The sequence below is a fragment of the Aythya ferina genome (assembly GCF_964211825.1).
Source record: "Aythya ferina genome assembly, chromosome: 1".
Taxonomy (NCBI): domain Eukaryota; kingdom Metazoa; phylum Chordata; class Aves; order Anseriformes; family Anatidae; genus Aythya; species Aythya ferina.
This window is the reverse complement of record NC_140296.1, coordinates 63,710,662-63,963,810: the sequence shown is the minus strand read 5'-3', so window position 1 is coordinate 63,963,810 and position 253,149 is coordinate 63,710,662. Positions and strand designations below refer to the sequence as shown.

Below are 253,149 nucleotides of genomic sequence, written 5' to 3'. Positions count from 1 at the left end.
TGGAGCGGGTTGCATGAGAAAAGGCTTTGGAGGGAAAGAGAGCCTTTCAACAACGTGAATAAAGACAAAGGAGGATGGAGAATTCACAGGCACAGCTAATCAGCCTGCTGGGCAGTACATAAAGAGGCTGGGGGGGCGAGGAGCTTGGCAGGAGCCTGGGCTAGCCAGAAGCGAATATCAAAGCGCAGTGTTCCTGTGATGCAGGTCAGCATGAGGCCTTGCCATAAGGCCTTGCCATCTGGCCCTGAGATACTGACAACTGGCTTGGTCATGTTTTTATATGGACTTAACTGGCACGCTGCTACCAAAGCTAAACCATAAAAACTGTATTTCTTGCTGGAGGGAATATTATCCCTCAGTGGCTGAACAAAAGTTACTTTTTGGTTCTTGAGGGAAACTCCCAGGCCTAATCCTTAAGGTCTGCGTACCTCCCGGGAGAGCAGTTGTCAAATACGTGGCACATTTGAGAAGTATTTCACCTCATCAGAGGATGTGCTAACAGAGAAAGACAACCTCAGTGAAACCACATAGAAGAGGTTACTCTCTGGAGGAAAAGCTGATGATGTATTGCAGCTGTGATATAAAATATGGTGTGTCCTACAAAAGCAACTCTGAGTCCCTGTAATAACTCAAAGCACCTAGCTGTACTGCTGGTAATTCATGTACCCATCACATTTGTTAACAGGCAGATGACAGGCCATAAAACTACACACGTAGTCTTGCATCAATCATGGTGCGATAAGCATGGACAAGTTACATATGGGTGACAGAGAATGAAGAAAAAAGAAAAAAAAAAAAAAAAAACAGACAAAAATGCAGAGAGTTCACAACATGAATCTCTTCTTATGCCACCAGAGGAATACAAAAAACACTGGATTTCCAGAGCCATTTTAAAAGATACTGGTAACTTCTGTCTCCCTTCTATTTCTGTATGTCAATCAAGATGATATAATAAGGATAATGCCTCTCCAGTCATAAATCCGTGCTGAACAAACTTCCTCCTGGAAGCAGCAAAGCTGTGCGTTTTCCAGATTTATTTCTGAATGTAGAGGGGTGGATGGACGCGTCTTGCTCAAGCACAGCTTTGTAGGAGCTCAATGAACTGATCCAAAAACAGTTGCTTCGGCTTCCTGTAAGGAGGTGGATGTCTGAAACGAGCGAGATGACACATCTTCTGGAGATGCCCACACACGGCTGCTGTGGGCACACACCTCCCTGGCTGCGGGGGGAGCCCGGGCCCTGCTGGGGGATGATGCAGCCAGCACACAGATGGTGGTGGTGGGAAGGGGGATCCCACGGGGGGCAGCTGATTGATCTCTGCGGGGTGTGCGGTGCCCCCAGTGCTTTGAGCAGCCCGCCCAAGTGCCAACACCTCTATTTCTGGGAGTTAAATGGAGGGCAGACTGCTCGGGGCAGCACCAGGCAAACCTTCAGCTGTGAAAAAAAAAAAAGAAAAAAAAAAAAGGAGAGACACCATAAAAAACCTCACTTGTATTGGGACGGTGCTCATCCTCACATCCCTGCTCTCAGCCCTGGCTTTTCTGCTGCCCCGGTGCCAGTCTGTGGGGAGTGAATCACCACAGCAGCATGATGAATCAGCAAACAGAGAGCACGTTTCCTCGCCTTATCTAATGGTGATGCACTGAGGATGTGGTTGATTAGAGAGCCATCCTCTCCCTGGCAGACTTTCTCAGCTGGTTTGCTAACCGGTAGGGTGAAGCTGATGACCTGACAGCCAGAAACATTCACAACCCCCTGCAGGTTACCTGTTATGCAGCAATAGCCACAAATATGTAAAATATGCAAAAAATGCAAAAGATAAAAAAAAAAAATCCCCCCTCTTTTTTTTTTTTTCCTTTTCCCGTTGTGAAAGTTTGGAGGCTGTGCTGTTAACTCCTCTGAGACCATGGTGAGGCCACAGCTACTCACGTCAAAGAGCTGTGGATGGGGGATGAAAGCAATCTGCTGCCAAGAGTGGCAGCAAACCCACATGCCATCTGAGTGCAAGCCATTTCTGTAAACACATGCAGCCACACAGGCTCGAGTCTTAGCTGTGAACAGTATCCTTGTTTTTGACTCTGCAACAGGACTTTCTTGCTGTTTGTCTATACAGGAAGGGTGTTTTTTTGTTCCTTTGCTTTTCTTTTTCCAATGTATTTGGGGCTCTACAAATATATTTTGTGTGTTGGGAAAAAGGAACACAATTTAAGGAAGCGTAACTAAGCACGATCATTATAGACAAGCTTGATAGGTCTGGCCAGAAAAATACCTTGGTTTCAATTGTTTGTAACTTTAAACAGATGGTCTGAATTTTTCCATTCTCTGACTTCAGTTTGATTTAATCAGAGGCTTCGGAAGGGGGTGAGCTTGTATCTTTTCATGTCAGCTGTGGGTCAGGCACTACAAAATAGCACTAAGGGACGCAGCGTTGTTTTTTCACGTTAAAAAATATGTAAAGGTTGCAATGTCACCACCCTCAGGAGGAAGGAATGACAGCTTGGCAGGAAATGTACTTTTGCTTGTTTCCAGGTTACAATTCTCTGAAAAAAAAATATGTGTTGCATATGTAAAGACCTGCTAGGGACTTTTATCTTTATTTTCTGGAAGCAAGGTCTAGCTTAGAGCTGAGTAGGCCCTCCTCTATAATTGCAGTTCCCTCAGTCTCTTGGCCATCCTGAGTACAGGTGAGGAACAGAGACCTGGAAGTCTTTCTCTTCTATATTTTGAGTCCCAGAAAGAAGCTGAGAAAAAGCCTTTCCCACAAGTATTAAACTGGGTTACCTGGCTTTGATTAGAGAAAGCACCAAATAATGTCAGCTGCTCTAAAAGCTGGGTCCTCAACATCTCAAGCTGGACATCCCAAATGGTTAACACACACAACGTGGACACTTCTGACACAGGTCTGAATCCCCTTGTGTAGTCTGGAGATGATGCCACCCTCACGGTTTGCATATAAGTCCCATAGAAAGTCTTCTGAGAAAATGATTGTCTCCTCAAAACAAGACAGGTGGGATGTTCAACAAACAGGGCTTGAGAACCTATGAGGGGAAAAAAAAATTGCCTACCTGACAGTGAGTGCTATCCATGCAGGGACTGCCTGCTGTCCGTTTGTAATGAAAGAAAGAAGAGTCCTTGGAAAAAATAAAAAATAATAAAAATAATAAAAATTGCTAAGTGCAAGACATTTGCCATCCAGCTCTGGTTATATTTTCCTCCTCCATCAAACTACAAAGTTTGAACCCCAGCATGTTACCCTGCATGGACAGACTGGTAGGTTTCCCACTCAGAAAAAAAAAAAATAAATAAAATAAAATAAAATAAAATAAAATAAAATAAAATAAAATAAAATAAAATAAAATAAAATAAAAAGCAAGGGAACTCAGATGGGTTTTGGCCCAGTATCCACGATGTTTGACTGGGAAAAGTTTCAAAGGGCCAAAGTACCACTGGCCTTGGTGGTTTGGGGTTATTGCCTTAGGGCGTGTTGACTCCATTTACAAAGGTGCTCTGGTGCGATCCCTGGGCTGTTTCTGTCCCAAGCCTTCTCTGCAGCCAGAGCAGACACCACTATCCCCTCTGTGACCCTTGGGAGTGCTGGTAAAAAGGGAGCCCAGCAACTTGCACAGGGGAAACTCATCCTCTGGCGTATCCCTGCCTGACAGCAGGGGTGGATCCCCACTGCTTCCAGCTGCTGCCAGGGTAAGGAGCCTGAATTTGGGAGCGAAGAGGCACGATGCTCGAAGCAACAGCACTAGTAATTCAGTGATAATTGCGTTGTGTGCACAAACAGCGATGGCTGGGATGCAACATAAAGAGAAATCTAAAATCTGGCTGCATTGTAAGAGAAAGGGCTGGATCTGAAGCTCAGGAAAATCAGCAACACTTCACTGTTTCCAGCAGTGCCTGTGCAGAAAAAATAAAAATAAAAAATGCCAGAAAATGGCCTCATTTGTCTCCAAGAGCTACAGCTTCTTACATCTCTGGGGTAAGATAGGCTGCTTGCTTTCCTTTTGTAAACTATTACGAAAACCAAAGCATATTTAACATGTCTTGGCTTTTTTTTTTTTTTTTTTAAATCTGCCAGTGGTGCTTGTGGCAGTGGACTGGAGGGATTGCAGTGATGAGCAGAGGAACCAGCCCCCTGGCTGCCGGCCAGCCAGCCCGCGTCCTCTCCAGGAACCGGCTTATAAGCGGCAGGGAAGTGATGTAGTTCCGAAGAACTGCTGAGGTCAACTGCTGAAGCCTGTTGTTTGATGGGTTTTCTAATTATTTTCCTCCAGGCCACGGACCAAAGCTGCCGAGATAGATGGAAGCGCTTTTTAAGAAGACGGCAGGCTGCATGTTGAGATGCCCAGCTCCCCACGGTGCGGCAGCCAGGGGACAGCAGGAGGGGACGGGGACACCAGGTTCAGGTTGTGCAACTGAGGCAGGAGCCGTTCTGTCTAAGTCACATGAAGAAAGAGGGGCCAGTTTCCCAATTTCTGCTGATTCATAGGCAAAATCCCCCTGGAACAGCTGCTCCTTCCAGATCACACCCTCAAACCTACAAAATATCACGATTGCTGCTGATTGCATGGGATTCCTGGCAGTGACAGGGAAAATGACACCAGAAAGGTTTTGTTTTTTTATAAAGTCAGAGGCAGAGAAGTAATTCAATGACCGGAGAGTCACTGCTAGGTCACGGGGAGGCAGATCACATTTTAATGCCTCACTTCGCTTGCCGATAACGTGCTAGGGTGGTAGGACAAAAAAACACGTGGGTTCATCGATTGTCAGCCAGGAAAGTGTTTGTGATCAGTTAGGGTAAGCTCCTCATGGCACAGCCTCTAGCATTCCCTGCAAGACTTTCGATTGAGCCACAGTTACTCCTTCAGACAAGAATTTATGCAGAGTTTGTTGGCTTAATGCTGAGTATGTTTGGAAAGAGGTGGGGGTTTTAACCATAACAGCTTGCTCTGAGAGCAAAAAGAAAAAAAACAGCAAAACAGGTTGAAGGCAGACTTGGTTTAAAATATGTTAGTGGCAATAAAAACATTCACATTTGTTCCAGTAAATTTAGCATCCAAAATGAAGCTTTAATGCTACCTCTATTTTGTTGTTGTTGTTGTTCGTGTTGAACTTACATATTTCGAATGACAAATGTGAAGAAAATACTTTGAGAAATTCAACTTTCAACGTTAATAGGCTTTAATTGTTTGCAGTGACCTGTCCTACCCCATCCCGTCCTGTCTTACCCTATGCCAGGTATGTTTTTACCCTGCTCAGCAGAGAGGAATGCGAATGCCTTCTAACCATGCACTAAATGATGCCGCTAGCAGCTGTCATACCTGGTTTGCTCTCTCCCCTTATCACCTCCCCAGGGCAAGATGTGTATCTGAGATGTGTTGGTAGAGGTGTTTATTTTAGGCGTGCATGCTGTTTGTATTAGATTAGGCAGATTGAAGAGGTACACTTGATGCTCGCAGTGAATGACAAGACGCTTTTGCAATTCCAAATGTCATCTTGGTTGTTTGCTGTATTTATTTCAACATTTGCTTTTCACTTTTGTGTGTGTGTGTGGCTTTACCCCCCCGTCCCTAACACAAGCTGCTTCATGCTTCTTTCCCTGAATTCTCTAAAAACTAGTTTTTGTGATGATATATTAAAAAAATGCTAGCCCTCTACAAGGCATCCCTATCCCAATCACAAGCCAGCGTCCCCCTCATGACTTTCTGTCCAAAGCTGCTTTTTAACACAGGTTATTTCTCCGACCTTGCTGGTGCGGCCGCTGTGCAAACAAGTTGCTTCAGCAAAGGGAAAGGGCGAGCAGCTGGGCTGGGGGACGGAGTGGGAAATTCTTCAGCTGCTCTCGTTGCCAAACCTAACACATTGTGTACCTACACCGTGGTCGCCAGGCTCTAAAATAAAATAAATAAATAAATACGTAAGTAAGGATAACAAAAAAGGGAACAAACAAACAAAACCCCCGTCCTACAGCAGCCATGTCATATGCCCTCGAGCATGTGGGAGAGGACAGCTGCCCTGAGCCTGGTCCTGTGATGAGGTTTTCTGCACGATGAGCCCTTTGCATGAGCTCCATATCTGCTGTGCTGGGGTATGTGACTGAGAGCGTGTTTCCTGCACTAAGTTATTTGCTGTGAGGTCACCAGAAAGGGGGAAGTTCCCTCTGACACGCTGTTCCCCGTAACCAAATGTAGGGTCAGAATCCAGGCCCCTCATTCCCAGAACCGAAAGGAGACCGAGGGAAAAACTCACGACCTTGCTGAAAGACAGGAGGCTCAATTTCTTGTCCCACAAGAAATTGTTCTAAATCTGGACTAAAGACTGCTAGGAAAGCTGTCCTGGGAGCACAGGGGTGGCAATTGCGGGGCTATCTAAGACCAGGACAGTGGGTCCGTGCACCCCATTGCGGCAATGCCAGCGTGGACTGCCTGCTAGGCTGGATTCAGTCGGATGAGCCGTGCTGGTGTAAGCATGTAGTACCCACGCTTAGGGGCTGCACTGCTTCCACTTCAACTCGTCTGATCGCACCGGTGCGAAAGCTACAGGCGAGCCTCAGCAGCCTCAGATCCCAGGGAATCGTTTTCTGACGCGGGGCCACGCCAAGGAAAGGCAAGACAGCGCTTGTCCCGTCAGCAGAGGAAAGTTGTCATACTAGAAATACCATTATGGCAAGGCTAGCGGCCTACGGGACTTGCAGTGCTCAGCTACCCCACCAGCAGGTAAATAACAGGACAAACTGCTGGCAAAGAGCCTTCATATATTCATTGTAAATAACATAAATACGCTGGCTGTTTTCCAAACCAGGAGGAGGAATGTCAGTTTTTGTCTGACCTCTGGGACATCCCTTGGGATCGACTTTTTTTTTTTTTTTCCTCGGGAGGATTATGATAAAATTCCCATGGTGGTTTGCTACGGCTCTTTTATCAACATGTAGCCAAACATCTGTAGGATATCAGGCTTCAATATATACAGATTAAATCAGCTCTGGAAAAAAGTATCAGTGCTCTCCTGCAAAGCATTAAAGGGGAGGCGTTCTTTATGAGCTTGGCAGGAGAGCACGAAGCATTGAATAAACTCTCGTAATTTAGGCAAGGCGAATCTGTGTGTTATTTGTGTTTAAAAATTAAAACTATAAATAAATTAAATTAAAAAGTTGAATCTGAAGAGCAGCAGACTCTCGGGGCTGCCTGGGGAGGTTGTCAGATTGGACGGGCCCTTCGCCACAACCAGTGCCCAACGCATCGCATCGGCACGCGGCAGCTCCGGTGTGCGTGGATAACCCACGCGGCCCGAAGGCTTCAGTCACACTCAGGCTTTCAGCAAACCTGAGTCTGACTTCGAAACACCACCCCCCAGAGAAACCACCCTACCTGAAAGGTGCTGGCCTGCCAAAGAAGCAACACCCACAATAAGGGGTGACCATTTGAGGTCAAGAAGGATAGCAACTGAACCAGAAGTATCAAAAAAGTACCAAAGCTTAACAGGAGAGACTAATTTTAAAGGGGAATTTTATGCATGGGCTTCATTCCATCCAGCCCCTCTTCTGTGCTCCATGTGCCCTGAATAAACAGCGCTCTGTTTGGATGTGTCTGTGTGTGGATCACTGCAGCTGGGATTCGCTCCTCTTCCCTTCAGCTGCTTACACATTTGGGCCACGTCTTGGCTAGAGGCTGAAAACCTTGGCTGGTTTTAAGACAAATAAATGACAGTTTGGAGATACACGTTATACCATAAAAAAATGTAAGTGTTTATACCATAAGAAACACCATAAATACGGTGGTTTTTCCCTTCTAGAGTATTTTTCCATGGTTTTGCACAAACAGGTAACTGCTACCTGAGCCCTGTGTAACTTTGGTGTTGCCTGCAGTGAAGCTGTTAAACACACGCTCGTCATCATTGTTTAAGTGGCTATGCCACCTCAATTAAGTGTGTAAAATGATTCATGCTCAGATTGGTTTATTGAGAAAGCACAAGAGTTTCCAAGCACAGGTTAGAGAGGCAGATGCATTTAAAATAAAAGTGCAGTGTGCAGTGGGGTTAAAATATAAATATATATATAAAGAAGTGCAAGATGTATTATTCTTAAGAAAGTCTCCAGGTTGTTTCTTGGCTGGTTAACCATGAGGACCCCCCGATGTGCCAGATGCTGCCTCATGCCATCCGTTCACACCATGTATGCCCCCGTGACTCAGGGCAGGGCCAAGAGCGTCAACCTGAAGGGCTGGTGCCAGAAATCCCACCTGGAAATAAAAAGGACTGATGGACTCAGTGTGCCTGCTGGGTCTCGAACTCTTCATGCACCACCTATTCCAGCCTAACTGAACTGCTGAAGTGCAGCAAGTGACATTTCAGACCCATCAGGCGCAGCAATAAATGCCTTTGGACACCAGCGATTTGACTGTGTGCTCCACCCAAGAAATGGGAACAGCGCCCTTTGTAGTCATGCTTATCCTCAGCTGAGTTGCCATGGAACAAAGCCTGGCTAATCCTGGTGGACTGATTCGGGAACAATCTCTAATCTTATTGCCTAATTCTTTATCACTCCCTTTAGGTCAGTTTTTTATCCAAGAGCAGCGAGGTTTCCAAGTTGTCATCGCCCTGTGCTGAGCCCTCTGGCTAAGAAGAAAAAAGGATGTTGTTTCTCTTTGAGTCAGGGCGAGGAATGTTTCCTTCCAGTAGTAGATGAAATCTCCCTTGAGTTTCCCTTGAATTCATAGGATTCAGGACACATGAATTCATTTGTTCCTCCGAGCCTGGAAATTGCAAGCATTGTCAGGGAGACCTCCTCGTTTGCCAGCAAAATGAATGTTTCGGGGGACATGCATGCAAGAGCTCCTTACAGCAACGCACACACAAAGACCTCCTCGAAGGAGTCCCTGGAGAAGACCAGACCACGCGAGCTCCCTGCACGGAGCTATGCTCGCCCCCATCAAAGCCCCCATGATATTCCCTGTAAAATAGCAACAGAAGGTCGCCGCGCCGCTCTGCTGGCTGCTGGAGATTGTGGGGAAGGAAGTCCTTTCGTTTCAACCCTCCCCACTGGAATAAAATTCAGAAGGAGATGAAAACCAGCACTGACAATAGAGGTATTTAAAGAGAGGGAGCTTTTTGATGAGACAGATGGCAACTGTAATTAACTTCGGCATTTTCTCCCATAAACCACAGAGTTTAAAATCAATTAGCCGGCAATTTTTTTTTCCTTTTTTTTTTTTTTTTTAATTAAATAACCCCATTTGCACCTAATCAGCAGCCAGTTCATATCCAGATGGTACCACAGCCATCCCTAGGAGGGGATACTGCCCAGGCCAGCAGCTCGGGCACCCACAGCCTGCTTACCCCTGGGGCAGATACCGGAGCTCCCGTTCCTCCACGGGACCAAGGAGGACAGAAATTTTGCCTCTAATGTGACAGCGCACATTGTTTTTCCACCCTGCTTGTCCTTGAGCCCTGCTGTGGAGGAGGTGCCCACCAGACCTGGGTGATGCCTGCAGCATCCTGGGGCAACACAGGCTCAGGGAGGTGTCCCCTCGCCCTGTTGTGCTCTGAAGGGGAGGTGACAACCTTGGGGAGCCCAAGGAACGGTGCTGGGGTGGCTGGGCCCCCCAGCGGAGCTGTGCTCGGTGCCTGTACTGTGTCTGCCTGTTGGAAGAGCCCTCCAGGATCACCTGGTCCCACCACCCCCCTACCACCAGTGTCACCACTAACCCATGTCCCCAAGCACCAGGCCCAACCTCTCCTTGAGCACCCCCAGGGACGGTGACTCCACCACTACGGGCGAGCCAGCGGCGGGGATTTGATTTTCTGTGTTATTTATCAGCAAAACTGGAGCCTTCACTTCAGCTGTTTGGACACAAACCTACTGACATAACGCAGAGTAGATAAATCATTCCAGTTCTGCTACAAACCCAGAGCTTTGCAAGCCTTCCTCACTGCTTCAAGGCTCCAGCGGTCCCGCCTCAGGTCATTTGTCATGGACATTTTGTCAGCTTGTCTTGCTGGAGGAGATCGTTACTAAAAATTAGCATTTACTGCCAAGTGATGTGACCTCCTATTGTACCTTCTCATTTTTAATGATAAAAAATATATTTATTTTAATGTAAAAACAAGTCTCCTTCCTTGGAGGCCTTCCAAAGCCACCTGGACACAGGCCTGGGCAGCCTGCACTGGGTGGCCCTGCTGGAGCAGGGCTGGGGCCTGGTGGCCTCCAGAGGCCCCTGCACACCTCAGCCAGCACTGAAACAGCCCTACAGCTTCACCTGGCCTTCCTTACTGGGAAGTTTAAAGGGATTTCTTTTTGGAAGCTTTGGAAGATCGAATTATTTAAGTCTTCTAACTCTCCTTCCCGATGCTTTGTGCAATACCTTAGTGTAGAATAATTTATAGACAAGTCTGAAAGCAAGGAAATTACAGATTTTTCTTTTTTTGTTTGTTTTTTTTTTTTTTTTTTTTTTTTTTTTTTTTCCCTAGAAATAAGCAGGCAGCTTTCAGATTCCCATGGCCAAGGCAGCATATTTGGGTTTCCCCCTACTTTCAGCTGTGTCAAGGCCAAGACGATCATTTGGCTCGTCCAGTTCCATCGCTGTCTGCAGCAACGAGTGCAGCAAGAAAAAATGCTGGAGCAGGCCCAGCCCCCGGGAATTCGGTGTAAAATAATGAAGTTTGGGGGTTTGTTTGTATTTTATAGCTGTACACAGCTTCTGTCTCGGGGCTTTGAATGGTGCACAGCCTCGTCCTGGCATAATCCCCGAGGTTTTCGAGGGTCCCCTGCCCAGGGGGCTGACATCTGGTAGCTTCCACTGCACTCGGTGCTGCGGTGGGTTGCTTTTGGGAGACTGCATTAATCTTTTAAACCCTGTTGTGGAAAACAACGGGATAGCTGCACGGCTGGGAGGGGCGTCAAAGAAAATAAATGAGAGCTTTAAAGCCAAGGACTCTGGAGGAAATCAGCCTCAGCAGGGCCAAAACTAACTCGCCACAATATGGAGAGAAGCCCAGAGCCCCTTTCGGAACCTATTGTGGATGTGTTGTTATTTTATGTTTATTTAATAGGTTTAAGAGCTACGCCCTGCAGCTGATCTGCCGATAAATTGCTCTGTGGCTCCCTCTCATGGATAATTTGACCAGAAGCAGGTTCAGGGTAGCAGCAAGAGATGAGATCAAACAGCGCTTGCATCGAGATCTTTGCGGCAGGGTCATCGCCTGGTGCCCCAAAACGCAGCGCTGTTATCGCTCCCCATCCTTCTATTGCTTTCCTTTTATCTCAGCTGCTGTTGCAGCTCTTCTCAGAAGGGTTTGCGGAGTAGGCAGAGCTCAACGAGGAGGCGACGGGACCCAGCAGTGGGTCTAAAACCACGATGCTGTTTTAGAAGTGGAGGAAGAAGAAGAGTGGCCAGCACACTGTGGTACATTGCAGAACAGAGCCTGGAAATGAGAGAAAAAGAGTATTTGACAAAGTTTTCTTTTGGTGCCAAGTTTTCTTTTGCACCACTGGAGGAAGCCTTTGGGAATCAATGCCTGTTTTTCCACTGAGTTTCATTTAAACTCTAGCATTTGAGGTTTTGGGTTGCAGAAGGTTGTGCACCTTGCAAAGTCAATACTAACATAAGCTGAGGCAGGTAATAGAACAGCTTCTGGTACTGATACAAGCCTCGGTTGCAGTCAAGGATTTTCAAGGTGCAATTGAGCTACTCCGCAGCTTCAACCCAACAGGCAACTGGCAGGCCTGAGGTAGACGTGCTAAAATAACAGAGCAAAGTTGTCGGGACATTGCTGCTGAGCAGCTCAGCCAGGATGTCTGGGATTCAGGTGCAGTCCCAGCATTACCAGATGGCCATCTGAGCCCACTGGCCTTTCTGGCCTCAGTCCTCTGTCCTCTATCTCCAGAGGAAACATCCTCCCCACACTCATTTCCATTGCATCAGCACTTGCAGACACAAAGCCAGGCAGATCAACGAGATCCTCCGACTCCACAGCACAAGGAAAAAAATAGCAGGCTTGCAGCAGAATCAGCAAATGGGTCTGGCTCACCACAAGGATGTACCGATTGCAAAGTGATAGGAGGAAAGTGCTAAGAGGATTGCGAAGTGATAAGAGGAAAGGCCGTGAGTATGCACTGCAAGGGGAAGGGAGAGACCAGGACTGCCCTTTCCAGGGAAATCCTGCAGTTGTATTGACCTGAGATGGTCAGGAAATGGCAAGGCCAGCTTTTCATGAGGTGGAGATGGCAACACTTCTCTGGTGATTAAAAAACAAAACAAAACATCAACAACAAAACACAAGAGACAGAGGAAAAAATAGACCTAATATGGTGATATGGTTCAGAAGAAATAAAATACTCTATCAAATATGTGAGGCAATAAAAATAAGCAAAAGTTACTTTGATTTGGCTTCTGCTAAAGGGACTAAAAATAAATGCTCCTTCCAGAGGCCCCTTCTCAGAGCAGGGAATTAAGAAGTACACATCCTTATTTTAAAACATTAATATTGAGTCCTAAATGTTCTCCAGCTTCTGAAGAACAATTATTTTTTCCACAATAAATTTGCTCATTAATACAAGAATAACCAGTACCCTTAACATTATATAAATGTTCATGTTCCAGTGGTTGAACATCCTGATATGCCAAGACAGATATGTAGATACTCGTGGGTATGCTGAAGGACATTAAAATGTTTAATGCTAAAAATAAAAATTCTTGCAAGGATCTCGTCACAAACATCAAAGGAAAGGAAGCTGTGATCTGTAACAGAAATGGCCTTTGCCGAAAAAATGCCTGAGTTTTCTACAGACGGCTACTTTTGATTTGACTGATTGTGAAAATGCACTTTTAAAACACGATTGGACATTCGGTGCAATTATTAATCCTTTTTTTATTCTGATAAGAACAAAGATAAGTTTTTGTTGCACATATGGCCACAGCTAGTTTAGCTGGAAACAAACAAACAAATAGCAATATCCTCTGAAGTTTCTTTATTCTTACTTTCCATTTTGTACTTTCCATCAAATGTTCTGCAAAAAAGGACTCAAATCTGTGTTCTTACAAGCATACATGAAAGAGATTCCCCTCTTAGGACTGGGATTGTATAAAAGAAATCTCTGTTCTCACTGACATCTTGCCTAAAAATACATATAAAAGCATTTTCTCAGTAATACATATAATCTATAAAAGTAAAATTCTTTAAAAGTTCTTTAAAATCTATCAGTGTTACACCCGAGTATATATTGAGCATATATTCCAAAGTCAGGAAAGGATTGTGCTGTGCGGACTTACATTAACATGCATTATTTATTATTGCAAGGAAAAACTAATACTTGGGAAGCAGGGAGAACAAATCTTCACAGACTTCTCCTGTGCTGCCATGAATAAATGACTTTGTTTTGTTTGTTGGCGTTCAACTAACTTGATTCTTTCTACCCTGAAATGCAGTCTACAGGACACATAAAGCAGTAAGCCACGGAAGTTAAGCCACTCATATAAACAACACTTACAGATATTTTATATACATTTTTTCAGTGTTAAGTATGCACGGGATGCCTATGTTTGTGATGTTTAGAGACAACCGATCAATGCCCATCTGGCAATCCAGGCTGGTTGTGCTATTAGTTAAAAAGCAAATTTTTGACTTCTCGTCTGACCAAAAAATCACTTCTAAACTGGTTTGTTTGTTTGTTTGTTTAGTACTTGTTAAACTAAGTCCTGCCAAGCTACAGGAAGGAAAATGCAAGCTGTTAAAAATGTAATGTGAAATGTTCATATTCATTACATATTTTAAAATTATATAATCACAGTTTTGAAGACTATTACAAACCATAAACAGAAAGGTTAGAGTTCAGCTTGCTGCAACCCTACACATTCATCGTTGTGCTCAGTGTCTCATGAATCTTGCATTCTCAAAATGTTAAATTGATTTATCCAGCTCTGATATTTTCTTAATTGACCTTTCTCATTCCCCACGTGCAAAGTAAGCCACAAAAACTTTCTTGTATGCCTGTACTTCAGAAACACAATTATTTGACCACAACTTACTTACATGGAAGTTTCTTCAAAACAGGTCGTAACAGCAGCATGGCAGCAAGGAGTTCAACTTCTTCCCCTCTCTTTTCCATTTAAAAATACATAAATAGGAGCTCAGCAATGGCTGTGGTGACCTCAGTGCACTCATGTCAGTAACATATGCTCTACATCACAACACAGTCAGGATGTGATAAAAAAAAAAAAAAAAAAAAAAAAAAAAAAAACCTCCAAAGTACAAAACTGTAAGTCCAGAGGCAGAAAACCTTCAGTGATTATATTTTCTACAAGACTTCTTACATCTAAAATGTCATGAGATTAAACAAGAATTATATTAATATACGAATAGAGGGGAAAAAAAATAAATACATACAACCAGCTATATTCAATCCCAAAATTATTATTATTCATGAGAAAAAAATAAAATTAAATTAAAAAAAAAAAAAAAGGAAAATCCAAGCTTATTTTTTTTCATCTCTGTTGCTTAAATGAGACCCCTTTCCAGCCCCACTCCAAAAGGAGCTCTACACTTCCTCTACACCCTAAAATTCTGGTTCCAAACAGGCTTCTCTTTCTCCTCCTTCCTTCCTTCCTTCCTTCCTTCCTTCCTTCCTTCCTTCCTTCCTTCCTTCCTTCCTTCCTTCCTTCCTTCCTTCCTTCCTTCCTTCCTTCCTTCCTTCCTTCCTTCCTTCCTTCCTTCCTTCCTTCCTTCCTTTTTTTTTTTTTTTCTACTAAGGTAATCACTTCATATCTGTACATATCAGCTATAGAGCCACTGCACACACTATAAAGACTGTGGTGCTGTATCTGGAAATGCTGTTGCCTCCTGCATTTCTCAGCATGGGCTATAAATAGCCTTTTGGTGATGGGGGAACACCAGAGAGATGTCTTCATACATCTAAGGTATGTAATTACATTTTTGTCAGGCAGCAGCAGCCCACAGGATTCAGAGAGGGAAGGAATTGCAGTGTCTGCAATACTTGTACTGTAAATAAACTTTGGGGGGTTGCCCCAGTTACTCTCTCCTGACCTGGTCACGTCTCTACACGAAACTCCACCTCCAAAGGAAAACTGAAGTTAGAAGTACACAGTACTGAGCCCAAAGGGATGAATACGACAGTAGTGCATAATACCGAGCTCTTTTTCAGGAGCTTAGGTGGAAAAAAAAGAAAAAGTGTGTGATTGCTGGAAGTAGATTGGGTAACATGGGAGGACTACAGGCATGCTACTTGCCTTTGTAGAGAGAGAAATCATGTAGCCAAGGCTCAGTTGGAATTAAAGCTAGCCAGCAGTGTTGATAACAATAAAAAAGTTTTTTTTTTTAAGTATGTTGACAGGAAAAGGAAGACCAGAGCAAACGTTGGTCCAATACTTGAAGAGGACGGTCACTTCACAAGCAGGAACATGCACCAAGCAGAGATGTTGAGTGCATTTTTTGCCTCTGTCTTCAACAGATGGGCTCTGGGACCCCAGCTGCCCTGAGCTGGAGGGTTGTGGCTGCAGAAATGATAAACTTCCAGTCAACCCCAAATTTGTGCGGGATTTGCTGCTCCACCTGGATGGATGTAAGTCCATGGGGCCTGATGGGACTCATCCCAGGGTACTCAGAGAGCTGGCCGGTGTCATTGTGAGACCTCTCTCAGTTATTTTTCAACTGTCTTGGGAACCTGGAGAGTCAACTGGGAGCTGCCAAATCTGGTTCCAGTTTTCAAGAAGGGCGAGAAAGAAGATCCTGGCAATTACAGGTCGCTCAGTCTCACTTCTGTGCCTGTTAAAATTATGGGGAAGATTATTCTGGAAAGTATTGAAAAACACCTGAAGGACAGCGCAGCCATCGGTCAGAGCCAACAAGGGTTCAGTAGGGGAAGGTGGTGTCTAACAAATTGGATTTCCTTCTATGGCAAGGAAATTGCCAGCTTGTTGACCAAAGGAAGCCTGTTGATGTACTCCTTCTGGATTTCAGTAAAGCTTTCTATACTGTCTCTCACAGTATCCTGGACAAATGACCAGAATACAGTTCGATAAGAGCACAGTAAAGTGGGTGAACAATTGGCTGACAGGCCAGGCCCAGAGGGTTCTTGTAAATGGGGTTACATCAGGATGGCAACCTCTCACTAGCGGGTTCCCCGGGGATCCATTTTAGGATCAGTCCCCTTCAGTGTTTTCATCAACAATTTGGATGTAGGACTTGAAGGTTTTTTGACAAATTTGTGGACAATACCAAATTGGGTGGAGACGTTGACTCCGTCGATGGTGGTAAGGCCTTGCAGAGAGATCTGGACAAATTAGAGAGCTGGGCGGTCACCAACCACATGAAGTTTAACAAGTGCCAGGTTCTGCACCTGTGGAGGGGAAGAGCTATGAGGAGCGGCTGAGGTCACTGGGTTTGCTCAGCCCCGAGCAGAGCAGGCTGAGGGGAGGCCTCATGGCGGCCTGCAGCTCCCTCACGAGAGAAGCGGAGGGGCAGGCGCTGAGCTCTGCTCTCTGGGGACAGCGACAGGACCCGAGGGGACAGCATGGAGCTGGGACAGGGGAGGGTCAGGCTGGGGGTTAGGGAAAGGGTCTGCACCCAGAGGGTGCTCGGGCACTGGGACAGGCTGCCCAGGGCAGTGGGCACAGCACTGAGCCTGACAGAGTTCAAGGAGTGTTTAGACAACGCTCTCAGACACATGGGCTGATTTTCGGGTGGTCCTGTGTGGAGCCAGGAGTTGGACTCAATGATCTTTGTGGGTCCCTTCCAACCTGGGATATCCTCTGATTGTGTGCCTAAATTACACTGGTGGGCTAATGAGAGTTAATTCCATGCTTTGTACTCTAACATACAAAACAAAATAAGCAACAATTTCAACTTTATTTCAGAGATTACCCAAGGTCTCAAGTATAGCAATGGGCATAATTGAAACAAACTATTTCATTGGTAATTCTTGGAAGTGCTTCACTTATATTTCATTCTTATGTCCAAAAAAATAAAAAAGTATCAGTTTATACTCAGAATATTCACCCATCTCCTCAGCATCTACACCTCGTCTGAGGGGGAAACAGCAAGTCCCCAACCTGATCTTTTTATTGGTGTCCTATAGCTCGTTAGACAAATTAGCTCAGTCAGTGCAGATTCCAACAGATCTTACTACACATCTTAAGGACCTCAAACTTAGTGTCGTGTAAAGGAAGGGTGAAACAGGAGCTTGGACACCAAAATATGCACACCAGAAATGTCCAACTTCCATGAGGATTTTACAAAATTTTCTACTAGGAGAAACTGGAGAGTGGCCATCATATGTAGATTCAAAGAGATTCAGTGCCCTGTGAATCAGCATAGAAAAAAAATCAATGCAGTTAGTTGGTTTAAAAAAAAAAATAATTAAAAAAAAAAAAAGTGAAAGGAAAAGCATCAAGCCTTGACGATGGATTCCCTGAGATAAGAGTACATGATCATGGTAGAGAAACAAGCAGCTGTCAGCAGCGATGCATCAAACTGTAAAGGTCACACACCACTTCCAAGTCAAACAAGTCCTTCCTTGACATTTTTATTTTTTAACAAAAAAAGACCCACCACCATCACAGTGTAAGACAGTATTTAAAACTGCTCAAGTCTAGGCAAAACTTAGCCTGAGGAAAATGAAACTTTCCTTGAACTACCTCCACTTACAGTCCATGCTCCTGCTGAATTATACTTATTTTTTTGAAGAGTTAATATGCAAATAGCACAAAAGCAAGCATGCAAAATAACTGCACACATTCAAGTTTTCCCTCATTTACATCTAAAATAAATAAATAAATAAAGCTGAAGCAGACCAGGAATTTAGGCAAACCTTGCTTTCCTAAGCTGAAGACTGGAAAGTTGAAGTATTCAGAGCAGAACTCCAGGGTAAATTTGCATCTTCTGCTGCCAAAAGAGCTTAAAATACATTGGACATGAAAGGTTTTGCTCGTCATCTGGAATAAAAGAAATGGCCAACGCCAGGTTTGGTGTTTTGTTTTTTTATTATTAAAAGATTAAAGCATTACATTTCACCAGATACAAGAATTTTTTTTTTTTCCTGACGTTACAAACATCTGAATTATCAAGAGAAAATGCTGAGCTATACAGTCTGACGTTAATTCATCAATTTAATGTATATTAGTACATGCTTAAAACATGGTCAAAATACAGAATCACAATCAGTACCATGATGCTTCAAAATCTGAGAAAAGACAAAGAATTGAGTGCAAGAAATTTCCCACAAATGACCACACACTCAATTACAACCTCAGAGCAGAATCATTCCAGAACAGCTGGTAGTTACTCATGCCTGGCTCATTCACATTTAATTTGGTAAGAACTTTCCTTTTAAGAATTTGATAAAAACATTTTAAAAAATAAGACATTTAACAAATGTGAAAAAACATGTTCATTCTTCATGGGAATATAAGGGTTGCTTGCCTCTCCAGTCCTTAATGGCCTGTATGTTTTACAAATCTTTACAAAACTAATTGTATCCATTTTGGTTTCAAAAACATAGTACATCCAAAAAAATAAAATGACTCTACTGATGGGTAATAAAAAGACATGAACATGTATTTCAAATGACTTTTGCCATTTGCAAATCATTTCAGTAAAACAGCTATAAGACAAGTTAAACATAGCACAATAAACCATGCATCTTCTGACTTGCCAGATCAGCTAAACTACTCGGTTAACATACAGCAACACTTTTTGAACACTTTTGTAACTTCCGCGTTTCTAGCAGAAGGGAAAAAAACACGTTAAATTTGTTCTTCGAGTGGTTCGAGGCTGTCCAAATGTTTTTTAGGCGTATCATCGCTATGACGGCTTTGGCAATGGGTTAAATGTTTCTTAAAGCCTCGGGGAAAATTCGATTCAAAATTACACCGTGGACACTTCAACAAGCTTTGACCGTGAGCAGCAACGTGGTTTTTAAGAAGAGACTCCAAGAGAAAAGCCTTGCCACATATTTTGCATTTGTATGGGCTTTGAACATTATGCTTGTTGACTAAGTGGTGCAAGACAGCACCCTTTTTCATGGCACGGCAGCAACAGATTTTGCAGTAATACTTCCCCTTGCCGCGCTTCATGTACTTTGCTATTTCTTCCTCGGAAATGAAAGCCTCTTTCTCTTCGGTAAACTGCAGCACGCACTGCGGCTGGATGGGAGTAGATGCATCCATTTTGCTCTCCTTGCTGTAATCAGCCGATTCCATATCATACTGCTCTTGGTCGCTGTTGGATTCTTGCTCCTTCAGCTCCATCGAGTCCAGCTCCGTTTTCCCACACTCGCTGCTGTTTAGCTCCGAATCCGAGTTCTCCTGGGTGTCCTTCCGGGGCTTCTTTTTCGGGCACGAGTATAACATGTCTTCTGGGGATTCTTTGGCTAATATGGATTGTTCGTCCTGTGAAAACAAGTCATCCAGTGGTTTCTGATCATCTAAACTTTGAGAAAGAAAGTCACTCTCGCCAGACTCACTAGGTGTCTGGGGCTCAGAGGAAAAACCTGCAACAGACTTATGAGACTCGGAAAACAGCATGTTTTTCTGGATTTCAGAAGGTACAGTGGTTTCAGTGTGTCTCTGGACATCAGAAGACAAAAAAGCAGCAGGTTTCTGCATCTCAGAAAATACAGCATGTTTTTGAATATCAGGGGATTTCTGGGAGTCAGTAAAAATAGTTTGTTTGGGGGTTTCTGAAGAAACACAAAAAAACTGTTTCTGGGTCTCAGAGAAGAGGCTACGTTTGTGAATTTCAGGAGAAGCTGATTTCTGAGACTCTGGAAAAGAAGCATGCTCCTGAATTTCAGGGGAAATGGGAGCAAGTTTCTGGGCTTCAGAAAATAGGGCATGCTTCTGGACCTCAGGAGAAACAAGAGCCGACTTCTGGGCTTCAGAACATGAGGCATGCTTATGGCCTTCAGCAGAAGCAACAGATGTAGACACCTGATTCTGAGGTTCAGAAAAGAAGGCGCGTCTCTGGACATCGGAAGCAACAGCAGGATTAGATTTACGAGACTCTGGGAACAGAGCTCTTTTCCGATGTTCAGAGAAATGGCCCCGTTTCTGAACCTCGGAGGAAGCAGCAGAGGTGGACTTCTGAGATTCAGAAAAAAACATAGATTTCCGTGACTCAGAGAGTTTCCAAGATTCAGGAGACACCGAAGCAGAAGGCTTACGAACCTCAGGGAAGAAAGAAGGCTTCCAAGAGTCAGATGAGACAGCATGACTAGACTTCCGAAGCTCAGGAGAAACGGAGGGAGAGTGCTTCCACGTGTCAGGGGACAGGACGGGTTTCCAGCCTTCAGGGTAAACAGATGAGATGGGTTTCCATGGCTCAGAAGAAACGAGAGTAGACTTCTGGGATTCAGAAAAGGACGTAGACTTCCACGAGTCAGAAACAAGCCTCCTAGGCTCCGGCGACGCAACGGGGCCAGACCTTCGGGACTCGGGGGCGGACCTCCGGGACTCTAAGGACATGGAGGGCTTTGAAGCCCAGGGAGAAACAGCAGAAGACTTCTGCATCTCATGGGGTGCAGACCTCCAGTGCTCGGGGGAAGCAGTGGGACCAGGTCTCCACGACTCCGGTGACACAGCGGGAGCAGGCCGCCGGCTTTCGGGAGAGGAAGCCGAAGCAGGCCTGCGCGTTTGGGCAGGGTGCCGCCGGGGCTCTGGGGACACAGCTGGGGGATACCTTCGTGGCTCGGGGGACACGGCTGGAGGAGGTTTCTTTGGCTCTGGTGACACACCTGGGGAGTATCTGCGGGGCTCCGGGGACACGGCGGGGGAGTGGCGGCGGGGCTCAGGTGACATGGCAGGGGAGTGGCGGCGCGGTTCGGGTGACACCGCCGGGGAGTGGCGGCGGGGCTCGGGTGACACCGCTGGGGCTGGTTTCTGAGGGTCTGGGGAAACAGCAGAGGCTGGCTTCTGGGGGTCTGGGGACACGCCAGAGACTGGCTTCTGGGGGTCTGGGGACACAGCAGGGGACGGCTTCTGGGAGTCAGGGGACACAGCCGAGTCTAACCTCTCTGCATCTGGAGATGCCGCCTGGGATGACCTTTCTGGATCTGGGGACGGGGCCTGGGCTGACTTCTCCAGGTCTGAGGAAGTACCCTGAGCTGACTTCTGGGACTCTGGAGACCCTGACGATTTCTGAAGCTTGGGGGAAACAACGGGTTCAGACCTGGGGAGTTCGGGAGAAAGGGCAGCTTTGCGGGACTCGGGGGAAAGGGTTGGTTTCTGTGGCTCCGAGGAGCTGCTCTTTTTGGAGGAATCTGAATCGCCTTCTACCTGTTCTTTCCTCTCCTCATTCCATTTCGCAGGTGCTGCGTGTTGTGCTGTGATGTGGTAGTACACATTGCAATACATCTTGCTGGTAAAAAAACACTTGTGGCAGTGAAACAGTTTTGCGCTTTTTTGATAAAATATAAGTTTACCCAAGCCGGCAGCATCCATCTCATCGCAGTACTCCGGGTGGATGGTGCCCATGTGAATCTGTATGTTTTCATAGTCCGTTCCTCTGAAGCTGCAGTGGTCGCACTCTAGGCGCTCTGTGGTTTTGCGCAGTATCTGCAACATGTCCATTTTTCTACAGCCAGTCCCAGTGTTCACAGCACTTCCCCTTTTAAAGCGCAAGCTTCAGAGTTCCTGCAATAAAGGGAAAAAAAATCTGTACAGTTAGCTCTCAGTGTTAATGTCAGCTATTTGTCGTTCTTAAATACCTGACTGTGCTTCCCTCCCGTTTTAGAAAGCGTTACTCTTGCAGGAGTACTAACTACTCCATAAGGAAATCCAAATATCGGCTTCTCCACCTTTTCCAAGCCATCATACATCAGCAGAAAACAACGCCTGTGTTTAACAGCAGGCCTCCCTATCGATGTAAAAGCTCCGCAAGTAAACCAGAAGAGCCCAGGTAAGGAAGAGCTAAGTTTAGATTCCGCTTGATAAACGCGACTCGCTTTCTCAGTTGTTCTTTCTTCCCAGATTGGAAGTGTTTTTGTTTACATCATGCGCGTAAACTGAAATCAGAAAGTACTTTGAAACGGTGCCACTGAAATAAAACCATTTCAAAACTGCATCTTCACCATAAAATTTCCAAACAACTCAGCTGGTTTTGATAAAGCCAGAAAAAAAAGAATTTCAAGGAGAAAACGGTAGCATAAAGCATAGGCTCTTCTTCCCTGTCAAGCACTATTTTCATGTCACTAATTACATTAAAAATAAGTTGCTGCTCATAAAACTTTATCCATTATGAGAACAAATATTCCCACTCCATTTTTTCATCTTGCTGCCCTAACACCACCAAAAAAAAATACTGTTTCTCCAAAAAGAAAAAAAAAGCAGTGACTTTTCTCCCATTTGTGCAGTTGACAGCCCTCTGTATGCAAACCATGTTTGTTTGGGGAGGGGATGGAAAATTCTCAAAATTACTGTTTTTATTAGACCTCCAAAAAAAAAAAATGCAGCATCTGAAATGCAAATAAATTGTAATGATTTGGCTAGAGTCCATTACCTACAACAAAAAGTTACCCAGATTAGCCACAGCAATAGACAGAAGACAAAGACTAACCACGTTGTGTCATTGTCACCTAAAATACGAGAGGTCTCGCTATGCTAAAAAAGCATATTTGGACATTTCTCAATATTCATGCAAATTGAACTTTTTGTTTGTTTGTTTGTTTTTCCTCATAATGTCAAATTAAACAGGTATTATGTCCTAACATGCCGACCTAATTTGGGGTTTTGATAAGACACGCTGTTTCAAAACACGAGTTTTTGTGTCAATTTGACAACGTTTTTCCTGCCTAAACACATATATGAGAATAATAAATCTAAAAATGTGCATCTAATGCAAGTTTTCTTAAGTTATTCCTAAAGTATTTTAAACCCTGGTTTCTTATGGAAATGAGACACACACAAACACATCAGTGGATGCCAACCAAACTGGACAAAGCAATACAGTCTCAGGTTGAATTTCTACAGCTTTTGTGGAATTCAGTAAAGAGTAGAAAGGTAAAGAAGTGTCTCCACTGAGGTGGTAAAGGATGAAGATTTCACTTAACAGTTACGGGCTTTGTTTAGCCCGTAATCGGTACATGGATGGTCAGTATGCAAATAGCCGGCAAGCCTGCAGAACAAGCAGTGGCTGGCTCGGGTTATAATTAGGGGAAAAGGGAAGGAATTAAAAACACTGCAGAGGTGAGCTGGTTTGGAGCAGGGACAGAACGAAAGCAGAGTAGTGGTACTGTTAAGGCAGGACACGGACACAGCAAAAATAGAAAAGGGGAACTGGCTGAGGAGCAGGGGGCACGAATCCACAAGAATAAAGGTTCTCCAGTTCAGTTGCTCAAGGAATGGCCTCTTAGCATGTGCTGTATATAAGCAGTTTGCATTAAATCACAGGAAGAGGCAGCTTTTTGAAGAAATAAGACTGAATTCCAATCAGGAATCGAGGTCCATGGGTAGAGCCTGGAGGAACCTTGCTTTATGTATATGAGAGAAACAAACAGCATCTGACTGGGCGCCATCTATACCCGATGAGAAGTCATCGCACTGCTCTAGTGCCTGAACTGGAAGGGCCCTTTGGGTATGAATTGCTCATTTCCAGCACTATCAGCAGCCATGCAGAAGGCTTTTAGCTGCAAAACCCACCAAAATGGAGTCCTTGTTGAGTCACAGTCATTGTTGACCACAAGACACTTCACAACATCTTAGGACAAATTCTGTATCACAGTAAAAGAGCAAAACAAAACAGGAAGCCAATAGCGCTCAACGGCCTATTTCTCTGCAATAGCAAACAACTTGTTGGAAAAACCCACAGCAAGCCATGTCCTAACACTCCAAAAGTCCTAAAAGTCCTTAGGAATTAGTGTGTGTGTGTTGTTGGTTTTGTGTTGGTTTGTTTTTTTCCACTGGGGGATTTGGAGCAATGACAGGGGAGGTTTCAATTTGAAAGCCAAAACCAGTGCTCATATGAGCTATAGAACAAGAATGTTTTAGCCAGAGCTCAGCAGAACATAATTAGGACAGTACCAACATGCTGCACTTATCACATCTTCAGAACTGGAAGAGAATTCGAAATTGGTGGTAATTCTGAATTCTGTTTTCTTTCCTCTAGAGAACAACAACAACAACAAGTCTCTCCAAACGGTGTTTACCACAGCATATAACAAAGTTTACCAAGTAATCTCTTCCACTCTTTTCATAGCATCACAGAAAGGTTTGGGTTGGAAGGGACTTTAAAGCAATTTTCACCCCCCTGCCATGGGCAGGGACACCTCCCACCAGCCCAGGTTGCCCGCAGCCCCATCCAGCCTGGCCTTGAGCACCTCCAGGGATGGGGCAGCCACAGCTTCTCTGGGCAGCCTGAAGTTGCTCCTCCAGATGTTCAAAGGTTGACAATCAAGCAATGTTGAAGAGTTTGGGGTACTTTCTCCTACACGGCCACCAGGCACCACGTTTGGCTTTGTAACCCAGCATTTAGGCTTGTCCTGTGTCCTCATCCTGCCTTCATTTCACGACAAGGTGCTGATTAGAGAGGAAACCAGCGCAGAGATTCTGGAGCTTGTAATACCAAGTTTTAGCTAAAGGCAGCCAAGACTTCTCCAGACTTTCCCTGAGACATGAAGAGCCTCTGCTGGTTCCAGCAGACATTTCTCCTCATCCTCTTCTTCCACTCATGTCTAGAGCCTACGTTCAAAGGTTCATACCACCAGCCACAGGCTCTCCCCTCTCTCCACAGAGAGGTCAAAGATCCTCCCAGTGGCACAAAAGGAATCTGCAGGAGACACCCAGCCTCAGCGAGCATCCCACCAGTGGGTGGCACAACACAATGGCTCCGGCAGCTAACAAAATGTCTCCGCTGCTCAACCTCCTTCCAGTTCCATCGCTACACATCCACTAATCATCTCAGATTATTGTTATTTTAACAAACATCCTACCCTCGGTACCGCAACATTTAATCTACCCTTGCATCTCTCCTGTACAGAGGATAAGCTGTGATTGTCACGAGGCAGTGCCAGAGGGAAGCAACGAAGGGCTCGGAGCTACAGATCTATGCTGCCTGCGAGTACAGAAAATTACAGGTTGTTTTTAGCGTGACACGCAGGATTTCAGAACGCTGCAACAAGTAGTCTGCCTGCCGCATCGTTCTTCAAGATCAGACCATCCTGGTTGTCACTGACAGAAGGAGCTGTGCCTCTTTTCCTCTTGATAAAGAATCAACCCCAGTGAGCCACAAGCAGGGAACGAGGATGTGCAACACACGTCGGTGATGCCAGTGCCCACACTGGTTTCTCCACACCCAGTGGGACTTAAGAATGGCATTGCCATCCACATAACCTCAGAACAACAGGCAACGAACGCACTAGCAAGAAGTGGAGGTTTCCAGCAACCTCCTCCTGATGTGCACAACGCCATTCCAGCGGTGATTGGGTTCATGAAACAAAGGATGAAGTAAGCCCCTACTCCTAGGAATGCTCCTCCTGTGATGACCCTCCTCCCTTTACAGAGGGCCACCTTCACAATTCAACCCTGATGAGCACCGTCACTGCAAAGCGACGATGGACATTTGTTTCCATCAGCAAACCTTGGAAGCTTTTCCACAGGCAAACAGCTCAGCCACATCTTCTGTCGGTGAAGACCATAAAGCTTGTTCCCAGCACATCTGGACACCGCTGCATCGCTGTCACTACGAGCAGGAGCGGATCCGGGCTGCTGCTGTGCTTAAGCAAAAGGGAAATTGCCACGCTGCTGCAGTGCCGAGAAGCCTGGTGGCAACGTGATGCTTCTCCTCAAGCTCCATCCCGGCACTGTGGCTGACAGAACACGAGTCTGGCTGCCAAAGGGAGCCGCACATAACCATCCCTGTGGTGTGTCAGAGCGGGAGGTGAGCGGATCAGTGGGAGGTGAGGGGGTCAGCCCCAACGCTCTGGGAGCAAGAGCGGCAGCACCACAGGGTCAAGAACCTGCGTGTTCCCAACCCACCTGCCAGCCACCACACAACTCATACATGCCATGCTCCACCAGCAACCATCGCTGGACTTGGTCGAACATCACCGGGCGTGAAAAATAAGCGCGCAGACCCCAGCCCCGGGCGGGATGTCGCTGTGCGAGGCGGTGCCGTTGGCTTCCCGTCACAGAGCGCTTCGGAGGGCCACGGAGAGCCGAGGCACGTGCGGATGGCTCCGGGGAGGCGACGGCGGCGGCTGTCCCGCTGCCCTGCAGCCTTCCGACCTGTGTGCTGAGGGGAGAACGAGCCCGGGGCGCGACACCAGGCACCCCAAGCACCCCCCGCGGGCTCTCCACAGACCACGGCCACCCCCCAGCAGCCGGCCCCGCAGCCCCCTGCCTCCCGCACGGAGCCACCCGGCTGCCCGCCGCCGGACACAGCCCGGCCACGGCCTGCGAGCCCCCGCCGTGCCCCGGCCCCGCCGCCCGCCGCCGCTCCTCGCCTCAGGGCGGCCGCCCCCCCCTAACGGCCAACGGCCATTTTCCCGCCCCCCCCAACGGCCGTTACCCGCCCCCCCCCCACCCCCCCCCGCTCACCGCTGAGGCGCCGCCGGGCCGCCGGGCCGGGGAGGGGCGGGGCTTACGGGGGCGCCGGGAGGGGGGGGAGGAGGAGGAGCGCGGCCGCCAGCCAATGGGAAGGCGCCGACGGCGGGCGAGGCCCCGCCCACTCGCCGCCGCTCCCCGCCCCCTGCTCCCCCGGCCCGGCTGGGTCACGTGGCGCCGCCCCTGAGGGGCGGGGGAGGCGGCTCGCGCGGCGGCCGTTGGGGCGGTTGGGCGGCCGTTGGGGGGGAGGGAGGGGGGGTGGCAGCGCCCTCATGGCCGCCTGGGGCTGGGGTCCGCCCGCACGCAGCCTGACGGCGTGGTTTGCTTTCCTTTTTTACCTCTTTTCCCAGAATTAAATCGCCTGCACGAGTTTCATTTACAACGCTGGCATCCTTCACGGGTGCTCTGCTCCAGCATCTTCCCGCAGGTCCCTTCCTGATAGCCAGTTATACACCCCAATGGTATCGAATTTGGAATCTCTTCCTAGATTCTGATGGAATTTTTCGTCAGTCCCCATCAGACGTTTTCAGCAACACCTGACACGGCTGTGTTTCATTCACGGGAATTAAAGCCGGGAATCCTTTGTCAACACAATGCAGCACACTTGTACAACACAACACAATGCACCTTCACAACACAATACCATACAACACAATACAATGCAATATATACAATACATCACTTTTTTAAACCATCATGTAAATACCATTCACCACCAGAGCTGCGTCATGCAGAACCCTGCTGGCTGGATTCACTGCACTTGCTCAACCTTTCTATTTTTGTTGGCCCCAGTATCACACCAGGAAGGGTCCTTCCATATCAGACTTCCATTTATCATAGGATTACTTAAATCAGCATGGGATGAAGCTCACTGTTTGGCCAAGATGAGATGATTTTCCCCTTTACATTATTTGTGTGGTCGTGTTTAGTTCTGCCTGTTCCAAGACCTTTGCGTTATTTATTTTGGCTGACATTTTAATATCAATATTTAGTTCGGGCAGCCACAAATAAAACTCTCATTGGATGGTCCTACAGTGCTCCAGTGGCTCCCAGCAGCATGTTTAGTACATTGCTGCTGTTGTTAGACTTAAATATTCTTAAAAAATTGCACTTCTCCAGCCTACACAAGTGCCCATACCACAGGTACAGATACCAGGTTGGGTGAGAAGTCCTGTCCAGAAAATCAAACTTACCTCCTGTTCTCAACAGGATTCTGTAAGGCCATATCCATTCTTGTGCCTTTGGTGTTTTTTATCTCCTGACTATTGGACGTTTGTTTAGCGCTTCTGAATAAATAATTGGTCTTTTGCTAAATATTTTTGGGTACTGTGTCTTAGATGCAGATTTCATCAGCAAAGCTCAGCTCTCCAGGATTAAAGGATTCCAGGATTCAGTCCTTCAGAAAGTTTACAAAACCTAGGGCAGGATAGCGCTGCCTTTCATTGATTCATGCAACACTCTTGCATACTACAAAAACATTAACATTTCAAAAGAGTCTCTGCAGAACAGTAGTTGTTACTGTCACTACCATTTTCCCTTTAATAATTTTGTGATGACTCCTTTCCTCCCTTGTTCTTAGGTTTTCTTTCTGCAGAAACCTGTCCTAAGAAAAGTGCAACAGGGGCAAACAGTGAATGGTTATAGGAAAGTAATTTAACAGAGTAAGAGTATGGTGATCCAAAATGCTCCCCTGCCCTCTGTTAATTTTTGGCACAGAGTCGAAAATACTGTCTTTGGAAGAAATCTCAATGGTGTTTTCCAGTTCTTGCAATAAATCCAGTTAAGCTGAGCAGATTTTGCCATGGTTCACATACGTGCAGTTGTAATATTCGGATGATGCTAACATCTGTACATAGGCTTCCACATGAGTAACATATATGGATAATTTAAGCAGCATTCAATATATCAACTATTTCTATAATAATAATATATCAACTATATTTACTTACATAAAATGACGCAAATTTATTTTTGATACAAAGATTCAACAACAACAAAGAAATATAAGATATAAAAACTAACAGAAAATCATTTTACAAAATCATCAATAGCAGAAAACCTGCCAGAAAGCATGATCAATAAATCATTTAGAAGGAAGCAGAGGAAGTAAGGCCTGGGATTTTTTTTATTTTATTTTTATATTATTATTATTAATAATAATTTTATCTGTATTATTACTAGGCGCTTAAGGAAGCCTATATGAAGGACCTCTTTTGAAAGACTGAGATGGCTGAAACATAAACTGATCTTTCACTTAAAACTGAATCTGGAATTAAGAAAATGCCAGGGTGATAGTCTGACACCAATTCTGAAAAATAATTTCCCTGGGGTCAGAGTTTTTAGACCAGTAGATCGATGTGGACATCTACCCGGACGATTTATGTTAAGAGCAAACAAACACAACCCAAACCCACTGTAACAGAATAAAAATACTGACACGTGTGTGATGTCAGGAGGGGTGCAACGTGCCTTTTGGAAGAGGAAGATCTGTAGACATCTTTTAGGGGTACAGAAAGCAAGTGGACAAGAGGGATTCAGTTCGTTCTCTTAGATTTACAGCTGAGAGTCAACGAGGTGTCTCACCAAAGGCTTGTGAAGAGGCTCAGTCACAGTGAGATAAAGCAGAAGGGCTTGCAAAGGTACCAAAATTGGGTTAAAGAGGAGTATCTTGTGTATCTTGGTAAGACCATGCGAGTAACATTGAATGCTACTCCAGCTTCCCATCTGGTTTAGTGGGAATCTGGCAAGAAGGGGTAAAGAGAAGGGCAACAAGGATGATCAGAGGTGCAGAGCAGTGGCCATCCAATAATTTGGGAATCATTCAGAGGGCTTGAGTTCCTCTGCTGGGAAAGGAGTTGACCGCAACACAGAGCAACTGGTGTGGGAGGTCATGGTAACTACGTCCACTGAATGAACAAGGGGGAATGCAACAAAACTGGAAGGAGGCAAGTTTTGTATAAATGGTGGCTCTTTACACACTGTGTTACAGCACCACTCTGTTTTGAAGACCTTTGGTTTTCTCCTCAGCTCTGTGCCTGCTGGGCTAAAACCACCAAACCCAGGTGCTGGCTGGCCACTGCTCCTCGTGTTCAGATGGTGGCTTTCTGTTGTAGGAAGAGACCGGTGGGCTAGTGAATGCCTGGTGGAGCCAAGATCTGCACAGTGCCTTGGAAATGAGCGCTGTGGAACTCATCGTTTCATATTAATCTCTTAAAAACATATTTAAATAATGTTTTCTAATGGTAAAACCCAGAGAAGTCATTTGTCACATGGGGCTTCTCAGTCTGCCTTCAGTCAAGAAAACGTGACTTCAGTCAAGAAAACTTTCAGCCATCCCCATGAATATTTGGCTCAGACTAACTTTCCACAATTACCAAACATAATTTGAATAATTGTGTTTTTTCCACACTTTTGACTACCTTACAGAAAGCACACCAGGACTAGAAGCTCTGCAGGGAAGTGGTGCCATGATCGGGAGCTTGGTCATCCTCCAGCATCAAGGTTTCACACCCAGGCAGTAAATGCCTGTTTTTGGCAGTAAACCACCCAGTCATAAACCACCAGTGCCAAGGTGAGGAGGCAGAATAAGTCAGGATGCAGGTGAGCACTCGAGCATTCGCTGATGCTGATGCCAACTAATGAAAAAAAAAAAAAAGTTTACTGCACTGTTACACTTCTGGAAATGAACGTCTCTGTTGGTGCTAAAACTGCTCAGCACCCTGGGAAGCTGTCAGACAGCTCTGGCTTTATAGTAATGGCAAAAGATGTTGTGAAAAGTGACATAATTTTAATCCTGTAATTTAAATTGAACGCTCTCTCTTGCCTGCTGAGCAGGATTCTGACGGTAAATGTTTCTCCAGAGAAAGCACAAATTTACATTTCTTTTACAAGTGTGAAGTTCGACGATGCTTCCATTCTGCTGGTGCTTGAAAGTCCTTTGTGGTTTTGTTTGAACAACAGTACCTCATAGAACAATGCACATACAAAAAAAAAATCAATAGCACCAAGTGAAACATCCATAATCAAAAATTGAAATAGCTGAGAGTTTGGTGACAGCAGTAATTTGCTTTCTTTTCTGGGTCTTCTGGCACAAGGATATTTTTAAAAGCAACTCAGACAGAAGAGTTTAATTCCTGTCCTTAAAAGGAGCTGAATCAATCTGAGAAGGCATTTATCCACCTTAAAATATCACTCCACATTTAAACATGCTTGATACAGAAGTTGTCAACATTTGCCACGTGAGTATCCCAGGCTTACAGCTCATGGAAACCAGAAGTCCCTCCAAACAGCTTTTGCTTTCACTTTTAAACAGAAACTGCTTATAAACCTCAGCAAACCGAAACCTTAGCCAAAGCCTCTAGTGTTTTCAGAAAAGCTGGCATCTGTCTCTCTGATCAGCTGTAACGTCAGGTGGCATTTCGCAGAGATCTGTCACACCTCACAGGTCACCTTTATAGAAGCAGTATTTTTTTTTTTCTTCAGCAGTTGTGGCTAAGTGTCTGTACCTGGTGTTTCTCTAGAGGAGGGGAAACCAACACCACAGCCCTGCAGACCATGGAGGGGTTCCTACATGTTGGCTGGTGTTGTGATGGCTCAGATTCATTTCCTTTCGAATACAGGACATGGACGTAGGAGCGGCCACTTGTCATCAGATCTTGTTTAGTCTTCCCTCCTTCTTTATCTGCTCTGCTACCTTCTTCCAGCTTGAAAGCTTCTTTCTTGAACTCCGATAAGCAGCTTTTTGGGTGGCCCAGGGGAGGTCTCAGGAAAAAATGCTGTGAAGCTGTAGGTTTACAGAACCACGTCCTACTGTGGAAGAGCACTCTTGCTGGTACTTGCATTTTGCACTATCACATTTTATACAGTTTTTATTTCTAAAACAAAACAAAATAAAACAAAAACAAAAACAAACAAACAAACAAGCACAAACAAACAAAATAAAACAAACAAAAAAAAAAACACCAAGCTGACTCCTGCCTCATTCATGAAAATATGGTGTTCAGTCAACACAAAGCCAGCTAATAGCCTGGTTCCGTGTGGTTCTCATTTCATCTTGAGGTTTTATCTTTCTCTGGTTTGCCAGTTCTTTCACTTACTTCACAGTTCTCCTATCAATTTCCAGCTTCTATAGTTCATCTAATAATTTCCATTTAGCATGGAGCAAGTAATTAAATTCCAAATAAACCATGTGGACCCCATTTATTACATTTGTTTTTGGCCAAACTGTTTCTCATTACGTTCTTTATTCTTGCTTCTGATTTCTGCAGGTGATCTGGAGTACTTGGAAGACTTCCCTGCAACCTGATCAAGAGAAGGTTTTGCCAAAAGAGACTAAGAAACTCCATAAAGATTTTTTTTTTTTTTTTGCAATTATAGAGCAAGTATAGCACTAGCAAACACAGAATAAATAATGTGTTAGACGTCACAGCCCTAGCGAGTAAGTCCTAATTTGTATTCTATGGTTGCACTTCTTTTTCCTAACTTGTTAAGAATTTTTTTCTCTACATCTGTGGACTTCATTTGTTTTAAGAAATCATGTTAAATCCTCATGAGTATCCCCGCTTTCAGTTAACATTATTGCACATATTTTGCATATACTTTGCAATTCCAGATTATATTTTTGCATAATCAAAAATGTAAAAAGTTTTCGTATCCACCTGTGAATTTTCTCTCTTGATGAAAACATTAGCAATTTGAAGGCATGGAGTATAACCATGCAAGACATCTATTTTATTTCATTCTTTTAGGCCTCTAAATTACTTTCTCTTAGACCTCCGGATTTCTGGAATTGCCTTTTTGTTCTCATTACATGGCAACAACTGTAATGAACAGAGCAGTAAAGCTGTTGCCTAACACTGTAGCTATAGCGAAATCGTTAAGTGATAGAATGTGTGTCTTAAATATCCATTAAATACGTTTGTGCCCTACAATAATGCATTTCAAAGTACATTTTTCTTAGGTATTCAATCTTTAAATAAAGAACTTAAAAGTTTTCAATACAGATTCATCTTTAATGTTTGTGTTGCAGGGTAGCATTGTAAATTAAGGAAACATCTGTGAAACTGCTTTCAGTTTCATAAGGCGTTTACCATGTCCAGTAGAACACTAAAACGATAATGAAGATATATTTACGGCGCTGTGAATGAACTAAATTGGGGCAGCATCTGCAAATCTTGATCCTGCAGAGGCTCCAGAGCCTGAACTGGGATTGAGGATCGACCAGGTAAAGTGTGTCTGCAACCCATGGACATGCAGCACCCAGCACATCCTTGCTTTTTCTCTTCTGTTCTCCTCCATGAATGAGAAGTCCTTTGAACAGCAAGTCCCTCCTTTCCCTTCCCACCACTGGAAAATGACTGTGGGGCTTGCCAACCCTCTTTCCAACCTGAAGGCTGTGTAGGTGTATGTACAAAATCAGTGGATATGGGAGCTGGGACCCAGCAGGACCAGTCACAGAATCCCAGAATCATCTAGGTTGGAAGAGACCTCCAAGATCGCAGAGTCCAACCTCTGACCTAACACTAACAGTCCCCACTAAACCATTTCCCTAAGCTCTACATCTAAACGTCTTTTGAAGACCTCCAGGGATGGTGACTCCACCACTTCCCTGGGCAGCCTGTTCCAGTGTCTAACAACCCCTCTCAGTAAGGAAGTTGTTCCTAACATCCAACCTAAACCTCCCTTGGCACAACTTAAGCCCATTCCCCCTCGTCCTGTTACCAGGCACGTGGGAGAACAGACCAACCCCCACCTCCCTACAGCCTCCTTTGAGGTACCTGTAGAGAGCGATAAGGTCGCCCCTGAGCCTCCTCTTCTCTGGGCTGAACAACCCCAGCTCCCTCAGCCGCTCCTTGTAAGCCTTGTTCTCCAGGCCCCTCACCAGTCATGGGGCTGCTCCCCATCCAGCTTCTGTGTCCACACTTTGTACAAGTTTTCAGTCACAACCATCCCCAGCCTCTCCACAATTCCATGTACAGCCAGCGTCTAGCTCGCCATCAGCTCGTGCTTCCTCTTTCTCATCAACATACACGGAAATGGCCCAGTCTATTTTCTCCTCTGCAGTCCCTCTCCCAATCTCTGTCCTCCTAATTCTGATGTATTCGCATATTCCTAACCCAGCCTTGTTGCATTCATGATCATGTTTATAAATAATCAGGTTATGTAAAGATCATTTTCTATTTGTTCTTCTCTGTCTTCTTTTCTTTGCAGCAAAGCCAATGAGGAATGTCTTTGGCAACAGCACGCTGGAGTACGCAGTTAATTCATGTCAGAGGCAGTATGATTTCCTAGTGCAAATGCCCTAGAGCCTGGTTGTTCACATATTTCTAGATACTGATGGTTTTCGACAGCTGCCAAAAACACGCAAAAAACTGCAGCGGGTAACGCTGTAAGTACTGCTCAGATTTCGGTGCTCATTCTCCAGCTCTCTGTTAAGAAACAATGTGAGGTGGAATTTCAAATCGGGTACGTTTAGTAGAAGTGTCTCTTTTGCTGTGGTAAACAGAGATAGAAAGCGATACAAAACAGAGGCCTAGATGCAGATCAGCAGCAACAGACCAGGTGCCTCATGCTGTGGATAATCAGAACCCTCTGTTTCACCAGCTGAATCTTCCTAACATTATTTTCTCTCCATGTTCACAAGAGCTGGCAACTGAGATCCTGTTTTTTTTTTTTTTGTTTTTGTTTTTTTTTTTTGTTTTTGTTTTTTTGTTTTTTTTTTTTTTTAAATCCTACAGATTTTATTCAAATATTCATGTTTGGCTTCAGAATATATAAATATTTATGAAGATGAAACAACAACAAAAAAAAAGAGCTTCTCGTTTCTGCATCTTTTTTGTCTCCTCCCTGCACATACAGGAGGCAAATACAGCTCCTGCCTGGACCTTAAGTCAGTACACCATTTTCATAGCAGCATTAAAAACCCCTCTCAGAGTAGTCCTTGCCCTTTCAGAGAGCATTTCATCTTTCTCATCAAAGCTGCTCCCTGGAAGCCTGCTGGTATTAGGCAGAGATCCCTGCCTTGACGATTGCTATCTGAGATCTTCTGTGAGTGTGTCAGCTTAGATCAAAAGACTGCGATGTTTATATATGCAGCAGCAGCGACCTTCTGGTAGTATTTATGGACATAGTTGTCAATGAGATATGCAAATGGCACGAGGTGTGGCCCAATGAAGTGTAAGTCATGAAATACAGCTGGAAAATATATATATATATTTAGTTATGCAGCAGTAAAGAGGCTTGGGAGTGAGTTAAACTGTTAAAAGATGAACACGCTCTTGGTAAGAAGCTGGTATTTGTGGTCTTCAAGAAGCTAATGAACTTGGCAAACCCCGAATGGTTGCAGAGGAGATAGAGTGCATTCTTTTAGGTCACTTGGTAAGGTAATGCTCAGGTAAGGCTCAGAAGGTTTCCCGTTTGTTTCACAGATTCTTTCTTTCAAAGGAAACAGAGTTAAATAATTATCACTCAAGAACTGTTAAGTTCCTCCTCTCATCATTTAAGACTCAAACCACCAACCTGCAACTCATATTCCCATCTGATTTTTAACATTCTGTGTTACATGAGGTTGGGGCAGAGGGGGTGCTAAATGAGATTTTTTGTTTTGTTCTGTTTTGCTTTCCTTTTAAAGTGTTATTTTTGGTGTGGTGGTGGCGGTTTGTTTTTATTTGGTGGTGGTGGTGAGTTGTGGTGTGATTTTTTTTTTTTATTCACCATAAATTTGCACACAGTGGGTGGTTTTTGTCATGTGTACAACACACACCCTTTGCTTGGGCCATTCATTAAAAAGCCAGCAGAGAAACTGCGTGTGGTTCGAAGAGGAATGTTGGCTTAGAGCACCTAGCGTGGTAAGCCACAGACCTCCGAAGACTGGAAACAACTCAGAGCCATTTGTTTTTAAATACAAATAAGCAGCAGAACGTGTTTAAAAAATTGAACGTGGAGTTGTCAGAATGATGTTTTGGAATCGAATCAGCTTCTCTTTCGAACTGCTACAGGCGCGAACGCAGATTTTTTTACTGAATATTTACATCCCGCATCAGCTTCCCTTAACACAATATTTCATGGCAGAACCGAGCCTAACAGGCAAGGAGATTTCCATACCCCAAAGTGTCGATGACCTGGGAACCCAGTAAGAAACAGGCCAGCGATTCAGCGAGGCTGTCAAGCTGGTGGAGATCTTTATTAAACAGAGCACGTTGTACTTTAAAAGCAAGAAAGCAGATGGCACCCAAGTCAGCTGTGGCGTACCCAGCCGCAATTCCCATTTCTCAGGGAAGCTGGATCCACTTTCAGCGAAGCTGAATTTGCAACACAAAGTCGCTATTGTGGAAATAAAGCTCTCACGCCACGCTGACTCTGCACAAAGCCAGGCTGCGAGCCTGCGTTTATTTTGTGTCATCGCGGGGGGCGTAGGAAAATGAGCAAGCACCGAGCAGGTGGCAGCTCCTCCCGCCTGGCCTCCCCAGGGAATACGGACGTTCTGGACACTCTCTCCATGTGGAGACGTAAACCAAAGGCCGGCCTCCCTGCACCCACCTTTTCAAGGTGCTATATGGACCGGAAAGCACAAATAACTCCATAAAGCAGGATGGAGGCATCCTGGTTAGAGAGGGATCGACAGCTTTGCTTGGAAGACGCGGATGTTTAAACCCTGGCAGATTTTACTGAGTCAGGGTTTGAAACCCGATCTTTGGTAACTAAAAGAGATGGGAAACACGAAACCCCAAGTGGAAAATTACCGCTAAATAAACTGTATTTAGTTAACCGCCTACAACGCTACCAAGAGATACTTACTCAAGGCACTCACAGGAAGGTGAGAGAGTTGCCTGAAAGCCACTGTTGGCCAAAAATAGCAAGTTCAAGTTTCTGAGGATGTGCAAAATCTCTTCTTTTCCTTGTCTTATCTGTTACTCTCACGAGTGAGATCCCTCCTCGAGCCTGCAGGGCTCTGCCCTCTTCCCCTGGGTACCCCGCTGGGCTGGAAATGGTTGGTTTTATGCTGCCCCTGATCTGGTGTAGATTTCAGCCCAGTCTGACTCCACGGCAGAACTGTCCTGGTTAAGGCTCTTTCTTCCCAACCAGGAAGCTGAACCAAAATGCAAACCAAATTCTCTGCAGCCAGGATAAACTTGGTAAACAAGATAAATTTTAGCTGGAGATAAAACCAGATAATTCTCCAACAGCTGTTTTTACTTCAGCTTTGAAGTAATTTTAGCTGGCACCTCACTTATGTAGTTTGATATTTAAAAATCTTTCTCAACTGTATTTTTATCTTCTTCTGAAGAATACCAAGCAGCAGAGCATCCTACTTATTTTTTTTAGAATACCAGATAAAAAAATGCAGAAGGTCGATGCTCAAAATCACAGTCAAAATCTTGTTGCTTTTATTCTATTTAATGCTTAATATCTGGGAAAATACAATAAATAATTCTTCAGTTTAGAACAACTAGATGATATGCTTAATAACAAAATGTTCAAAGAGGATGTCAAAACAAGTTAATATCTTACTATTTAACTTAATTGACAAAGCAGGTCTCAGTTTCAGACAACTGAGAAATTTTCAGCCTTAAAAGACAAATGAACGTGTTTTGCCCTTCCCTAGACATGCGGCTGTCATTGAAACCAATGGAAGCACTATGTGTGTGCATATATATATATGTGTGTGTGAATATATATATGCTTGCATCAGGGGGCAGAATTTGACCATTCTTACAAAATGGCAGTTTGCAGTTGTCGCTCGGGTGTTTATTAATAAATAGGACTTCAGAGCTTTCACACAGCCTGCGTTTTCCAAATCCTGCAACTGCAACTTATATGAAACGTTAGCATATAAAAAGTCATCATTGTACAACCACTTTTTTTTAAAAGTCAGTGTCAAAAACATGAAAAACAGCTAATTTAATAAAACCAGGCATTCGTTTAAGTGCTGAGGTTTGTGTTAGCTTTTTTTTCTGCTTTAAGCACAAGATCTGTTAAAACGCAAAAGGCAGAAGTGGCTCAGAAAATGACAAACGCTCCAACAACGTACTTGCAGCTTTAACAACACTTATCTGACGCTAAGGTTAATTGAAAAACGACGTAAACACAATGAGGTACAGATACCAAGGGACATTCCTCACAGCTGTGCAAACCGTGGGCCTCATCCTGCAAACCCCACCGGCTCCAGAGCTTTGGTTCCCTGTGGCAGCGGCCGCTGCCGTCTGCAGGAGGGGGCCCTGTGCCCGCCGTGCCATGCACCGAACACGTTGGGAAGTGCCTCGGATTTCAGACTGACACAAATCCACATTTCATTTCTTCAGACTGTAAACGGTGAGATAGCCTCTGAAAAGTTTCGTATAAAGGCGCCTGTAAAACTCTTAGAGGTTTTATATTTCAAGGTAAATCCAACATAACATCAAACTGCTTTTAAATTAGGCAAATGGTGCCTGCTCGGCTTTTTGTGAAAAAGCAACCACATTCCTTTGCTGTGAGATGTTTTATACATCTTCAGTCACTCTTTCCTTTATTTCTCAGGAAGTATGGGAGAGCTATGATAATTTTATTGGTGTTGGAGATCTGGAACAGCCCTATGGATTTTTGTGGCAACATTAAATATTTAAGTTCATCCTTTTTCACGAGTCTTTCCTCCGGTTTGTTTTATTCTGCTTCCTCACTCTTCTCAGAACCACCTCCAGCTGAATTATCTGCCTCATACTTTTTGTCGAGAGCATCTTCAAAAGATTTCCCACTGCAGTCATAGGTCTTACTTGTAGGTCCCGTATGTGTTCGAATGCGAGCTCCTGGCTGGTAGAGCTGCATGGCTGGACGATCCTAGAAGGAAGCAGATACAGTTAACTCTCTGAAAAACGATGTGGGATACACACGTGGGATTTTAAAGTGATTAATATTTGTGAAGAAAGTAGATTTTGTGTTAAATTACTTTACGTATCATAAGACCTGGGAAAAAATGAAGTGTAATGAAAATCAACCGAGTATTTAATATCTGTCTTGCTTACAACACTATTCTTGGAAACAAAGTATTTTGAATAAATGAAGAAAACTCTAAAATTTAAAGACCTTGGGGTACAACTGATGTAAACATGGAGACACACTGCAGACAATTATCAGACACAGTGTTACACATTTGGATTGTTATTGCTCTGCTTCATCATGCCTCCCATACCGAGTAGGGGAGCAGGGGAATTCACCCACTGATAATAACCAAATTATGATTTTAAAACATGCAGACTCGATCAGACACATGCTGATTTGATCGATGTAAAACGGAAGGAGACAATTTACAAGGAAAAGACACCTTGAACTTGCTTCCACAGGTCTTGAGGGCACTTTTTGTTCCTGAAATCTCAATAATGAAATGTATTATTGAAACTCAGCTTAACAAGTCTTTTCCTAGGAACAGTGTTTTACTCTCACAAATACCAGTTGTTAACATTACAGGGCAACCCATTCACCAAAACCAGAGCTTTTTGATCAAATTCTCGTGTTAAGTTCAGCAAACAAAATTAAACAGCCTACTTTACGATAGTTGCAGAGTGCTGAAATTGTTCTACATCAAACTGTATCAATTTCCATCTCTCTTTGTAACTTGAAGTCAGTCTGATCTTTTATTCTCTCACTTTGTTTTTGTTTGTTTGTTTTTTCTTATTACTGCTATGTATTTTCCCTTTGTGTGTCTTTTTCATTCCACTTTATTCTCCATCTCGTTAGACCAGATATCAAGATTCACGATCAGGCCATACAACCAGATCATTTGAGCTAGTGCTTCGTAGTGTCATAGGAAATGCATAACGTGCATCTTTCTACATGACAAACAGCTCATCAATTTCCTATTTTCTCATTCCTACAAAATCGAGAAAGACGCTTGGTCTGTATAAAACTTGTTCTGATTATATTAATTCTGTAGGTAAGCGGGAAAACTCAGCTTCTGTTGTGACAAATGCTCTAAGAAAAAGAAAAAAAAAAAGTAACAAAACTGCAAATAATTTTACCATTATTGCTTATTTTGGGTAGGGAACAAACCTAGAATTTGAAGTGTGGACTAATCCAGAGACTCAGCAAGCTACCAGAAGTGTGATGAGAGGAATTAAAAACAAGGAGGCTTCTTAAGGCTTGGCAAAAGGCCCCCAGCACCCACCATGGCTGCTGATATTTCACCAGACTCCAAGTTTAGCACAGCAAACATGAGGAAAAACGCTTTTCCCATATTCCTGTTTCTGAACCAGCCAGTTTTCTGACTGCTCTAAGCTTGAGCTGTTGGTGTACGTGGAAAGTGGTTCTCATGCACGTGGAGATAAACCTTGTGCATGCTGCCCAGCTGAGCTCTGCATAAGCAAAGAGCCGGGCACATCGGGCTTCTGGGGTTTGCACCAAGTGACCTCCACGGCACGCACAGCGAGGCCACCTGGACTGGCTCTGGGTACACTCGTATGGATTCACTCCACACATGACCAATTTGCCAGCTCTAGCCTCTGCCACTGATCAGGAATTTGGTTTGAAAGGTTTCACATGCTGAATACATTTCTACACAAAACAGTGTTTCTGTCATCTTTTGCAGGAAATCAGAGAAGAACAGAGAAGGAATGAGGCTGACAGGGATAACCACCTCCTGAAAAGACTTCGGCACATCCATGAAATCAGAGGGTCTGAGAAAAATAACGCCCATGTTTCTGGGAGGCAAGAAGGGAGAGATCTAATGTACGCCCTGCTATGGGCACCATTTTTGCACCTGTTCTTTCCCTGGCATTGACCGTGAGTATCTTTTGTGGTAAGCAAACACCAGCCTTTTCTAACTGGCAGGTATACAAAACACTGAAGGGTTCACACACTCACACCTTCTCAATGCAGTGGCTTCAGAATTAGCTTTTTATTAAAGCCCATACAGTTCCCCTATTAGGCATGTCCTGGCCATCCCATGATTTAATTATTTTATGGGCTGGGTAATGGAAACATATTTTTAAAAGGCTAGCGTGCCACAGATTTTGAATTTCATTGCAGACCAGATGTATCTCATTTTTTAACACACTCATAAAATACAAAGCTTCCAAGAATAGCGTTCTAAAAATGCCAGGGTTGAAAGGAAGACAGAGAGTATGCTATATATTGTACACACAAATGAGCAGAGACCAGTGACCTTAACTTATTTTAGCTGCTGTTGTCCTCTGCCAGTAATAAAAAGAAGTCAGGGTTTTACTGAAAATGAAATAAAGAACTGCTTTTTCTCAAGAAAAGCATCTTTATGTTGAGTTTGCCAAAGTAAAACCTGTGACCTTGAAGCAAATTTAACTAATGAAAGATTATCCTAAATGAATAAAAGAACCTTATTTCTTATGCGCTCCTTTTTGGATGCCATGTCATCACACTTGTCCTCTTTACCCAGTTTGTCTACTGCCTCCACAGTGAAGCTGTAGGTGTGGTTCCCTTTCTTTCCTCTGTCTTGGCTGTATCCTTTCCCCCATTTCAGCTCTTCTTCATTCCTTCTCACAAACTTGTCAAACTCATAGTGAGCTCTATGCTTTCTGCCATCCTCCAATCGATACCTTTGTCTTTCAGGTTCTTTTTCTCGAAATCTTCTCTCCAAATCTCTTTGCTCTTTGTCACTATCATTTTGTGACCTACGAATATGCATGAAAAGAAAGAAAATCCAAGCAATTAACAGTAACAAAAAGCAGTTGAAGGACATGACACAAAGTTTTCCTTGGCCTTCAACCTTCTTTAGATGAGCTGTATGGTAAGGCTCTTATTTTTTTTTATGTCCAGCTCTTGACTATGCATTCAGTCCAAAATGTTAAAGCTTTCCAAGCAAAATCTGGCTCTTGTGTAACTACTGTGGGAGGACTCTTCTTCAACCTTTACCCCTCTTTGCAACTCCCTGAGTAGCTCCCCAACAGTCCTCACACAATCACATGCTGCGTGCTCAGGGCCTGTGGGCTGCTCTTGAGAAGACTCACGCTGTGAATACTGTTGTTCTAGGCTTTTGTTTATGGTGTCTCCAAATAATTGACTCTATCTTTCAATATTTTAGTTAGGTCAAAGAGCACTGCCTTATCGCAACATAATATTTAATTTACACTATGGGTTTATATTATAAAGACTGTTAGTTTGCAATGTTTTGCTGCTGGATACAATCCACACCTCTCTTTTTTACTTCAGTGTTCCTGTTCAGCAAGCGTGTGCTTCTCTTGTAAGGCAAAACTACAAATATTGAAGAAAGATCACAGAATAGATTAAATTTTAAAAGCAGCAAATACAGGTAATTTCTTTTTATATATTACATATATCTGATACTTAAAATTGAAACAGGAAAGTTGATTTTGTCAGTCTGCTCACATTCCATCAGCAGAGAGAATTAGAGAGGCTGGAGACTTTCCAATGATGTAGTGATCAAGCAGTGAGACGTGTTTCTGATTCAGGTTGGTTTAATATGAATAAATGTTTATCTTTTTACACCATTTTTTTTCTTTTGGATAATGTAACTATGAAAACTCTCATGAACTCTGGATGCTACCTTCAAGGCCTAGAGGCTCTGGAGAACGGCCTTCCCAAAAGGCAGGAAGACACATCCAGCCTCACTGCTGTAGCACTGCCTGGTACCTGTCTAGCTCCTCCGTGACTGGGGGTGATGAGGAACACACCGGTGGTTGATAGGTGAGAGGGAAACAAACCCCAGCTCCAGAGGGGGTTGAAGTTGCTTTCTAAAATTCAGCCCTGGGGAATGGGCAGGCAAGAGTGGGAGTGGTGGGCTGTGGGAATGAGGCTACAGCAGCGACAGAACTACGCTACGCCTCTTGTTCTGACTACTGCATGTGGAATACAAAAGGCAGTGAGAGACTGACAGCCTTCTGCATGCATCTGTCATAAGGCTGTCATTCACACCCTAACTATGCTGCCATTGTCCCATTTATCAAACACATTTTGCTTATTGCAGCAGAAACGAAGCCAGTATGATGAATTGTAGGGCACTGAAGGTAATTTAGTCTTCAATATCAGTAATAGAAATTGGGCCTTACCTGAGCTCTTGGTTGGGAAACAGATGAAATAACAAAGAAACTCTCAACGATCTTTCACGCAGAAATCCTTCCAACCTGGGATTTCAATGCACTTCACAAACAATAAATCGCATCCACTAATACTGCCATCAGGTCAGTCAGTTGTTACCAAACACTCCTTACAAGAAGGACAGTTCATGTGCAAAATGAAATCAGCTCCTTGCTGACAAACACACAGCCAAACACTTGCATCATGTTTAAGCCTTCATATCAAAGCATTTAAGATATACCCTGGAGACCAAAAGATAAATATTACTTACTTTTCCTTAAGTTCTTTTAGTGAGCCCTCAGATGATTTGGATTTTATACTCCCAGACCCAGGGGACTTCTCCCATTTGTTTTCTTCAATGTCAGCATCTTCATCTTTTTCTTTGTGCTTTTCACTGGCCTGCTCATCTCCCTTTTCCGGCTTCTTAAGAAGCTAAGAAATATTTGTGTATATTATGATGTAAACTCCTCTGTTGTAATGGATATTTTAACAATGTACTAAATATATCAATGACCTATTAAGACTGAAGATATTTAAATCTTATTTAATAATGTTATGAATATATGTTGCAAAGTATAAAACTTAAAACGTCATTTTAAGAGGGCAGTTTACTTTTGCTAAGGAATGGAGGTCATTAACAGGCGCTCAACAGCATGCTTTTAAATATGCCAAGAGTACTGGAGAAAGCACTTACCTGCTCTTCTTTCTTTAGCTTTATATATAGTCTATGATTTCTTAGAAATCAAGTAACAACAGAGCTCAGCGTTATTGCCAACAAAATAAAAGGAGAATCTCTACAATACCACAAAAAGAGCAGGATTAATAGCTCACTCCTTGAAGTATTGCATATAAAATGTGTAACATATGAATTACTTGGGACAGGCTGGCATACAGAAATAGGTGCTTCATATAAATACACCTTAACAGAAATAGAGACTGAGGAAAAAATATGATGTTAGCAGGAAAGATCATATTACATTTTAATTTTGGAGATCAAGATTTCCAAGAATTCTGTTACTTTCACAAGAAATAATCCACACAGGGCTTGAGCAGTGTCTGGCATTACAGAAGTAATCTTTATAGAAGGATCAACTGTCTGAAACTACTCTTCTAACACTTCGTAAGTAGAACATCTCACCATTCTTTTTTTCCACCAGTTGTTCTTAAAAATCAAACGTTATTCTTCTCTGATACTTAAAACTTCTATGTTTCTCTCAGGTAGTATTTTCTTTTTCTTTCAGGGAAAATTATAGTATATTTTAGATATTATAGTATTTATACACCATGTAGGTGTACTGTATAATTATAACACTATTAAAATATATAATTATATATAAACTATAACAAAACATTTAATAATTTGGTGAAAGCATATTATTAAAATAAATCAGTTTTGAGTATAAACACAAAACACCTTCAGCAGATATGGCTAGAAGATTTACCTGACAAAGTGTTAGAAGCCATATTTGCAATAATCTTCCCAGGTGATAGCACAGAACAATTTGGTTCTGTCAGGTTACATCAGCACAGAATTTGGCAGTGTTATTAAAAGGCATCTGAGTTACCTGTTGTTGCAACTGCACTAGCACAGCACGGTACCTAAGGTAATTAGTCAGACTTTTCAACAACAGTACTTAGTCTAGACCTTACTTTAATTCTCCTTTCAGCAAAAACTGTATCGACTCAATGTACTGCAGCACACTGTATAAACAGTATTAGTGTGAAACCAAAGCAACTTCTAAATAACTTCATCAGAGGAATATTTTTTCATTAAGATACCTTGATCCTTATTTCTTTTTCGGAAATTTTCTTTTGCTTCTCTGCTTCTTTCCTTTTACGTCTTTCCTCTTCCCTGCGCTTCCTTTTCTCCTCCTCCCGCAGACGTTTCTTCTCCAGTTCTCTCCGCCTTCGTTCCTCTCGTTTCTCTTCTCGAATTCTCTGAAGAGTTCAAAATGCTTAATTGTAAATTGTCCAAAGGAAAACCATGTGAAACATAAATGTTGAACTTCAGGCAAAAGTCTGAACGTACCTGCTTTTCTAATTTTCTATTTTTAATATATTCCAAAAGGGGTGTTGTTCTTCTAGCTAAAACACAAAAAATTTGTGATATAGTGTTCAACTCCTAAAATATGTACTCATTTCTTTACTTCAGTACTAACCCCTTTTTTCTAGCTTTATCCGCAAGGGAGCCAAATAATTCACAAACTTATTTATTTTATATATTTTGGACAGTATTCCCATAATTCCATTTTGAAACACTGCTGGGTTTTGTTTTGTTTTGTTTTGTTTTGCTGTTAGGATTAGAAGTACCACAGATATACTGCATAATTATTTAACATTTAATTTAAAATCATGTATTTTCAGTTCAGAGAATGGCATTTTTTCTCTTGCTCATCAAAAAGGAAATAAATGTGTTCAGTATCTACTCCTACTATAGATCTATTCCTCTTTAAACCTTTTTTTTTTTTTTGACATCAAAACCCACCTAGACTGCTGTTCATGTACAGCCCACGTTACTGTAATCTCACATGTCGCTCTTCAATCCCGAATTTCAAATTACATGATGAAGGAAATGTCATTCTCATATAACATTTCTGTTTAACTCCCATCTGGCATTCACCATTCCATGGGAAAACAGGATAAGTGAAAGAGAAGTGGTTTGTGCTAGGATGCACAGCAAGGTATCAACAGATTCAATAAAAGTCTGTTTTCCTAAATAACACATTTTGGGTCATCATCTACTGGATCACACAGCCATTCTTATGTTAAAGAGCTGTCTCCACGCTCAGAAATCTAGCCTGAACCACCCCCTAATTCTACAAAAGCTTGGAGACATCATCAATTTCTTTATCATGTATGGCATCTATGACTGTCAGCACTGAATTGAAGTTTGAACCATGTGCCTATAGCTGCAAGTCATTACAAAGAATTTTGTCAGTCTTAACATGTCCCAAGACAGAGTTACAGAAAATATTTAGTACTAAAAAATGCTCTACAACTATTTATAGGACTCTTCCTGAAACCAGAAGAAAAATTCACTAGTTGGAATGCATGATATGATGTGGAAGAAAGAATAGAAAGTGGAAAGAAAAAAATGAAGAAAGAAATTCTTAAAGCAAATTTAAAATGGAAGAGCCAAAATCTAGACACAACCTGTATCCCCAAAAGATCTGAATGTTTCTGTTTTGAATGTCTAACGTGCACGGAGGAGAGGCTGCTTGATGAGTGCTATCAAAAGAGGAGGCCACAAAAGGATGTTTACCAATGAAACCTGAATCTCACCCACCTTGTTTATGAGCCTTACTCTAAATGAAAATCTAAGAGGCTTTTCTGAAAATGTTTACAAAATGTTGAAAGAAAATAAATTACTAAGTGAAGAACTCCATCAGCAATAACTTTTATGCTTTATCTTTCTTTCTAGAAACAAGCCAGAAGAATGAGCTTACCTTCATCCTGCTACAGAGAAATTCTGCTCTATATCTCTCTGTCACACTGAAACTGATGAGCTAACACATCTGACGTGATGCATAAAGCATGCTGGTTTGCGGTAACACTACCTGGAGAAATGCTGAGAATGTGAGGCCCAGTTCTACTAACAGAGTACCAGGTATGTCTTTCATTGACTTCAGTACATGTTAACGCCTTTGGAACTGAAATACACAAAAACCCTGACGTACTTTTGCTATAAAGGTACTTCCCACTGAAGTAATCTTTGGTTTTGTACTGAGAGAACCAAATAATTTGATTTTCTGTGATTTACCAGAAAAAAAAAAAAAAAAAAAAATTCCTAATGGAAAGCTGCCTTCAGGCAACACAGTTATTCTAAAAACTGCAATTCTCAAGACCAGTCATTTTCACTGAAGAGTCAGAATATTTTTAAGTTAATAAATCTTTCCTGGAATTGTAAACTGTCTTTGAAATTTTTTACTGCTTTTACTTTGCTGTCAAATACTAGGATGGTCTGGAGTAAATAAAAATTGTTGGGGAACTTTGTATCTAGAAGAGCAACTATTTCACTGGTAACAGAATTAGCTAAATGTCCATAATTCTGTCACTTCCATTTCCTCTATTTTTTTTTTAACCTCCAAACCTTCCCAAACCAAATAATTTATTATATATATTTTTTTTTATTTTATGTATATGAAGAACTAATGCCTCTCTGTATAAACCCTTGTCACAGGCAGGGACAAATAAATAGCACAAATCATGGTATTTGTTCACTGTAAAGAAATATTACCAAAGGTTGAATTTATTTTTTTTTTTCTAGCCAATTGTCACACCAGGGAAAAGAGAAAGTGCTCTGAATGTTGTCAGTTGGAGTTCCAGCACATCAACAACCCTTGTTGCCCTCAAAACTGCATTCTGGCAGCTGCCAAGCCCCAGCATTTTGGAAAGAATTACCTGTGTTTCTCAGTGCAACATGGCACTGTTATTTAGATGTTTTGAGAAAATATACATCACATCACATTTTGAATGAAAAATAGATCTCTCCTACCTATCCCAGGAAAATTTTCCCTCAGTACTGAAGGAGTCCTGAAAACATTCCTCAACATTCATGTCTGCACTGCTTCTTTATGTTCTGTAAACAGCTTTATTTTTCTCTTTAACATGCAGTTTTCTAACAGTCCTAGCAATTACGATATTCTGACCTCAGAAATACGTCAGCAGTCTGCACTGCTATGCTGAACACTGCATTTTATTCCAGCTGTTTTTTCCCACATCTTTCAGTTCCTGCCTTGTGCATTTTCTAGTAACAGTCTTCTATGCATTTGCTGATAGTCAAATAATTATCTAAAGTGTGGCAGTACTGTGGAGTGGCATAGTCACTAGAGTCAGTCCAATAATGGTACTCTTTCAAAGACTGAATTGAAAAGAAGAAAAAACATGGTTCTGTTATATAGTACAGTATGGATCACAGCACATAGACAACTGGCTTTTTGTTGATACTCATGATTTGTATAAATGTAACCAGCAATATTCACATTGCTGAAGCCTGCAATTGAAATTTGATGTGATTTATCCCGGAAGATTTCAATGTTATCTCCTTAAAGATTCCCCCTAAGACTGTGAAAGTCACACCACATGCCTACAGAGAACAAGGTGTTGCCTTACTTTCAAAGCTTTTGCAGAATCCTAACAGAGATCATTTCATGTTAATAAAAGCAGCTAGTAGCAGGGATCAGTTCTTAAGTATTCAGCTACCTTATCTTTTAAAAATATATCTTCCACCTTTTTATAACACATCTGCAAGTATTTAAAACTACTAAGGAGCTAACTTTGAAGCCACTGTGCATACAAAACTTTGAGTGATTACATGCACAGAGACTCAAAAGCACAGGTGAGGTGCTTCCTGTCACTACTTGGCTGGGGGATAAAAACTTTAACTGTGATAACCTCAGTCTGTGTCAGACCGAACGGGCCATATCTTGCAGGTAATATGATAAAGATATAAAAATAATATATTTCATATTCTCAATAATAAGAAAAGTCAAGAAAACAGACCAATGAGTTCCCTTGTTTTGGCCTCAATCTCTCCCAAAAGAGTCTCAGGATTGGCACAGATTTTCTCTTCATCAGCACAGTAACTCTCTAAAAATTTCCTATATTCTGGATCTGCGAAGATAAATTTTTGAATTATGTTAATACTCTGCAATTCACAGCAGAAATGGAACCCGTTTTTCACAGTGACATCAAGAAAATATGCTTACCATCTTCAATGCTCCCGGCTTTGGCATCTTTCTTTTTTAACTTCTTTTTTGAAATCTTCTGGAATGGAGCAAATTCAACCACTGCAGGATACTCCAAACCTTAAAAGAGATCAATTCTTAATTTTTATTCTGGGAAGCATTCTTCATATACAAGTAAGATTTTCCAGACTCTTCAAACTTGTGTTGGGCAGCCTTATTTGAAATCAAAGGTGTCTCTAAAATGTCATCCTAAATTTCTAATGATATGTTGCATGTAGCAGTACTTTGGATTCAAAACAAAATACATTTATATCTGAATTATACACTTAAACATTATTATTAAAATATTATTTTGACGTGCTAACAAAGGCTGTCAAGATGAAGAGTGCTGTTGCACAATAAAAGCCTTGCATTATCATTTATAATTCTCTTTTAATTCTTCAAAAATTGTCATTGAGTGGAAAAATTGACATAAAATCTCATGCTGACAAATGAATGATTACTACTGGGAAATGAATTTTAAGTGATCCTGCTGCTCTGTGAAGTGTGTGGAACTCCTTTTTTTTTGCTATTTATGGTGGACAACACGACTACTCGCTTGTGTTTGCTGGCACCTATTCTTTGAGGTCTGCCTTGTGTATTGGATTCTACTTCAGAATCTTGGAATCATGCACTGGGAGGAAGGTGCTGCTCTCCATCTTTGGAGAGATCCATCCAAATGCAGGGTAAAAGCCTATCACAGAATCCTGGGACGGCTCGGGTTGGAAGGGACCTTGAAGCCCACCCAGTTCCAACCCCCCTGCCATGGGCAGGGACACCTCCCACCAGACAAGGTTGCCCAAAGCCCCATCCAGCCTGGCCTTGGACACCTCCAGGGATGGGGCATATGAAATATCTCAGACAGGAAATGCTACAGAGAAATTTGTTATCTTGGCAGCCAGCTTCTTTGGAGAGCTACTCTCCAGTTAGACTGGACAAGACTATTTCACAGGTCCCCTGCAACATTCCGTGTTCAGAACAGACAATGGTCAGAGAAACCCACAAATCCAAGTCTCTTTTATACTGCCCATGCAATCCTTTTAGAGAAGGTGTGAGAGAGTGAGGCGAGGAACAGCTACAGACAAAGCACAATGTCTTGGCTACAGCAATTTAATGCTACTATACAGCAGGATTTACCCACACCTACATTACAGTGGTTTTCTTTACTGTTGAGCAAACTTCTGTAGACTGAAAGTTTTAAATAAGGCAGCTAACCTTGCAACTCCTTTTCTTGCAACTCAGGATGTCTGAGTTCTTATCAACACATGCCTGAAAGCACTCACAGTTGTGGACATCAGACCTCTAAAGTTTTATCGAGCATTAATGCTCTGGAAAGTCATGGCATACATATCTCAAAGTGGGCAAACAAAATGGTGAAGACAACTGGTTTGGTTTTGCTTTCTCAAAATGGGAACACATGGCACGGCTTAATCTCACAGAAACACACTGAAGATGCAGCCACTCGTGCCTTCAGCGTATGAAGCTATCGTTGTGATGAACTGCAAAGCTCACATAGGATCATTAACAGGAACCTGGTAGTGGACTGCTTAAGGTATACGAATGCAGATAAAGCACGAGCACCATGCAGACAAGTGAGACTGCATGGACAAATACATTTTCCACTTCATTATCTTCTAGCAGCTAGATTCTGGTTCAGTGTATTTTTATGTAATTAATTGTATATTGAGCAGAAAAAGGCATCATTAGAAAAAAAAATGAAATGAATTAATGTTCTAAAATGATATATGTGTATGTAGACACGTGTAATATCTTACAAATAGGCCAACCTTTATTATCAATGAAGACATAGCCATCAAAGCGATCTCTAAAAAGAAGGATGTCCTCGGGATTTCTAAAGTTAATGTATGCTCTGGAGTAAAGATGAGGATAAAGGCTGCAACAAGAAACAATTTTATTTTCTGTTACTTATTATTCTGTTCAGGACTGGAAAAAGTTACAACCAGTAAGATCACACTGCAATTCTCAGCCTCTTTGGGAAAAGCCTAACTTAAGCATGCATATTGAAGTCCTTACGTATTCATATGCATATATAAAATATATACAGAGAGATATATATGACAAAAAGCAACTCAGTGACTGAATTCCTGGATGCAACTGTGAAATTTATTCTGAACTGAGACAAATATTTCTATGCAGTTTGGTCTCCCTACATTACAGAGCACACATTTTCATTTTGCAGGATCAAAGCTTTATGTGTAATTGTTTATGATCTGAGAGGTGAATAACAGCAGTGGTTTCAGGGAAATTCTTGGGCATGTTAAGATTAAGTTTTCTGTTGCTGAAATAGTAGGAGGCAAAGTAAAAGTTCCCAGTGCAGTGGCAGTTGCCAAGCTGTCACTGTATTTAAAGAGATTCCCACCTTTGGGAAAGATTAAATAACTTAGGATAACATGCTGAATCACATACTGATAAACAAACTCCATTCGACACACATGTGTATGAATATACGTGCAATGTCCTGTTGTGAAGCACGGTTACTGTGAAAATCCCAAACATTTGTAGCGAAAGAAAGACCAGGTACTTACCGAAAACAATCCTGATCCTCCTAGAATTTGTTGGCATAGGTCCCACTCTAGGTGTGTAAATGTTAGCATGCTTGGTCAAAACCTCAGAGCTGGCACATCACCAACCACAGTGGGATTGGGGTAATTCAACGCATTACCACCCATCAGCCGAGTGTCAGGTACACGCTTTAACTCTCCCTCCCACCTAATTAGGATGCATAAAAGTGTGGCTTAAACAGCCTTTAGCAATGGCTATGAATTAAACCATTTTTATGGGAAATACCTGAACGTATTTGAAGGTAAGCCCGTAATTTTAGAATACCTATGCTCGTAATGTTGTTGCTGCAAGGCCCATCTTCAGACAAACTCACCAGCAGCAGTAGGAGACAACCAACACAAGCAGATTTCAATTCCATAGCTATTTCAGAATCAGATTTCGCAGCCAGTGAGAAAGAGCACAGACAGGGGTTGGATCACACGATCCACACACGTGGCATCCCGAAGAACCACGGTCACTACAAACCAAGTGATCATTTTTTCGTTTTCAAACACGCACCCATTTGGGGTGTTGGAAGGTGACCACGATGAGCACTGCTGTCAGTAGCTGGCCTTTTTGTAGAACACACAAAGTTGTGTTTGACATCGTAGCCAGGAGAAATGTTTAACAAAGAGCTAGAGGGCTTTTCTTGCTCAGATGTTTTGTGAACACCTGTTTACAGGGCGCCTCTACAGCATGCAGAGGATGCACCTTATAATTCTAAGGAATAGCTATTTCATCTATTTTTACTCACTGTCTTGGTGTTTTAGGAAGGGAATAGCGTTGAGTAACACGTAAGCAGGATTACAGACTCACAGAATGGGGAAGGGACCTCTGGAGGTCCTCTGGTGTAACCCCTGCTCAGCCTGCAGCAGGTTGCCCAGGACCACATCCAGATGGCTTCTGAAGACTTCCAAGGAGGGAGGTAACCACCAAAATTCTTAGAAAAAAAGAATTTTTCAAAACTTAGAAAACATAAAGGTATGTGAGATTAAGAAGCCCTGAGTTTCTTTTCCTAATCTAACAAGTACTGCAGTGTTTTACCATCTTCAGCTTTTGTAAAATACAACAAAAATGACAGCTTGATCATGTAGGTGGATTTTTTTTCTTCTGCAGTATAACTTAGACCCTGTGGTTGGGCACACAACCATCGCGAAAAAGAAATGAAAATACAAAGACTTGTTCCTTCCTTGTTTCCTTGAGCTTGCACATCAACACCATCTGTTTCCTGTCTGCTCTGGCAACGCAATCTTTTCCTGGTACACAACAGAATATTTTCCTAACATTTTTTTTTGCTTAGATTTATCAGAGGATCTTTCAGAGAAGTATTTGATGTGGTTATTAAGCAATTACTAGTAAGAGAAAAAAGAAGGCTTGTAATGTGTAAATAGGACTCTGGAAAGCAGAGGTTTAGAATTTATCTTGCAAATAAGGGATCCAACATTGTTGCTATACATTATTAAGTCTTCAAGGACTTCATCACCTCTGCAGAAACATACAAAAATACAGAGGCATGTTTGTCCACAGTAGGATACTGATGTGCTCAGCAGCAGAGTAAAATAGGGCTGTCTCTCTGCTACTGGTGCTGGATATCAGGGCAGAAGGTTGTAGAAGTACGGCTGTGGCAACACTTAGCAGTCATAGGGTTTCTCTGATGCAGCCACTCCTGCACAGTCAGATCTCGTACGCACACCCGTTGGATGTCAGAGTGCTTCGTGTATCATGAGAGCCTGATCTCATAGTGTTTCAGACCCCTTCAGGCTTCTTATCCAACCAAGTGTGCGGTCTACCTAAAATAAATGCATAAAATCCACTCTCTAAACGGGAAGCTAACTAAAACTAGCAAACTGGAGGTGCTCAGCACTGCTCTGTGTATGAAATAATGTCTCTTCCTCTGGGTTTCAGAAGCTGAACTTCCAAGTGCAACTGCCTGCTCCGGATCCCCTCGTCACCTCTCCTCTACCAACCCCCCAGTGCTGCTGAGGAGCAGGAACACGTTTTGCAGGGCCAGGACTGATGCCACCAACCTCTCCTAGGCAGAAAAACTCCTGCTCCGCTGCTGCACTTCATATTCAGCAGAGAAAACACACCTTCTGCTCTTCAGGACTTTGCCTTCCAGCTGAGTCCCCAGGCAGTGCACTACAACAGGGCCATCCTGTGTGCCGCCTGCATTTTTTCAAGTATCCGCTGGCAGAGATTTCTCTCGGGATTTGAAATTCGGTGCTGAGGTTGCGTGACTAGGTTTGGAAGCAGCCAGCTGGCTCTATTTTGCCATATGCTTGCTGCCTATAATGCTATTCTCCATCCATATCATGTTTTGGGCAGATGCACCGTACACGATGTTGGCATCTCTGGGATATCAATTAGAGGGATCTCTGTAGAAATAACCCAGATGAGTCTGACATTTCTTCAGTTCAACAGTTTGTTTTCTGTTGTGTTTTGAAGGGTACTCAATCTTCTAGGCAATCTGCATATCTCTAATAATAAACATCCCTTTAAACCCTTGCTTTTATGGCAAGTTTAGTAACAGAAGCATTTAGTTTACTTTTTCTAGAAAGTACTTTTAGCACAAGTGTGTAAAAAGATTGGTATAGAGGAAAGCAAATTTAAACAGTTATCTAAAAGATAAACAGTAGCATGTAAACTCTAAAAACAGCCATTGCTTCTTAGTAGAAATACTTACCGAGGTGGCGAGCCGTGGTGTATGTGTATATAGGTATGTATGAATGTATAGACTGACACGCATGTACACTTAAATCTCAACACTTAAATTTGGGAGTGATTTGTGACCAAATTGATAACTCTTTTGTCTATGTTGTCACCTCAAGCTAAAATCCACTGGTGTTCATCCTCTGGTCTCTCACCTGCTGTTGTCATTCATACAGGGGATGGCAGTGGCATGCCTCGAGATGAACTGAGCCTTCCCTTTTTTGATATGAGCACTACTAGCTCATGGTAACATGGCTACCAAACGTCCCTCAAGGCCACGGAGTCAGTCACAAAAACAGCGTTTTGCTTGTATTTTGATCCCAGTGTACAAGAGAGAAAAATAAATGTAATGCAGTGAATCGAATGAATCGGGGAAAATGAATGAAATACGACACGATAGTCATACTTTGTGAAATGATTTTACTGAAATGGATGCAACTGTTATACATCAATGACATTTTAATAAAATGAAAGTTTTACAGTTTGCGCATAAAAACAAGACATTGTAAACTTACAAATAACCTTTAGAGTGCAAAGCAAAACTGGAGTTGACATATGCATGCGTATCTTGCAAAAGCATGCAGGCAGGACTGCAAATGTTTGTTTGTCCTCTGGGGAGAGATGACCTTGGAAATAAAAAGGTTGAAGCAGCTACAGTTTGACCCCTCAAGTTCTCTCTCTGAGAGCAACTGGTAGAGGATGTCTAGAGGAAGTTTCTTAAAAAGGGGAAACTACAAGCTACCTACTACTACCCTACTACTACCTGCTACACCTTACCACCAGTATCACCCACTAACCCATGTCCCCAGGCACCAGGCCCAACCTCTCCTTGCACACCCCCAGGGACGGTGACTCCACCACCTCCCTGGGCAACCCGTCCCAGTGCCTGACTGCTCTTTCTGAGCAGAAATGGCTCCTCACTTCCAACCTGAACAATTTCTGGAGGTTTACTGTGTGTTCTGGAGCGTGTGAACACATCATGATTTTAATTACGAACAGATGTACATGGGTACATGTCAGCACTGAAATAAAGTGGACAAAAGGGGCAAGATTATGCTAGGCCAGTGAAAGAGCAACTAATCAGTCATTCTTTTGCAGAACTGCAGCTAAAAGACATTTAAACAGTGCAGTTTGCTGAAAAGGGCTGTAGCCGTACACCTTACAAAGATAAACCTATTCTGAAAAAAAATACATCTGTATGAAAACAGAATTTTTAAGCAACAAGACAAAGCAAGAAAAAGTGAATATGAAATGCTTCCCTAAGAAAAATCCAAATTTATAATGAGAACACATTTTTTCCTCCAAGAGAGTCCAAATTTCTAAGGGCAGAAGAGAGTATGAATCCAAAACTCAGGAGGAAGAGAACGTTTTTCCCTAGATCATAACTTTATTACAAGGTTTATATAAATGATTCAAAGCATCTGATAATCCAAGTAACACCCATCAAGAGATATCACTGTTCCAAAAAAAAAAAGGTTAAAATTTGCATTTGTTGCTTGCTAAATCCTAAATTCTAGTAGGAAAGCAATATATAAACATATAAAAAATAAGACTTTATTTTTAGCACAGCATGAGAAAGAAGCTGCAAAATCTTTCATGAGGAACCTGACATGGATGCAACTGATGAGTGGACAGCAAGACTTTTGAGTGCTCCAAATTTTACCACATGGAGAGAAAAATGAAACTTTGTATTTACAACTGTTGCCAGCTACTTATCTTTCCTGCAGCTGCTGACTCCCCAGATTCTTATGTCAATGGCTGTTCTGGAAAATTAAAATTGTAATTTTTGAACTGGTTCCTAGCATTTGTGCAGCTAGACACACTGAGGACAAAGACACTCTTTTGGAGAATTTTTGGTTTGCCTCTGCTATTTTGCCCTTATCAAATAAACAGTTGGACTGAAGCCTTCAGGAAAACCATTTGGAAATATGGATGGCTGGGTTCAGAAAAAAAGTGCAGGTGGATATAAAGACTTTCAATCAGACTAAATCCTGTTCTATCTTCACACCCAACATGGTTCTTCTACCGTTCAAGCTGAAGCACCTGCTATTTTGATGCACTGAACTGCCAGGAGGCTTTGCTAACAGAGACATTTCTTCCTTTCTGCTTGTGGAATTGTTTCAGAGAGAACCGAAATAACCAGATTTACCCATCTAAAACACAGCGGCAGCATCCTTTCAATTCAAATCAGCCCAGAACTAGATTGATTCAAGTGCAATCGGCTACAGACAGCTCCCTAAAGAAAAGCTACCTGCTCCAGGGGGTCACCTGGCCCTAGCTTCACAAGTTGATCTGCAATCAAGATCCAGGATCTGTCTGCAGTCACTGAAAATAACCTGATGCCTGTGGAGGATGATTCACTGCACACTAAGATAGGCCAAGCTGGGGAAAATGAATCACACCCGTTAGTTTTCCTGAACATGTGCAGATGCAGCATAGAGGGTGTTTGGCTTATTTTAACGGTTAAGTTTCTTCTCTTCTAGAAGTCGCTTTGTTCAAACGGGGATGGTATTTGGCCACTGTGATACTGAGCACATGAAATAAATATACCAGCAATTCTAACTTATTATTCTCTATATAACTTAATTTTGAATGACACAAAAATGAATAGAAGTGGATTACTTGAAAAAAACACGTGTAAAATAAATACAAAGATACGTAAACAAACGATTAAGTTAAGCTTAAATGGCACACATGAAAAACTTTCTGTGGTATTTTGCCCTAGGTTGTCTTTCTCGCAGCCGATAAACAGCCTGTTGCATTTTAGCAATGAAGGTTTAAAGAAAGATTAGGGTTTCCAACAAAGCTATGCCATATTTGCACATAAAAATGTTCTAAAATCACCAGTTTAAAAGAAAGGGGCAGGAATGCATTTTCTCTGCACTTTTATCCCACTTTTCAGGAACATTTTAAGTAACTGACAGAACTAATGAAAAGGGCTCCACGGACAAAATATGTAATCTGGTACGTCCAAAATACCTTAACTGGGTTTTAAACACCTGAAAACCTGTATGAACAGCTCATCCTCACCTGGGATCAGCAGTGCAAAACTCAAAATAATCATGGGCAGGCAGAGGATGTAACTGTTCCTCCAGTTGCTCCTTAGTTAGACAAGGAGGAAGGCGTCGAATGACTACCTGCGTATGTAACAGAAAATGGAGATTTATCCTTGATCTAAATACCATGGAAAAAGATGAAACAAATCATATTACTCCTCTTTTGAAAGCTCTTCCTTAAACTGGGAGTTTGAGTTGGAGTGTTAGCCTCACAGTGAGTTACCCACTTGGACTCGCTGACAGATGGCAAGATTGTCCCATCTCAGATTCTGCTAACATTGCAGAACTGCCAGGTAACTGAAATACTCTAATGAAAAGCTCCAGAACCACTGCAATTGGACCAAGAAGGTATTAAAAAAATCATCAAAAATAGATGCTGACTACATAAAATGTTAAAAATATTTCTTTTTTAAATGGTTTAAACTAACTTTTAAGTCCCTTACTATAACATCATCTTAATGCACTGTATTTAGATGTAAAGGTTTTGGTAGCAGGGGGGCTGCAGGGGTGGTCTCTGTGAGCAGAGCCCAGCAGCTGCCCCATGTCAGAGCAGAGCCAGCTCCAGCTGCTCCAAAAGGGACCTGCTGCTGGCCAGAGCTGAGCCAGGGAGCAACGCTGGTTGGGTCTCTGGGAGCAAGGATTTAGGGAAAGGAGAAAAAAAAAAAGATGCACAAGAGCAGCTGGGAGAGAGGAGTGAGCAGCAGCCCTGCAGCCCCCTGCTCAGTGCAGCAGGAGGGCAGCAGGTGCTCCAGGCAGGCAGCAGCAGTTCCCCTGCGGGCTGTGGAGAGGCCCCTGGTGGAGCAGGCTGTCCCCCTGCAGCCCATGGGTCCCACATGGAGCAGATCTCCACGCTGCAGCCCCCCCATGGGTGGAGGAGCCCCCGGTGGAGCAGGTGGATGTGGCCTGGAGGAGGCTGCGGCCCATGGAGAGCCCCCGCAGGAGCAGGCCCCGGGCCGGAGCTGCAGCCCGTGGAGAGGAGCCCACGCAGGAGCAGGGGTCTGGGGGGAGCACCCGTGGGGGCCCCGTGCTGGAGCCGTTTGCTCCCGGGGGCTGGCCCCAGACGCCCATGGGATTTATCCCCTCCCTCCCCCCCCGCTCCGAGGCCGCCTCAGGCCGTCCCCGCGGGGCGCCCCGTCCCCGCCCGGGCCCGCTTGGAGCCGAGCCGCCCCCCGCCGCGCGGCCGCGCCCCTCACTTTGCTCAGCGCCGTTTTTTTCTCCTCTCGCTGTTTACCGGGCGCCGGGGGAGGCGGCGGCGGCGGCAGCGGGGAGGGCGGCAGCGGGGCCGGCTCCGGGTCCCGTCGCGGCGGCGCCGCCATGGCGCTGCGCCCCACAGCCCCCGCCCCGCGCGGGAAGGAAGCCTCGCGAGAACTGGCCGCCAGCAGGGGGGAATCTCGCGAGAGGTCGCTGAGGGGAGAGCGGGGCGCTCCCGCCCGCGGTGGCCGGGGTGTGTGTGGGGGGGCAGCGCCCCTCGCCCCTCAGCCCCATCCCAATCCCCGTCCTTCCCTCAGGCTTTAGGAACCCCTGAGCCCGTGGGGTCACAGAGCCAGTAGGGTTGGGAAAGCCCTCCAAGATCACCTGGTCCAACCACCCCCCTACCACCAATGTCACCACTAAGCCATGTCCCCAAGCACCACGTCCATCCCTTCCTTGCACACCCCCAGGGACGGTGTCTCCACCACCTCCCTGGGCAACCCGTCCCAGTGCCTGACTGCTCTTTCTGAGCAGAAATGTCTCCTCATTGCCAACCTGAACCTCCCCTGGTGCAACCTGAGGCCATTCCCTCTGGTCCTATCACTGGTTACCTGTGAGAAGAGGCCGACCCCAGCTCCCCACACCTTCCTCTCAGGTAGCTGCAGGGAGCAATGAGGTCTCCCCTGAGTCCCCTCTCCTCCAGACTAACCAACTGGTCAGGAGCTCGCACAGTTCTCTCCCTGGAAGAGGCTGATCCTTGCAAGCAAGAGAGCAGGCTACGTTTAGGACATCTCTGGATATGCCTTTTGGAGACATGTGAATAAGATACTCAGCCTGATCAAGACCTGGCCCCTTGTACATGTATGCATGGCCAAAGCCAACTGAGGCAATGACCAGAAGCAAGAGTCAAGAATCTGAGGTCAAGTCAGGCCAAAATTATTAACCAAAGACCTCATGAGGACAAGAACAATGCTCAGTTTAACTGGAGCCAAACTGAAAATCAGAATGCCAGAATAACCCAGAAAGGCACCAAGCACAGTCAAGGAAGCAGAGTCCAGGCAAGAGCAGGACAGGTGCTGGGAGGTGCAGGTACAGAGATGAGGATTGGGACAGAACAAGAGCAGATCAAAACACTGGGCAACAGAAGAGAGATGAACGAAACTTTTCCTGAAGTCCTGTCCAAGAGACACACGTCATCAGCTTGCAAGCTCTAACCTAATTGTATCTGCCTGAAGGGCTGGGAGCCCAGCCAAGCCTTATCAAGAATTCCTCTGTTATTGTCCAGGAAAAGTCATTCAAAGTCTAGGACAATTTGCATATGCTTCCTTCTAGGTAAGATTTGATGCCAATAAATGACAGCTAGCAACAGCCAGCCAAAAAACAAAACAAAACAAACTCCAGCAGATATCTGTAGAGGCATGATGTCATGATACGTTCCCTTATAGCAACACATTTTCTGCATCCCATCCTTTTCTTCCTGCTCCTACCACTCTGCCCCAGTGATGACACCAACACAGGGGTTTGCTTCTTTGAACCTGAGAAATGGTCAGACAGAGAAAAGATCTGTAACCCATCGGTTACCTCAGCGGACACAACTCCTCAGCCCTGTGATGGGGCAGAAACTGCCCCTTACTGCGTTCCCCTGGTCAGCCTGTTCCTGGGGGTGGTTGTTCTTGGCTGAGATCATTTTTGAACCTTCGTGATCAGTCTGTGTGGAGATTGTTTTTAGACAGCACTGCCCTCCTCATCTGTTTGATGCATTTAATTTTATGCATATATATCAATACTATACTTATGACAGACTATGCATAAAAGTATAATCTATCATAAATCTGCTTGCTTTTATAATATTGGTAAGTTTGTAATCTGCATTCTCACTGCCATGGTATTGTTTGCTGAATCTATGATTATTTTCAAAACATATCAGCTGCAAGATTACTGACTTCTCCCACCTCAGATCATCTTTCTACTACCTTCAACTTCTTGTTATTAATTGGCACTATATCCTTAATATCTGTTACATATATACACACACTTATTTCTGAGTAAGATCCAATAGCTTTTACCCACATATATATCTGCCTTATTGATCACAAAAACAGTCGCTAGTGGTGAATCACAGAATCCTATGAATGTGTTGTTTCAATCTCTGTATACCCACAGATCATCACAACAGGAAAGCAAGGGAAGATCCCAGACCCATCATCTTTCAACAGATGGCTCTTCCTCTGTCTGTTCTCCACTCAATACCCTTGAATTTTAAAGTGCAGGTCTGTATAGAATTTGCATTCAGCTTCAGTAAGGCCTAGATATTGAGGAAAAAAAGCCAGTGCCCTGGGTTTAATCTATGTATGCAGCCTCTATGATGAAGTCTCCCTGTTCCACACACCCACAATAAAACAACCCAAAGCATTTGTTGTTATTACAGCAATAGCCCAGTCTTTGATATCCATTCTTCAGCAAAAATAGAAGTAAACATATTATCAGTCTTAGTTAATAGGATGATTAATGAAGACAGACTGCTAAAAAGCAAAAAAAAAAAAAAAAGACAAGATTTCAGTATAGTTGCTTTGATTCATCCCTTGTCTCCTCATATTTACGTAAAGCATAAAAAAAAGTATAGGAAATATTTCCCAAATTACACAAGTGTATATATATATATTTTTTTAACATCTTGCCCCCAATAAAGTGGATGAAAGTTGTATTAAGATAACCAAGCATACACATTTTGTGCTAAAGGTATAATTGAAAATAAACGTGTAAATATTAACACAAGCATACTGAAATACAGTGCAGAAATAACATTTTAGACTGACCATTCTATTTAGCTAAAACATAAGTTAGCCATTTTTTTTATTTCATAAAAAAAAAAAATCATCTACAGAAAAATTACTAGTTCTGAAGTACTTCCAACTGAAGTCTGGACCGCTAAACCTCAGAAAAATCTCTTCATTCATTTAATGTCAAAACTTAGCTGTAAGTCACAGAAGAAAACATTATGACAGCTTGTAGCATTAAGTTTTTAATTTTAAGCCCCTCACAGTGACATATGTGGAACAGGCAAGAAGGGAAGGGAAAAATTTACACAAAATACGTTCAGCGTTCATGCTAAGGCGGCAAACTGTTCTGTTTAGTGGCTGGACAAGTCCCTGCTTCTGTTTCAGAGACATAAGCTTTACTTCATTATTTTTCAGTGAACTGACGACATTTAAAAACACCAATTTAGAGACTTGTAAAAACTGTATACGTGTATTAGTATTATTCCATTAATCCTTGACAGAACAGCTATGTGTAAAGAGAATGACTACAGTACCTTCAGAAATAGTACACCGTGGCTTACAACTTGATTGTTACACTACTGAAAAACATCACAGATGTCAGTAATTGCAGGAAACACTGATTCATCTCAACATTTTTGCCATTCATGGTTGTTGTCTAGTCACCTTACCAGAAACAGTTCTTAAATGACCTTTCAGTAGCACAATACAGAAGAATGATAAAGAGCTGAAGTCAACAACAGTTAGGAGAAAGTATAACAAAGTCACATGCTTTGTCATCAATTTAACATATGCCCAATTAGAGTCAAGTGATGGAAAACCACTGAAAGCACTTTGTAAAGGGATATACTTATTACTTCATAAATGTGTCAAACCTCATGGATTTTTTGGTCTATTTACTACGAAAGCATTCCTCACCGACAGGATGAAAACTCAGAAGCCACAATTACTATATTAGACTCTGGCTACTCCATTCAGCACATTGGAAACAGTTCAATCTTTAAGTGTTATTTTTAAACCTTCAGTCCTACTGATGGCAGACACAAGGATGAGTGAACAGTTTTAAAAACATAATGTGAATTTATTTATTTTTTTTTTTTACTTCATCACGTATGATTAATTTTGTAGAAATAATAAAATCGGAAATAGTCCATCATGTATATTTTAATCATCCTTAAGGCAAGCATTATTTCTCCGGTGTTAGGTACAGTGTAGTAGTTTGAATTCATATAAAAATAGCAAATTCCTGAAAGTATAACACCATAACAAAAATGCTAAAACAAACACTGACAAAATGAGCCCTGTACCAGAATTTACAGTCACGTACTATGGTCTGACATGGATGTTTCTAGCATCATATCGCTTTCATTCATTTCAATCTCAAACGTTTCTTCCAATGGACGACTGGTATCCGTACTTTTCCTTTGATGTGATGTTTCTAACGTTACTATGCCACTCTCATCCAGAGTCTGTCTCTCTATGTCGAATTCTCTGAAATCCCAGGGAGGTGAAATTATATTCTTTAATGTCTTCATTGTGTGTACATCAAAGTCATAACATCTTAATTTGTCTTTGATTTCTGTTCCTAGGAAAACAGTCAAACCATTAGTTTATTCCACATGAACGCTCCCAAACATCCATCGTAAAAAGCTATCATCAACTCCTAAAACTATTATAGTTCTTCGTATTCAGAACAGCAAACTGTTGTTGCTGCTAAATGACTGAAGTCTGTAATAGAGCTGGTCTGACACAATCCAGATGACTCCTTGTTTAAGAGAAAAAATAGCACAACGTGCTAAATAAGATTAATATTTGAAGTCTTGTTAGAAGTAATTGCCAATTCCCTTCCATGTGAGGGTTTTTCTTGTTGAAAGTTACATGCATCATGGTTTGCATCAATGTATAGCACACAGCTGCGTGGCCATTGTGTATGCGTTAACTGACTGTGGAGCAAAGCATTATTAAGAAGAAACAGCTGCTTCAGCTGTGTGAAAAATGTGCTGGAGAACCAAAGAACACAGATGACTAAATGGCTTCAGCTTATTATCATGCAGATTGGACATCAACTTTCTTCATTATTGATAAATTAAGCTTAATGAAGCGGAAATATGTTGCTATAAAGTTTTTTGAGGGGGCAGAAAACTTTCACAGAATATCTCAGACCACAGCAATATAATGTATTACTGTTATGAAGATGTTTTTAAACCACGTGTAAAGCTCTATTTTTGGAGGCAGCAGGATTCCTCCTGTCTTCACAGACCACAGTGCCTATATTGTGAAAATACCTCACCCATATCACTCCGCAGTACTATAAGCTGAAATCAAGGCCTCTGATTTTTTTAATCCTGATTTCTGTTTTATCCCCACCTGCCCCCCCACTGGTTTCTAAGAAATCAATACTTTCTATAAAAGAAACCATCACTGGTGCCTCCGATGGCAAAGTACTTGCTTTCTATACAGCATTAAGAATTATCTATTTCCATGATGCTTACAAAAAAACAATGATTATCTGCAAACGCTGATCAGTTCTGACTTAGGTTTTCTGTCTTTTTTCTTAATATACATATTCTACTTTCAGTTAACTGAGGTAAACGGACTACACCACAGCCTTAACGGTAGACAGTCTTTTCCTAATGTAAGAGCAAAGACTTCTCTCAAAGGATTCAGTGACTTTAGCAGTCAGCATAAGTGACAGACTTACCAATGTAAGCTTCAGAATCACCAATATACATTTCTATGCAATGGCCAAGCATCGTGACTGAAAATGTGTCATCCCTCCTAAGACCAAGTGCCTATTAAAAAAAAAAAGTAAAAATTATTCAGCTGTAATTAAAACCATTTACATCTTAAGTCCATTACTCTATTTGTTGCTTTGTTGTTCGACAATGCAATCAGTGTAGTCTTTGCTGTAAATGCAAAGCATTGTGCAAACAGAATATTTCCATATGAAATGGCTGAAGAAAGCAAAACAAAAATAAAACCAGAAATGGACGTGTGTCCAGACAGAATAATTCATAAATCATGAAGTAAAATATACTAAAATAATTCTAAAACCTGAGGAAATTATATACGTATAGCTAAACTACAATCGATAATGAAAGACTGAGACATGCTTAAGTAATTACAACTAAATTTATGTAATACAAGCTTCTAGGTAAACAGAACTACAGCTGAATTCTCAAGCCAATCAACCTGAATGCTGAAAACTTAGCACTCAAGAAAATTCACTGTTACTCCATGAAAACGTGAAATCACCCAAACTGCCCTGGAAATAGTGATACACAATTATCACATAATAAACATAAATCCAAGGCAACAGAAAGTTGCATATTTTTAAAAGCTGCACTTACTGAAAAATTTCTACTCTGAGGCATACATTGGAAATATTTCCAATCATTTTGTGAGAATGAAAAGTTTATGTACATACAACTCAATTAATTGTTTACAAGAAAGAAGGATCCAACTACAACGTTCCAAAAAGTAGCTTTCTTTTTAAACCTACTCAGCAGAAAACTCAGGAAGACTTTTTTTTAAAATTAAGATTATAAAATAAAAACTTGTTTAAGGGTTGAATAAACGTTGGTTCTCTGTTTCAAAAGAGGAACAGAATGAACCGGTAAATACAGAATCTGTTACCAGAGCCTTAAGGCTGTTACATACCGTATGAAAATAGTCGATTGCACTTTCAAAATTGCCCATCAGACTATGTATGTAGCCAATGGCAGAATAAGTAGAAGCGTTTTGAGGAATTAGTACTAGAGCCTGGCGATGGTATTCCAGCGCTTCTTCGTATTTCCTGTTAGGGTTAAAACCAGAGTATCTATTATTTCAGGGTGAAAGAGGTTTTTATTGTGCTATATTGATAATTTCCTTAACTCAGTGGCAGGCAATCCTGTCAAGAACCTTAAAATTATTGCTTCATACTCAACATAAAAGAATGCACGGGAGTCACGGATATTGATAATTTTCTTCCTCAACATAATTGAGAAATCATTGTTCCCGTTATGTAGCACAACAGCTGTCTGCAGCTAGGCCCCATTTGGAGAGGATCTTAGCAATTTGATACGGTAAATTGCTTTAGATGTTGAACGTTGCTCCTTGAAATATTGGGTTTCTTTCTGTAGCTCTCATTTTTCTCCCCAGGGGAGCAAAGGAGCAATATAAGACTAAATCACTCATTGTTCAAAATGAGAAAAGCTCCCCAGGCAGAAACTACACAACCCTTAAGTGCTGCATACACTGGTACTTCCAACACTTCCATGTTGCTGCTGCCTCTATCAGGGGAAAAAAAAAAAAAAAAAAAAAAGATTTACACATATCCATAATTTCTTTCAAATACCAGCAACTCTTTCTTTGAAAATCCTCTTAGCTAGGCTGCTTATTGCACTCGTTATTTTACAAACCAAGGATTAAATGTACCGTATGACACTACTCTGGGAAATTAAACTGCCACTTTTAACAACCTAGTACAAGCTATTAAAAATAAGGATAGCAATTGTCTATTCAGAAGAAATTTTAATGTCTCTAGTTGTAATGAAATTATAACAACGTCATTTGTTGGTGTTAGCAGAGGGTGTTAGGAAACCAGGCATAAAAATTTGCAGCTGTTTGCCTGCTGCAGAAAACTTCCAGTCTGAATTTTATTTTCGCTCATACTACTTAGTTGTCCAATTAACTACCAGTGTACTTTAATTTGCTGCTTTCAAATTTCAACTACATCGTGCTAGTGAAGAGATATCTAGTAAGTTTTTCACAAAAGCAATAATGTGCATTATGAACACTACTAAAATCAGTTGTTATGGACATTTTATCTTGTTAAAGAATATGCAGAGCTGACTAAAATCATCTTGATTTTCATGAAAGATAGCTTATAAGGATGAAGAAATATATTAAATTGGCTTTCTGAACCTGAATAACAAAATGCAAGTTGTCCTAAGTGTGATGTAAGCAGTTACTAAATTACTGCGAGGAATTAAAAAAGATTAAAGAAATTATAACTGAAGGATGCATTTGGAAAAAATAAAAGCCACACCCTACAATGATAATCATAAATAAATCACAAAACCAGTGCTTTTTGTTTTGTTTTGGAAGAATGGGTAACTATTATACATTGGTATTTCCCAGTGAAAATGAAGAATTCAAGCAATTCAAGCACAGAGCAATTCCTACCAAAGTCAAAGCAGAAGCATGACTTATATGTACCAGAATCACTTTAGCATATACCAACTGGACAATTAAAACCATGACAAAAAAAATATATGGTAGTGGTTAATACGAAAGACAACACGGGTTACAATCAGATTAAAGTAATTAAGGAGAGAACATTTCTCCATGTTAAAACTGTTAACACTTTCACATGTTCTTTGCACTTCCTTTTTCTCATCCTAGAAAAGAAATATGAAATATCAACTAGTTCTGTTCTTAAAAAACACAGTAACATTTTATTGTTGTGTTAAGGTCACTGAACACTGCACTTAAATAAAAAAGCCCAAGCACTGATCCAAGCAATCAATCAGCACAAAATCACCTTTAAGCCAGCTAAATCACTGCACATAGTCAAGTATGTCAGGACTGGGACAGCAGCCAGTTTGAATTCAGACCCATCTGAGAATCTGAAAGCCTATGATCAAATTTCTATCAAACAAGAATCATCAGGTAAAAGATGCTTCTACATTGCTTTCATGTGGCACATAATCTTGATGGAAATAAGAAGGAAGCTCATCAAAAATACATTTGTGTAGTATTCCAGATAAAAGGTAGCTCCTGTACTGTCACTTACTTGAGTTTTCTACAGACATGTCCTAAGTTGTTCAATAAAGGCTCCCACTTATCAACTGTTACCTGCAAAATAATGCAACAATTCAAGTAGAATCACAGAATGGTTTGGGTTGGAAGGGACATTAAAGCCCACCCAGCTCCAACCCACTGCCACGGGCAGGGACACCTCCCACCAGCCCAGGTTGCCCAAAGCCCCATCCAGCCTGGCCTTGAACACCTCCAGGGATGGGGCAGCCTGTGCCAGTACCTCACCACCCTCTGAGTGAAGAATTTCTTCCCATTATCTAATCTGAATCTAGATTTTAGTTTAAAGCCATTCCCCTTTGTCCTGTCACTGCACTCCCTGACAAGGAGTCCCTCCCCAGCTTTCCTGTAGCCCCCTTTAGTCACTGGAAGGCAGCTGTAAGGTTTCCCCAGAGCCTTCTCTTCTCCAGGCTGAACAACCCCAACGCCCTCAGCCTCTCCTCATAGGAGAGGTGCTCCAGCCCCTTGATCATCCTCGTGGCCCTCTTCTCACCTTGTTTTAACAGGTCCATGTCCTCCTTGTGCTGGGGGCCCCGGAGCTGAACACAGGGCTCCAAATGGGGTCTCATGAAAGCAGAGCAGGGGGGAGAATCACCTCCCTCACACTGCTGGCCACGCTTCTTTGGAAGCAGCCTAGGATGCAGTTGGCTTTCTAGGCTGCAGGCACACATTGCTGGCTCATGACAAGCTTCTCATCAACCAACACCCCCAGGTCCTTCTCCTCAGGGCTGCTCTCAACCCATTATCCACCCAGCCTGTGTGTGCGCTTGGGATTGGCCTAGCCCAGATGCAGGACCTGGCACTGAACTTACTGCAGCTATCTTATAACAAGTGTAACATTCTGCCACAAAATACAGAACTTCCTGGAGTTTTATGAATAGTTTTATGACCATGTGTATTATTAGGAAACATACCTCATTTCCAATAGCTTTGATTTTTTCCAGTGCGTCAAGAAACCATTTTTCTGCAGTCTTCCAGCTAAATATCGGGGGTGGGGAGGAAAGAAAAGTAAATCAGCAAAGAGTTCTCATCAGCAGAATGAAGAAAATTGTATTACAACCAACAGTTCTTTGACATTACTTGTTGCATGAGTGAAATTATCTGTAAGAAAAAAAATAGTAATTACGTTCAGCTGTATTTTGCTTACTTTGCTGTGTGATCTTAACAGCTGACAAGACAAAGCTAAAAAAAACAGAAGCAAAACAAGAATGTTCATTAAACAGTTCTTATATCCATTATATTTTTTCTGGAATACATTAATAAATGTATTGGCACATTGCATTTCAGAATAATCCATAATTAGGACTATTTTTGCAAGCTTACTCTCCATTTTGAAATGCGACCACTCCGACTTCATGCATAACAAAGGGATCTTCAGGTGCAATGCTTAGAGCTTGGCTGAAAAACCTTTCAGCTAACTTGGAGTTGTTGGTCAAGCCATATTCCAGTCCAATGTAGAGCATCGGCAAGTGACACCTAGGAAGAAAATCCATGCACTTTATCAGGAACAGTGCCACAAACTAAAAAGAAATGCCAGCTGTGTTCTCCTATGTAGATCTAAGTGAAAAGCTGTTTTTAAAGGGACTGCTAACCTAAGGGGTGGTTAAAGAGACTTTCTACCTGTTAGATATTGACAAGAATTTGAACACCAACATGAACCATAGTTTAACCTGGAATTACATGCACGTATTTTCTCAGTGCTTTAATTCTGAAGGTTTTTTCCCCCCAGTTTCCTCCCTACATTTCATTTACAAATGGAATACGGAAGAAGCAATAATAATGGGATTGCATTTACAAATAACTACATCCAAATACAATAGTTTTATATGCGATATGACATTATTACTCCATTACTCATTTTACAGCCTTCTCCACGGTATGCAACAGCTGTTCAAGATACTATTATACAGCACTTTATGATCTGGTAAGACAAACACACCATTCACACATTTTAGAGAACTCTGTTAGAATAGAGATTACCTGAATAAAAACTTGGACTTTAGAACTTGCAGAACTACAACAATAATCAAGTACAAACAATGCAGTCAAATACAGACAAAGTTATTTTATCCCTGCCCTCCTTTTTATTCTCTACCAGAGAGATGTTGCATATAATTACTTATTGTTTAAAGCAATACAGTTATTTTTCTATACTATTTATGGATTAACTTCAGTTTTTCTGAATGATTTTTTTTGACATACCCTTTCATGAGCTGTGCAGCTGTGAAATACGCAGCCATTGCTTGGTCATGCTCACTCTCAACTGCAAATGAATGTCCATACGCTATCCATGCTGGTCCATAGGTTCTCTCAAGTGTTGTAGCTTTGCTAAAAACAAGAGCAGATCACAAGCAAACGTTTGAAATGAACTTCCATGTGCTTCAGATGCCTACTTACAATACTGTGTGACAGAGATATCTATTATGATAATCTTCTGTAATGACCACTGGTAAATGAAGCTCATTTTAAAGGTCTGAACAGCTCATTCGCTGCCTTCTCTTGAATTCAATTCAAATGCTTCACATCTGTCTTGAGTTCTCTATGCCTCTTTCTCGAGCAACCAGAATGATATTTTCTTTAACACACTACTGGGCACTGCCCAGATGTACCATCTACTGTGTTCAGCATGATGTCCTACTGACTCCAAAAACAGCTGGTGTTTTTATCCATAGCCTCTCCAGATACTTTCCTAACAAATTACTGCTTCATCCAGTTATCACTAGCCTTGTAGTTGTACATCATCATTCTTCCCCAAGAAATTCAGGCATCTCATTACTATTCTACTCTTGCTAGACCTCTTTTCCCCTCTTTGCCACGATTACTCTGACTTCTGTGGGGTTTTCTTCCCCTCTTCCCCCAACACATATAGAGGACCTTCCTGGCTAGGGATGCTTGCATATTTAATAGTGATGTTCTTTTTTTCACCCCTCAAACTACTTAAGGCTCGCAGGACAACTTCTCGAAGAATTTTACTGAGCACACTGCTAATTGCCAGGAATTTAAATAAACTACTCGGAATAACCAGGCATTCAAATAGTCTGTTAGTGACTCATCTTTACGTATATTGCCAGTCTTTAAAGGTCTCCAGAAGAAAAAAGGAAGCCTTACAGATTGGTTTAAGGCTTCTCAGTTTAAGCTTACAATACCAAAACAAATGCTGTACTTCACAGCCAGGTTCTGCTCGCTGATGCTGGCAATCAATACACATACAGAACACAGGAAAAGAGCACTGGACTGACTGAACAGCCGAGAAGTCCAAGGCTGTTTGTGCAAAGAAAGAAAATCCTGCCATTTGGCTGTCTAGTTCTGTCTAACTATTCCCTTTTAGATATGCAGCCTGAACCAGTGAGAATGTTTGAGTATCCTTACACTAAAAAATGAGCCTTGATTAACTAGTTGTAATTAGCTTGCCATCATAAGTGAGTGCAGAGACGACATCTGCCAATAACAGGAAAGTGAGTGGCAAGAAGTTCCAGGTAAGCCTCTAAATCATTTTTAAAGCATCTGGAAGGTTGAGGTCTAAGTTGCCATACCAGAAACAGGTTATAAAAAAAAAAAAAAAAAAAAGGAATAATTTATCAGTAACCAGCGTACCAAGGCTTCTGCTTACTGTATGAGCTTATCAACAAATGTGGATGTTAAATATTTACTTAGCAAATGAACAACAGATTCAGTAAAGAAAACTAGAAAAACAAGTTTTACCTGAGGTATCTTCTAGCATGTTCATTTTTGTGGCCAACCATGAGATAGTAGCATCCTACTGCAAACCATGACACCTACACATTAAAAATAAAAATAGAATTATTATGAGATATATCACCCTGATTTTAGCGAAGTATCATCATAGGTGATGAGTAACAAGGGAACACAATTATAAAAGCTATGAATGTTCTCACAGACATCAGTCAGCTTTTTGATTTGTTTTACATCACAGACAAGCTAGAACTGCTGGCAGCTGTATGTCACTACAGCTGCCTCAAAAAGAGGCCTTTTTGTTCAGCCTCAAAAAGAGGGCTATGTGGAAAGCTTATTGCTGTTGTCAATTTTATCTAATCATAGGGAATATAGGAGACTGAGCAACTCTTCTCACGAGATGCACGGTGACAGGACGGGAGGCAGTGGGTACAAGTTGCAACATAGAAAATTTGATTGAATAAAAGGATTCAATTTTCACAATGAAGGTGATCAAACATTGCAATAGGTTGCCCAGAAAGGCATATCCATCTATTATTGTAGCACTTTCTAAATGATTATGCAAAGTGAATTCTTCATGTTGAATGTTTTACAAGTACTTTAAGAAAAAAAATCCACCTTAATATAATTGCAATGTACAGAAAAAAAAAGAATGAACAATTTTCACCAGCTCCAATCAAAAAATATTTTATTTTTAATATTCTGTTGCTCAAACTGACTATTATGTTATAGGTGACAGCAAATAAAAGCTAAAGAAAACTACTTGGTAATGAAGGCATAGAACAACTTACAGGATTATTTGGGTACAGGTCGACCAGTTTATGAGAAAGATAGAAAAGTTCTGCGCAAGGGAAAAAAAAAAAGACAAGAATATTAAAATATGATAAAACATAAGATATTTCAAGTCCTCCTTTAGCTTTCTATAAAAACATCCTTTAGCTTTCTATAAAAACAGGAAGCATGTCTAAAGTTATTAATACACAATAAACAAAACATTTTAGTGGTAATGCTTCAGACTGCCTCAAAACGGATATAATTTTGCAGTTAGTTAAAAAAACAACCTAAGTCTTCACAGCACACAAACAAGCAGCTATACATCCCACTCCTTAAGAGTTCTACAACAAGTTGGATCACTAAATTATATTAAATATCTAGTATATTACACAAACATATAAAGTAAAGGCAAAACACAGCTTAGCTTTCTACATCTAAGAAGTATAACATACTGGCTAGCTCAATTTCAAAATGAGAGTCCTGTGCATTAATATGATGAAAATAGGACTTTTAAAGGTAAATAAATTGTTCCATTATTTGAAATAAATCTGTGTGATTACTTCTTAGAAAAAAAGAGAATTATTTTCTGTTAGAAAACTTGCTACAGATTTTCTAATAAAAATGGAAGTAAACAGACACGGGATAACAATTTTAATGCCTAAACAATTTCAAAGGAAATTGCATTACTATACACAAAACAATTTCATCAGAGCATGGTGCTCTTATATCAGTGAGTTCAATTCTAGAGTGCATAGCATCAATTCTTTGCTTCAGAAAAACCAAATATGAGAAGTTGCTTGCAAAACACCAGCTTATTTACAAAAAGCTTCAAGGCAGACTTAAAATGAAGATCACAGTACTGGCCACACATTCAGATGTAGCTAACTGTAAAGTAACTGAAAAGGACATTAACTGAAGATTGAGAAGTACCAGTGCACCTAATGACTTCTGTGTGTACAGACAATGCACCATCCTTTGAGAGACTGCAAATCATATGAGCTCCTTATTCTATCTTCCAATTGGTTCTAAAGACATTCAAGCTCTTCACTTGATTTAGGTGTTTATATGCAGTCTGAAATGAGAAAAAGCCATCCCAGCTGCAAGTAAGCTATTCTTGTAGTTCAGCAAAGGTGGTGTCTGATTATAAACTTACTTGAACTACAAAGAGACCTTCACAATAGCAAAGGCAAGGAGAGAGAGCATAGAAAGTCTTCTAACATGGAAAAACACATGACCACCTGAGCATGCACACTGTTGAAAAGATCCTCCCAGTTTAAATTAATACATTTTATTTTGTTAAGGGGGAAAAGTACACCTAGATTCTCTAGGAAGATCACATCAACACATAAATCGAAGAACTGAAATGCAGCACTGTAACTCACGATTACGAGCAAAGATTCTTTGCACAACTACTTCCCCAACCCTCACCATCAGCTCTGAAACTGCCTTCTCTTCCACTTACCCGTTGTTTTCTTGAAACTGCAAGTCAGAGGAAAAATAAACAGGTTTTCACATCAAATTTTTTTTAAAATGCTCTGTAACAGGGTTTCTTGGCATCTTTAATTCCTTTTTAAAACTGAAACATGACAGTGCTCTTTTGACTCATTAAAAATGTTGTATTTCTTACCATTTGCTTTATTAAGCTCCACAAGCGTCCCTATATGCACAGGTAAACAGTTTGCATGGAATGGATCCTTTTCCATTACTCTAAAAAAATAAAATTAGAAAAAAATGATCTGTGATACGCATTTCAAAAACATGTGTTTGAAACAGGCTGCTTTTATACTGTGTAATGTTCCAGTTAATTACCACTTCTGGCATTAGACAGCCATTTGTGACTAGAACATAACTACTGTAATACTGTAATGTAATTACTGGTACAATAAAGGTTTAAGACCAGAAAAATAGCCATTGATTTAGCTTAACAGGGCTAACACAAAATTTCGGTAAGCTGAATATAAAGTTAGAAGAAAACCAGAATACAGTATACTATTTGTTTGCAGGCCACTTCAAATTTAACTACCAGACAACATGGCTTATCCAACCTCTAAGTTGCATAGGCTGGACAGCAGCTTTTCAGCAAGGCCTGTATTTTCTGAGCTTAAGGAAACAGGCTCTACAACATTAAGCAGTATGCCAAAGGAAACATTTAGTTTCAGGAAAAGTATAAAATTTTAATAACTTCATTGGAGTCATTTACTTCAACAGGATCATGATTTTACTCAGCCGTTCCAATTCACACAATCAGCATTCTCTGCAACTTTCCCCTAAGTCTTGCCCCTTTGTGTTCCAAGGGATACAAGGTGTCTTGCTGGGCACAAACTATGTATTTTAACTACCTGAAAACCTGTATCAAATTCTTAGGCATGTAATGCACTGAACAATAAATCACAGTAAGCCCAGTCATAATTATTATTCTACATCATACTAGAAAAGGAATCAAAGCTGCTTTGTATACTTACACGGAAGTCAGCTTGTAACACATTTTGAAATCACAGTTATAATAATGCCTTTCAGCTAAGGACACTACTACGTCCAGGTTTTCCTGAAGACCGTCTACCGACTCAGGAATCAACGTTTCACTGGGTTTATTATACTGAAAGACAAAAGAAACACAATGTGCAAATCCAATCTAAAAATCAAATGCTATAAAATACTGCTAAAATAACATAACTACATTGATGTTACGAATTTTAAGAAGCTTAAAGTCCGTAAGACCTGTATTTGCTCAAATGGTTCTTTGCAGTGTGCTTAAAAGCTCATTTGGAAGATGAAATATGGTTGCTAATGCACGAAGCGGAGGCTGTAGAAATGAATATTGAGTTATATAGAGTTGGCTTGCAGTGTTCTCATATTCTCTTTAGAAAAAAATATTTTGAAATATTTTGGAAGAATATTGTTATAACGTAGTATTTTCAGGAAATTGATATTTTGCCTACATAATTAATGTATTCTCAAGAAATAAAGCTGAAACAGATGAGTTTACACAGAACTTTTCTAGCATTCAAAAAATGATACCTACTGCATCATAAATTTTAAAAATAACCAACGCTACAGAGCCCTTGCTTTTCCAAAGTTTGGAATAAACAGAATCAAACAAAATTTACATCTGAAGTCAGGAATTTCATGCAACCCATCAGCTTTTTATTCCGTTTTTGGTTTTACCTTCTTCAATTTATTCTCAAACAAAAAGTGCAGCAATTCTTGTTCTTCTTCCGTACATTGTTTACTAAGAGGTAGAGATTCAAGAAGTTCTTTTTCTAAGTAAATTAAAAGAAAATTGAAATGGTCACATTAAAGAAAAATGGCAAGGTCAAATATTAGAGCTTAGAGATGCAAAATAACAGCACAGATGCACTAAAACATAGTAATACTAATTATGGAAATTAATGATTGAATTCTTACTTAGTTTTTCCTTGTAGACTTTTAAAATGGAAGGTTAATGACATAGCACCATTATTTTTATTTATGCTATATATCCAAGTTTACCACTCAGAATGTTCTATTAAATGCTGCCTACTATAGTGTAGCAAAACCCAATAGGGTTTTGTGAATCCAAAGGCTGTGAAGTTGGTAACACAAGGAAAAACTTCGTTTAGGTCAGGCAAAGAGCAGGGGAGCTTCTGGAGCTAACAAAGGAGACTCCTGGGTTACTTTGTTCCTTTTAATTCTTAGCATGGCAAAACTAACATCTAAAGTACAAACACAAATTTGAACAGTTACAATTTTCAAGCAATTCGAAGTTTTCTTCTACTTTTTAACATAACCATCGCCTAGTATTTTCCTAGCACCCGAGGGCAACCTGTACTTCGTATTTTATACCCTCTTACTTGCAATACTGTTTCATTATCCAGGAAAAAGCATATTAGAAAGCAGCTAAATTGTACTTATATTAGAGAAATACTGCTATCCAAACCTTCTTGTGCTGTCAGCATATGGTGCGATGTTAAAAGATCAAACGCTTCAAAGCAGTAAACATCAAGCTTCAAGGCCTCTTTGTAGCTGTATGTTGCTAGGGTTCTATTATCCAAAGCATCATAGATCTTCCCTCGCAAAAGGCATATAGAGCTCTTGATCTGGTGGAAAAGCAGGGCTGGAGGTCAAAGACTGAATCAATGTTTGCAATTTGGTTTTGAGCACAAATCAAATGGGCTCCCTGAAAAGTAAAAAGCATTTCATGTATGATGGAACCTGGTTTCCTAGTGCTGTTTTTAAATATAATATCATTTCTATATGCTTAAAAAAAAAATCAAATGGGCACTTCCAAGGCAATTCATCTCTCTTGACTTTTAAACCACACATTTCACAAAAGACAAGAAGTTCAGCAGAGGTGAAAAAGGCCAAATCAATGGACTCAACTGCTTTGAGGAGAAAAAAATAATTTTTCCTTTCAACCCAAAACAGATTGTTTCAGAAACAAAAAGCAGTGAAAGGTAATTATTACCAAATTAAAGTTGTGCTAGGATGTCTAATGACGAACACATTCTTTCACGGATGAAACTCCCAAGGATGGGTGTTTTATTCAGTCAGAAGGCCACAGAATTGTCAGCATGTTATTTGGAGAAAATTTAAACATTATTATATCTTTATTGTCACACTAATCAGACAGAAGTCCATATAAAAGAAAAAGTAGAGCTGTTTTAACAACCAATACACCCTAGGGGGCTGCCAAATAGATAATAAACACTGTTACCACTTCACAGGCCAGCGACTCTTACTCCAGAACAAGTGTCTGTGCAAACCAAGCAAATAAGACTGAAAAAGTGACATTCCTGGAGAAGAGTTTGGTTTAAGGTTTCTTGTAGCAGTACCAAGTTGACTAGCTCCCTCGTTTGGCAGGCCAAATCTACCCTCCTTGCATCCTTGAACTACATCAACTGCATTTGTAAAGATAAGGGCTGATGAAGTTGAGTTTTTTTACAGGGTTATTTCTCAGCCAAAATAGTCGTTCAACAATCGGCCACCCGGACACTGGGGTCAGAGTACCACGAAACAGAAAATGGTGAAGGAGAATGAACACACAGCCAAATCTGAGGACCACCTGTGCTACACAGTTTTTTTTCCACTGAGCTTCAGAAATCTTCACCTTAACGCAACATAATTCTCGCGTGTGACAAGCAATGTCCCACTGAGAACACCGTCTGAACGATTAAGGAAACCTCCAGTTAAAAAAATACCCGAAGGAGAGGAAAACGTGCTTTATTATCTCAGCACCTGCAGCCCAACTGAAATAAATGTTAGTTTATATTACAAAGACTGAAGTTGCAGTATAGAGCTAGAAGACTCTAAAAATCAATACTAGATCAAGAACTTCCCGCAAAGTGCCTGCAAAAGCTTACAGAAAGTTGTTGCAAAGCACTTTTCATTTTTGCAAATCAAGTTACTTTCATACAGGCAAGCTGACAGCGGACTTCTGATTGAAGAGAATGATTCAGCATTTCTGAGAATTATGTTACCCAGGAAGGAAAGCATAAACACCTCGAGCTTCAAATTCATCTAGTTGCTAGATCACTTTTTGACTTCACACATTTTTTTCCTCGGTTATAAAAATGCTTGTTTAGAAATTGTCACTTACAGAGGATTGCGACATCTCCCAGTCTGTGGTCGAGTCTTTCAATCCATTTTCATCCTTCAAGTACTTCTCAAAAAGTCTTTTGTTGATTGGCTCTTCCATATCAAGGATATCCAGGGCCTGTTGATGTTCTTTCGCAGCATACTAGCCGCAAACACGTGCATGCAAAAAAACAAGGTTGGGATTTGAAACATCTGTACATAAAGTCACATTTCAAAGGCACAGATTGTAACTGGTACTTACCAGCAAGGTTTTTTAGGCATGCAGAGTCGTATTTGGACACATGCCATTTTATAATCATAATCAACTGTTTTACTAGTCACCTATAATATACAACTTATATTAACAGAATTAGCACCTACAGAAAAGCTTATCATTTGCCATTATGCAATCACAGAAGTAGATGTTCCTCTACGAATGGAGAATGCAGGATTTAACAAAATACAGTCGACTTATTCTATAGTAAGCACAATATTTTATTTCATATTTTTGTATTTAATTTATGAGTTGATTCTGTTTTGCTGTGAAAGCACTGCATTTTACCATTTACATATCGCTTTTTATACGGAAGGACAAAGCTGTAAACTATATTTACACAATCATAACATCTCTTGATGGACTACAACCAATTAATTAAAAACAAACATGCAGACATGGGAAAAAAAATCACTCACATTCTTGTATAAAAGGAATATTTCCTTTCCTGGACAAAAGGTCAACTGGGTTGCTAGGGAGTAGAGTACCACAATGGTACTCCACCAACCATAGTCAAAGTTAAGGGATGAAGAAATCAACTACCACAAAATGTAAGCCTGTTATTCCAATTAATGTCAATCCTCACACAGCTACGCTGTGTCTCAGGTACCTAATCTTCCAAAGACGCACCTTTTATTTAGTTTGCTATGTTTCTAATACTGATTAAAATGTGTACTCACATGACATCTAGCCGCAAGGTAGCGACAGGCTTCATATAACTGGAAGAAAGATTTAATTTGTGTTAGCAATTAAGAGAGCACATTTACTTTCACTGCTAGACTCCCTCTTTTGCTCTGTCTTTGGTTGTAGTTTCTTCAACCCATTCACGTCAGGAAAACCTTGCTGATCAAAATGACTGAATACGTCTGTAACACTTTTTCTACTATTAAACTCCCACAGTCAAAGGACACAATATTCACTCTTACCACATTTATTAGCAGAGCAGAAGGACAATTGAAATAATTACACTTTAAGTGACACCCCACCTTCCCATACCTACTGCTCTTCCATCCTTGGACTCCTCCTCTTCTCTCTCACCCCACCTTGGGCCAACACATAAAACAGTTCAGTTGGAAGGGACCTACAAAGATCAGTGTCCAACTGATGGACCACTTCGGGACTAACCAAATGTTAAAGCATGTTATTGAGGGCATTGCCCAAGCACCCCATGAGCACCCCATGACAGGCATGGGGGTGCATCAAACACCTTGCTAGGAAGCCTCTTCCAGGGTTTGACAACCTTCATGGCAAAGACATTTTCCTTATCTTGTCTGAACACGGCTATACTTGGTTCAGATAAACTGCATTATGCAGGCTTAACAATCAACCTTCCTGCAGACTTTAAGCTGTGATGGTGAAGAAGCCACTGTGGTTAGCACAGGTTTGTAAGTGGAACGACAGTAATGTGTCCTTGTCCAAAATGACTTACCTTATCCAATTTACGGGATCGAAGGGCATGTGCTGCCCTATGATACTGAGCTGTCAGGTAAAGACACTGGGCCAACCAGTAGATATCTTGAGGTTCCTCTTAAAAATAAAGAAGAAAATATAAAACATTAATTTATAGTATTTTTAAACAATTTCATACAGAATATTCAGTTTTGCTTCCCTAGAAGAGTACTGGTTTTCCACTATTCTAGCATCCTTTTAAGTTACTGTGTTTTACATACATATATTGTATATAAACAACTTATCTGTCTGTTAAAATGAACAAAGCCTATTGTATTTTACCTCTAACGACATCATATAGTGCTCTGGACAGTGAATACAATGAATCTCGTGCTAGAGGTGAGTCATGAGAAGGAGATGACAGTGGTAAAGATTTAAAACAAGCTGTCTGCAGGAGCTGTAGGTTACCTTGCCCTTGGACACAGTCAGAGCAGAGAAAAACAACCCAGAATTGGCTCTTTCAAAGAAGAACAGTAGGAACTCAACTACACTGAAAGCTTATTAGACATCTGCACCTTGAGTTTAAGCTCTTCTTCTGCCTGCCAGCATCAACATGCTCTACTAACCTGGGTTCTGTTTGTCCTGAGCACCCACAGCAAAAGCACGGCCTGTAGGGAACTACTACTCTCCAGGTTTCTCCCCTACCACCTCTTCACTCATGGGTTTGGCCAAACACTAATTTTAACACAAAGTTAAAAGGGAAGCAAGGCTGGCCCTGCTCCGTTTGGAAAAAAAGCACTCCAAAGACCGCAGAAAACCACATGCACCAAGCCCAACTTTCAACGTTTAGCCAAGAAGCTTAAAATAAAGAACACAGAGCAAGGGTGCCAGAAAGAAGTTGCTGAAGAACAACGTAACAAGCACCTACTTACCATGAGACAGTGAAGCTACTTTGTCTGCCCAAAACAGGGCACTTTGATATTGCTGCTGTAAAAAAAAAAAACAGGAATAATTATTATTTATTGGAGAGTAGCGTCCTGGGCTTATCTTGAAATAGATTACACGTAGTTTCCATTTAATGTCTTATTATGTGTGTATTCTCTAATGAATGGTGATTTGCTTTAGAGTTCTTTGTAAGTTCAAAAATCAGTTTGAAAGGGCCAGCCCCATTTCTTTTTGATGTCTTTCAAATGTCATTTGAGATGGGTTTGTGCATTTATTTTCAATTAAATGCAGGTATGTTTGACCAAAAGGCACGTGCTAAATAGTAAATTAATTAATAACAAGTGATTAGTTAATTTGCTGTCACTGAAAACGTGGCATAAAAGCTACCTAACCTAGTAGTTAAAATAAATGTTTATTTTGGAAGAAAGAGTTCTATGCAAAAGAAATAGCACAAACATCACTGCAACAACATTTTGAAGCAGCATGTCTGATTAAGAAACGCTCATTTTCCACTCAGGATGTTTTAATTTCACACAAACCACAGTCTCTGTGGGAAGCAGGAAGGAAATTCTCCATATGTTTGCATGGATAGCTTGACTTATAAGCCCACAGTTTAGGAGAAGGGGGTGAAATAGAGAAGAACGTTAGCAAGGAGAGAATGGAGCAGGGGTTGCAGGTCCTTCCCAGTAACAAAGCTATGTTTATCACCAGATTTGAGGTACTAGGAAAAAAACTCTGAACATTGGTTGGAATTATTATCTGAAAAGATGAGCAGGGACTGCTGATTTTTAATTTTCACCCTTCTCCAAGCTGCGAGGAGGGACAACGTGCTTCCCAGGCCCTCCTGCACACCGCACAGATACCCTGGGGCAGCGCCAGGACTTGCAGCACTTGAAAAGCCGTCACCACCCCTGCACCTCCCCGCAGGATGACAGCCGTGGAGCTGCCTGGGGCCCCCCAGGGCACAGCGGGGCCCTGCCGCCCCCCCCGGGCCGCAGCCCCAACGGCCGCCGCCCCGCGCCCCACCTGGTCGATGTACTGCCGCACCCGCTTCCGCAGCCGCTCCAGGTTCATCCTCCTGGAGGCTTTTAGGGAGGTTTTGGGGGGTTTGGGGGAGGTTTTAGGGGGATTTGGGGGGGGTCCTGGCGGGGTGGCGGCCCGCAGCGCTCGCCCCTCCGCCTGCCCGGCCAGAGCCTGGCGGTGCAGCGCCCAAAGCCGCCCCCCTTCCGGCCCTCACTTCCGGCCCGCCCGGCCTCCGCCTCCCGCCCGGAAACAGCGCCCCCGAGCGCGGCGTTCCGCCTCTCTTTTTTTTTTTTTTTTTTTTTTTTTTTTGGGGTGGTATCAAGGGATTGCCCGCCACGAACACATACATCTAGTTTTTAAACTAAACTCTTTCTGCAAATGCCACAGAGGCGCACAGGCTACTGAAAAGCAGGCACGCGGGTTGCTAAAACGCAATCGGTTGCATTTTGATCAGTATTTCTGGCAAAGTTCGGCATGTGGAAGGTGTCCGAGGTGGCCACAAAGGTGGCCACAGACAAAAATGTGAAAAATAGGATCCGCATCCCTTGTCTTGAGCCATTTGCACTTGCTCCCCTTTGCTGTAAAGCTGATTTTGGTGGTCTCCTCCTAGTAGGTTAGATTTTCACCTCACAAGTCGCTCCTTTGGGGGTATTATTTCCCTTGGCATCGCTGAGAGCATTTGCTGCAGATGGCTGAAACACATTTTACAACTGCAGTAAAACTTATTGTGCTTTGTTTTACTCAGCTGCTTTTTTAAGTCTGCTATTTTTCCCGTTTCAGTAGCCTAGACTTTGAGAAAAGCAAACTCTTGCTCACCTTCCCATTACCTTGTGCAATAAGCAGACTGATCATTTCATTAGCATTTTGTTTCGATCCACCAGTGTCATCTGATGAGAGTTGCTACCATGTTTGGCTTCCCTGAAGACCTCTTTGTCTCCCCAAAAAGCTCTGTGGCCTTCTTACCCTACTTTGGCAGAAGACCTGATGTGATCAAGCATTGTATCTCCAGCTCAGTGAAACCTGTGGCTTGATATGATTGCACTTGTTGGCTTGAGATCTCTTTGAAATTAGTGTATGTGCATTTGTTAAGTTTGTGGATCTTTCTATGTACAATAAAATAAGTTTGACTGAGATTTTGATATCATTTATAAACTACTAAGTGGTGGAGCCCACAGTTTGCTTCTAGGTGGCACATTTCCCTCCAAGACCAGGTACAGCAGTAACTTCCCAGAGCTCAGTAGTTTCCTTCAAGTGGCAGATACCAAGGCAGCAGCTGCAGAAACTCAGGAAAGAGCAGGGTGGGCTCAAATATCTCAGCAGGACAAAAATCGTTAGGAGCTAACCTCTAAGACAAGAAGTTTTGGTTGGGGAAGAAAAAACAGATACACAGGAAGTGTGGGGGTTGGAAGAGAAGAGACTGCTTTTGGGGTGGTGAGGGTGAAGAGCAGCCACAGCCATGGGGAGCTGGTCTGATGCCTGCGGAGGATCTGTCACCTGCAGCATCCTGGGGAAGCTCAAGGAGGTGAGGAAACTGAGGCACAGAAATGCATGCAGAACACGTTACTACTTTATATCTGTAGCTCTCGACATTGTCACATTAGAGTATGGCATCTCAGGTTGCTCTGCAATGCCCGTGTCTTATGTGCTGCTTTCTCGTGTCCTGCTGAAAGCTTGGCTTCTCCAAGCGAGGTGCTCTTGGGGTGGGAGCTCTGCGAAATGGCTGCCCGAGCTGCACAGGGGGCTCTGGGCAGGTGGGATCCAGACCTATTTCTGCAAAGGGGAGCTCTCAGCTTGATGATCATTAAATTGCTTGTTGTTCAAAGAGTGTCTGTACACGGGGAGTGATGGAGGTGTGTGGGCAAACGGGGCTGTCACACAGCACTGAGAACAGCAAGATCTTTGTCAATCAGTGGCTGAAGCTTAAAAATTATGCTAGGTGTAAACTGGAGGGAAGTTGAATTTTAAGTAGTTGCAGAAATATGTAAGCTTCTCTTTCAAATTAAAAAGTTGTGATGTTCTAAACTGTCCCAATGGTTAAGTGGTGCTGATACACCAACAGCTTTGCTAATGGTACTTGTAGGTGTGGAGGTATGGAGAGTCTGTTAAAAACTGCTTTACAAATCTGCACTGTAATCTCTTAAATCTTGAGAGGAAGGGGACAGCTCCACAGTCATATCAAAACTTTCTCACGTTGTTGAACTTTCTATACTTGCTGCATGGAGAACCTTCTTGATTTTTGTTGTTTTTTTTTCTCCCTTTGTTCTAAAAATATCTATAGGTACCGTATTCTTGTACTAGCATGCAGCTTCCTGCTGCTTTTATTTATTTATCTATTTATTTATTTTCCTGAATCAACCTGGGGCTTGTGCATGTAAACTGGTTAAAGTGTGTGTGTTCACTTTGGGTTTGTATGTGAAAAAGTTTTATGTTGTAAAAGTTTCTTTCTTCTTTTTTATTTTTTCTGGCTTGGGCACTGAAGTGAGGTGGTATGTTAGGGCTTTGGAATAGAGGACTGTGTTGTGGTGAGAGAGGTTGCCTGAAACTCCCCAGCAGCAGGTGTTGGTTTCTCTGGGACAGTTTCAGAGACAGCCCCTGACTTTGTCCAGATAAGAGGCTCCCCCTGAGCCCCAGGAGTGCTGTGCGGGTGAGGAGCCCTGGCACAGGCTGCCCAGAGAGGCTGTGGGGTCTCCTCCTTGGAGGCCTTCCAAAGCCGCCTGGAGATGGGCCTGCTGGAGCTGGTGGCCTCCAGAGGGCCCTGACAGCCTCAGCCCCTCTGTGTGCCTCTGGTGTGTGGCAGCAACCTTCTGGTTTCGAAGCTTTTCCTCTCATGATCCCTGCAACCCCAAACCCATCTGAGCTTCTGTCTGCAACCCCCCGTGTAACCGCCACAGGGCCACCAGGGTGCGACCCTTTGCAGGCCCCACTTCATAACTGAGCATCTGAGCTGTTCCCCTGGTGCAGCTCCTCTCTGCTGTACGGAGAGTAGCTAAGCTTTGGGGTAGGGAGATGGAAAAAGGTGTTATTCTGATTTTGAATTAGTCTAAAAGAGGGAATCCAAAGGTGGGATGAACTTGATCAAACTGGGAGCATCCTTGGCATGCACAGAGGTGGAGGACTGGAAAGTGAGACCATTGGCTTTGTCATGTATCCCAACAGCTTTCTTCAACTAGCTCACAGCTTATATTGCTTGTCCATATGGAAAAAAGTATCAACTCTTTTACTTTTAGGCTCAATAATTACAATAAATACATTACTTTCTGTATGTAGATGTTGTATTATTTGTTGGCCACCATGAACTCCACAAGCTGTCAAGAAAGCAATCTATAGTTAAACAGAGTGTCTTTAATTTTTCTTCTCTTCTTTTAACTTCTACTTACACAACTGCACTGTATATTAGTCCTGCTTCTTCCACTGCATCTTTCATCCTGTTAGCCCTTGTCCAGCAAGTCTGACAACGAAATAGAGGTCTCCAATAACAAAGATACTTCCTGCAAGTTTTGTGAAAGTCAGTGGGAAGATTAGGGCAGTGCCCCTTTCCCCTAAGGGGAGGCTGCAGCCTGAATGAAGTAGTTATCTGCTCTGTTTGGCCTGCCAGCAGTCCACTGAGCACACATATGGCTTGGGATCATGGCCAGAGGGTGTGAAAAGGCTGATGGTGTTGTGGAGGAAGGGAAGCTGGGGCTTGGCAAGTAGCTTATGGGGATGCATGACTTAGTCCATAGGAAATTAGACCTTGTAGGGTCTGCTGCTCCCAGGATACTTCACTGCCTGTGGTTATCCAGATGATGCAGACCAGTTGCAGATTTTTTTTCCCTTAAAATAAAGAATCTTGGTACTTAGATTTGTCCTCTGCAGCAGGTTTTGATTTGGTGTGGTAGTGGTGAGTATGGAGTGAGTGCACTCATTCCAGTGAGTCCTATTGCTCTTGTCAGAATAACCAACATCACATTTGGCTTCAGTTTTGCCAAGAGTTTAATTATAGAAGAGGCTTTCAGGCTGATTTCTCTCTTTCACATGTGCAGTATTAGTCTAGTATGGTTACCAGAGGTGCCAACAATGAGCATAAGGATGTTTAATCTTTCTTGTTCAAAAGTAAACAGAGAAATCTGTTTCAAGGCTATAAAGAAAATAAAAAGAATATTTTGCTTCTTCCTGCTGCTCACAATAAAATGTAAAGCTGTTGGGGTAAGTATTAACCTGCAAAATAAATATTTGCACTGTAAAAAGCAACTTTTATTACAGAATTATAGTACTGGCTACAATAGGTTCCCCTATACATAAGTTTAAAGAAATTGTAGTGTGGAAGTAAGACTTAGTCCTATGAGTTAGTTTCTGCTTCACTGAGATTTTCTTTTAAATCCTATATCCCTTAGATATCTTCTGAGATGTGCCTGAACTGGTTACGTTGGCCAGTATGCAAAGTAATATGGCTACATAAAGGTCCCAAGAGAGGAAGCATCATCCAAAAACAGTAAAGGCGAAGAGCTGAACTGGATGTACCGGGAGGCAGCTGAAATGCTCCTGGCTTGCTTTGCCACCAGTCTAGATCTTGCCATTTTCCTGGAGGCTTCCATTTTCAGAGGAACACAGACCATGTCGGTGTCTTCATTAGGGGAAACTGTCTTGCTCTCTGGAGCCCATTAATGTATTAATTAGATTTCTACTGACTAGAACACCTATCTCATAGTTACCCAAATGTATGTGTTTTAATATTGAATGGAATCTAACTCTAGGGGCTTGATTCAGTTCTCTAAATGTAGGATTGTGATTACATTTGAGCAGTGTCTGAATTGCTGCAGAGTTCTCATTGGAGATGTTTCTGTGGTAGTTTTCAGCCTAACCTTTAATTTTAAGTCAAAAAAAAAAATGTTTACTTAGGAGTGTGCCTATAATTGCGTGTTACAGGACTGTGTCTGCTTCTTTAATTTAGCAAATTTGCTGTCTAGGTTTTAGGACAGTGAAATAGTGAGTAATATGGAAACTTTCTCTCTTGAATATATGACCTAGCACGTATTGCAGGGACCATAGCAGGAGCAGGTGCACAGCTTGGTGCTGATCTCCCTTAGCTGTGGACAAGGACTGCTCACCGCTGCACTTAACCACCAGCATGGACAAGAAAATCCAGGACACACTTTCAGGTTGGTTAACTAACAAGAAATCCAGTTTGTTGGCATTTCCAAAGAAATACTGATTTTGATTATTATGTTACTGAGATGCAATGTTTGAAACAATTGTATGTAGAAAATAATTTTTACTTTTCTCAGGCCACTGTCCCAGGCAGATGCAACCTTCTTACACCAAGACGTTATACCATGGTGGATGCATCCTTCAGTGCTGCAGAGAAATGGAATCAGTGGTTGAGAGAGGTGCAATGCATGCAAAACAGAAAACATCTGCAAAGAATGTAAGCATATACCTCAATTTTTAGCTTCCTTGAAAAGCAATTCTGTAATATCTTTGGAATGAGAGTGGGTTTTTGTTTGTTTGTTTGTTTTTACATAGTTATTGCTGTCTTTAGCATTACCCTCTGAATTTAGTCTTTTAACTAATTTTCTTGCAGTCACTGTGCAGCTTATAGGTTTCCAAAGACATGATGATAATAGTATATGCAGTTTGCATTTTCCTATACAATTCTGTTGTTCTGCTGAAATGGATGAGAGGTGCGTTTCAGGAGATGAAAACAGTATTTTTCACTAATCATCGACTCTTCTGAGATGCTAAACTTCATTTCTTTCAGAACATCTATTAAGATTTTAATTTTTTCCAAAACAAAGAGCTGCTTGAATCATGTTGTGGTCCTTATCTGAGCCTTGTATCCATTAGCACGTATGTCAGAGTAGTGCTTCACTGTTTTGAAGAATTTTTTTAGAAAAAAAAAAAAAGTTCCCATGAAACGGAGACTAAAAACTCCTGTGTTATCTAAGTATTAGATACATCGCAACAACTGCTCTCGCAGGTGCATGGGGCAGTTTGCATAATCACATTTGCATTTTGACAGAGTTGTGCTCATAGTGTGAATCCCCTCTTCTTTTGGCATCTCTAGACAACTTGTGTAAGAGAACCACGCGTGCTTTTTCTCCTGACTGACTGTTGACTCTGTGATTCATCCAGTGGGGGGCCCTGTGGACTCCTGTGTTAGGATAGTGCTGACCACTGCAGATGCTAACCTAAAGTTCCAAACTTTTTTTTTTTTGTTTCTTTGTTTTAGTGCCAATTTGCAGATGTAAAAATGCTCTGATGTGACAAATAGTTACGCATGTCTCTGCATCTTATAAATAAGTAAATGCTACTTTGTTCTGCCAAAGATGCAAATTCTCACTGAGGCTGAGCAATATCACATCTTCGTTGTACAAGTCAGAGATGCTTTTGAGCCAAGAGAGGTTGTTAGTCTTGACTGTCTGTATCAAAGAAATTAGTCGTGAGAGGAGAGGAGAACCTGGTGGTTCTGTGCGTGACGATGGTAGGAAACCCACTGAATCTGAAGAACCCTTTGCAATTGGCTATGATATCTTGAACAACATATGAAATTCCTTTTCAGGAGGAGGAGAAGCCTAACCAGTACAGATTGCATAAGTTAAATAGCTGGCCAGAGGGGTGCTAACTTATTAAAAATAAAGGATGTCAGTGAAAGCAGGCTTCGTTGCAAGTTAATTTCTTCAGCTCCGGTTGGTGCTGCTTTCCTTGTGCTAGTACATGGGAATAAAAATCATGACACTTTAACCACATGTAAGTAGTCCATAAGAATAGAAATATCTTATTTCCATTTTGTCACCCGACCAAAGAGAAGTTCGTGTTCCAGCCAAGTGAAGGTTAAGTCAGAACTGCAAGGCTTGGATTTAGAAGATGCTCTCCTGCCCTCTAGTGTTAAAGTAACTCCTGGTTACCGCGCAGCTTCTGTCTCGAATCACCTGATTGATTTTTGTGTCTGTGAATTTCTGCCGTCTTTTCAAAAGTGGAGAACTTTCAGATTGATCCTTTCTATAAGTGGAAAATGACACTGGGAGATGAAGAGGTGTTTTGAGCTGTCAGGAGCTGTCTACAGAGTGAAAACACTTTCCTTTGTTATAACCTTGTTATTGCATTCTCTCTTGCTCTTTCTCTCCCTCATTTGCAGTTTATTTTCCAATTGGGTCTAATACATGTGTGAAGATATGTATTAGATAGTGATTAAAAAATTAATTTATACCTAACTTTTCTATTGATCCAAATTGCTACGTAAGTGTCAAAGGTGAAATACAGATTAGAATAGGCCTATTTTAAAGCTTTTATATGAAAGAAAAGGAACAAATTTTGGTGTTCTGGTCCAAAATAACTGTTATTTATTGATATTGACTAAGCTTGGCATTGGAACATAGAGGAAAACTTGGGAACATGATTGATTGCAACATCAGCAATGAGAAAAAATATACAGTGCTTCTGAGGGAAGAACACTAAATGAAAATAAAGTTAAAAATCCCTCTGTTATAGCTGAGACTATCTTTTGAGAAAGCAAGAATAATGAAATTCTGTTCCTGTTGAAGCTAATGGGCTGAGATTGCACGTCAGTGCTCTAGGGATAAAATGACTTCTCTTTCCCTGGCAAATTAGCTCCAGCTTGGTTTGTTGGTTTGTCCATTTTTTGCACTTTTTAAAACGGTATTTTTAGAAGTTTTACCCTCTGTTTTCAAGAAATGACTTAGCTTTTAACATACTGATGATCTCATGTAGTTTCCAATCAGTAAGATTGGGAACTACGTATTTTTGATGGGTGAAATAGTAAAATTTATACTGAAGCTCAGCAGAATGAACTCGAGCTGAGCAAATAATGCAGACTCAAGCATTTGTGTTTGTGAAGCATGGCCCCATCTACTTGCCCCGGAGTCACTACTGATGATGATGCTCCACTCATTACAAATTCAGGCTCTTAATTAGCTGCTTGTTTTGCTGTGTTTTCATTTATTAATTCTTTATTTATCTGTGGTTTGCTAATGGAAGTCCTGGTTAAGGGCACGTCAAACCAGACACTTTACATGAGGTTATGGCTATACAATGTTTAATCTGGGTTTGCACAGATAACTGTAGTGGACGGAGAGCTGTGCCCATTGTCTTTAATGTTTCTCTGTATGACAAAAATGTTGTCATAAAGTTGATGATCTTCTCAAGCCTCATTTTGCTATGCAAGTATGTTTATTTATGCAGCCATTATGCCTAGGATCTGGATTTTCTTTTCTGCTTAATTGCCAGATTCCTCTCTCCTCGCCTTTTACTCCGCTGCTCCACTCTTTCGATACAGCTCAGACTCTCCCTTTTTGGTAGTCCTAAATGGATCTCAGCAGAAATAGCTAGCCAGCACTTCATATCCATTGAAATTCCCCGAGTTATTGCCAAAATAGATATTGTGCCATGACACGTTGTGCTATTTAACGTCATGCTGTGACGTTTTGACTATTGTAAATAATGTAAACATGTGAGTAATAAGATCAAATATTAATCACATTTGTAGCAATAGGTCTGACTGAAAAATAAAACAGAAAAAAAAAAGAAAAAAGAGAATTGTATGGCGAGACAGGGTTGAAATAAGATGTCATTAACAAATCTGCCAGTTACATCTCATCTAGCTGTCCGTAATACATGCCAATAGAAGCTTTCTCAGGTGGGTTATCTTTTTATCATTATTTTTATTTTTGATAAACTCTAAAGGAATCCTCCAACAGAAAGCAATGGTGCTGCCGACCAACACTAGGGGTCACTGTTAGACCCAATTTAATGAGCCTTGGGGCGGGTGATTTGCAAACAGCCTCGCGTTAATATATTGGCGCTTTCAAGAGTATTTTATTTCTGTCTTTTTTAATTCATCTGAAGGAAGATAAACAAATAGAAACCAAGATTCAACTAGGAAAAAATAAAAGATCTGTCTTCTGATTTGTGAGCCGTCTTTACAAAGGCGTAACTTCTCTTTGCAGCCTGTTTATCACTGTGTTCAATGATCGTACAAACAGTTCCAGCCTTTTTGTGACGAGCAAACTGAGAGAAACAGCCGGTCTCCATCTGGGTCCATGGGACCAAGCACTCTGCTCCACAGGACCCAGAGTGTCACCGGGTCCCATCGCTCAGCAGGGGCTGAGGGTGTCCTGCAGTATTGGTACCATCAGCTCCTGGCAGGCACAGCCCTGCTCCCTGGGTATTTTACTTTCTATCAGTGATTAATGAATTCTTCCAAATATTTTAGGTTCAGAAATATTCTCCTCTGTTTTTCAGCCTAACAAGAGAAGGGAGTTGCATCAGCTTGAAGTTTTTCTCCAGAGCTGCACGGGAGATTAGAAAGCTCTCTATAGCCTTTATTATTTTCATCTTGTTCAAGTGTGGGAAGCTGCAGGCACTGGCTTGCACCGCGAGGGCACACCTCTTTGGGTCGTATGTCTTTCCTCAGTAACATCGTGCTGTACCATCAAGATGTGCTGCAGGGGAGGGCTGCAACCCTCGAAAGCATCTCTGCCGTCGTGGGTCCTTTTTGCCCGTGTGTTGTAGGGAGGGAGGGGAGAGACCTTGTGGGAGGCTGCTTTGTGGTGTAACCACCTCTCTTCTGCTCCAGGGCCGCTGGTCCGGAGGAGGCGAGCTGCTGAGATGGCTTGAGATGGAGGTCAGGTGGCCAATTTTCACTCAGGAGCCTTGACAAGGTCTGCTTGCAAAGCACAAGAGCCTGTGCTTGCTGCACAAGTGGCTCCTCACTAATGTTTTCCTCGTGTCTCTTCTGTTCCTGTTCAGCACCGAGGAGGATGGAAGAATAGCCCTGGGTATAAATGCTGGGCTGGGAAGCTTCAGGTGGTCCTGGTGTTTCGCAGCTGTCAGCAGGTGACCAGCTGACTGGCTTTTCTGATTCGAGAGATTTTTGAACCGAAAGTGACATGAGCAGGGAAAAAAAAATGGAGCCTGGCCCCAAAGTGTCTGCAGCCTGTGGTTTTTGTTGCTGTGAGGAGTGCTGAACCTGTGGCATGCCATTTACAGCAAGGCTTTGCTCCGATGCCTCTGTTTTGTTTGCTGGTCAAGGCTGTGAGGCCTCACAGCTAATATCTGTCTGCCAGCTTGGATATGTTCGTTTTTAAAAGCTGTGTCCAATCAATGCAAATATTTTAGGGGATGTTTTCGGCGTCAGAGGGCACAACTGTAATGGTGTGGGCATTAGAGACTGGGAACGAGAGGCAATCACTGCTTCGAGCACTTCCGCAGCTGTCTATAGAACAAAAAAAAATAGTTTTGAAGGACAGCTTGTGAGATCCTTAACTCATCTGCCCTCAAACTTTTACATGGTAACCCTGTGAGTAACTTATTTTCAGACAGGAAAGGAGCAATACTGTTGAAGAAAATAACGAGGGAGAAATGATGAGGAGGGAGAAATACATTGAGCCCTCAATGTAGACAGGAAGGAGATGGAAGAGCTGCCCAGGGACCTTCTAGAGAGAACTGGGGGATGTGTAATGAATCCTATAAATGCTGGTAGTCTGTAATCCCTTAGCAATTTAATTCACAGTGCTCTGAGAACCCGAGGATATTTTTTCTCTGCTTTTAGAAAACAGAGGAGTAACGTTACTGTAGCTACAATGACCGAATGCCTTTTCTGGAGGAGTGATTTAGGTTGTTTTATCTGATTCTGTCTATGAGCTGGTGAAGAAAATGGTCGCATACTTCACTGTTCGTATTGATAACACAACAGCTTCTACCACAATGACATTTTACCTGGGCTAAGAGTGAGTACCATGCTTTACACAACACAATCTTTCAAAGCAAGGCCTATGAGCCTTATGTTAACATGCTCTTGAAATTGCCTCATTTCATTTCTTCCCCTGGCATTTCTCAATCTATCCTGGCTCCCAGTGCTTGCAAGGAGGTGTGCACACGAGCGTTTGTACCTGCTCATCCCTTTCTACCGAAATAAATTCAGGGAAGCTAAAGAGACACTGAGATGTGTTTCTCAGTCTATTAATCCAGACCGCTTCACCTGTCCTTCAAAAGCCAGGGGTGTAATTCCCTTCCTGATCTTTTGGCTTGCACTGTGCTACAGTTAAATAAATTTTACCAAAAAAAAAAAAAAAAAAAAGTAAGAGATTTTACAGAATAATCTGCCTTCCGAAAACACGCCTCACCAAAAAACATGGCAGGAACTGGAATGCTGCTCATCAAGTTCAGCCTTAATATCTCGTTTGTTCCCATTTGGTTCCGTAGTAGGTCCTGCACTGGCCTCGGGCAATAGCAGCGTGTTTCTTCGTGATGAAATGTGATCGGTTATTTGGATGCTCGCAGTAAGAACCTAAGTGGCATTTCTGTTGGTTTGGCACGAGTCTCCAGAGGTACTTTTTTTTTTTTTTCTAGCTGCTGGCTTGGTTGTGCTAGCCTTGGAAGCATGGCAGGCTTCGCTGCACGTTCCTGTTGTCTGCTTTAGGATCCTCGCCAGCTGACTCACCTTCGGTATGCCTTCCGCCACCCGTTGGGTCTGGCAGGGCCAGCACCTGTTGACTCCTTGATCAGACTTTGTTCAGCTATCTCGTGGCGCATGCAGATTTCCACTTCTATCTGGACCTTGATCAAAACCCGCATGGAGATCTTACAGATCCGGTACGGTATGGCTGAAGGCTGGGCCCGTGCGGCTGAGGAGCAGCTTGCAGAGAGGTCCCAGGTGCTGTCTCTCATCACCAGCTTTCTCTCCTTCATCGGATTTCATTTTCCAGTTGGTGCAGGGGATTGGATTGTGCTTGCAAATGGCCAGTAAGGAATTCCCCTGGAGGAGGAAAGCTCCAGTTGCCATAGAGCCAGTTCCTGCACGCTCTTCTTCCGTTCCCACTCCTCCTGCCTGGCAGCTGATGATAGGAAATGACCGAGGCTGAAAACAAGGGATCTCACTGAGCTTTACGTGGGTCATCAAACCAAACTATAGATTCCTCTTTACTGCATTGGGATTGTCACAACTTGTCCAAAGATCTTGGAGGCAGGACCTCCTTGCTCAGAAGTGCCTCATTTTCTTGTGCTCATTGTTTTAAGGAGAACCTGACCCACAGCACCGCTGGCAGCATTTTCCTCAGGTGGCTTAAATTACTCGGACACCCAGGGCTGATGTGCCTGGGGTTGTGGTTTCTTTGTGTGCACAGAGGGGGGTTGCCCTGTGCAAAAGCCACAGATATTGGTCGCTGCATGTGTGCAGTTTTCGTAGTTTAACCATAACAAGAGCAGGGGAGTAGGTAAAAGGAATAGATTTTGGAGGCTTGTCTAAACATAAAGCCATGTGGAGGGGACATCTTTACCTTCTTGTTTGTCTCTAGAATCGAAGCAGCCCCATAGCGCCTTCTGAATGAGCTTGTGTGGCATCCGGGCTTTCCATCCTCATGGACCCAGCTAAACTGAATTGTTTAGCTTTGTTTGCAGAAGCTGAGGATTTGAAAACCACTTCCTAGAGCCTCACATGTTCACCACGATGAAATTAGCAGGGGCGCTCTATGCAAGTGACTCACAAGTAGCAGGGCTTTAAAAGAGGTACGCATTTCACTTCCACGGGGTAAAATTTCCTCATCTGGAACCTGGAAAGAACAGACTGCTGTTGTGTAAAGAGAAAACTTCTTATTGATGAGATTTGCTCAATACGTGTTTCAAGAGATACGTGAAGTTCTAGTGATCTCAGTCCTTTTGTAGACTACATGACTATACTTAGTGACCTCCCAGCCTTTCTAGGGACATTTAAATATGTTTTCTGACCTGTGAACTGTTTATGGCTTTCCTTGGTGCAGATGGAAATATTTCTCCCGTTGTATAATTGAGCCAAATTATATTTCAAGCTAAGCAGAATGCTTGTTTGAGAGGAGGAAGGCTGGCTTTTAAATTGAGGTAAACTAGAAAAATCCAAAGCATTTTATGATCATTGAAAGGGCTTTTTGAGTTGGAGGTACGTTAGATATATATTTATTTTGATGAGACCATGCATGGTATAAGAGAAAAAAACTTTTAAGATAAAGTTTAACCCAAAATATTCTCTGCAGCAATGCTTTGAATGAAGCCTTCTCCAGACACTAAGGTTGAAGAATGAGTACTAGAGCTGAACGGTGGGACACAACCTGCACTCGGAGGTGCAGACTCCCCAGGAACTTTTGTTAGATAAATTGTAATGCAGTACTTCCCCCCTATTTAATTGTTAGTCACACCTGTCCCCATATGTTTGCTCAAGTTTATTTTCTGCAGCTGCTGCAAGTCTGTGCCAGATGGCAACCTAGCTCCTGGAGCATGAAGAAAAGAAGTGAAAGAGCTGTGAAGGTCCCGGATCCCCCTGAGACTGCCTCTTCCCCTTCAAGGTCCTGATCCTGCAGTCTGGGGGAGTACGTGTTGTATGGGAAGGGCATGTAAAGTCAAGTCCTTTGCGTGCTTTAACCTAATGCAATTAGTCTCCTCTCTTTTAGTGACTTGAGCTTCTTGTCATTACAAGTGTGGTCAGGTGAACGATGTTTTTAAAATGGAGGCAAAGATCTTAAATTGAGTTTGATTATCTAATTAAGATGCAGAACTTATTTATTTAGCTAGCTAACAAAAGAAGGTTTGGTTTTGCTTTTAGTCTGACAGTATAGGATGCTTTGAGATCAGTGCATTTTATTTGGGCACCTGATTTTAAATTTCCAGGTTCTTTTCTCCCTTAGCTTCCAGGTGGGCTTGGCATGTAGCCTGAGTATGTTGTGGTGAGAGTGTTTGCACAGAACACGCAGACCAAATGTGTCTAACTCTAATGTCTGCCTCTAATATTGGAGGAAACAGCATGGAAATTAAAACTTCTTATAAGAAGACCCGGTTACAAGCAGGATTTTTTAAAGAGTGTGTGTATTTCTAAACACAGCAGGAGGTGTTTGTCATGATGAGCATCAAACTAAAATTATGTTTACAGTGTAATAATTAGTTGCATCAGGATAACATGTTACATGATGGAAAAAATGTGCAAGTGTGCATCCATGCCAGCCTTGTTCCTTTCCTCAGAAAGGTCAGAGGATAAGAGTATTATGCCCTGTCAGGCAGCCAGCACCATTTTACAGCTGTTACTAGTTGCACTCGGCGTAGAGGAAATGGGCTCTTGCCTTCAGCTCACAAAAGCAGAGCCTGAAATGGGTTGTGCAAAGCATTCAGCTTGGATCTGTAACATACTTGAAATCAATCTTGGTTCAAGTCTGGGCTGGCTCTGTGCACTTGCACCCATTTGCTGGAATTTTGTTTGTCTGAAGTTAGCAAAGGTGGGTATGAATCTTTTTTTTTTTTTTCTTTTTTTTTTAAACCCACACTGGAAAATTTACAAACTTCCACAGGTTTTCCTGATCAGCATTATAATGCAGTCTATGTTTTATAGGTTTTTTAGCTGGCATCTTCAAGGGCTTGCAGACACTGCTTTGTTTTTTCACAGCTGAGGTAAGGCTTCTTTGGCTGATGTTCCAGCATAATCAGACGGACAGGGAGCTGAACCCACTAGCAGGGAGTTTGAACGTTACATGGGCTGGACAGTTATTGTCTGCCAACCTGTGCATCTTCTCACCTTGTTAGATTGATCTGTCAGCCATGCTTTGTCTAGTTTAGGATGGAGCTGTGATAATGAGATTCTCTAGCTAATGGCTGCTCCTATCTTCCAGGAGTGCTATATAGGATGTAACAACGCTGCAAAACACCATAAAAAAATCTGAGTTTTAGCTTAAATCAGCTAGCCAAAGTTAACTAACTCAGGTTAAAACAGCAGCAAAGATGAAATAATTTGAAGTTTAACTTGATGCAGGAAGCTTGCTTTCGAGACTGCATGAACGCGCTTAGCAAAAAGGAGTTTGAACAGTTGCAAAAGCCATACATTAGCAAAGCTGCAGGCACTCTAACTAGTGGGTAACCAGTATTTCCTGAGGGTTATACCCTTTTTGCTTGCCTTTCATAGTGGGTTTTCATAGGTGTTTATGTAAGGGTGTCCAAGCTGCAGCTGCTTGCAGTTTGCTCTGCAGATGTCCCCAGCAGCTGCCCCCAAACTCAGTTTCCATCCTTTGTGGGAATGCCTGGTTAACACCCTGCTTTTTTTGCACTGTAACCAGCTCGTATATATTCGATTTTTTTTTTGATAAGCTTTAAGTTGAGGAGTCCAGAAGCGATAGGAAGCTTGTGCTGTGCAGAATGTTCTCTCAGGAGCTCAGCCAACACTGCTTTGCCTGCTTCCGTGGCACGAGAAGCCTGGCAGAGGTGGGGAGACGAAATTCCAGTGATTACCAGTGACGCGCCGTTCAGCAAAGCCCAGTTTCTGTTCCTGACGGTGATAGCAAAGCACTGGGATCAAATCAAAGGCCACAGCCCCCGCGACAAAGCCCTGGCAGAGCACAAAGGATGCAGCACGCAGAGCCACGGAGGACAGCCAGCTCCAGGGGAGGGGGAGGCGGAGGCCAGGAGTGATTGTCTGTCTCCCGATAATGGGACCAATTTTCAGTGCAGCTATGCCAGCTGAGCTCCAGGAAGGCACCAGGGAATCCAGCTCAATGGGCTTTAATTTGTGCATATGTGTATAGATTGTATATGACAGGCACGGTTCCAAACGCCTGCCAAATCACGCCGCTGCGCTTACACCCTAATACCTAGATAATGCAGCCGTGGGATAATCAAAGCCATCTTTGTCGTATGGAAAGCTGAAACTCTCGGGGGCACAGTTTAATCAATGTATTATTGGAACTAGAGTCCCAGCCTGGCTGCGGTGATTGTGTTCCTCGGTGCCATATTTAATTCATGAAGGAAACCGAGTTTTGAAAATCGAAATGCGGCTCAAAATCTGCTGGCCGGTGCAGAATGCAAGATTAATTTTATGCTGCTTGTAGGCGTCAAAGAAAGGGATAAGGAAGAGCAAAAAAACTTTCTCCTTTGTTTTTGGGTTCTTTTTATCAGATTCCTGAAGGGCTCAAAAGTTACAAGAAAACGCTTCAGAGAGGTAGCTGTGATTTACTTCACAGCTTCCAACTCTGTTTTCACTGAAGGAGGTTTTTCTTTTTTTATTAATATATATAAATCCCAGACTTCTCGGCTTGAAAGAAAAATGTCAGCATCATTTAAATATATATCTCTCTAATCAAATGGCTACTCCCTTATGGGTTTTGGTAATATTCCCCCCTGTTTTCAGGTAGGTAATATAACACATCACCTCCACGTACATATATAGTGGCCGTAACCCTTGCTCTCGAGCTTCCGTGTTTTCCTACAGATGTGGCCTGATTTGCCTTAATTAAAAAATAAAGAATCTGCTGATTCAAGGGAAAATACCGCAGTGAAACAAATCTGGGTTATATTTGGCTGGTGAGGAAACAGAGGATGACGCCGGATGTGGAGGTGAGCAGGACGTTCCATCCCAGCTTTCCTTCCTCATTTAACTTTTCTTTGGCTGCTCTAGCTAGAAGTGATGCACAAGGGCTGGAACAACGGTAGGCAGGGAGGTTTTTCCTTGCCAGCCCCTCTGACACAGTAGCAGAGCAATTACAACTCCTCCATCTTCCTTCCTTCCCATCCCGGGGGCATTCTTTCTCCTGATGCCCGCTCTCTTCCCCCATTAGCCGGTTCCCTACCTCTTGACCCCATAGGGGAGGTCAGGCAGAAGTTTGCACTGACACCACGTGCTGCATCGTGTGCTCCTGAGACACCCCTGGTCCTGCCTATTGCTCAGCTGTGTGCCACCCCGTTAACCTGGCCCGGCCTTCTCTGCCTGTGGGAAAGAAGATGCAGTGGGAATAAAATGAGGATGGTTTTATAGGTACTGTTTGCGAAGTCCCTGTAGAAGTGATCTTGTGAATTGGAGAGCTGTGACAATGCTGCAGGATGACAAATTACGTAGTGTCTTCCTGCAGCCCAGCAAACCCGAGTGCTTCCCCGCATTGTGGTTCGTATGTTTGCCCAGACACGGGCTTTTCTTCTGTAGGAAAAGCAAAAGAATAATTGGACCTCTGGCTGGCAAGGAAGTGGCATCCACAAATCGGATTTTGAGCACCCAACTCACTGACTTGTGAACCTCGGCCTTGAACTCCACGGTTGTCTGTCTGCAGACTTAAGTAAACGTGCTTGAGCTTGCAGAATCAAGTGGCTGGGGCCAGCTGAATTTCTTTTATATTTAATTTATATTTGTTTTATATTTAAGTCTTGGTGGTGGAGAGTTTGAAACATAGGGCAATTAAGCTGACTTCAGTGAGGTTAGCAGTAAGAGTCAAACCCAAGTGTTAGGGAGGAACAAAGATCCTCAATGTTATGGTTTTATTACAACATTTGTGGTGTTTTCTCTCTTTCTTTCTTTCTCTCTTTCTCTCTTTTTGCCGGGCCATCACGTGAAAACCCTTCAAGAGAACATTTCTCAGCTTCATAAGAGCAAACTGGAAAATGTGAGCGCTACATGTTCTGTAACCACAATGCTAACAAAAAGGTTAACAATTCAGTTTTCAGTATTACAATTCACTATTACAATCCCAACACTTTTGGAAAGCCTGATTAATTGCTTTAAACTACCAGCAATTTGAATGCAGCTTGTTATTCCTGCTTAAATCCAGGGCCTGGGAATCCGGCTGAATAGTTTTCTCCTGAAATCATAAAAAACTCCGTTTTTCAAAAAACCAAACTGACAAAAAACAATAATTTGGGAATATTTAAGTAATGTTCCATTTCTGTGTTGTGATAAATTTATAGAAACAGTGATGAATGCCCTCATATTTGGTGTTTGTCCAGTTAAAAGGGGGGCGGGGTGGTGAATCGCAGATTACTCATTCCTAAACTTGGACAAGCCCTGCTTGTGTCAATAGTCATACCTTTGCCATGGAAACCAGCACGGATTATTGAGTGGTGACAGTTTTTGCCATGCTCCATGTGTTCCTGTTGACCCTTCGGAGAGCTGTTTTGGTGTTAAATGCTGCCAGGCGGTGAGCAACCATTTCCCACTTCAGCGAAGGAGTTTGTGGCGTTACTTCTGCCTTGCATCAGCTGGGGCCTTAAACGTAAATTCATCTCCAGTGATCTGCTTCAGCTCATTAACCCGCTGGAAAATGATTCCCCTCTCCTTTTTAAAAACAAAACCAAACCCACAAGCTTTGCTTTTGTCATGGTTTCTTCATTGAAGGTTTTTAGATCCATACCAATTGCAGTCAAGGCTGTTGGCCTGGATTTGCACGAGTTGAGAACAGAAGCAGAATTTGGCCCTCAGATTAACCTTTCTGGTAACTCAACACATTTTTTTTTTTTCATAATAGTACTTTAATTCTGCTTTGTTTCAAGCGTTTGGCTTATAATCATACCAGTGTTTCAGTAGCAAAGTGTTTCAACTTTGGAGCCAGGGATTTGAAGACAGTAACATACCTGCTTAATTACAAGGCAGTAGCATTCAGTCAAATATTTTAGGTTATTATCATCCAACGTGAAGCTTTTAAAGAAGAGAAGGACACAGAAATTCAGCACGCAGGTCTGTTTCAATCCATATAACTTGTTAGGGACAGCTTGTCCCTTACAGAGTGCCCTGAAACCCAACCTGGAACAAGGTCAAACAAGGATTCCCTCTGGCCTTTGGCACAGGCACTCGGGTGCAATGAAGCTTTCCTCTGTAGCATGATGGTGTTTCAGGTTCTGCCGTGGGAAGCTGTGAATTTTCTGACATGTGGGGACGGGACCCCAGTTATACGGCACATTCACTGGCTGCAGAGCTGCAATTTCTTCCATCGGTTCAGTACGACAAAGGTACAAAGTTTTATATTTCAGAATTGCACAAAATAAGTTGCCACCACCAGTGCCTCAGACATTATTCGCTGAACTGGATTACAAATGAGAGAGGAGAAAACATCACAGAAAGCATTCCCAAGTTCCAGGAGGCAAACAGTTATCGCCGGGATGCCTGCTTAGAAAGTTGGCAGCCTGCAGGATGATTACAGCCGAAATCCTACTTCAAATAAAGCGAGAGCTGGTATTTATTCCTTCCTGCTTGGTTTCATTCGGTTCCTCTCCTGAGAGAACTGCTGCCACCTTGCACGTCTATGCTGAGCTCAGTTTGTGATTTTAATGCATGTTTTCTTTTGACGAATTAAACAAATAACAATAATAACACAGAATTTATGTTCCAGAACATAAGTTTCTGTCCCCTGAGCAGTGAATCAGTGATGGTCTAAGAGGGGTAGCTTGTAGCACGCTGGGAGCCGATGGGTCACGCGGTGCTGTTTCTCCCCCTTTCAAGCTGCTAAATTCCATTAAAAGGGAAGCTGGAAACAAATCTGGTGTATTTTTAGTGTTTTCTCTCTGGGAATGTAATTACTGTGACTGACACAAAGATTGCATGAAATCGTGAGGAAAGAAGGAAGTGGTGTCTGTGGCTGTGCTGGGAGGGTGCTGCTCCACCGAGTCATCTCCCTTGTAGGAAGAGGCTCAGGGGCTTCAGGGAGCCTCTGAGGACATTTCAAAGCCCTCGCTCTGAAGTATTTGTTGTCATCCAGCTGGGTCTTCCCTGGGAAGCCTTCGGGTACTCGGATGAAAGTCGTCACGTGGCGAAACAAAAGCCCTAATCTTACGCAGATTAATTTATTAGTTACGCTACGGTTCCTCGGCGATGGTCCTCTTCCCAGCAAGGCTCCTCTCTTGTCAGCTTGTCTATATGCAAAGTAGTTTTTTGGTAATTATAAGAGGAAATGGCTTTAACCCCTGTTTGCTTTATGTTTTTGTTTTTTTTTTTTTTTTTTCACTATACTGAAAACACAGCGTGTTTAGCAGCTACACTCTTACTTAAAACCACAGCACCCTAAGCTGCGTGGCTCCTCCACCTGCTTTGCCCAGCCACCCCAGCTCGTGCTGGATTTCTGCTCCTAATTTTTGCTGTGGTAGCTGCATAGTCAAAAAGTTACCGGCCTCACAAGTCCTGTCATCACCCGTGTAGGAGCAGTATTTTTACTTGAACCCCAGAACCCAAAGTGCGCTGGCGCGAAGGGTTGTGGACCCCAAAAGGACTCGCAGTCCCCTGTTGTGCTGGTCCACCGTGCCAGGAAAGGAGGGACTCCCAGAACAAGGGCAAAGCAGGAGGCTGAGGACAGTAACATTTCTAAATACCACAGTAAGCCAAGAGGGAGTATGAGTAAGAGCCCTTTGCTACTTCCTAAATTGCTTTCCCAGGAGACTACTGGAATAATGCTATTTCTGGAACCACATCCTGCTCTCATTGATCTTTTCCCTTTCCGTGGTGGACGTGATGTCTTTCTTTTTCCCTCATCTTACTTTTCACACCTTCTTCTTTCAGTTGCTTTTCTCCTTTTCTGTCTTGCTTAGGTGTTTTCTTCTTAAATGGCTCTTCCTGCCAGAAAAGAGAAAAATCAGGAATAAGGAACCTGACAGTGCTTTGACATGATAACCCTCCATGATTTATTCTCAGGATTATTCCCTTGGCAGCAGAGCTCAGTTAGCAATTACAGGTGACAAGCGTTTGTCAGTGATGTTGCTGTTCTCCTTTTCGAGAGCAGAGGAAGGGAATTCTGCCTTTCTCGTGCTCCTCGGAGCTGCCTGAGCCATCCAAGTCAGAGCAATTTCCATTGGGCAGGCCAGTGGGCGAGCTGGTTCAGCTAACAGATTTATTCAGTAAAGAATGTCATTATATTACTATTTGTTTATTTATCTCCTGCTATTGTAGCATATCTATGACCAGGAAAAAAAATTTCAATTGCAACAGAGGGAGAGAAGAATGGCTGATGAGAAGAGGCATGACTTGTCATTGTCATTTATTAAAGATTGACCCTGGACTGGCGGACTGTAAAAGCGTAGAGAGATCACAATTTTAAATTAACACAATTTTAAATTAACACAATTTATCACAGATCTTGCCCAATACTTCCAGTGATCCTGTTTTTGGCTACCACTTTACTGGATTTCCTCTGTCCAGCTGAAGAAGTCTGTGGAAGGTATCTCCCTCAGGCTTGCTTATTTATCTTTTAAACATCCTTCAAAATAGCTCAACCATTTCTGAAGTGGGGACTGGAAAAAGGGTTTTCTAGGGACTACTTCTTACGGGTGTTTCTGCTACCTATTAATTATGGAGCACAGACTTAACAGATGATGTGGGGAAGGTTGCAGGATGTGTTTGCTTCTCTATGAGAATTTATTTGTGCTTTTATGAAGATGTGCCAAACCCAAAATCTGACCAAAATAGAAATCCCTGGAAAAAAAAAATCTTAAAACCATAATTCTGGTACTTTCTAACTCTGGAACACCTGACATTACTATTTTTAATGTAATTCTTTGGTTTGTAATGATACCTCCATAGTAATTATATCTGCACAATATTTTCTCGTATAGAAGTCTCTCTTTTAGTTGCTTATTTCTTTGCCAAGTCTTAGCTGTTTGGGTTGATGTTTCCTATACTTGCTTTCTGCCTCAGACTGAATACTTTGGGGATGCTTTAGTAAAAGTGATGTAGCTGCATTCATGGAAAGTTAAAAAGACGATCAATTTTCTTTTTCTGGGAAAGCTTGCCACATAAATCTTTTTTTTTTCTTCTTTTTTTTTTAATGATTACTTTTTTTTTTTTTTTTTTAATTTATTTATTACCATTAATGTTGCTGCGGCGTTTGGCTTTTTCTCTCAGGGAGCTGTTAAGCCACTGCTTTAATGAATGAATGAGCTAATTCATTGATTTCTGAGAGCTGTCTTCCTGCGGTGGGCGGTCTGACAGTAGAAACTGCAGCACTTAAGATCACCTAATAAAGCCTGAAAACCACTCTGGGACTCGTCTGATAAAAGGGGCTGTGTAAATGAGAGGCTGCTGGTGTTGCAGCAGTAACTCTCTTGAGCAAAAGCACAGCAAGGCGCACCCTACGGACACTCCCCATCCAGAAATAACCAGGAAGGAAAGAAGAGGAGCTGGGGGCTACCTTTTGGCTCTGCGATTTACACTGCCCACAGGGGTGTCTCGCCACGTTGGCCGTGTGTTTTTCACCTTGCTGCCAGTCCTCGTGCCACCTCCGAGCTCGGCGGCGAGGCTCAGGCTTGGTAACCCTACCCAGGATGGCAGGGTTCCCTTGGGTCTCTCTCTGCTGCTCCTGCTTTCGTTTTTCTCTGTTTAAACTAGAAGGCAAAGACACATAAACAGAATCAAACTTCTCCTCAGTTGCTCACGTTCCCACGCCTGGGAAGCCAGAATATGAAACATCTGCCCATCTTGTGTCAGAGGAGCATTGGCCCAAGCTGTTAGACCTCTCCTTCAGGGACTTTCTCCTCCGTGAGCTGCATTCACCAACCCTTACAACCCCATCCTTTCGTCCTCCTCCAGAGGACAGGATTTTGGTCTTCCAGACAGAGCCCTGCCTATGTGGAGCTTTGGTGCTTTTTACAGGAGGAAAAATGCTGGTTTTAACCTTGTACCTTGAATTAATGCCAGTTTGGGGATTGCTTTAGCGTAGGGGAGGGCATGGCCGGTGTCCGAGATGCTTAACGATCTGCTTCAGTTGCTTTGGTTTGTGCCTGCATTTTGTTTACAAACCTGATGAGCCGAGTTGGGAAATGGAGAGATAACCAAGATAAGCGTGCTGTCTCAAACCTCCTTGGAAGCCTGCTGTGGTTTCTTAGGCTGTAATTTCCCAGGCAGCAGAGCTGATCTCATAGCAGCTTCCTGCCACCAGAAAAGGAACGGCTTGCTCCTTCCCCTTCGCTCCCTGCTCATCTCCCCGCTGCTGCCAGCTGTGTGGTCTTCCCCTCTCCCTTGCGGCAGCCCTGGAATTCATCATTTGTCTCTGCAGAAAGTGGCAGAAAAGCTATCCAGGTTTGTTTGCTTTTGCTGGGCTGGCTTGCTGCTGCTTTCTCGAGTTTAATTAGCGGTGGAGAGGGCTGATGAAAACCAGAGTTGATCCAAAGAAAACAACGCGAGTCTGCCACTTGAGTCAGGAGAGGGAGAGAGGGACTGGAAAGGGGGAGGATGCTCTTCCCCTTCCATATCTTAGGGGATCATACCTTCAGCAGTGGAGTTAACTGATGCCCGTCGATGCCTGCACTGGTCTGGGTATTAGTCACTAGGGACAAGTGCGTGATGTGCGAGATGTGATGTGGATTTGCAGGATGTGGACATGACAAACTATTTCAGATCATTTCTGCCTTTCCAAGGAACTGTGCAAACGTCAGGATATTCGTGACCATGAGGCGCAGCGAGTTCGACCTCGGTCACTGGCACACAAGCTGCGTTTTGCCATCTGGAGGCACTTTAGGACACGATGAGCAGCCAGTATGTCATGAAATAGGCTGTAAATGAATCACAAGAGGTAACAACCACCACCTAAGCCATATAAACCATTCTCTGTTGCACCATGAGGATTTTTCCGTCTCTTCAGGAGCCTGTCCCTGCTGTTGACTAGTTTACTGTACCCTGTTAGGGGTGTGAATTGCCTTGTGAATCCAAAATACGTAAGCTGGTTCTCCCTAGTGATAAGTCTTCAAGGTGTATTTTGCTGAGTCTCCTCTGAGCGGTAAATTAGATCTTGATTTCTCTGCTTCCTGCTCCAATGACTCTTTTAAAATTTTAATTCTATTTTTTTGCTCTGTTTTTATTTCATCTCTGAGCTTTGGATCTCCCTCTTTCCAGCGGTGTCTGTAGGAACAACTGGCAAAGTCAGCAGCAATGACTCACTTAGCAGCAACAACAGCTCTGCTGAGGCATAATAGGTTTGCTTCATTTAGTTCCCTTAAAGTAGGGCAACGTTCTCTCACTCTCTCTTTTTTTTTTTTTTTTTTTCTTTTTCTTTTTTCTTTGCATTCCCTCGGTTGTTAAACTGAAAAACTAATTTAAAGGCATCTTCTCCTCAACGGAGGGTAGGAGGAAAATGGCCTGGCATTGGATTTCGTGTGACAGGGCAAGCAAGTGGCATGCTGAAGTGCTGACTATACCTAGGGCTGCCTTTTAAAATCCACGTCCTCACAGAGCAGCTTATCCTTAGCTATGCTCGTCAGTGGGAAGGTAACTTGATAGCTAAGTAGAGATAGTGCTGCTGCTGTTACCTTTTGGCCTTATTTTTGTTGTCGATCTGTTCTTTGGTTCTCGTGGTGCAGGACACCTTCTCCCGCAGCAAAGGGTTGTCTCTCCTGATGACTGAAAGCTGATCTTCCTCCAGCTTTGTGTACAGAAGGAATGAAGAAATGTTTCTGTTAGTACAAGGCCATAGCAAACAGCGGGGATGTATTGTGTGTGCCTAATTTGTGCTAGCACTGAGAGAACCTCTCTTTCACCATTGTGCTGGTGACCCAATGAGAAAAGACCCTTTGCAATACTGTGGATTTGGCCCTAAAGTGCTTCCCTCTGATCACACCAAATGCATTTCATCAGTGTAAGCACAATTTCTATAATTATTTACCGATGTATATTGGTCATCATTATCATTTGTGCCTACAGCAGTGTTCACAGACGCTCACCAGGATGTAGGATTGTGATGGGTGCTGTTCAGGAACATAACGAGACTCATCAGACTCCTCTGAAGTCAACAGGAGTCTTGTTGTTACCTTCAGTGTGCCTTTGGAGCATACTCATTCACGCTTCTCTTTCCCTTTTTTTATCGCACTGAATTTTGGGCGCCACAAAGATGTAGTGTGCCCTGTATAAACTCACTCATCCTGCTCTGATAGTTCTGAATGGCTGATGTTAGAGTTGTAAGCTACTGTAAGTTACTACTGCTAGATGTACTGCGTCTGCCTCATGTGCTAGGGTTTGTACCCAAAGCAGGCCAGGTTCCGTAGTATACTGCCAAATTGTAGTATAAACGTCCCTAAAAGTGGTGCATTAAGTAATCCCATCAGGCTCTGAGCTACCCTGGGGAGAACGATTTAAGGAAGACAACTGGTTACTGGCAGGTTGCAGCCCTACAAGATTTTTTCCTTCTTTATAGAGCGCATTGGGAAGAAGCAGGATGAGAAAGAGATCAGGTCTCACTTCCAGGTAGCAGGACCTGAGGAACATGCCTAGGAGCAGTGGGTTCTTATTTTTCTATTTTGCCTTTTTTTTATTATTATTATTATTAACATGGGGACTACTGTTGTTGGTGGTGACTATGTACACATGCGATTTTCCACTTTTGGAGGAACTTTGTCAGTGTTATTTTTGCAGCAATAGGAAAAAAAATATAACGACAGCAATTGCATCCACACCCTAATATAGCATATGATTTTATGCACGGGGAAGAAGTGAATTGTTTTGATAGTGAAAAGATTTTAAGGTGCCTGGGGATTATTATGTCACGCAGTGAGACGATAAACTATTTTAAGGAAATTAATTCTGAAGTCCTTACGTGGGCTCTGCTCCCGCTGCCTGCGGGGCACCGTGTCGTAAATTAAGCCTGGGACAGGGTTTAGCTGCATGTATTATTTTTTTTTTTTAATTATTTTTTTTTTAATTGTTGTTATTTCCTTAGTTAATTAGGTAACAAATTTATTTTCCATTCTCATCTTTTAATAAAAATTTGCCTCTTGGGAGCAGTAAGCTTGTGAAGGATAACTGCCAGTCAAGGCTACCCATTGTTATTCCTTGTGCTTTGAATGTGTTAACATCCTATTAATCAGTTCTTTGCTCTGCGTGCATCATGATGATTGAGCTATTCCTGTTACATGAAAAAAAAAAAAAAAGGGATTTTTTTTCATGATTGTGCAAAAGTATCTTTTAAAAGGGTACTCGAATGCTTTACTACTCGTCAGTCTGAAGCAGTTTGATGAAATCAGTAATCAAAAAGACAAAATAATGTGTATTTAGTACAGTTGGGAGCGTGCTACCCATGGATCCCCATAGTCCTGTTGCAGCAGTCACTGCAAGGAGATAAAAAATGGCCCTGAAATTTAGACCATCTGGTGGTCTCTTTGTTTGCATTGAGGGGAGACGTGAAGGTAAGGCTGCTGGTGCTCAGGGAAATATCCAGGACAAACCTTCAGCTTCCCGAACCTCAGATGGAGGCGGCTGCATGCTACAGGGGCACTCGTATCCACTGAGGGTTTTGCTGCTTGGATCTGCAACAGAACAGGAATGTTTACCCATATTTTGCTTTTTTTTTTGGTTGGAAATACCCTCGCATATCATTACAGGAAATCTTTTAATTGTCTTGTTCTGTTCTGCTAGCCAGCAGTAACACTACTAAACACATGATTCATTCTATCAGCAAAGCCAGACTTGCCCAGGAGGAGAGGAGGGGGAAATTAAAATGGTAAAGGCAGCTGCTGGAAAGCCTGCGGGAGATGCAGAGCGCTCTTTGTGTTGGGGAAACGTAAAAAGACATGCAGCCAGGTTACACTGGTGGTGATGTTACGATAAGGACTGTCTAGGAGAAGTTTTTGCTAGGCATCCAGCAGAAAAAAATAAAAATAATAGTAAGAAGGCCCCAGGTATGCTATGTTCAGGGTCTTCCAGGGGGATGCAAATTCAGGATGCTGACGGAAAGAAGTGAGCAATATTGGAAAAGGACTTCTTGTGTTGAAAGTGTTTGTGGATCTCATTTTAATGGAGTTGGGAGTTCAGTGGCACAATAAAAATATTCATCTCCAGCCTGACCCAGTTGATTTATCAGCCAGTGGAAATCAGCAGCGTGAGGAATAGCACGTGATAACTACACACGCTGTGATATTCATGTACGGATATGCAATTTATTTCAAACTTGGAACAGCAAAAGGTGCTTTGAGAAACAAAATTCATTCCGTGGCGTTCATGCTGATGTAATTTCATTTTCTGGAAAGTGATATGATTGACTTATCTCCTGTCCTTATAGGCACAAGTGTAAAAAGTGAAAGCAGGTATTTTTTAAGCCCTTCCTAATCTCTGTTGAGGCACTTCCATGGCGTTGTGGGGCTATTTTATATTAAATTCTACACAGGATGTTGCAGAGAGGAGACATAACTCTGGTTTTTCCCCCAGCCTTTTCTTCCGTTAAGAAAATAAAATGATTCCGGCCGAAATTATTTGCTCTTGAGCACATGAAAAACACACTGGTGCTTCCTGCTGGCTTCAGAAACCCTGGAACAAAGGTGCCGGGGCTCCAGCAGCTGGCATTCACCAGGGCGAGCTCGAATTTGTGCCAGATGTTGGCTCGGTGAAACTCGGGGCGCTGAGGAGCTCCTTGGCCGCTGCTCGACCTGGGCACGGTTCCCAAAAGCTGGGAAGTCGAGTAGCCGTGCTCGTGGACCAGCAGGCCTCTCGAGGCTATCTCACGGAGAAGGAAGTGGAATTATTGATTTCGATGTCAGTTTGCTTAGAAAAAATATCTCGAGTTCAGGTCCCTGCCTCATCTCTAACTTTTTTCCACCTGCGAGTCAAATTAGGGGAACAATGGAGGGAAGGAAGGAAGGAAGATATTTTTATCCAGTTAATGAAACAGACCCGGTCTGGAAATAATGAAGTCCTATTTCTTCGTATTAAAGCTAATTACGTTGCGATACAATCTTCCTAAGGCAGCAATTCAGTTGAATCATCACCGATGGCCCTCACGGCTTAGGGATTTTCGAAAGGGAGCAGTCCTGCGTTACAGGGCAGAGGACTGCCCAAATCTAATCTTTTTTACATCTGAATTCGGTGAACGTCGTTCGGATAATTTTAGATGGACACAAAAAAAGTGCAACTATATTTGCAGGATGTTCTCAAAAAGTGTCTCTTGTAACTTGGTGTTGATCACTAGCTTACATAAATAGCAGTACTAAGAAAGAATAGGGATGAGCTGGAGCTTTTGGGGGCAAACTTATTCTTTTGGGAAGGTCTCCTCTCTGTATCAAACAGCTGTACCTACCCTTTTCTTGTGCTCTTTGTACTTTGCTTTGTCCCATTTTAGCTGAAGATATTTGCTGCCACACGGTAAAATTGGCTGGTAGGCTCGATGCATCTTGTACGAAATAAAGTACCACCGAATCTGGGCTTTGGAGGAAAAAAAAATAGCAATAATAAAAAAGGGTGAGTAATATCAGGCCGAGCCTTCCTAAAGCAAAGCCCTGGAGACTTGTGGTATGTTTGCAGCCGGTCACGTGGAAGTTGTCATGGCATTTCTGCGAAGAACAAGAATGAATAGCTGGTGGTAGCTGTTCCAACAATGCATTTAGCGAACAGCAAACAGGGGCTGAACATCACAGCAGAGTGCTGCGAACAGTATGGGATCGGTGCATCACACAGCTGACTGAGTGCACCTCGCTTGCCAGCCCTGCCTCCCCTTGTTCAGGGGAAGACGGCGGCGTGAGCAGCTCGTAGTGCTTCGTACAGCACTGTACACGTGCGCAGGGCTGTGTAATGGGCTGTCTTTCCCGAGCTTTTAATTGAAAGGCATGCCTCAGGAACGTGCTGAGCACACCCCAGCGCAAGGTGTCATCCCATTTTACTTGTGTAAAACATTATTTTCGTCGATAAATATGTGCCATGCAAAAGCCACAGCAAATGTTTCTGGTTTCTAATGGCCTTTTCTCCTTTATCCACGTGCTGTCTGACCGCTAACGAGTTCTGGAAAGCTCAAGCCAACTTGCCAAGGCCTGTCAGAGGCCAGTCACAGAGGTGACCACTGGCTATCACGTGAATTTCCCTCATTGTTGGTTGTGTTTGGCAGAGGGCCAAGGGGGCAAAGATGTTTCCTTGGGCCCACACGAACCCAGAAAAGCTGCTTCTGCTCCTTCCAGATCAGCTTGGCCTCCTCCCCAGCTGACCCGATGTCCTCAAGATTTGGCTGGCAGGACCAAAACTCACACTGGTCTGCACCAGGATGGGCCACGGGCGGCGTGTTTGTTTTAGCACAAGGCTCTTCATGTCGGGCACTCTTACACGCAGCAGTTCGTGTGGGTACAGGGGATGAGCAACACTTCTATCTCCTCACTATCCAGGGCAACTATCGCTGCGGTCAGGCCCAGTGCTCTCTTGAATCCTTATCTTGATTAAATGTGGGGTTTTGGTAGTGAGGCTAGGTTGGACACTCTTCTTAAGGCCGGTGTGAAATGGTGCTAAAACAACAGGAGCAGAGATGGCGTTAGAGCTTTGACACATACCAATTTTGATCTGTAAAGCCAACACTTAATTTTCAGATGAATGATGGAAGGAGTTGAAGAGTGCGTTCTTCCAGCTGGCGGGGTTTTTGGTATTTTGTTGTTGAAGTAGCAGGAAGACATGAAGAATAATTGTAGTAAAATAATAGTCGAGAGTTGAAATGCATCTCCTCAAATACGTAGAAAACCTAACGTTGTATTTCACCCTTGAGCAACTAGAAATATTTAGGCCCTCGTTTGTTTTCAGGGCCTCAGCCTCTGTCTTTTAAATATTACATCCCTAATGACCTGCTGTGGAGAGATCCGAAGAGCAGAGCCATCAAGGAATTCTTGTGACTGATTTTGATGAATCCCTTAAAAAAAATGGGGAAAACTTAGCTCCTTATGTTGATGGCAGCATGGCCCACCGAGGAACTGGAATCACTGAAAATTGTTTCCCTGCTGTTTCTGCATTAAAGTTTTTGAGAGCAGGGAGGTGGCTTTAAGCTTCCTTGGTGGTTGCCTGCTCTCTCTCTCTGCCCTCAAGAGCTGTGGACCATGTACGTATTCATTCAGACTTGGTTTTGGGTGGGGTTTTGTCGGTGGTTGTTTTTGTTGATGGTGGTTTTTGTTTTGTTTGGGGGTAAGGAAAGCAGAATATGGCATTTTCTGTCAGGGGATGATGCTGGAAGAAAGGATCAGCCATGCACTACCTCCCTCTCGAATGTCATGGTCTAAACATAGCTTCAGCCAACCTGAGGGGATTCTTCAGCATTTCAGTGCTTACTGAAAGCAGACTCATGAAGTCTCCTTCACAAACCGGTGGGCTGGACCTGTTATCTCTGCAAGATGAAGCAGATATTTGCCAGATGCTTCCTTTATCTATGACCCTTTATGGAAGCTTTGAGCAGGAATTAATTTGGGGCTGGGGAAAGAAAAAAAAAAAAGTTTGTTTCCCACTTATTGTCTGAGAAATTGAGAGGAGGGAAAGGGGGGTGGGAAGAGAGGAAGAGGAGTGGAAAAACAGTGCTGTAATTAAAAGGAGTTTTAGTTATATATTTATAGGACGTTGATAGACACATGCATGATGTTAAATCTTTTGGATGATGTTTGCTAAGATCCAGCACACTTTTCTGTCCACCCGTCCATCCCGTGGGAGGCTGGCGGGGGCAGATGTCAGTGTTAATCCTTGCTGATGTGTGGCTCTGTATTTTAGATTTTGCTAAATGCTGTTAGACACTGCTTATAGTCCTTCCTACTCCAACCATCTGACTGCTTTATGGGGGTTAAAACCAGTCAGTGGAGAAAATTAGGCGTTAATTATAATTTTATGAGGTGCTTGGGCATGAGTGTTATCTGGGAGAGTGCTTCTCTTCTTCTCTGTCATTCTCCACTCCATCCCACAGACCTGGATACCCTTCAGAAATCACTTGTATCCCAGTCTTCCTTTCCAATTCTCCTTCTTTGGCCCTGTAAATAACTGAAAGACACCCAGGGAAAGGCACCGTGTTCCCCTGAATGTGAGCATTATCTGAACACGAACCCTCGGCAGCCCTCTCCACATGAGCCAGAGAGGCAGGCGAGTCCTGCGGCACTGCCTTTGGCTTTGCCCTCTGGCTTACTTGGACTCCTTGCTCTGGTTTTACTGGCACGGAGGCAGCAAGCTGCAAGCGCTGGGAGAAATACCTCATCCAGATCCAAACCCTCTCTTTTTTTTTTTTTTTTAATTTATTTTTTTCGAGTGAGAGCAGATGTCTTGGACAGGCAGGTTTTGTTCCCCGTAAGGGTGCTGTGGGCCAGCCACACAACCTCTTGTTCAACTCAACCTGTCCCACTGGGTGCAAGAGGAACCTGCTCCCGGGTGTATTTTGCTGAGGGTATTTTGCTCTTTGGCATCCGTGTGTGCTTGATGAATGACCAGACCTTGCGTCTCGGGGCCTAAGCTGAGAGATATCACAGCTATTTCCAGCAGGTGGCAGATGATAATCGTGCTAGTAACCGAATCTGGGTACAAATGATGGGTTTTCCAGGCTGTTTACTCAGATATTGACTTAAATACACACGTTGTATAGTGGCTACAAATGTGTTTCCAACATCAATAAAACGAGATTGCATAATTGGAGTGGATTGGTAGTTACCCGTGATAATATGTAATTAAATACTTGGAAATCAAGCGTGGTATGATTTTTTATTTTTTTTTAATTCAGCTTTGATTTTTTTTTTTCTTATCTCCCAGATCAGAGGAACTGCTTCTCTTCCAAAAACCTCCACATAACCATCTGGCTAATTGCGTTCCGTGGTGTAAAGATTATCTTTGCTCATGCCCTGCGATGGGGGAGAGCTCCTCTGCGCAGCCAGGCCTGGATAATTAGCTCGAAAAGGATCACATGCTAGAAACGAGGTGCCAAATTGTGCTGCGTTGTCTTTTTTAGGCAACACCTAACCGATGGGGTTCCCTGCTCGGGCAGCCCTACTGACAGAGCGAGGTATGTTTTGGCTTAGCAGCCCCTAACGAGGACCGGATTTCGCTCCTCTCGCCCTTGTTGGAAGTTACTCACGCACATGAGTAATCCCAGGGAGCTGAATGGGAACTATTCACCCAGGAGAGCCCGCCCGGCGTTGACTTCAATGGGATTTTTGACCGAATGGAGGATGACAGGATCTGTTAAAAGCTCAGGGATGCCTGTGGATAGCTGCCTTACTCACGGCGCTGGCCCTGTGTAAATTAGGGAGGGCTTCTCCCAGGCCGTATAAACTCCACAGCATCCATTGTGTCTTGTACTACAAAACTGGGGCATATCTGGGCAGAGGAGGGTTTGTTTTATGGCTGTTTTTAGGTAGATGCTGGCAGTATAATCCCAATAGCTTCCCTCTAGGCGCTGTACAACCCCCTGGGGTCCATAGGATGGGGCTAAGAGCTCTCCTTACAGCCCCCTTGGAAGAGATGCTACCGATGCCACTAAATTAAGGGAGCTTGGAGCTTTGCCTGAGAGCTGGAGAATGAGGATAAAGTCCCGTGTTGTCAAACTAATCCTCATAAAGAAGAGAGAAGACTGCAGATGAGTTGATGACATGCAAACGGAGGAGATATGGACGGGATGATTACGGCTGCCAATATGCAGGGACTTGGGAAATGCGAGCATTTATGTCCCTGTTTGCATAACCACATATTTATCGTAAACAGCAGCACCCACTATTAAAATAACAAAAAAACAACAACAAAAAACAAAAACAGGAAGTCCCATTGCTGCTCAGCTTTTGTTTTGTTTTGTTTTTTTCTCAAGATTATTTGCTGTTTTTGCTTAGAGGAGTTGCACGAGGAGCTGATGTGGGAGAGATGAGAATGGCTGCCTACGTACCCAACTGCAGTAAAATTCACCACATTTCATTTTTGTGCAGAATCACTGTTTTTTGGTTGGTTGTTTTCCTGTATGGTTTTAATGCAATTTTATTACATTATCGTCTTTTATGGAAAAAGACAAGGATTTGTTCCCTAATAAGAAAGCAAAGTTTATGGGCTCAAATAAAGCAGATAGGAGCCAGAACATAATGCCTCCACCAGCTGAACTCGGAGGTATTTCGTGTTGGTAAACCTCATCAGGATCCTGAATGTTCTGTGCTGGCTGGCTGCAGTGACTTGGATTTTTACATGGTTACAGTTTTTAAAAGGACACAGGCTGACAGATTTTTAGAAGTGATGAACGAGAATTAGAAGAGCAAAGTGTTCTTTTTTATAAAAAAAAAAAAGAAGTGATTAAAAACCATACATCATGAAAACGAGTTGTATTGTCTCAGCTATTGTAACAACCAGTTCTCACTGGTCCCTTTTTCCTGTAATTAAAGCCATTTTCTTTCCCCTTTCTGGCCTCTTCCTGGCCCAGTGTTCCAGCAACAAGCAGCCAAAATGTGAGATTTTTTGTAAAAGGCGAGCAGTAGGAAGAGCAGGTAGACCTGCTTGTCTTTCAGCACCCATTTCCAGGGTCCATCGTGGAGATCTTTGCTTTCTTTACGTGTAGTAGCTACAGTGCAAAGCCCAGTTTTCCTGCTTCTGATGCGCAGGTCTATTTTTATCCCATATATGCCCATATAAATCCCATATGTGTGTGCATGGCACGCACAGAGCTTGGTAACAGCTGGTAGTTTCCCCATTTCCCATGTTTCTCCTTCAATTAAACTTTGTCACTTCCGTATGTTGGTGAAATCCGTGTTTTCCCATGTCAGTGTGGCTGACTCCCTTGCTAATTAAAACCCTGTCATCAGCCTCTTCCTTTCCTTCTTTCATTTAGCGTAATGGCCAAAGCATTTCTCTTTGCCAGACTGATCATGCAGGCTATTTCTTTCCTCTTTCTTCATTCCTCCATGGTTAAGTCAGATGCAAACTCCTAATCTGTAGAGACACCCGTAATCACAGGCTGATTCTTAATTTCCTACTTTCGTGGGTTCATTATATTGCTGCTGTTCCTGAAGCATGGGGGAAGGACTGCAGCACTTTCCCAACCAGTCAGCTCTAGGACTTCTGGAGCAGATTTTGTAAATTATTATTATTATTTTTTTTACTTTTCTTCTGGAGGCAGGCAGCTGTAGGTCAAACCTTATATTCCCCCTATGTTCCATATATTCACACTTCTCTAAAGACCAGTATCTTGGTAGTATATTATTATTAAGAGGTCTTGACAAAAAGGCTAAAAAATCAATTTTAATGCATTATTATCAGATTACTCTGATTTAATATTGTCACTGCTCAATGTAACCAAGTTTAAAACCCTACACAGTGAATATCTGCTGTAGAAGACAACTGCTTTGCCACTGCCATTTATTGTTTAATTCCTGCTATTTTCTGGTTGTTGTTTTGTTGTTGTTGTTGGTTTGGTTTGGTTTGGTTTGGTTTTCTTTCCTGATAGCATTCTGGAGACGTAGGACTTCACTGCAAATAGCAAGGCAACAAAAGGATGTTCTCTGGAAAAAATTCAGCATGATGTTCAGTGTCATTGACGTGGTCAGTAGGATTTTAGGAATTACTAGAAAAGGGAAAAAGGCCAAAGAAATGAAGAATCATCACGCCATTCCATCCACTGGTGGCATCCCCCTGTCTGAATGCTACTTATGTTTCTTGTTCTCGGCACCTTAAAGAAGGATAACTGTAGGGACAGAGGTAGAAGATGATCAGAGGCTTCTGTACAAGAAAAATAATGAGACTTTCAGGTCAGAGAAAAAGAAAAGCTCTCTCAAGAGCTGCTAAGGTCAAGATGCAGAAATAACCTTAGATGAAGAAATGGCTCATCTATAGGTTACCAAAATCTAGGTGGCAGGCTGGCCATCTCTTGTGAAGAGCCTGACAAAACGGAGCCCTGTGCAGAGGGGCCATGGTTTCCCCAGCTAAAAGTGCTAGCCATGTTGGCAATGTGTTAGTCTTTGAGATGATTTTTTTTTTCTTTTTTTCCAGATTAACATGATTTGTAGTTCCATAGCATAATGCAGCATAATACACTTCACATAAGCAAGGGAGTTGCCACTGTTGCCACTTCATTTCTGGGAAAATGAATTGCACATAAATTTCCCTAAGATTGTTTAGCAACTCAGGGGCATAATTGAGAGTAGATTCATGAGGTTTCCATTAGCCTCTCTATTAATTGTGCACTTTATTTTCTCTCTATCTCCAGAGCATCTTTTCCTTTAAAAGAAAACGTCCCTGATGTGGTTTTGTTTTTTTTGTTTGTGTTAATGCCCCATTCCTTTTTTTGGTTTTGTCTTGTTTTGAATGAAAGTTTGGTAATGCAGGTGCTAAGGGCTGAGCCTTTTGCTTTCGAGTGCTCATGATAAGAAGAACCTACAAAAATGTTAAGAAGCTGTAATGCCACATAAATATAGGTAGCAGCTCTGTGGTACCCAGAGGATAATAGGTTCATATTTTGTTAGTTTCTTGCGTAATGCAAAAGGAGATTAGAAAGCTTCTTATATTCTGTTTCCTCCCGAGAGAAAGCTATCATGAAGATCAAGAGAGGAAATCATTTCCTTGCCTGGCACAAATGAGTCACAGAAAATGACCTTCTTTGTAGTCTAATTTAGACCCAAGAATCCTCTGAAGAGCTGATAATATAAACCCATATGGCTTGGATGAAGAAAAGTTGGAAGAGATATAGTCATTAACAGACTCATCCACATCTGAAAAAGCAGCATTTCGCTTTGCCTGGATTTTTTGATCAGGCTGCTAGCAGCTGCAAACCTCATGTTGCACGCACATGTTATCTGTAATACGCAGATACACATCTGATATGCTGGTGTGGAGGTTTTATTTCAACAAAGGAGATATTGACAAAGGAATGCACATTCTTTGGCTGCTTCTTTCCTGCATTTAGTGTCTTTAAAAATACATATTCATGCAGTTTTGAAACATTGAGTTCATTTACGTTGTTGGACTACACCGCGTGTAGGTTTGGAGGCAGATGTTTGTTACTGCGGAAGCGAAAAGCTGTTTAGCCTTCTGTCAAGAAAACAGAGAGAACAGAAAATAAACTAACACCCTGGTACACAGAAGCACTGTCAAAGAGCTTCAGGAGAAAAGAAAAAAAGGGGCTGGTAGGAAACCAGAAATGGAGCTGGACAGCACAGTGAGCTGTAAGTTCCAACAATCTGTAGATTCTCATGTGGAGAAGCTGAATTATTCCGTAGTGAAGAGTGTAAGAAGGTGCCAGCCTTTTTATTTTTATATACTTTCTCTATTTCTTTTTTATTACCAGGGTGGGTTTTTCTGTAGGTATCTTGATGGTTTCTTCTATGCTGAAGTGCAGAAGTTGGTGGTGCTTGACTCTTAAAGAAAAAAAGCTGTCTCTTGTTTAATTTTGCCACAGCCTCCCTGGCCATATCCTCGCTCTTGGTAAAGCAAGGCCATCCTCAAAAACAGCCTTTGCACCACCCCTACAGCGAGCCTGGAAGCGTAGCCTCGGGTAAGCACCCAGCCCTAAAGCTGCCCAACGTGCCGCTGTGACCCAGACACACCTCTGGACTGGGGTGCTTTCCTTGCAGGCTGCTTATGGGCATGAGCAAGGCATTTCAAAGTGTCATGGCTGAGGGGCCTCTTGCTTTTCATAATAAACAAATGGGAGTCGTGACAGGTTTTGTTTCCTTTTTACCAATGGCTGTGGTACACCACACACCCTCGTAAGCACCACTGCTAGCAAAGAGAGTTGCGAGCAACACCTAAGGTTGGGGTGTGAGGGGGGCAAGCATCCCCCTAGGCAATAGCATTTACGAGTTCTGACTGCAAATTCGGGTGGGAAATCTCCATATTGTTTGGTTTTGTGAAGATAGAACAAGTGGGTTATAAGTAGATGGATAATTTTCTTTGCTGAACATAAAGGAGAGAGGAGTGCCATGGCTATCTGAGAAGAGCACAACTGCAAATTGGGATGGATAGGCCATCTGCTGAGCGTAACTCTTACAGCAGCAAATGCTGGGAACAGAATTGATTTTTTTTTTAATGACTATTTTGGGGTCAACTTTCTGCAGATGAAAAAAGCTTTGACTGGAAAATGAGGTCAATTGAAGTCTTTATGTACCAAAGGCAAGCACAGCAATCAAAGAGAAGTAAAATACTTCATCTGGGGTGCCTATAATATTTAGAGCAAGGAAACAGGTTTCTCCCCAATCTTGCTGGGGAAGATTTATCAGTTCCCAGTATCAGCATGTATAAGAAGGTTTTTTTTTTGTTGTTTTTGGTTTTGTTTTTGTTTTTGATTACTGAATCACCACAGGTACAAAGACAGCTTTTCTTTTCTTTCTTTTTTTTTTTTTTTCTTTTTTTTTAGGAGGTCTGTGAGCTTGACTGGAGTCCACTTATAGGAATCCTGACAATAGGGAAAACTAATCCACTTGCTTATAGCCAAAATATTTATTTCTGCCTGTGTACAGCATTGTGCATAAGAGTTGTCTGCTCTACTACAGTGAGGTGGCTCTGGGCCCACATTTATTTTGTGCAAACATGTTTGTGGTGTGTGCATGTGTGGTGAAGGAGCAAAGGCAGCAACTGCTGTGTATCCCCTTTAATCTGTGAGCATGTAGCGAGTGTTAAAACAGGCCTGTAAAACATGCATTTTCTAAAACTGTTTGCTTGCTGCATCCAGCATCTGAGAGGCAAGAGCAGGATGGGCAGTGAGTGTCCTTGTTAAAGTGTGAGCTATCTGATCAGAGCACTTGCAGCTCCTCTTCAGGCTGTGGCTTGTGTTGCCTCTTGTCCAGCTGGAAGGTGAGACAGAAATAGGGGAGGTAGAAGGATGGTGACAGGTGAAATTGGGATTAAAATGGGAAAATGATAGAGAGAGCTGAGGGTATCACAGGGGGATACAAAGGACCAGCAGGCAGAGGAGCTTGGGCATTGCAGTGGGCTGGAAGCATTTGGGGGAAGACAATATACGGGGTAGGTAAGACTGGGATAATGTAACAGAGGGCGCAGCGTGGAACTGGGCATACTGAAGCTGGGAGGAGGGAGTTATGGCAGGGATGTTGGCAAGCGGCAAGCCCGTGCTTTATTACATCCCTTCAGAGCCTGGTGCCATGAGAATATTTTAGCCAAATGATCGCTGTTGCTTGGCTGTGCCGCCAGCGAGTGCAGCTCCTGCAGATAACTCACAGCTCCCCTGTCTAGCTGCGAGCTGCAAAACCCACATGCCTCAGGCTTTCCTATAAGCCGACCCCCACAGATGCTATGTATATATTCCTAGCACACTAGGCGTATTCTCTTAATATCTGTGGCATTCCCCTTGGTCTGCTTGCCGGTCTCTCCTGCAATTCACAGGGCAGGCACTTTGTGGCGGGTTTACTTGCGTGTGCTTGGCTTTTATTTCACATTTTTTTTGCTTCCCTGCAGGCTGGAGAAGCAGCTTTTGGCTGTGCCTCTCCGCTGGGCGAGGTGAGGGGGAGAGAGGGCTGAGGGGGGACCGAGGGCTGAGGGGACTGAGGGCTGAGGGGGAGCCCGCTGCCCCCTGGCGGCGGCGGGCTGAGCGGCAGGCGGCGGGCCAATGAGCGGCGCCGCCCGCCGGCCGCTGGCCAATGAGGCGGCGCCGTCGGGGCGGGGGGCGGGCGCTGGCGGCGGGCGCCGCGCCGCGCTGCGCTCGGCTCCGTTGGGCTCCGCTCGGCTCCGCTGCCGGCCCCGCGCTGCCCGCAGCTGCCCCCGGGGAGCGGGAGCGGGAGCAGGAGCAGGAGCAGGAGGAGGAAGAGGAGGAGGAGGAAGAGCAGCACCATGGCGGTGGAGGAAGAGGGGCTGCGGGTCTTCCAGAGCGTCAGGATTAAAATCGGTGAGGTGCCGGGCGCCGGGGGGGGAAAGGCAGCGGCTGCGGGGCACATCCCGAAAGCGGGACGAAGGGGAGGGGGGGGTGGGTTGGGATTGTGTTTTTTTTTCGGGGAAAAAAAGAAAAAAAGAAAAAGATAAATAAAAATAATAAATAAAAATAATAAATAAAAATGAATAAATAAATAAATAAAAATAAATGATAGAAATGAAAAATGAAAAAATAAAAATGAAAAATGGAAAAAAAGAAAAAATAAAATAATAAAAAAATAAAAAAATAAAAAATAAAAATAAAAAAATAAAAATAAAAATAAATAAAAAATAAAAAATAAAAGTAAGGAGCCCGGCTGCAGCCGCTGCGCTGCGGCAGGGGGCAGCAGGCGGCGCGGGCAGGGCGCCCCAGCGCTTTTTGGGGTGCCCCGACCCCATAGGCGTTGCCGCAGCTGGGTGCTCTGCCTGCACGAAGCTGCAGGTGCAGGCAGCTGGTTGTGGTGTCCCCTGCTCTTCCCAGGGCTGCTGGGCTGCATTTTGAGGTCGCTGGGGAATAGTATCAACCATCACCTCCACGCTGCCCTGCTCGAGGTCGCCTGCGCTGCCTCGTGTCCCATTTCTGGTTTCTTTCGTGCCTTGCGGTGCAAAGAGAAAAGCAGTGCCCGTCCTAAGGACCGCACTCTTCAGATGTCTGCTGGAAATTGGTTTATTTCGGCTTCCCCCGGCCTGAAACCGTTGTCCTCTCCTCTTTTTTTCTCCCGAACTGAAAATTATTTGGACCGGAATTCCTCGCGCATAAACAAAACAATGTGTCATGTAAGACTAAACAAACACTTCCTATAAGATTGCCGCTTTGAGGAAGTGTGCGGCGCTGATATTTCCATGAGTCAGTGCTTCAAAACCTGAGAGGAAACAACACGGGGCTCCGTGCCTGGCCGCTGGCTGGGAAAACTACAAAGGGAGCGCTTCTGCTCCACAACACGACCGGGGGTGTGCTGCTCACAGCGTTTAGTAAACACACACTGTGCTTAATTGCTCCTTTTTTCTCCATAAATGGCATCGGCTGGTAAGCTCGCAGCTGAAAAAGTGAAGGCTCACGTTAAGCATTTTTTCTTTGGAAGGCTGCATCCTGCCTGGCTTTCTGGCAGGTTGCACTGCGTGCATCGATTTGCGCTTGGACAGCTGAAGAAATTGCTCGTTAGGAGGCTCTAAGACTGTGCTTCTAGCTGTAGCCAGGCTTGCTGTGTAGGTTTAACTCTCCCGTAGCTTTGCAAGAATCTATGGGACAGGAGGGTGCTGCACTTGGCAGGGCTGATGGAGCCCCCAGTTGCTGAGTGTGACCCTTTTGCTCATCGTGAGGTTCATCTTGGCGGTCGCAGTGGTCCCCTGATGCAGCACGAGTGCTCACAGCAGGTTAAGATGTTCACCAGCTGGTAAAGCTCCTTGGAGAGGGCCACGAAGGGACCGTGGTGGTTGCAGGTGTTGAGGTCACAGTCTGAAATGTGGGACTTTGGGCAGCGTAGCCACGTGTGATCAGAGACACAAAGCTGTAAATTTTTTGTGGTGAAGGTTGGCTGCTACCAGGCTGGTGCTGCATCCCTAACTTACCCCTTTTCAAAGGATAAAACCAAAAATCTCATTTTCATTGTGCTGGTCCTGGTGACGAGCTGAGGATCATTTATCTGTAGGCTGCGCTGCCTCTTTGGCTCTCAGTTTTGCTGTGCCTTCTTGGCTAATTCATAGAGAGCTGTGTAGTTCAAGGCGTTGTGAAAGGCGTTAAGCTTTTCTGTGGGAAGCTGAGAGTCTTAGGTGAAATCAGGCAACGGGTATTTGCTTAAGTGCTCGTGTACTAGTCCTTAAGCAGATTGATTGCCAAGAGAGAAAGTAGTTACTGCCCTTCCACCGTTAAACTTGGTACAGAACAAATGTTTGGGAGGATTGCCTCTGCGTTTCTGTGAGGGTCAGGAGGGGCTATCTCATCTCTGAAAAAAACTTTAGGCCTCCCTCGGTCTAATAATTCTAAGGTTGATGGGGGAAATCTGTTTTGCCCTGAGAAGATGGCCTTCTTATCGTTGGCTGTTGGGATTTAGTGCCTTGTCTGAAGTGGTTACCCGTGGGAATAAGTAACTGCAACTAAACGTGCTCGCTGCATAATGCTGTAAAAGGATTTATCCCCATTTAAAAGGGGCATAAGGCTGTTGCACGGGTATTTTTAGCATAACTGAGTTTTCCACCTTGTGTCTTTCTATATATAGACAAGTATCATGGTAAACAATTACTTAGGAAATGTAAAATCTTCCTTATTAAGGTGGCAGTGATCTGCTAGTGTTTCAAAGTTAGTGGACCAACAAGTAAAGAAAGAAGAAAAGTTGCTTGCATCTCACCCTGAATATATTCGCGACTTCTCGAGCTTGTTTCTGCACCTTAAGAAGGTAACAAGTACAGCTTCAACTGATGCTGTGTTGGTAAAACGAAGTGGCAACTTGCACTATTATCCATTGTAATGCTAAAATCTATTTAAGGCTCCAGTCTGGCACCCTCCACAGCGGAGGGTGCGGAATAGTAAAGCGGTGGTAAAAAATCTGCATAACCTATTTCAGCTCAGCAGAGGTTGGTAGCTGTTGTGTTGTGTAGCTGAGTGTGGAGCCCAAAGGACAGTTTCTCCAAGTAAGAGGAAGAAACCCAGGCAGCAGTGGAAAATAGTTCAGTGAACTTGGGTTTTGAAGAAATGGAGGATGCTTGCATTTGGGGCTGCCAACCTGGCATGACATTTTCCATGAATTAATCATTTTTTACTCAAAGGAAAGTTTATATATGGAATCACAGAGCCATTAGGGTTGGGAAAGCCCTCCAAGATCACCTGGTCCAACCACCCCCCTGCCACCACTGTCACCCACTAACCCATGTCCCCAAGCACCAGGTCCATCCCTTCCTTGAATGCCCCCAGGGACGGTGACTCCACCACCTCCCTGGGCAACCCGTCCCAGTGCCTGACTGCTCCTTCTGAGCAGAAATGGCTCCTCATTGCCAACCTGAAGGCAGTGACTCAGCTTTTGGAGTGGGTAGAGGTAAATTCTCATGTGTGAAACCATTAAACATATGCTCAGAGCCTCTGATACCAGGAAGCAAACTTCTGATTTTTTTCCCCTCTTTTGGAATTAATACATTTGAAAAAAAAAAAAAAGTGTTTTCTAATCTTGGCCATGAGAATGAATAGTGTTTTCTTGTCTTCTGGTGGAGGTGATTATCTGCTGGTCAAAGTACCAAATGCTCTTACATCAGGACCTTATGTAAGTGCTGGATGTCTTAGCTTCGCGGTTTCCCAGCAAACGCTCTTGAAAACTTTCAACTGCATGGAAACGTTCTCCATTCTCTTAAAAAAATGGCTGAAAATGCATTCTCTATTCATTAAATTTCCTAAATCATTGGGTCCTGTGTTTGTGGGTCTCTGTTCCTCCTGATGCTGACCTCCCTGAGTCCCGTGCGTGGCCCTGGGGCTGTCCTGGCACGGGTGGGTGCCCCAGGCTCAGCTCCTGGACATCTTCACCTGGGTTGGTTTGTGGCTCCTGGTTAAGGAAGGCTTTCTGTGCAGACACTGAAAGGGGTTTTCAGCCTCCAGCAAGATCAGAAAATACAATCTTGAAACAAAAAGCTTCTAAAATACCATTGGTTTTGTACAGCAGGTGAAAACTCTTTGAGCATATGGGCACAGTAGAGTTCAAATGGACCTCCAGGTATTCCCTCTGTCCTTTCTCCATCCGTGACCGCTGAGGGACCCGTGGATGTCCATTGTAGAAGTATAAATTCTGTTTGAATTCTGTTTGAAGTTTTCTTACACATGTGCGAGACCCGAATTCAATCTCTGAGTAGCTCACGGAGCAATTTGTCTCTTGGGGAGCAGCGGGAGGATGAGGCGAAATCCACTTCGGGTTGTTAAAGGGTACTCAATGCCTTTAATTTTGCGACAATTCACTTGTGGGTACATCCTGTGCAAACTGGTGGTTGGAGAATGAATCTGAGGCTTTTTGTGTGTGCGAGGAAGAAGCCTGGACCCTTCCAGTACCGGGGATTTATCCCTCGTGGGGTTGAATCAAGGGGAAGGTTGAGAGCTGGTTGGAGGTAGTAACAGGTTATGTTTTATTAAACCTGGAAGCTACTTGCACGTTCTGGATTTTAACAACATTTCCTAAAACCTACAAAGTGTCTTTGGCTTCTCCAGCCTAGTGGACTTGTGACCGAATGTAGGGTCCGACTAAAAGCTTTGTTTGGGAATAAAACCAAAACAAATCCAGCTTCCTTCCTCCCCCTTCCTAGCCTCTACCAAGGGAAAGCAACTTCCCTGAAACTTCAGATGTTGTTTTCCTCCTATAGAAGAACTTCTCTGGGTGAAAGTTTCGCAAAACGAAATGTGAATCTTTAAAATTACGAAGAGCTGTTTTTTTTTTTTTTTTTTTTTTTTATTTCCTCCTATTTTCATTTCTCGAATTTGTCATGGATCGTTGCCAAGTGTTAAATACTTCATGGATTTAGTGGAGAGTGTGAGGGCTTGGAGTGTTCCTTTTATTTTTTCCCCCTTTTTCTGTCTGAAAGGGAAAAAAAAGTGTAGTGTATCTGGATTTTTGAGGTCTTCTGAGGAAAGAATGAAAATGTTGAAGGCTTACAGACTGCCCTGACTTGCTTTCCTTCTGAATTTGGTTGGGAGTGCTGCTCTTCAGATTTACCTCCTGGACCTCAGATGTCTTCCTTAACCTTTTTCTTTCTGGCATTTGCTGGTTGTTGCCTCTCCCATGGGGAGCACCAGGGCATGATGCAGATCCCTTCGGTAGCCCAGCAACTGGGCCTTGCTCTTCCCTACTTGCTGGGGTCTGTATCCATGTGTCTGCATCACCAAGACCTGAAGAGGATTTGTAGGATGTGATAAGGAATTTTGGCAGTGCCAAAGGGGAGGAAGGTTCGTGTATGTGTGAGTACCTGGTGGGTTTGAGCCGGTAGCACCCACTGCAATGTTCAGTGTGTGCCAGTGGACAAATACTGGATAAAACTTCTCATTGTAGCCACGTGCAACGTGTTTGTAAAAATCCTGGAAGTTCATTTGGGAAGAAGAAGTATTTTTGCCATCACGGGAGGAGCAGTGCAGGTCCGTGTCCCATAAGACACGACCTTGAACTTTCTTTCTGTGTTTTTTCACAATGACTGGGGGAGGAAATGTGTGGTGGTCATCGTGCTTGTTACTCAAAGGCATTTCAAAACCCATTTAGAAGAAATCCGCCGTGCGAGGTGGTTCAAAAAAGGAACCTCGGGCTTCGGAGAGCGTGGGTTACGGAAAGAGGGATTTTCGTTTCCCAGGGTCTGACCCCTCCCTCGTTCATGTGGGACTGGAGGAATGAGGTTTGAGTGACTGCTGACTGATGTGCCTTGCTTTTAAGTTTCACAGGGCTCTCACAGTGCAAATACTGGACTTGTGTTACGTGCTCCTGTGCCGGCTGCTTGTGTGGACTTCTTGTGCTGCAAGCAGCAGCTCCGACGAGCCAGACGCGCTGACACTGGGGTTTTAAGCTCCTTAAAAAGCGGAGAGAGGCGACGAAGTTTATTTTTCCTACTGTTCCCAATTTCTTCTAAAAATATGTCTGTTTACAAATTGTTTACAGCTACTTACTTCTGTTGGAGAGCTCTAGAAGGGAGCAGCGAGCGGGAGCCTTTTGCAAGGGCCGTAGCCGCCTCTTGCTTGCGTTTCCCAGCTGGTGCCCGAGTACATCTGGAATCTATGAAATTCCTTTCTTTGTTCCTCATTTCCTGCCTCATTCAGGGCTGCAGTGCAGCCCTCTGAAAGCCGCGGGGACGGCTCTGAGGCTCTTCTCCCGAGCTGTGCATTTTTAAAGCCTTTCCCGAGCTCCCGAAGGTGGTCGGAGGTTCCTGGTGTCTTACCAGCGCAGCCGAACCGCGGCCTGAAACTTGTAAGCCGGGAGGTTTCGAGTGTTTGGACGACAAATAGTTGTGCTGGTTTTCCTGGCGCTCGTTCAGCTGGGAGAGTTGTAGGAAGGAGGGTGGTAGGAAGAGCCGAAAAATCTGCTAGCTGCTACAAAAGCTCCCTTTCTTCGCCGCTCTCTCCATCCCCCCTGGAACAATCACCGGCCTGTGAGACCAAATGAGCTCTGTTTTGCAGGAGTGTGACATTTCACAGTTGCTGTCGGGGGCTGGCTGGAGGAGCTGGTGGCTGCCACGGAGCACAGGAACACAGCCTTGGAAATCCCAGCTCGGGGAGTGTGATATGTGGTGCCTAAAACAAAAAACAAGCCCTTCCCCAGCCCGGCAATGTTCAAATTAAAGCTTCAATTGCACTGCTGCAGTTCACCTAGCAGCAGCCGAGCAAGGGAGGGAACAGAATTGCACTTATTTTTGGCAAAACCGCTTGTGTTTTCTTTCTAACCAGCAAAGCATCTGACCCAAAAATGCGTTTTTATGAATGCTCACATCCCGAAGCTGTCGGAGCGGCTGGCCCAAGCTCTCCAGAGCAAGAGGAAGCCCTCTGTCATCCCGCGGCTGCTGCCACCTGCAGAGTGACATTTTTTTTTTTAATGTCACTAACAGAAAGTATATCATCGATGACACTGAAAGGCTTGTAAATACTTGTAGTTGAACATTATATTTGCTCCATGTTCTTCTAAGTAAACCCCAGGAATTGCTGCCTGTCTTCCCCAAGGTATGCAGAAGCATTTGGCTGAAAAGCATCTTTCAGCAGAGTGTCTGGGTGCGTTATAAGGTGGCACATCTCCTCTTTGAAGGTTCTCAGGTCTTCTGCAGCTGTATAAAAGTTTCCCTTTCCCTTTCCCTTTCCCTTTCCCTTTCCCTTTCCCTTTCCCTTTCCCTTTCCCTTTCCCTTTCCCTTTCCCTTTCCCTTTCCCTTTCCCTTTCCCTTTCCCTTTCCCTTTCCCTTTCCCTTTCCCTTTCCCTTTCCCTTTCCCTTTCCCTTTCCCTTTCCCTTTCCCTTTCCCTTTCCCTTTCCCTACAAAACCGCTTGAGAGGAGGGGGAAGAAAAGCCAAGAAACAACTAATTTTTATTCAGACCCATACTCCCGGCTGTCTGTCTGTGAGCACTGAGGCAGGAGCTTTTGACAGGGAATAAAAAGTGCCTGGGGGAATTCGGGATGCTGGGACAGAGCAGAGCGAGTTCGGTGCAAATGAAGCTCTAGCAGGCTGATAACCAGTTTGCTCTGACACCTGCTTTCATGACAGCGTTCCAGAAAGCTGTGGGTTTGCAAGTAAAAAATAAATAAATAAAAAAAATTAAGTGAATGACTGTTTCAAGTCAACTTCAGGACTGAATGTGAGTAATCTCTGTAATAGTCTAGGTGGAAATATTGTCGCTGTTAAGAGTTTTGCGGTAACGCCGACACGTTTTTGGTGTTCTGTTGCCTTTTTTTTTTTTTTAATTTTGATGTTTATTTTTGGTGGTGTGCCTGGAGGAAATACTGAGCCCCTGCTGCCCTCCAGAGCTCCGGCTCTGTGCGAGTGGGAGAGCGCTGCTAGCCCCCTCCAAGAGTGCTACGGCCAGCCCCCGGAGCTGTGCTTTGAAGGTGGGATTTGGTTCCCTTCAGGCTTCTGGAGGAGGCGGTGGTGGTGATTTATTGCTGCCTTTGTTGTTCCCTGGGCCGAGTATTTGGTGGCCTTGGGTGGCACGACCAAAACGCTGATGGATTTTGCAGCGTGTGAGGCCGGGCTGTTTGCAGGGTTGAAGAACACTCTGCTCATATATTTTGGATTCAATATTTTGTATTTTTGGCATTGTTTTGGACGTGGGTGCACATTTCTAAGTGTCTGGTGGTGGATTTTTGGCTGTCTTGACCTCTCAATTCCCCCCCCAGAGTTAAAATTTATACAGTGAACGAGGCAGGGAACGAAGAGTATCTAGAAAATCCTGCAAGGAGCACGCTGTTCACCTGCTGCAGACGTCCTCTGACGAGGAGAAGAAGCCTGTTCATGTTGGTCAGTAACCCCGATAAGGTTTCCTGCTCCTCTGCCCTAAGCTGGGGCACTTGAAAGTGCCCGTGGTAGCGTGCAGAGCTGCCTGGGGAGCTGCAGCCCACCCGCCGTGTGCTAGATTTCTGGCTTGGTGGTGTTTGGGGTGTTGGATGATGGCTTTCTGCAGAGAACATGAGATTAACGCTAAAATAGGCCAGCATGGGATGAGGGTGACGACAGCGGAGAGCTGCGAAACATCGTTCTGAGCCAGTGGGTTGGCTTCAGTTTAATCGGGGTTTCTATTTATTTAGTTAGTTTAACAGATATTAAAGTTCCTGGAACAGAAGAGCATCTTATCGAGAGCATGCTTAAAGCGTTCCTCGGAGGAGTGGAGCATTTACTTGGCTGGTGATGGAAGGAAACGTGGATTTTGTTGTAGGGCCGTGGACTGAGAGCTTCTGGGGGAGAGAGGGAAGGAGGCTGAGGCTTTTCTAAATGGAAACACAAGAAGGTGCTGCTGCAAGTCCTCTGAGGTATTGGTGGTGTCTCTGAAAGGCCAGACTTCAGAGATTCACCCAGACTTCATGATCCTGTCAGCATTTTATAGACTTAGCCATGCTCAGTGTACTCCTTGCTGTTGGCTTGTGCCCTCTGGGTAATCCAGAATGGATGATTCAGGCCTTCAAGACACGAGGCAGTAAGTTTGACCTGGCCCACTTAGTTCATTCTACAGTCTTCTTAGTAGTATTTTTTATTTATTTTCTCCTCAGTTCATTAATTCCATAATTAACCTTAATGAGTTTTTACACCAATTATTGGAAAGGCAGCCTGATTTAGGAGAGGCACTGAGGCACTCAGCAGAGGTAGGTGCCCCGCGGACAGGCCAGGCCGTAGGAATGGACCTGCCCCTCTCTGGAGGCATCCAGCTCTCCGTTTCGCCCCTCACCCTTAAAACTTGCCCCCCCCGGTGCTGGGGTGGCCGTGCTGGGAATCCCGAGGGCTGGGAGGAGGAAGCAGAGCTGCAATAACAGCCAGCAGGGCCGCAGTTTTGTAACGCTGACTGTGGCAATAAAACGCATCCTGTGCGCTGGGGCAGCGGCCTCCAGCCCTGAGTGGGGAGGGCGCTGTGCCTGGCCTGGTGGGGAGGGCATTGCCAGGCCCTCTGTGGGTAAAGAGGTGCTGGGGAGGCACCAGCTGCTCGGTAGCTATTGCTGCAGCGCCTAATTGCTTGCTAATTGCACTGCTGGGGTGGCAGGGAAGTAAATTTGGGTGAAGACCGGCTAACCTGGCGCAGCTGCGTTTTGTCCCTGCGCTCATCCCTGTGTTTGGGCTCCGATCGAGCTCCGTGACATTTTTAGTGATTTATTCTTCTTCCCTTTTTCTGTGGTTTGAAAGCCAGGCCCGATTTTGCGAAGTTTCTGGGGCGTCTTCCTGCTTCTCTCCAGCCTGTGGCAAGCCTGCTCTTACACCATGTCAGCACCGTGCTGGCGATCAGCAGAAGGGAACTACTAGCCTGATGGCCCTTTTGTTTCCCTTCTCTCCTCCCCTACCCCAGACAGAGAGTAGCAGGGCTTTTTTTAGGCTTTTCTGCAGCCTTTTGGTGGGAGCCGTGCTGAGGGAGTCCTCACAACAGGCACTTCATGCAAAATGCTGTAGTCTGAGCGCGTAGCGTGGAAGATTCACTTCAGAAATTAGCAGAGGCTGTTAAATATAGTTGACCTTCGGTCTGCATCAATAAATTGCTCTGATGTTTATCCTTACTTAAGATGCACGTTAAGTCTGTGCTCTGTGAGTTTAGCAATTTCGTGCTGCAGACCTTAATTTCTTTATACTTAATTTCTGTATACTTAAGGTTATCTTGTTTGTGTGAGAGCAGGGCGATGACAGAGTCCAGCAAAGACCTAAGGAGACAGCACTTGGAGGGGAAGAAGCTTCTCACTGTTGTCATGTAAAAATGTGGCAAAAATCTCCCTAAAGAGAGAGGCACAGAGAGCAAATTAGAAGCGTACACGCAGGTATTGACCAGTCCTTCCCAGAGTGGCCTTCCCAGCAGTACTGGGGCTCTCTGTGAGCTCTTTCACTGGAGTGCAGTTCTGTTTTTGGCACTCTGGGTTAGTTCAGGTGCTCCTTCCAGCTGAAGGGGCCAGCCAGGAGGTGGAAGTGGAGAGAGCTGAAAGGACACACTTAGCTGATTAAGTGGCTTTTTCCTCCCTGCTGGGAAGACCGCAGAGCTGTGCTATCTCTTCGTTAGATGTCTTCCATTGGGTGTGAGCGATTGGTAATTTGCACTTCTTGATGATAACAAGCGAGAGAACTTTATTGGAGGTAGCCCACATGATACAGGTGGTTGTCATCAAGCATTTCTAATGGGGATCTGTCAGGGGAGTGAAGGAATGAGGAAAGAAGCTTGCTGTTAACTGGGTGTCCTTTTTCCTGCGAGCACCGTTGCTGGTTTAGGCTCCTTTATGCAGCTGGATTCCTTGGCAGGTTGTTTGAGGTGGTTATTTTGCAGATCTCAGCTGTACATGTGCCCTGTCTCTTTCCTTTTGAATATAGGCTCAGCTGGCAGCATACCTCTGCTTCTGGAAAAAAAGAAGGTAGGTAAGGTCTGTGCTCAAAATTAGAAAGCTTCTGATCTACAAGACAGGCCTTGGATAAAGTTGTTCACATCTCCCATGCCTTTATGAAAAGGAGCAAGCCAAAGGAGGAGGAGGTACCAGGTAATCTGGTCTGGAAGTGGGACTGATAACGGGGAATGGCAGTCTCGACGCCACTCGAGTTCCACAGTTGGCAGGAGCCTAAGGATTTGTGGGGTTTTAGCTCTGCAACGTGGACATGCGTCAAGCTGGGTTAGCCGTGCCAGCGGGCGTTACACAACTCGGCTGGAATGGCCGACTGCTGGACAGAGGATATCCCGTGAATTTGAGAATGAAGCTTGCGGATGATAAATGCCAAGGCAAGAGTTAATTTAATACCCGCTTTCCATAAATAGAGGGAGTTGATTCATACAGTCAGGCTTAGAGAATACAGGAGCACGTCTGAGGCTTCGCTGGCCTCTTGCTGGAGATCACAAATGTGCTATATCGAGTGCTGAGCAGGCTGCAGAATTTGGTCATCTTCTGCCCCTAGAATGGAGGTCACAAGGACAAAATGGGACAGGAGGAAGCATCTTTGTAATTGTTCTCTTTGCTGCTTGGATTTTAATACTGCAAAAAATGTCGTTGCTCTGCACACTTCACGTTTACTTATGATCTAGTACAAAAATTAAGGATTAGCATCAGGTGGTAGTTGATAATGCTTATAGAAGGAAAAAAACCTCTCTGTTCTGTAACTCAGATACAAAAGCAGCAAAGTGTTGGCAGAAATTAAATCAAAATTAAAATGTTAGCTGAACAAAGCTTCAGATTTTGAAGTTGCTTGAAAGTTGTGTTTTTAGGGGGTTTTATATATCCCTATATAATGTATGGGCAAACTATTATCTGCACCATATTATAAGTCCATAATTGTAATGTATAATCAGATAACTCTATGTATAGGTAGTACATATTAGCTGTTATGGTGAAGTGTAGCTTTTTTCCCTGTACTCCTCAAAACGTGAGTCCAGCGTGTTGGTAGGACTTGCAGCTTGGGCTTTTCTGAAAAAGAAAAAAAAAGAGAAACCCTTCACTCTACCCTAACCTTTGTTTCCTTAAAGTGTGTGGTGAGAAGCACAGCTTGCGTTCCTGTCCGAAATTTTCCATCCTACCCTTCAGCGGTCCTGTCGAAGGAGCAACCAGTTGAGTACTCCCTGTAGCCTGTCAAGAAATGCTGCTGTTTAGGCAGGAATTTTTAGAAACTTGGACATGTGGTGGCTCAATAATACAGTCTCCCTCAGCCCGTGTTGAAAATGTAAGCGTGATGTATTTATAGTTTCTTCGGTTCTGCTCTTAAGGAATGCGCACGAAGTGCAGTTGTTGGGCTGCCAGCCCGACAAATAAACCCCCCGGTGAGGTTCATGAGGATAATTCATGTGGCTTTTAATGTTTCCCCTGTTATTTTCCATTCTTACGAATCTTGAACATGAATATTGAAAAGAATACGCCCGTGTTTTGCAGATTGCCCTGTCTGAGGGCTGGCAGGCTTCACGGGTGGTTGGGAGCGCTGATAAACCCTGTCCTGAGCGAGTGCGTTGGTGGGGAGTCTGGAGCAGCAGCCGTGTGATCTGGGGTGCTGTGCAACCTGCAATTTCCCTCTGCAGTTTTGATGCCTTCTTTGTTCTGCCCTGTGTTAATTATGCTATCAGGCTGTTGGATATTCTGCTAGCAAAATAACATTTGGCAGCGATTTCTTAATTTTTATTTTTTTGCTATCCCATTTGGAGATTTGCATGAGTGGAAGAAATCCTGTCCGAGTGCCATGTTTTGGAGTCAATTTTTAAAAATTATCGAGCTCTTGTTAGGTTGCCATCTGTTTTCCCCTAGCCTGAAGAGGAAGCAGCTGTTGTGAATAATCTCAAGACCGTATTTTTAATAAAGCCTAATAGGTCTGCGTACCTTCGGCTTGCATGTGCACACCAGAGTGAATGGAGGCTTGCATTTAGGATGAAAACGTGGCTTTCTGGTAGGAACCCTGATGAGTTTTGGGTTATTTAAGGGGGCTCAACACCAAAGCGAGTGGAGGAGACTGACTGGCAGAGAGCATCATGTGGTGCCAGGGTGGTGGAGAGTTGAAGCAAGCCATGGGCTTGCTTTAAGCAGTGTTTTCGGCTTATCTCTGTGGGCATTTCTTTGGTTGAAAAGCAAACTGGGATGTGTTCTCCCTGTTGCATCCTCTGCCTCACTTCGGAGTCAGACCTGGAGCCAGGAGACGAGGGATTTCTCTTGTAGAAGCCGCCACTAATCGAGTGAGATGCAAAAGTCAAAATAAAGATGTGTTTTCCTGTGCTGGAGACCTTAATGTTCATTTTCAGCTTGCCTCCTGGGAAGGTGGCGTCTTGCTTCAGAGCTGGTGAATCTCTTGCTGGTGGTGGTTAGAGGGCGGCTGGTTGTGCCCGTGCAAGACAAATCCCAGTGATTTCTGTCATTAAACTTTTTTTTGTCAATTTGTTTTCTGCTTTCTCCAGTACCTTTTCCATGCCTGGATCATTCTTTGTCCAGGAAGGCCTTTGGGAGCTCTTTCCCCTCTCTGTATGCACGCGGCAGTGCTGCTAGGAGCAATACTGCCAGCAATATTTCCTCTCTTGCTTACTGGGAGCGATTTGTCTGCCTTACCTGCTGTGAAACGGGCCAGATGCTTTCCCTCTCCTGCTCAGTGTCGCTACGCCCCGATTTCTGCCTGCCTTTCCTCCCCGTGTGCTGTCACAGAGGTAGGCGAGAGGCTTCTGAGATGCGGCGGGCGCTGCTCTTTGCTCGCTGCACGGCTGCCCGGCAGTGTTTCGAACGCAAAGTGCTGCCCGGGGAGGTGGTGTGAGCGCAGGAGCGAGCTGGCTGGCTCGTTCTGCACGAGCACAGATGGAGGCTGCAGCAGGGCTGGGCTGGAGCCCAGATCTTCAGCTGGAGGAGCGAGCGCCTTGCCTGGCAGCACCCACTCCTTGCCCAGAAGAGCTCTGCACTTCTCCGTCGCTTTGCAAAAACAAAGCAGGACGGTTTTTGAAACTCTATGGACGTGAGTCACGGGTAACTGAAGCTAAAGGGTTTTTAATTCTTGATTTTCCTAAAGAAGCTTTGGTTTCCTGCTAGCCAAATGTCTGCTGTGGGCATCCCTGTCCCCCAGCATTAAAAGCACACGGACTTGAGTCTCTCTGGCCTGTAGCTTCTCTTCTACCCTACAAGGTAAAAGTGGCACCTTTTTACCCAGCAAACAGCCCTTGGACGTGCGTGCCTCTTTACGTGCTTCAAGTTTTACAGCTGCTTATTGTAAGCGTCGGGGCGAAGCTCTCCCGCTGTCAGCGGAGGTGCCTGATGTAGCCCAGGAGCCAACCTCGGCTTACGCAGGAGCATCAGCAGCTCCTGTCTGCCCTTCTTCTGAAAGCCACGAAGTCACCCGGGGGGCTGGGGACATTATTTAGTGACAAGTGGACGTGGCACAGGTAGAACTTGGCCGATAGATCCCTACCGACACTGCACCTGACACCGTAGCTTCACTCGGCCCTCTGAAAAAATGTGATGGGCTTTGTGTTTTAAAATGAGTGTTAAAACTAGTGTGTGCTGTATCTGCAAGGAGAACGTGGTGTGTATTACATCACGTCTGCTGAGCTCTGAAAAGGAGAATGTTGATTTAATGTGTGGGGGCAGCTTTGATCCCTGTTTGCCGTCCTGACGTGTTCTGTAAAGTGCTGAGGACAGGGCTGAGCGAGGCCTTGTGTGTTTTGGGCTTTTGGTGACACGCAGCTGTGCTCTCAAAGCTCTGGGTTTTTTGGCTTGCTTGTGTTGTCCTACTGGTCACTGGGTTGAGGAGTAAGCTTGACTGCAGTGGTGACTCCACCTGTGTCACTAAAGCAAACCACTGCCCCTAAGTAGCTGTGTGGCCTTAAACCTAGAGCTGGACCTTGGTTTGATCTGGAAAAGCTTTCAGGGTAAGGCTTAAAATTAACATCAACAGCTCCATGCATACTTTGGATCGCGTTATCTTTGGGCGTGCTACGCATTTATACCTCCGTCCTATGAAATATCCTTCACCAGTCCTTCCCTCTTTGAAGCTGGAGCTTGCCTTTTCACGTGCAAACACTTGAGCAGACTCGAGCAGTTCAAGAAAGAGAACATCTTCTCCACTCACACAGATCTTGCCGCGTTCAGACCTTTGCTACTGAAGATGTCAGAGCAGGTTTGTGTTGTCATGGACAGACTGATGGAGCTGGTTGTGCTTATAAAAATATGAGTTGTCCCTCTCGTACATGGTTTTTGAATTCCCTCACTTCTGTATGGGTGATTGAATTGTGCTTTGTCACTGGTTTAAGTATGCAAAATGCTTCACATCTCCGGCGTGCTTTACAGACAGTCAGTCTTGCTCGCCCCTTCTGCTGCTGCTGATGTGACTAACTCCTGAACTGAAACTGGAAGAATAAAAGCAAGCTGACATTGATGGAGTTTCATTACATTAGCACTTCGCATAGCTTAGGAAAAGTAGGTCACTTTCCCTTTTTAATACCCCGCTTTACGCTTTGCGTAAAAAAACCAACAGCTGGATCGTAGACATTTCGAGGAAAGTTAAAATCCATATTTACAGGGAAATTGATAATCGTAGGAGGGTTTTAAGACATTACAAGGGAAAATTGCATTCATGGCTTAGACATTTCGTGAAAATCTCAGCTGCGTATCCTAGTAACACGATTTGGGTGCACATCTACCCTAACTTCTGAACCCTGTGGTTTCGGTCACTAGTTTTAAAATAAATGACCGGGCTCAGCTCAGCTTTGTTTTTTTGTGCTATTGTGCCTGTGTAATCTACCCTCGGTGCTGAGGAGTGAAGAAGTAAACATTTTTTTCCTCCTCCCGCAGCCTTTGGGGTCGGATAATCCAGCATTTGGTTCTCATCACGTTGTCGGCGCGATGAGTCACTCGCTCTTGGTTGGGCTTGTTCCCCAGACCGAGGTTCATGTGATGTTCCCGCTCGCGGGGTGATCCGATTAGTCACTGCTGGAAACCTCGTTTCAGAAATAAATTGTACCGCAGGTCCATGCCTTGCTTACCAGTTACATGGTGTGCTTCTTTTTTTTTTTTTCCTTTTGCTTTCCCGCTTGCCTCCTCTTGCTGTTCGAGTTCAGCAGCATCGTTATATTGAGAAAGGGTTTTTAGGCACGGAAATGGGTAAGTTATTGGAGTCCCACTGAAAGGAGCATGCTAAATTCAGGCCTCTTTGGTTCTAGCAAGGAATCAGCTATAAGGCAGGTGAATTTGTAGCAGTCTGGTGTGCGAAGATAAATCAAGATTAAAACTGGATTCCCTTCATTAAGCTAGTAAGGACAAGAAAAAATGCATGGCAGTTGTGGCGGTGGCATGAACTTTGTGAAATAAATTTTTAAGAAGTGGTAATAACAAGAGTGTTTGATCCTGCTTAGATTCTTACAGTGATACTCAAATCAAACCTGGGGAAGTATCTGGGAGAAAAACTCCCCCTGCAGAAATCTTGGTGCCTGTAAGCGTTTGGCAGAGCTGAGATCCCATAGAGGATGCAGCTGGTGCTAGGGCAGTGGGCTCTGGCTGGGCTCCCTGGCTAGTCAGCAGGCAGCAAGAGGAACTCCTCCAAGGAGTAATTCAGAAAAACAAGGTTGGGTTTGTGCTCTGAATCCTTTTTTGGGAAGACATGACGAGTTGAACGGTGCGAACGTGGCCAGGAGCAGCATCAGTTTTGTGCCCGTAAAAGCAGTAAGGGCTACGGTAGGGTGGAGGATTGGAAGCTGCTGAAATAATGGTTACTAATGATGGTTAAAGACTGTCACAGGTCATAGATGAAAGCCTGAGAAGAAGGAAAGATGAGTTAATGTTCCACATTCAGCTTGGATTCTGGCCCTTGAACCGCATCATTTCCCATCTTTCAGGTTGCTGACAGCGTTTTGATAAGGAAAAGCCATGAAGTAGGCAAAGGTGCAGGACAGTGGGGTAGAAAATGAGGTTGTGAGTTCAAGCAGGGGTTATTTTCTGTAGCTTTCGGTGAGTTCTCGCTGTGCCTCCAGTTCTCAGTTGATTTTTGCAGATAGCAGACGCTCACAACCATTACAAGTTTCAGTTCAGATGAGCAGCCTCCCCCTCGTTCCCCGTGAAACAGATGCGCGCAGCGTCTGAGCGGGGACATTACAAAACTCAACTTTGGATGAACTTTGTGGGTGTGGATGAGCGACTCGCAGGGAATGCCCGGCTTCCAGAAGTCATCGGCAGTTTTGAAAAATGCTCAGCCTCTGGGTGAGTACGTCCCCACGCTGCTGCTGCTGCTGCTTCGAATCCCGCTCTCGTTCCTGCGAGAACAAGCACTGCAGCGAAGCACAAGCCTGTGTTTCTTCAAAATTTGTTTGCCTCTCCCTCACTGGCTTCTTCTGGAAGACGCTCAGACCACGTGTTTTGGCAGGTGCCCTCCTGGTGCTGGGATGAATGTGCTGGGACAGAGCTCCAGCTGAAGTGAGTCAGGTTGCGTGCTGTGAGATGGGGCAGGAGCAACCGAAGGCTTTGGCACCCCGTCGTGCACCTCAACTTCATCCACAGGAAAGATTCTCCCCCCCGCCACCACCACGCAGCAGACTGGGAGCGTGCAGCATGCTTTTTGGTTCGTTTTTCCCCAGTTTCGCTTGCCCAGTCAGTCCCATGCACTGCCCAAGATGTGTGGGTGGAACTTCATAGCTCGCAATTAAAAGTTAGCAGGTACACGAGCAGCTCACAGCTCTGGCATTTTCAGAGACTGCTCGAAAAAGAACTTCAGCATGAGCACATATTTTAGACTTGTGTGGGCTTCAGCACTGTGAGGAGTGGACGCTGTTGGGAAAGGAGGAGCAAACTGCTCCATTACACCAACTCACAAGCAAAAGAGCTTAATAATACTTTCCAATTCGTATAAAACTGAAAGAATTCAAATATTTTTTGATATATTTTTTTTTCTCCTTCCAGAATGGAGTAGCCCGTTTGGATCTGAAGTTGTTTACAGTGCTTTTTCCCTTTCCCTGTGACATGCAGTAGAGAACTGCTCCTTTGTTACTCCGACGTCCACGTGTCTCAAAGTATTTTAGGATGTTCTTAAAACTTCTCTTGCTAAACACCGCTTCCGGCCGTCAGCCTGTTCCTTTACCATCGTCGTCTCCTTTTTCTCCAGTTGCCTTTTGTCTCAAAGGTGCTTTGGCAGGGTGGAAACAGGGCTTGTCCTCCATAGCTCAGCGTTAAGCAGCCTGGCTGCTCGCAGCCCTGCTAAAGGACCACCAGATGGGAGATGCTGAGCGAGCACTGATGGGAGAATAATATTACACACAAGAAGCCAGGGAGAGCACTGTTTTCTCTTAAAAGTGGAGATAATAAGTAGTCATGTATATATAATAATGCCAAACTGGAAATTGAAAATACCAAGAGATGAGCTGAATGCTGTGTGTGTTGTTCTGTAAGGTGGGATGGTGTGGCTGGTTTTGAGAGAGGGCTTTTAGCTGCTTCTGATCTGTGAAGAAAAGGTACTTTAATGAAGTCATGCCAAAATACACCCGTTTTTCTTCAAGTACACTTCACATGTGAACTGGCAAACACTGAAAGGAAGAAACAATTCAGAAATGGAGCAGATGGCATCACACAAAAGTGCACTTTGGAGCTAAGCTCCTGCCTGAAGTTACCCCAGGGTGCTTGATCCTCATGCAGCCCTGGCAGGGGAGCTGCCACGGAGCAGTAAGGACTCAACGTAGTAAGGAGAGGTGAGACTGCAAGCCAGCAAGGAGAAATGAGCACCTACCTAAAATCTTGTCTGTTGTCAGCATGCGTATGTGCAGTGCAGATATTTGACAGTGGGAATACATCTTTCATTTACTGGAAGAAGTGCTTTGTAGCTGAAGATGCAGGAACCAAAGCGAAACAAGTGTTGTGAATGATTAATGTAATGCCTCAATCAAAGCACCGCGCTCAGTACCAAGGCATCTCTTTGCAAGACAGCATTTGGCAGCCAAGGTGACAACTGGAAATTTTACACTCTTCTTGAATTAATATTTTCACTCAGCCCCCCAAATAAGCATATAATCTGAGAGCTGCTTATGTCCTCACTTTTTCTTAAAATAAAGGATTTCTTATTAATTTTTCCCTCGTGCTCCTTGTGCATGAAGGAATGCCTGGGGTGTAGGTGGAGTAGCAGCATCAAGACCATGTCAAGCTGTAATTAGGAGTAGTCTTGCCTGTTGCTGGGCTTACAGGAAGCTGCTAATTAGTGCAGGAGGACGTTTCAGGGTTTGGATCTTTACGTGGAAAAATGAGTTTGACCTTTGTATAGGAAAGTACCTGTTTTCACTGGTTTAGAGGAAAGGCTGAAGTTAAGCAAGCTGGGGAAGAGATTGCACAAACTTTCTCTTTCCCTCCTGATGGTAAATATTGTAATGGGAAGCGCTGTGTGTATGAAGGAAGATGCTCTTCGCTCGCTTAATCCCTAAATTTTGGGGACTTTTCAAGACTGCCCTGAACTGCTGCGCTCTGAGTCACTCCGTTTCTCAACAGCGAGATTTTCTTTTGGTTTTGAGCACTGCGAGGTCAAATGGCCAAAACGATCTCCGTCTAACATTGATGCTGTGACACTTCCAGTTAGTGAAGGCATTTCTAGCCCAGCAGTTGTAAAGCCAGAGCGACTGTGGACAACAGAGCCATTCATCCGAGGAAACAGTTAGGGTTTCTTACCATCGCCGCCGAAGCTCCGGCTCTCCAGCAATTACTCCTCCTCGTTATTAGCTTTTAATCTAAGCAAGACAGAGCCATCGACAGATTCATCTTTTTCATGGTACTGTAAAAGCTTTTAGCTGCTCGCTGTTGGTGATAGAAGTGATTAATGGCCGGGAAGAGAGGGCTTTATGCCTTTTTCATTGCTTGCTTTTTTTTTTTTTTTTTCCCACACAGCTGTGGCTTTCTGACCTACACCAAAAGGAAAAAAAAAAAAAGTCCGTTTTTGGTCACCTGCATTTTGGTTTTGTGTGCGAATCAAGTAAATGAAGACGGGGAAGGGCAGGCACTTACTTTGCCATAAACTTTTGCTCATGCTGATATATTTGAGACCATTTCTCTTTTTTTTTTTTTTCTTCGTGATGAGCGGGCTCCTCACCCAAAAGCAACCCCAGAACGCAGAATGGCTGAAGAGGGAGCGGTTGAACTGATGCTGGATTTCGGTCACGTTTCGTTTGATGTTGTAAATCATTTGCTTACATTTCCTGCCTCATACTGTTCTTCTAAAAATAGCTGGAAGTGCTCGCTGCTCGCCCAGCACCGCTCTGGGATGGAGCAGCCCATGCAAGGCTTCTTCCTCTCCCCGACTCTGCCCCTCCTGCAGCCCCTGTTCTCCCCCACGGCCTCCCACAGCAGATGTTCAGTGACTTCAGCTTTGCTGAGAGAAGGTCTTTAATAACTTTAGGAAGCTGATCTTTCTCTTTTGGTGAGAAATAATAACAAGAAATAACAGCACGAGCCGCCGGTCCAAGGGAAGGTCGTGCTCCAGAGGCGCAGAACAACCTGCAGCCAGCCCCTGCCTTGCTGAAACTGGTAGGAAAAAACCTCCAGAGCCTCCAGTGAATGCAGCTGGGAAGTCACATGAGATGTGTTTTGATCCAAAATACCATCTTCAAAACACAAGCTGGAGTGAAAAGCAGTAGATGGAGAACTGACTCTGAGATCGTATCAGCAGCGGTAAAGGGGCCGCTTGGTTCTGCATCTGTTTTTCTGCAGAAATACAAGAAAGGGCTCCTCAGAGAAACTTGGAGTGCTTACCTCGGCATGCAGCAGGAAAGCTGTGAGTTGGGATGAAAACTCCTTGATCACCTCTTTCCTGGCAGTATCCCACTTTACAATGATTGCTTCGAGTCTCCTTTTACACAAAATAGCTTCCATTTTGTTAGAAAGCAGCTGGGCTCGTGCATTTTTTTTTTTGTTTCGTGGGATAAAGTTACCGTCCCAAGGGAATCTTCAGAGAAACTCGATTCCCCATGTTTAGCTTATATTGGCAAGTAGCGTGCGACCCGTTACATTAATGGGATGAGGAGCTTTTCTTCACTGCCTCGTGCAGGAAAAGTCGGGATGTCAGCCCGGAGCTTCTCGTTGCTCTCTGGTGAGAATACCCTCAGCTGCTTCGGTTGTGTCGAGGATTATAGAAGTGCCTGTAATTTTCTGTCTTGAAACAGGTTTCAGATCAGAGGAAGGTCTCAGTGAAGGCTCCTAACTGGTATGGAGTAAGTTTGGGGAAGCGAGTACGTGGCACTGGTGGCACCACACCTTGAATTTTGTGTTCAGCTTTGGGCCCGTCACTAGAAGAAGGCCATTGAGTTGCTTCAGCATGGGCAGAGAAGAGCGATGAAGCTGGTGAAGGGACTGGAAAGCAAGGCACACGAGGAGCATCTGAGGGACCTGGGCCTGTTTAGTCTGGAGAAAAGGAGGCTGAGGGGAGACCTCATTGCTCTTGGCAGCTACCTGAAAGGAGGCTGCAGCGAGTATGGACGGTGTCAGTCTCTTGTCTTAAGTGGCGGGTGATAGGATGTGAGGCAAAGGCCTCAGGTTGCTCCAGGGGAGGTTTAGATGGGATGTCAGGAAGAATTTCTTCACAGAGAGGGTGGATAGGCCGTCCTGTGGTGGAGTCACCATCTCTGGAGTATTTAAGAGACACGTAGACATGGCACTAAGGGACAAGGTGTTGGGACTCGCTAGGACAGGTTGATGGTTGGCCTTAGTGATCTTGAAGGCCTTTTCCAGCCTCAAAGATTCGTGATCCACAACTCCCCTGTAAGTACTAGGTCTAAGTATAAGTAGTCTTTGGCAACGAGATATCATCTCATATCACTACAGGTCTTCAATTTAGTGCCAGAGGGTTTGGGGTTTCCACACGATGCCCTCATCTATAAGGTTGTAATTAATACAGCGTGCTGAAGCAGTGCTGTGGTATCACCTTGTTCTGGGGTTGTTTTGTGGAGGAAGGGCTTGCCCTGAGCTTTTGAACATCAGCATCGCTTCACATGGAAAGAGGCTGGCAGGCAAGGGCTTACATTAAGAACAGGTCATCTAAAAATCTCATTTTCCAGGTCACCAAAATCCGTTCACAGATGGCTATTTTTGACCTGGTTTAGAAATCTAATGCAATCTGTCTCTTTGTCAGAGCAAAGCATGCGTGCACGCCCGCATAAATGTCTACGGTTTAAGCAAAGAGTATTTCTAATCACATCTGTTTTAAAGCAAATCTCATTTTCTTAATATATGAACATCTGATGAAGCAAATTGATGAATTCGGTGGTTTTATTTCATTTTCAGGGCGAGTGACCTATATAGATACACGTGAAGGGAGAGGACATCTTTTGATACTTGGCATATGTTGCCCAAAAAGCGTATATTGATTTTAGCTTATTAAAAAAGTACACTAGAGCACACTTACGTAACCCTGTAGTTGCACACTGGGTATATCCGTCTGTGGGACTTCCCGTGTGAATTTCATTGCCTTTTCCTATCTGGCAAGGCAAAAATAAATCAAACATTTTCCCTTTGTGGTGTGTACACGGTATATCTGCATGTACGAATTATGTGCAAATAGAATTGTATGCTCTGCTTTCAAACACTGTTAACTTGAGGTAATGACCGTATCGGCTGTTCAGTAGCGAAAATGGTTTCTTGTATAAACAGAAGCTTTCCACCCATGACCCTTTCAATATTGAAACGACTTCTTTTTTTGGTGTATCCCTGTTGTGGTGTTGTAGTCAACTTTTCCTTTACCTTCCACCTCACTCCCCAAATCACACCTTGTACTAAAATGATGAACTGCTTGCTGTCGCTGAGTAGTATTATATTTTTAATTAAACTTACAGCAAATGTTAATTATAAATTCGCTGACATCCTAATGTTTTACATCTATGCTGGGATTATTCTGATAGAGAATGAGATTTGTGTGTGTGTTTTTCCTTTTTCTGTTTTTGCTTGATTTGTGGATGTTGAAGGGATGATGCTTTTCTCAGAAGAAAGAGAACTTGAGGAGTGCTTGAGATAGTGTGTTTTTGTTCCTCGCCCCTATAACCAGCATCTTTATCAGTATAGAAAGCTTAGGGTAAAATGGGAGCAGTTTTTCATTCTCGGCGTACATTGTTGCTCTGTTTTAGTTCTTGACATTCTTGCCCAAGAGCTTGTTCGGAGAGTGGCTCCTTAACATGGCAGGAACAAAATGAATTGCTGTTGCTGGTTTGGATATGTTGCCCTTTTCACTTTTTTTTTTTTTTTTTTTTTTTTTTTTTTTTTTTTTTTCCTGTACTGAAGTCTTTGCGTGTTCCCTGAAGTCAAATGCTGCAGTATGGAAAGCTCAGCTGCTTTTACCAAGTTTATTTCTTGGATGTGGGTTTTTTGTTTGGCTTTTTAAATATTTTTTGAAGTGATTCTGCCATGACATTTTAAAAAATCAAATATGTTGCAGCTGGAAGACAGGAAGGTAAATTTGTGGACACAAGGCTTTTAGTAATGTGCTCAGATTGGCAGCTGTGTGCAGGTGACCCAAAACTTCGAAGCATATAGGACCAGCAAATTTTGTTTCAAAAGGTGGAAATAATGTCTGGCTGTCATGCATTTTCTTCTCTCCAGCAAGTTACACCTAGGGCAATACTCCAAAGCAAAGGCGACGCAATGCCAAGTATTTAAAGTCAATGAAAAATACCAGGTGCTTCAGGGAGTTTAAGATGTCAAAACTGTAAGGAAATGCATACATACGTGTACGTATATATTTATTTCTTTGTAGAAACATCTTCAAAGCTTTTCTCATTTTCAACACTTATACTCCCAAGCATCTCAGCAGTGCCCTTCTCTATCATATTTGTAAGGAGAGCCCTTTTTTCTTGTTTCCTTTTATTGTCGGTGTCTTAGTAGGGCAAGAACAAACAATGTTGGAAGAACAAGAAAGATGAATACAGATCTAATGCTTTTTCTTGTTCCAGCCTTTTGAGTACCCTGCGCCCTGCTGTGCCACGGTAGTCCAGTCTGAGCCTGTAGCGACCCATTCACAGGGAGAAAATAGCACGTCAGTGAGGTATTCAGAGTGGAACAGTCTATCCTTTAAAGACTTATCCAAAATACCCAATGGTAACGATTAGCAAAGCTAAGTTTAGCTACGCAAAGTTCAAATACTTGGTGCTAAGCTGAGTGCGTCGCACAGTTCAGTTAGGACCATCTATATTAGACGTGTACAGGGACAGAGGGAAAAGGCTTGTAAAGTTAAATTGCTTATTTTATTTCTAGGCCTTCCAAATGGAAGCCTTATGCCCCGAAACAAAGTGCGTGTATTTTAGATGATCAAGGTCTTAGACATCTTCAGAAACATTTCGTTTCTTGTTAGCGGAAGACAGGAGGTCTTAAAGGTGGGTGTTTTGACCTTTTGTCTGCAAACCCTCCCTCCAGTCTCTTATCATGCTGGTGCCTCAAAATACAAAGAGGAAGAGAGAACGGAGCCGCCTCTTGAAAATGCAGGTGGTGAAGATGCCTCCTCTACACAGATAGGTTAAACTGGGGGATTCTTGCCCAAATCAATCAATCTCATTAGATTTCGCAGTTGAAAATACGGAAATGGTGCATGACTATATCAAGTGTTTTGACCTTTCTTTTTTTTTTTTTCATTTCAATAGTAGCAGGACCAAGAAATACCGACCAAATTGTTCAGCTTCGCTGCGGATAGCAAAGCCGTGCTGTAGAGGGAACATTTTTGTCTTGGAGGAATCTGAGGAGCAACCGAAGCTCTTAACAGAGCGCGTTTGTTGACATAAAATGTCTGGCTGGAGAGTTAGTCTTTAGCTGTGCTTGAAAGCTTGACAAATTTGTCTTTCTCAGCTGCTCAGCGCTGGAGGAATCTAAACAGCCATTGGGTGCTGTCAGTGTTGGGAAGAAACCACATTTTTATGCGAGCTCCTTCTGGAGTCAGTAACATGATTAATATATTGGGTCGGTCAATTAATCCCTTGTTCTGGCCTCCGTGGCATTTCAGGGCCTTTTACAGTCATTTCTTTCTTCCAGCTGGAAAAAATGTCTTCTCCCTCTATCTTTCTCCCTGTGTGTCCCATTTTTCCAATATTGTGGTGGTGTAATTTGCTTTGCAGACTGCGTAGGCGGTCGCTTGCTGGTGGCACTGGTATCCTCCTTTGCACTGCGTTTGTTTTAGCATTGCGGGGTTTTCTTCTGCAAGTCCTCTAACAAAGAGAAGGATTGAGTTTTAAAATAGGGTTCTTACAGAGCACTCGTGAGGCGATGAAGTGTTGGCGTGGAGCAGTGAAATGCCTATCGTGTGGCATCAGAGAGCTGCGTGGAAATCAGGAACGTGGAACCCAGGAGTTGTTCTGTGTGTTGAAGTAGGAGGTGGAAAAAGTGGAGGAAAAGGGCAAGTGTGTTATTTTTCCTTAATTTTGAGCTTGAAGAGTTTTGACCAGCTGTCTTGGAAGAGCTGGGAGAGTAGCACGGCAGCTCCAGGTGAAGCCTTGCTGACCACTCCTCAATTGAAACTCTCCCTGTTGACAGGGATCTCACCCAGTCATCCAGAAAAGAGATGAATTTATGTGACTTTAGTTTGAAAACACAGCAATTGGGATGTTCAGGGCCTGCAGAGAAAGGACAGACACTCAGAGCTCAGCCTGTTCGATGGGTAATTTGCTCAAATGCAGATAACGACTAAAAGGTGGAGGTTTACCACAGCAGACTAGACTCCGGTGGAGGTTGTACAAAAGCTGTCAGTAATACTTGATGTATTTTTGGCCAGAGCTGCTGCAGTTGAACTGTTGCTAACACTTCAGCTGAATGTAAAGCCACGCCAGGCACGCTGAGAGATGTTCCAGCCACACCTTTGAGTTACGTGGAGCCGGCTTTTTAAACACCGTGTCTCGCAGCTCTGCGGGAAGAGGGAGGAAAGCTATCAAGTTGCATCAGCTGAGTTGGGAGTGGACTTCTGTAGAAGTGCTCTGAAGTGAGCATTGATACATGAAGTATTGTTTTCATGCATTTATTGATGCCAGGATGAGGGGGAATGGGCTAAAGTTGCGCCAGGGGAGTTTTAGGTTGGATGTTAGGAAGAACTTCTTCACTGAAAGGGTTGTTAGGCACTGGAACAGGCTGCCCAGGGAAGTGGTGGAGTCCCCATCCCTGGAGGTCTGTAAAAGACGTTTAGATGTAGAGCTTAGGGATATGGTTTAGTGGGGACTGTTAGCGTTAGGTCAGAGGTTGGACTCGATGATCTTGAGGTCTCTTCCAACCTAGACGATTCTGGGATTCTGTATGTTCTGTGTTTAGCTTTAGAAAGTGGATACAATCACCCATCCCTAGGCAGTTCGTGAGAAGTGTGGATGTGTGGCTTTTCTGTGGGCATGCCATGACAAAAGTGTGTGTGAGAGGTACAGAAGATGTGAAGTCCTGTGTCACTTCGTGCTCATCCTTTAAAGCTGAGGATGCTGGTGGGCTTGGTATTTCCTTGCTGCAGTCCTTCAGTGTTGACATGCCCATTGCATCAGATTTGCTGTTAAACAAAACTGCAGAAGGGGAAAAGCATGTTTTGACTGAAGACAGATTTGTAACACACAAGATGGTTCTGTTAAAATAGTAAAGCTATTTGGGAGCCGGAGACTGGGAAAGGCATGTGTCTAGTGAGATGCGCTTAGGCTGAACCGCAGACATCTGATAAAAAGTTATATTTGTTATATTTGTTGCTGTCAAGTTATATTTGTGCCTGTCACTTGGGGTTCCTTTCCCTACTGGCAAACAAACTTTTGTTCTCTTGGTGTGTGCTGCTTTCGTTTTATTTTTTATTTTTTCATTTTTACTCCATGTATTATTACCCGGAGAGAACAGTGTAGTTCCCAGGGCACGTGCTAATAGTCCATCTCAACATCTGGGCGAGCGAAGGAGCTGGGGATCTGCCCTCCTTTGCTGTGTCCTGACAACATCTTTAGGCTGAAATCAATGGGCTGGAAGCTTTATTACCTTATTATATTGTGCTCCGGGTATCTTATGGGCAGACTGATCAAAAGCAAAACTTGGGAAGGAAGCAATACCCACCCAAACACATGCGGATAGATCGGAGGCAACAACCTGTTGAGTTGTTGCTGGTCTTGGTTCCTGCTGAGCTCCGAACTGGGTGGCTGTTGGGAGCTGCTCTCTTGGAAACAGAATGTACTGCTCTGTTTAATAGAGACTGATCGCTTGGGAAGAAAAATATAACACAGCATCTTGCTTTAGCCGTGCTGCTGGTGCTGCATTAGTTTGATAGCTGACATATGTGGTTAACTTCTTAATATGTAATCTTTGTGTTTTGTTTTTTTTTTTCCTTTCTCGTCTTTAGGCGAAGCCAAAAATCTTCCTACATATCCGGGGCCAAACAAGATGAGGGATTGCTACTGTACTGTAAACCTGGACCAGGAGGAGGTTTTCAGGACCAAAATAGTGGAGAAGTCATTATGGTAATAAATCCATGTGTACACGTGTGTTGTTAACTCTTCTCAGTACCCTAGACTATTTTTCTGCTTCCTGTGTTTGTGTAATGTGCCATAGATACTTTTTTAGGGGAGTTCAGAGGGTGCACGATCATTTTTCCAGTTTTAAGCACACTCTGTTGGTAAAAGTGTTAGTGTCATGATTCTGAGCTGTGTATATGGGAAAACGTCTGCACTGAGGCAAGCCATATAAACTGTTCTCCAAAGAATGTACAGCTGGTGCTCCTTTCTTTCTGCAGTATTTGTTTTGAGCTTCCCTAAGCTCTTCAGTTCTGAGCTCTGTTTTGCAGCTGTGTGTGAAGTTTTGCTGAAGATAGGGAGTTTTTTTTTGTTGTGCAGCTGCAACTAATGCAAACAGGTATCTCTTGTTCCAGCCTCCCCTTATCGTGGATGCTTCCTGTGAGATTATAGTAGCTAAATGGAGAAAGAAACAGAACAAGAAGCGTGTAGCGAAAGTTAAAACACTTTCTCCTGGAAATCCCCCAAGATTAAAAATCTAAAGGGAACAAGGCTGGGCATATACGATATGTGTATGCTCTGACAAATCAAATTCTTTATATATATATTTTTTGTTGAGGGTAAAGTAGCAGCAAGGGAAAGTTGTTTTTATCTTAAGAGATAAAGTGGGAAAAGAGTGAGAGTTGAGTAGTATAGTCAGGAATCTATTGTTTGTCTTGTTATTGCAAATAATTTACTCTGGGAAATAGAGTAAATAATTCCCCCAGTCCCCAAGTACCTAACACACTTAAGAATGTGAGTCTGAGTAGCTTGAAGTGGACTTTATTCCCTTAAGTCACTTTAAGTTTTCTCTTGCATATATTTTTTCCCCTTAAGTCTTTGTTCCTCAGCTTATTTTCTGATGTGGTCTACTGGTGTCCATAATTGAGCCTTCTGATTCTTGAGGTATTTAGATAGGCTAAAGATAATTATAGGAAGTGTTTTTCTGTGATGATGCTATTACTTCCCTCGTTGTAGTGTACCTAATTAGCAAAAAAAGTGAAAAGCCATTGACTCTTTGTGCTTTTGACAACAACTGACATGCAATGGCCCTGAACCAGTTGTTTCTCCAGAGCTGACTTCATAACTCATTTAAATTCAGTGCTGATTCAAGTGACTGTAGCCCCACTGCTCACAACCAGCAGTGGCACAGTGGGTGTTTCTGCTTGCTGATCATTAAAGTCCTTCACAGGGAGGACGAAGGAGGGGGGCAGAGGGCTGTATGCTAATAGGTGATGTCATTTCCTTCAGCTAATCCAATTATTTTTCTATTGAGAAAATAACTTTCAGGAGCAGGCGTAAGCAACAAGTGTAATTCATGTAGTGGGAAAAATTCCATCTGTCTTCAGAGATCATTAGAAAGCTTGAGGAGGTGTGCTGAAGCTCTGCAGAAACTGGAAGGTTTCTGGTTTCCCATGGAGCTGAGCTCTTGTCATCGTCTGAGGTGACTTCAGAGCAGAGCAACACCACGGTCAGAGGTCAGGAGAACATAACTGATGAGGAAAGGTGAAAAGATAGGAGCTGCTTAATCTGGGGAAGAGGGCTGAGAGCTGATATAAATAGGTAAATAAATTAAAAAAAAAAAAAAAGAGGGGGAATTGTTCTGCGTGTTCAGTGTGGATATTGCAAGTAATGATGGACTTAGACTGCAGTGGGGAAGGAAGTTCAGGTTAGGTTTGTTGTGAAGAAAAGCTTCCTATTACTGAAGAGTCTGAGGCACTGGAGTAGATTCCCATGTTTATGGCTGAAGGCTTTAAACAGGTCATATGTAACTGATCCAGACCAAAATATTGGGATCTTCATGCTTTAGAGCAGTGGTACTCCAGATGACGTCTCCAAATCCTTTACAGTCCTGTTCTCCCTGGTTTAAGGGCTGACTAAAGATGATGGCCAGGCAAGGTTTATGTGCCCAGGCAAGGTTTATGTGCCCGAAGGCCCATGCAATTTGTGTGCAGCAGAGAAATACCTGTCGCTGCTGTGGTACACGAGGTTAGCTGGGAGCAGGGACATGAAGCTGGGCCAAAACTTGGCTAAAATAGCTGAGTCCTGCCTGGCCAGCTGTGTGGCTGGCGTACAAGGCCACGCTGTCCGTGCCCGTCTTCTGCTCCCGTTCCTTCACAGCTGACATGGGGTTGGCTGGCTCTGGTCACAGGCCGCCAAAGTAAGCTTTCAGTGTTTGCCTTTTTACTCATACTGGTAACTCCCCGTCTTTTCTTTAGCTCAGAAATTGATTTTCATGTAGTCTATGAAAAGCTGAATCTTTTGTGTGAATGGCTGAATCGAAAGGTGTTGTGTGTGCAGCTCTAGCAATGCTGAAACAGCATCTTCTCATTCAGATTTATTTGTCCTGGGGAAAACCTACCTTTACCAGCATGTCTGCATAAAATGAGTTTGTTTTTATCTGCATGAGAAGACTTGTAGTTAAAGTCACATTGAGACACTGTCTTCAGTACTTAGGGATTCAATGAATACATACTTTTTTTCTTCTCCCCTCCCCCCCCTTCTCATTAAGCTTCTGTTAAGCACTACAGAAATGTATGTTTCTCCAGGCAGCCCTTCACCTGACGTAAAGTTTAAATACGTTTCCTAAATGTGAGGAAGAACACAGGTCCTTCTCCTTCCCAGAAGGACTTGGATGAATGACCAGTTCTGGCTCCCGTGTGATTTCTGTGGCAGAGCCTTCAGCCTCTGACTCATGATCTCCTGCGTTTTACACTGAGACAGTGTAAGGAGTTACCTCCCTGAGCTCTGTCCTAATCTTCTGCAACAAGTTTTTTGTTTTATCAGGCTGTGGCAGAGGCATGGGAAGGCAGCTGAGAGCAGTAACCTCTTAAATCAACAAAACATAAATCATGCAGAGCTTTAAGAACTGAACCCGCACATCCTGTTGCCCAGTCCAGTGCCCTTACCAGCGCTCTTGAGAGACTTTCTCTGAGCCTGGTGCCCTTTATCTAAGTTTGTATCTGAAAAACTGAGAGCAGCCAGCACGGTGAACCTTAACTTCTCTGTTCAGCAGTCAGGTGGGACTCATAAATTACAATCAGGAACTTAAGTCGTTCCTGCCATCTAGCCTCTCTTGGCTCCAGATGAGCCGGTGGTGGCACTGGTGCCTTGAGGGCTGCTCTGAGGATTACTTGGTAGCATCTGACCGAAAGAAATCGGGGTTATGACATGGGCTGGTCTTCCTAAGAAATCGCAGAGCAACGTGAAAGCCCTCTTTATGCTCAGAGTCATCCGACTTCCCTGGGGATCTTTGGACAAGCACGATCAGCACGTGGGTCGGTCAGAGCAAGCTCTCCAGGTTCCCAGGAAGAGAAGCTCAAACCCTTCAAGCAGCACTGTTTTCATAAACTGCTTGGCACGGGCTTTTAGGAAATTCTGAGAAGGTCACATGCAAGTCAGAAGATACGAGGGAGAGGGCAGTTAGAGCTGGGATTTAATGCAGTTTTCTGCTTTGCATGGCCTATATTTATATTGCTATCATAAATAAAGGCACTGAATAATTCTGCCTGTTAATCTCCTTTGCTGAAACATCTATTTACCTTTCTCAAAGAGCAGCCCCAGACTTGAGGCTCCGCCATCCAGGGCTTGTTCTAACTGCAGGTCGTCCCCGAGGATAAATTTTCTTGGCCTGCTGGCATTAGGACTGACTTTGCCTTGGCTGTTTGCATCAGATGTTTCCATTCACTTAAAGGGCAGTGTCAGCTGCAACAGGAAATCAAGGCAGCTTCTCAAATCATAGGTGAAGAATGGAAGGAATGTGACATCTCTAAATTTGTTTCAAGGATATGAATAAAGGCAAACACCGTCGCACGTTGAGAATCAAATGGCAGACGCTGTGTGCTTTAGAGAGATGAGCCAAGCATCTTGGGTCTGTCATTATTTAGTTCTCGGCTATTGCACCGAGGAATTTTTCACGTGCTAAACATAGTGATCAAAGCCTGAATGAAACAGAAAATGAAGCCAGAAGCACTTTCTCCACCCGCAGTCTTTTTTTTTCCCCTCCCCATAGTCTCCAGTGAAGGAAAGGGAGGTTGTGAGTGTACAGCGAAAAGTGCTGTAAGTTCATAGCCAAGGCTGTTCTCTTCAACAGGAGGATGTTGTGTCTTTGTCTCGGTTTCAGATCTGGTAACAAAGTCAATCACTAACTCTCAAAGCTTTCTCTAAGTGATTCTGCTGCCATATTTAATGTTTTTTTAATTCCAGGCCTGCTCGGACGCTGTGTTTTCCTATCTTTGGAGTCCGCGGCTGCATAGCTAGACTTCTCTCATGTTCTGATAACATCTTGGCTGCGGGCCAGTTCTCAAATTTTAAGCACATAGCTGCTTCCCTTAGTTGGAGCGTGGCCGAGATTAGCCGCCGTGTCTGAGTTAGCTCCGTTAGCGTTTCCATCTCCTGAAGTTGCCAGCTCACCTCCTTGACACAACAGCTTTCCCCAGCCCAGAGGTGTTGCACTGGGTGCTGCAGCACGTCTTCTGCTGTCCGCATGTTCTTTAGCTTCTCCCCCACGCTGCTGGCTTGCTCCTCAGTGTGCTCCCAGCCTCTGGGCTCTGCCATCACCTGTGCTCAGTTGTATCTGACCATGGCTTCAATTCCTAGTGTCAGTGGATTTCAGTTCTGAAGCATCCCAAGGCTTTGAGGAAAAGGGTATGGATGCAACTTCAGCCCGGTCGGGGATATTATTGAAGGCAAGGACTGCACGGCTGTGTAGGGAAGGAAGGCAGCTGGGAAGAGCGCCAGGAAGGGAAGCAAGACTTAATGGACAGAGGAGAATGAAGTGAGCCTTGAGACCCAAGGCAGGGTTTATGAATGAGAGCGTTTATTCACACGGAAAGCCACCCATGTGAGTAACAATTGTTGGTGTTGTAGGCTGCTTCGAGTGATTTAAAAAAATAAAGATAAAATAATGCAGCTGTAATGTGACTTCTGTTGTTTGTGTGTGTCGTCTTACAGAATATTTTGGGAGGTGACTAGGGGCCAGGCGGCTGCTGCTTAAAGTTATCATAATCCCTGTAAGCCTCGTTGAGCCAAACCAGCAACTGTCAAGTGAGGATGATAACTATAGCTAGTGTGTTTGTGCCTCTGCTCTGATGTTAGGGCAGACAAAATGCGTACTGCTTTACTTCTTTCTCTGTGTAGCAGGGGTGGTTGTGGCTATAGCACCGTCCATCTCTGCACAAGGACACGAGGAGCAATTTGCTTGGGCTCAGCAGATGTCTGGAAGACGGCAGCCTGCACTCTCACAATGGCCATGGGGGATATGTTTGGATTTAGGTGGTGCCTCCTGTGCCGTACACTTCCTGCTGCAAGTAGCCTGCCAAATCTGTGCGGCAAATACACAACTTCTTAAAAATACCTCGTGCTGTAAGGAAGCTATGGTGACATCTGCCAACTTTGGCTCTTCAAGAGCCTGTCTTACTTGCCTGCCTTCTCGTAGCTCCCTGTCTAGTGGGGGACTGAAATGTATTCAGATTTTATCTGGCTTGCTCTGTCTGCTCTGAATAAACCTTCTCTTCTCCTTCCCCCCACCCCATCCCTTTACATAGGCCGCAAAGCATAGCGTAGGTTGTATTAGCCAAGCAGCAGAAAAGCCTTAGTAGGAGAAACAAGCAAGCGTACTCCTTTGTACAGACTGATTTTGCTTCCAGCTCACACTGAGATGTGAACTCTGGTCTTCAGTTCACGCAACAGAATGAATCCAGTATTTCCAAATCATTTAAAACAGTCAGAGGATGTGGAGTTGTCTGTGGCATGTTAATAGTCCTTACTTACAGGCACAAAAGCAGTTTAGAGGAAAAAAAAATTGATAGACAAAGAATTTTGGTTTGAGGGTTTCATTATTATTCATCATGCGACCCTTTCACTTCATTCACTGAAGTACCAGTGCCAAACAAAAACAAAACTACTTCAGTGAATCCTCTGATACTGAGAAACAAGCACGAGGTTTTGCAGCCCAGCCTAAAACTAAAGACAAAAAACTAAAACTAAACTTCTACTTTGAGATGTACTTTGTGAAGCTAACCTCCCAGCTAATGCTATTTGCAGTGATTTTGATAGATATGTGAGGAGTTAAAGTTGCAACTTTGCCTCTGGAGGTTAGTAAAATAGCTAAAACTGAACAAAATTAGAGTTATATATATATATTATTTTTTTTTTTTCAGAAAAAAAAGTCCACATTCACTGTGTTTGAAACTAGATTTCTCTTCTGTATTTGCTTTCGTTCCACTTGGTTTACACAGTAATTTCTCTTCTCCTTCCCAGTCTCCTCCTTTAAAATATCCATTGCCAAAATATACATCGGGGGACATTCAGAAATAGATACCTTAGAATGGGGAGGGCTTGAAGTTGGATAATTTTATGAGGGAAACAGTATTTGGAGGGAACTTTCTGTTTTTGATTTCCTGGTATTCCTGCTCCCTGGAGCATTCAGAACAAGTAAGTGCTTGGTGAGCGGGGAATATGCTTGAAGGTCCAAATCCATTTGGCTATTCCTGATGTTTTCCTTTTCTTTTTTATTTATTTTTTCTCCCCCAACAAAGCTTTGCATCTCTTCTGTCACAGCAGGTGTGGAAGCTCCTAGGGAAGGTGCCCTGAGGAGGGATCAGGTCGTGTAAGTGTCTGTGGAAGGTGCTGTATGAAAGATGTACACTGTTTTAGAGTCAGCGCTCTTCACTGAAGCAGCTCGGTTTGAAAACGCTTCTATATTCAGCTTGGAAGAAGGCTGATTTGCCCTTACAGTGTGTGTCAGCTGTTTAGAAGAACCTGAAATAATGGCAGCGCTGGTGTTGGCCACGACCTGCTGGTTGTGCGGCCTACTGATGCGCAACCTGCGCTGGAGGGCTGAGGGAGGGGCCCCTCAGTCTTCCTCCTCCTCCTTGAGTGAATAAAGTTTCTCCAGCTTATCTCAAGACTTGGAAGCTGAACCTGAACTCATTCGGTTCAGAAAGATCCTTGGGTTTCCAGCAGGGCTAGCTGTAGTGTTTTGGAGGATCCTGTCAGAGGATGGAGGGCCGTGTGGGCAGCGCTTTCATTAATTGCCACACCAAAATAAAAGCACACGCTGGAGCTGTTGGGGCAGAGGGGACAGGGAGGGAGGAATTGAGCTGTTCTTTCAGAAGAAAACATTCAGGAGCCCTGGGGCTTGTGCTTACAATAAGTTGGCTTGGGAAATAAATCATGGGGTTTGAGTGCTGCGACCTCTTGCTCGTCAGGTCTGCATGGGGGACAAGGCCAGTACTGTGCTGAAGAGATACATGGCAGATGAGCACGCATTTAACTGGAAGCTCGAAGTGTTCGTGTGGTGACTTTTGATTCCTTCAGAAAGAAGATTCTGTTTCTGCAGAGCTCCACAAGGCTGGAGAGGATCAGATGTTATCTCCATGTTTCCTTACATTTTAACTTCTCTGGGGAGTTAGCCAGCGGAGAGCGAGTGCACTTGGGTTGGAGATCTGCTTGCTTTCATTACAACCATAGAAGCCTTAAGGTTGGAAGAGACCTCCAAGATGTGGTCTTTCCATGGCTAAAGGCAGACTTGATTACATTTCTTTTGTTAATTAGTCTCTTTCGGACAGCATGCATTGGACCAGACACTTCCTGTTGTCCAGTCTGCCTTTCCAGATGTCACGGGTGTTTTGCTGGGGTGTGGTTTTAAATATCTTCTGCCCCTTGGCCAGCACTTGTGACAATGATTAGCAGGGGACTTGCCAAAGGGCCCAGCTGATGGCTCTTTCCTGCTCCTTCCCCCAGGATCAGTTGAGCTGAATTAAAGTAAGCTTTATAGCACGTACGTGTGTGTGTTTCCAGCATACTGAAGCTTCACTAATATGCTTGATAGAGAAATGTGTATATATAATCCACAGTTCATTACGTATCATCTCATTCAAAGGTCATTAGTGAGTAAATTCATCCGTCGTGTTCTTCCAGCAGAAAGGGCAATGTTATGGCTGAGCAGACTATTAGGGCTCGGAACGATGTAAGCGTTTTGCATGTATGGTGCCCTAAATATATGGGCAGTGTTTAAGCATTTGTGTAGCCCCACTGCACTACAAATTTTTAAAATTTTATTTTTATTCCAAATAAAATATCTCGGAGGGGAATATGAACCTAACACAGAGCGCTAGGTTGGTAGCTGGGATGAATATAACATGTTCTTCCATGTGGCTGGGGGAGGAGAGGCTCCACCATAATGTTCTGACTGTGTCTTGAGTGATGTCTCCAGACTTCATATGGCAAATACCTCTTCAAACACAGTTGTTAGCTGATTTGCGGTGCTGTGTGCTTTCAGATTTGTTATCTAGCTCGTGAGGTAATGAGGGAATTTGGGGAATTTTTCCTGTAGGCAGAAAGACAAGCAAAAGTGTACGGGTGATGTAAAATTCCTTCTGCTGTGGTATCCCAAAAGGCACCAAGGAAATGACCTCTGCTGACAAGAGGCTGAAAAATCAAAAGTTAATGCAAGGACACTTAAACTTCTGGCTATGTAATTTTCTAACACCAAAAGCCTTCAGTAATGACCTCCCATGGCTGTGCTCAGCCGAGACAATAAGGAGGTCTGTATTTAAAGGGGGAAGAAAAACCTGCTGGCTTTGAGCTTGTTAAAATGAGAGATTTATTTTTAAGTCTACCTCTGCCATGCTTGCTGCATTTGTCTGCATGACTCAAATGGCAGCCACCAATTTAGATCTCCTTAAGCATGAGTGACTTGGAATTAGAAATCTGCGGTGAAATGGTAGGCCTGTCGATGAATAAATAGTGTTGATGTATGCTTATAGTTCTCAGAAATAATTCCTTAACCATGTAATTGGACAGAGAGATACTGAAAGGGTTGCTATTAGGAGCCAGGGACTTTATTTTCTGGTTAAATTGGTAGGATCCAAAGAAAGCCCCCTAAATCTCTAAAGAGCTTTTCATGCTGCGATTTTTTTTTATTATTATCATTATTTTTGTTTCTAAAACCTTGTCTTACTGTAAAAACAACCCATATTGATGGCATTCCAGGAAGCGAGAATAGAAACATCTATGCAGGGCTCCCAGGTCACAAGTGTCGTGTCAGCTCCAAGGCTTAGTTACTACCAGCTGGCTGCATTTGGCTTTGAATTTAATGCTTTGGAGGGGATGAGAAAAGAGGTTATGGCTGCAGGTATTAAAGTAAACAAAATCCTTCAAAAATATATATGTATTACTCGATCCGTGCTATATTGTGCTCATCCTGGTCATCTGTGACCCCTGTTGTGATGGTACATGAAGCACTGTGTGGCAGCAGGGACCTCTGCCCATTTTCGAGGCACATTGTGTTAACAAATAATGGTGTCTCTGCCCTCTTTCTTTAGGGTCTTCTGTTTCTCCAAATAAAAATAAGTACCTGCTCCTGTTCTGTGGGCAGTTCAGATGGGAAGAGCAGGAGCTGTGCTTGAAGGAGCACCTGCATGGGAGGGAGAGAGCATCGCAGTCCAGAGAGATGTTCTGGGTGTGAAATGGTAGCACGCTGGTTCCTCCAGGATACCAACACTAATTTCTTTCTTTTTTTTTTTTTTTTATGTGCGTGTTTATGTGTGTGTTTTTTTTACCCAGCCCCTTCTATGGAGAAGACTTTTACTGTGAAATTCCTCGGACCTTTCGCCATCTGTCATTTTATATTTTTGACAGAGATGTTTTTCGAAGGGATTCCATCATAGGTATGTGTTCATAAATTACTATTTTCCTTATGGCTTACTTACTTCTCTTGGACTTGTAACTGTTGGATCATAAATAGTCATAAGAGTTTGGGTCTTGATATGACTGAAAGTGACACTGGTAAGTAATGCTCTGTATTTTCCTTTTTGTCAAATGACAAAAGTGCCTTCAGTATTACATACTGTAAAGAAGGCTGGCAGATAAATGCTCTTATGACAGCAAATACAGATTGCAGTTTAATTGAAATGGGCAATGAAAGTTCCATTAAATGTTGGCAACATCATTTGTTATTCTATATTTTTTAAATGCAAGGCCTTTAGTCTTGCTGTGTTCTAGGACTCACTATATTCACCTGCACGAAATACTCTTAAATGATGACTACAGTAATCACATGCAGAGTAATAGATACTGTTCATAGATAGAGCACAATGACAGACAAATTTTATAAACGATATTAGAGCAAGCTGTTGCTTACTCTGGGCAGGCCATTGCCAGATAGTATTTGCTTTGCATTTCACATGTGGCAAACTTCATAACACTCAGTTTATCCCTCTTTAGGGATAAAAGTCTTGTTAAAAATAAAACAGAACAAAACTTGGGAAGTTTAATAATTATCTTTGAGTGGAACAGTTTCCATTTTAAGTCACTTTAATGGTTTGGGGTTTTTCTACTGTTTTTGGTTTGGTTTGGTTTTTGTTTTGTTGTGGGATGGTTTTCTTTTTCAGTTTCTAATCTTAATTTTGAGGTTGTGTCTGATTCATTTTTTTTTTAAATTCCAGTATAAAGTGACTACAGCTATCATGTTTTGTCAGAACTTGTATGGAGGAAATTGTCTAATGTTGAGCGATAGTTTATGTAATACTGTAAAATGCATTATCTTAATGGGCATAAAGTGGTGATGCTGATCTCTTCGTATGTCCCTTTACATTACGCTACTATGTCATACAGTTGCTATTTTTTTTCCTTTCTTTAATTTCTGATTCATGTTTTGTATTTATCTTTTGTTTGATTTTTGTTACACATGAGCTAGGAAATTGTGTCCCTAAAGGAGCACATCTGTACAGAATCTAGCAATTTTTTTTTATTTTTTATTTTTTAAATAAAAAGACCTACCTGGTCAAGGACATGGTTTTTGAGAACCTGGTAAGAGCCTTACCTTTGAATTCTTCTTTTTCTGGATTTTGCATTTAACATTGCAGCGAGAAATTGTGGTTATATTCACTGTCCTGTGTTGGGTTGTATGGCCTGATTCAAACAGTTTCCACCAACTTTGCTGAGTTTTGAATTAACCTTCATTAAATGATTTTTTAAACTAGAAATTGCTCTGTTTTATTTAATTCTTTAGTCTGCTGTCAGGTATTCCATTCTTTTCTGATACATCAACTTACTTTAAGCTGATGTTTCCTCTTAGCTGTGTATCTTCATGTTGTATTTATTTAAAACAAGTAAATACGTATTTCCTTCAGTCACTGACAAATGGTAATTACCATGACTTTTAAGGACTTCCTTGTTTCCTGATCTATTTAGATTCTGCTGAATTTCCAAAGTAAAACTGACAGTTGAACCAAACTTCCCAGTTGGTAGGTTGAATTACTTAAGCATTAGATTACTTTTTGCTTTAAACTGGAAAATTAAGAATGCTTAGGAAGTTTCTTTCAACCTTGTAACTTTTTTTTCTTGAGGCAGGGAGTTACACTTACTCTTTTAGCCTGTTAAGCCAATCTGGAATTACCTCAATGGGTTGGTGGATACTTGCAAAATTTGTGTTTCTTTCTGAGAAAAAGAGCACAAGATACACAGTGAAAGATCTTAAAGGCAGAACTACAGGTAAATACAGCACAGTAACAGACAAAGCTGTGGGGCCAAAGCACTTTCCTTAGGAAGCAAGAATTTCATCTTCCAGGTATCATGAAATAATTCAGCTTTAACATGCAAAACTCTGTGGCAGCAACTGAAACTGAGAAAATTCCTGAGAAAATGCTGCTGCACAGCCAGAATCCAATGTCCAGATACACATGTACTCTGCAGGAGAAGCGTTAGGTAAAGCATTAGGGTGAGATCCTTGACTAGTTTTCTGTAGCTGCGATGTCCTACAAACAGGCAGGCTGTGGACTGTGATTTTTCTTGCTAAGGGCTTTATCCTCTCCCTCAGAACAGGGATCTTTGAACACTTGACACGAGCCAGACCCATGAAATTGTCGGTAGAGAAGTGCAAATTGTTTCCTTTTCACCGTGTTCTCTAAGTTCCTGTTTTAATAATCAAGCCCTGACACTGGAGGGCAATTCTTCAGGAGCTGCCGGAGTAATCTCATCTTAAAGCTTCTGGGAGTAGTTCATGGAAGGAAAGACTTGCAGAAGATACAGAGGGGCCTTTGTTTGGATTCTTGAATGATTGATCAGGTGTTTTTTTTCCACTACCTCTTCAGGAAAAAGAGGTAGTGTTCTTGCAACGTGTGATTTATTTTTTTTTAAGTTTCATAAATTTATTTTTGTATGCATTGCAGAATCCATATGTAGGCAGACTGATTTGTTACTCCACTGATGTAGTGCTAAAAGGCAAAACTCCAGTGTTACCAATATACATCACAATTTTACAGTGCATGTAGCTATTGTAGACCGAGTCTTCCCCCTTTTTTCCCCTCTTTCCTAATTAAAGGTGTATTTCGAAGAGCATTTCAAAGATGTGGAAGTGTTATCAATAGCTAAAAGGCAATGGAGAGAAGGAAAAATTCTAGAATTACTGTCACCTTGTGATACTAATTCTGTAACTTTTGCTTGGAATTGGAAATGCTCTGGAAAGAGAGTAGTGCTCTGGAGTAACTGCAAGTGGTTATTTTCAGTAATTCATAATGAGCAGGAATCAGCAGCAGCAAAGCTAAGCAGTGGAGTTTTTGTGATGACACCAACTCTTACACAGGAACCAAATGTGTAATCTTTAAAAGAAATAGCTGCTCTACATCTATTTTCAGCTTTGTCTTAAGAGACCTTTTCTTGAAGAGGCTCGAGCAAGGGAGGTTAGGAAGAGATCCCTGCTGAAACAGTTTGGTTAGCGCAGTGCTAGAATGAGCTCGCTTCCACTGAACTGCTCAGTTCTCCAAATAGGGGCCCTTTGCTTGCATTACAGAGATTTCTTGTTATATTCTGTCATCATGAGACACTTCTGCTGAAAAAAAGGTGGTTACCCATGCTCATCCAGCAGTAAATTTTCTCAGAGAAGGGAACTGGGGGCCGTGCCTTCCTTCCAGGGAGAAGAATTTTAAGTTCAGATGTTACTGAGCGCGTGAATTTGCCTGTTTCCTGTGTGATATGCTCCATTTAAGACATCTGTTTGCATTGTTTGTTTGGTTTTGAGGGGGTTTCGAGAGAGAAGGAGAGAGAACACAGTGTGCATGTGTGATAAAATGGTGAGAATTTGACAAGGAGCTATTGTTTTTGAAGATGGCTGGCTAGCAAAGTTCCTTTTGAGTCACTATTTAGTATTGCCAACACTTTCTCTTGCTGTTGTAATATTGATTTCCAGGTTGACTGGAGCTCAGAGTAGGCACAATCTTTATTATTCAAATATGAAGTACAAGTTTGGGATGGTAAAAACATCCGAAACGCAACTCAAATGTGTGACAGATGAGAAGGCTCAAGCCACCAAAAACGGAAAGAGTGGGGGCGAGACAATGAAAAACAAGAACCCCCTGAAGCCTCTGACAGAAACTTCCGAGGAGAGCCAAACAAATTCAGAAACTGGAACCTGCGTAGCAGATATGGTTTTGGAACAGGCTGTAGCGTTGTGGCGTACAGGATGGGAGGGTTGTTCAGATAAAGATATCTTTTAGTTTGCATGTTTGCTTGTTACATTTGCACTTTCCTAATGATGATTTGCTAAGTCATGTGGGATTTTTGTTCGCTAACCATACAGCTCCGGAACAACCGTGTCTTGGAAGAGCCTTGGGTGCCAGCTGAGATGCAAACTTAATGAAGAAATGCACATCTCGGTGGATCTGAAATATAATTAATCTTTTTTTTAGGTAAAACGTGATGTATACAGTCACTGTGGAGATAAATCAGTCTTAAGTTGGGCATTGATAATGCGTGCCTTGACTGCTACTGCCTGGAGTTTAATATAGTGATTTATATAGTATGTGGGGATGCTCTGAGTAGGAAATGCCCTACTGAAAGTAATGGCAAATTAAATTCACATATTCTTTCTACTTCCAAATTATCAAGTAGGAATCGTAGGCCAGTTTAATTGGACATGTGTCTCTATAATAAATAGCATAGCTATTGCCATCAAGTCGTTACAAGGAAAAAAATGTTGAGGAGATGGCATTAACTTGAGAAACTGGCAATTGGTGTCTTCACCAGCGACGGGAAGACAAGATATCACTGTGTGGAAGCAGCAGAAGGAGTATTAGGACAGAAATGCTGCTAAATAAAGCATATGTAAAAATGTGTTCTGTAGCAATTATGGTTTAATATTTAGTTTGGGGCTTCTTAGAAGTGTTAAGTGAGACTCAAATGTGGCAAGCTGTTGCAATGCACTGGGACAGAAGGCTTTTCCTACCCTTTAAGAACTGAGCTAGATTTTCTGAAGAAAACCATCTCCCCGCTATGCCTGCAGCTGCTATTCTCCTAGGTGTGTAGTCAACACTTCAGAGGCGCGAGACCGTGACCTTGAATACGTAGCTCAGTTAAAAACAGGAAATGTGCCACACCAAGTTGCTTAATGCTGCACTGAAAGCATAGTTAATATCATCTGGCCTTCAGCTGACAGGGATACAATTATTTATCCTCAACCTAAATCCCAAATCACGTGCCCATCACACTTCCTAAGTGTGGGTTACTCCTGGCAGAGGGGTTTGTAGTCCTGGTGGGGGGGAAATGGCACTGAAAAAGACATGGGTGCCACATGCCCAAGCTCCTCAATGAAGGGGCAGACAGCCAGGAGCAAACTAATAAGTCATTTTGTTAATTACATTTCCTATAACTCACTGCTCTAAGTCATCTTTATAGGGGTTATTAGGTGTGCTGTACAACGAATTGAAGCTCTTGAGGCCACTGTGTCCTGTCAGCTTATAACTGTTTTCCTGCTTAATGCTAGATGAGCTGAAGCAAATAAGGCAATGGAACAAATTTGCCTGCAGAGGTAATTAAACTTAGCTGCTCTGGACTAAATTAGATGAAACCAAATCGTAGCTCACAGACATTCTTACAGAATGAAAACTCCATGGAATTGAAAATTGTTTGAGGTGATTGTGCCTTTGTTAACGAGTGCTACCAAGGCTGAGGAAGTGTATTCGTGGAGTTGCCATCGTTTAATACCCAAGGCCCAAACAAACCATCTATTGTGATTAGGTAATTGTTGCCAGATATAGCTGAAACATCGCCATTTGATTATTTTACTGGGCTTAAAGGAAAATGGAAAGAGTTTTCCCTGCTAAACTATGCTTCTTGCTAGGTAAGTAGAGGAAAGATCTTCAAATACAACACAAAACAGAGATCAATGTTGTAATAAAAAACGGTGTTCCTCTATTTCTTCCACCCCTAACTATGGCTTAGGCAGAAGTCAAAACATAGATTACTGTTTCCGTGCTGTACTGTTGGATGGCATGGGAAAGATATCAACTCAGTATGGTATAAAAATAGCTACTAATGAAATAAAGGAAACAGATGACCGTGTCCCACAATGACAAGTCTTGAGGAGCTATAAACTAGAGTTATATAGAGAAGATTCTCTACAGTTCGGTTGCATAGAGAGCCTAAAATAAATGCTTTCTGCACAGAACAATTTGTTAGGCTGCACTCACAATATGTTTTAACATAATGGATGATGACAAAAGCAGGAAAACAAAGTCAAGCTTTCAAAAAATACATATTTTTCCTTTTTCCTGCTACAAGTACGCATATTATAAACAAAATTACTGGGCATAATGTGCTAGAACCTTGACTGTTCTTTTCCACAGCCTCCATCCTTATCAAATGACAGTGTTAATAGTGCCTGTATTTGGGATATAATCAGATTTATCCTCCCATTACAAGCTCGCTTCTGGCTGCTCTAGTTTGAGCTGGGCTTGCTGTATTTTCTTCAGCACTTGACTCATCTCCAGACCAGAAGCTATTAAGCAGTCTCTGTTGGGTTTATGTCTTGCTTGAACTAAGAGCAGACTGGGCCTGTGGAGATAATGCAATAGCAGTGGCTGCTGCTTGCAGTACCTGGAAGGCTCTGCTGATGGAGGAAGTGGTTGGCCAGTGCAGGCAGCGTGCTCAGGGATTTGAGTGCCCGCTCTAAGGCAGACAACAGTGACTGCTGTCCCACTGGGATGAGCCATGGGTTAGCTATTCCTCCTTTCTCAAATGTAGGTACATCTAAAGGGCCAGATGGCAGCTGGCAGAGAGCTGGTAGAGGAGAAATTGCGATATAAGCCAGGAGAGATCTTTAGGCTTGTGGCCAGCAAAACCAACGTTGATAGTCCATGGTTAGAAGCTATGTTTTAATCTCAAGCCTACTTTTCTTTGCCTTACTCTTCAAGATAAATCCCAAGGAGGAGGAAATGGGTGGTGGAAGTGATGTATTCTTCTATTTGCACTAGTTATTCAAAAACCAGATGAAACTGGGGTTATATGAGTAGAGTACACCTCAGTCCTCTACGTAGGATGCACCGCTGCCGTGTTGGAAGCATTCTGCCATTGTCACCACTAATTCTTACCAATGGCAGCAGATGGTCTGGTACTGCTTGTGCTTCGTGGGACACTGCACCCTAGACAGCAAGGAGCCATTCTGCTGCTTCTGAGCCTCTGAGACCTTCTCATGCCCCTAATTTTCATCACTACCTTTCTGATCCTCAACTAGGCAGTCTTTTTTTTTCAGTCTCTTTCCGTGTTGTGGGAGGGCTAAGCAGATTTGTGCTGTTTTTTAAATGAATTGTGCTTTTTAAAAATGCTATTGCATTTTACTGCTTCAGCTCACTTGGCAGCAGTACACAAAGTTTCCTGGTTTTCAACGTTTAAGTGTCCCAAGATAAATTAAAGAGAAGATTCTGGAGCTCCTGAAGTGCTGCCTTTACAGGGTTCTGTGAAATAAATGTCAGGTGGTTTTTCAAGTAGAGCCTTGTGTCCTTTTAAAATGACAAGCTCCAGTCGTACTGCTGTCTGACTTCTTTTTCTGCAAAGGAATGTATCTTTTATTAGTCTAGGAGCTGACATAAATTTTCAGATCCCTCAGCAGTGAAGCAAACACTCTACAAAACAGCAAACGAGTATTAAAAGGTGAGGTATAATCCCCAAGCTGGTGCCTAGTCCTTTCTTCGCCAGCAGGAAACCCAGAGAGGAGATAGCTGTGACTGGATGGAGAGTGCCAGAGGCAAGTTATAACTCCATGCTAGTCTTTGTGTGGAAATGTTAAGCTCTGAATTAAGCTCGTATGTGCCCAAGGACATGCTACTGGCCTGCATTGGCTTACCTGGGAGGAGCATTTGAAAGTCCATCGAGGGAAGGGACATGCCCAAAGGGTGCAGCGTTCTCCCAGCACCTTCTCAAGTGGTGAGGCCAGAAATCAGCAGAAGCCTCTGCTGCATATTTCTGCCTCCGTGCCCAAATTCCTGACCCCCTGCCATCCCCTGCCTGCCCACTGTGTCAACGTGGCTGAGCGGGGAAGCTGTCAGACAGGTCAGCTGAAAGGATCGGTGTGTTAAAAATGAAAACAACACCCACGCATGACCCCAGAAACTTAACTTCCTCCTCCCTCCTCCTCCTTAAAAAAAAATGTTTATTTACATTTTTTGGTGTTCTTAAAGTTGGCACCGTTTCCTCAACAGTTTCGGGACGCAGGGACAGAGGTGTGCGGGTGGGGAAGGCAGGAGGCTCTGCACCCTTGGGACCATAAAGGGCGCTTTTGTAGTAACTTTGTTCACCCGTGCCCTGGCCCTGTGCTTGGCAGAGCAGCTTGCTAGTGGTTTGGTTTCTTCCCAAGGAGATAAGGGGTTGGGTTTGGCAGTCACGTATGTTTTGAACATAGGGTTTAGGATTTAAATATGCCACTGCAGGCCTGTTCAGTGTGGATTTGGGGGATATAGGGAAAATGCTGCCATGTGGGTGACAGAAGTGTGGAAGTGAGTGTGAATTGCCTCACACTGCCCCAGCCTGAGGTCCTGACGAGTGTCAGACCTGGAAAATGGATTAATTCAGGCGAGAAGAATGCTTTTACCTAACCTTTGCTGGTATTACTGCTGAGCAGTATTTGCGAAGGAGCACTGTGCTATGGGGTTGAGCCCAAGAGCCCCTGAGAGGAAAAGTCCTCGAGCTGAGAGGCAGTAAACCTTGCTGACCTCTGGCGTCAGGTTTATCTCCAAGGAGAGCTGTGGGCCTTCACTGGGCGCTATCGGTTCAAATGGCAGGTGCCGACAGCTTGTGCTTCTTGGCCCAGAGTTAACCTAATTCTTTGCGAAGTCTTGAAGTTGTCTGAGGCCGAGCGGCTGTGGTGACGAGGGCAGGGCCCGGTGGCTCTCAGTGATACCGGAGCCTGGTGTGGCTTAGCGTTTGCAGGCCGAGAGCTACAAATCCTGCAGGCCGCTGCCTTATGTAGACAATTTGTTTCACAGGACAGATAAAACAGTCTGCCCTACCAGTAATACACTCTTAAACGCGTTTAGACTAGCCAAAGTGCCGGCCATTTCTTTGCTCTACCCCCGCCAACGCACACACGCGCGCACTTTATCCCACTGGCTTCTCCTTCTCTGCGGATCGCTTGGTCTACAGTGAAAAAAAAAACCCTGGATCCCAGCCAGCCCAGTCAATAAGTTTCACTTGTTAATAAGAATTGCTTGTGTGCAGAGCAAACAGTGCTGTTCAAACAGTTTCCTCATCAAAACAGCTGTGCCACCGGGTTAACCCTCTTGCTGCCTACTGATCGTACAGTCAGACCTGGCTAAGATGGTTTTGCAGCCTGGGTTTACAGGGTAATGGGATCTCCTGCTGAAAAGAGGGGACACTGGTAACAGCTTTTCGGCCATGTAAAGGTGCTGAAATTGTCCTGTGGCTTTCCACAAGGAATGTTCCTGTGAGAGAGGTGGCTGAATAAAAGGGATGGAAAGATACGGGCGGCACAGCCTGCGGTGTGCGTTACCTTGTGGTCGGGTTTCTGGGAGAGACTTTCACAGCAAGCAGTGAAAGTAGACAGTTTCAGATAAGGGCCACAGCAATTAGTGGAAGGTCATGCATTTCAGCATAGCCCTCTGACAAAATGTTTTAGAGAAACTACAACAGGAAAAAGCCGAGAAACTGCCCACATAGTGCTGTGGTTGGAGAATAAAAGCAATAGCTGTGAAAATACCCAGCCATCAGCACAGAGGTTCTCAGCAGAATAACTTCACATCTTCTGTTCAGCACAGCTCAAATGTCTTATTACGGTTTATTTACCCTTTCTGCCATATTAGGTTGTAGGTTTGTGTAATTTAATTACTCTTTTTCTAAGAAGTTTCAGTTGCTAGCTCTGCACATCCAGTGAAGAGCCTGGCAGTGAATCCGCTCTGTATTAATCTCTAGTTCAATGCCTGCAAGGAGATGGATCCGGTAATCTCCGAAGGACAAGAAGGGGGAGGAGAGCAGCAAGGGCAGAGGGAGCAAGACTTGGCAGCGGTGGCTCAGGAGCTCTGCAGAAGCCAGAGCAGAAACCCTGGCGGATGCTGCAGGGGGAAGGATGTGGAAGGATGGCAGAGCTGTTCAGAAACCAGGCCTGCAAGTCTGGAAAGTGTCACTGGAAGGAACCTGAGAGTGAGAGGAAAATGCAATGCAGCAGGAGCTGCCACAGAGAGCCTGGGAGCAGCCCAGCAGGCAGGAGGGCTGGGGGAGCCCTCCAAGCACAGCTAAAGGCAAAGGCCAAGATTTCAGGGGACGGAGTTGTGTAATGCTAAACTCACAGCTGGGACCTCAAGAAAGTCTCCATTTCAGAAAGGAAACTGCTTTGTGTTTGTGATTTTCATAGTTCATCTTGTGGATAACGTAAACGTGTTCTAGTAATGTTTGTTGAGGTGATGTGTGATGACCCCTGGCCAGACTGCATGGAGCTGGGGAGCAACTCCCTCGAGCGTCCCTCGAGCGGAGAGGTCTGCTACCAAACCACGCTGCCAGAAAGTGGCTTTCTTGAGCCTCATGAACATCTCCGGCTGTCCTGGATCCTTTCACTTTGAACACACTGCTTTCCTCGGTGCCTGGGGAGCCACCCAGCCCAAGGCTGCTTTCGGAGGAGCACGTGATCCTCAGGCATGCCGTGCTCTGCTTTGTATATACAAAGAAAAAAGCTTGGAAAAAGTTTCGTTAGCCCTCGGAGAGTGCTTTACATAATGCCTGAGAGGCTGGCAAGATGAAAGTTTCAGCTTTACATACAAGTTAGCCCCTAGCTTGCATATACATCAGTTCATGGCATGAAACAGGCTGCTTTTGCTATAGCTACCAAAAAAGTTAATTGGGTAGAAGTAAGGGGGTTTGAAAAAGGTCAGGGGGAAAAGCTCTGCTGTATTTTTGGTCTAAATAGAGGTGGTATGTGAGTGGTATCACTCGGATGGTTCTGGGCTGTGGGATACGAGCTCTGCGAGGCTTTGAGTGAGCACAGTTGGTGGATCTCCTACCACCTAGAGTGGCAAAGTGACCAGACCTCAAAATGCAGGTCTGGGAATCAGCTGTGACTTGACATCTCCACTTGCTGCATCTCTTCTCCAAAGATACAGTGAAGAGCCTCATCCTGACATGTTATTATTTACAATAACCCCATGCTTGCAATCTTTTGGGATTGTTACAGGCATCTGCCTCAAACATCTGAAACAACCAGTTTTCAAACTTTTCCCACCGCAAGTTTAACTGTAATGTTATATCAAAAAAAGCAACAGTGGTATTTTTACTATAAGCATACTTGGAAACTCATCCATGCAGTGCTCTGTGCTTCCGTCCGTTAAGTGAGTATGATGTTAGGAATTTCAGAGGCTTTCACAATATGAAGTGGAAAAAACTGTTCATCAGAAAGAATTATGCATTGTGTTTAAAAAATAAGTATGCCCTGAAGAAGTCTTTCCGTTATCTGAAGCCTTTCTTGAATAGGATAGTCCTTTAATCGTTGTTTTAAAACCTGTTTTTGATTGAAACACATTTTGGGGGAACTACAGCATGTCTTAAACTGTGCTTCTGGTTTGTTTTATTTCCAGGAAAGGTAGCAATACAGAAAGAAGATCTGCAGAAGTATCATAACAGAGACACCTGGTTTCAACTCCAGCACGTTGATGCTGATTCAGAAGTACAGGTGAGATTGCCTTGGCAAAGGAGCATTTGTAACAGTGCCATGGTGGCTTAGTGGGTTCCATGGCTCGAGGTGTGTCGTGTCCCTGCAGAAGGGAAGTACTGCTCATAAGTGTGGTTTGGGTTTCACTGGTATTTGCAGTTTCTGAGGGTATTTGTGTGTAGGGTGAATTACGAGTGTGCTTAAGTCAACAAGGGCTGGGATTCTGCCTGCAGAAATAATTAAAAGTACGTGAACTACCAGAGCCACTGATACAAAGAGGGGTGTGGTTGTCTGCTAGGTATCAAATGGCTTCAAAACTATAAATAACTGTTGATTGCACAGGGAGCTGAACCACCTTGAAAATCATATCTGTGCAGTACTGTCTTAAATAATTGTGTAGGCAGGTCGTCACAGGAATGGCAACAAGTACATCTCAGACAAAAAAATGCAACAGAACAACAAAAAAACTTGCCAGATTTCTAGGCCCTGCTCCAAACCCTGGGAATGCTAATGATAGTATCACTTCAGCTCAGTGTAGGGTTTGGTACTTTGCAGGTTTTGGTACACAGTGTCACTCCTCTTTTTTTTTCTACTTAGCCTCTTTTGAAGCAGGTTCTAATTTCTATTACAGTGTCAGGTCTTGTGAAAACAGTCATTATATAACAAAACAAGAAATTAAAATGACGTAGCTGGGTATCAAGTGAATACAAATCAGATACTTAACTGTGTTTTTTTTTCTATTAAAAAAAACAAAGCACACAAAAACCCGCAACACTTTTGAAACACAGTGTTTGCTTAGGAGCCTGGATATTGTCTGACCTGTACAATAAACCCAATAAATGCACAGGGAAATGCTGCTTAGGAAGCTGCGGTAGGGTTAGAAATAATGTGCTGGCTTTAGCAAGCAAGTCTGGCCATACTAGGTCAGAAAAGGAGACACGCATTGCACATCCATTCCAGTATGTAGTGTGGTTATAACGTAGTGAAGCATTTGTGAAAATATATTCAAGGCTATTTTTTTAATTTATTTGGAGTGAGAAACAACGTACTGTTGTTCATGTGATGCAGAGAAGGCCTCCTGGCAGCCTGTTCGGTCTGTAGCATTCTCTTGTAAAATATTGATCCTCTTTAATGCCACATTTTGATGCCAATGGTGATGGGAAGGCTTTTAATAGCCTTTTAACACTGAAGTCTGTTCTGTTTACCCTTGTCTCCCTTTCTTCTTACCCCGAAGCCTCTGATGACAGTGACTTTAAAACAGTAGATGTAGTGTTTATTTCCTGCAGGATATGAAAACTTTCCCTTTGTAATTTATCAGTTGAAGAAGGTCAATATTTGGATAAGCCTCTGCATAGTTTATTTTGGTATAATATTTACACAGAGTGAGCTTGTGGAAGCTTTTTAGACCCAGGGTACTTTCTAGGACAGCATTGGTAATTCAGGCTGCGAACTGAAAGGTTTGCAAACAGTTCTACCTTTTTGGAGAGACGACGAGCACGATGTTTGCTCGAAGAGCATGCTCTCTGTTTGTAATTGCACAGTTCATCACTTCCACAGTTCGTGTCTTTGCAAGAGCACAATGTTAAAAGCTGCTTCTGGGCTACACGATAAACATTTATTACAACTAGTATAAATACGAATAGCCCTCTGATTTTATCCACTTACTTAAATGTTCCACGGTCTTTATGTTAAGTAGTCTGTACAAGGGCTTTATGTTTTCCATACTAGTGGGAGCAGAGTGGTAAATATTTTGTGGGAATTCTTGTACATGGGAAGATAGAGGAATGAAAGTGTATTTCTGTTTGTGTCTTTTATGCTTGCGGTATCTCAGTTGTATTTTTTTTTCTAAACATTTACTTTTTCATTCGGAAGAGCAGAGGGAATATTTGCAGTAAGTACGGGTCATTACTCAGTTTTTCTCCAAATTTAAGGAAGTCATTTGAGACATTTTAAGAGGTTAACATTTGCAATGAATCATGCAAATACTAACAAGCAAAAAACAATATTCTTGTCCCAACTATCAGTCTCTCATTCTAGTAATTATCCTAATTGGCCACATATCTAGTGGATTAAGCCATGTGCCAGGGATTGCCTGCATCTTACTTCTGTCTTTGTTAGTCAGTGGCCTTAATGCTATTTTCCGTGTCATAAATACCGTTTTCCATGTCATAGAGCACTTTGTGGCTATTTAGTTACGCATCACAGCACTGCACTGAGGCAAGCTACTGTCCCTACTGTCAATTCAATACTTTGAACAGAATGAGGAGTAAGTATCAAAAAGAATGTGACTTGGCTTGAGGTCAGAGTGGGTAATTAATAAATAAATGAACAACCCAAAACAAGCAAACAAAGAACAGACAAACCAGATTGGCTTCTGATTCCTTCTAATCATTAGGCCGTGATATGAAAGAAACTGGGTGACAGTGTTAGGCCCAGAGAGAGCTGTTCTTTACCATATGCAAAGCCTGAAGATGTCCAGGCTTTAAGCAAGACCAACCAGAACAGTCGGAACTTGAAAACCAGCTTACAATCAGTGGATTATGGAAATATTAATGAAATATTAATGATCTTGGGTGCTTTGGTTCCCAGATGCCCAGTTCTGGGATACATTTGGCCTTATTTTTGAGAACAGAAGGATTGACTTGAACTTATGGAAAACAGCATTTCTGATGGAAGAACTGGTGTTTTTAGCTGTTCTAGTTCAATGTGTATAATTAAAATTTCCTTATTGACATGGTTTGGACCTAACTTAGGGAGTTCAGAAATGGTACAAGTTTTTCAAATGGAAATACTATTTTCTTTTTTCATATATAGCGAGGGACTAGTATATGAAGTGAAGATTACTCTTTTTTTTTTTTGCAAATGCAGAACAGTAAAAATCAGTGTTAATAGAAGTTGAGTGCATTTATTTATATTTCTGTGCTATTTTCTCCAGTTTTATTCGGAAGCTGCAACTAATCATTCCGATGCTGTAATCAAAATTATGTGGTAACGTAAAACACCGTTGGACACAGTTACTGAGATGCTTAGCTTGAGGCTTTGCATTCAGTCCTATGGTTTTCCAACCCTGCTAATTCTTACTGACTTGTAAAGATGTTTTGTGTTGTCAGGAGTGCAAGAGGCTTTTATTTTTTTGGTAAATCAGTGCCCCCACAGCTCACTGGCTGTTTTTGCTCTGGGTAGTTTTATAAAACTGTGTTGCATCTTCTGCTGTAGTGCTGTCAGGGCATATTCCACATGCAGTTTAGGTATAACCTGGGTGATCAGACTGTTTTACTCCAAGTGGCTTAAGTTCAAGCTGCTTTGTGGAGCATGAGCTATTAAAGTTCAGCAAAATTACATCTGTTTGGCATACGAATGGGAAATTATATGATTTCTGAACGTTTACTTTTTAAATCTACTAAAACGTGTTCAATGCTGTCTGGAAGATTTATTACACAGTGTGTGGAATGAAACTCGGCAGGAGCTGTTAAATGCATAATTTAGGGCTCACTTTTCCACACTGGAAAACTTGTTCTGAAAGCATGAAGCTGTGACCAGGTGGGTTTGTGTGGATTTAGCTAAAGGAGTTTGAAGTTCCCATCTTGTGCTGGAGCCTGCCGGCTCCTCAGTGGGATGCTGCCATGCCCCGAGTTAAATACTCAGTCTCTGACAGCACAAATGCTCAAGCATTTCTGTGGAAAGTGAAGCCATTGAACCATTAATGAAAATGTTCACAGTCTATCTCAATGCAAAAGTTAAACCAGCCAGGCAGATTCAGAAGGGCAGAGGGATTTGCAGCAGAAGACAGAACTTGCTCAGCTGTTTAAGCTCAGTAGGAGCGTGATCTTGCACGCTTTCCATGGGAGGTGTCTCTTTTCCACGAGTCATTTGTCGTTCAGGATTTGCTGTTTTCTCATTCTCCTGCTTTTCAAGAACTGGAAGCAAAACTTGCCATGCTGCTGTGCGTACATCTCTCTTCAACGATTGCCTTCCCTTCACACGCAGGACTTTATCTGACAGTAACTGTTTCAGATGTTTGCCTGGGGCTGTAGATGACAGGTGCTCCCTATGTCCATATGTTCTCAGTTAAGCCCAAGTGCACAGCCAACCTTCAGAAGGCCTTTTCTGGTTTTGAGCAGGTTTGTTTGTTGATTTTTTTTTTTTTTCCACAGCAGCTTCAGCCCTCCACAGTTAAGTCTGTTTGGTGGAACTCGAGCTTTGCAAGCCAGATACCTTTTGTGTACATATAATCAGTGAGTGGTTAAAGATCCAGAGACATTCTGATTAATATCAAAACTCACAAGCATATTCCAAACCATGCAGTCTGTGTATGCCAAACAGGGGGAGAAATAAAAGGAGAGCCAGTTACATTCTGACGTGTCTTCCTCTGCAGGCTCTTGCTTTCAAATGTTCCTGTTTTCAAGTGTCCTCAGAGTTGCTTCCTCCACAGCAATGCCAAATGTAAAATGGTCATGTTCTCCTGCAACTGAACTCTCAGGATTAACTTTGGGAGTATTCAACCTGAGTTCTCGGTATGAACCGTGAGAGCTTTTCCAAAGCTAGTCTTGGGTAAAATTCATTGTTGGGAAAGCGGAGCAAAAAAAAACCCTGACATAAAAGCTTGAAAATTGTTCATTTCCCCTTCCTCCTTGTAAGAGCTTTGATATGTCTGAAACATGCCTATTTAGCTATCATTTTTCTTAAAAAAAAAAACAAAAACAAAACCATACTTATATGTAAAGGGCAGATAACCAACACTGAGGAAGCAGATTGTCTCAATTTTAACCTTCTGTACTCAAATTCAGTGTGAAAAAATTACGGGTGTTAAGAAATACTTTCTTCAGGCACCAGAATCCCTTCCTCCTTCTTCTGCCCCGTTAGCGTTTTGCTTACCCAGCCTGTGATTATTGCTGAAGCGTGCCTGTTCCTGGGCGTGAGGCGATACATCCCTGCTTGGACCTTACAGCGTTAGAGGAAAACATTGCTGGCAGGTATGTTCAGAGAGTGCCCCTACACTCAAGCCTTTTGTCGTGCTGGCAGTCGCTGCTGGCTCTGAAATGCTTTGTGTTTTAGCTAGAAGGATGGATTCGAGGCGTCCTGTGCTGCTCAGAAAAACTCTGCTCCTTTGTCAGCGCCTCCCTGCAGAGTGCAGGATCTGTCTTCCTCGTGTCAGGCTTCGTGAATGAAGCCCTGCCCTTGCCAGGGTGGGAGGTTTGCCACGGCTTCAGCAGAGCCAGGATTTCACTGCAAGCTTTTGACTCAGCTCTCCTGCGTTCAGTCCCGTTCGACAGTTAGAGAAGTTTATCCCAGATGCCCAGAGGAAGCTGGAAACGCGTTGCTCTGCTGTTTTCTTTTGCCCTCCCTTCATAATATTGTGGAAGTTGCCATGGTCTTCCCCATATCTGTCTGCTTCCTGTTCTATAAAAAGCATTGATTTAGCTACGTGCAGAGCAAACTGCACTGAACGGGAACGGCTCTGATGTTCACTGTCATTTTCTGAAAATGAACTAGTTTGAAAATAAACCAGGTTGAACAAATTGTCTTCAGGAGCAACCCCACAGGGCGATACCCCTCCAGTGACTGATAGAAATACTTGCTCTCTTAAACAGCTACGAGCACTGCGTGCCCACTGTCCAGCGCTGGCGTTAGCTGTGTTCCTGTAGGTATTTAGGTGCTTCTAAGACAAAGAGGAGTCACTAACACATTTTGTGCTGCAAGCACGGCTCTATGCAAATTTGAAAAAGAAGAAGCAGCTTCCAGGTTCGGTATCGGCTTTCCACCGCACACAGGAAATAAATGGGTGTTACCCTCTCTTTTTTTTTTATGAACAGTGGCTTTTAGGTTTCCCTCTTTCAGTTGTTTTGAAATGATATGAAATCTCTGTTTTGATAGAGTGAGAAGATTCTCAAGGCTGCGTGCCCGCTGATAAAATTATTTCGGAGAACTGACGCGTGTGGCAACACTGGCGAGCGTTTCATAATAATGTTTGTGAGAATCAAAAAGCCTGCTTATTGACCAGATCCTGCTTTGTGGCAAGACTTCCTCCTCCCCACACGAATATCAGAGTATTTAGTGCTCACGGGGGTGAGACAGTCTATCCCAGTTTGGTTTGTTGCTTTAAAAAGCTAGCCTGAAATAATAGAGTGAAAAGCAGTAAAAGTAAAGAGCACCTAGTGCTGAATACTAAATTCACATCGTTTCAGAGTTCTTTCTGCATTTACTGGAGCTTGGGATAAACCCCAGGGGTTCCTGGTGTTTGTTAGTGCTTTTTTTTAGGAACTTTTTCCCTAAAACATCGGATCACATCTGCTTTGAGTTAGATCAGGTGTCTGAAGTGGCATTCAGTCACTGGGCCAGGTGATGTGTGTTAGGTTCCAGCCCAAAACGTGTGCACATCACCCACCAAGAAGTGTCTCCTAGGGGTGTCTTCCTTGGGGAATGCTGCCTCTAAAGCCCAACACTTGTTAAAAATGCTCCCAGTGGCTCATGCCAGCACGGCAGAGCTCTGTGAAAGCAGTAACCTCGGGATAATCCGCTATCGTGTGTTTTCTTTCCTACTTCCACATACAGTGTTTAAATGAAACCACAAATTTGCAACTGCTGGAAACGTGAGACAAGTAAGCAGTGCGTGCATGCTTGCCGTACAGCTGCCTTCTGCTGTTTCAGTCTGCAGTAGTTTATAGCTTCCAAGGAAAATGAAATTGTGTAGGCAAACTTTTCCTGTACCTATCAAAACACAACTTTGATTCTGCCTTTTTTTTTTTTTTTTCTTTTCATTTGCAAGCTTGCAATTAGCCTCCCTTTTATTTTTGAGACAATTTTTTATTTTTGAGTTCTTCCTGATACCTGTTAGTGTTACGAGGATCTTAACAAGACTGGAACTTGATCCTTTTTTTTTTTTCTATTTATTTTAGTAAAGGCAATATTTAACAAGCAGTTATTTTTTTTCTTAGGAAGGCCTTTTAAAAGTTTTGTTTGTTACCAATTTCCTTTTGAATACTCGCTCCTTGCCTACGTGAAATTGAATCAGCTGATGACTTCCTTGATCAAGAACGGAAAAGTAGAACCTGTCTGGTCCCGTGGTGGTGTTTTGGAGGTGATTAGGAAGGACACCCGACCTCTGAACCCACCCATCCGTATCGCTCCCTGTGTAGGAGAAGGGAAGTGCTGTTCAGCAGTTGAGCTGGCGCTCCTTTGGCAGCTTGTTCCTTGAAAAAATCCTACTCTTCCTGATGTGAGGGGTATGCTAACGAACACCCCTGCTTCTAGGAATATGCTGATTTATTTTTATGTAAATGCTTCAGCCATTAATGCATCCTACTTCGAAACTGTCAAACATCCAGCTGCTTCTCCGAGTTCGCTTGTTGTGCTAAAGGGGAAAGAAAAACTTTGTGGTTAGGACACAGGCCTGGGACTCATCCCAGATTCAGTCCCTGGCTCCACAGCAGGGATCTCTCTGAACTGAACCAAGCCACGGTGTTTTCAGCAGCAAAATAGGGGCACTGTGCTTGTTATCCTGCCCCGTTACCTGGTATTTCCTGCTTGTAAATGCTGTCATCAACAGCTAGAGGCTCTGGGTGATATCAGTCGTTCTTTTAATAATTAAAATATTGTTGTTGTGTAGTTGGTTAGTCTGGAGAAGAGGAGGCTGAGGGGAGACCTCATTGCTCTCTGCAGCTACCTGAGAGGAAGGTGTGGGGAGCTGGGGTCGGCCTCTTCTCACAGGTAACCAGTGACAGGACCAGAGGGAATGGCCTCAGGTTGCACCAGGGGAGGTTCAGGTTGGCAATGAGGAGCCATTTCTGCTTAGAAAGAGCAGTCAGGCACTGGGTTGCCCAGGGAGGTGGTGGAGTCACCGTCCCTGGGGGTGTGCAAGGAGAGGTTGGGCCTGGTGCTTGGGGACATGGCTTAGTGGTGACAGTGGTGGCAGAGGGGGTGGTTGGACCAGGTGATCTTGGAGGGCTTTCCAACCTGAGTGATTCTGTGATTCTTTTAACAAGTAAATTGTTAAATGGTTAAATTTTGTTAAATTGTAAGTAAATATTTTAGCAGCTTCTTGCTTCTTTGGTGCATTTAGTCTAGTACAGATGATCAGTTGACCTTCTGTTGGTTAGCTGAGGTCCTGATTTTATAATGCTGATTTATTGCACAGCTTTCTCTCTTCTCTTTGAGAAGTGCATTATCCAGTGTATCGTACACCAGCGAATGACACGGTGAAGGAATGCTCTCAGACACAGGGTCTGATTTTTGGGTGGTCCTGTGTGGAGCCAGGAGCTGGACTCAGTGGTCGTGTGGGTCCCTTCCAACTCAGAGGATTGCCTGATTCCAAGGAGGAAATTTATTCAGATGGATCCTAATGGTATAGATGACTTGGGAAAAAACATTCAGTTTAAGTACAAATTACATTTTCTGTGAATTAAACCTGCAAGTATGCTGCTGCAGCCTTATTTTCATGTATTTGTGTAACTGAATCTTTAACTGGAAGTGAGGAGGTTTTCTGGGAATAGTCGTCGGGGCTGCCAGGCCCGGTGATCCCGTGACCTTTGTTTTGCTGTCTGAAGCTTTGAGGCACTTTTCGAGCAGCTGGCCGTTCGCGAAGTCTTCAGAAGAGAAAAATGAGAGCTCCAAGAAGAGCTGGCTTCCAGCCCAAAGGCGGCTGAGCTATATTTTGTTCTTAATGTCGCTGGGAAAATGTGCGAGGGACTGCTGGCTTGAGAGCGTTTTTGGAGCGTCATTTCTACAGTAGGGAGCTTTCATCTTAATTACTCAGTTTGAGTGAGATCTAGCGAATTAGCACTGTAAATGAAGTTTACATGCAGGCTCACCTACGTGTATTGAAGCATTCTTTCATCCCTGAGAGAGATCAGTCTCGCCTTTGTTTAAGATCAGTGGAAGCATTCCTGTGAAAGCATCTTGCCTTCTTGGTGTTTTTCTACAAAGGGAGATTTTCTGTCAAGTTCTTAAACCTCATTTCACATCTCTTAGCTCCTTCAAAACTCATACCGGTGTTGATTTCTCTAACACAGGTAATACGTAGGACATCAGCAAAGATGGCAGCAGCTGTTTTACGGGTTGATAATCCAACTTTGTTCTACAGAGAGCATGGTTTAGCTCCTGTGTTCAGATACGTGGAAGAGAGAAGAGTGAGATTAAAGGAGGACACCATAAAATAAAGCCAGAAAAGTGCCCTTTGTAACCCGAGTTTTCAGCTGGTGGTGTGCTTAGCCCCTTGTAGGGCCTGTGTGATGGTCATTATAGCAAGATGAGTTGGAAGAGGTGGGTCTAGATGCGGCTTTATGCATTTGTGCAGGGAAATGCTTCCAGGCCCTGGACAGAAAAAAATGCTATGGACTCAATACTGAATGTGCAAGTGGCTGACAGAGGTTGGAAGGATGGAAGTGCAGTCAGAACGGTCCCTAGGAAGGGGTTTGCAAGGAAGGGGACAGCAAGAAGCCATCATTCATTGATTTCTGTGGGACAAACATTCCAGCATTGGCTTCAGAGTTTGTACAGCTAAGTGTAGGAGTGCTGGGGAATGAGCTCAAACCCAACTCCTGAGCATTCGTGCTGTTACTGTACTCCCTGCCCTGCTTTGGACTGCTCTCACCAGCCTTGGTCCAGACAGGAGTGTGGAGGGAGTCGATCGTAACGGCAGGGAGCAACGTGGGGCCAGGGTCTGCTCTGCACTCCCCTCTGCGAGGCGGGACGGACAGCTTTTGGCAAGAGTGCTGGTGATGTGGACAAAGAGGAAAGGTCAAATCTGGAAGATATTATATTAGGAAAGGGCTTTCGCATGAGTCGAAACAAACTGAGTCAATAATGACACCCGCATCAGAGCTCTGACTAATTAGCTGGGTGGGCTTTAGGGTCCTTTGGTGAAAAAAAGGTGGAGAGGAGGTAGTTTTGAAGGTGAATGACTCCATTTTGGCCAACGGGATTGACAAATGACTGTTGGGCAGCATTGAAATGCTAGAATACCTCAATAACAAAATGTGTTTTACCACAGATGTTGTAAGAGTTTTTGCCAGTGCTGTGTTTTGGAACATAACAGAGTTAATGAGGGTAATGCAGTTTGTATTCATGATGGCCTTTATTTTCCTGGCGTGTCTGAGCATAGATTTTTGACCCAAGTCACCACAAAGTCAATGTGATGGTGAGGAGCTGAAGACTGTATAACAGTAGATGCTGGTGACATGTTGGACATTTATTTTTCTTTAGTTGCCCAGTGTAGTTTTACTGATACCTGTCTCAGAGTTTATCATCAGAACTTCATGGCTTTTAGCCCCTTCAGTTTTCCAGAGCATAAATCATAGAGGTATTTCTTTATAACATACCGATGTGATAGAGTTTCAATGGTTGTGTTGGGTATCTTAGCTTGGTGTTTCAAATGCTAAACGTAAATAAAGCGACAAGAAAATATTTTTGTTCTAGACCACAGAAACTCCATATCAGTCAACTAGTAAAACACGCAGAGAGAGATAAGGTAATGGGGGAGTAATTACGCACTGCGACCGGGTGAGATGTCTGCTAACCTGGATTCTTGAGCAAGTGAAATATCTCACCTGTACAGCTGTTAACCAGTCCTTAAACTCCTCCTGAAATTGCTTGTATTAACTGACTTTGTTTTAAACTGGAATGGGGTGGCTGGCTTTGCATAACACTGATTTTTCATGCGGTGTTTTTTTTTGTTTTGTTTCAGGGAAAGGTCCACCTTGAGCTGAGACTGAGCGAAGTCATAACAGACACTGGCGTGGTCTGCCATAAGCTCGCGACACGGTAGGATTTGAGATGTAACTGCAGAGTGATGAGAAATGAAATAGTTAAATACAGTGTGCAATGCCTCATTTCAGAATAATTGGAGGGATCAAAACATTGACTGGAAATGAAATGTTCTTGTGCTCTGAACCTATTTACTAATTGTCCTTAATCAGTGGTATCCTTACAAATTTATAGGATGAGATGTTTATTCATTCTCCTCCCTATAATCTACATACTTTTCTTCCTAATACTTTTAGATGAAACAACTTGGCAATTGTTTCAATAGAAAAATGCTCTCCTAGTGAAGTTCTGACCAGCCCTATTTTCAGACCAATATCTGACATTGCTTTGTTGTTGCCTTTGCCAAAGCTTTGTCAGTAAGTTGTCGTGGTAGTCTTCACAGCTGGGACCTGTAAAGGTACAGCTGGTACCTATTTCAGGTCAAAAGTTAGGTCAGAATGGCTCTGCAGCACTTGGAGGGCCCAGCCTTCGTTTAACTGCTACCCGAGGACACTTTTTGTGATTTTTTTGTCAAACTGCCATTGTGCAATTTGCATACGACCAAGTGATGACGATGAAATGCATCCTAAGAAACCCGGTTCAAACCTGCAACACCCAAGTCCTAGGCTGGCATCTTTGGTTGGAGTGTCATTGCTGTCACCACGGGTCCTGGGGCTTTGCAGAAGAGGGGAAAAGACGAAGTGGGGAAAGATGGTTTATTGTCTTCCTACCCTGCTCTGTGTCTGCTGTGTGAGAGGATATACGTGTGTGGGACATACGTGACAGTGGGCTTGTCATTAGGCTTGGACTGCTCCTCAGAGCAGGCCCAGAGGATGCTGCGTTTAGAGATGGAAAGGAGCAGAATTGCCCTGTGCGTCAGCTTCTGAGCAAAGCTCTTGCTTTCGCCTTCCTGAAGGTGTGCAGTGCACCCTTAGTGATATAATACAGCAGCAAAGGCCTCTGCCTGCATCTTCTGAACTCCAGCTGCGAGGTAAGAGCCTGTGGTGTCTGGTTCTCTGCCAACACTTCAAGAGGAACATCCTTCCACTCTCCCCACGGTCTGTTTTGAGTAGTTAGGTGATGCACAGAAGGACCTTCAGAAGCGTTTGCCTCGCTTCGTTTTGTTCTGAGGGTGTATGCCACACTACAGCCAGCTTTCTTGTAAAGGTTTTGTCTTCAGTCAAATAAGATCTGGTGGCATTGTGATCCCAGTGCTTTTTTTTTTTTCAATGAAATCCTTGAAATGCTACAAATAGGTGTCAGAAAAGGTCCTTCTTAACGTGTTGCACATACAGCTTCGTGCTTCATGAAAGCAATAAGGTGCTGTCAACCTTTACACTATGGCAGTGTGCAGCGTTTGTGTTTTTTTTTTTTTCTATCTTTCTATTCATTTGACCAGACGGGTTTTAAATCTTTATTCATATTCTTGCTGCTGTGGCCTTGATTTGAAGATTACTCCTTTCACTCTGTACAATGCAGAGGAAATACCTAGGTTGGCTTGTGAAGCATTCTGTGGCTTTGATTTGGGAGGTATTGTTCAGTAAATACAATGCATTAGTTCAAACGTGTAGACAATTTTTGAGGTTTACAGCACTGAATTGTAACGCTCAGAGTTTCTCTTGATTTAAAGCTAGCTCTTGGCTCTTAGAAACAACCTGAAAATCGGAGCCCAAGCAGTCTTTTGTCTGCTGAAGTCAAATTTCTCCACTGTCTTCTACTCTCTGCAGCCTACCTGAGCACTGTGTTTGGCTCTGGCCCATTTTGACAGCTATTGTTTGGATGATAGATGGGAGCAGAGCTAAGCTGTAGATAAGGGAAATCAGAAGTAGAAATATTTCTAGAATATGTGCTTCCATTGGTGCTGGCTTTTATAGCAATGGGTCTTGTATGCGAGAAAGCAAAAGGGAAGAAGAAAGAAAAGGAAAGGGGAATGATAGCAGGAAAAAAAACAACACTACATTTACATGTAGCCTGGCAATTTCTTCCTCCTGCACCTTTTGTTTAGCAAGGTACACAGCAAACTGCATCTCTGCAACATTTTCTACACTATCTGAGATCTCATTCAGGTTTCTTCATGGGTAGTTGGGCTCCAGTGCATACATAGGCATGTAAGAAAAGACAGCAGGAATGAAGCAATGCTTGACTGAATGCCTGTGGAGCCAGAAGATGCCAGTGAGAAGGATAGTGCAGGTAGGGGAGGCAGAGCCTTTGTTTCAGGTGGTTCATGAATGAAAAGTCGAGGCTGGGTGAATTGGAGGAGGGCAGCTACCAGCTGAGCTTTGTGAAAATAACCGATTCTTTCTTTTTGTGGACAGCTTCTGAGTTTATTGCAGTGAGCAAGTAAGACAAAACTGCAAAATCAAGAGCGAGAACTTGTGAATTGTCATCCTGTGGACTCCCTTGACTTCCTTTTTATTTTTTTTCCCCTTAAATTAATTTGGAGGCTCTTCACTGCAGAAAGATGAACACTATCCTGCAAATTGGCACATAGATACAGCCAATTAAACAGTTTGGGTCTGCAAGGAGAACAGAAACTACTTCCAGTGGGCAGCTTGTATTTTAAAAGCACGTATGTGGGCTGACTGAAAACTAGGACTAATTGGAAGCTTTTTTTTTGCCTATCCAGAAAATAAATAAAGATGGGGTTTCTTACCAGCCCATGTCTTCAGTACTGTGCCCTCTGTGCCTGCGTGCATTGCCACCACCCCTGTCTTCCAGAAAGCCTCAGCAGCAGCTGAAGCCTCGCTCAGCCGGTCTGCAGCCCTGTGGAGCACTGGGAGCAGTCGGCTGGATGGGAAAATTCATCTGAATGGGAAGGCAAATTAAAATTGCAAAGCGCTGAGCTCTTGAACGTTAAGTAGGAGATTATTTAAAATGCTAAAGGTTTGTGATCTTCCTTAGCCTCTGCAGAGGAAGCAAAAAAAAAAAAAAAGAAAAAAGAGTGTAACAACTGTTACCTAATAGCTGCTCCCTAGGAAGCATTCAGGACTTCCATTTAGCCCTAACCCACTAAGCTGCTCTGCTTCATCAGAGCCCTTCAGAGGCCCTCGATCTCTGCCAGCTGCTACAGCACCGTCTCCCAGCCTGAATCTCTGCAAAAGAGCTAATGATGACGAGAAATGTTAGTGAATTTAAAACTTAGGCTGACAATACAGATGCAGGCACCGCATCCCGGAGCCTTTTTTTTATCTAATTATTAAAAAGAAGGGATCTGTATCTACTGTTTAATTTTGTCGAAATCTGCAGGCTCCGCTGGGTTCTGCTAGCAGGGGCAGCTTTTCGAAGCAGCGTTCTGTATTTAGCACCATGACATCTGACGGCCAGCACGCCGAGAGGAGCGGGCTCCGCAGCTCCTGCTGAAAGCCAGCGTGAGCTGGGAGTCTGGCTCCCCGATCTTCCTCTGCGCATTCCAGCGTGTGTGTGTAATTAGGCACATTTAAACGGCTGCATCGAGGCAGTGTCCCCAGCTGCTCCTTCAAGTGCTGCCTTATGTCTTGTCTCCGAGGTTTAAAACAGCTCGGAAACATCTGCTCTGGAGAGCTTTCCCCCTTCTCTGCTCCTCCTTTTGTCCTTTCCCCCCCATGGTAAATCTCTGCAGCTGCAGCAGCCCCCACTGTCTTTCCGATGTAGCTCAGGTACACTTTTCCAGAGCGCTGCACGAGCCTGCAAACACACCAAATGCCAAAATTGTATTTGATAAATGAAGCATTCGTAGCCCTGGTGCGGGGCCGGGGCCACTCGGCGTGAATTTATGAATTAAATGAATTAAATTTATGAATTAAATGAAGTAAATTTATGAATTAAAATGCTGTGTGACGCTCGGGAGAGCTCCGCGAGACGCCTCCTGACCATGCGGAACAGAGTTAAACGGGCTGCTTGCAAGGGCCAGCAGGGGAGGAAACAATAAGCAGATACAGCATCTCTAAGATAAACACTTCAAGGGTCATTAAGAGAAGGGCGGCCGAGCTGCGGGTATTGAAGAGCTTTGAAAGCCCTTCTGGAGAGGAAGGTAAGGAGGAAGGAGTAATTTGTAAAGCACGGGTAAAGCAGAAGGTCTCTGCTTAGGGTTGGAGAGGAGGAGCTGGAGGAAAACGTGACCCCGTCTTGACCAGCGAAGGCTTGCTGTTGGCACCAGTGATTGCATTTGCAGACGCCTTGAAAAACTGCAGGGGTACAGCTAGTCCTTCAGGCCCTTCTGCAAAATCAAAACAGGCAGGCATCGTCTTTGAGTCATCTGAGCATTTTCCTTCGCTAATTGGGTTGCTTCCTGCTTCCCTTGTTTATGCTGGAGCTGGTTGGCTTTCCTTCAGATCGCTATCTCCATCAGTTCCCGGCCATAAGGACAGAAAGCACCAAAAGGCTGGGATTGGTGAGGGGCTTGGAAATGCACAGCTGTATTGTATCTGGAACACTGAAGAGGGGGAATTTTTCTTTTCCAAATTAGAAGAATTCCTTAGATTTCCGTCCAAATTCAGCCCGGGAGCCACCTTGCCACACGGCTTCGCTGCTTCTGGGTTTAGAGGACATGTGCTGGTGTGCCGCTTTCGATGTGTTTCTACTCCTTTGCAGAGAACTACAGCCTACGGCCAGCTTTGAACTCGCTGCGGGGTCAAATGCAGCTTCTTTTCCTGCTTGAAATGCGAGCTGAATCAGCTAGGAGAAAATGGTGTTGCTGCCTGCGAGCAAGGTAGCTTAATGTATGAGTTGATCAGTGCACCCCGCAGGATTTTGAGGAAAACCAGCTTTCGGTGGCTGCTGGTAAGGAATACTAATGAAGGTGTGAAGTAGTTTCAAGGCTTAATTTTCAAGAAACGCCCGCATCCATTAAAATGCATCACAGTCTCCCTTCTCTGGAGGGCATGCCCTGCATCGAGCTGTGCCTTCTCCTGCAGGATGGCGTCTTGCTCCTGCTTGTAATCCTCCGTGTGCTTCATAGCAAACTCACGGGGGAAGATTGCTCACGGATGAAACCGTGTCGTTGCTGGTGTTTTATCACGTAGTGCTGTGATGCTGTGGTGTTGAGGTTTAACTGCCTGCCATCCGAGTCATTCCCTTTGCTCCTTTGCTCCTCCATCCCCACCAGAACTCGTCTCGACTGTTGTGTAGCCTAAGCCCTAGGAAAATTGTTCACTCTCCATCCAACCACCCCGCATCTATAAATATCACCTCTTCCTGCTGCCGAATTTCCCACTACACGAAATTTCTCCTTCACCCTTCTTTGTTTTGTTTTTTTTTTTTATTGAGCACTTCTTCGGTGCTTCTCCTCAGTTCCTGAAGCTCCTTTTACTCAAGAGCAAGTATCTTCATCTGCAGCCCTAATTAAGAGCAACATCTTTGATTAGGGCTCTTGGCAGCAGCCCACCTCGGGCAGGGCGTGCTTTTGAGACTCTCCCCGTTTTGAGATTGTCGCGTGACGCCGTGGGATGCGTCTGGGACCGATTTTGTCCTGCAGGACTGGAATGTGGCTGTTCCGAGTTGGTCTGTTTCAGCAGCAAGTGCCGCTTCTTAAATAACTCGACGGGACTTCCCGTTTTAGCTAGGGTAAACATAGCCAGGGATTATACATCGAGGCAAGTCGTTCGAGCATAAATCCTGCTAATAAGTGATTTTTAGCTTTGAACTGAGCTCGAGGTCACCATGTTAGGGTGGACTGGGGGTGATGTTCTAGGGTAAAATGGTGAGCGGTCTTGCAACGTGACCTGTATCAAAAGGTTGTGTATCAAAAGGTCACACAGAATTTAGTGTAATATGAAGGTAAATGTATGTGCTGCTTCATTCCCAGTGGTTGTGGGAATTCTGTGGCAGGTACCATCGAAAACCAGTGCTAGCAGAGCTTCTAGAGGAATCGCAGAACGGCCGAGGTTGGAAGGACCCCTGGAGATCACCCAGTCCAACCCCCCTGCCCAGCAGGATCACCCAGAGCACGTTGTGCAGGATGGCATCCAGGTGGGATTTGAGTATCTCCAGAGAAGGAGGCTCCACAGCCTCTCTGGGCAGCCTGTGCCAGTGCTCTGTCACCCTCACAGCACAGAAGTGCCCCCTCATATTGAGCTGGAACCTCCTGGGCTTCAGGTTGTGCCCGTTGCTTTTGGTCCTGTGCTGGGCACAGCCAAAAAGAGCCTGGAAGGAGCAGCGTGGCAGGGTGTGATGAAACGTAGAAATCACACTCATCTCTGGAAGTGTTCTGCCTGTTGCTGCAAGAGCAGCACTTGCGAGGTAGCAGCACAGGGAGCTGAGGGCATCAAAGTAAGATCAGTAACAGGGGAAGCTGCAGGGTGAAGGGGAAGTCACAGGTGTTGAAGTTGTTGGGGTTTTTTTTGTTTGTTTTGTTTTTTGGTGAGTATAAAGAGAGTAAAGACACGGTACACAGTGCATCGGAAACACCCTTCACTAGCTCTATTCTTCACAGAACTGCTGGAGAGGAAACCACTGCAAGAAATCTGCCCGTGTATGCGGCAAGAAAGAGAAAACACCTCCATCACCGTGAGCTAGAAATGGTGTTCGTGTCCCTGGGTTCACTGTCACACTGGGAGCTCAGCTGGTTACGTACTGTCACCAAGAGCTGCTGTCACCTGCTGTCTCCTGCCTTGCTTTTTGGTTTTGGTCCTCTTGGTGTAGACCTTTGTCACGGATGCCATTTTCTGGCATTGTCAGAGTTTGATTATAAAATACTTCAGCCATGTTGCTAATTGCATATTTGTGGTGTGCCAAGCACTTGTAAATTGGAGAGATTAAGTCTTTTTGTGTTTTTTTTGTATTTATTTTTTATTTTTTAATATAATAGGACTTTTAGATTCGTTGCTTTTGCTGTCCCACTCTTCTCACTGTGCAAGGTATTTTGCTGGTTCCTCCTCGTTTTGCTCCCTGAAATAAAAAGAGAAAAGGGAAATGCTTTGAAAGAAAGTGCAAGGCGCCCTTCTAAGAAGAACAGAAATTGGCAAGGGGGCTGTGCTCTCGGAGGCGGCAGCGCCTGCAATTAATTTTAACTCATTCTGCGGTTGACTCGCTTCCAAAACTGAGGGTTTTGTAATAATTTTGAATGAGCTTCAAACAGAAGCAATAATTTGGGTTAGGCTCTGCACAACTGCAGATGTCCCAGCTGTGCTTGGCGTTGCCCTTGTTGATTCCAGAGATTCACTGAACCCCTGTCATCTGCAGCCCTTTCCTCCCTGGGGATCTCTTCTCTACCCAGCCAGAGGATTTATCAGAATGCCCCAAACCAGGGTATGTCGTGACATCTCTGCCACTCTTTAGTGTTTGGTGGAAATCACCAGCTGATTCCCCAAAAAATCACTGAGGGGGGATTGGCTAAATACAGACAAATCCCTTTTTCTCAGGGCCTGTATCTTCAGGATGCCAGGCTAAAAAGGATCCTGTTGACTTGAAAGAGTCTATGGAAGAGCTCCAAGAAGACCTGAAGACCTGGTGAATGTGTCTTATAGTGACAGCGTTTGATTTATGCAAGGAAAACCTCAAAGTGATGAAATCCTGGCATGTACCCTATTCAGAGCAGGGCCCTTCTGATTGTGTGTTACTTGTTCTTACCACAGTGATACTCAATGGTTGGGAGCTAAAGGCTAATCTACTGGGAAACCAGTATTAAAGCGCTTTTTTTTCCCCTTCATTATCATTAATCAGTGAGCAATTTCCTGCAGAGCATTGTGAGGACGTTTTAATCACGGCGAGCCCTTTGAGTTTGGTCTGGGTTTCTATCAGGAAGGTGCTCCGGGGATGCTGTAGACATCGTGAGCTCAGCCGAGAGATTTCATCGCTGTCATGAAGGAGGTCAGGCCGTGTGATTCAGATGTTTCCTTTGGGTCCCAAAATACAAGGGAGCAGCTCGATGCAAGTATGAACCGTTTGTGTAATAACTGGGATCATAAAGCTGGTGTGGGCCACTAATTACAGCTGGTTCTACCAGAGCGCCTACCTGACCATGCCCTCGTTTGCATCGTGTTTTGCCTTGGGAAGATGGAAAGTGACAAGACACGGCAAACTTCTTTTAAAGAGAGCTTGCTTTGCATTGTGTCTCCTCCCCAAGGATCTTAGTGCTGCACAAACAGCCATATAACCACACTTTGGGACTGACCTCTCAGGGTAGAAGGCAAAATGGGACGGCATGCCAGCAGAAACTGTCCATGACACATTTAATGCATTGCTCCTGCTAAAATAACCAAGTTTACTGGTATTTTAGGAGGTTTCACTGCTCATGGGACAGGGGATAGGCTGTAGCAGGAACCCAGGGCACCAACAGTCATAGCAGTATATAGCAGCACTGATCAGAAGAAGAGACAGCAGTTGAGCTGTAAAAGTCTTAGGCTAGCTCTGAAAAGCTGCACGTGTTTTGCCTTGCGTGAGATGTTTCAGCGCATCTGAATTTTAGTAATTTTAGCATCATCAAGTGTCACAATGAAGTAAGTGGCCTTGAAGGACCAGGGAACGATTTAAATTAAGTCAGCGCTTCGTGACAGCTGGTTTCTACATGAATGGTTTCCGAACCTCTGTGTGTTCTCTCTTCTTGCCAAATCAGAGACATTAAGGATTTTTTTTTTAAAGTTAATTTCATGGGAAAGTTTATTCCAAGCCGTGTCTCCTGATGCCTGGGATGTTTGTGCTTCTTGGAACGAGCAGCTCCATCTGCCTTACTGCAAAAATGGAGATAAATGGGACCTAGAAAGTCCGAGCTGGGGGCTGCTGGTTGGATAACTGGAGAAGACTTCACACTTCTGCTTGAACATTTTTAATGGGCTTTATTTGTTAATAAAATAGTGGTTCTTGGGTTCTATACCCAATACAGTATGAGTTGTTTTTAATTTTTTCCTCCCTTGCTTATTTGCCGCATAGCCTGTAAGCACAGTGGGATATGTTAAGGTCCTTTTAGTTACCTAAACCCGGACAGCATCAAGGTATCAATATTATTTCCTGAATTCTGCTTAGAAGAGAGCACTGTGCCATATAACCTTAGTCCAGTTCTCTTATCAAAATGAGTTCGGTGCCTCAGCATTACTTTGGGACCTGGCTGGCAACTTAGGTGATGAATCAGCTCAATTTGAATTCCTTAATGCGAGTACTGCATCTGCAGGGAAAGATCAAAACCCTGTAATTATAAGTACTGTTAATCAAGATCACAGATGATCTGATTACTCATATAGACGAATGCCAAAAGTTGTTCTGAGTTGTTGAAAATGATGTTTTTTAAAGTTTTACAGCTTATACCTCCCCGAGGTGAGCCAAGGCACGTCCGATGCAGAAGGCTGCAGCCTCCATGCGGTTCGAAGGCACTTCTGGTTGCTTTTTAGATCCACGAATAACTACTAATTTTGTTTTTAACTCCGAGCTGTTTGATCTTTTCATTTAGAAAGATACATTTGCTGCTATCATACGCCTAATTAGAAGTAAACATGACGCGGGGATCTGTGTAGAAGAGTCATCAAGGATTTAGTTAGTAGGGAAAACACTATCCTTGGACTAGGTAGTGATGAGAAGAAGCTTGCTGGGCTTCCACTCTGTCTCTGCTCTTGTTTAAGCCCTCTCATTCCCTTGCCTTTCCTTCCTGTGCTCTTCCTCTTGCCCGGTGCCACCCCAGGAGTTGCTGAGATTCGATCGAGCTGGGGTGTTGTGCCCCGTGGTTGAAGCGTGTCGGTGGCACAACGCTTAGATGCTTCCCTCCAACCTGCTGCACTTCGTGCTCGACCACTTATTGCAGATTAAGGTCTCTTCAGGTTGCTTACCAGCGTGGCACAAATGTTTTGCACAACATAACCGCCTTGGTTTGACGGTGGAGGGGAAAATGGGCATGTTCATGCAGCTGGTTTTGGTTGCTAAAGTGCTCATGCATGCACCCAGTGACATGCGTGCATGTCCTGAGCTGCGACCGTGCCAAGTGCACGCAGTTCCTGCCTGGCAGCAGATAAAACTTGAGCAGAGCTCGACTCCGAGGTCGTTGGGTTTGCTTGCCATCAACCCTGCGAGTAGCACGCAGGGCATCGCCTTGAGACCCAGCAAAGGAAAAGAAGGTGGGAGACTTTGGTGCCACCCTCCAGCTTCATTATACAGGCTGTAACAGCCTTTGTGGGTCTCAGCCTTGTTTTGGTCTTCGATCTTCTTTCTTTCCTTATCTGCCTGTACAGACAGTATCTCACTTCTTCCATGTGATACTGCCTTAGGGCCGCAGTCAGCTGAGCTGAAGCTGTTGACTAGGCTTTAATCACTTGCTGCATATCCTCCTTGTTGTCGCTTTGTGCTGTCCTCCCCTTACAGCCCTCACCATGCTGCCTTCACACAAGTGCTTCTGCAGCTGCCTCGACGTCTTGACCCGCTCCTTGGCTTCCTGCCATGCTGTATCAAATCGAAATTTCTTCCCTTTCCTTACAAGAACCAACACAGTGCTGTCCGTAAAGCAAATTCATCCTTCCCTGACAGCATCCACTGTTTTGTGTTGCTGTTCCCTTACAATTTTTACATCCTTCTTGCTTTGCTGCAACTTGTGGTTGGGTTTTCTATCTCCTCTGCAAATCATACCGTTGATAGCAATAACTCCTGTATAGAGTTGCTCCTATATTATAGTTGCTAGAAATAACTCCTTCCCCTGACTTACCATTTTCCTTTGCTCTCCCGTAGCTCAGCTCTTGCTCCCTGTTAATAATTAAGGCTGCAAGTCAGAGACCGAGGCAGGAGGAAACGATGATGTGAGCACCAGTGAGAGTCACTAAATCAGTGCAATTCATAATTCCAGCAGGCTTGTGTCTTTGCTGAAACCCTCAGGGTCCTGTCACCGAAGATAACTTCACCTTTTTTTATATATATATCTATAACTAAGAATTTTTCTGAAGTGGCTTTTACGAAACTTGCAGCTCTTGTGTGATTGACTCATAAAGAGGATGAGCCGCTAATGAATTAACTCCTTGTCCTTTGAGAGCAGCAGGGCTAACACCCTCCTTTTCTTCTCTTTTTCTTCTCTTTTCTTTATTTGGCACAGCCTACAGATGGTGCTCTGTAGATGTGCGTTTTCACAAGTCCTTCTGCAACTGATACTGGGAGGCGATTCCGATGGTTTGAACTGCAGGACAGCTCCCATATTAACAGCAGAGGAAAATCCGTGTGATTTTAAATTGTTGAGAAATATTTAGACTTCTACCAAGCTGGTAAATTTTTTTGCAGCTTGTTTGAAGTCGCAGTGGTTTGAGGGATATGTGTGTATTGACAGGATTTCTTCTTCATAATTCATGAGACAGTTTTTGCGCTGCCTGCAGTTTTCCCACAATAACTCTAATATTACTTACTTGGGGAAGCGGGGGCTGCACTCATCAGCTGTCATTTGCTTTCGAGTTGCTATTGCTTGGCTTGGGACAAACATTTGTTCCTGTTTTGCTGTAAATATCTGGGAAAGAGCTTGTTGCTCGAGCCCAAACAATCAATTCCCCTTCCTCTGCCGTGCCTGAAGGAAATCACTAGGAAGAGTCGTGCGTGCGTGCCACCAGTGCTGCCCCCACCCAGCTGCCCAGTTGAGACCAAAAACTGGTTTGTGTGCTGCAAAAGCTGTGTGAACCAGCTCAGGAGGAGCCTGTGTTCAGGGTAATGCAATTAAGAATATGTCTAAACGCTTTTTCTCCATGATAACTGTTACAAACTGATCTGGGAGTGCAGAAGAAGAGGCAGTGGCGGTGCGGGGTTGCAGCTGTGATCTCAGCATTTCAAGGTTTCTGTTGTGCTTTTGGCCTGGAGGCTTCAGAGAGCATTTCGGAGAGGAAAACCAAAACAGTTGCCTGCACAGCCTGTTCCTGTGACTGGGATAAGCTCTACCAAAAGCTGCCATGGGGGTGGTTTTGAGCGTTTAATGTGCGCTGTGTAGAAATGTGTCAGAGCCCGTGTATCAAATGCAAGGGGACGTGCTGGTGGCGTGCGTGGGTCTGAGGTTTTCTTCTGCCCTCTGGGAATTTTCCACAGCGCGTGTGCTCCCGTGAAGGTTTGGCTGTGAACCCCGCTGAACACTGAAAGCTCTTGTTCCTTGAGACCTGTTCATTTTGCAAACCACAAGCAAAATATAGCCAGGCAGCTGCACCAAGACCTTTCCCATACGGGCCACCACCAAGTTTATACCCAGCCACGCGATGGCCAGCCCTGTCCCAGCTGGGCCCGAGGCAGGGGGTGATCAGAAACTCCCAGTTGGGCACAAGAGGCTCGAGCAGCCGCCAGACGTTTTTGCTCTGGGGGCTGATGAGTCAACGTGCAATTCTTGAATCAGCCTGATTGCCTAGGCTTATTTTTTTTTATTATTATTATCCAAGCACACGTCTATTAAATTAATCCTGCAGGCGATTAGAGCAAGAGCTCTAATCGTTTTTTGCTGGCTTTTTTCCACCGCTTCCTAGTCTGTACACCCTTTTCTAGAGAAAGCATGATATATTTCTGCTCATTTTTTCCCGTATAATCCAGATCTGGACTATCAGTATTAACAGTGATACCCACAAGGGAGACTTGGAGCTCCATTTTATTTCATCTCTCAGTAGCCGTAGCTTTGTTCTAGCTCTTTTCCTGCTAAAACTGCTAGGTTTCTGCAGCTAACGAGAGCGTGTTAACATGACTACATCAGGCTTGGGTTTGGCTGAATTTTATCTCCCCACAGTACTGAGTAAGACCCAAAAACCAGAACGGAGCTCTCTCCAGACATGGCCTTCCTGCCTCCAAGTCCTGAGTCTTCAGTCTTTGCCTGCTTTCCCCAACACCCGTACACAATAACTCTTTTTAAATTACCCGAAGGGCTTTGGAAACAGCTTGTGTCAGCGCCTGTTTCCTGTTTTTTCCACGTTTTGTCTCTTTCAAGGTTGCTTTTGCTTTTCTTATTCCCACCACACACAAAGAAACGCCTTACTCGAAGTCATCCTGACGACAGGAGAACACCTGTACTCTGGTTTTGTTGTTGTTGTTTTGCTGTTTTGGTTGGTTTGGTTCTCATTTTTGTTTCCCAGAGAAGACAAAAACCTACCCTGCTGTTCTAAACACATCTCTGGTCTAGCCTGGTGCCCTTCCTGATATTTGCTGGTGAGTGATGCTTCAAATCATTGCGCTCTCAGAGCTCCCCCCAAACCTCCCCTGCCTTATCTGTGTGTGTTCTGCTGGCCTCCGTGACATCCGCTGGCAAGGAGTTTCACAATCTCATTATGCATTGTGTGGAGAGAGGACTTCCTTTTGTTGATTTCTGAACCTGCAGCCTGGTAATGTCATTGCGTGCCCCCTGATGCTTGTTTCAAAGGAAACGTCCTGCACCTCATTCATGATTTGATAAGCTGCTCATGAATGGATAACTCCCGGCTTCTGCGTTAGATGGCACGAGATGAGGAGCTGTGCTGCTGTTCTTCTCCGTAAGAGCACACCCAAATCGAGAGGCAAGTGCCCAGGGATTCGTGTGGCTGTGTTTCCTCTGACCAGCTACTGACACTGGGGATGGCTGAAGTGGTGGCATCAGAGCTCTGTCCACAAAAACAGAAAGATTTCTTCCACATGGCAGTATAAGAACAGACCCTGTCACTGCCAGCCTGTATAGTTCTGGTGTCCTTTTGTGTTCCTGTGGATAACTTCACACTTTCCAGCATTCAAATTCTCCCCTGATTTTATTGTGCGGCGATTTCTATCTTCCACATGTCCTCAACTTCGGATCACACTGCCTGGCAGCGCTTTGCATTGTCTGCACGTTCGGGGAGGGCTGCTTTTATTAAAACAGGAATAATAGTCTCTCTGAACACGCTTTCACTCTGCTTCACTTCCAGACGGCTCTTCCTGTGTGGATAAGAGCTGGCTTGGAAGCCATTCATGAACAGCGGAGAATTGGCTGCCTGCTCCCAAGCCATTGAGCGAGGATTTCATTTCAAGGAACTGACAGGCTGCCCTGAGGAAGCAGGGGAAGGGGCGTGGGGTTTGGCGCTGACACGTGGTGCACGATTCTTCTGTTCACGTGTGGATGCGTTCGACCAGCAGTCGTTCTCCTAAATACCTAATTATGACCGCCTTATAGGGGACTAATACAATCCAGAGAGAAAAGCTGCAGAGTGCCTGCGTAATCCAAGGTTTCCATAACTTTCTCTGTGGTTTCCATCTGTGATTTCGCTGGAGTATCCAGAAGAAGGAACATGTTCCTCTTGCGTGCTGGTATTGGTGACTCAGCCATGAGAAGAAGGGCCATCTAGGTCAACAACTGAATTACTATACTCCCTGCTTATCTGGGCTACTGAATGTAGTTAGTTAGTTATTTGTATCAAAGTTGTTGATTTTGAAATGAGAGTGCTAAAGTGCCAATTTCTCACCTTGGCCTGCAATAGAAACTGATTTGTTCCATTCTGTCCCTCCAGTGTGTTCTCCGACTCCTTCAGTGCAGAGCTGCTGAATATATTTCTTCTTTCAGTTTTGTTACTTAAAAGTTGTATGGAGAAAGATGGATGTGTCATGCTGTCTCGTAGTCCATGAGTTTAACAACTAAGCCCGTGCCAAATCTTGTCAAAAGCACAGAGGCCTCCATGGATGTGATTCCGATGAGTTATTTGACTCCTCCAGGGGTCCATGTCTGTGATTTTCTTTTTAATCCTTTGTTACAGAAGCAAGCTCTGGCAATTACTATTTTTGGTGAATAAATTGTTACAGAAATTTCAAGTGGTGACAGTTCCCATCTTGACAGCATACTCTTCTTTTTTCATGAAACTTAAGCTGTTGTACTTGCATAATAAGAGTCCTTCAAGTTAAGGTTCCTCTGTAATTTTACAGTATTTTTGACCCTGTTAAAGTTAGTTTTGAAGACACAATTTCAAGTTTAGGTATAAATTAGAGACTTGTTCTTAGCGGCATTGCAATTCTGCAGTAATAACTGTTGTGAAAATGGAACAGGCTAAAGATGCATTGCTTTTATTTTCACTCCCAACTCTTTTATTGATTTGTTTGTCTGCATTTGTTTGTGTTTTCTAGAGTTCTCGAATGCCAAGGCCTGCCCATCGTGAACGGGCAGTGTGATCCCTACGCCACCGTTACCTTGGCCGGACCCTCCAGGCAAGTATCGCACGTGCTACAGCTCCCATTTCACAAGGATGCTTCCTCTTCCCTTGTCTAGAAATCTTCATTCTCAGATGGACAGAATATTCAGGCACCACTGAAATACATTAATAATTTCTTCGTACATGTATGAGCCACTGATGTATACTAGAGCAAGCAATTTGAGGCTTAACTTCAGTTTTCATTTACGTGATGGTCTGAATAATCCCTGAATAATTTGGATATCCTGGAGTATGCAATTTGTGGTTAGGTTTAATTTGTGCATCTTCTCACCTCACAGTTGGAGGCCCGTTTTTGAGCAAATTTATTGCCTAATTTTGGGCAGAGGGCAGAAAAAAAAAAAAGCTGAATACATCAACGTCTTGCAGAATTTGCACATTTGTTTGTGAATATTTAGGGTCTTGTCACTTTCAATTTGTGGCAAATTAACGGGTGTGCAGGAAGCTCTAGGTGGTTCAATTCTGTAATTCATTATATGTGGACACAATAGCGTGAATAAAATTTGGAATGAGGTTTTAGTAATCAGATTCTGCATAACAACCTTCAGTTTACATACTGGATTAAATTCTCCTGTTGTGTTACAAAATTTCCCATGCTGTTGGATGCCACAGTTTTGTTTCTACGTATGTAGGGTGTCATCTTCTATGTCTGTGCCACGTTAGAAAAAAACCACAGCTCTCCCATGACCTCAAAGAATCAGATTTTGTAGCATAGGGTACAAAAACTCTAACATTTGACAATGATTTCTTATAAATAGCATAAATAAGATGCGTTCTTGACAAATACCTTGCACACAGAGGAGTCTTTGAGACCGGTCTGGATTCCTCATCTTTTCCTGGGTGTGTTATGCCTGACGGCCGTTAATGAGCTGTGTGTTTGAATTGTGTGCTCTGACATTTTAAGCATGTAACTTGTTTCAGATGGTGCTTGCTGTTTATAACTGGAGCTGGTAGGGAGATTTGGTGACTAATGCTGGTATCCTTAAATGTCCAAGCTTCCCTCTCATTGCTCCCCCTCCCCTGCCCAGTCTGGATAATGTAGGACAACCGATAATGTGTTCCCCTTTAAAATAAGGCTCTATCCCATTCCTGTCTGGTTTTGGTGTTGTTTTTTTGTTTTGGCTGGGAGAGATGCCTCCTATCTTCTGCAGGCAGCGCGCAGCATGTGCCCACCCGGCGCATTAATTGCCCAATAACCGTGTTTGCCTTAATCAGCTGCCCTACATCCTGCTTCCCAGTGCCCTCCCTGGTGGGCTGATCCATAAGGAGCTTGATTGGCAAGTGTGGCTGATGAGATGGGATCGGCAGTCTGCCCCACGTCCTGCAGGCAATTAGCATCCCCTCTCATCTCCCCCTGGTAATAGCGAGGCAGTTTTAATCTGTGCATCAGCCGGCTCTCCGGATTTTACAATGCCTCTCCTCTGGGGAGTGGGAAAGCTGCTTTCTGCTGCTGGATTTTATGCGATGCCGAGCATAAAAACGTCAAACAAATGTGCTGCTGTTTATCCTGGAGCGTGTGCTTACAGAGCCAACAGATTTCTCAACTGGAGCTGTTTCTGGGGCTGTATTATAGGTGGGGAAGCTCGTGGGCTGGCCCATTCAAGTCACACAGGAAATATGCAGCAGCACTGGGAGCTGAACACAGTTTGGCTTGCCCGCTGTGTAAGAATACCTATTGTTGTCCAGTCGATAAAAACAGTTACAAGCTATCTAAGCAGCTTTCCTGCATGAGAAACAGGGAGTAGATTCTGGGACGAGATGATTAGTAGGTCAGTTTTCCACCCGGCTGAGGCAGCTCTCCATCTATGGCTGTTTTATCTGTGCCTTCTTCCTACTGGAGAGCTTTAGGGGAGGACGTGACACGGGATGGTACAGTGCTTCTCACAGAGCTTTTCACGTGCAGGTAACTAGAACAAATGAAGCGTAGGTTCATAGCATTTGGAAATCATCAAACATCCTTGCTGTGCTGGAGGCACGTGGCATTCTGGCTTTATCAGATGTGTTCCTCGGTGGCTCTGTTCTAGGATCACACTTCTGATGTTTTCTTACACTCTTTTTCTTTTCCTTTATTCAGATCGGAAGCCAAAAAGACTAAAGTGAAAAAGAAGACCAACAATCCCCATTTTGACGAAGTGTTTTATTTTGAGGTTGGTATTTCAAAGGAGCGGGTGATAAGCTGAAACACTACACTGCAGATAGTTGGCACAGCATCCTGCTCGTGTTGTGCCAGCTGTCTTCTTTGAAGGCTGTTTGAAAGCACAGCGCAGGGGGAAGAAGTACCCGGGATCAGGCTGGCTGCCTGCTGAGGCAGCACTGTGTCGCTTCAGCCCAGGTGCTCTGAAGGAGAAGCTTCAAGGTGGGCGCTCCTCCTGAGCAGCAGGCTTTGCACTTGCTCAAAACTCAGCCCAGTTGAGTTTTGAAAAAGACATTTAAGAATGGGATTTTAAAAAGCTGTGTATATATATATACACTTTCTTTAGCCTGTGGTTTTGTAGCTGTTCCACCCTTCTTCCCCAGTCAATGGGAGGAAGGTTATCTCATGGGAATGCAGTAGAGGAAAAATGTACTTAAAAGTGGATGTTTCAGCTTCAGCTGCTGCAATAGCAGTGGGTGAAACCTCTGAGCTTTATTTAACACAGAATGTTTTCAACAAGTCCGGTTAAGACAAAGCATAACTCATAAAAGTGCTCATTTTGGTTCTTTTGGCAAAAGTAGCAGTAATTGTGGTGTGTCCATATGTATATCTGCATGTGTTTCTAATTTGCAACTTTTCATCCTGCCTGCAAAGTATGTGCATCTTTCTCTGTTCTTTTTCTCTTGGACATTTTAGTCTTGGTCTACGCCGAGCTGTTCTATTTTGGTAGGTACCTCAAAAACAGATCTGGCATAACTGAGCGAGTGAAAAGCCTGAACAGGACAATGCAGCTGGCAAGTCACTGGAAAGTCAGGTCACCTGGCCCAGAGCTGCAGCCCTTGGCAGTGACACGGGAGTGATGCTCTGTGTAGATAAACCAGAACGGGCTCTCTCGTTCTTAATATAGGCAGTTCTGGAGGTGTCTGACAGCGAGAGCTTTTTAATGAGCCTAATTGAGGAATTCAGCCTGTCTACCACGAAGCTTCACCTGCCTGATTCCTCTGCCTTCTGTGCGCTGCAGGAGCAGTGAACATTTGGTATTTAAACACTGAGATTGGCAGGTGGTGCCAGACAGGGAGAGGAGGGAGAGAAACAGAAGGCACCTTCCAAGTTCAGTTGTGGAAGGGGACGGGTGGCTTGCTAAGCTTGGCTTTATCCTAAGAGCCAGGTTAATGCAAGTATAGTTCCTCTAAGTTGGAGTAAAAGGGTTTCTGTGTGGGTAAGAACAGAGCTTGGGCGGTATCCGAATCGGCCAGAATAATCCTACCCCCAGTGCAGACAGAGCCATCGTAAATTTATGTCATTTTGAGTAGTTAGTACATACCAGGGCAAATGTCTCCGAGGGACAGGGTTCAGCAGCACTGCTACGACTGGGAAACGCGTTCGCTAATGAGACGTGGGCAGACCTGTAGCTAACCCGATTCCTGTGGAGCTGCACAGATTCGGGTTGTTGACAGACATGTCATTTGCTGCTTCCAAACAGCTTCATCAGCTTTCCTGCAGTCTGCTAGCACAGCAATCAGCCGTGGCTCCAAGGAAGAAGAGAAATCTGTAAAAGGCAGTGAAGAGAGGCTTTCTACAGCAAAGTCACGTAGGTTGAAGGTGCTACATGGAAAATAGCTTATCGCTGGTTTGAGAAATTTAAGGGCTTCTTTAAAGGGTGCTACAAGCGAAACTTGCACCTGATGGTTTGGAGCTGTTTTCACCACCGCTCCAGCTGCAGCACAGTGAAGGGGCTCGGAGCTACAGGAAAATCTCCCCCTTATGGGAACTGAATAAGGTAGTGCCGGGGACCTGTCTGCAAACCTGCGTGTGCTGAAAAAGAAAGAGCAGCTGATAAACAGCTTGTCAGCTTTGCCTGAAGACAGGGGCTGACATGGCAGAATTTTACACCCTTTTTTATAAAATGGTACAGGGCAGCTTGCTGGGCACTGTGGGCTGACAGTTCCCGAATACCTAATTCCATCCTTGGAACTGGTGGGCCTCACCGAGCTGTCTTTCCAGCACTTAGATGAATCTGCACACTAAGCAATCACAGAGGTGAACAGAGAGACCTTGTGCAGACAGGCTCCAGCAAAACTTCCCAGAAAAGTATTTCACTTATGGCACAGCCCTTTTGAGTACGCTTATGCTGTGACTTTTTATAACAACTCATGTCTTACAGGTGATAAAAACTGAAGTTTACTTCCCGATTCAGAACTACACCATCAGCTTCACCATGGTAGTTAAAAGCAGATCTTTTTCAGTTAAGTAGGATGGGTTTTTGAAGCCACACTGAAGATGGCTGCAATAGTAGGGTGAGAAGATTTGTGCTGAGCTGCTGAAGTTGTCTGATTAATTAAAATTAACCTGCTATTAGGCTCACAGGTGCATTTGATTCAATTACAGGCTAGAGCATTTGGTCTCCAATGCTGCTAATCACCTGGCAAATGGAGCCAGTGGTCACACACACAAGACTGTTACGTGTCACATGCTGAAGGTTCTTTGGTTTCTCTCTTTCTGTGCACCTATATATTTGCCTCCCTTGTTTGTACCATCTGCATCTGATGTACTGTACAAAACCAAGTAGTCAAATTTACAATAAGAGCCAGTTTTTGTGAGTGGGAAGCATTAAACCACAAGAGTATTTAAGCCTACAATAAAGTTGAGCTTCTGTGTGCAACCAGGAGCTGAAGCCACACATCATACGCACTTGCGTTTGATCAGTTCCTGCTGTGGTTTCAGCTGGGTGGGGTGGCCTTTTTCTCAAGTTTCTGACACACCATGAAAAAATACAAATATCAAAGTCTTTTTTTTTTTTTATCATGCTAGAAAAGAAATGCTAAGAAATGTTTGTACAAAAGCTTTCTTTTGCTAATGCTCTACACTTGCAGCTATCTTCCCATTGTTTTCTACCTATGCTTCTACCTATGCTAAACTCAAAGTACTGCAGTAATATTAAAGAAATCCTTTCTCTGATAAATAAAGTGTAAGTGTATGTGGTATATGTAGTTATTCTTGGCTATGGTTGTTACTGCTTCTGTACAGTGAGGAGTCTGTTCAGACAACAGGTTTGTTCCCATGCATGAATGTTTTCAGAACCAGGACTGAAGACACTGTTGATAGTAAAAAAAACTGCAGTCTTCCAGAGCTTTGTATAAGTAACTCAGAAATGCTTTTGTATCAGTTCAATTTGTTAAAGATTCCTCTTTTTTATTAGGTTACAAGACCCAGTAGCTACAACAAGAAATCCCATTTTGATATTGAAGATGTTGATGAAGTTGACAAAATGGAGATCAGGTGAGAACATTTTCCACTAATGATTTTGTCTCCCAAAGCCTGTGCACCTCTGTAGTAGACTCTTCTTTCAAAATGATGAGCGTGGCTTCAGTGTTGATAACTCACGAGGGATCTTCCATGGCCGTGTCTGTTCATTTACCTGCATGGTCCTGTAGATCACATGTGAATTTGTGACAGTTCTGCTGTGGGAGAGTTGGTCGTTACTTTCCTTGGTACCCTGTGTGTATGTGTGTATGTTAATGTCCATTTGCCATTAAACACAGATTTTTCTGTCTGGGTTCCCCTCCCTCAGCTTCCCAAGAGAGCCCAGGAGCTCTGTGATGCTCTCAGTGGAAGGATCTGTTTTTTTTTCATCGCTTAATTTTGGTAACCCAGATAAGGGCCTCCTTCCCTGACAGGAAACTCTTGAGTTCAGAGTTTCTCTGGGGCTGAGGCAGTTTCCCTTCTCTTTTCCCCACCAGAAAGGCAGGGGAAGGCAGAGTGGCGGCGTTCTTGTGAGGCTGGGCAAGACCCATTGCACAGGGAAGAAGCAGCTCTGATTTCAAAACCAAAACAACCCCCTGACTTACTACTGTCCTAAAACTTGCTGAGGCCTGTCAACAGTGTCTGTGGGAATGGGTGAAGAGAAAGAGCAGGGAGGAATCAAGAGGGGGTGCAAAGCTTTGAGATCTCACGTGTGGGGTACCATCACAGACTAGAAAGTTAGGCCGTCTGGTGATGGGGATGCACAATATATGAAAACTGCTGTATCCACGTCAAGTGAGGTGGTATTTCCCCTCCCCTGTATGCTCTAGGAGTTAGAGGAAGAAGGGTTGAGGAGGAATGGTGGCCTCCCTTCCACCTCCTCCTCCCCAGGCCTCCCTCTCCCTCTCTTAATAGTCCCTAGGGCCTTCAGAAGCATGGCTGGCAGTAAGCAAAGGAGGGGAGACGAGGCAGGAGGAACGATAACTTGTTCCAAACAGGGAAGATGCATGTGTGGTAATGATGGAGGAGGGCTGCCATATTACCCTCTGCTTCCACACTCAGCTGCTGGCTCATGTAGCCTGGCACCGTGGTACCACAGCCCTGCCCGAGGCCTTGTAAATTAGTAGCTGGGAAAAGATGAAGCACGTCAATAATACATGCAACTAGATAAAGAGTTAGTTTTGGTCAGGCAAACCCTTTGCTCGGAGGGTTTGTCCCATACAGGACAGAGTGTTTTTGTTTCCATCTCGGGCCCCCCTCCCGCCCCCCTCACTTCCTTCGGCCTGTTCAGTCAGAGTGGGATTGCCCCCGTGCCCTCGGGACGGATCGCACAATTAATGGGTTCGGGAGTTGTTTTCTTTCTCCCTCCTGAGAAAATACCATTCCACGGGGTACAGAGGAGGCTCAGTCTCTCATGGGTTTTCTCTACAGCTCTGAAAGTTGCTCTTTTCTGAGTGGGTGTAGGAAGTTGCAGGCAGGGCATATCAACACTAAAGGACCAGATGTTCTGGTGAAATTCATTGTTTCTCCTCCCCCTCTCTGTTGTGCTTTTTTTTTTTTTCTTTCTCTGACTATAGCCTGACCATTTCAGAATAACACTTGCCATGCTTTTGCCTTTTTAAAAAGCTTGGGAAACACTAATCTGTTAGATGCTGGGGTTGGTGTGTAATATATATATTTTTAATGCTGCTTATTCTTTTTGCTCCAAGCACCCAAAACAATAATGTCAGAATTTGCATGCCTGCTTTGCTTATTGTGTAGGGTGAGATCTACCTAGAGCTCTTGGTTCCTTTCCTGCAGAGCCTTTACACTTTTGGGGTTTGTTTTTTTGGTTGTTTTGGTGCTTTTTTTGTTTTGTTTTGTTTTTCTGTAACTGAAGTTGCTGTGCTGCTACAGCCTTGGGAAGCGTGGCAGGCTGTGTGTGTTTGAAAGTGTTATTGCTAGCGTGCATCTTGAAAAAAATTGGATAAACTAGAAACCAGGAGCCTGTAAATACTTGGTAGATGCTGTTTGACTCTGTGTAAATAAGCTGCAAAAGATCCCATCCCCTCCTGGATCTGCATTTGAGCCATTTGAATTAGTTAGTGAGGTAGTAATCAACCATATATGGGGAAAGAGGAGAGAAGGTGGAGTTCACAGAGATTTTTCCTTGTGGGGAATTGTTGCCCTGCAGAAATACTCTCAAAATATCAGAGTTTGAAGAACTTAAACCAGTAGACCTGCAATGTGAGCTGTTGGTATGTCTAGCATATGAAACTTGATGCATGAGGCACTGTTGAGAGATACAGGGCTCAGGGGATTTAGAAGTGACGTCCTCTGCACTTGCATAAGGTAAGGTAAACCTTCAGCAGGACTGTCAAGCCTCATTCCTTGACAAGCCTACTGTGACTTGCTGGAGACTAGGAAGGTGGTGCAAATATGTCCATAATTAGATGACTTTGCACCTTACCCAAATTACAGTTACAGTTCTCCTAAAAGTCTCGGTTACTCAAAAACTGATATATTTTCTGCATATAGCTTTTTTTTCCCCAAGCTTAAGGCACATTTCTAGCTGGGCTTGTTTTAAAATGAAGGTGCCTCTCAAAGGAAACTTTAAAATATGTACAGAAACATCTGTCCTACAGTTTGAAATCCTTACTCTGAGGTGGGTATTGCAGCATTTCTCCACAAAGGCCAAGTTAGATGCCAGTACTTCTACTCTGAAGCTCAGTTTTACATCCTAATGTTAAAGAGCACGTGAAAGGGAAGGAAGTATCCTCTCGTCAGCCATACCAGAACTTCCATGTGTGAGGGACAAAGTGCTAGAAATTGCGTAGGTTTCAGACAATGCACACGTTATAGGGCGGTAAAGTTTCTGAGCATCTGCACAGAACTACCTTAGGTGCAACAGATTTGTAAGCTTGACAAGTGATTCTTCCCAGAAGCTAGAGGAGGGGAAGGACTGGGAGGAAATTCAACCTCACTCTGTAACGCTGCTGCTTATGCTGCTGATAAAATGAAATCCAAACACGGCTGAGACTAGAAGTATGGAGTCCTTAAATGTCTGTGCAGTTTTTTCCTCTGGTCTTCATTTTATCTGTATTTTTCATTATCTGGGATATCTAGGTGATTTTTGGTGATGTTTAATGGAGATGAATTGCAAGACTCCAGAGATCCAAGGTTGTCTCTTGACTGTAGGGAAACCCATATAGTACGGTTTTGGAACTTTATAACTCATGGGCTTGAGGGGGTTGGAATTGAAAACAAAGTTCTATCTATCTATGTATTTATTTATGAAGAATCTCCTAACGTTACATGTTTTCTATTACAGAGTTGATCTTTGGAATGCCAGTAACTTGAAGTTTGGAGATGAGTTTCTAGGAGAACTGAGGCTTCCTCTGAAATTTCTCCGACAGTCTAGCTCTTACGAAGCATGGTACTTGACATTTTTCTTTTGGAGCGTATAAGCAGAAACATATGTCTTCTGTGAAGTCTTTGAATAATTACAGCTATGTGATAAAGTTTAAATGGATTTAATTTGTATCTAAATTTTTTGTAAGCACGCCAGAATAATCCTAGCAAATGTAAGAACAAGAAGTTGTGATGATATGATTAGAGATTTCAGTCTGCCTCTGTGTTGCGTGTGGGAGTTCTAATACTTTGACTCTATGATATTATTTACTGCAATTCAGGAGCAATGGTATAATTTTCTGAATATGTGATTTTTTTTATATATCATACACAAATCTTAATGATCAGAACTTTCCATGTTGCAGTTGGTGCAAAATAGACTGGCAGACATGATTAAAAAAAATCTGAGTCAGAACTCTCAAGAAATGTGATAGGTATATAAAGGTTGTGTGTATCTTTAGCTTTTCTGTGTGCTCATGTATAGCCTGAGATAATTCTGTGTTTCAGCACAAACTTTGTCTTTTTTTTTTTTGCATATCAGGTATTTCCTGCAGCCCAGAGATAATGGAAACAAGTCTTTGAAACCTGATGACCTTGGTTCCTTAAGGTTAAATGTGGTTTACACTGAGGACCATGTTTTTTCCTCAGACTATTACAGTCCACTTAGAGATCTCCTGCTAAAATCTGCAGATGTTGAGGTAATTTGTTTGCACTGCTGGTTGTTTACTATAGATCATCCTCACAGGGGTCTCCCTGAATGTTGGTCATGATCTTGTTGGCACCATAGGTGTGTAACTACCAGAATCTTTATCATCTTCCTTCTTCCATGCGAGGGTCTTGTTAAGCTCTGCATATCCTTCATGGTTGTTTTCTCTCCTTGCAGAAAAGATCTTTATCTGCCTGCAGCATGGTGGGTGAAGGCACACCCAGGAACACCAGTGGTTTTAAAAAGCAGCATATTCTCTGTGGCTTTCTAATTTTACCTAGGAAAATGCAAAGTAAACTAAAGTTTGATCAATTGTTTTTCCTTTGCTAGAGAGGAACAGGTTTACTTGTACAATTGAAAAACAAAACAAAATGACAAAAACAAAACAACCCCAAACCTAACTCTGAAATGTTCGAGGGATGGACCACATCTGCCAATGTGTATAGTTTTAGCAATTGGTTTGGATTTGGGGTTGTTTGTTTGTTTGTTTCAGTACAAGAACTGGTTTCTGTTCTTACTGGGACTTGAAAATGAGAAGGTTTAGAGTTCTTCCTCTTCAGTTGCTTCCCAGGCAACAGTCACATTCAGTGAAGAGTTGGCTATTGAAAATGAGGGGAAAATACCGTACTGCAATAGTTTTTAAATTGCTGCCCTCTTGTGATCAAAACTTAAAGCCAACAAGAAGTGGGATGTGAGGCCCTGCCATGTCATGTACAGGCATGTTTAGGTAACTGGCTGCTGCAGCTGTTATGTGGGGTTATGGACTAAGGAGCTAAGGGGAAGAGAAGGGAATTAGGCTTGTGCTGTAATGATCTCTCAAAGATTTTCTCTCTTTCCACTGTTTAGCCTGTTTCAGCATCAGCTGCACACATTTTGGGTGAAGTTTGCAGAGAGAAACAGGAAGCAGCCATACCTCTTGTCAGGCTTTTCTTACACTATGGCAGGATTGTGCCTTTCATAAGTGCCATTGCGAATGCTGAAGTGAAGAGAACTCAGTAAGTACCACTGAACCCATTGCTATTAACATACCTACTCTGTGTTGGCTAGTGTTATGATCTTTCACTCTGTTTCTGGAACTATATGCAATTTCATAACAAACTGTTGGAGTTGCTCCTGTTCTTCCCAGCTGGTGTCAGAGTTCTTTACAGAAGCTCTGCAGATCTGGTGAGTTCGGTTTGAGGAGGAATTCCCATCTTGTTTTGTGAAGTCTACTTGCAAAACTGTTTTCAGGTCTGAAAGCAGGGATTTTCTGCATTCTGTCCTGATTGTTTGAGGATAACTTTAAAATCCTACCTTATCTTCAACTGTTCATATGAAATCATTTCAGCTTTATAATGTGCTAATAAGCCATCTAGTGCTGAGTAAAAGTGTTTGCTGAATTTGTTCAGAACAAAAGGCGAGTTTCTTCCTAGACATGAATATTTAAGGCAAGCTGTGTGACTAATCTCTCCAATTAGAGGTCTGAGGAACGAAGATGGGATTGGATCTGGCAGTGGATGGCAGAGAACAGAATCTTTTAGCACTTTTTATAAGTCCCTTTTTGACTTTCTGGTGTGCTGACAGTTTAGCAATGTAAGATAATACTATTTCCACCAAGCAGACCCTAAAGAACATATGTTGCAACAAGCCTTCTGCCTACTTAACCATGCTCTTGAATGACAATAGCAGAGATCATTGGGAACCAAGGGGAATGACAGATATTGACTCTAAAGTGACAATTCCTCTGTACCAAAGGAAGTCTTTGTATGGGTTGGCTTTTTTCAGTGTCATAGAGTGTTTTTCCTCATGTAGGCAGGTGTATTTTTCTATGCTGAAGGTTGGCAGAAACAGCTTGGTTGATGCAGGATGACGAAATTTGCTGCTCCATAGTCAGTCGTGTTCCTGTGATAAAACAGCAAACATGTTGCTTGTTTTCAGGACTTTCAGGCATTTGTAACAGGCAGGGACCTAACTTCTATATTAAAAAAAATATATAAAAATCCAGTCAAGTAATTTATCCTGTAATGTATTGCTTGTAAATGAGTACAGCTGTAGTAAGCTGTAAGCACCAGAGAAGCTGTTAGTGTGTGTTCAAGAACAAGCATATGAGTTCACATCCAAGTTTGATCTGCTGTCTGTCGGCACAGTTTTTGATCATACAGGTGTAGATGATAGTGTTGATTATGTACCTGCCTGCAGAACTGAAATTGATATGCAAGGAATTGCATGTACAAAATTAATTGAACATGTAATTTTCAATTGCATTCTCAAAATGAAAGTAGTAATTAAAAAAAAAAAAGTGCATGTGACTGTGTAAATAGGTAATCTTAGCGAATTGCAGTAGCCATGTAGTACAAGAAGAATTCTGTGGAGGCAGGTTGTTCAGGAAAATAAGAAAGTCTGCAGAGCATCAGCTATCCACACAGTTCTTTGTGCAGAATTGGGATCTGAACTACTTTTTAACAGTATTATCACAGAACAGTGCTGGAAGCAACTTAGAAAGGATGGCCATGTCATTGGAGCTGGTGTTTTCATCTCTCTTCCAGTCTAAACCTACATGTTTTGTAGGAGGTCACTTGTAATGTCCAGTGTTGTTGCAGGACTCGAATCAACTCCCTCCTTCCCTTACTAAAATTAATGCTGTTCAGCAGGTGCAGCTTCCCTCACTGGTATTGTAAACCCTTTTGGTTTGAGCCTGCATTGTTGCCATGTGTTTGGATGGTGCACTGAGGCTTCCACACACCATCCTAATACAAAATAGATGATCTTTAGTCCCTCAGGACCTAATGTGACTGCTGCTTTTCTGTTACAGCTTGGTAGAGCACTAAGTGCTACATGACTGCATTTAATGACAGGCTGGTGTTGAAAGGAATTTTTGTTTGTGTGTTGAAAACATATTTCCATCACCTTTCACTGCTTCTATTTCTGCATGTTAGCAGCTTATTACAAAGAGACTAAACTACAGAAAATTGTTCACTTCCAGAGATCCAAACACCATTTTCAGAGGAAACTCATTAACTTCCAAGTGCATTGATGAGACGATGAAACTGGCAGGGATGCATTATCTGCAAGTTACACTAAAGCCAATTATAGATGAGGTAAGAGCAGTTTAGACTGTTTATTTGACTTGAAATGTCACTGCAAAAGGCCTTCAGGGAGCAAGTACTGTTTATTCCTTCTCGTTTTAAGGTGACTTGTAGGAATGACACTTACAAGCCTGTTTCTACATTAAAACCTTGTGTTAGTTTAGCCAAAGCTGAGTCACCCGGTTCAGCAACAGTTGCATTGTGTTAAAGTAAATGAACTGAGACAAATGGAAGCTTTCAAATTATTCCAGTTCATAAAATCTAACCTGTATTGTTGTGGAGAAGTTAATCAAGTCATAACTTAGATGAATAAATAATGTATCTATAGCAGAAAGCTTCTGTGAAGCTCTAAGTAATACTTTTCATCTAGTGGCTTTAAATTAATACAAGTATTCTTAGATAAATGTGTGTGTGATGTATGTGTTGTGGCAATGGTTTATTATCTGTCCAGTCCAGAACGGTGGGTGTGGGGTTCTTCATGCAGTAATTGAGCAATACTTTCAGACCACAGACTTCCTTTAAATGATTTGACAATTTCTTCAGCTGTTGTTCCACTGTTTCATTAAAAAAAAAAACACAAACAAACAACCTTATGTTTCTGAAGAATATAAATATACTTTCAAAGTTGGCTGTTTTGGCAGAATAGGACTTTTCTTGAACAGTCTTGCCTGAGAGTGTCTGACCAATTATTCACCCTAGTTGAAAGAAAAGGTAGAATAAAAGAGTAATAATTTTGAAAAAAAAAAAAAAAAAGATCACTTGTAATTTACCTTTGATACTTTGTCAAGAACAAAAGTACAAATTACACTGTTGGCTTTTTATCCAAAAATCAGATGAGGCATTTTACAAAACTTTTCCAACTTGAAGGTAAAGTAATATATTAATTGCTCTTTTTTTTTTTTTCTCTAGATCTGCCAGGTACATAAACCTTGTGAAATTGATCCCGTGAAATTAAAAGATGGTGAAAACTTGGAAAATAACAGGGTATGCATTAGATTTTGAAGATAGGATCTCTGTTTATACTGTCTTGTGGTAGCTTAGGTCTTCAGACTTAATGTTGCAAATAAATCTGTCATTTATTAGAATACATCGGAAGCTTTCTTAACATCAAAAATTGTGTGTAATTAATTTATATCAGTTTTACATTATGCTATAAATACAGTATCTGTCAAATGTTACATTCCCTGCCTCCCTGAAAGATTAGGGCTTGATGACAAATGGCCAAATATTCAATGTTAATGTTGGGAGCAAGGATAACTTAGCCTGTGGCTTTAGCAGTGTCATAGAAAGCAGGGCTGTGAAAAGAAATAATATGTCATGCAACCACATCACTTGATGTTTTTGATAGGGATAGCATTTTTACTCTTAAATATGTGCATTTATTGAAGAGAGTATTACTGAGAGTGAGATCGTTTTGCAAGTATATAATGTTGGAAGTGAGAATCTCTTAACGATGGCATTATGAATAAAACCAGGCATAATACTGCCTTCCACAACAGAAAATGGTACCAATTTTGTCATAATCATTGTATTTTTCAGGAAAATCTGAGGCAGTATGTTGATCGCATTTTTACTGTAATTACTAAGTCTGGTGTAAGCTGTCCTACAGTGATGTGTGATATTTTCTTTTCACTGAGGGAATCGGCTGCCAAACGTTTTCAAGGTGAGTTTCTCTGTATTGCTTCATTTTGTATCTCAGATAGCTTTTAAATGTAGGTGTAATCTAGAAGTCTGCGTGATCTGTGATAGATTTAGTCATTGAACATGATATTATCCCAAACACAGTTTGGGATGTGTTTTTTTCTTGATTATAAATGCTGTCATTTCCTTGATTATTCATTCCATGAAAAATGGTACTTCTGATGATTGTGAGTTTTCCTTAAACATTCAAAGGAAAACAACATTTTAAGAGTTCATGTTGGTGTATATTTATGGTTTCAGTATTTACGAAGTATGCTGTTTTCAGATGTTCTTTTTTTTTTTTTTTTTTGTAATGGCTCATTCTGCAGGCTCCATGCAGCTGAATTGTTTTCTTCTCATACATCAACCTGTAATAAAGGCCAATTTATTGGAGTCATTGCAAGCTTATAGTCCTAGGAGGCCTGTGTGCTGCAAAGGTTTTCTGGCTGTCAAGAGACCTCTTTCCACTGCCTCCTAGTTGTTTTGGCTCTGTGAGAATGGGTGGGCAGTATCAAACTAGGATCAAGCAAAACAACTAACCTATGTATTTTCATGAAAGGAAGCAGATGAGAATAATGATTTAACTTGTAGATAGGTACATTTCCAGCACATGTTTGAGTTAGCTTTCAGAAGGCATTCTGGTAATTGCAGAAGGTTTTAAAGGAGGAATTATTGAAATACTCAGTAGAGGTTCTTATTTTTTTAATAGGTGACCTAGATGTGAGGTATACAGCTGTCAGCAGCTTTATTTTCCTGCGATTCTTTGCTCCTGCCATTCTTTCTCCAAACCTCTTTCAGCTTACACCACACCATCCTGTAAGTATTGTATCTTTTTTTTTTCGAGCTATGTATATGGTTCTGTCACCACAGGCTGTCTGGCAAGATTCTTTCTTCAATTCTTTTAATAGCCTCTAGGAGAAATAGCTTTGTTAGTTCAAAGATCTGCTATGTCTGTCTTGCATATGGAGAATGACTGTATGTGAAGAATTTGGGAGGTGTGGGAGGAACAGTGAACTTTAAGGTCAAACAAGGTAGATGGTCTCGTTTTTACTGCCTTACATTAATGCTGGATTGATTGTCAGCAACAATTGGAGATGTTTTAGATGTTAAGCAACTTACCCAAAACTTTCAGTAGTTGTTTTTACTGGGAGTGGAGAGGACCTGAACGGTCTTTAAGATAGACTTTAGTTTTGCAGGTGATTAGTCTTCAGAAAAGCAAGGCAATGGGGTGACTTAAGAGTTGAAAACCTTTAAAAGAAACAGTGTTTTTCTATAGTGTTTTATTGGTCCTTTTCTAATCTTATGTTTATTTTCTACAAGGAGAATAAGAACTAAGAGATGTTTTAAGTATCCAATCCATTTAATGTTGTTCTTCTCTTTCCTAGGATCCTCAGACTTCTCGAACTTTGACACTTATCTCTAAAACCATTCAAACACTGGGCAGCCTATCAAAATCTAAATCTGTAAGTATGTTTTTTTTTCATTTAAAGGTTTAATTCAGGAAAGTGATTTCTTCTTTAAAGCTTTTATCACTTGTAATTAAGCCTTTACAATTCTTGAGTAGCACTAGTTTTAGGCAAAACTACTTTCCTCTGCTTTGAATATAAGCCTCATATGCTCACAGGAAAAATAAGTCTGTCTTAATCTGAACTACATTTTAGTAAAAGCAAAATTTGTGACCAACCTAGAAGACTGTTCCAGGGCTTTTCATTCCTTCCTTCTGGAAGAACAGATAGTGATCAGGAAAACCCGTGAAATTCTCTATTTGCATCTGATACATGATAGCAGCTCCACAGGGTTTTTCAGATTGTCTCTGCATTTTAAAGCCTTAATTGGTAAGAATATCCCAGTAAAGGGAAAGGCAGGGCTTTGCTTTTCGTACCAGTTCAGTTTATTGCCAGTCAGAGGTGAAATGAGATCTGGATGCCCGTGCTCTGTACTTCTAAATGAAGTAAAGCGTGTTTCTAAAGGTACCAAACTACTATATCTGATGATAATGTGGGGCTGCTGGTGGTCTAGTTACAATTAACCCAGGCTACTGTAGATGAATTTGTACCTCAATTAAGAGTCCTTTGAGGCAATAGAATCCGTACGCTTTTTGTCAGCTTTTAGGACCGGGATTAAAAGCCAAAGCAGAAGCTTGAAGCTTTTGAATAATGCATTATTAACTGTATTAATTGAGCATCTGGGATGAGTTCTACTACCATTTGAAATAAGGATTTGGTACTACCGAATGTGTGCTATACAATGGGAAAGTCGCTTTTTGGTTATTTTACCTCTGGCCAGAAAGAAAAACCCCTTATCTGTGGCGGTTTGTCTCATGGTCTGGTACTGTTAACAATATTTTAGGTATAAACTCTATTATGATATGCATGGTTTTGGTTTTGTATTTCAGGCTAATTTCAAGGAATCCTACATGGCTACTTTTTATGACTATTTCAATGAGCAGAAATACGCAGATGCAGTAAAAAATGTACGTAATGTAAATGTTCTGAATCATCCTTACGTGTTGTTGAAGCTGATGCTCAGAGTCCTAGAATGTGCTGTTTGTAAACTAGGATGTGTGTGCTAGAAAAGGCAGGCTCCCAATTATTGTAATTTTGGGAATGCATTAAATTATGTGCTTGCCAATGTTATAATCTCTTTGGGTCTACTTCTGTTTAATAATTAGGTTGGATCAATAAGCTGCTGCTTATTGCTCGAGTCATGGGCGTGCTTCATAGGATGCTGCAGATCTGTCTGAAAATTGCTTAGCCCAAAAGGAACTGAAAGATCTGTGTAACAAAGGAGAAACAGGAAAAGAAGGGCTGGTCATCTGCAGCTTTGCTGCTTAGGAGCATTTGTGCTATTTTTAGTTTACAGCCCAGGAAACCTCCCAAATTCCTCAAGTATCTGCCAGTACCCTTCTGTTTAACTACTTTTACAGTATGTCCTTGTAGCACCGTGTTCACTAACGTTAAAGATTTTAGTTTGGGTAGTGCTGTACTGCCATTTCATTTATGCTTTTTGTTCACCTTTTAGTTTCTAGATTTAATTTCGTCTTCAGGAAGGAGAGATCACAAGAGCATAGAGCAACCTATATTGCTTAAAGAAGGGTAAGCATGCATGTGCCACAAAACCCTCTGAATGTGTGCTTGCTACCATTCCGAGGCAGCTATCTTTTATCCCACCCCTATTCCATCTGCCTGTTCAGAAAAAGAATGTAGGGAAATCATTGTATTGCTGTTTCTACTCTCTGTGGCTGCTCTAGTTCATTTTAACATCCTTTCGTTTGTTTTAAACACCTTATATTAAGTGTGTTTTGAAATATATGGAGGAAAAAGAAGCCTGTAGACCTCAATTAGCACAGTTAATGCAAAATAAATTTAAATCAGCACAGTGTTAAGATCAAGTTTTATTTTTTCTTTTTTTAAACCACAGTGAACAAAAGCTGTAAAATTTCACTGTGAATGCAGATTCTGAATATCTTGGTGAGGGCAAAGCCTGCAAATGGGATCTGCTTTTGCTGCCCTTTAAAATACATATGCTAATCATTACCAGGGCCATTTTGAGGAAAATTTATGGTACATTTGGAACAGTTTCTGCTTTCAGTACCTTTCTGTTTTATGGAACCATGTTCTATATGCCATGCTAGTTTTCGAGACTAAATGTTGACATTTTTTTTGTGTTAAAAAATGAGTTAAGATCATCTAAGTGCACTGTTCTTTGGGCTGGGAGGAGGAAAGTAAAAATCCAAATTCTTCCCGTCAGAGCTTAGTAAGCTGAACTCTTGCTGAAAGTAAGCTTTCTTGGTATCTCTGTCACATAAAAATTATATTTTCAGTAAAAACCTGACTGCCACTTCCAGTTAGCCTCAGCAGCTCAGTTCTTTGATGAGGGTCTGTCTCTAGAAGCAAGTTTGTCTGTTTGAATTCTGTACATTTATCATTCTTTTGTTTCTGAAAAGAATTGTATCGTTTGTAACATTTTCCCTCTAACTCTAAAACATTATTTATTTTTTTTCTGCCTCTGTCTTTCTTTTGCTCCTGTCTGATTTTTTTCTGTCTTTTCTTGCTCGGCCTGTGGCTGCTGTTGTAAGGACTCTTAAACTAACAGTAAAGAAAGTTGATGGTAATAGTTCGTGCAGGTAAGCTGGTAGGGGCAGTTGGTGCTTTGCTGTAGCTCCTGGCTGACAGCATGTCCTTCCTTCACAGCAGTAGACTTGTCTGACTTACCTTTGGGAAGGAAGCAGTCTGTTTAACAATCCTGAAATGCCTGTGTAAAACCAGCAGAAAACATTTTGTTATTTATTTCTTCCATGTTGACCGAGTCCTTTTTTTTTTTTTTTTCCTCCTTAATCAAAAACCTGCTGAAAGTAGAGAATTACGGACTTCTATCTGTAGGGAGAGGCTCCAAGAAGCACTGAAATGTGCTTAACAATCAGTGTGCATATCCCGAAGAACTCACTGCGAGTGGTTTAAGAAGTTACACATCGAGTAGCATTCATGTAACTCGTTCTCAAGGCTGCAGAGTAGGCTTCAGCTACTTCAGTCTTTCCTGATGTCTTGCATTATTGCCATGCTGTGTCATGGAGAGTGGGTGGGAATTTTCACAGCCTTTTGTTTGGTTACTCTCCAGATTCATTGGCTGGTTAGTGGGGTGTCTGCTTGTCTGTGCAACGTTTTTATTTTATTTCCTTTTCTTTTCTTTTCTTTTTTTTTTTTTTTTTTTTTTTTAATCTATCCTTCTATTAAGAGTCTCTAGATGGAAAGCTATAGCGTATGTACTTCTGAATGGATGCGTAGTACCAAAGATTTTAGTCACTGGCACTGGGGTTTGCTGGCATTGCTCATGCCGTCACTGCTTGGTAGCTGTCTGCTTGTTTCTTTCCAAAAGGAGAACTACAAGAACTAGTCCTGCCTTTCTTGTGGGTGAAAGCTGCATGCTGATGCTTCCAAACAAAGCTAAGGCAGATCCAAATTCAGGTCCACCATAACCACAAGAAGAGAAAGTTTCTTTGGCCATCCAGCCCTGGAATGGGGCTCATCTTCAACTTCTTCTTTTCCTTCACGCTTCTGACTATTTGCTCCGACTTCTCACACATTCTGCTAATACTAGAAACAATTTTATTTTATTTTTTTTAAATTGACCTTGAAAATTCAGTGGTTTTGAACACTTGACACCTATCTGTGGGAAATCAAAGCACATTCTTCCCTCAGCTATGTCAGCTCTGAAAAATTTAACCAGAAATGAAATAATACTGCTCTTAGCTCTGCAGTACGGAGTTTGTGTGTCCCAGCTAGGAAGGCTTAGTAGGAATCTTCAGTTCTAAGTCACCTTATAAGTGTTGGCATGAAAAAAAAAAAGAGAAACCAACTTGCAGAGCATATTGTCCAGCCCAAGGATATCTGCTCTTCCCTTGAAATTTGCTTTAACCTTGGAATACAAAGACTGCCACCCCTCCAGTGGGGCCTGGTGGTGATCTGAATAATATGGTTGTATTAAATCTTTCTCATGGAATCCGAGAGCAAGGACTGAGACAGCAACTGACCATTTTAAAAATGGGATGAGTGTGTAACTATAGCTGACTAACAAAAAATATATATATTTTTTGCTCTATACAGTGCTTGCTTTTGCCCACACAGCTTGGAATGGGCAGCAGGCACCAGCCCAGCTGGTCACAAAATAGTTAAAGTCTGAAGGAACTTGGTTTTCTGTTTGAGCTTTAAACAGCCCTGCTGTTCAGTTGGATGCAATGCAATTGTTTCTGACTGAAGATACCCAAAGCAAGAAATAGGATTGGCTGTTCGAAGCATTTTAGCTCTGCTGTTGAAAATCTTCAACCAAGTCACTCGCTGTTCAATCTGTGTGCTCTTTGTGCTGCGTAGTGCTTTCCTACCTGATAAAAACTACTCTCTAGCAAGTAGTTTTTACTGCCTCCATTGTACAGTTCTGTATTTCGCACAGTAGTTAACGTGTAGAGTAGCTGTTATCAACTCCCCTACTGCATACGGATACACATTTTACACCAAAAGTGAGGCTGAGCAGTCTGAAGTCACCAGGCTCTCCAAAGTCACCTTGAAACTTTCGTATTGATTTAGTGGTTAGGAAGGCGGCGGATGCCTCACAGTTCCTCGTAAGCTAATTCAAGTTTGAAATTAATTAAAACTGACAACTCACTAAACGAATGCCTCTCATCTGCCAAAGAAAAGGGGGTTGTCCTAGCTTTCAATCATCAACTTGCTTTGAATTGCTTATTGAAAACCCATTCCTAACGGCAGCATCAATGTGCAATCGCAAATGGCATTGTGGAGCATCCTGATTTTTTCTGAAGCATGAGAGTGACTAAAGCATGGCTGGACACAGTCCCTGTGCTCCAGAAGCCTTACACTTACCTTTAATGACTAAACATACTCCAAATGTTTTGAGCTTAAAAAAAAAAGAAAGCTTGTAGAGTTGTGTCAGGCTTAGCAGAACCTTTTTCTGCTGTAGTAGGAAATCCTTTAGCTGGATTTGGAACAGAGGAAGAAAGAGCACATGCTGCAGTTCAGCTAATTAACTAGAGTCCCTGTATCTACTACAAATCAAGCTACTTGTCTTGCCCCCCGTATCTAGATCTGGAAAAAGGACAGGCTCAACTAACAGCTGCACTAAACCTATCCAAACGTGACTTTCCTTTCCTTGTCAAGTGACAAGGCCTCAATAATGAGAAAACACCATGAGTCCCCTCCAAAAGCTTTGTGAGTGCCATCATGTCTGTGTATATCTACCTATATGTATTTATGTCTAAATCTATATGCATAAATACATATAAAACATGTATGCATATATATATATATATGCATGTAAGTGTAATATCTGGTCTATTTTAACAACCATGGTCCTGTTTACTAGGTTCATGATCAAGAGAGCACAAGGAAGGAAACGATTTGGTATGAAAAACTTCAAGAAGAGATGGTTTCGCCTGACAAATCACGAGTTCACCTATCAGAAAAGCAAAGGTAACAAAGGTTTGCCAGGCTTTTTTTTTTTTAAAAAAAAAAAAAAACACACATCAAAGTGAAGATTAAATATGAAGATAATAATGTAAGAACTGAACACTGATATCAGGATCTGTAACTGTAGAAGGCACAGGGCAGAGAAGTCTGTCAGCCTGTATGTTCTTGCCCTTTTTTAGTATATCTGTTCTGACTGCTAGAGAAGGCTCCTGGATAGCCCAAGATGATCTAATTTAGCAGAATATTTGATAGTACTTGTTCAGTATTAGTTATTAGCATTATCTGTAGGTTTCACAGTTATTTAGGAGATTGTCTTAGGACACAAAACTCAGGAGCTCAAATACTTTACCCTGGGATTTGGATTTGTATTGAATATTGTCAGATGCATTTCTGCTAGTTCTTATAAATTCTGCAGCATTAGCACAACTGACTGCAGTAGTCAGGGATTTGCAGCTTTGAACCTGCAAATATTTGTTCACTTAATGCTGCCTAATACCAAGAATTCTGCTTTTCACAAATTGGTTCTGTTGGTTCAGTAGTACACACCAAATATCACTCCCTTCTATCAAATAAATAAATTTAGAGTGAAAAAGATGAGGAAAGATGTTCAGATCATGTCGGTCATCATCTCACACTCAACTTTGGAATCTTACGTCACCACCATCAAAATATTTCAGCTATTCATAAGAATGATTTATTTCACCTCCTCAGTAAATATTCTGTGCCCTGCTGCAGCAGTCAATTTCTCAGAGATTTGCTAGCATAACGTAGTGCTGCTGAAAGCAGAAATGAAATTAAGGTAATGCTTCAGGACCATGCTGGTAAATCCCTGCTGAGGGAAAGATATTTTTTTTTTCTATGCAGTCAAAATGATCTTCAAAGGAACTGAATCAGCATTAAGAATAAGGGCAGAGGGTGAAGTTGAATTGTGAATCAGTTGCTCAGCGTCTATGTATTCGTTCTGCAGGTGATCACCCTCTGTGTAGCATTCCAATTGAAAACATTCTGGCAGTGGAAAGACTGGAGGAGGAATCCTTTAAAATGAAAAATGTAAGTAGGTCATCTTCATTAACTTACTCGTTAGGCTGGTCTGGATCCACCAGCCTAATCGCCTTTTTCCCTTTTGTAACGTGGATTGGGTTTCTATTGAAAGACGTACAACCACAGCTGCTGCTTCTCTATATAGTAGCAGGAGTTTCCAAAAGTACAGCCCATTCAGATTCTTCACAGTCCAGTCAGCAGTCCTTGGGTTTCGTGATCCGCAGCACACTCAGTCCTGACCGCTGCTGGTCAGCTGTCTGGGCTCCACAGTGCTGGGCACAGGTAAGGTAATCGAGTCCCTGCCCTTTCTGTCAGACCTCTCCCTTGGGAAGGAACTGGCTGCTTGTGAGCGATCACAGGCATACACTTGAGATAAAACTTGCTGTGTATGGAGAGGAGCTGGGCTATAATTCCAGTTATCTCTTCAGTGAAGGAATTCTTTAATTTACACTGAGTCTGCCAGGCTAGAACGCATCCAGAATATCTCTCTTAATTTAAAATGTTTATTACAGGGAAAATATCCCTTTTTTGTTAACAGTAGAAGATTGTACAGTGAGCATGAACAGAAACTGTGGGGTTTTTTGGATGCTTCAAGTCACTATTGACTAGGAAATGAAGGTGACTACATCCATTCCGGAAAGTAAGGTTCCGAGTCTTTCCATAAGCAGTAGAAAATACCATTGTCACCTTCTCCTGGTGACATTTATGTTCCCATTTATCTTGCCATACATAAATAGAATGCTGCAGCAAGGACTGAATTCTCAAGACACCACAGCAGATGTATTGGCGATGGATATTCCATCATGGGTGCTAAGTGTGATTAAAGATACACGTTTTCTATAAATATTCTCTGTGTATCTGTGCTCTGAATTGTACCAAATCTATTTTTATTGCTCTGATAAAGCTGCGTGTCTGGCAGGAAGGCTGCGCATCGCCTTTCAAGCGGCCTTCATCTTCCTTAAGCACACTGTGGCCCAGAGAGTGCCTCGAAGTATTTCTCAGGTCTGGTGTGTTGTACAAGAAGCAACTGGTGGTTTTGACAGTGTAAAGGTCTTGCAACCACTTGAAATTCTTGGCTTAGTTGTTGCCATATGCTAGTTCACTTAGCTTGGTATCCCCTTACACAAAGCCCTACCCTTTCAGTTTATCCCTTTGTTGTAATGCAGCAGGCTCCATTTACCCCTTCAGGACATCGAAATTCTCTTCCCTGTCGCTGTGTGTTAACAGAGGCACGAGCTGCACACTGCTGTTTTCCTCTTCCCTTCCTTCCTTCCCCATTCCCCAAACTCTGATTGCCAGCCATGTCCTGAAAAGTCTTGCTAAAAGGCCTCTTTGGTGTGCATTTTGGCAGTGCTGGACCGATACTCACAGCTCATCCACTGCTGTTACGCAGAGGCCTTTGTGCCTTTCTAATTACTGTCTGGTGTCTGTGGGGATACTAAACCCAGGGAAATGACTGTTGGAGCTTCTGCTTCCTGCTGTAAGTGATGTTGTAATTACAAGACAGCTGTTCGTTTGCAAATTAGCAAGTATATTCGCAAGCAGTTTTGAAGGATGTGCACCTGAAAGTGTACCAAGGGAAGGAGAGACGGTGCCTGGTGCCAGCCTGCAACATTCTCCAGACCTTCCAGTGCAGAATTCAGGCCAATATTTCAGGTCTTTGTCATACACAAAGGTGAATTTCAGTTTTCTTAGAATATCCTGAGACAGAAGAGACCCACAAAGATCATAGAATCCAACTCCTGGCTCTACACAAGACCACCCCACACCCCCAAAATTGATGCTTTATGCCCTTTTGTTTTTGCTTTCTGAAGTAGAAGAGAAGAACCAGCTGTTTGGAAAATAATATTCCAAATTGTGTGGGCAGTGCTATGACGAATGGCTTGAATAATCAAATGGGAAAAGGATAATTTGAGAATATCTGACAGAGGAAAACCCATAAATATTATGTATTTGCAGAAGGTAAAGGAAATGGCAAGTGTTGATCATCAAGCAGTAAGGCTGGACATCAGAAACTTGCCTCTTCAAGGGGAAGAAAATAAAGGCAATTGTGCCATCTTGGAGCAGAAGCTGTTTTGGACAGGCAGGGGAAGCTTTATTTTAGATTTTGAGTGCCCGAGCCATAAGGCAGAATTAACATGTAGGAATTTGAACCACCCCCAGGCAATTAAAGAGAAATGCATCACTGTGATTTGCTAACAGCAGCTATGGCTGGGTGTGGAAGAGTGGAAGTTCCTAAAAGGAAAGAATCATGCTGAAGTGTTAAAAAGACCACAGATATAATAGTTAAAGCAAAGCTGTCCCAAAGGTCGGATCCAGACTCTCATTTTGAGTCTTTCCTGCCTACTTCTGATGAGCATTTCCCTTCAGCCCTGCACTGCTTCCTTCTGCCAGCCATCCAAAACTTGGAGCCGCGGCATTACTAAAATTGTGTCCCCGAGGCTTGCGGAGGCCCAAGCAGCAAGTTGATATTAGCTGCTTGCAAATCATCACCTCAAGGAACAGTATCTTGTTCCTTGTACCAGGTGAAAGGTCTTCTTGTTTTAAGGGCACACTCGCTTTCTTGATGTTGTGTTGAACTGTATTTATTTGGGCATTCTGCATTTTGTTTTCACTTCAGTAAATCGTTGGCCTGAGCCTGGTCCTAGGTTCACCAGCTCAATCGGGTGGTTCATTTTGTGGTTTATTTGTGTTTGCAGATGTTCCAGGTGATCCAGCCTGAGAGAAGAGTCCTGTACATCCAAGCAAATAACTGCGTGGAGGCCAAGGACTGGATCGACATCCTCACCAAAGTCAGCCAGTGCAACAAGAAGCGCCTGACGGTCTACCATCCCTCCGCCTACCTTAACGGCCACTGGCTTTGCTGTAAAGCCACTGCAGATAACACTCCTGGCTGCACGCCCTGCACAGGGTAAGGATCGGTACCGTGCTGTTGGTCTGGGTACTGCCAGGGCTGTGTGTGTCAGTGCACCAGCCGTGCAGGCAGTGTCTTGTTCTCAGAGGCCCTCTGTGTTGTCACTTCTGACGCTGTTGGTATCTGCAAACCAAAATGCTGAAATTTGTAGAGTTCAAAACATCGATAGGAGTTGATTGTGGCCTAAAATATTTTCATTCTGATCATTTGCCATTAGCAAATATGCCAGACGTCCCTTCAGCGTTTTGTTTGTCAATTTCTGAAACAAAGATTGCGTCTGGATTTAATTCTGAACTGATCTTTTCCGAGCAGGGTCTCTGTTAAATGAGGAGTCTGCTTCCCAGGAAGCTATTTCTGTCTAAACTGAGAGAAGCAACAAGTCTGTAGTGGGAGTTAGTCTCAGAATAGACCTGGGTGGCTGGGAATTCAGTGCTCTGGCTCCTCCATCTGGTTATAGTAGATTAATTCACCAGAATGTCTGCCTATTGGCACAGTCTTCTCTTTCAAGTCAGAGTGAGAGCACGCTGGATAAATCCAGGCATAAAGAAGTTTGAACCTGCCTCTCTTGGGAACAGTAGGAAGTTTTGAGCTCCATTCCATACATTTTGTTGGCTTCCATGAGTACTTGCTTTTAAACATGGAAGTCATGGGTTTTCATCCTCGTTAAGTGTTTTTTGTGCCATAATACACTGTTTAACATCTACCTTCTACCTCTCTTCCTGACCCTTACAGAGGCCTGCCTGCAAATATACAACTGGATATAGATGGAGATAGAGAAACTGAGCGCATCTACTCTCTGTTCAACTTGTATATGCCAAAATTGGAGAAAATGCAAGGTAAGGGGGAAAGATCTTTGCACCTCTGATATGCCTAGCAAGGCAAAAACACCTCTGAGAAATTGTATGTTTCAGCTAGACCAACCTTGCAGATCAAATCCCGATTAGCCCTTAGTTAATGTTTCCCTTTCTGCTGCCTTGAGGCGGTTGTATGGATTATTTTTGGCGCAGCGCGCAGTCTCATAGTCTGTACAAAGTTCTTTGCATAATAAACAGTTGTCTGAAATACGGTCTTAAACCGCAGCATCCTAAAATAGAGTGGTCGGAGAGCATAGTTTGGATACTCTGGATTGACAAACCGGAGCGTGGACTAAACCAGGAGTTTACTGAGCCCGAAAAGAAGCACCCGCAAAGTTGAGGTGTCAGTGGAACATGGTTTTATGTTACCAGAAGCCACGTGCACATTCCCTGATTCAGATCCCCAGAACAGGCTGGATCCAAATGGCTTCCCTCGATGGCCTCTTCCAGAGTTATCAACAAAAGATGACCCTTGGGTGTCTGGAGTGATGGGAAGTGAAGTTTGGGCTGGGAACTCTTAAGAGCTAGGTGGATAAAGATGTGATATAAAGGATAAAAGAAAGAAGAGACAGCAGAGGAAGTTAATACTGGTGGGCATGCCAAGGAAAGTATCCGGTGTACACGGTGCCAGACGAGAAATCCCGATTTAGCACAGGGAGTGGCAGGGAAGCCTTTGCTCTGGCACTGATCTTTAAATAGCACTCTGTTTTATAAAACGAGATATGCCGGTGGTGTCAAACACGGATTGGAAAGCGCTTTAATCCAGGCCTGGCCACCACGCAGTTGCAAACTGCAGATCCTCCACCACTTCCGAGCTGGCTGAACCAGTGCCCGGCCTGCCCCTGGAACGAATCCTCCCTGCCAGAGCCAGCGTCCAGTTTCAGTGTCAGGGGAAAGGACGCGGGGCTGGCACAGGCGGTGCAGCAAGGGGCAGGTAACTCGACAGCTGGGACTGGAAGAGCAGCACAGCCAGACAGCTCAGGCCAAAGAGTGAAATTCTCTCTTTCTAACGTGCTCACCTACAACGCCAAAGCAGATGACAGAATGAACGTGTTGCAGTTGTCCGTGTAAGCAGTGTCCTGATGTCTTACCAGGAAGGCTCCCTGGTAGGGTAAGAAGGTAATACCAGGACTTGCCCTTCTTTGAGTATTTCCGTAGCAGGCGCAATAATCGTGCCATATTGTCCTCGTGCTTGTTGTGTGAATCTTTTGGGGGCAAAGTTGTAAAAACATCTTCTGTGACTACTTCAAACTGCAAGCTAATACCTATTCCTGCACTTTTATTTTTTCCCCAGAGGCCTGCGGCAGCAAATCTGTGTATGATGGGCCTGAAGAGGAAGAATATTCTACATTCATCATTGATGACCCTAAAGAGACATACAAAACACTAAAGCTGATTATTGAAGGTGTCGGAACTTTAGAGCAGGAGCACGCTCAGTATAAGAGGGATAAATTTAAGAAGACAAAGTATGGAAGCCAGTAAGTATGGGCTGTCACAACAGGTTAACGCTCTGGGGAAATGGTATTTCCCTTGCTTGTGTTCTGGCCTTCGTATTCATGTTCAAAAAAGATCCTGAAAATACATAGAAAGTAAGGTTTTGACTTTGTATATCGCAATATTTTAAGTATTTAAAGCATAAGGATTTTTTAAGTGCTTATTTTGCAACTCATAAAAGTAATTCATAAAAGTAAGTGTGATTGTTTTTAATTTTGAGCCCGTGCTCATGAAACATGCAGTAAATACCAGAAGGGATGTGTATTTATGGGTTTATTTTTGAGAGTTGGTCTAAAGGTGGGGAGAATGGTACAGCCCCATGGCCTTAGTTTGTGTCCACATAAATAAAGGCGTGCTCTTCGCATCTCTGACCAAAAATAAATAAAAAAATAAAAGCAGGGAACAATTCAGCAACCAGTCAGTTCTTCCAATGCAAAGAAGATGCAGTTTGTAATTACAACTTTGATAATCAAACTTAAGGAAAGGGTTTTGTCTGTTTCTTTCTGTTCTGACGTTCTGGTTTCTGGGCAGAAAATTCTCTATATAATTTGCTGTTGTTGCTGTTAATTCTAGAGAACATCCCATTGGTGACAAGAGCTTCCAGACTTACATCAGGCAGCAGTCGGAGATCTCAGCGCATTCCATATGAAGTGCAAAGGACACACCACAGACAGTGCTGAAGGGCGAAGCTGAACAGCAAAGCAAAAGGGAAGCCACACATGTAGCAAAACGTATGGATAAGTGTCAAGCTTACAAACTTGGAGACTTGCTGAACATACTGTCTTTTCAAGGAACTGTTATAATAGTTGCTATGCACTTTATTCATCTGGTTATTGACAGATGATGAAACTCTGCCTTCTAGGCAGCTGTTGTCACGTGTATTTTTAAATTCGCTTTGGTTTCTTGGAATCTAGTGATCAGTTCAATGATCAAGGTGTGTGGACTTCATCTTGACAACTCCCATGCAACTCCTTACGTTTCAGAAACCGAGCGTGCTGCTGACATGCAGCATTTTCTAGAATTGTTGTTTGTTACTGTTTTTGTTCCCGATTCATGTATATTATGCCACACCCCTGCGTGCTCTCTTAGGAACAGCTTAGTAACACTTGGCTTTTCATGCCTGCATTTAGAACAGAAGCAGAGGAAAAAAAAACCTCTGGTGTAATCTCTTTCATTGTAGCTTGTATTATGAGCAGGCCAAGGAGCAGACCTTTTGTTTTTACAGCAGCATAATTTTTTTGCTAAATGTGCACAGTTTTTAATAGAAATTCAGATCTGAATGGTACTCTTGATATTTTTGAGATACAAAGTCATTTCTCCAGCCACAGTCAGTAGACTTTGCTTCTGAAGATGAAATCCCAGTGGTGTAGTAAAACTGACTCTCAGAAATGTGAGCAAGAAAGAAATGAACTCATGTCAGAGCCACTTGTCTCTTTTTATACAGCCCAACAATGGCAATGTTTGAAAGTCTGCCAGCCGAAAGGTGAAGTGAGCTGATTTTGATGACCTTTTTACTGCCACAGCACGAAGGCTGAATGGAAGACAGGCCTCGCAGCTGAGACACACTGAGTCCCAGGCACAAAAGCTGTCAAGATGGCTTTTATGTGAAAGGATGTTTAAGCACTGGAGTCCACGTTACCCTAGTACCACTCGCTTTTCTGGAAAATAGATTTCTAGCTTTCCCAAACCGGTTTTAAACACTTTTTTTTAATTTTTTTTTGAGAGGGAGAGAGACCTGCTAAAGGCTACTTAGTGTATTAACACATGTAATGGTAACTCGTTAATGTTCTGAGTGTATTAAAAACGGGATGAGCTGCGTATCTCACTAATACCAACACAAGTCGTTAGGGAGGGGAATAAAGATCTGCTAAATACGAGACATATATTTATGTAAGCTGTTTAGTTGTACTCAGTAACCTTCCTCTGTATAAGGGTCTGATTTACAAGACGTCTGGCTTTGATGTCACGGAAGCCTGCATGATGGACTTGAAGCTTCTGTGGCCTGGAGCTAGTGCTGGTTTGACGCTGAGTTGGGACAGAAAGCATCCAGCTGTCAGCTCAACGTGAAGGTAGCTGGATCTTTGCTGGAGGTCTTACAGAGTAACTCTCCACCCTGTCCTTGCACCTGATGTGACTTGAGATGGCCGAATGGCCTTGAATGCCTCCGTTTCTTAGTGATGCTCTTAGGAATGAGGTTTTCTTTTTGTTTGAGTATGCAGTAGTCCACCTCCTAGCAGACAATAAACAATCTTTTATTCATCTTCGCCCAGCAGACTGGGGAAAGGGAAATACCGCGTCGCAGAGGTGCATTTTGGACTCCGAGCTTTTAGCTGCCATGAACTGCAATTTTTAACCTGTATTTGTAACTTAATATTGTTTATAAAATACTAATGACCTGTTACGTGTGTTCTACTTGCCAATTAAAAGAAATGTTTTATTTCTGAAGGCTGCGTGTGCGTCTGGAGTCTCCTTAGGTTCCTAATGGTCACCCAGGGGTGCTGTTGGCTGGCACAGCGTCAGCTGGTCGGAGTTGGGCTGTGGATGGAGCAGTTTTTGCCCAGCTTCACATCGGCCTTTTCAGCTGGTTCCTTGTGTTATTACCTAGTTGCTGGTGCATGGAGCATGCCCTGGTGTTTGCAGAAGTGTTTTTTAGTGTCTGCTGGAGGTCTCCAGAGTTTACCAGTCCTCCCTGGGGACTCACGTGAGTGAAGCTTTGGCTCTGAGGTGCTCTGTGACTGTCACCCGAACAGACACGAGCGTTTCCGAGAAGCGTCTGGAGGAAACCTGCTGCAGACCCACACCAGCTGAGCGACCGTGGTGGTTTAGCTGGTAGACCGCAGCTGAAAAAGAAAACCAAGCTGACGGTGGACAGCTCAACACCGGCCTCTTTATGAAGGTGAACTCGACCACAATACGCAAGGGTGTGCTTCTGCCGAGGAGTTTTCAACCATTCTATAAAATCGAGGTTTTGAGTAAATCTGGTAGTAAATTGACACGGGATTGGTAAGAAATGAGAAGATTTATAAATGCAGAATTACTGTAACACTGTTCTCAGGTGTGTCTGCCTTCCGCTCAGCCTCATTCCGTGTATACAAAGACGTCCTGCTAACCCCTCTTGCCTTGCTGCTGTTTATTCCTTGCAGTGATGTCTCCACCTGTGGCTGTAGGCTCTGATTTCCCAGGGAGGTACAGCTGGCCCTGGGAGAGCCAGAAACTTTAACCAGTGGAATCGTGGAGACCGAGAGGGCTTAAAATGAGCACCTTGATTTCCAGGTACTGCATCAGGGCACAGTGCAACCCCCTTGCTGTCTGGATCCTGTGGCTGAATTTCCTACGGGTGATTTTCAGCACTCTTAGCCTTGGCAAACGTCTGGAAATCTTGAATTTTGGAGTGCCAAAGCACAGTTCATTCTTGTGGAGCTTCTCCCGGTGTCACACAGCCACGGCAGTGCTTAAGTCAACAGGAAACCTTTGGAAGTCGCTTTTCTATGGCATGATGTGGCATGGTGGGTTGATGAGAGGGTTGTGGGCACCAGGAGCGACAAGCCTTGCATGTGCAGACGGCTTCTCCAAGCTCTGCTGGCACCAGTGGCTCTTGGTTCTTCGCTCAATAAGGAAAGAAATTGGTGGGAACTCGTGTGTAGCTCGGCTGTAATTCCTGCTCCCCTGCAGGAGCCCTGCTCTCGGCAGCTGTGACACCCTATGCCTGCCATGGCAATGAGCGGAGAGGCTGGCAGCTGAGGAAAGCAGCTTTTATAAATAGCCGGGCTGGGCCGTGATGGCTGGAGACACACGTGCTCGGCCTCCTGCTGCGCCACGGTGTGAGGAAGGCCGCCCCGTGGTCTTCCTCAGTCAGCAGGGGGAAGGCTGTCCCTGTGAGTGTGGCTTGTGTAAGCGTGACAGTGCTCTGTTACCGAACCAGTCAGTCCCTGATGTCTCATTGACACCCCCAGGAAACGAGATTGGTGCCCCAAATCACCTCGGAGACAGCCCCAAGGCAGAGGAGATGGGATCTGTCCCTGCGCCCCTGCCTCCGGCCTGTGGTGCCACGGGGCCTCCTCAGGCCGCTAGGTGGGGGTGCTCCCATGCAGGATCCGTCCCGCAGCCCCACCGCTCTCCTTTGTTGTTGTCCCCAGCTGTTACTTACAACTGGAAAGCAGAGCTTCAGGTTTGTTCATAAATGGCCTCACGCAGAGGACTAGCACCTGTTAGGTGACACGGTGAGAGGTGCGGATGGAGGGGCCGTGTCTCAGCCCAAACTGCTATTTGGGGTCCTGCTGCTGGTCCCTCTCACGCTTATTTTCTGTGGGCTACATGTCCCCGTGCTCTTCCATCAGGGGATTTTTATAGCAGTTTTGGTGAGAAGTGCTGGGGAAATGCAGGAGGGAGGTTCGTCTCGCAGCAGAGAAGTGTGTGTGCACCCTGGCTGCGCTTTTCAGTGTGCAAAAGCCTGTGAGAGGGAGAAGAAGTCAGTGTTAAACACGCTGTCCTTTCTTCTGCCATCTGCCTTGTTTTTCCTGTGACAGACAGAGGTGAGATGGCACCAGATTTCCACTCAGCAGCAAGTCAAGAGGCCATTTCCCTCTACCAACAGCTGTCCGTGTACCTCACACGTTTCCGAAGGCTGGGGAAGCTCTCCTGGGCAGAAAGCTTTTCCACGAATGCCAAGCTCTCCAGGTTTGGCAACTGAAAAGGACGAGAGAAAATTTATTTCCAAGAGACCTGCTGGAGCATAAATCTTTGCCCTCGATGCCCTCAGTACCTCGCTGCTTTCATGGGTGAGTGAGAGCAGGGCAGCGTGCTCTAGGAGCAGGTTGGCTTCTGCTTTAAACACTCAGCACGATGCACTGGACAAACCTTTTCCTCGGGCAGTGAGAAACCCACAGCCGATGCTCGGCAAACGAAGGGAGAGTCAGGTTGGGTGCTGAGGGCTCGGTGGTCGATGCTTTGCCCCGAGCAATCCCCCAGCACCCTGTCTCCTCCTCTCCCTTGTGCCTCTCTCCTGCCTGAGGTCTTTGGGAGACGCCTCCTTGAAATGCGAGGGGCAGCGCTGCTCTACCCGAATACTTCACCCCTGAATAGCTGTAACCAGCCTCGCAGCTGCCGATGGAAAGAGCTTTTCTTTTCCTATTCTCCTCCCTGAGATCATTTTTACCAGAGGAAACGTGTCAGTCGCAGCGCCGGGCTCGTGGGGGGCCGGCCAGGCGTCTCCGCAGGCTGGGTTTCCTCACCCTATTCCGAGCGACCGAGCCGCTTGGCAGCTGCCTGCGAAAAAAAAAAAAAAAAAAAACAAGGCTGAGAGGCTGCCGTGGAGGAAAGTGGACGTCCTGCAGGCCATTATCTGATGTTTTCCAGATGACGTCTCTGTCTGGCAGCAAGCTCTCTGCTCCTTCAGCATCTTCAAAAGGCGGATAAAGGAATTGGGCCCGCTTCTCCAGGGGCAGGTTTGCCAATTCTGGTTCCAGCTATTTCATCACGGGCTCGGCTAACAACCACGTTAACCCCTTGGGCTACGGCTCCCGGTCTGCTGCCCGTTTAAGCTTGTAAAGTTTGTCTTAAGCCCCTGCTTCCCACTTCCCTGCCCTCTGAGCCTGTCCAGCGTTGTGTGTTCGCTCCCCTGCCATGGGGAGCTGTGCAGGCAGCACTGGTGGAAAGCACGATGTGAGCATCCTCTGTCAGACGCTGGATGTCATGTAGGAGCCTAGAGGGGGAAAAAAAAAGACCAAGAAACACAGGCATGGCCCAACTCATCAGCACAACTGAATTAGCACAGTGGTTAACCCCGTCTCTTGCTGTGAGCAGCTCAGTGGTGCTACCTCATGGCCAGAGGGAAAACTACTTTGGCCTCCCAGTCTCACTTTTTTTTTTTGTTATTTCTCTTGCAAGTGGAGCGCGGTGTGTCTCCCCTGTCAGTGCTGTGATGAGCTACCTGTGGCTGCTGCAGAGGCACGGCCTGTGGCAACCTGAGGGCTGAAACCTGTAGAGAGAGGCCTGGTGGCCCCCCACCAACCGAGGCTGGCTGCTGGGGGCAGCCATCAGCTCTCCTTCATCCATGTGAGACCCCCATCAGGAGATCTTCTCCCAGGGGCAGCAGACAGGGCCCTCACTGCCCACCTTGCACACAAGGAATCACCTCTGGTGCCTGGGAGCCTCCTTGGGAGGTCCCGTGAAGGAGCAGAGCGGCATCTTGCCTAAGCATTCCCATACGCACAACGTTGGGTCTGATATGAGGTAAGGTTTTGGGATCCCGGTGACAGAGACATGCCAGGTATGTAGGAGGGGAAAAGAGAGGCCTGGAGATGCTCACCCCAAACCGGAGGCTGCTGGAGCACCAACACTAGAAGGCAGGGGCCGTGGAGGGCAGGGAAAAGTGCCCACGCACTTTTCCACGCACAGAGGCTTATTCGACCTAGGGAAACTCCTCCTCTCCCTGCTTTTGGGACCTGGAAGGAGCTTTCGGTGACCTACAGGGGAATTTACACAATCTCCCAGCACTTTTTACTTCCTGCCCGTGGCTTCACATGGTTTCCAAGAACCCCACAAGCACGCATGACATGTGCTGAGCCACCACCAGGCAGGAGAGGTGCTGGCTCTGCAAGCCTGCGCAGGCAGCAAGAGAGAGGAGCCCAGCCAAATTACTTTTTTGGTAAGGTTTTCTTTAAAAAAAAAAAAAAAATCAGAAATATAAATTTAAGCTAAGTTTAAGTCCCTAGAAAGCCCCATGGAAGAGCATCGGTATTGCTTGTGGGGGAACACTCGGCTGGAATTTGGAGCAGGAAACTTGAGTCTTCTGAGAGGACTATTATACCTTTAGCTTGACTTCATATTTTTTTTTGTGGTGTTTGATGTGTGCTAATTGTGCTATGCTTTCACTAGGGCAAAATTCTGACAGCCCCAGCTCAAGAAAATGCAACCTTAGACTTCAAAATCTGATCCAGCTGCTCTAGGTTTAAAAAAAAAAAAAAAAAAACAAATAAATTGTTCAAGACGTTAAAGTTGAGAAAGGGTCTTTCCTATTTTCTTTGTTTGTGTCTTTTTATGTGTTCACAACTGTGTGCTCCATGGCTGTGTGTGCAAGCACGCTGGCTGGGTGTGCAGGTGCATCTTTGTTTCCCACTCACCGTCTGCCAGCAGGTCCTGTTGCATACCCTCAGCCGAGTGATAGTCAAAACAAACCAGGTGTGATATTGCAAGCAAAAAGAAAAAGAAAAGAAAAAAAAAAAGCCCACAGGATAAACCACACCGCATACGCAGCCAGAAATACAAACCATGTGCTCTTCGGCACTGCTTGCCAATGTTTCACACGTCTCCGACTCCTAACACATGGGTTCCCTGTAGTTACTTCCACTGGCAATAGCTCTTCTTTTCTGAGCTGTCTTTCCTGGATGTTTTAAAGGTGGTCATCCTCTGAAAGGCATCACCCTCTGGAAGAGACCTATTTTGATAAGATGCTGCATGACCCAGGCGCACGAGCTGCGATACTGCAGAATAAAGGTCTCACCCGTGGGAGCTGGAAATCCCATTTTTCAAGCATGTTCCAGATGTTACATACACCAGCATCTTCCAGAGAAGGAAGAAAATAACTTTTAAATACGTTTTCTGATTCTTTTGTGAAGCAGAAAAAGCATCCAGGGGAAGTGTCCTATGGCAGAGGACATGACGCCAGCAGAGCCAGGCCCTATCAGTGAGTCTCCAGCAATTAAAAAACTTTTCATGTTATACTCCCTGTCTGTGCTGTGATGAATTCACGTGTGGTGCTGCCCAAGGACAGCTTTGAGCACTTCTTCAAGCACATGGTGCCGTCACACTATCTGGCAGCCCAGCAACATTGGGCTGCATTGTGCTGGACCAGTGGGAGCCAGCCTTTGGAAGCGTTTTGGTATTTTGGCTGGGGAACAATGGGTGGCTGTCCTTTCTCATTTTGGTTTTTACATCAGCAAAACTCCCTTTTCAAACTGCTGCTGCCCCTGCAATGCTCACTGAGGAAAACCCCTCTCAGAGCCTCCAGCTTTCTCTCCCAGCCCCAATTCCTGCCATTTGGTCTGCAGTGGTTTCACCAGAGCTAGGGTTGAGGCATATTCCCGTTAGGGTGAGAGCTGGCGTCTTGCTCACCTTCTTCCCCTGGACACTACACTTACATGTATGTGCATGAAGATCACTTTGAGATGTCATCCCAGCTCATGGCTTGTGTTCCAAGTTCATTGTAGATATTTAAAATCAGATCAGATACTCAAAATCAGCAGATTTCACAGCCTAAATCTCCAAAAAGCTGCCGTCCCATCAGGTATCGTCCTGATACTAACTCCCTCATAATCCCCCTTGAATCAGTTTGAATCTCTCCCTGGGAAGCTCACAGAGATGATGCCAAAAGCAAATGCGGTGGGATGTATGAACACAAACCAAAACATAAACAGAGGAGGAGTGGCAGAAAAAAGCCTAGAAAATACAACAAAGATCGAGAGACCTACATACTGGTGAAAAATTGAATATACGAAACTCTTTCAGCCACAAAAACCTATGCAGTGAGAGGGACTGGCAGCAAATAATGTAAAGAATATAAGGAAAACCCATCAGTTAGCCTTCATCCAAAGTACATTGCAATACCCAAGACAGATGAAGAGCACTGTATTTTTAGGAGCATAAAGTGCGAAAATCTCTTGACGCAACAATCCCCACCAAGGGCAGCTGTGCCAGACACACTGCCAAGCCTCTCCTTCTACTGTACTTCCATTTCTCATCCCCTACTGCTTTACGTTTTTATCCTTTTACCAGATGTTCCTCGCATACCTTACAGGCGCTCACAGCACTGCGAACCTCCCCTTGCGAATCTCCATCCTGCCTGTGCATCCCATTTGGTTTCAGAAAGGAGTTGGGGAAAACTGTGGGGAAAAAAAGCATGCTATGGGCAAGCAAAAATGCATGGATTGGGAGACTTCCAGCTCAGCAAATGCTTTGTCGGCCAGTTGATGGGGGAGTGCTGCAGGGACGTGTGCTCACCTGTTCCTACAGCCTTTCCCTGCACCTTCTAGCGGCTGTGTATCAATGGTACTGGGCTGGATGGATGTTGATTTGACATGTTTCAACCATTCTGACGTGCCCAAGAATAGCGTGGACACCCAGCCCCTCTTGTACGTGTTATTTCCAGGAGGTCTTTCCCAGAGCCCCAAATACAGGACCTGTATTTGGAAGATGCATGCCCGACATTGCAGATGGGCAACTGCTCTCGGCTCGTTGCTGGTGGCCGCTGAAGTTTAAGCCACTTGCTCAAAGCTGAGAGCACTTCTTCTGTTTTTCAAATTCTTTGTTCTGCTGCAGGACAGAAGCGAGGCTTCCCAAAGTTTTCCGTGAGATCTCCTTGTTCCCAGCAGAGATAATACCTCCGGGTAAACACAGATTCAGACCAGTTGAAAGATGTTAATCATTTCCATGTTGACGAATTCCCCTCTGGATGAGAAATGTGATGGCTACAGGAGTAAGGACTCCGTGCTGCTTTCACTCCCTTGCCTGGCTCAGGTGGTTTCCTTCAGGTCACGGCAGGAAACTGCAACTGGGCACAGTGCTGGGCTCTTACCTGTGGGAGATCCTGGAGGTTGCTCAGGAGAGAGTCCTCAGGCTGCCTTCATATGCACACCAAGTATAAAAGAAACACGGAAAATAAGGACATGCTTGACTGCAGCATGTAAATGCATTTGTATCTTCAGCAATTGTATTGAGAAAGGTCATTAATCTTCGGCAGATTTTATCAGGACTAAGCTGTCTTCTGTGAAAAATTGTGTTTGTCTTTCCCTTGTTCAGTTACCAGATGCAATACTTAGCAAAATTCCCTCCATACCTGTGGGTTGGCAGCTGCAGCAGGCTGTGTTCCCCTCCATCTGCATGACTTTTGGGTCATTTGGCAGGTTTCAAGTCTGAACCCTTTTTTTTAAAAAAAAAAAAAAAAAAAAAAGCAACACAGCTGATTCCCTCCGGGCTAAGAAGTGTCTGAGAAAAAATCCTTCCAAATTTGTACTGGGTATTACTGTTACCATCAGCTTTATTTCCCTGTTTAGTCTCATTCGTGCTCACTGAAGTGACCTTTCTCCTTATCACATTCAAGTGAAACAGGCAGCAGTCCGGGTTATGATGAGATGTTAACTGCCCAGCGTTTCCTCAGCACCGGACAGTCACCACTCACCTGCCTTAAAACATTTACCTAATTCCCAGATAAAGCCCAAGCGAGCAGCCTGCAAGGGTCATCCGAGGAAGGTGCCTTCATGAGCATGTCACGCATGTAGCAGCATCACGGGTGCCTTGCAATGCTGGAACCAAGACCTCTCAGTGAGGCCAAGTGAAGTGGTGCCACCTGGATGTAAAAACAGACAAGAGAAGTGTTAGTCAGTGTACGTGTTCTCCTTCCCCACGGTGAAAACTGGATCTGGTTCATCTTCTGCCCGAGGCTGGTGAAAGCCCAAAGGTGATGGGAGCATCTCAGTCTCCCCAGTCCTTATTCCACACCCGACATCTCACTCCTCTGCTCCCTGAGGAGGTAAAGGAGTAGCTGGTTTGAATTTAAGCTTCATTTAGCAAAAAAAATAAATGGTCTTTTATCATGAAAGACCATTCTGTTCAACTCACTGTTGCAAAATCAGCTCTGCTTGGGCCGAAAGGCAGCATACCACTGAACGACACCGCTTATAAATGTAGGAAAACCAAGCTCATGATGTACCTTAAGCTCTGTTTCTGAGCTGATTATTTTTGCAGAACACAAGATTATTTCCTTCTAAGGACAGAATCTGCCTTTTTTTTTTTTTTTTTTTTTTTTTTTTTGTCTCTTGTGCTAATTGTGCTTTGTTTTGCCACATGCTTGTGGCTCTTCGGCCTATGCTCTTATTTTCATATTGCCCCGCTTGGCAAAGGCACTGGGGCTGTGGTGCCGAGTATTTGTCTTCAGGTCCCTGATGGCTGTGGCTTTCCAGTATCTGGTATGGTCCTGAGAGGAGAGAAAAGGCTAATATCTACGGGGTGAAGTCACAGCTCTGTGGACAGCAATGGCAGTATGCCCACTGCCTTCACCCCAGCCGCGTGTGAGGGGCAGCTTATCTTCATGACCGGGTGAGGAGACACGGAAATGTCCCTCATGTTCTGCCTCCACATGGCCCCAAAAGAAAGGGGAAAGAGGTCTGGTGGCTGCTCCCAGGCAGGAGACAGGAAAGACCCTGTTGCAGAAAAAAAAAATAAATTTAAATGATGTCTGTACCTAAATATGATTTTTTCCAAGTGGGCCAGAAATGTGACTTCCAAAATAACTGTCTCCACCCTTCATTCCCAGTAGTCCATGCCCCCATATCCAGTGTGGTACATGATACCTCACCCTTCAACATCCCAGTCCTTCACCCAGGGCAGTTTGTGTGAGTGTAAATCAAACAACAGTTTTAGCGAGCTGCTATCTCCTCCAGGCAGCTATTTTGGTACTTTGGGTAAGATTATAGCCATTTGCCTGTTTGTAGGATACGGTTTCACGATCGGCTCAAGCAAGCTTGCGTGGCTGCTGAAGACATAAATTATTAAGTTGCCGGGACTGCATTCGCCACATCCATAAAAAGTTTATTGCCCCGGCCTTGAATGATCAGCATTTTCTCCCGTTTATCCCCGTGTCGTGCAGCTCTAAGCATCCCATCTGTTGCAGGGTTGTTTGCCCTCCACTGCAAGAGTTGGGATTTCACCTTTACCTTTCTCACGGACGAGCAGAAGGACTTGTCACAACCTTCTGCAAGGCCACTGAAGGGGCAGTCCCTCCAAAGCAGGTTTTCTTCTTCTGGGCCTGGGGCTTGTGAGGGTCTTTTTGGCACCTAAAACACACGTGCGAGCAGGCTACCTAAATTAGGCAAACTGGATCCCGTCCCTTCCTCCTATGCTTTCTTCAGCAGATGTTTTCAGTGAGGCAGTGAGGTAAGAGGCGGCTTGCACGGCTCTCTTTGCTGGAAGCCATACGGTTAAATACCGTAAGCTGTTGGCCAAAGCAGGCCAGAGCCTCCTACGGGACCAATCCTGCCCTCGCTGAAGTCAGTGGGAACTTTGTCTGATTTTGCTGGCTGTTGTGAATTATTGTTTAAGTTATTGCATCATTTGGGGATTGAATTTACCGCATCCATAAAGAGTTTATTATCCTGTGCTGGAATGACAGCAATCACATTTTCTATTCTGTTTATCATTGCACTGCTAGGCCTTTAAAATTACAACCTGTCATCTCTTGTGTACAGGGACTTCTTGCCATTTATTACCATAAAGTCAGGATTTCAGCCGTATTTTAGCACTGAGGGTTGGGAGGACTGATCTCAAATTGCAGTTCATGTTTTACCGCTTAAGGCTCTACGGCTTGGACCTGGTCTACCCACTCGGAAAAGATGAGATTTGTGCACAACCCAGCTGGCTGATAATGAAGTGGGAGAGATGCTACTTGTGGGGAAGGTACCTGTTGGGCCTGACTCTGTGACTGGTGTTCCTCTCATCTTCACTGTTTGAAATGAAGCACAGTGACTTGGGAGGGTTCGTGCCCTGGACAATGCATATCTACATATATAAAAATGTAATGGAAAAATGAGGTACAGGCACTTGTTCCTCTCCTGTGCTTTTTATCTCATCCATGCTCCTCTAATCTCTGACACTGAAGGGCCTGATCCAAAAACCTCACTGGGACAACTCAGTGGAATTTTACTGGGCTTTGAAGGTTTCTAATATATATGTAACCTTGGAGAGGCTGGGTAGTAACCCAGCATTGTGTCCAAAGGAGGGTTATCCCACTGGGTGCCCTGGGCTAGCGAGCCCTGCTGGGCAGGACCTGAAGCCAGAGCGCCTCCTGAGGGTGTGATTCTCCTATACAGTACCTCTGCCTCGTGGGTGTTTGATTTTTGTCTTACTTGCTCATATTTTGGCATTGCTGCAAAAACTTTCCTGGCCTTTGAAACATGAAGATGTGTACCACGCGAAGAATAAATCAATAATCTGGGTCGAGACTCGTCATGAGCTGGGCCTGTCTGGAGTTGCCTCCTGGCAACCATTTAAATTAACTTCTTTTAACACTTCTGTCATTGCGCTTCACGGAGCCCAGAAAAACGTCTGCAAACACAAGGAGGTGCAGCCTTCAGCAGCTTCGCACCTGATGTGTCCTCTGCGTGTCAAGAAAGCTTGTCACGAAAAGGCAAGTCCTAACCAAGCCCAAGTCCGTCAAGCCCTAACCAAGGTGGACATCAGCAGGCACTCGCTGGTTACCTCTTCCCTTGCGGATCGGCACTCACAGTTTCAGGAATGGCGCGGCTGGGAAGGAGCAAGCATCCAGGCCTAGCAAAAGAGGACATTTCCTGATGGTATTACAGCTTAAGCTCGGCAAATGTATTCAGATTTTTAGTTTCTGTGGTTACAGGCAAAGTTTCTTCTCATGATCACATCAGCTCAAACAAGCGAGTCCTTCCAGAGACGGTTTCATGCTGAAATTTTTGGCTCCCTCAAAGAGAAAACTGGTTGGGTTCAAGCCCCCCCAATAAAAAAAGGATTTTGTATATAGAACATCAAAACGAAATTATTGCTTTTCCCACCACTTTGCAATTCAGTCTGGCAGAGATCTACCAGATCTTCAGCCTCCTGAGCCTTGTTCCTTTAAAAATCAAGCATGCCACTTCAAACTGCACGTTGACGAGTTTCAAAAGGAGTGAAGCTGTGGTAGGAAAACCTCGAGAACAAACAGCACTTGAGTACAAGATAGTTTCCAAGAGTCCCTACAACTGCTGGGCCTCTGGAGACTGTCTGCTACAGCAGGATGTGCCAAACTGGAAAATGGGGATGTAGGTTTCTATTGACCCCCATCCAAGCTCAGCACTCCTCAGGCCACAGTTTTTTAATCTGGCTCATCTTTGCTTATTACTCTTGAAAAATACAATGAAACATTCTGAGATAGTCTTAAAATAGCTCAAGTGTGACTCGAGTCCAGCAAAATCTTGTCATTTTAAGCTTAAAGAAAATGTTTTATCCTTAATTTGCTCCGCAATGTTCAAATCCACAAGATGAGGTGCTATTTGCACCGCCAGCCCCGCGTGACTCTGCTGGGCCGGGGCCAGGAGCAGATCCAGGTTTCCATGGGTGGAGGCAGGGACCAGTGTTTCATTTCTTCAGCATTTGCTCCGCGGCCAAGCCGAAGTGTGGAGGAAGCAACGTGCGGCTGGGCAAGGCGTGCAGCCCTGTCACCGCGTTTCGGCAATCTGCTGAAACTTTCAGCCATGCCCCTGAGTGCCCATGAAAGCCAAAAGGCGTAACAAACCCAAAGCAATCACCTTACCAGGGTTTGGTGGCAACCACGGGCAGCTTAACCAGACCTCCTCCTTCATACGCTTCATTTTCCAGTCAGTGAAGAAAAGACAAAATCACAAATGCCTCTGAAACAGGCACCAACATTCAGAATAGCTGAGAGGGCGAGCTGTAAGCATCCCCTGAGCAGACAGGCACAAGCTGGGCATGGGGATGTAGAGGCAATGGCTGTGCCACTGCTCAGCAAACGTGGCTAAACACTCTCGCACGGCTCCTCTAGGCAGCCCAGAGATTTCCATGAAGAGTCTGCTTTACAGTCTCCCTGAAGGGTAATTAGCAGCAATAAAAATGTTTTCGGAATTGCTGGCTGGTTTATAGCATGTGCAACATAGGAGAGCTCCGAATCCCAGCATCAGCTGTGATGAGGCTTCATGCCTCCAAACCCACGAGCAGTCCAAATCAAAAGCCTGTGTTTGGCCTTTCCGTCAGCAGCAGCAGCAGCAGCCTGGGACATGCTGGGGAGGTGTTGCTGCAGGCAGGACAAATACAGAAAACCCAAACATTGTCTTGAACCACTATCCAAATAAAAGAAGCAGAAATCTCCCCTGTGGAAACCAAATTCGGAGCTGTGCTCCTACGCCGAGACGGCTGGAGCCAGCAGGAGACAGTCATTTTGCATCTTTACTTATTTGAGGAAATTTGCAAGGCGAAGAAGCTCGCTGTGATGGCGTTTCACTGATCAGGCCTGTGTCCTCTGCTGAACCCCTCAGCTGCCTCTTCATGTTCATATTTGAAAATGTTCCTTATTTGCTCAGAGGTCCCTTCTATGAGCCAGGAGGGAAGAGCTTGAAGGGAGCATGAGCTGCAGGACATGCGAGGGGCTCTCTGCTGAGTCCTACAGGCTTGCAGAGCTCTCAGCCAAGCTGCTTGTGCTGCTGGGGACTCATCACCTTCAGCTCTTGGCGACAGCCTGTTTTTCCTTCCAAGCAGATCAAAAGAAAGGGCAAAGGGAAATCCCATTAACTGTACTGTAACTGGAGATGTGGGGTTCTTGCAAGAGTCGATAGCAATTGATGATCCTGACTGAGCTCAGGTATGCTCTTTTCCTTGCTCTCTCCAGTAGATTTTGGGACTTTATACCTACTGTTTGACAGTAGGTATATGAACAGTCAGTCAAGACCAGTATATTAGTATCAGTTATCTGGGAGTTGGTAGCTTGCTCAGTCTTATGTTATCAGGAATCAAAGTCCGTGTGAGAAATCACTAGCATGGTACAGTAGCAGTCTGATCCTACAAATTCATTGGGACATTATAAAGCACTGTGCTTGAAGACCTTTTGCTCTCAATCATTCTTTACTGCATTGTTCTTCATATCTGGTAATGTCATATATATAGAGAAAAGAGAGGTCTCAATTTACAACTCAGAAACCAGTTGCAATTTTTCATTGGTTGGGAAACATTTACCCATAAAATCATCATTGAATTTATCCTCCTTTCACTAACTAATACCTTATTGTAAAACTGACTACTGGTTTGGCTTAGGTGGTTGTCATGAATCTTGTAATAAAGCGATATGCATGTACAACGAGCTATGAGTTCCTGCATGTATCCTGAATGAATAAGGCCTCATTTATATTCCCTCCATTGGTGGCAAGGGCTAGTTTTAAAAAAGGAGTTTTATTTTAAACCTGGTATATTAATAGTATTCAATATTAAATTACGCCCAAAGACTGCAAAATTATAGAGGAGACATTTTTCAGGATAGATACAATGGCTAAATAATGTTCGCAAGAATGCTCTGAATGGAAATAAATTTCCGCAAGGAAAATATTTAGACAAATGAATTGGTCTGCGTTTCTTGGCTTAAATTCCCAAATAATGTTCTTACTCAAGTACTTTAAGAGCTTCAATGGGTCTCTGGTTGGCATTAAATGCTAAACATCAAGTGGGTTGTGCTTGAAACTGCATCAGATATGTTTTGATCATTGACTGCAAGGCTGCTGCCTCTCTTTAGCTCGTTATTAACAAAACTTACTTCTATAAGTAAATAGAAGATGGCTTGGGCAGCAGGTCGTGTTCTGCTTTGCTGAGCTGATGCTTTGTCATCGAGCTATAACAAACATTTTACAGGTTTTAGGTTTGGATTGTTCCTCGCCCTACCCTGTGTGGCTGTGGAAGAGGCTGGAGCTGACCCTGGAGAGTAGGCCCTTCCCTCAGCACCACCCAGAGCATGCCCACCACCGCCCTTTGTGCAGCACGTGGCTACAGAAACTGCATGGATACTGGGGATTTAGGGACCCTGAGGAGTCCTGAGCAGCCAGACAACTCTGGACACCCAACGGGACATGCTCTGAGCTCTCCCCTCCCTCCTGCTCAGGGAGAAGAGGATGGACAGGCATCATCACCCAGCCCAGTCCGAACTCCAGTCTCATATTTCTGCCTGGGGCTAGGCTGGAAAATGGGCTCACTCACACACATGCAGAAATGGAGTCTGCTTTTGGTCACTGAAGCCATGGACAGCGTGATGATGTGGTATTTACATCCCTGGCTGGCCCCTGCCACCCATGATGGGCCATTGCGCAGAGCTGCTCGTCCCTCCTGAAGGGAGGAGGCTGCATTCCCAGCACATAATTAGGGGCATCACCTCAGCATCTCCACTCTCTGTGAGAAGAGAAACGGGTCCTGAGGATGAGCATGAGGACAAAGAGATCTCTTTACTTTCACACAGCCTTGGGCTGATCAGCACGAGTCCTTCCAGGGAGAGCACGGCAGTGACAACCAGCGTGACCTTCAGACCAAATCTCTCCACCACACCTCAGCATTTCCTAGGCCAGCTCTCTGCTGCTCTCCAGCCAAGCATACACACATGGGGCTAACACAGCGTGCAAGAGCATCTGGGGAGTTCACACCTTGCCCGTTTGATGAGGGATCAAAATGTAATGAGCGGCAGTAGGTCGAGAAGTGTTGCCAGAAAGACCCAAGAGTGCAGTGTTATTAAATACGAGCCACCACCAAAGCTCTACAATGTTTGGTATGCACAGACGATGAGAAAGTAGTCGCTACTTGGCAATATCCGAGCTTGGAAGCTATCAGATAATGGCCTGTTTTTCCAAAGGCATTTCTCATTGAGGGATGCAAGCCATTCTCATAAAGTTCATATCTGCAGGCCAGCTCAGCCTGGGCTGAGCCAGGTCTGGGAGCCAGATCCCACTCATTTTCCTCGTGATTATAACATGAAAGAACAAAGGGCTATATCCTGCCATTGATACTTTTTCAGAACGCTCAATGGCATAGCTTGGAGCCCCAGATATAGATCAGTGGCAGGATGCAGTCATAATGCCCCAAGCTGAGCTACAAGAATGGTGTCTTCCTATTTCAGTTTAATATGAGATAGGACTTGCACGTAATGAAGGCCAGATTTTACATTTGAACAAGCTGTCAGAGTATCTATTGCATCCTGATGAAGGAATTCTTGAATAGCAAATCCCAAACTCGGCACTTCAATAAATCTAGCAAATTTGTTATACTACACCATGCTGAGAAGCCTTTTCAAATCCTTTCAGCTCCGTCTTTGCAGGTATAAAATGTTGATTGAGACTGCAGATGGAGTTGTTACCAATAAAATGAGCCACCCTAAAAGATGATATACGATGCTTCTCCATAGCACTCAGTAGGAGCTTTGCCATGTCTTTCAGTTTATGCAGGTCAAAATCTCTGCAATGAAATTGTATTTTAGAGCTTGCTAGCTGCCTATCAAATCAGTGAATGTCTATCTAGCCTTTCCTTATAGTGTGTACATTACCGTGTGGATCAGTTAAGAAGTCAGCCACGGAGGTCTCAGATGAACAATATTTTTAGAAGCTAGCTTATTCTTCTACCAGCAGCTATTAGTCCAAACAACCCATGACAGCTCAATTTCTCTTCAAGCTTTTTCTGCCTCGCAGTTGGAGGTAGCGTTTCAAAATATCTGGAAGGGTGCTATTTGTTTTTCTTCCCAAATTCTCCGCAACGATGTTGTGGATAACCACAAAAGGATCATCCACATTCCTTTATGGTAGTACATGGGGATATGATTTATTCAGAACCAGAGTGTGCTTTAAACGCGCGCCAAGTCAAAGCGCGCCGCGTCCCAGAACGCAGCCCTGGAGAATCCACCTCGGCTGTTGACAAACCTGGCTCCAAAAAGCAACGTCTCGGCCGTCCAAGATTAACAGGGTTTGTGACAGCGCTGCGAAAAGCCTAGGAGGCTAAGGCAAACCAAGCGGGCCATCTGGGACTGTTTAGCTGTTCTTACTGTGTGATACCATAACCTGGCGTGAAGGGCTGGAGCCTCCAGCAAAATCAGACATGACAAAATCTTCCGAGCTTAGTCAGAAACAATAATTATTCTTTTCTCTGCAAAGAAGCAGAAACCACTGACTTTTGCATATCTGAGAGCAGTTTGACAGATCGGAGCGGCTGGGCAGCGATGGCTTTTTCTTACTGATCGCCTTGAAATGCTGGGGGAAGAAGGGCTCGTTAGGCTTTATTGCAGAGCAAATATTTACAGCCATGGCACTGGTTCTTGTTCCTGTAAATGAGGTCACATCTACATTGACAGTGAGGGCCAGCTCCTGAAGCAGTCGGGATCAGGCCTTCCCTCCTGTGCAGTTCGGCCTATCTTCAGGCATGCAGTGTCCCGCTCACACAGGTCCCAGAAGAAGCTGGCAAGGACCAGGTGGCCCTGAAATGAAACACATAATATTATAATAATCTCTCTCTTCCCTTGATGGAGGCAAACTGTGAACTGGAGAGTTTTTTGGTTAAAATCTCGGAGGGAGGTAACTGTTCCTCCTGCCTGCAGGAATGGGACAAACTCGCCCTGGTGCTACTGCTTATGTGACACGGGCACAGTGGGATGGGAGCCCAGCTGCCATAGCTACAGATCACCACACGGGCAGAGATATCAGCGGCATTAGCAGGGCAGGAGCCAAGGGGACCAGATACCAGGCATGATGCTACCCCCAGTGCATGAGGTGACAGCTCCTGCAAACTGGGTCTGCTGCAACGCCTGTGCCTGAGGGAACAGATGCTTGAAATTACACAGTGAGGTAGCCTGAGGTAATGCTGGGCTTTTTTGCTGGGTCACTGAAGGATAAGGGGTTGGGGACCTCAGGAGAAAGCTGAGTAACTCCTGCAAGTTCAGCTGAGCATACCTGGCAGCTGCCAGATGAGAGGAACACGAGTCCGATACCATCATATGGGACATCCCTGAGAGCAAACTTCCCTTGAACTTATAACCATGCCCACCTCACTGCGGGTCAGCTGGGCAAACCTAAATCTTTTACATATTGTTTCTCCAAAACTTCTGTGAGTGTCCCTGTAAACACCGCCCCATAAATGCTGTCATTCAGGGTAAATTTTTGTGGTAGGTTTAAGAGAAGGTAAGCTCAGGACTGCCTGTGGAAACAACAGATGAAAGTGCTCCTTGGAAGAGGTGTAGGTCATTCCCCAGGCTGTCAACTTCCCTGTCACCTGCGGGGTAGGGCTGGGCTTCTGGTTTGGTAACATTTTTGCCCTCACTCTGTGGGGTGCACATGACTACCCACAATGCAGGATAATGATGCCTCGAGCAGCCTTTTTTAATTTTATTTTCCACTGACACCCTCATGTAAAAGATAGCCTCCGGCTTGCATATGCTGAACGGTGCAAAAATTCAAGCAATGCCCTAAACGTTGTGACTTAGGACTGCTTCTTGGCACTTGAAGGGAAAACAAGAATGTTGGAATCTGCGATGGCTGAGACTGAGGTGTTCCTGTAGCCAGAGTTCGCTTCTGAATTTGAGGAGTTTTGCAGAAATTTAGCAGCTTGAAAAGTAACGAGAGAGGTTAAGATCCCAGAAAGAACCCAGCTGGTCCTGGGATCAGGAGAACCAATGAAGTCTGGTTTCTTGTGGGCTTTTGTGCCATGCACATGCTGGCTGCTACAACACGGAGCTGGTAACGATGAAGATTTTCCTCTTTTCCCTTTCATGATGCCTTTTATTTGATTTTTTTTTTCCTCTATGGGGCTGCCGATCTTGTAAGCATGTGGTGTCTATGACATTGCTACCTGCAGCCACGTCTAACCAAAATTGGCAAGGGTTTGTGTGTGTCAGAATGGCTTTGAAAGGAGGTTAAAGACAAAAAAGCACCACGGCTGTGCAGGTCACACTGCATTTAGAAATCAGGCTAATACATACTTTAATATTTGTGTGTGTAAGAGCTTTTGTCTTTAAATAACTGCTGTTCCAGAATTCTGTTTTCTTTGGCTGCTTTAATTATAGCATTGCAGATTTTTCTTCCCCTCATTTGACTCTTTTGCTTACTATATCTTACTGGATTCCCTCACGCATGTGAGAGAATGTGTTAGCTGCTAAAAGACTGTCCTTTGGATGAGCAGTGATCCTTGATTTATAAACTCGTCTAGTCACTAAGGACTGACCTGTAGGATTTATGCAGATCTGGACTGCTGAGAGAACAGCTCCCCACCTTACAGCCACAAAATCTGCAGAGCAGATTGTGAGATCAAAACCTGCATTCAGCCTTAAAAGCCAAAGTTAACACAGGGTGAAATCCCAGAGGCATGAACTCAGAAAAAAAATTTTGGAAAGCAGCAAAGCCTAGGGGCATCTGAACAGAGACAGGTGACTCAGAGACAGGCTTTTAAAGTGTTGTAGTAGCAGAAGTATGAGCCAGATGGTAGTGTCCCTCGACTATGTGTGTCCAAGATTTGGGATGTAGCTCCCCTCCTCTGTGTGTGCTGCTGGGGAAACCACTCTGCAGATGGGATGGGTGAAACTCCTCCTGGTGCAGTCCCTCAGGTGTTGGGATATTGTCCCAGTAATCCTATTGCTGAAGACATGGAAAGCTTTCAAAACCCCCTGCAGAACAATATCCTGCTTTGGCCAGGATGATGGGCAGAACGAGAGCCTGACTGGTCTTTATGGTCTGTAACTATTGTCCCAACATGATGTGGGAGAACAGCCCGCAGTGGGAATTTTATGGTGCTAGTTTCAGCCAAAATGTGTGTTTCAGGTCTCAGAGACATAAAACAACTTCTGTTTACAAATTCCTCTGCGATTGCAACATCACGGCCAGGACTGAAGGTGATTTCAGATGATGTACCCAGTCAAGTTGTCCTAGACTATACTAATACTGCTGTATTTCTGGGATCAGTAGTCTACCTTCTTTCTATCTGGCTTGGAACCTGTGTGCTCCTCTTCCTGTGTCTTGTACAGTCACAAAATTAGCCACCCAAAAACTTAGCCAACCAAAAACTTAGCTTCCCTAAGTTTAAGTACTGAAGAGCCATATGTTTCATCAGGGCACTGAACAGCACGAAAAAAAAAGCATGGCCATTAACCCAATATCCTCCATGTACATATCAGAACTCACTGCGTTCAAAGGAAATTAAGAATTTTTGAAATTCTTGGAAAAAATTGGAATTTTTAAGAATTTCCCTAACTGCCATGAATGTGCCATGAGTATTGCTGTGGAGACTGTGGATGCTCAGCTCTTCCTTTCTTTTCCAGAGAAACAGAACTTGCCAGTTCTTCACAGCTAAACTAAAAAAGGTCATGCCCCAACCAGAAGAAGCTCTGAAGAGCTGTAGGTGCTGATGCTTATGGCTTTTAACAGCACAGGAGTCTTTCCACCTGACAGCAGAGGTTTAACTAAGCAGTACATGCCCCCGAAGCCTATAAGCTGGCCATGTGTTTCATTTGTGGCTATGTCTTTTTGTTCAACTTGAATTTGGACAGTACTTTGCACTGAGTGATTTCCAGAAAATCTTGTTCTTCATCCTGCTGGAATTTTTAAGGAGATATTTGCCCAGCTGTCCACATGAGCGTCTCTTGTAATGTTTGATCCCTTGGAGAACAATCACGGGTGAAATCGCACAAAATATTGTGCAATTCTGTTTTTTTCAATTAGGAGCTTGGAAATAACAAATATACTGGCATGTGATTTCGGTCCGTTCCCTTCTTTCTTCGACTTCCTATGAAGAAGAAATAATATATTCATTTTCTGGAATATAGGGGCTGTGTCAGCCAGTATATTGACACATCTGTGAAACATACAGGCTTGCTTCAAAACAATGTTTTCTCTCAGAAAGGAAATTGAACTGGATTTCTCCTTAAGTCATTGGCCAGCCATGCAAGGACAGGATGGGAATTTATTCTGCTTTTCACCAGATCTCGGCAGTCCTCAGATGACTGGAGCCCTTCGATGGCTCCGTCGTACACAGCACCTGATTGGCAGCATTGGGTTGCAGCTCCTCACCTCTGAATTTGTCAAGAGTGGAGGTCCAGAAAAAGGGGGTAGAACCAAAAATTCTCCCCACAGCCTTTTCCAGGAGGTATTTTGCACTTCCCACAAGAGGAGACATCCTCGTGTGGGGATTCCTTGCTTGCCTGCGAGGATGCACAGGCAGTCACTGCCGAGGCATTTCAGGAATGGAGAGAGACGAGGACTGAGAAGGAGGTGGGAGGATTATGTCTAGACAAGCAATTGATGATGGCGTTTGGCTTGCTGATTTTGCAGTTGTCTTCCTAATGGACTGGCGGGACTATGTAGTGGGGCTTTTAAAAGCTCACAGAGGCCATATTTAGTCTATGGCTCTTTTTCCCCACCCAATGCTCAGTTTGCTTATAAAACATCACCAAATGACAAATCATGTAATCTTTTGTGAAGTCTACTCGTCCTTCCATTTAGGACACATTCTTCGAGCACCGCAGTCTGATTATTAATGATCAAACTGGGAAAATGTTTGTGTTGCTAATATCGTACTTTGTCTGGTGAATAGTGGAATAGAAATTGTGCTTGCATAAGGTAAGTATTTAGAATAAATCTGATTAGACAAGCCACACACATAGCCAACATGTTCATAAACTCCTGGATTCCTAGGAAAGGGGATTTCATCACCAGCCTGATTTCTGAACCAGCAAAACTCTGCCTACAGTTCATTACAAGGCTATTTTGAAAGCCCTGACATCTGCTTGAAAAGCCTGTGTGTTAGCAGAAGACAATGGAGCTGAAACAGCCCAGAGAAGAACCACAACCACCTATTTACACAGTTCATCCACCCTAATTAGCCCCTCAATTCGACCAGCATATAGGAGCTGATGTAACAGTCCCGAAATCCGCCATGGATGTAATTGAAACCTGCTGCAAAACTCGGCTTTTCTTACAGCAAGCGTGGGGAGTGTAGCTGCAAAGTTTCAAAATTTTACAAGTATGTTCTATTGCTTGTCCTGTATAGTAAATAAAATGTTGAAAACCTGGCTTTCTCCTCAGGTTTGTTGGTTTTGTAATGATTCCAGTAACTACTACATCACTGAATATCTTTTAATACACTTGCACAGACACGAGAATTTATGATAAACAGATGGATTTGGAGAAAAAGTACAACTGCAGTAACTCACAGCCTTGTCTCTCCATGTCCAGCTGCATACTTTTTCATTATTATTCTCTGTATGCTTTTTTCCAACTGCCTGGCTATATGCTCCTAAAGAAACACACATTTTTTCAGCTTGGAACCGTGCAAGTGTAGCAAGTAACCTAATAGGAATATATAGGTCACAATATTACGAAACTCACTAAACTCCAATTCAGTGATTTATGCTTTTATGGTTACTTCATCGCCACTAGCTGCTGTTGGAGGAGCCAAAAATGAATACAAATGATTATGGTTTGAAATAACAAAAAGGAAAGGTATTTTTCATGACTTAAACATCTATTCTAGATTAATTTTCTAAGCCGCTATTCCCATTTGTTTCCAGAAGGAAAATATTATGTTTATTTTATTTCTGTTAAATCAAATAAATGAGCTATACTCACTGGCTACCAAGGGGAGTATTTAGTGCTATGATTACTTCTCTTCAAGTCAGAAGTATGCTTGCAGTGACCTGCAGAAGGGAGCACTTTGCTGTACAACAAAAATGCAAAAATTCAGCTGGCTCTGATGCGTGTAAGCAAGCTATGTCCCTCTTCAGGCATATGAAATACAGATCAAACTGTCTGTGACCCTCCACAGTACCCCTGTGTAATGTGTGGTGTGGCATTGGCTTTGTCAGACCTGGTTTGGAGGGGACAGCAGATCATCAGGATGTCATTGGCAGGGATGGTTTGACAAGAAGCAGCCGTGCCTTTTTGCATTTTCAGTCCATCTACTCTAAAAATTAACCTTGACTAGGGATGAAAGACCTAGTCCAATGATGAGACATTATTTAATGTATGTATTTCTTATTTGTATTTAATGTATGTATTTTTTGGTGAGTTAACTGAGTGGATCAAATACAAAACGGCATTCAAACACACTCAGAGGACACCCAACTCTACTTTCACCAAAGTCAGCCATTTTACCGGAGCAGAGGGATGGGAATGCTGTAGGGCTTTGAAATCCTTCCCATGCAGTGCATCTTCAAACCATGGGCTTCAATTTGCAAGCCAAATAAAATCAAATAACATCAAGCCATGAGGTATTTTGGTCTTTTGGTAAATGCTAAATTATCACGTACAGTCTCCTTTAACAAATATTCAAGCCCTGAGGAGGTACAGATGAAGGGATGCCTTTTGGCATCAGCACTTGCCCTGCTTCCTAATCCCTAAATCATGCTTTATAGGAAAAATCTCAGGAGAAAATGACCTCTGCGAGAGCAAGAGGATCCTTAGAGACACCACACCGGGTGGTATAACCTGGATTCCCTTCCATTCCTAGACACTTCTGTAGATCTACTCAAAGTAAGTTCACTAACTGACCAAAGGAGCTTGTCCTCTGTGTTGAGAGATACTTTAATATAAGTAAAGTCTGGTTTGAAGCCAGACCCATTCTTACATTTTTCCCCTTCATCCAGCTTTTTAATACAGCCATCAGCGACTTGAGGTTGCTCAAAATGGAAACATGCATGATCCAAATATATAACTCAGTCCATCCTTTCTCCACTGTGCCATCCAGAAAGGACAAAGTCTCTGCGTAGAGGTCAAATTTGATGGCTGCCTACTGCCTACTGCAAAGTGCGTTGAGACCATCTTGCTTATTTCGCATAATTTGCTCCATTCACATATCGTAAAACTTTCCATTTACTTCTGAATGGCTTTGAATTGGCAATTTCATTTCCTTATGAAAGGCCTTACAGGCAGATACAAAACAGCCATTTTTAAGTCTCAGGAAACAACAACAACAACAAAAGAAAACAAGGACAAAATTATCAATTAGCACAGATTTACCTAGGAAAGGTTATGCCAAAGTAAAGCAACATCCTTTCAAGAGAAGGACAGAGATTTATTTAATTTTTTTTCAACAGATTTGTAGATAGGGGAGGAGCAGTATCTCTTCAGTTTGGCAAGATATTGCAACCAGACCACATGATGTCCTCATGCAGGTTACACCGAATAGTTTGGATTGGAAGGGACCTTAAAGATCACCTAATTCCAAAACTCCTGCCATGGGCAGGGACACCTTCCACTAGACCAGGTTGCTCAAAAATAATCAAGGGAAGTAAAAAAGTGGCTGGGGAACTGTATTCAGAATGTTATCGGTAATTCATGATCAGAATAGAAGGATGTGTAAAATGGACGTTTCCAAGGGCTGGAGTCTTTTACTATTCAATACTTTCAAGAATAACTTGAATAATGCATTGAAGAGTATGCTTAGTACTTACCACTTCCAATTTTGTAGACCAGGGAAGGAGAGCAAGCACTTTGGTGAACAGGATTGGAATTCAAAAAGATCTTGATAAATGAACATCACAGTTTGAAAAAATAATTCAGTAAGGGGAATGTGAAGTGTCACAGTTAAGTTTGCAACTCTCAGTGGCTTGTAAGATGCAATGATTCAATATTGTCAAGCTGTTATGAAAAATAGCAGAATATGCTGGCCTGTACATGTCTCTTCTGTAGAACAGCCGATACACTCCCCATTTTCTTCTGAGTCACACACTGTGAGAGAAAAGAAAGTAAAATAGAGGCAGAAGGGAAAAGGGAAGTACATTTTGCATATTGCAGATGGATAAGAGGAAGAGGGGACACAACACAGTAAAACCAGTTTCAAAAGAGAATTAAGTAAGGATGAAAATAATGTTCCTCGTAAAGAAGGCAGAAGCTGAAAGCTTTGTGCTAAGGTACATTTTTTTTCAACAAAGGGTTGAAATATATTTCATTTTCAGATCTTTGCTTGCATTGTGAGAATGTTAGACAGGCCTTGATTTGTGTGTTCTGAGCCTGACTATTTCTATTGGCTTTGATGGCATAACAGTGGAAAGGCTGTCAGCAGAAAACCCAACAATGAAGAAATTACCTCAATTTTGCTGATGCAACTAATCATCATAGCTTTAGTAGAAACACATTTATCTCTCTTAGATGTTCTTTATTACTGGAGAACATTTTTTTTTTTTTTTTTATAATGGGAGAAGTACATGTTTCCGTCACTTCATTTTTTTGGATAGCAAGTCAACTTTCAAAACAAGAAGTCAAAAGAAAAATTACCTGTTCAAAATGAAAAGGTAGATATGAACTTCATGACTACTCAGAGGTCCCTGGTCTCTATCATAGATGGAAACTGAAAAGAGATACTTGCTATATGCTGTCTGAAAGCTAAAATGGCTTCAAAACCTTACTATACGACCATGACACTGACAGGCAACTTCCATACCAATGTAAAGCCTTGTAGGAAAGTTTTTTGTGTCTGTGATGGAAGGAGAAGCTGGGAAATCAGTCATTGCATACAGATGTTCAGGAGACTATGAAGACACGAACACATTTTAGCACTGCCCCAAAATTTACCGTTTCCCTCAACAACAACAAAAATTGCCTAAACAGTAGAGAGTTCCCTGGAGGACTTGAGGATTTCCCCTCCATAAAAAAAGATATAAATTTATCATTCTTTGTTTGTAGGAAAGAGAGTGCTTAGAGTAATCCTAGGCAGTCACTGTTGTCTTCTCTCGATACAGCTGACATTTCAGGTTACTTTGTTTTGTTTTTCAAATACTCTGCAGTCACAAAGACAAAACAGAAAGGACCCACAAAAACAAAAGAAGCAATTTTCAACCAGATAGGAATGTGTAAACATAAACAGGGTTTGCTGAAATCTTCAGTCGGTCCCATCTGCAGTTGCAGGGAGCCATAAGGTCTTCTGAGTCAAGATATGCCACACAGGTCTTGAGCCTACAGATAACAGCAGCCCCAAGCACACTATTATTGCTGGTTGTAAGAATATCTTGACTCGATGCTGGAATCTGATCCAGCATGTACATTTCCATGCGTGTCCCAGCCTTTCCGCTTTGAGATGTGCCTGTGCCACACTGCTCTCCAAGTCCCAGATAATGAGGAAAAAGGAAAAAGGAGTGGATGTAAACAAAGCTGAAGTCTTTCAAACTGGTCAGCATCCCTTGGGCTTTTTTATTATTATTATTATTTTTTTTATTTTCCTCACTGCAAACCATTTGATTCCAGTGGTAGATTTCCCACAGATGAAGAAACAAAAGCATTTAGGTTTCCTACTGCTCTCACCCCTGTCAGCATCACGCTGATGGGCGAGAGCAGATGTGATGCTGGGCACAGCAGTGCTGGCCTGCTGCTCTTATAACTGTATCCATGAAACAACTTACTAAAGATGACTGTGTCAAAGTCAAAAGATGCCTGAAGAGGTGTATTTTCCATATCCACCTCCTGCCTTCACGTCAGCTCTGAACTGTAGGAGTCAGCAGAGCTGCTTGTGCTCAATGATCCACCACAGATGCCACTGCCACCGCTGCTCTTTTCACGGCGTCTTTCTGGATACCATAACTAGCAGGTGGAGCCTGGTGAGCTGGGATGAGCTGTTGCAGTGTGGGCTCAATCGCTATGTCCCCACTGAAACAGCGAGCAGCTTCTGTGCAATGCAATCTGTCTCTTGGTTTGTTAGGTTTAATTTTATTTCGCTTCTGCTCCCAGAACTGCTGGTGTTCGTAAGGCTCAGTTTTAGATGTGACATGGATAATGCCTACAAGCACACTAGGAAAAAGGTTATGCAGCTGGATATCCACATACTGCTTATCCTACCTTGTCCTACTGAGATGAGTCCCGTCACAGCCTACTGCACACTAACAAATTTCTGTGAGACTTGGGGCCTTTTACACTGCAACAGCTTATTCCAACCTGAATTCTGTATGTTAACTAAAGAAATCCCCTGAAAAAGAAGTAGAGATTGCTTAGACTAAGCTTTTATATTCATAGAGTCACAGCTTGACAAAATAGTTTGGGTTGGAAGGGACCTTAAAGATTGGCTAATTCCGCCTCCCTGCCATGGGCAGAGACACCTCCCACCAGACCAGGCTGCCCAAAGCCCCATCCAGCCTGGCCTTATATTGCTGAGTTCGTTTCTGAATGAGTTTAAGACTCATAATAACATAGGCCCTTTCTGCAGATCTCACCATACCTTCCATTCTTGACAGAAGAACATTTGTTTTAGACTCTAAGCTCATTAGATTGCATTTAGATTCACCATTTTTTTTGGTTAGTTTCTTTTTTAGTTTTAGGTTTTGAGGGTTGTTTACAAGAAAATATCCAGGAGTCAACCAAGAGGTTTAATGACAGAAAGACATTTCCAAGTCCTATGTTCTTTTTTAGGATCTGGATCTGGGAATCCAGACTGATGGCTCCACACCATCAAAGAACATAAGCAGCTTGCCTAAATTCACAAAGGACTTTTGGCATGCCTAAAGTAATACACACTTGCGTGTGCTTTTCTGGACCAGGCCTAGTTCAGAAAGCCCAATAAAATATAACTTAATACCTCTGTGGGACAATGTAATGAAATGCAAAGCACTGCTTCCTACCAGAGACTCACCGGTGATTGATCTCATTCAGCATCAATGCCTCGTGACTTTCAACATCATGAATTTAAACTGTGACTCCTATATGTATGCTGGAAAAAAACATAAATGTTTATACGTATGTAGTTACATATAGTATAGTATATAGTATATGGTATAGAGTATACGGTTATATAGTTATATATAGCATAGTGTTCCTTTAGGCTTATCCGTAGGCTACCAAGATACAGTCTTCTGTATGTTGCCTTTCATTTTCCACACACATGGATATCTGCAAGTGCTTCTTTTGCTATTTCTCATTTCCAATTGAATTGGACTTGAGGATCTACAGGTAATTTGGGGTGATATCCAGGGACTTCTGGCAGTGAATGAGGTGACTGTACCACCCTCTGTTCAGCCCTGAGGTCCCTTGGAAACTTCTGCAGAACATTGTATTGCCATCAGCACATTTGATGTGCATAAGGATTAGCAAACACACTTTTCCTGCCATGCCAATGAATGTGATAGCTTATGAATCAGTACATGCTACTGGAAGGGGCTGTGTGTCACCCTACCCAGCGTGCTGGGACTTCACATGCCAAAGCACACTTTTATGTGCAAACAAAGCCCCTAGGCACAGGGATAATCTGTGATGAAGTGACAACCCGGGTCACAGCTCAGTCTCTGGGCAGAAAAATGGGTGGCAGGATCCTACCATGACCTTACCAGAGACAGTCCTGAAGGCAGCTGAGCCTCTGTTACTCCAGCATGCCAACATTTCACAGCCCAGGCCCCGGTCTGGACATTCAGCCCAAGCTTTTGTTTCGTAATCCCACATAATGCACCGTCCTCACCTGTTAAGGGTACTTGGTTTTGCTCCTCACGGGGATAATGGGGCGTTACAGCACAAAATCTCTGTTTTGCCCACCCAGAGCTATTTCAGCCCTTCGTCTTGCAAAATCCCTTTGGCTGTTTGTATACTACCTTTGCAGCTATAACATTTTATGCTCCTAACAAACTGACCCAAAACAAAACCGTTCTGCTGAAGACTGGATGATGGTGGCACTTCTGCTTTCAAGGTTATTTACAGTGGTCACTGCACTGCCCGCATGTTTGGTTACTGCACCCTTCTCTTCCAAGTATTTCTGGAGGTGCTGTTTTGCTCAGAAAGCTCCTGGCCTGGAGTGCACCAGAATTATCTAGGTACTTCAACTATCTATCATCAGGATTCAGGGATGGAGGGATAGCTGGCTTCTGTGAAAGCTTTTGGCGCCTTGTGCTTTCTTCTCTGCTTTAGGAAATTCCAGCACAGAAAGCATTAGTTGGGCTTTCTGACGAAGGCTTAATTTTATCTCTTCCCCCACCCCTGCTCTCCACCACGGTACGCAAAAATAGTTAAATGTTTGGGGTTTGGTTGCACGCATTGTTTATCCATACTTGCTCCTGCTTCTATGTTTAACAGAGGAAATAACTCGCTACGATAAAGCATCACTACATGCTGGTAACATCAGATAAGCAAAGCTGGACAAAAATGTTTGCTTTGGCACTTGTCCATTTTCTTTAATTTGGCCGGAGAACCCACTTTACTTCTGGAAATGTGAAGGCCCTGGTTACCTTTGGCAGTAACACAGAGAGTTTCACAGTTTTTCTGGTTAAAGTCTATCTAAGACAAGGAGAACAATCCCGTCATTTCTCCCCCTCATGCCCAATTGGGCTGATAAGCATCAAGCTGCACATATCAAAAAACCACAGTGAGTGTCATTCACATTACTTTTGTGCCTTTCCAGAAAAAAAAAAAAAGAAAAAAAAAAGAGCCTTTGCAATCTGCTTATCTGCCACAATCAGAAGATGCACAACGCCATCGCGATAAACACTTTGGGTTCAACACAGGGGAGGAAGAAGGGAGCACGCCTAGAGGGAGGACATCCACTCACCACACCACACGGATCATCCTTATGCTTTATGTACAAACTGGAAGCCTTAAATAGGCTGGATTTATTTCTTGGCTTCTTTTCCCAGCCGTCTTGCCATCCTCTTCCTCCCTCTATAAAAAAAAAAAAATGCAATAAAAATATTTCTGGGGCACAATGTTAAAAAATACACGCCTAATGATAATAACTTTTAACTGGAAAACTTTATTAGGAAAAGATATAGCTAATTTTCTAACCAGATAATGACCGAAGGATTTTTTTTTTTTCAGATATTGGGGTGTTTTCACTTGTAACAGACTGACTCAGTCAGCAGATTTCTGTTTAGCACGGGCTCCTTAATGAGATACTCGAAAATTTCTTTTCTTAGCTATAACCAGTGTGTAATTTCTGGGACTTAGAATCTGAATTTCTGGTTAAACAACGTGGAAGCCAGCTATAATTTCGTGCAAGTCATGCCTTTTTGCGGTGCAGCGGGTGCCAAACCACAGCTGAAAGCTAAGCGATGACAGACAAAGGGAACCCACTGGCTAACTGGGTGGCTGTGTTTCACTAGGGGAGAGTCCATACAAGCCATGTATCAGGAAATAGAGGACAGAATCTGCTGCAAAGTCTATCCAGTACCTGGTCCCATACACAGTGTGCAGGGAGAGTGTTCGTATTGCACGGTGAGTGGATAGCATGCTGAGCAAAAGCTGACACAGCAGGTTCCCTGTTCCCTGCTGGGTGCCCTGCCCACGCGCTGCAGCGTCACCGTCCCCTTCCCTTGCAGACCCAGCTGGAGTCAGTGCTATCAAAAACACACTGGTTTTTGAACAATCAGAGCTCCGTTTTTTGACTTAAACTGGGTTGATACAGCCTAACATAAGGAAAAGGAATTCTCGAAAGAAAAGAATAATTCTCTCTTTTTGTTTGTATGCTATTCTACCTATTACTCTTCCCTCTTTGCCACAGAAATTTGGAGATGAAGTCAAACACCGGAAAGAAAAGATGGCATTGTAAACCTTGGACTTAAGAAAATAAAGCCAAATCCAGCTCTTCCTGGGTTTTACGTCTGAACTTCCTCACCTCCAGGCTTTGGCTTTCTGGTCTGTAAACAGGAATAATGCTTTCCTGTCTCTGAGCAGTATTGTAAGAAGCTTAAGTGATTCATGTTTGCTGGATGCTGGGACATGGCAATGTGTTTGAGGATATGGACATATGTATACATACATATTTGTGCATAGTTATGGGTGGAGGTATGGATTTTTTTCCATTTTTTTTTGCATATGCCTGCTGTTTTCTCTCTTCACCATATCACCCTCTTCCTAAAACACAAAGCTTTGTTATAGGCAAGACTGGCTCAATATGTTTAAATGAAGACCAGCTTGCACAGGAATGAAATACCACGCTTTCTCGATGTATATTTCATGCTTATTTCAAGTGCCAGTGCTAGAAAGTTTTGGTATATGACAACAGCAGCAGAACACAGGCTCAAAACGAGCTTTCATTTGCAGTGTACTCTCACATTACCGTATCTTTTGGAGCAATCTATAACTGAGAAGCGAAGCAACACTTCACCTAGGTCTCTTCCTCTGTAATTTTCTGTTTTAAATAACATGTTACTGAACAATGACATTTTGAACTTAAGCAAAAAAAGGATCATCTTTCCTTTCTGTTGCCAGCACCCTCAGACACAGTTCACACCAGCTCCATGAGAAGCTCTTTGTCAGCCTGCCTCCCACACCAAAGCCCACATCAATACCACCTTTTGTTCCCGGGATGTGTAAGCCCTTCTGTATACCTCAGACCTTCTTTTTAGTGTGCTTTTTTATTATTATTATTATTATTTTCAAGTGTTCCCCTTTCATCCAGTTTTGGGAGATGGGAGTTTCACAGCAGTCAGGCTGACCAGCAACATGACATCTGGAAAACACTTTCCCCATTGATGGCAGGCTCGCAGCGCGGTAACTCTGGCCCAGCTTCCACTTCCATGTTGCTGTTAGAAGGCCTGATTCACTTCTGACTTCCTCCCAATCTGGACAGCTAGAGCTTCCCTTCCAGAAACAAAACAAAACAAAACAGAACAAAGCACCACCTATTTTAGAATTAAGCTCAGAACTGCTTCACTTAGCCTGTAGAAATCTTCATTTTGTTGCTATTAAAAGAAATAGAAGTTAGAACATTGGATACTCTATCCTATATTCAAATTTATTTATTTTTAATTATTTTCAAGCATTTATTTATTTATTCATACATTTATTCTAATACATATCTTTGCATATACTTTCAGAAAACAACTCTCCAGTTTCTCGGTCACATCTGTGGCTTGTCCTGCTCTGGCCCCTTCCCCTCCACCGCTACATTATCCCCATCCTCCACTCATGCCAGAGGTTGCAGCATCACGCCGACAAACTCTGTTGGAACAAGTAGCTAATCGATAAAAGGTTACAGAAAGCCCTGCTGTATTTTGCAACGTGAACCTGCTGCAACTCTGCCACAAATATTTGTGTCCTTTGAACACAAAATAATAAAGATTTAGTCCAGGGGGCAAAATGACTTCCTCATCATATTTAATAAATATATTGTTAGCTACTGAACCCATACG

General features: G+C 43.5%; 4 protein-coding genes and 2 long non-coding RNA genes across 14 annotated transcripts; 2 read left to right on the top strand and 4 right to left on the bottom strand.

Annotated features, from left to right (window-relative positions):
• Positions 1 to 17,977: 17,977 nt before the first annotated feature.
• CHAMP1 (chromosome alignment maintaining phosphoprotein 1) lies at positions 17,978 to 26,606 on the bottom strand. Of its 4 annotated transcripts, none has more exons than XM_084532927.1 (3): positions 26,544 to 26,606; positions 20,181 to 21,644; positions 17,978 to 19,403 (listed from the first exon to the last, which is right to left on the bottom strand). In XM_084532927.1, exons 2-3 carry the CDS (start codon positions 21,579 to 21,581, stop codon positions 18,759 to 18,761), a joined length of 2,046 nt encoding a protein of 681 aa, XP_084389053.1. In that variant the 5' UTR covers positions 21,582 to 21,644; positions 26,544 to 26,606; the 3' UTR covers positions 17,978 to 18,758. The 4 variants fall into 4 exon arrangements, with proteins under 4 accessions (XP_084389053.1, XP_084389051.1, XP_084389050.1 ...); XM_084532925.1 differs by lacking the exon at positions 26,544 to 26,606 and adding exons at positions 25,585 to 25,862; positions 25,983 to 26,356 and having other exon boundaries at positions 17,978 to 21,644; XM_084532924.1 differs by having other exon boundaries at positions 17,978 to 21,644.
• A 10,667-nt stretch (positions 26,607 to 37,273) lies between these two features.
• Positions 37,274 to 58,024, bottom strand: UPF3A (UPF3A regulator of nonsense mediated mRNA decay). Of its 2 annotated transcripts, none has more exons than XM_084506395.1 (10): positions 57,831 to 58,019; positions 56,612 to 56,718; positions 50,098 to 50,204; positions 48,293 to 48,391; positions 48,087 to 48,197; positions 44,614 to 44,669; positions 44,364 to 44,522; positions 42,856 to 43,016; positions 40,867 to 41,161; positions 37,274 to 38,360 (listed from the first exon to the last, which is right to left on the bottom strand). In XM_084506395.1, exons 1-10 carry the CDS (start codon positions 57,951 to 57,953, stop codon positions 38,187 to 38,189), a joined length of 1,392 nt encoding a protein of 463 aa, XP_084362521.1. In that variant the 5' UTR covers positions 57,954 to 58,019; the 3' UTR covers positions 37,274 to 38,186. The 2 variants fall into 2 exon arrangements, with proteins under 2 accessions (XP_084362521.1, XP_084362522.1); XM_084506396.1 differs by having other exon boundaries at positions 38,156 to 38,360; positions 40,923 to 41,161; positions 57,831 to 58,024.
• On the top strand, positions 38,377 to 54,221 carry LOC311430010. 2 transcript variants are annotated; one of them, XR_014688496.1, is made up of 3 exons: positions 38,377 to 40,298; positions 46,006 to 46,191; positions 52,778 to 54,221. It is a non-coding gene; the product is annotated as an uncharacterized lncRNA (long non-coding RNA). The 2 variants fall into 2 exon arrangements; XR_014688497.1 differs by lacking the exon at positions 38,377 to 40,298 and having other exon boundaries at positions 45,050 to 46,191.
• A 2,810-nt stretch (positions 58,025 to 60,834) lies between the features above and the next one.
• On the bottom strand, positions 60,835 to 80,246 carry CDC16 (cell division cycle 16). Of its 3 annotated transcripts, none has more exons than XM_084495649.1 (18): positions 80,062 to 80,246; positions 79,023 to 79,077; positions 78,131 to 78,228; positions 77,382 to 77,420; positions 76,450 to 76,590; positions 74,791 to 74,950; positions 74,040 to 74,134; positions 73,337 to 73,470; positions 72,502 to 72,581; positions 70,892 to 70,941; positions 70,110 to 70,183; positions 68,610 to 68,735; positions 67,731 to 67,883; positions 67,322 to 67,385; positions 66,385 to 66,446; positions 64,266 to 64,401; positions 63,307 to 63,397; positions 60,835 to 62,190 (listed from the first exon to the last, which is right to left on the bottom strand). In XM_084495649.1, exons 1-18 carry the CDS (start codon positions 80,107 to 80,109, stop codon positions 61,925 to 61,927), a joined length of 1,872 nt encoding a protein of 623 aa, XP_084351775.1. In that variant the 5' UTR covers positions 80,110 to 80,246; the 3' UTR covers positions 60,835 to 61,924. The 3 variants fall into 3 exon arrangements, with proteins under 3 accessions (XP_084351775.1, XP_084351777.1, XP_084351776.1); XM_084495651.1 differs by having other exon boundaries at positions 60,835 to 62,184; positions 80,062 to 80,242; XM_084495650.1 differs by having other exon boundaries at positions 79,023 to 79,074; positions 80,062 to 80,240.
• A 1,206-nt stretch (positions 80,247 to 81,452) lies between these two features.
• On the top strand, positions 81,453 to 221,993 carry RASA3 (RAS p21 protein activator 3). Of its 2 annotated transcripts, XM_084495638.1 has the most exons (25): positions 81,453 to 81,580; positions 85,323 to 85,462; positions 145,199 to 145,316; positions 154,917 to 155,020; positions 166,202 to 166,296; positions 176,957 to 177,033; positions 191,968 to 192,048; positions 194,125 to 194,197; positions 197,384 to 197,463; positions 200,738 to 200,842; positions 201,359 to 201,515; positions 202,370 to 202,518; positions 204,486 to 204,600; positions 205,498 to 205,572; positions 206,128 to 206,251; positions 206,978 to 207,084; positions 207,654 to 207,731; positions 208,664 to 208,741; positions 209,290 to 209,363; positions 213,142 to 213,248; positions 214,213 to 214,295; positions 216,986 to 217,197; positions 217,933 to 218,036; positions 219,349 to 219,532; positions 220,122 to 221,993. In XM_084495638.1, the coding sequence occupies exons 3-25, from the start codon at positions 145,240 to 145,242 to the stop codon at positions 220,195 to 220,197; spliced, it is 2,415 nt and encodes an 804-aa protein (XP_084351764.1). In that variant the 5' UTR covers positions 81,453 to 81,580; positions 85,323 to 85,462; positions 145,199 to 145,239; the 3' UTR covers positions 220,198 to 221,993. The 2 variants fall into 2 exon arrangements, with proteins under 2 accessions (XP_084351764.1, XP_084351763.1); XM_084495637.1 differs by lacking the exons at positions 81,453 to 81,580; positions 85,323 to 85,462 and adding an exon at positions 118,117 to 118,298.
• On the bottom strand, positions 195,556 to 196,495 carry LOC311422561. The gene is made up of 3 exons (XR_014685412.1): positions 196,173 to 196,495; positions 195,867 to 195,999; positions 195,556 to 195,733 (listed from the first exon to the last, which is right to left on the bottom strand). It is a non-coding gene; the product is annotated as an uncharacterized lncRNA (long non-coding RNA).
• Positions 221,994 to 253,149: the final 31,156 nt, after the last annotated feature.

Excerpts from the sequence above, each read along its gene's own strand:
- RASA3 (XM_084495637.1), top strand. The coding sequence starts at position 118,244 with ATGGCGGTGGAGGAAGAGGGGCTGCGGGTCTTCCAGAGCGTCAGGATT. Across the intron at positions 177,034-191,967 it reads TGCCATAAGCTCGCGACACG|AGTTCTCGAATGCCAAGGCC; the intron begins GTAGGATTTGAG and ends TGTGTTTTCTAG. Across the intron at positions 201,516-202,369 it reads TAAAATCTGCAGATGTTGAG|CCTGTTTCAGCATCAGCTGC; the intron begins GTAATTTGTTTG and ends TCCACTGTTTAG.
- CHAMP1 (XM_084532924.1), bottom strand. The coding sequence starts at position 21,581 with ATGGACATGTTGCAGATACTGCGCAAAACCACAGAGCGCCTAGAGTGC.
- CDC16 (XM_084495649.1), bottom strand. The coding sequence starts at position 80,109 with ATGAACCTGGAGCGGCTGCGGAAGCGGGTGCGGCAGTACATCGACCAG. Across the intron at positions 74,135-74,790 it reads TATGCTGACAGCACAAGAAG|AAAAAGAACTTCTTGAATCT; the intron begins GTTTGGATAGCA and ends TAATTTACTTAG. Across the intron at positions 63,398-64,265 it reads CAATCGACTATTTTCATACG|GCACTTGGTCTTAGGAGGGA; the intron begins GTATGTAACAGC and ends TTTTTTTAATAG.
- UPF3A (XM_084506395.1), bottom strand. The coding sequence starts at position 57,953 with ATGGCGGCGCCGCCGCGACGGGACCCGGAGCCGGCCCCGCTGCCGCCC. Across the intron at positions 48,392-50,097 it reads TGTCTTCATTGATAATAAAG|GTTTGGAGTATCCTGCAGTG; the intron begins GTTGGCCTATTT and ends ATCTCTTTTAAG. Across the intron at positions 44,670-48,086 it reads CAAAACAAGGGAACTCATTG|CTAGAAGAACAACACCCCTT; the intron begins GTCTGTTTTCTT and ends TTTGTGTTTTAG.